The 288,358-nt window shown below is 37.5% G+C and overlaps 5 protein-coding genes, 3 long non-coding RNA genes and 1 other non-coding gene across 13 annotated transcripts; 6 read left to right on the top strand and 3 right to left on the bottom strand.

Annotated features, from left to right (window-relative positions):
* The first annotated feature begins 35,828 nt into the window (after nucleotides 1-35,828).
* On the top strand, nucleotides 35,829-42,413 carry LOC125230561. The gene is made up of 5 exons (XR_007177533.1): nucleotides 35,829-36,151; nucleotides 36,259-36,339; nucleotides 36,554-36,810; nucleotides 41,217-41,420; nucleotides 42,118-42,413. It is a non-coding gene; the product is annotated as an uncharacterized LOC125230561 (long non-coding RNA).
* Nucleotides 42,414-85,892: 43,479 nt separating this feature from the next.
* LOC125230391 lies at nucleotides 85,893-88,091 on the bottom strand. Its single transcript, XM_048135529.1, has 2 exons — nucleotides 87,664-88,091; nucleotides 85,893-86,325 (listed from the first exon to the last, which is right to left on the bottom strand). The coding sequence occupies exons 1-2, from the start codon at nucleotides 88,045-88,047 to the stop codon at nucleotides 85,990-85,992; spliced, it is 720 nt and encodes a 239-aa protein (XP_047991486.1). The 5' UTR covers nucleotides 88,048-88,091; the 3' UTR covers nucleotides 85,893-85,989.
* Nucleotides 88,092-106,773: 18,682 nt separating this feature from the next.
* Nucleotides 106,774-148,296, top strand: LOC125230510 (nanos homolog 3-like). Its single transcript, XM_048135685.1, has 6 exons — nucleotides 106,774-106,897; nucleotides 117,630-117,687; nucleotides 132,300-132,416; nucleotides 134,866-135,008; nucleotides 137,078-137,252; nucleotides 148,206-148,296. Exons 1-6 carry the CDS (start codon nucleotides 106,805-106,807, stop codon nucleotides 148,223-148,225), a joined length of 606 nt encoding a protein of 201 aa, XP_047991642.1. The 5' UTR covers nucleotides 106,774-106,804; the 3' UTR covers nucleotides 148,226-148,296.
* Nucleotides 148,297-152,407: 4,111 nt separating this feature from the next.
* On the top strand, nucleotides 152,408-152,479 carry Trnaf-gaa. The gene has a single exon. It is a non-coding gene; the product is annotated as a tRNA-Phe (tRNA).
* A 12,416-nt stretch (nucleotides 152,480-164,895) lies between these two features.
* On the top strand, nucleotides 164,896-205,952 carry LOC125230284 (putative phospholipase B-like lamina ancestor). 3 transcript variants are annotated; one of them, XM_048135401.1, is made up of 12 exons: nucleotides 164,896-165,057; nucleotides 182,322-182,430; nucleotides 191,055-191,155; nucleotides 198,184-198,575; nucleotides 199,664-199,813; nucleotides 200,441-200,687; nucleotides 201,750-202,030; nucleotides 202,695-202,929; nucleotides 203,339-203,538; nucleotides 203,819-203,978; nucleotides 204,335-204,647; nucleotides 204,916-205,952. In XM_048135401.1, exons 4-12 carry the CDS (start codon nucleotides 198,457-198,459, stop codon nucleotides 205,245-205,247), a joined length of 2,037 nt encoding a protein of 678 aa, XP_047991358.1. In that variant the 5' UTR covers nucleotides 164,896-165,057; nucleotides 182,322-182,430; nucleotides 191,055-191,155; nucleotides 198,184-198,456; the 3' UTR covers nucleotides 205,248-205,952. The 3 variants fall into 3 exon arrangements, with proteins under 3 accessions (XP_047991358.1, XP_047991357.1, XP_047991359.1); XM_048135400.1 differs by lacking the exon at nucleotides 191,055-191,155; XM_048135402.1 differs by lacking the exons at nucleotides 164,896-165,057; nucleotides 182,322-182,430; nucleotides 191,055-191,155 and adding an exon at nucleotides 197,619-197,871.
* Nucleotides 205,953-207,329: 1,377 nt separating this feature from the next.
* LOC125230453 (charged multivesicular body protein 2b-B) lies at nucleotides 207,330-214,894 on the top strand. The gene is made up of 6 exons (XM_048135591.1): nucleotides 207,330-207,485; nucleotides 207,604-207,695; nucleotides 208,330-208,446; nucleotides 209,101-209,281; nucleotides 210,366-210,472; nucleotides 214,523-214,894. The coding sequence occupies exons 1-6, from the start codon at nucleotides 207,452-207,454 to the stop codon at nucleotides 214,613-214,615; spliced, it is 624 nt and encodes a 207-aa protein (XP_047991548.1). The 5' UTR covers nucleotides 207,330-207,451; the 3' UTR covers nucleotides 214,616-214,894.
* Nucleotides 214,895-223,888: 8,994 nt separating this feature from the next.
* LOC125230444 (gustatory and odorant receptor 22-like) lies at nucleotides 223,889-248,023 on the top strand. Of its 3 annotated transcripts, none has more exons than XR_007177516.1 (9): nucleotides 223,889-224,182; nucleotides 228,866-229,004; nucleotides 231,117-231,367; nucleotides 232,119-232,379; nucleotides 239,677-239,804; nucleotides 240,239-240,398; nucleotides 241,688-241,752; nucleotides 243,139-243,228; nucleotides 247,600-248,023. XR_007177516.1 is itself a non-coding variant. In XM_048135581.1 (9 exons), the coding sequence occupies exons 1-9, from the start codon at nucleotides 224,072-224,074 to the stop codon at nucleotides 247,672-247,674; spliced, it is 1,287 nt and encodes a 428-aa protein (XP_047991538.1). In that variant the 5' UTR covers nucleotides 223,890-224,071; the 3' UTR covers nucleotides 247,675-248,023. The 3 variants fall into 3 exon arrangements, 2 of the variants coding, with proteins under 2 accessions (XP_047991539.1, XP_047991538.1); XM_048135581.1 differs by having other exon boundaries at nucleotides 223,890-224,182; nucleotides 241,681-241,752; XM_048135582.1 differs by lacking the exon at nucleotides 241,688-241,752.
* LOC125230445 lies at nucleotides 224,478-226,135 on the bottom strand. The gene is made up of 2 exons (XR_007177517.1): nucleotides 225,151-226,135; nucleotides 224,478-224,755 (listed from the first exon to the last, which is right to left on the bottom strand). It is a non-coding gene; the product is annotated as an uncharacterized LOC125230445 (long non-coding RNA).
* On the bottom strand, nucleotides 227,292-228,409 carry LOC125230446. Its single transcript, XR_007177518.1, has 2 exons — nucleotides 227,965-228,409; nucleotides 227,292-227,569 (listed from the first exon to the last, which is right to left on the bottom strand). It is a non-coding gene; the product is annotated as an uncharacterized LOC125230446 (long non-coding RNA).
* Nucleotides 248,024-288,358: the final 40,335 nt, after the last annotated feature.

Below are 288,358 nucleotides of genomic sequence, written 5' to 3'. Positions count from 1 at the left end.
TAATATAAGGAAGAAAATGGACGAATTAAAAGTGCATGTAAGGCATTGCTTACTATATGAATTTCAGTCTGGCCATTCAGCCGCCGAAGCAGTGCGTAATATATGTCAGCGTGTTGCTCCTGAAGTTGTGTCTGAGGCCACGGCGAAACAATGGTTCCAGCGGTTTCGTAGTGGCGACTTTTCATTATCAGATCAACCTAAGTCTGGTCGACCGGTGAAAATTGATTTAGCCAAATTAAAAACCTTAATTGAAGGAGATCCGAGGCTAACGAGTCGTACTCTTGCTACCGAGTTAGGCTGCTCTCATGTCACTATAGAAACACATTTACACGAGTTGGGAAAAAACTACAAATACAGTGTTTGGATACTGCACGAACTTGATAGAGATCAACTAAACCACCGTGCCGATATCTGCACAAAACTTCTGTCTTTTCGCCGCACATTCAACTGGTTGGACCATCTTATCACTGGAGATGAAAAATGGGTCTTATATATAAATCACACACGCAAACGTCAGTGGCTAGCTCCAAACGAAAAAGGAATAGAGGCACCAAAAACAGAGCCTCACCCGGAAAAAGTTATGCTGTCCGTTTGATGGGATATTCATGGTATTATTCACTGGGAACTCCTACCAAGTGGAATGACTGTTACCGCATCAGTATACTGTAATCAGCTTGAAAATTTAAACCAAAAAATCTGTCAGATTCGTCCACAGCATGCTAAAGTTTTTTTCTTACACGACAATGCTCGCCCACACATTGCAAAAGTGACTCGGCTAAAGCTATTGGAGCTAGGTTGGAAAGTGATACCTCATCCACCGTACTCTCCAGACTTGGCACCTACGGATTACGCATTGTTCAGATCGCTAAGCAATGCCTTGAATGAAAAAAAGTTCGATGATCAAGCCCATCTACGACAGTACATAGCTGAGTTTTTTGAATCTAAACCTAAGAACTTCTTCGCCGATGCTATTCATTCTTTACCAGAACGATGGAGACAAGTAGTAGATAACGAAGGCCGTTATATTTTTGATAAATGATTAAAATAATAAATTAAATAAAAATTACAATATTGGTTATGATTCGCTCATTACTTTCTTACCAACCCAATATAACACCCCTTCGTTTTTGCGTCGGGGGTTAACAAGTGTATTCAGAATAATGAGAAAACGCACTTACTCGATGAATAGAGAAAACTCGGGTAGGAATTATGAGTGAGTTCTTTTAAATGACTTAATAGTAAAGCATTCGATAATTATGAAACTAGATAAATAATTTAATGTTTATATTCATAGGTAAGGTCAGATGGCAGCCAAATCTTAGTATTAGTTGTCAAAGCGGACCCCAGGCTCCAATGAGCCCTGGCAAATGCCGGGATAACGCAGGTAGGGCTTGCAATATCGGACGGTTTTCAATTCCGGAACTGGTTTTCGAGATTGGACTTCAATTCCGGAATTGAACTATTTTTTTTGGTTTGGTTTTCTGGTGGATTTTTGATGAAATAATACAATTTTAAACTGAAATTAGTTATAAATCGACGTTTATGACAATAACTCCGTACCTGAAAAGCATATAACACTGAAATTTTCATTTTAGTAATTTTACAGGAAAGCCCATTTTGCGTCAAAATCGGTCTTGCAAGGTATTTCGAACCACAGTTAACGATACCAACGAGGTTTTAGTGCCAGTTTTCTGATAGTGGTCAACGTTAAAGTTATTTTTTTATCCATTGAGCATCGAAATAATATAAAGTTTAATAATTTACAAGAATTGCATAACGTCTTATTCACATAACTGTAATAAAAGTAATATTGAATTACCTTTATCAGACTCGAGTAGGGACAAAAGATATCCAAGCTATCCCAAAAAGACAGATTTTATGATTTATTCCGAGGTAAAAAAAATAATCATTCTTTTATAATTCATCATTTTCCATACATTTGCTTCTCAAATCTTTTGATTTTGTGGTAAGTGGTAATAGACTTATAGAGTTTAGTGAAATATGCACACGTCTTTGTGAAAAGTGTATAAAGTAACTACGACATTATGCTTGTCAATGAATGTAATACTTTGGTATTATATTAACATACTACGATTTGCTTCTGAACTTAAAAGACTTTATGCCTAAAATATTCAGTGCTATGAGAAAAGAAGTAAATTTTTATGCCGCTTTAATACCGATTAATTTAGATTATTACTGAAATTTAAGTTTGATCTAATAAATTGAGCATAAATAACGCCAATAAAATAATAATATTAATAAATTTAATAATGTACCTAATGTTATTTATTTATGTTTAATTGTCCTTCAGTATTCGAGCATAACACTCAACTCCCGGCTAGTAATTTTAAATTAACACAAAACAAAACTTTTATAACAAATATTTACTTTAAAATGATTATATTTCACATAAAGCTAAAACAATTTAGAGCAAAACCAGAAAGTGACAATGGTATAATATTAGCGGGTTAAAACTACACTATCTCGCTCTAACTAGCCCTGGATGCAACCTTTTGGTCATAAAATAGGCCACTACCTGACTCCGAGGAGTGTCTAACTTAATGAATTTACATATCTTTTATAGACGCGGTGGTAGTTTTGTAAAATAACCAGGCTGATATTACACGTTTTCGTCCAAAAATATATCTTTTTTCAATTCCGGAATTTTCGTGATTATGTGTTTCAATTCCGGAACAGTAATATCGGAAAAATTGTCCGAAATTCCGGAATTTCGAGATTCCGGAATTCCGGAATGCAAGCCCTAGACGCAGGTAAGTGTATATTTTATTAAATACAGAGATACACAGTTCATGCAGTTTTATAATAATTATAAAAAAGTTATAATTAGGTATATTTGATTTGAACAACTGCCAAGCTCCTTGCTTTGCTTGCAAAGCCTTAAAGTTTCAACGATATACAAACAAAACTGGCAAATACTTGTTCTACTTAATTTGGGCCAAGTTTTGTCATGCCAAGCAAAAAAGATAGGGTAAGGGCATTTTTTGGTTTAAGTATGCTGCGGCCAGAAAACAGAAATATTTTTTGCAAAACATATATTATTAATTACATAATTTGGTACATAATATGAACCCTGTAAGGGCGCAGCAATCTTAAAAGTAAATAATATTATTTTACTTAAATCACACCTCGGCTCGGACACTGGCGATCAAATATATAAATAAATAAATATTATAGGACATTTTTACACAGATTGACTGAGGCCCTCGGTAAGCTCAAGAAGGCTTGTGTTGTGGGTACTCAGACAACGATATATATAATATATAAATACTTATATACGTAGAAAACATCCATGACTCAGGAACAAATATCTGTGCTCATCACACAAAATAAATGCCCAAATACAACCCAAATATATGAAATATATGCAAATATATGAAAGAGGCGCGTTCCTAGCACACAGTTTAAGCTCGTGTAGGTGAACGCGTACTATGCTTGTATGAGTGCAATACGACAGGTCGACTGTTCGCGTTTTTGACGAGCGGTAACTGTGAGGTAACCGTGAGGGGGTGGGCGGCACTTTCAGCGGGTAGCGGGAGTGGCCATACTGTACGATATTACTCTTTATTATACGGTGCTTAAATACTACTGTACCTAGACGGTAGTCTCAGTAAAACTATGAGATATATAATAGTACATTACGATACAAGTGCGTAAAAAAGGAAGTTTTCGCACGTGTATCGTACGACGTTTTTCAGTACAGATGAGCCTCCGAAGTTTCGACCTGGCATATAATGAACCACTTCTCGAACTAGTGCGTAAAAAAGCGACCAAATGTACTAAAAAAAACATTTTGCCCCGAGCGGCTTTCAGTTAGATTTTTGTATGGAAGATTGAGCTACACGGGACTAAGATCAGTTTATCTGACACGTGTCTTTTATCGCCTTTTGTATATTCGACTATATTTTTAAAGTAGATAAAGTGGAAGCTTAGATCCAACATTCCCGGAATTTGTACGCAAAATCTCATCATTCGTAGCGTAGTTTATTCCTACCATAGAGGAGTGTACGGGAAGAGTTGTAACTCCATAGATCAGTAAATGCGAGTTATTTGTATAGGCATAGGTAAGTGACATCTAGCGACAATAACGCGTCCATCACGCGTCAAATAGGGTGAATTATCAGTACCCCTACTCGTTATCACGTCAAACTACCGTCCGTAAAGCGACTTTACAGACAACCAATTTTTTTATATAGATCACAGTCTGTTGTTATTTTTCTTGTAACGTTTTCACTTTTATTCTTTTTAACTGTTTGACCACTTTTCTTGTATGTGTTTTGCATTTCTTTTGTCTGTTACCCTCCGTGAATCTTTCTCACTTGATGGTCTCATCGGAAGATCAGCGCTGGAAGTCCCCAGCAACACGCTGAGATGAGGCCATTTCGTGGCACTTCATTATTTTCCATTGAGTAATTATTATAATTACTCAAAGTTATTTTCTGTCTTATTGTTATTATGTGTATTTTTGTCTTGCCTGTGTTCACGAATAAATGTTATTCTATTCTATTCTATTCTATTCTATACTAGGTGTCACAGTGTCTCGTCTGCCAAAAATTTAATAAGTATTAGAACAGTTTACAACTTATATTACAAGCAGAAGGAATTGAAAACAGAATACCGATTAATACTACATATTGTAATATTAGCTAAAAATTGGTGAGCATTAGACTTTTCGTTCATCGCGACATCTATTTACAAGTAGCAGTTGACGCGTGATTGACGCGTGATTGTCGCTAGATGTCACTTAACTATGCCTATATAAATAACTCGCATTTACTGCTGTATGGAATTACAACTCTTCCTTTACTTATTCCTCTATGTTTCCTACTGAGTCATTCTTTGTTTTGGAATGAAGCCATATTGAAGTTGGATTTACAAAGTAAACTAGATTCCGCAAAACTTTCAAGGTAGGTAAATAAGGGATACCTAATGTAAATACGCGCTTCTACGTCAATCAACGAAATATATCCGTCAGCACGAGTAAGGACGAGTCCTGAGGGCGTATCCCGAACAGTCTGTCAGTCTCGTATATACAACGAGTTTTTGAAGTTTTAGAATACGTTATCCGTAACGTTAACGTCATGAAAAAAGACATCCATTGATAGAATAACATTAAAAAACATACAGTCGAACTGAGTATCTCCCCCTTTTAAGTTTGTCGTTTAAAATAACATTTGCACGCGCGAGATTATCAAATCTTTGCCAATTTATCTTAGTCCAACTTTAGAAATTGATATACCTATAAAAATAAAATAAAAAATTCAATATAAAATAGCAGATTTAGGCTTTACGCAATAATCTCACCCCACCTCATCTCACACCTGGAGGCGGAGTGTTGAGAACGAGCTGAGGGAATATGGACTGAGCTTGAACGAGGCCAAGGCGGTGGCTCAAGATAGAAAGGCGTGGAAGGATCTTGTGGAGGCCCTATGCACTTATGGGGTGCCCTAGGACGATCAACAACAACAACAATAATCTCATTAAAAACAGGTCGAGCCCTCATGTTTTCGGCTCTGCTGGAGGCAAAACAGTTGGCGAAGAGCACGTAGGACGGATTAATATTAAAATGTGAGGGATAATCAGGATTTTTTGGACCTTGGAAATGAGCGAATTTCGATGTGACATCGAATGAGACAAGATGAACTTGGATTTCTTTTTTAACTTTAGAAATTCGCCATATTCACTTTGACACTTACTGTGTAAAGGTTCTACAGTGGTCTAAGATTAAAATTAGTTGACGCTCTCTGGCCCGTTAATAATTAACTAGGTACAGCGCCTTTTTCATTGTCATAAGATAATCCTACTCAGGTATTTAAAAAGGTTGTCTGGTAGAGATCGCTCTTTAGCGATAAGACCGGCTGTTGTCTGCCTCTATTTTATTTATTTATTTATTTATTTATTTAATCAAAAAAGTAACACAGCATTACAGTTTACACCAAGGCACTGTGAAACTACAAAATACAAAACATGACTCACAAAAAAAAATACAAAAGACATACAAAAAATAAACAAATTAAACATTAGATTTGGGCGACGACGTAACAGCGTGGCTCCGATGCGTCGTCTGACTCGGCGTAGGATTCGGCAGGTTGCCCCGGAACCGCCGAAATACCACACCCTTCGGCCAGAAGTCTGCGCACGCGATGGTGTTCTGCAGCGTGCGCGGCACGCGCACAACAAATGAAGTGAAGCGCACGTAGTGGCGCGACTGCAGCTGTTGCACCCTCAGCGTGTAGCCAGTCTTCCGGCGAACGTACTCCACCACCTCATCAGCCCCGGCGGAGTAATGCAAGCGCGACACGTAGAGCGCTTTACTCGGTGTAGCAACTCGCAGACCAGAAGTAATCGGCTCCGCGGTACCACACATTTATAATCATTTGTTTTGTCTCCACTGTATCTTTTGCTGAGGTGTGCCAATAAAGAGTATTCTATCTATCTATTTATCTATTTATTTTACTTATCTATTACGCGGAAGTGATTAGTACGAGATGTTATCTAAAGATAAAAACGGTTTGCTTTGAAGAGTGCGTCTTCTACTAATCCTAATTATGTAAGACATTGAAAATAAGTACCTAGATGTCATAAGCCTACTAACTAATATATAAAGAAAGAAAGTCTACAGTGGAAGAGGCTGAGGGTGGGGAGTTGGGGACGATATTTATTTTATAATGTAACTGTACTTATTAAGATTAAATATTTAACTAGATCCTAAACTATCCTTAGTCATATTTAAATATTTTAAGCAGGTATACGGTTGTACGGTCAACCACAAATGTACGACGAGCGCTAATGCCTGATGACAGGTCTCCAAAATTAAAATTTTGAAAAAACCCCCGACTGCGACATAGTGAACCGATTTTCATGAAACATGGCTAAGAACACTCCCGACTAACTCAAACCAATATAATGTAAATCTAAATCGGTTCATCAGTTCGGGAGCTACCATGCCACAGACAGACACACACACAGACAGACAGACAGACACTTCAAACTTATAACACCCCGTCGTTTTTGCGTCGGGGGCTAAAAATGACCTAAACATGTCGCCGTAGGCTACTTGTCCCAAGGGTACCTACTTACTTTAAGACGATACGGTAGGGGTCAATTCTCCATACAAACGCTCTCGACTATTTCCTCCTGGTTTTTGAAGATAGAGCAATGATTTTTTCAACACAGATTGTCATTATTTCTATCTGTGTCGGACCGTTTTGATTTTTTTGATATTCTGCTCTTTAAAGATTCTAGAGCCAATCAAAAATTTCCAAAAACGACCTTTTTCATTGTGGCGCAAAAAAAGGTGTGATACTCAAGATTGGTAACAATTAACCAAAAAAGCTAAACGATCCGACATAGATTATTTCATTGTTATTCAGATTCTCAAATTTCGTTCCGATTGATTAAGTTTTGAAGGAGGAAAGAGTCGAGAGCGGAACCTCGATTTTAAAGATATTTTTGAAATATCTTTTCCTGTGTGGTGACGGGTTAAGAATTTCACCACCCCCTTTCTTCCCGTGGGTGTCGTAGAAGGCGACTATGGGATATGGGTTAAATTGTGGAGTAGGCGAGAGGCTGGCAACCTGATGTCACTGCAATGTCACAGTTTCGTTTTCTTTCAACCCCTTACTTGCCAAGAGTGGCACTGAAGCTTTAATAGTTTCATGTGCTCTGCCTACCCCTTTATGGGATACAGGCGTGATTGTATGTTTATCTTTTGACTGAGTTGTTCTTAATGGACAATTTTTATTCGATAAATCTAGTTAATAACACCTGTATATTTAACTGAAATTCCCAATTTGAAAGGGGGGCTCCTTTCCATTTTAGCATTTTCGCTACCGTATCCTCTTAAAACTCAAAACTACTAAATAATTTTCGATATTTTCCGTGTGTAGGTGGTATGATTAGGCCAGACTATTTTAGCGAGTGGTAAAAGTTTCAAATCCCAAAGTTACATCCTTGACAAAATTAGGAAGGTCTGCTCTCTTGGTCAACAAATGTAACGATAGATGAAAACATTCCATATATTATTCTTTTATAGCAAGTTGCAGAACTTCTCAAAATTCCCGGAAAACATTTAAAATTTTTATGAGAAAATATACAGGGTGTAACAAAAATGGTGGTGATCCGTTTAAGGGCGTATTCAGTATCGTATTCTCATCAGGAAAGAGTAGGATAAAAATTTTTTTTCGCAAAAAAAATTTTTTCGATCTAAACTACCTAGATGCACCATCACGGCTTAGAATGTGTCCGCAGCAAATTGTGCTTGAAAATGTTCTAAGCACAATTGGGCATTTCTGTCAGTAGCGCTTCATCCGCCGTGTCGGCAACATGCCTAAGTGCTCCGTAAAAAAGTGCAAAAATAACACCTTATATACGTTGAAAAAGGATGACGTATCGTATTTCCGGTAAGTAATTGTTAATAATTTTATAATGTTATGCATTTGTGGTCAAAATGGCTTCCTAACTTACAAAAAACATTTATTTTCTAGAATAATTAAAGTAAATTCCTTGATTTGGTCTTACGCAGTTTGTCTCTTTCTCTCGCGCTATACTAGTAATGAGCGGACGGCGACAAAAGATGGATGAAGTGGAACATAGTTAAAAATGGAATGATGGAGTCGCTAATTTATATTTTTTGTAAAAGAAGCCTATTTCATATTAATAATGTATGTATTTATTTATTATTATGGACCAATAAGTCTGAAATAAATGATTTCAATTCAATAATATTAATACATATCTTATAAATTACTTTAATTATAAAAAGAAACAACCCGGGAATAGCAAATTCGTTTTTAAGTAATAAAAAAGCTTTTTATTCCAGATTCCCAAAACAAGACGTTGAAAGGGAAAAATGGCGCAAGATTATAGCTGAGGAGCGGAGAGAAGATTTACCCAAACAAAGCTTTGAAAGAAATTATACGTAGAATAATAAATTAATGTCATCGTTCAATTCTTCTTTGTTTTAATAGCTACTTAATTCATATTCTCCAAGTGCACCCTCACACACACCACATACAATCCCTCAACTGTTTACCTTCACATAATCGCTACACATACACTCACTACACGCACACACACACACACACACACACATATGTTATATATATACATACCTACACACACACACACACATATATATATATATATATATATATATATATATATATATATATATATATATATATATATATATATATATACCTCAGTTGACTCTATTTAATAATGCAAACATTGCAAAACGTGGAGATATTAATCAGTTCAGTTGCAATTGTCCCCCAGTCCAAATTGTCCCGCCGTACCTTATATATTTTTTTGTTTGAGATAATATCAATAAAAATATCGTACAGTAAAAACTCATTTTTTTTCGCTTAAAATACGCAACATCTCGAAAAATGTTATACCAAACGTTTTGTTCCTTAAGAAATTTTCTATCTAATAGGATTTTTTAAAACAGTTTTTCGCAAAAATACCGCAAATTTCCTCATTCTCGCCTTTCATCTCATAGCGCGACTCCCATGATGCCTCTGTCCATCCTCGTTCCCAATGTAAAAATGGCGTTTAGATTGTTGCAGCGCAAACGAAATTAAACTTAAGTTGGTTGCAATAAGACGTAGATTTTTTAAAAATATGCACACCTGCGATCTGCGGTAATAAAATTTTATGGCTTTCGCGATGATCACATTCATTAATGTCATAACCGCCAATTGCTTGCATTTGAAATTGAACTTTAAGTACTAAGAAATAACGTTGTTTTTGTAAAAAAATGAAAGTAGTTTTTACTACATTGCGAAGTTTTCGTTTGTCAACTGGACGCACACATTTGCAACTAAGCGATCGGACACTTTTGAGTGCCGAATTTGTAGGTGATAGTGTATCTAGAGAAGTTTAAATCGATGCATGGCTACGTACCCTGGCCGTAGTTTGGCCAGTTAGCTGCGATAACGATATAAGCGTAAGCGTGTTATAGCTCTCCTTATCGCTCTTCTGTAAGGGCGCGACAGAGCCAGACTGCGTTCGGCTATACCGTTTGTTCTCGAAATATCTACGGAGATTAACTCTAATCCCCAAGGAAAAGGTCGGCGTCTACTACAAATCTAAATTTATTTTTGTATTAAGTAGAAACGCCTAACAACCGAAGCTAATAATTATAACAAGATGTTAATTAAAAGTGGAAAAAAATTCGGTTTAAGTCGAGATTAGAACGAGGCCACGGATATTAAAATATACTTAGGTTATCATATAGATCAAGCAAAATTTCAATTTCCTCCCACGAACGCTCCGGCTGTGGAATGAGCTCCCTGTCGAGGTATTCCCGATGAACTACAGTATGGGGTTCTTCAAAAAAGGAGTGTACAAGTTTCTAATGGGTCGGCAACGCGCACGTGACACCCCTTGAGTTGCGGGCGTCCATAGGTTACGGTGACCGCTTTCCATCAGGCGGGCCGTATACCTGTTTGCCACCGACGTGGTATAAAAAAAAACATCTACCTTAAAGTGCCAAACGAACTCGGTTAAAACGACTAGGCAGTCCGTTGCTACGCACAGTTTGCAGCGTTAGCAACATACAAAATGCCTCGTTACCCAAGGGCCAGAGACATATTTTCAAATGTGTCCGGTTGCCATGCTATCCCATCGCTCACAAGTTCACAACACAATTGAACCCATATATTATCCTATAGTCGACTTGTACACCCACCGGAGGAAAAAGGGTTATACTCGTATAACTCTCAATCCGTCACCACATGGGCCTATACAAACCTTTAGAAAAAACACGAAATTATGTTTATTTTAAAACCCTATTTCATGAATGTTACAGCCTACATCCCTGTCATAAGCATAACCGAAATCAGTTAAAATTCAAGGACCGTCGTAATCCATCAATTAGTCTGGGACTATAGGGCATGTCAAAAATAGACTTCGGAGAAAAATACTTTACTCCAACTTCTTTGCCAGGAAAAATAAGCTTATGTACGACATACAAAACATATTAAAAGCTCCTCGACACTCCGGTACGTTAACTTCTTATGTATAATTTTATTACGACTTTTTCTACAGCTTTTGAAACAAAGTTCCTCGCTGCGGCAGCGTGTTCTTTGTAAAGTCAAAAACCGGCCAAGAGCGTGTCGGGCCACGCTCAGTGTAGGGTTCCGTAGTTTTACGTATTTTTCTCAAAAACTACTGAATTACCTATCAAGTTCAAAACAATTTTCCTAGAAAGTCTTTATAAAGTTCTACTTTTGTGATTTTTTTCATATTTTTTAAACATATTTATGGTTCAAAAGTTAGAGGGAGGGGGGGACACTTTTTTTCCTTTAGCAGCGATTATTTCCGAAAATATTAATATTATCAAAAAACGATTTTAGTAAACCCTTATTCATTTTTAAATACCATACCATAAAAAAAAAATCAGTCCCCACTTTACATGTAGGGGGGTACCCCAACAAAGCATTTTTTTCCACTTTTTATTTTACCACTTTGTCGGCGTGATTGATATACATATTGGTACCAAAATTCAGCTTTCTAGTGCTAACGGTCACTGAGATTATCCGCAGACGGACGGACGGACGGACGGACAGACAGACATAGCGAAACTATAAGGGTTCCTAGTTGACTACGGAACCCTAAAAACACGGATTTTCGTGCGGCTTTCACCTATTAATGATTCGTCCGAAAGGTTGATATGCTTAGAAATATGATTTGTGAAGAGTTTTAAATTAATTCCAATAATTATGCAGATAGAAGCGCTGGTAGCCTAGCGGTAAGTACGTACGACTTTCGTTCAGGAGGACGCGGGTTCGAACCCCGGCTCGCATCAATGAGTTTTTCGGAATTTATGTGCGAAATGTCATTTGATATTTGCTAATCGCTTTTCGGTGAAGGAAAACATCGTGAGGAAACCGGAGTAATTCCAATAAGGTCTAGTTTGCCCTTCGGGTTGGAAGGTCAGATGGCAGTCGCTTTCGTAAAAACTAGTGCCTACGCCAAATCTTGGGATTAGTTGTCAAAGCGGACCCCAGGCTCCCATGAGCCGTGACAAAATGTTGGGATAACGCAAAGAAGATGATGATGAATTATGCAGATAGAAAACTGAGTCATCATAAGTTTGTATGAAATAGTTATTTGTTATACAAGGGGGCAAAGTTGTATTTTAACGCCGAGTGTGGAATTGAAAAACGAGCAAGTGAAAGGATTCTATAGTTGAACCACGAGCGAAGCGAGTGGTTCGAGAATAGAATCCTGAACTTTCGAGTTTTTTAACACACGAGAAGTAAAATACATTTGCACCCGAGTGTAACACAAAACTTTTCCCCTCACTATAGCGAGGAAACTACAACGCAAAAGATGCGTTGATCACTGCTTCCAGTAGTTCCACAGGTGGTAAATCATCTTTATTACTAGATTCACCTACTTTTATCAATTTTAAAGCAGTTAATTTAACTTTATTCAAGGTCAAATTACTTTACCCACTAGTGGATAAAATGCGTTTTTACCCGCTGGTATTAAAGGACAAAACATGTGTTTCCGAGCTAGTGAGGGGAAAAATTGGTTTCGGTGAGACCTCCCCCTTTCGCTTGCCGAAGAAAGTCGGGAAAAGGCTGGGCTGGTACTATAATGAGATGAATAGATGATGGATTGCTGAGCTGTCTGTTTAAAGGAACGTCAGGAAAAGGGTAAAATGATACTTAAGTTGTTTTCTAGGCTAATTTCGTATCACTACTGACCTATCATAATTATATAAAACAAAGTTTATTGCCGCATTTCATAAACTCTTAAAAGCGTACGGTTTTACCTATCGTCCTAAGAGCGTTTTCACATTATCCGATCCGATATCGGATGTCGGACTGATGTCCCATACATTACAGGCGCCATCTTGGATTGTTTCCATTGAAATCCTTCCGACATCCGATATCGGATCGGATAATGTGAAAACGGACTAAGACCACGTGTATCTACAATTTTTTGTAGATATTCCAAAATCTAGATTAGTACAATCTTCACAGATAAAGCGCAACAAGGCAACTTCAGTAAAGTATGAAGAAAATAAATGAAATTACGCAAAACGGCCAGTAGGTACGTTTCTTACTAAGATTCAGTAGCATTTATTTTGTTTTTAAATTTTGAACTCGCGAAATAAAGAGGTCAGCCTTTATATCGAGAGTTACAAATCGTCACTACTTTTAAAAAAACCGGCCAAGAGCGTGTCGGGCCACGCTCAGTGTAGGGTTCCGTAGTTTTCCTTATTTTTTTCAAAAACTACTGAACCTATCAAGTTTAAAACAATTTTCCTAGAAAGTATTTATAAAGTTCTACTTTTGTGATTTTTTTCATATTTTTTAAACATATGGTTCAAAAGTTAGAGGGGGGGGGACGCACTTTTTTTTCCTTTAGGAGCGATTATTTCCGAAAACATTAATATTATCAAAAAACGATCTTAGTAAACCCTTATTCATTTTTAAATACCTATCCAACAATATATCACACGTTGGGGTTGGAATGAAAAAAAAAATCAGCCCCCACTTTACATGTAGGGGGGGTACCCTAATAAAACATTTTTTTTCCATTTTTTATTTTTGCACTTTGTTGGAGTGATTGATATACATATTGGTACCAAATTTCAGCTTTCTAGTGCTAACGGTTACTGAGATTATCCGCGGACGGACGGACGGACGGACGGACGGACGGACGGACGGACGGACGGACGGACGGACAGACAGACAGACATGGCGAAACTAAAACTTGTATCTTCGCCTGTCAATGAAAAGAAAATTGCAGTAAGTATGTATGGAATGCATATAGACTTACTGCGTTTTAACTTTGAGGAGCAGCGTGAGTTACGAGATGTTTTCAAAGTAGTGACGAAATTTAAAAACAAAATAAATGCTACTGAATCTTAGTAAGTTATCACTGTTATCAGGTGCGTAGACAATTTGCAAAAATCAAAAAGTAATTACGGTCTATATCCCAGTCAATATAAGTCTAATGAAACAAAATCTAATACAACCGTGAATCATTTGAAACTCTTATCCTGTTATCCCTCATTAGGGACGTAATATATGAGAGACCTCATTATTTATGGCTTGAAGAAAAAAACGAAATATGTAGTAGCAAATTTTAAGTATAATAAATAAAATAAATAAATTATATATAACTTCCATCTTTTTTTGCAAAAAGTGTCCAGAAAAGTGTCCCATTATACCGCAAAAATGCCTCTCCTAATACAATAGAAATTACGCTCTCATTATTAAAATGCTGAAATTACATAATAATTGTCATGAAAACATACAAAAAGTCTTTCTGCTCGTTATAATTTCTTTACAGAATAATGTATTATATTCACGTTAAATAATTCAATATAAATTCCGTTCTTCAAGTTTTTCAGGCGAGCAATTATCATTAATTATTACTACTACGTAATTAACTTACGAGTTGTCTTCAGGGCTAAAGTAAATATAATAGTATTGATTAATTCTTCGCGACACGGCCTTGGCTCCTCACTCCAACCCTCAATCCCGGAAAGAAGTCAGCTGCCCCGGTATTTTTAGAAGATACAATTTAACGGAACGCCGGGATATTGAAAAAAACACGTGAGTACTACACTCACGTTTATTATATTGCTTTAGAGACATATTTATAGAGTCATATGGTGGCTATAGACTGAAAATAGATGTCGTACACGAAAGAAAAGGCCCGGTGGCCCGGAGATCGAACCCTAAATTCTACGCGGCTTATGTCCTGACCACTAGACCCGTTAGCCGGTACGAGAATTATCTACACCCTGTTTTTATTGAATTCCGTTAACTTTAAGGTTAATGAATCTTCATTACATCAAATACAATTAATTTCTCTAATGCGGTTATCGAGCTATTAAAATTGCTAAACACGTGTGTCACAGCCTTTACCAATTCCTAATGTTATTTGTTTTGACATGTGCCGTCAATCACTTGACACTAACTTGAATGTTATTCTTAAGGGTCTCTCACACTAATAAATTTGTGTGTCCATGAATATAACCGTTTTAATTGAATATTTAAAATATATTCCACGAAAGTTTAACATCTACATGTAATCAACGCATGGATATTATTATTAACTAGCTTTTACCCGCGGCTTCGCCCGCGTAATAAAAGTATTCATTAAGATGTTCATTTGGATCCTTAGGTTTCTCTGTAGGTATATTTATCTGCGATTATTTCGATTGCACATAATACTTTTGCTTGCAATGATTGTAGAAATATTACACATCGACCACAGCGTAGGTAATTCTATATACGCTGGGGAAACCTTTATAAACATCCCACAAAAGTACTTTTTTCTATTATCCCTTAATTTTTTTTTACATTTTGCTTATACTTATCGCAAACGTAATCTTCAAGCAAGCAAACAACGATCGTCTTAGAGCACATTGATTGTAAGAGATCGCCGACCGATTATCCGTATCCCTCTGACGATACCCATATTATCCGTCTCCGTATCGCTATCGCTATCGCTATCGCTATCGCTATCGCTATCGCTATCGCTATCGCTATCGCTATCGCTATCGCTATCGCTATCGCTATCGCTATCGCTATCGCTATCGCTATCGCTATCGCTATCGCTATCGCTATCCCTATCCCTATCCCAATCCCAATCCCAATCCCTATCCCTATCCCTATCCCTATCCCTATCCCTATCCCTATCCCTATCCCTATCCCTATCCCTATCCCTATCCCTATCCCTATCCCTATCCCTATCCCTATCCCTATCCCTATCCCTATCCCTATCCGTTATCAAGATGTTCAATGATTTCTAATCAAGTGCTAAAATATAAAGTTTCATGGTTTTATCTTTTAAAATTAAGAAATCCCATACAAACTTTCAACCTCTTTTCAACCCCTTCATCCCTTTTTTTCGAAATAAAAAGTAGCCTATGTTCTGTCTCAGGGTCTAAAGATTGTCTGTTCCAAATTTCATCAAAATCGGTTGCGTGGTTTAAGCGGGAAAGTGTAACAGACAGACAGACAGACAGACAGACAGAGTTACTTTCGCATTTATAATATTAGTATGGATGGATAGTATGGATTAGTATGGATTATCTTTAGAACGAAACTTTTTGTTTGTTTATTGTCGATAGACTTTGTTCATTAATATAAGTCCCTCCTATTCTGTACGATTTCATTCAAAACCATCAAAATCTGTTTAGTTATAGCACAGAATATATAATAGTACAAGTACAGAAGGCCCACTGCTTTGATGTTCACGAAATGCCGCCTTTTTAAATGCCTACAAAATTTTTACAAAGAAACCAGCCGCACGTGCTCAGCGTCGGATTATAGGGTTGCCTATTATGGATTAAAACGAATTAATTACTCAGATAAAATTTTATTATACTATTTATATTTAAGTCTTGGGTACTTTCTAGGTATATATACAGTATTTTGGTTTAAGTTCCAAGTGTTCCAACATCACAAGCCTTATTGAACTTTTCCGTGGGACTTAATCAATAGTACCTAGATCTGTGTAAGAATGTCCTATGGTACATATTTTATTCATGATGTCTATTTAACTTAGCATTGTTGAAAATGAAAATGAAATATTTATTTTTCAAGTAGGCATATTACAATGCGCATATGAACGTCAAATAAAGCTACGCCGGCTCTAACCCTACGCCTCAGCCTCGAGAAGATTTCAGTCCCCCCTCAGTCGGGAGGGGGGTATCCGCTATGGGACCGGCAAGAAACTCGGCGGGCAACTTCTTTTCAAAACATTACATCATAATTAACATGCATTAAATAACAAGATACAATTTAACATGCAAAAGTATTCATCAAAGAATATGAACAGACTAGGTACTCTATGGAAATTAATTTCAATAAATTATATTATTGCTTAATAATACGTCGTTCTTCTTCAGAGAAAACATATCAAATTGTCACAGAAGAAAAAGATAATATGAATCTCAATGTCATTAAATATGTAATTTACCTACACAACATAAAATATTTGATGTGCTTTCTTATCTGAACTGTGTCCTCTATACATAATACAATTATTTTAATTGCTATTAGTTTTTTGTAGTTTCTGGTTCGGGCCATGCATGTTTGTCTGTCAAATAGTCCTCGACTCTTTAACATCAATGATTTTTTTAAGTAGTTCTTAAGAGCTGGGAGGGATAATCTCAAAGCAGTGTCAGGTCTGGTAACTTATTATAAAAATGAATGCATTGCCCAACAAATGACTTCTGTACTTTACGGACACGAAACTTCTTTATGGCAAGCTTATTTTTGTTTCTAGTGTTATAATTATGGATATCAGAATTCTTAGTGAAACAGTCTAAATTCTTAACAACATAAATTATACTGTCATAAATGTATTGGGAAGCTACAGTTAAGATATTAATTTCTTTGAAGAGTTCTCTTACTGATTCACGTGTTCCTAAGTTGTAAATAGAACGAATGGCTCTCTTTCGTTAGCGTTGTTAGCCATTCCTCACGCGGACATCGCATATGAACCTTTAAAAAAAAACTCGCGACGTAAAATAACAATAAAATGTGCAAACGTGCGTTCGTCGCCTAGATTAGATCCGTGAGAACGCGCGCCACCCCTGATTAGGCCGCGAACCAGCGGCCGCCGGCATGTACTTGTAGCACAGCGATAGAATCGCGGAGTGAGCCGCCCCTGGTTATAGCTACATATGTTACAATGCCTGGTTCTCCTGCTTAAATGATAAATACATGAGGCGTCACGAGCACGAGCAGGCCCTAACCCCCGCCCATATCTGGGGGAGCAATACTATTCAATATACTCTATGCATACACCTGCCGTGTGTGCGGACGAGGAATCCTCTCTCGAATTGGGCTATACAGCCACGAACGTGTGTCACAAGGATACTGCTTGAATCATCTGTTATAGAGGCCTGTTATATAGCTACATATGTACATAAACACAGTTATTTTATTTAAGGTTTGTTACAGTCAATAATTTCTTTCTCATTGTGAGCTTTCTTATTTATTCTTACCAAAATATATATTTTATCCCACTCAACTCTTATTCTAATGTAACAAAAAAAAAGAATAGTCGGCCCAACTGTGTTTTTTGCTACCATGTCAATCAACATTTTTTGTCTTCGCGTGATTTGAATGTCAATCTAGGCGGTCTTCTCATCTACGATTTCATAGCCCGCTTCAAAGTACTGGCAGCTTCAAAATAGTGAATCATTAGTCTAATACCATTTTATCTCTTTTACTACACCTTATTAAACAAAGTCGCTCGCCGTGTCTATCTGCGTGTTTATGTGTGTTCGCGATAAACTCAAATACTACTGAACGGATTTTCATGCGGTTTTCGCCTATGAATATAATGATTTTTGAGGAAGTTTTAGCTATACTTATAATTTTTAAGGTTTTCTTAAATTTATTTAAATAATTATTTCTAGGTATGGCAATCTCCGTAAGAACTTCAGTTTCTGTCGAAAACGAGTTAGAAAGTGTTTTTGGAACTACAGTCAACCAATTCGAACTCTAGGCCACTCTTGAACTATGTCATAGTGACGTTAAAACTCAGATTGTAAGAAATCTCTTACTGCTTGTCATTTTGAAATGGTTGTAGAGTGGCCTAGGGTTCCAATTCGTTGACTGTACAATCGGCTCCCTAACATAATTATCCAATCCACGTTTCTATACAATCATTATGGCATCTTGGGTAGGTATATAAGTTGCGGCTCCAACCGCACTTACTACTTAGGACTTGTAATAACATTTTCAATGCCTCGTGCTCGAGTTCCGATGTGGGAATTCGATACTAAACTTATATAGTTTCCTGTGATTGATCTCCTAGCTGTCATATTGTTATTATATCTTCATTGGATATATCTGAACGGCCGAGATGTTCAAAATATCTGAACACGCACTCTCATATCATAAATGTCTATTTTTGTTAGGTAAGTACACATTTTAAGTGCACGGAGTGTAGTCGCCGCGGACATGTCTGATGTTGGGTCTCTAATATGACTCTAAATATGTCGCCAATCGCGATATAATAACGTGAGTACATCCGTATTTGTATTATGTCTCACAAAAGTTTAACATCTTCAAATCGTCAGTTTCGACAAGTCCTGTTTTTGTCACTTATCATCTCATGCGTCACTTATGCACTTTGAATGTGACAGACACGTGACAGACATGGTGACAGAAGATAGATAGCCGTCCATCTTAGCCCTGGGACATCCTGGTAAACTGCATATTGCAGTCTCATAGACCGACTGGAGCACACGTGGAAAAAAGCCATTTCATCAAGTCAAGTTTAAAGACAAATAGGCCAATTCTGAGTTAAACTTTTGGCATTAGACACCTGAATAATGTCATTCGGATATCGTGCAATTTGCTCCTGCTTGCCCGTAGTTGTCGCACGTGAGAGACGCACAGTAACAGAATTACATCTTTCGGATATCGTTCTAATATCAGTGTGCGCTTGAATTGACTCATATGAGTGAACTTGCCTGCTACAGAATGCAACGCCGTAATTGCATATTTACTCAAAATAACTTACGCCATTTCAGAACTAAGTTACCGGTGTTTGCCGGCACTCTAGATGTAAACAGATTCTAGCCCGCAACTGTCACAGAGCAAAAACGGTGTAACTGCAGTCTACAACTGTGTGCATACTTCCGGACAGCTTATATTCCGCTGCCGACTTTGAGAAAACTGAACTAGTATAATTTTGACTTGAGGGTCTCTTACAATTGTACGTAATCGGGAATCAAGCTCCGCTGGGCAGTTGATACCGCTGGGTGGAAGTACAGGTATTAAATATAGTTGCGAACAAAATGCTAAAGATATGTATGCACAACCTTAATGTTTATGCAATAAAGTCGTGTATACATATTTTTGGCACGTTTTCCGCATCTATATTTATTACCTTGACAGTACACTGATAATGTGTGAATGTGTGAGATGTGCATCTGTTTGTAAAAACAACTTGTGTCTGACGAATTGTAGTCCGTGTGTCATTGAATTAAAGCTTAGTAATGGTCAATTATCTGTGTCAGTGGTGAACAGGCCGCTGTGATACCAGGTAAAGGAATAGAAAATGCGAAAAAACTGCTCCTTTAGAAGGAAGAATGTCAAAGGCAACTATCAAAGATGGCGCCTCTAATTTATATAATATCGGTTATCGGTCCTACATACGCATATCGCATCAGATAATGTGAAAACGCACTTAAAGTTTTCAAGTTTTATGTCAGCTAAAGCATGTTTTGATGACCTAGGTCTAGTCTGTCTAGCTAGTATGGATAAATATATCTAAATTTATACCTAGCGAGTAGGTACCAGACACAAATAGATATATTAGGTACGTAAATGTCAATGTCAAGTTTCACGTAATTCGCATTTTGTTTTTAAACTAAAAGCGTTGTGTAATGCTTGTGCACAAGGTATGATGTTTACACCTTTACAGTTACTTCGGTAGCTTGGGCGTGGTGTGACCAAATATTTCAAATAGGACTAAACAGAATGTCATTTTTAGGGTTCCGTACTTCAAAAGGAAAAAACGGAACCCTTATAGGATCACTTTGTTGTCCGTCTGTCCGTCCGTCCGTCCGTCTGTCAAGACCCTTTTTCTCAGGAACGCGTGGAGGTATGAAGCTGAAATTTATATCAATTACTCAGGTCTACTGTCCCTTGAAGCTGTGAAAAAATCAAACTTCTAAGCCAACGCAATCAAAAGATACAGCCGTTTATGCCGCAAATTTTCGACACTTGCAAGGGAATCAAAACCTACAGGGTGCTTCCCGTGAACTCAGAATCTTGAAATTTGGTACGAAGCAACGTCTTATAGCATAGATAAAGGAAAAATTACGAAAACCATAAATTTTTAGTTACATCACATAATATATTTTTTTTAATAATTGTAAACCTTGCAGGTTTGTACGGAACGGAACCCTCGGTGCGCGAGTCCGACTCGCACTTGGCCGGTTTTTTTATGTAGTCGTCATCCCTATTCTATTTTATTATAATGCGAAATAAAAGCGTATGAAAACTCGAAAATTCACGTTTCCCGGGACCTAATATTAACTTTTTGCACCCTTCTTTTTGTGCCCTTCTTTATTGCCGTTGACTGTACAAGCACTCTAACTCTAATACACTCGCTTCGCTCGCATTCAAAATTTATATGAGAAATAATAATTCATACTGTTGCAGTTCCGTGTCCCGTCACTCCTGGAAAAGCGGCCAAACACGGAAAACTGACAACACTGATGCACCCGTCCTCAAGGCGTGAGCTGCAACGTGACCGGCACTTCGAGCCAAATAGACAATACACAACAAGATATGTTATTAATGTTATTATGCATGCATTGTTTATTGTTCATAGATAACTGACATACACATAAATTCGGATGTTGTTATTGGCTTTAGAAGTTCGAATTTATTATTGACCAGCAATACACCAGCACACATCAGAATTAACCTACTGTCCCCGCGTACTTGTACAAGTACAAATGAAATTCGAGTTTTTAACTCTTATAGAAATAAAAGAAAGTTCCAAATTCAAAATCGAAAAAATTGGCCTAGAACTTACAAAGAATATATTGTAATAGTACATTACATCAGAGGCCGGGAAAATGAGGATTTCCGGCAAAGTGGGTATATGCCGAGCGAGCGTGCGAGCGAGGCCGGATAGGGATACGAGGCCGGGAATCCGTTTTCACGCCGAGGCATGTATAGTGCTTTTCTCAAACATACAATGAAATAAAAAAAATGCTCTAAAGGACAATATTTTATAAAAAAAAATTACTTTGCAGGCCTAGGCCTAAAAAATAATATGAAATCCCTTTACAGTCCTCTCGAGTTGTTGCGCCCAAAAAGCGATACTTCCCAGCCCATTTTAAGGAACGTAAAGACAATATTTCATTGCATGTTTGAAAATATGTTTTCACCCTACAAAACAACTTTTCAAATGGAATATGATTATATTCAAATATTTCAATCACATCACCCATTTCAGCGGCCACTGCTAAGCAGAAACTGTCTTCCAGTATGCCACTTGTCTCTGTCCTAAGCTCATATCATCCAGCCGGCGTATTATAATTCCAATTTTATCATTTATCCACGTGGATAAAGCATCCGTCACGCTTTGGCAAGTATGTCAGTGTGAGAGTGACAGTTGTCTTATCCACGTGGACAAGTGGTAAAATTGGAAGCATGATACGCCGGCAGAAGCCTGCAATCTTCCTGATATTATCCACTCAATGAGCCAAAGAATGCCATTTTTGATTTTACTGATATCATACACCCAACAAGCCAACGGATGCCAGGCGCTTCTTACATTCAAAAACACCATTCCATGAATATTTTAATATTCTTAATTTATCTGCCATCAATCTGGCTAGCAACATCATCTGCCCAACTCTAGTTTAGTTTGGCAATGACGAAACCCACCTTCCACGTTGGTGCGATATCGGCATAATCTCTAGCGAGATCAATAAGCATAATAAACCCTCAACAAGGGTTAAAGCCGCAGGCAAATTAAGTTGATGGCTGTTTGTAAATCGCCAAAAGCAATTTGTGGCCTGTTCAAAACTTGGGCGTTTATTTGGGATGATTTTCTGTTACCTGGACAACCTTGATCCTCTCGACATTTTAGAAATGTTTTCATAATTGGCTAAGTTTTCGCAACAAAATGTGGAATAGACTGATTTAAAACTCATGTATGAAAAGGGTTATTAATTAGTCAGTTAATGTAAACATGTGTAATGTGTACAATAATACCTATATACTTAGTTATTCCAATATTTGCACCTATTTGTAAGTAACCTATGTTGGTAGGTAGGTAGGTATATAAGATGCCTTCCATATACCAGAGGCAAGACGCTTCGACACCATCGCAATTTTGAACAGTAATGATGGGAATAACAATAAATTTGGAATATCACTTAAAGTGATTTAAGATTATTAGCTAAAAAATAGTATTATATTAGCGATGATTTGAGATCGTTATTTGGGAATAATGAAGACTAAAGTTAAAAAGAAGAGTAATATTTTATTTATTTATTTAGACTTTATTGCACGACATAAAATTGTACAAATGGCGGACTTCATGCCTTAAGGCATTCTCTACCAGTCAACTATTGATTATTGAATATCGAGACGCAAAAACAGGATGGCCGAGACGTCATGGAGGTTTCCTTGGGAATCTTAGGATTAAAGAGAGGGCGGCGAACGCAAGGGTGACTCCCGCCTAAGTTGACTTATGATTTCAAGGAATTGGTTGATTAGATTAAGTATTTTGGTAAATAAGGTAACGGACACAATCATGGACAGTTTAAGATAAATTTGGCCTATTTTTGATATTTCACTGATACATGTAAAAATTCTACTTTCTTTTACATTTCAACCGTATTGCAGAATATATACTCCTATTGGTTTCTTCATAGTTAGCAAATTAAAACGAGGTGTTATTTCTCCAATCATGGACAGCAGTTCTCCAGTAATGGATCCCCCATTATGGACAGTGAAATAAACTTAAAATTTTACTTTTAAAGCCCATTGATACTCAATGAGTCAATTTTATATACCATAATAAAATTAGTTTAGGTTATTACAACATATGATTGTTTCTTGTAAATGTTGGTTTCGTAATTCAAAATTAAGTAGCTCTATGACTCTTGTTTATTGTTCAATGCCATCAGTTTTTAGAAATTAATTTTAGATATTTATTTTGAAGTATTTGTGTTTTTTCGTCCATAATGGCATCACCTCCATTATAGGGTATTTTACATTATATTGAAAAGAAAATAAAAAAAGGTAGGTATATAATGATGTGGATGGGTGTTGAATTGAGAAATTATCAGTGAGTTCGTTTTTACGTCATAGATTACAAGGGTCCCATTGTTTACAGGTAGGTATATAAAATTTGGGAGAAAATCGATGTCTCCAGTGAATATTACTTTATTTCAAAATATTCTAAACGTGTATGGTAGTTCCCGGACAACCGGACATGACACTGCAATATATAAAAGCGTGACAGTTTTGGGCCAGCAGCACCGATAGCATGGTCGCGCGATATAGTGAAAAAAAATGAAAATGAAATATTTATTTTTCAAGTAGGCATATTACAATGCGCATATGAACGTCAAATAAAGCTACGCCGGCTCTAACCCTACGCCTCAGCCTCGAGAAGATTTCAGTCCCCCCTCAGTTGGGAGGTGGGTATCCACTAAGGGACCGGCAAGAAACTCGGCGGGCCACTTCTTTTCAAAACATTACAAAACAAGATAAAATTTAACATGCAAAAGTATTCATCAAAAAAAATACTTACAGACTAGGTAGGTACTGATTTAAACTTTCACGATTATTACACATAATTATTTTTAAAATCGGGACTTAATCGCGTATAACTACACACGAGACCACGGGGACAACGGACAACGCTGTCCTTGAAACGTTGGAGGTCAGTTTAATATGTAGTTATACGCGATTAGTTAGTTAATAGTTAGTCCCGATTTTAATAGTTATTTGTTATACAAGGGGGCAAAGTTGTATTTTAACGCCGAGTGTGGAATTGAAAAACGAGCTAGTGAAAGGATTCTATAGTTGAACCACGAGCGAAGCGAGTGGTTCGAGAATATAATCCTGAACTTGCGAGTTTTTTAACACACGAGAAGTAAAATACATTTGCCCCCGAGTGTAACATAAAACTTTTCCCCTTACTATAGCGAGGAAACTACAACGCAAAAAATGCGTTTATCACTGCTTCCACTATTTCCACAGGTGGTAAATCATCTTTATTACTAGATTCACTTACTTTTATCAATTTTAAAGCAGTTAATTTGACTTTATTCAAGGTCAAATTACTTTACCCACTAGTGGATAAAATCCGAGCTAGTGAGGGGAAAAAATAATTAGGTAGGTACTCTATGGAAATTAATTTAAATAAATTATGTTGTAGTTTAATAATGCGTCGTTCTTCTTAGTAGTACAATACGATACGAGTGCAGAAAAGAGGAGATTCGAAAAGAGTGGCGATAAATTAAAACACGACCGAAAGGAGTGTTTTAAATTGACTCGAGTTATGATTCTTCCACGCATGTATTCTACGATGTTTTTCAGTACGATATATGATAATTATGGCCCTTTGAAATGTCGACCTGACAAGAAATGTACTGCTTTGCGAACTAATGCGGAAAAAAAAACAACATATGTACTGAAAAATACCTACTTATTGAATAAAAAAAAAACTAATCACACACAAACACACTATTACGCATCTTTATACCTCTAAACTACAGTTACGTTACGTAATAGGCAGTAATACCTAACGTATGGTAGACAAGGCAATAAATACGACTCGACACATAACAAGAAAAAATGAATTGCCGTAATAACTAGCTATTCTATGCAATTAGACATTTTCTTTCTATCCTTGTGACCTCGCCTGTAAGTATTCTAATTCTAAACTTAATTTAATAACTTTATTTGTAAGCCCATTTATAATTTAAAAAAAATAAATAGGTATATTTACTTTATGTAAATGAACTGAGCGTGACGTCACTCCTCAGTATTCCATAGTAATTCCATAATATATTAAGTAGAAAATCGTTTTGACAGTTCTTAAAAAGAAACTGATTTCACTAGTAGGAAACTAGCCTATTGCTAAGAGTGTCCCTGAAACTCGAGCAGTTGCATGTCATGTGCTCTGCCTATCCTTTATGGGAATACAGGTATACGTATATAAAAAGGATCCGTAAATTATTTCGACATATTTACAATTTTAAGTATTATAGCAGTATAGTGTTATAAATTGTGTTTTAATTTTACTGGGAAAGACTTTAAAATTTCAACCTTCATTATGTTCGTCCCTCAAAAAATATTACAGCGATTCCCAAAAATTTGTAAGCTGATAGAGTCGATGATTCTGAGCAAGATCCACTAAGTTTCCCAAAATATCGTAGGTTATTTTGTATGAAACTGTCCTCTTTTGTTATCGAAAATGTATAGAAATCTAGGACATTTTGAGAAACCTAGTGGATCTTACTCAGCATCATGGACTCTATCAGCCTACCAATTTTTATCAAAATCGGAGACGTGAGCGAAATTTACATACTTTTTGACGACCGGTCTGGCGCAGTCAGTAGTGACCCTGCCTGCTGCGCCGCGGTCCCGGGTTCGAATCCCGGTAAGGGCATTTATTTGTGTGATGAGCACAGATATTTGTTCCTGAGTCATGGATGTTTTCTATGTATATAAGTATTTATATATTATATATATCGTTGTCTGAGTACCCACAACACAAGCCTTCTTGAGCTTACCGTGGGCCTCAGTCAATCTGTGTAAGAATGTCCTATAATATTTATTTATTTTATATTTATTTTTCGGGAATTGCTCATTAGACTACGCTTTTATATTAAAATTAAAAGTAATAACTGAAGACTTCTGAGTACATTTTTCCCTATATTTTATAGAATATATTTTCTTCAATGTGAAAATGTACGACGTCGCAAATTTCCTTTCATGCATCCGTAATCCTTATTTCCTTCTTTGAATATTAAAATTACTGAAATTATTTTGACACAATGCCCCTTTTCAATAAAAAAAAAATACTGTGACATACATACGGACACAAGGGTTCAGTGTTTTAGCTATTTTGACTACAGAACCCGAAAAATTAAAAAAGATAAAACGAATGGACATTTTTACTGGCAACGTATTTAATTCTGTAAACTTTTTCTGTAACGTAATGGGTATGTGTTGTTTCCAACTTTTCCAACCGTAAAGTAATATTTTATCGCTTGTCATAAATAATGAACTGATAGGTTACTTATTCGTACAAAGATAGCTAGAGGTATGCGACGTCGCGTCGGCAGTAAAACTTGTGACCAAACATTGACTGATAGTTATTTGTTTTACAAGAGGGAAAGTTGTTGTTTAAACGCACTTGCCACCAGGGCCGGATTAAGGGTAGAGCGAGTGGAGCGGCCGCTCTAGGCGCCACATGGTAAGGGGGCGCCAAAATCGAGAATGTGGAAAAATCCATACAAAAAATTATACATTGCGTGGGCGCGCACATATCACAAAATGGCGAGAGGAGTCGGGAATTAATCCAGCTATTGAAAATCTAGATTTGTAATTTAGATTAAGTGTAAAGTTGCACCATATTGCCAACATATACCAACAATCATAAGGGCGCTGTTGCTAGGGCGCCGTAAAAGGAGGATTCTAGCCCTTGACGAACCACATTGTTGTGCGGCCCAACGACAAAGTTACGTCGTTATCCAAATGCAAAAATATGAGTATATCCGATAGTCCAAAGCGGAGTTCCTCATAAAGCCAAAGGCGCAAAACGTTTCAGAGGAGGCGCAATTTTGTAAGTCACAGGAGATGATGAGCGAACTTCAAAGGACTAAGATCCCGAAGGGCACTTAGTGGCAAAATACTGAAATAGGCATTCCGACGGTGACGATCGAGTTCGCAGTTAATATCTTAATTATAACTCTTAGTATTATAAAAATAATAGTGATGGCGAAATATAAGGCCTAAAAGTCTGGAACAAAAGGCGCCCTGTGAAGTCAAAATACCCCAAAATATGCCAAAGACCGCAGCTCTGCAGTTGATCAAAGCTAGGACGCTGCTTCCCCGCTAGCGGGTTGAGTCTTAATAAATTGCGTCAAAAGGAAAAAAATCGCGCTCTATTTATCTCAGCTCGCGCTTACTATTTATATCAGTTCTCTTTTAGAACGTTACTTAGGAAAAATTCCGCACTCGCAGCGCTCGCGTTTTCATTTCAAATCTGCTTGCCTGACTTGGCCACTATAGTACGATAATACTCTTTATTATATGTAGTGTGCTATAGTACTCCATTTTGTTTGTTATTTTGATATCCACGTTCAGCCCCACGTTACGTTAGTATACTAGAGTGCGACTGAGAAAGCTCAACCATTGTCCCTTTCGTACTCTGTATGATGAAATCCATAAATTCTGCATGTATAGCGTTCATCTTCAAATTACGGTATTACTATGAAAAAAATTTCGCACTCGCTACGCTCGCGATTTTTTTTTCTACATGGTGAAACTTTTTCCCAAGGGCGCCGAAACTCAAACTCGCTCTACCCTGATCGAGTGCACGGGCCGGCGCTGCTGTATTTGTGGGCACCTTTTAAGGGTGAGTTGCCATTAGGCAGAATGAAAATTGGTAGGCACCTATCGGTTTTATTAGGTGGCCTCGAGTGTTTCTAAAAAAGCACTTTTTTGCAATGAATTACTAGTTATTTTTTAACATCTATCAACGAAGATAGTTAGAATATGTCCGATAGCGACATCATCTCCATCAAAATAGCGTTTTATTCTGAGAAATAATATGTAATTGTTATTTTTTAAATGCTTATAACTGTGAAAGTAAGCAAAATCCAGAAAAAATCATATGACATTTTATTCTTCTAATATGGTGAGGAATACGCTGTTAAATTATTCGGTTTACTCATGTTACACCGTGTATAGTTGAGCAACACGTCCAAACTCCAAACTGCGTTTTGATCGCCACGTAGCGTCAAACGCTTGTACACTGAGAGAAAAAATAACCAATTTTCATGTTCGTTCAACATGTTTTTTGGTTAAAATAGCGCCTACGTGCTCTTTGGTTCAAACAAGTTAGATTTTGTTAAGTGTAACTAGTACATTCTACAAGTTTCATTTTATTTGAATCAATATTTTATTTGAATCAACAAGTCGATTTTATAAAAGCAACATGACTCATATTGTTTTAAACATATGTGTGGCTGATTCAATCAATGAATATCTTTTAACAAGTTTGACCTTATTGTTTGAACAAATTCGACTTGTATCATCAACATTGTGATTTATTCCGTTTACTAAAATACTTTTGTTTCAAACGAATAAAACCGCAACAAGTCAAACTTATTAAATTCACAATGCAAATTTCTCTCAGTGTAACTTCGTCTAGGCTAGCTTAGGCTTGGTAGTCAAAGTCCGTTCCCCTTTGTCCTAAAAAATCCGGATTTCTAGTAACGGTCAGATACCAAGCGGTTATTATGCGATGACATTTGTCTGACTGACTGATCCCGCATTGCAACGCGCCATAATGAATGCACATGACGTGCGAATCGGCCGTGGGTTTCTATTATCATATTTTTTATTGGGGGTGCATAATCTAATTCTTTGATATTTACCTACCATTTTTTTTGGATGGAACAAGTGTTTTATTTTTATTTTTAGCCATATATTTACGGTTGTACTGAAATGGAAGTGATAGTTGCATAGCAATAACAATAGTACTAGTTGGCCGAGCTAGTAGTGAGTCCGGATAGGAATACGTTGCGTGGCCGCATTAAAATTTTTTATTTATTTAGTATTTTTTTATTTATTATAAATGGGCTTACTCTTGGCCACAGACTAGCCAAAGACGTGGCCTACAATGGAGTGAGCTCGACCAGAAGATCTGTTCACTCTTGATTTGAAAGTTATACTTACAAAAAAATTCGATATTGCATAGGTATTATGTGTGGGGAGTGTATACCTATTATTAATTCATGTGTATATGTATGGGGGTAAGTATTGTGGAGCAGCTTGTTACATTCGTATTATTTTTCCCAAACAGAGGCGACTGCGCTGGATGAGACCTGGTTTGCGGCACTTGCAGACAAAAGGGAAAAAAGGCACCGTAGCGAAACGTCACAATCGGTTGCAAGTTTCCCTTGTCAGCTATGTAGAAAAGTATATCGCTCTGGCATAGGTCTGTTTAGCCACCAAAAGCGATGTTTCTCGGCGTTTCTCGGACATTGCGCCATAAATCGCCTGATATAATACAATATATAACCTAAGCCCGCTTACCTCGCTAATATAACACCCCGCTACCCCTTAATTAATTACCTTTCTTAATCTAACACTACCTAACTTAAGTCCAAATTGTTAGCCCTAATTAAAACAATACACTATTGGCCATTAAAACAAATACTGTGATCGTCTAGTAAGTGGAAGGACCCCGTAGTTGTGCGCAGTAATCCAGATTCTTTTTACCTTTAGGAACTTGCTATTAGGGTTAAATTTAATTTGATAAAACTAAGGCAGTAATATATTCACTTGAGGTATAATAAGCAGAGTGAATGACATTTGTGAAAGAATTTAGTGTGTTGAGATAAGAGTGTGTAAGATAGGCAAAATTGTGTAAGGAATATAAATACAAGAAATATATTAAAAATATATACAAGACATTATTTAAAATGGGGTTAATTGCTTCCGACCCACGAGTCCCTTATACGTAGGAATAATAGGTGTATAATATAATATAGCCTATTATAAAGACCTCGCTCGAGCATATGAACAAACCAGGTTGCCGGTTCAATTTATGTTTTATCAAACATTGAACGAATGGGTTCCTTAGAACAAAAGTAAACTGATGTAAAGTGTCTTTGCACTACTTAAAAATGTACTGCGATAGTAGTAGATATCAAATAATTAGTCAAGGACCCTTTAATCCCGGTATAATTTTATATGTTTTGGGATGTTTCTGCAACCAAGTTCTCTACCGTCAGGATGAAAGCTGCTCTAAACCTATTCCTGGTCTATCAAGGAAACAGAATATCTATTTTGATATCCATTATTGGGCCTATTCATTGACCTTCTTTTGATACTAAGACAAATACTTCATTGAACTAGCCTTTTGAATGACAAATCCCTAGACTCACACGCCATCCCATATATATATTTTGGTTCGGCCTTAGCCATCGAAAGTTGTCCAAGATCCCAAAGTATAAATTCTATATGCGTGCAATATCCCACGTTCCAAGTATAGTGGTCTATTGCTTGACATCGTGTTACACTAGTCAATGCTAGAATTGTTTGATTTCCCAGACAACGTTATCGTTAACCATATTATGAAAATGGAATGATGATTCCAAAGTCTGCCAATCTCGAGGCCAGTGTCAATAATTCAACTTTTGTGAACAATCTTATTCTTGAATCAATGATACTCCTTGATAGCGACAGGATCCTAACATCCATAGATGTCCTATGCCTCCCTAGTATTTAGTATTAGTATTAATTCCCACAAATTATCCTTTATCTCTAATAAAGTCGACATGTTATGAACAATAAATAAAGTTATTAATCCTACTTTCATTGAAATAACAAAATTATCTTACTTAGGGATGAGATAATAGTGTGGAAATCCTTCTAATCACCCAAAGAGATTCTAGCTAATAGAATGTGTATGTACATAAAGTAAATATGTGCAATATTTTATGTATCTATTTTGTTACATGTAGTAGTCATAATAGAAATACTCAGATCCTAATTTTGATTAACAATATTCCAAATTAACCGTTAATGTTAATTGTATACAATAAATAAATTGAAATTTGAACAACTTTAAATAATCACCACATAAATATAGCATTCATGAATATCCCGTTTATATGAAATGAATAAGTACCACTATTAGAATTATCACCTCCAGTTAATAGCACTAATCTAAAAATACAAATATAAACACATTCAAAATAAACAATTTGGACACTTACTTGTAGTCTTCAAGTCTACTTTACCAAGATACCTTCTCGCCAGTCTCCAACCTCTCAATGCTCGTGCCTCAAGTCCGCTTTCCTCTACTTAAACTTCTGATGTGTTCCCTTCAACGTTCCCTAGCCGAATGAATCTACCTATTCTTCTAACGTTATCCCCTCGACGTTCCCTGAACTAATGACCTAAGTCCACTTTCCCCTACTTATAATAACAATATGTTCTCTTCAACGCTCCCGAAAACTAATGACCCCATCTCCTTATTCTCTCTGATGTGTTCCCTTCAATGTTCCCTAAACGAGTGCCCCCCCGCTGTTCTGCCCGCGCCGTTTTATACACATATTCCTTAGCCCCGCCTACCATTAGGGTGACCAAATTGTGTGTTGTCCTGAATCAGAATATAATAAAATAATATCCGCACATAAATATTCGCTGCAAAGTAATTTGATATAAATCGACTCCTTTCAACTTAGTATTTACTCTATCTACGTCTGTAATTTAAAAAATGGATAACAATTAAAAAATAATAATCTTTTAGCGTAACTACTATAGGTATTTCTTCCCATTTATTTGACCATTATTTAATCCTTTTAATATATACAATAACAATATTTCAGTTGATAGAATATTTAGTAAGTTTTTCTTACTTTACCGAAAATCACATAGACTCCTTTCCTAACGTGTGGTCTTCTTAAAAAGGCAAACAGTGCCTGTTAAGCCGATTGTGCCAGTCGCGCCGGAAGCGCCTGTCGTGCCGGTTGTGTCCATTGCGCCCGTTTTAATTCCGAGAATTTCTATTTTTAATTTGTTGGAATTCTATTTCGTATGTAAGTTGTTTTCGTTTTATTTATTTGCAATTTTTAAGTTTTATCTCTGTATGCATTTGTTCCTAAGTGCAATTATTATAGGTATATCTTATGACTTGAATCGACGACTGTGTGGTCCGTTACATCTGCCCCTTTTATTTTCGTTTGATTCAAAATAACATTTTGTGTTAAACGAAAATAACCAATAAAATAATTCAGTTATTGAAATTTTCAATTTCCCATTTTCGTAGTTGTGGTGAATAAAAGTGACCAATACTCAAAAGAACCTCACTGATCCAGCACGAATTATGAACTTAATGGTTATCCAGACACATGAGTCAAATTGCCACCAGCCAGAATTTTCATTCCAGTAAAAGCATTTGGTTGTGAATCAAATGTACCCTAATGGTAAAATCCTTGCACCTTCATATAGCTTCATAAAGGTGGAGCGGACGACGACATCGACAGCAGAATAAAAAAGGCGAAGGCTGCGTTTGCTCAGTTAAAGGCCGTCTGGGAGTCAAGTGTGCTCACGCGTCGAATCAAGCTTTCCCTCTTCGAATCCATAGTGAAATCTGTGCTACTGTTTGGCTGCGAAACGTGGAGAGTGACAAAGGGCCTAACGAAAAAGCTCCAAGTATTCGTCAACAAGTCCCTGAGGTCGATCCTTCGCGTTTTCTGGCCAAACACTATCCGAAATCAAGACCTGTGGAGTATATGCCAGCAAACACCCATTGACGAGGAAATCGCGACACGAAAATGGAGATGGATTGGACACACTCTTCGGAGAATCGGAAGAAATAATGCGAGCATTGCTTTCGACTCGAAACCGCAGAATGCAAGCCGTGGCCCCGGGCGCCCTGTTCACTCATGGAAGCGGTCCGTCGAAAATGAGCTACGAGCGGCTTGTCTGAGCTGGAGCGAGGCCACGAGGGTCGCTGAAGATAGAAAGGCGTGGCGCGAGCTTGTGAGGGCCCTTTGCACCTCTGGGGTGCCTTAGGACTACAACACACACACACACCTTCATATAGGTTGGTTAGTCACATTGTCCGACAGATAACCGCTATCTACGTTGTACAGATATTATGAACTTACAAAGATCTCTTCACTAGAAAGAAAAAGCCTTTCTATTCTCAGGTAGCCACTGACAATTGTTCTTCCCATAGTTCAAGGAACCAGTCCACAACTCAATACTAGTCAATAATTTTCCTCCTTTCTCGGCATAATGTCCTATGAATAATTATAAGAGTAATCAGACAGTCAACACTTTAATCATATCAACAATTTTACAAATATGATTCCATGTTAAGTCACATTTTTTTTTTTAATGCCAGACAAAATTATCTGATTTATCCCATAAAGACACAGGGTGTGTGTTTAGTTCGTTTGTTAGCGGTATGTAGAGTATGTTGTTACCAAAAGAATGTACCTGTAAAAGGTATAAATTATTTATCCTAACACCTAACTCTCGTGGTAACAAGTTTGTGTAACCCTTTCCCCATTCTAAAATTCCAATAACTGCCGTCACTATTCTCAAACTTGCAAACATGAGGAAACCCTTCATATCTTCAAACAACTCTTCATCCATTCATCTAGCTAAACCTCTCTTCTTTCTATTATGCGAATCTCATTTATACTACTCGTTCAGATTTCATCCTTCCTCATACGCTCAATTTCACTATTTCTGTCATCCCTGCAAGTCCACTTAGATAATGACAGTAAAAATAATGTATGATATCATAATTACAAAGCTCTTCCTTTTTCCTGTTGCTATTTCAATTTTTCAAATTGATCAGAAATTTAAAATAATATACATAGGTACTTATATCGTAAGTACAGGTACTATGTTATTTTCTTACTTTATGAATCACCCTACACAATCACGTCTTACATTTAACTTTCGCATTAACCCTATACAAACGTACGCAAAATTGTACGCAAACTGCAAAATATTTTATGTGACGCCAATTTCCGTTAAGTATTAAATATATCTTTTCAACCTATAGTTCAAGACGCAAAGTTAAATTATGGAAGATGATACGAAATACTGCTAAGAATTCTCCTTTTGTAAGTAGGAAAAATAATACAAGTAACTTGTTACGCCTAACTGCTCTGATAACATCTTCCAACACTATGACATAACTATCTTCTAGTATTATCGTTACACACATACACACATACCTATATACTGAACTATCATTAGCTTAATAAACCTATAGGACAATACTATCGAAAATGTGTACTTAACGCAACGAGCATGTGACACTGTTTGAGTTGCAGGCATCCATAGGTTACGGTAACCGCTTTACATCAGGCGAGCCGTATGTTTGTTTGCCACCGACGTAGTATATAAAAAAGATGAAAAGACACATGAGTGAAAGTTTCCAAACATGACGAAATATGTTTCTTGGTTACACATAATATACCTGCTATTTTTTTTATAAATGATTGCAACAATTGTTGAATTGTTACACAGCGATGGTAGTATGGCTACCGTACCGTCACAGAGAACCTCCTATAGAGTGGCAGTCTTGTATATTTGGTTCGCGATACGAGTCACCAGTGTTTGGGGTGCGAGGAGCGGGCGGGGAATGTGTTAAGCGCGCTGTGATGGGCCGTTTCAAGGACGGCGGGCAGTCGCGCCAGATGAAAAGGGACAGAAGTATGACTGTCCCTCTACTGACGCGTAAGTGGCCAATGTAAGTTGACCTATGCCGGCTCTGAATAAATTATAAATATGACTTATTTGTGGAATGTAATGGCGTCTGTTTTTAAATTTGAGCTTCTTGTTACCTTTCCACACCATTTCACACTACAGGTGGACATCTTTAAGGCATCAAAATACCCTTTTCCAATTTTTTTGTGCGAAAAACACGCGCTGCTTTCGGGTCTGTTACTTGGTCGATACTGATCGGGCACGGCGAGCGCCCGCGCTTATATCAGTGCAAATACTAGGAAGGCTGGCGACCGCGAGTCGTCTTGTAATAGATGTCTATAGGGGTTGGTCTGTGCGTACCGTACATCGAAATCTACAGATCCAACTGAAATTTTACTTTGTTTTGTAAACGATTGAACTTGAACAAGAATTACGTTTCGAACAGTATGCGAGCGAAGCCGCGAATAAGAGCTAGTAAATCCTATACTACTACGCACTACCTATTCATCTCATTTTATAACTAATATGGTTCTACGATCCGTTATTTAGCAAAACATAGAAAGTTTGAAATTTGGTGTTCTTCAACTGACCTTTTAATTTGTCATAGTATACTAGCAGTCTAAACAAAGTTTTACTATAATAATATTTTTCTCCTCAATGAAACTCCACAGAATATATTTATATGAATCATGGATGTTTCCCTTGTATACAAGCATGTTTTTATCTATTCAAATAGGCATATCGTCGCTTAGCACCCACAGCACAAAATTTGATAGGTTTGGGGCTAAGTTGAACTGTGTAAGATGTCCCCAATATTTATTTATTTATTTCATATTTATATAAAAAAAAGCATTAAGATTGAATGTAAACGTCAAATCACTGTCTCTATTTTATTATTCTACAATTCGTTCCACATAGTCTGCAGAGCCCCATTCATACTGGATAAATTTTAGTCGCATCCGGTCCGTCAAATGTCTTATGATCTATAGAGCCCTTTTGATTTTTCTATGGCAACATTTGCTATGCTGACGTCATTGCCACGTCATTACTGTCAGTCAGACAGAAATAAAAGAAAAATGGATGCCGTTCAGACGTACACGCATTATTTGGAACTGAAAATTACGTAATTTATCGACCTGCTGGCTTGTATTTGTTATAAATCATAAAAAGTGAGTAATACATTAACTAAGTAATGATATATGTTGTTAGTAATGTGATAAATACAACACAAAATGTGTATAACGAATGTAATAAATAAATGATTGTTTGCTTTTAGCCTGTGACGCCAGTGGAACTACGTGGTTTTCTTTCGTGATGATTTGATGATACCTCAATGGAATTGAGCCAAGTTTTTGCCGTAAGTAATAATGTATTTAACTTGTCCATCACAAAGCAGTTCATAGTTTAGTTTAAACCTTGACTTGCTAAAATAGTAAAATGTTTTCCAATAGAGAGATTGTCTAATTCCTATAGCGCACTACAATAACATCCTAATTCTGGTCTTAGAGATGGAGAGTATTAGTAAGCCTACAACTCCCTATTTCTTATGTCCGCCTATTGACATGTTTCAGGTATTGGGTGCTAGATGCCCCTTGGAGTTAAGCCCCAGTGCCACTATACTACCTTACCAGTTATGTGTGGGTGTCCTAAGGTACCCCAGAGATGCATAGGGCCTTCACAAGCTCATGCCACGCCTTCCTATCTTCAGCAACCCTCGTGACCTCGCTCCACCAGCTCAAACCTGCCACTCGCAGCTCATTTTCGACGGACCGCTTCCATGAGTAGACAAGGCACCGACGATCACGGCTTGCATCACCTGTACTAATATGTAAGTTACACTTTTAATGTCTAATGATCCTGTAATCTGTTAACTAATCTCACTAAGTGTTAATAAAATTATTTGTATGCCTTGAATTATAAGGTACGGGTTCGAACCGCGACCCATTGTCCTTGAGAACTGTCATCTGATATTTGCCAGTTGCTTTTGAGTGAAGGAAATCATCATGAGGAAACCAGACTAATTTCAATAAGACCTATTGAAAATTAGTGCCTACGACAAATCCTGGAATTAGCTGTCATGCAGACTCCATGCTTCCATGAGCCATGGCAAACGCTGGAATTTTAAAGTATGACCAAGCAATGTTGGTTTTAAGCAAAAAATAATGTATAAATGAAGAATGTAAGCATTACCGAATGTCAATAATAAGAATCATGCTTAGTTTGTAATCAAGTAGGCCTGTACAAAAATGCCCCTTCAATTTTTATTTATTCATTTACCTTTTATGTTGTTAAGAGCGCTTTCAAAAAATCTGCTTGCTCGCATTTCGACGCCGGCGGCGCTGGCGTGCGCCTGTGTGCAGACGCACACTATAACCAGAAGCATAACGATTGTAGCCTGCGGTACAGACATAGCGTGCGATCCTCTTCGAACCAACCTTACGTGCGGCTAGAGCGAAAGGGATAGCATTCATGGTCGGTACCGCCACGCCGTCAGTGGCGTTGCGGACTAACCATTATTGATACTTGCGTAAAAACTCCACCATATATATTACATATTTGCATACATGATTTCGTGCATAAATACTTGACCTTTTAGTTTAATTATTAAACTTATCACAGTTTTTTTTATAAAAACGTGTGTAGCCTTGGAAGAAATAAATTAAAAAACTTTTATAATATAATAAATTGTGTATATAATAGTGTCTTCTGTCACCGCGATAGTTACTCATGAAATAAATTTATGGAATCAGATTATATCGCGTATAATGAATATAATCCGTTTTCTTAGTTTTATTTTATTTTGTATATGATATGTTTTCTAGGTTCTTTTCGGTGAAGGAAAACATCGTGAGGAAACCGGACTTATCCCAATAAGGTCTAGTTTACCCTTTGGGTTGAAAGGTCGGATGGCAGTCGCTTTCGTAAAAACTAGTGCCTACGCCAAATCTTGGGATTAGTTGTCAAAGTGGACCGCAGGCTCCCATGAGCCGTGGCAAATGCCGGGATAACGCAAGGAAGATGATGATGTTTTCTAGGTACATATACAGACTGGGGCCTGTAACAAAGGCGAAGAATTGAACTCTAGGCTATTCTCCTTAAGCCGTTTTCACACTATCCGATCCGATATCGGATGTCGGAAGCATTTCAATAGAAAAAATCCAAGATGGCGCCTGTAATGTATGGGATATCGGTCCGACATCCGATATCGGATCGGATAATGTGAAAACGCACTTATACTGATCAACATTTGTTCGGCGACTTTTAAAAATAACTTGTATTTTGATTTTTATCACCCTTGAAAGTTTTTTCTAAGAGGTAATGTATTGCGAATTCTGTTAAGTCTAAAGTGTGACAGACAACGTCAATGACAACAATAATGGCGTACATTGAAGCTAATATTTATTTTGTATGAAAAATTAAAAATTTAAAGACTTCATAATTTTTAAAAGTCACTGAATAAATGTTGATCAGTATAAGGAGAATAGCCTACAGTTCAATTCTTCGCCTTTGTTACAGGCCCCACTCTGTATATAATGGAACTAAGATCGGTTTTCTTTAATTTTAAGTAGTTTTTTTTTATATTTAAAATGTAAGAGTTTTGAATGATTCACGGTTATTTTCATTAGACTTATATTCACGGTCTATATCCCGGTCAATATAAGTTTAATATTTAAAATGTGTTTTTAGGGTTTCGTAGTCAACTAGGAACCCTTATAGTTTCGCCATGTCTGTCTGTCTGTCCCTCCGTCCGTCCGTCCGTCCGCGGATAATCTCAGTGACCGTTAGAACTAGAGAGCTGAAATTTGGTACCAATATGTATATCAGTCACGCCGACAAAGTGCAAAAATAAAAAGCGGAAAAAATGTTTTATTAGGGTACCCCCCTACACGTAAAGTAGGGAGTGATTTTTTTTTTCATTTCAACCCTAACGTATGATTTATTGTTGGATAGGTATTTAAAAATGAATTATTGAAATCGTTTTTTGATAATATTAATATTTTCGCGAATAATCGCTCCTAAAGAAAAAAAAAGTGTCCCCCCTAACTTTTTAACCATATATTAAAAAAATATTTAAAAATCACAAAAGTAGAACTTTATAAACTTTCTAGGAAAACTGTTTTGAACTTGATAAGTTCTGTAGTTTTTGAAAAATATGGAAAACTACGGAAGAGCCGAGCGGCTATTTACCAACGCGGCTTTAAAAACCGACCGAGAGCGTGTCGGGCCACGCTCAGTGTAGGCACTGAGCGTGCCGGTTTTTAAATATTATGTTGTTTTAATTGCATGGAGCACAGGAAGGTCCACATCTATGTATTGGTTTTTTGTAAGGAAATACAACTCTACGCTACGCCTACTTGCTTTAGTTGACTGTTGACACACTGAGACAGTGGATGCGCCAGAGTATAAAAGAGTGATTACCATCTCTTGTCAAAGATCTTGTTGAGACGAATCAAACGAACCCAAACACGAAGTGGTTTCAAGACCTGGTCGTGGAATACTCTTGACTACCTTCCAGCTTCATCATCAGATCCTGGGTACCATCTCTTGTCAAAGATCTTGTTGAGACGAATTAAACGAGCCCAAACACAGAAGAGTTTCAAGACCTGGTTGTTGAATACTCTTGACTACCTTCCGGCTTCACCATCAGATCCTGGGTACCATCTCTTGTCAAAGATCTTGTTGAGACGAACCAAACGAGCCCAAACATGGAGTGGTTTCAAGACCTGGTTGATGAATTCTCTTGACTACCTTCCAGCTTCATCATCAGATCCTGGGTACCATCTCTTGTCAAAGATCTTGTTGAGACGAACCAAACGAGCCCAAACACGAAATGGTTTCAAGACCTGGTTGATGAGAACTCATGACTACCTTCCGGCTTCATCGTCAGATCCTGGGTACCATCACCTCTTGTCAAAGATCTTGTTGAGGCGAATCAAACGAGCCCAAACACGAAATTGTTTCAAGACCTGGTTGATGAGAACTCATGACTACCATCCGGCTTCATCATCAGATCCTGGGTACCATCACCTCTTGTCAAAGATCTTGTTGAGGCGAATCAAACGAGCCCAAACACGAAATGGTTTCAAGACTTGGTTGATGAGAACTCATGACTACCATCTGACTTCATCATCAGATCCTGAGTACCATCTATTGTCAAAGATTTTGTTGAGACGAGTCAGTAACCTCAAATGATATTCAATAATAAATAATACTTACTAAAAATATTAGTCAAGTTAATTAGTTAGTTACTAAAGTCATCAACCCAAGGATCAAAGTTTTCGGTCGCAGTATACATGCAACAGTACAGCCAAACACGCACACAAGTGCGGTTTTGGACACGGCGGGTGCCGCACACAATGACAAAATAACTTCGCGATCGTCGAGCCGCGTGCGGAGCGGACTAACATACGTCCTGCCTCTACAAGCTCTGCCGCGGTACTGACATCGCAAGCGCGCGTAACCGGTAATAAGGAAGCATTTTTAAAAAATCGTCAAAAATATTAAATTGCAATTAATAGAAAACTTTTGCATAAAATCTGTTTGAGTAAGCGTTGCAGATTATTTTTATATTAAAACTACTTCAAAAACACGTAAGTTTTCGAAGAAATTGACACTTATTCTGAGGTGATTTCTGAAACAAATTGGATTCATCATATCCTCATTTACTCTATTCTAAAGCCTTATAACAAAGAAGTAGTCTCAGATGATTGTAGTACAGGATATACATAATACAAATTTACCACTTGAAGCATTCAAAACTATCCAAATTTTACAAATTAGACGGACTAAGTCAGCACTTTTCGCGGGTTTTCCTAAACATGCACCAGAAAAAAAATCATAATTTATTAAGTGAGTTAGTTTTTAAAAATCCAGTCTCACAACATGTAAGTTAAGAAGATGTCCTAATCGAATCCTGAACTTAATAAGTCTTTTAGATGATGGAAAGTGTAGCATTTTGCCGACTAAAACTATCAATTTTACATTATTACGACGTTTTCGTTGAATGCCCTCTTAAGTCAATTATTTCACTTTGGCTTAACTAAACTTTATTTCGATAATGTATTGTATGATAAAATTTGAAATTCATGCCATAATTGAAATAGACCCTAATTAATAAAATGATCAAATACCTATTTAGTTATAAAATCTCTGCCAATCTTATTCTTATAACTTATGCTTATAACTAGGACTTATTTCCTACTTAATTAATAAATATTTTCTTAAATTTTCCAGAGTATGCTGAACATCGCTGAACGCTGCCATTATACTAGGATTAACGTCCTGCCCCTTCCCCGGCTGTGTACAAATTGGAACTCCATTAGCATGCCCCTTTGACTGAGCAACGTGTGTGTGTGCTCGAAACACATTCACTTGCAACAGAATGACTCCCAGGCTGACCTGGCTCAGCTCTTGTATGTCTAATCTACATAGACAATGGTAAAATGGTTTATTTATTTATTTATTATTCTTTGGTTTACTCTAGGGTAAATAATATTATTTGCTCTTATTCCTGATTCTAATAATAGCAAGTCTATTACAGACTGACTCCATTTGTTCATTCAAACTATTATACTGTGCACTATATTTGGCACAAACACTACTACTAAGTCTAAAATCTTAAGTCTAGCTTATCTACCTAACCAATCAAATTGATCTATGCTAACCTACTGCATCCACTGATAACTGGTTCAAAAATTCAAAACACAGACTGACGGATAATCTGACAAAGTCATAAATATAGGAAACCTATGATCAACTTACTCGCTCTATTTTATAGTATACTAGAATTACTCTAATCACAATCTATAGATAAATATTTTAAAAAGCTTGCTCTTGGCAATTATGCTTTCCTATTGTAGCCTTAGGTTATATTGTAGGCTACTTCAGAGATAATATTATATTTACAAGCTACATGTTACCGAATGAACTGAAATTTTATAAACTCATTAAGTGGGATGACAATACAATATTACAATATCATTAAAAGCCGACTTCGTGAAGATGTCTGACAAACAATGCAATTCATTATATGACTTGTTGACCTGTATGTATAAGAAAGGAATGTACATACAATAGTGGAATGGCAATATAAATGCTTTATCTGAAATGTGTTTACCCTTCATTTTTGTTCCAGGTTTCAATGAAAGAGTCAAAATTTTCTCCACATACAATCACTTCTAGTGCCTACACTGACTACACCAAATATAATCATCACTCAACGTGTCTCACATCAAGATACTTTTCAAAAGTCATCGAAGAGAGAAACATAATATCTTTCCCATTTTTGCCTGAATAATCCTAACTAAAAGTTACTTCTCTATTCTATTTTTCCTGCATGGAGTGGCGCTTTTCTGTCTAATGGAAACAACATGAACATGTATGCTCTGGGTTTCTTTTTGTGCACCTTTCCAATATTACTAATAAAGCATTTTGTGGGTGTTTCATTTACCACCTTCCTTCATAATTTTGCTAGTGTGTGATTCACCATATCCCTAACTAGCTTTTACCCGCGGCTTCGCCCGCGTAATAAAAGTATTCTTATTGAAACGTTTACAAAAAATAAGATTTTCATTTGGATCCGTAGGTTTCTTTGTAGGTACATCTGTCCGCGATTATTTCGATTAAGGTAAAGCGGGGCAATTCTCGACTGGGGGGCCATTGTAACTGATCTATTTGCTGTACGATCCGGTTTTGGCTGACTGTACCTTACACATATTACTATTGTTTTTAAAGAAATTTTCGCAATGATTATAGAATTGTTACACAGCGACCACAACGTAGGTAGTAGGTACGAATATGTATGTATTTTACCTATATAAATATTTATACTGGGGAAACTTCATACAACCCACATAGCCAGTATCTCGACGCTATGGTCGGTAGGGTAAAAAGTACTTCCTTGCATTATCCCTTACATTTTTTTCCATTTTGCTTATACTTATTACAAACGTAAACATATAAAAGGCAAGCAAAACAACGATCTTCTTACAGCACATTGTAATAGTTATTACGGATGCAGGATACTCGCCGATGCCTACATACTAATCCCTTCCCACTGAGCCACCTGCATTTTACACTGCCTAGATATCGATTGCCGACCGATTATTCCGACCCCAATCCCTATCTTATCCCTATCTCTATCTTTGTCCCCATCTCCGCCCCTATCCCTATTCCGTCCCCGTCCCCTATTTCTATCCCTATCCCTATCTCTATCCCTATCCCTATCCCGATCCCGATCCCGATCCCTATCCCTATCCCTATCCCTATCCCTATCCCTATCCCTATCCCTATCCCTATCCCGATCCCGATCCCTATCCCTATCCCTATCCCTATCCCTATCCCTATCCCTATCCATTGCACCACAACAGGGGAGAAGGTATTTCACTTCCGCCTCGTTAGATTTTAAAAACGTTGTATTTATCGTGATCAGCGACCCGATAAACCATAAAAACGATACCCATATTGATTTTTTTACTTTATCGCCCCCTTTTCACCCTTTTAGGGGTTAAATTTTCAAAAAACCTGAAACACGTAGTCAGTCATATGTCTTAAGGAATCTTCCTGTGAAGTTTCGAATAAAATAGTCAAACTAATTTTGTTTCCCCATACAAACTTTGAACCCCCATTTGACCCCCTTAGGAGGTGAATTTTGGAAAATCCTTTCTTAGTGCTCCTCTACACTATATAAGGAATCTACGTGCCAAATTTGAAATCTCTAGGACCAGCGGTTTGGGCTGTGCGTTGATTTAAGTCAGTCAGTCAGTCAGTCACTCAGGTCTTTGCCGTTTATATATATAGATTATTAAATACATTAGCTACTGCAATCTGTTCACTGATGTGAACAACTTCATGTTAACACAGCTTTGAATACTACCTTAAATAATGACTACTGACTGTCAATAAAAATATTCCTAGCTATAAGCTTGCCTGAGGTTAATGAATGGTGTGCCTAACTCCTTACTTGAGTACTTAAGAACTATGCTTAAATTCTAGATTGTATGTTCTTGACATTCTTGTCAATAAGCTACTTGATTGTTTGTCTCTTTCAAGTAATTATAATTTGTTCACACTTCAGTGGAAGACAACTAATCCTTAGTTGTTAGTAAGTATGAAAATAGCTCATTGCTACTAGTTTCCCTATGATTATGAATACCATTACTTATTCTATTGTTAATCTCATTTAAAGATAAATCAAAATCAGATCAATGAGTTTCCCTATTGACAACTTAAGATTAAACAACCTCTATTTGTCAGTATAATCACAGCTAAAATAGATATTTCACAGCTTAACGCTTCTATAGATCAATCATCATTTTATTTCCTAGTTTTTCTGTAGCTGATAACAGCTTATCACTAATCAGTTGATAACACGAAAAAGGGGCGAGAAGATAGCGAGGTAAGAGTGAATATGATGTTGTCTTGCTGTCAAAGTGACATTCCTACCATGATATGCGACACTTGACACATGAAGAATCGATTTTGACAAAATATACTTAATCAAGTTTCTCTATCATTTTGTCAATAAATTTAGCTTATCCTGTCTCCTTAAGGAACATACCAATACTAGCAACTTGTACATGACATGACATACATACATACTACATACCAAATTTAGTTAGAAATTAATTCCTACAGAGGCCCATAGATTAAAGTACCTAAAATACTAGCAGTATTTCCTTGCTTATTTCTACTTAATTTAGTGAGACTGGCAGATATATTATAACCAATAGAACGGAAAATCTTGATTCACTAAACAGTAAAAGTTTCCCTTATCATAAAACATGTAGAACCCTTTAATTTGAATTTATTTATACGTATCTAAGTATTTATAATCTTCCATGATATCGTTTTAAAGATCCCTCGACACAAAATTACCACAAGACAGTCGATCTGTGCGTAATTGCTTTCAGTAACGACTAATTTGTTTTAGTACAAAACTTTCCCAGTAGATAAATATAACCGATACCATTGAGGTTTTATTTTTGCTATAATCTCTTGATTATCGCAACAGAATAAATATTAGCTAGAAAACGAATAACTTTTCTAAAATTGCCATTCCGATTGAATTGTTTCACTGACAGCTGGCTTGACATTTTTACAATAGCCTCAAATAGTTTCTTCTATCCCCGGTGTCCCTAGTCGATGACAGTTTTCTGCACGTGTTAATCGTGTTATCACTGTTATCAGTCTGTACTCCATATATTTTTTTTAATGTTATTGTTTATCAGCCGCGTAGCGTCTGTGATTGCCGCCCGGGGCCGATCACCAATTTTGCCGATATGCCGCCCCTCTTATGATCAACATATCGACGACAACAACGTATAAGGTACAATCTGCAATTTTTTTTTTCAGAAAATTGCACCTTACCCACCAACGTACAAGGTGCTATCTGCTACGAGAAAAAATCGCAGATTGCGCTTTGTACGTTGTTGTCGTCGATATCTAGATTATACCTACTTGGTAATTATAAGTGCGAGGTGTGCCATCGTTGTAAGGGCTCCGTACACCACAAGAAGGGCTTAAGCGCCTCGTTTTTTGAAGGCACTTAAATCATTTTTAATAATAATCGATATTCTGAACAATTTCTAAAAATAACGAAACAGAAATTAATTTAGTTAGATTTCAAGAGATTTGGTAACTCCTTTCAGCAGCAGAGAGTGAAATTTGAGTTTTCTTTCTTTTAAGTCCGACTTACGCTTGACTGTAGATTTATAATAGGCTTTTCCTGTGTAATCTATAGATTGAAGGCTATCTCGTGTATTTTTTCTGTGAATTTTTTACCTATTTTCTTAAATTACTTGATTTATAATTATTTGAGAAAATATTTTTGAAATACTTATAAAAAGCTCTTTCATTTGATATGTAACATAATAGAGTTTAAAAAACTTTAATTTTTAATTTTCATTTTTACCAACCAAAAGTGACCCCTACAATTAAATTTTCTTAATTTAAATTGCTTTGGGTCACAGGACTTATGTGTGCCAAATTTCAAGTTAATCGGTTCAGTAGTTTTGGAGAAAATTGGCTGTGACAGACAGACGCACGAATGATCCTATAGGGATCCGTTTTTCCTTTTTGAGGTAATCCAAACCAATAGCTTTTGTCTTTTGTTCCTACTAAAGAAGACAGTCAACCAAATCTTGGTACTAAAAAAACGGCAAATTTAAAAATAGACGGCTCAGCGGCTAGTACATTTCTTGAAACGCGTGCCTTCCTAAACCTTGGCGTTGGCGGAATCATCGACGAACCATATTCTAACACTTCAAAAAAATATTGAAAATATAGGGGCGAAGGTTAAATTCTCATAGAAAATTTAAATTTCGCGCCTTTTTAGGGTTCCTTACCATAAAGGTACAAATAAAAGGCCCTTATATGGTGCGACTCTGTCCGTCTGTCTGTCACACTATTTAACATCTCGAGAACTACTTATGATATCGCTTTGAAATATGCAGTACTTATGAACATCGTTAATCTCTACAAATTGAAAGTATATTTTTTTAAATGTATTAATATTAATTACAGAAAATGGCCAAAATAAAAGGGGGGAAAACTATAAATTTCAAATTTACTCGGGCAAGTGGGGTATCGTTACAAAAAACTCAAACTATACCTATAGACCTTATCAAATAGACCTTCACCAGGTCATCAGTCCACTTTGTTGGGGGCCTACCCACGCTTCGCCTTCCGGTACGCGGTCGCCACTCGAGAACCTTTCCGCCCCAACGGCCATCGGTTCAATCGGTGGCGAGTACCTCACTCACCTTCGATTCGCGGACGATATAGTAGTCTTGGCTGAGACCATGGAGGACTTGAGTACGCCTCAATAGAGCCTCCATGCGAGTTGGTCTTAAGATGAACATGGATAAGACGAAAATCATCTCCAATGCCCATGTAGCACCAATTCCCGTTACAATTGGAGGCTTTACACTCGAAGTTGTAGACGATTATATATACCTAGGACAAGTTATCCAATTAGGTAGGTCCAACTTCGAGAAAGAGGTTAATCGTCGAATCCGACTCGGTTGGGCAGCGTTCGGGAAGCTACGATATTTTTTTTGTTGTGGAAAAAAAATGTTTTTGAAAAAAAATTAACTTTTTTTTTACTTTATAAAGAATCCTTCCAGATTTACATTTTCAATTTGAACACTCTTGCGGGTGTTTATTGTACCTGTATTTTTTGAAAATGAAAGTTTTTGCTTTCAAAGAGAGGAAAAATGGTTAAAATCGGTTCACACAATAAACAATTATCCCATAAAAATCATCCTCCATACTAGCTCGCACACATTAGTTTACTTAATTTGCCGAAAGATATCGCTGTACGTTGAACGCTCATTTCCTACATCGCATTTATCCTGATATAATGAGGTCGCTTCAGGAGCGTCCTTGTCCGAATGTCGTCCGTGTCGAATCAAAGAGTCACCTTCTCTATCTTCCACTGTTGCAACACCTGTCTGGCGCGTCCTTGCCGCGGGGGTGGGCACCTCCCAATCCAGTAGGCCGGATGGGGTAGGTGGCGAAGTTCAGTCAGGGACCCAGTGTCGCGGGGTATAACGCGAAACCCATGCCCAGGGTCACGGGTGAAGACCATAACGGCTGCGAAGGCGGAGATGGAATCCATCAGAACGGCGGAACAGGCGGAAGTGGCAAAGCCCAATATCGAGCCAGCCCTAAATGATAGGGTGCCCGGGTCATGTTGGAGTTGCAACCCCTGGCACGGAGTTGTAAAAGAGCAGGTGGCGGAAGAAACCTGTAAGGTTCAACGGCAGCGCTCACAGTCCTAGTAAGCTGGACTAGTGTCTTGGCGTCAGGTGGCAACCGGCCGTAAAACATCATAGCCATTAAAATCTCCTCGTCAAATATGAAAAAGAGCACAAAAAGGAAGAGCATTAAAGTTAGGGCGTCCCCCTTAAGCGACGATCAAGGCACACTAAAGGCTAGGGCGTTCCCCATAAGCGACGGTCGAAGCAGCACATGCACACACTTGCGATTTGCGACATGGAACTTAGGTTCTTTGACCGGCAGATGCGCAGAACTTGCCGATACTCTACAAAAACGACAAATAGATGCATGCTGCTTGCAGGAGACTAAGTGGAAGGGTGCCAAATCCAGGGTCATAGGCAACGGGTTCAAACTCATCTACAATGGAACTACATCTGGTAAAAATGGTGTTGGGATTGTGCTTTCCGAAAGACTAACTAACAGGCTGATAAATGTCGAGAGGACCAGCGACAGACTGATTACAACAAAAATTGCGTTGGATAACCAGCCGTGTCTGAACATCATATCGGCATACGCGCCACAAACCGGGATGACAAAGAATGAAAAGGAGGCATTCTGGGATGAACTAAATGCACTTGTACGGAGTATCCCACCTGAAGAGACTATACACATCGGCGGAGATCTAAATGGCCATGTAGGTGCAAGCAACATTAATGCGGAAAGGTGGCACGGCGGTTTTGGCTATGGCACACAAAACAGTGATGGAAGCACTATTGTCCAATTCGCTTCCAGCAGCGACATGGCAATAATTAACACTTTCTTCAAGAAAAAAGCAGTGCATCAAATCACATACCACAGCGGAGGTCACTCCACCCAAATAGACTACTTCATGGCAAGACGCTCACAGTTAGGCAACTATAAAGACGGCAAAGCCATCCCAGGAGAGCAGCTCACCACTCAACATAGATTACTGGTCGCGGTCTACAGGCTTCCTAGACCTATTAAAATTTGCAGAAAACTGACACCTAAACTAAAATGGAAGACGCTAAAGCAGCCGGCTGGTCGACTGTTCATACAAGAACTTAAAGATCATCTTAGTTCCACAGATACCACAAACATAACACCAAATGAAATGTGGGAAAACTTTCAAGGAGTCTGTATAGCAAAGGCCGAGCAACACCTGGGCCGAACAAGGAGCAAGAAGGGGCCAAATAAGGAAACAGTTTGGTGGAACGCCGAAGTGAAAGAGGCTGTGGCGCGTAAGAAAGACCTATTCAAAGCCTGGCAACGTACAAAAGAGCAAACAGACTTCGAGAAGTATAAACAGCAGAAAAAGTTAACGAAAAGACTAGTGGCGATCGCTATGGCACAATCGAGCCAAGAATTTTATAATGATTTAGAATCAGCAAAATCTGAATTAGACATACACAAAATTGCTAAAACCCGACATAACAATACTAAAGATATAAAAACGGTTAAATACATAAATGACCAAAATTCTAAACTTTTAACGCAAGACAGAGACATTAACATTCGATGGACAGAGTACTATAAAAATCTATTAAATATATCACACTCCAGAAAAATAAATCACTCGCCACCTAAACCAGCACTAGGTCCTGTCCCTGATATAGCTCTTGAAGAAATAAGGAAAGCCGTAAGCCAAATGAAGAACAACAGGTCACCAGGGCCAGACGAAATACCAACTGAGGTCTGGAAACATCTGGATATTCAGGGTCAGGCTTGGCTACATCAACTTCTGAATAAGCTCATTCAGGGACAACCAATGCCCGCCGCGTGGCGAAACAGTCACCTCATACCGTTCTACAAGGGTAAAGGAGACGTGCGAGAGTGTAGTAATTATAGAGCTATAAAATTGATGTCACACACATTAAAAATCTGGGAGCGGGTAATTAATAATAGATTAAAACATCTCATAAGTCACACACCAAATCAATGTGGATTCGTGCCAGGAAGAAGCACATCAGACGCAATTCAAACCATACGTATCCTGCAAGAAAGGGCAAAATCAAACAAACAAAACATGCATATGATATTTATAGACTTGGAAAAAGCGTTTGACCATATCCCCCGAGATCTTATATGGGAATCGCTCAGGCAGCAAAAAGTACCAGAGTTCTACATATATTTGATACAAGACATGTATGACGCAATTACCACCCAAATTGTTTGCCCTGCAGGTAAAGGCGACAGGTTTGAAATAGAAGTAGGGGTTCATCAAGGGTCTACACTGAGCCCAGTACTTTTTAACACCACTATAGATTACTTGACAAAACACTGTCAAAAGCCGCTACCGTGGAACTTACTTTACGCAGATGATGTGGTTCTAATCTCGGACAACGTCGATCAGCTACAACAAAACTTAAACACCTGGGTAGAAGCGCTTGAAACCAACGGTCTTAAGATAAGTAGAAAGAAAACCGAACATATGTCCAGTATCTTCGATGGTTTAAGTAACCCTGAAACTATCAAAATCACGATAGGAGACACGCCAATACCCAGAGTGTCAGAATTTAAATATTTAGGCTCGATGCTGTCCAGCGATGGCAAAATAGATAGCGATATCACTCACCGAACCACTACAGGCTGGATGAAATGGAGACAACTTACCGGCCTCATGTGCGATAAGAAAATGCCGCTTAAGACCAAAGGAATACTATACAAAACAGCAATTAGGCCCGCGGTTTTGTATGGATCAGAGTGCTGGGCTGCAAACAAATGCCACCTTAACAAGTTACACACTACCGAAATGCGTATGTTGCGATGGTCAGCGGGTGTGACACTACTAGATAAGATCCGGAACGAATACGTTAGGGGAAGTTTTAGGGTTGCACCAATAATCGACAAGGTCAAAGAAAAGCGCCTTAGATGGTACGGCCATGTCCAAAGACGTGAAGAAGACCACCCGGTGAGGTTGACTTTGAACCTGCCTATAAACCGACCACGTGGAAATGGCAGACCACCCACCACCTGGCTGACGACGGTCGAAAGAGACCTAAAAGAAGCTCAAATTGACACAAACGCCGCACAAAATCGTGCTCATTGGAGATTGCGGACGAGGAGGGCCGACCCCAAGTAAATGGGACTAACGGTCTAGGAGAAAGAAAGAAGCTTCAGGAGCGTCCTTACATGTCGTAAACTATTGAAGTCGAGTTGTGATTTTCTTTGGACGTTGTCTAACAATAAAATTGTATATTCAAATATTACTTATGTGGGAATTGACTCTTGAGGGATTTAGTCAAGTTTGTAGAGTTATATGAATAACATTTGATGATTCAACTATTGAAAGTTTGTACGGAACCCTCGGTGGGCGAGTCCGACTCGCACTTGGCCAGTTTTTTTAGTGCTAAAATTTGGTTTACCGTCTAATATTACTCGGTGGCCTTAGCACAAAGCTAAAGTATTATAATATTATTGTTTACTTACGCACATAACATACGAGAAATATTTCAAACTTGGAACAAAACTATTCAACATTCAATTCAAATTCCAAAATAGGTACTTAAAATAGACACTTACCCAATTTGACAATAAGTGAATTGAATATCAATGTACAAATCAAATGTAATATTTTCCAATTATAATTAAACTTAGCACTAAGAAGTAATTGCAGTTTTTAAAATCGAAACTTCGGAACAAAATGACGAATTTTGTTTGCTCAACTCAAGTATTCATCTGTCGTAAGTACAAAAATGTAGAACTCCATTCATTACAAAGTAAGGCTTAACAGTATGACGATAAGGTGTTTTATCGAGTAATATAGCTGCCGCTTAAGCTCTTTCGCCATAGTTTTTCGAACATTCGCCTATAGTTCGTGGAAGCTCGGCGGCTGCTCGGCAGCGCGCGGCCGCTCGCGCCCCCGCCCCGCGTCCATCGCAGCCGCGGTGTATTCGGCGCCAGCACAAAACAGAGAATTGGCGCGTTTCTCAGCGCGATTTGAAAAATGTTGGTCTCATAATTAACAATTTTATTTATTAGGTTCCGTAACAAAAAGGTACAAAGGAACACTTATGGTGCGACTCTGTCTCTATGTATGTTATAATTTTTAATTGCCGATTTTGCCGCCCCCTGTCATGTGCCGCCCGGGGCCATGGCCCCCCCGGCCCCCCCCTCGCTACGCCACTGTAAAGCCGCGTCCTAAGTTCGTAACGGGTAACGTTTATAAGTTTATGCTAAAAGTACAACTGTCATTAGTTCTTTCGATAGTGAATTAAACGTGAAATAAAAATCTAATTAGATAAGTGATAAGCCTACAACAGTTTTAAAATTACACAGCTATGTCTAAAGTGAGTGAACTGTGTGCTAAAGTGCAAAGTTTCTGTTTCAATATCGGATTGTAACTTTGTTTAAAAATCCAGGTTAGTGACCTTAAACTTACAAAACATACTTCAAAATGAAACGTATCTTAGAAAACTATCAATAGCTTGATTGCCCCTTAGACTATTACGCAGTGGTTAATAAGAATAGACGAATGATACAAAATTAAAATAAAGTTTCAGCAAGGAGGATAGCAAGTTCCTAACAAGGATATCTCATTCACAGCAACACTTTGTGACAAAATGTCACTTGAATATGCTAACAATTGGACATATTTAGGGTCTATTACATCCTGGTCATGGACTAACACTTTATAACACCCCGCTACCCCTTAATTAATTACCTTTCTTAATCTAACACTACCTAACTTAAGTCCAAATTGTTAGCCCTAATTAAAACAATACACTATTGGCCATTAAAACAAATACTGTGATCGTCTAGTAAGTGGAAGGACCCCGTAGTTGTGCGCAGTAATCCAGATTCTTTTTACCTTTAGGAACTTGCTATTAGGGTTAAATTTAATTTGATAAAACTAAGGCAGTAATATATTCACTTGAGGTATAATAAGCAGAGTGAATGACATTTGTGAAAGAATTTAGTGTGTTGAGATAAGAGTGTGTAAGATAGGTAAAATTGTGTAAGGAATATAAATACAGGAAATATATTAAAAATATATACAAGACATTATTTAAAATGGGGTTAATTGCTTCCGACCCATGAGTCCCTTATACGTAGGAATAATAGGTGTATAATATAATATAGCCTATTATAAAGACCTCGCTCGAGCATATGGACAAACCAGGTTGCCGGTTCAATTTATGTTTTATCAAACATTGAACGAATGGGTTCCTTAGAACAAAAGTAAACTGATGTAAAGTGTCTTTGCACTACTTAAAAATGTACTACGATAGTAGTAGATATCAAATAATTAGTCAAGGACCCTTTAATCCCGGTATAATTTTATATGTTTTGGGATGTTTCTGCAACCAAGTTCTCTACCGTCAGGATGAAAGCTGCTCTAAACCTATTCCTGGTCTATCAAGGAAACAGAATATCTATTTTGATATCCATTATTGGGCCTATTCATTGACCTTCTTTTGATACTAAGACAAATACTTCATTGAACTAGCCTTTTGAATGACAAATCCCTAGACTCACACGCCATCCCATATATATATTTTGGTTCGGCCTTAGCCATCGAAAGTTGTCCAAGATCCCAAAGTATAAATTCTATATGCGTGCAATATCCCACGTTCCAAGTATAGTGGTCTATTGCTTGACATCGTGTTACACTAGTCAATGCTAGAATTGTTTGATTTCCCAGACAACGTTATCGTTAACCATATTATGAAAATGGAATGATGATTCCAAAGTCTGCCAATCTCGAGGCCAGTGTCAATAATTCAACTTTTGTGAACAATCTTATTCTTGAATCAATGATTCTCCTTGATAGCGACAGGATCCTAACATCCATAGATGTCCTATGCCTCCCTAGTATTTAGTATTAGTATGAATTCCCACAAATTATCCTTTATCTCTAATAAAGTCTACATGTTATGAACAATAAATAAAGTTATTAATCCTACTTTCATTGAAATAACAAAATTATCTTACTTAGGGATGAGATAATAGTGTGGAAATCCTTCTAATCACCCAAAGAGATTCTAGCTAATAGAATGTGTATGTACATAAAGTAAATATGTGCAATATTTTATGTATCTATTTTGTTACATGTCGTAGTCATAATAGAAATACTCAGATCCTAATTTTGATTAACAATATTCCAAATTAACCGTTAATGTTAATTGTATACAATAAATAAATTGAAATTTGAACAACTTTAAATAATCACCACATAAATATAGCATTCATGAATATCCCGTTTATATGAAATGAATAAGTACCACTATTAGAATTATCACCTCCAGTTAATAGCACTAATCTAAAAATACAAATATAAACACATTCAAAATAAACAATTTGGACACTTACTTGTAGTCTTCAAGTCTACTTTACCAAGATACCTTCTCGCCAGTCTCCAACCTCTCAATGCTCGTGCCTCAAGTCCGCTTTCCTCTACTTAAACTTCTGATGTGTTCCCTTCAACGTTCCCTAGCCGAATGAATCTACCTATTCTTCTAACGTAATCCCCTCGACGTTCCCTGAACTAATGACCTAAGTCCACTTTCCCCTACTTATAATAACAATATGTTCTCTTCAACTAGGCTTGTGTCGTTCACGAACTATGAACTGTTAGGAATAAAATCCCATCAATGACCGAAATGAACTGAATCTTTCCGTGCTCTGAGAATCGGTCTTTGCTCATTTAGTTCAGTATAGGATCGGCGAGCGCGAGCGGTTTGGATCGAGAACGAGCGTGTGACTGCGCCGACCGAGAGCGAGAGCTACTTAGCAGAGCAACAAAAAAAGTCAAGTTTTCATATTGAACTTCGGTTACTTACAACCTTTCGGCCCGAAATGTTACTATCTGTGGACTATTCGTATCATTTTGACACTATTCGGTCCCATTCATTCTGATCTTTCCGACCGTAGTGGTCGCTGGTATGGCTGAACTAAATGAGCAAAAGACCTAAAAGAGCGAACTAGTTCGTGGGAGCGATTAAACGAGATCGGAGCGCTCCGATCAACGAACGAAACGGCACAAGCCTATCTTCAACGCTCCCGAAAACTAATGACCCCATCTCCTTATTCTCTCTGATGTGTTCCCTTCAATGTTCCCTAAACGAGTGCCCCCCCGCTGTTCTGCCCGCGCCGTTTTATACACATATTCCTTAGCCCCGCCTACCATTAGGGTGACCAAATTGTGTGTTGTCCTGAATCAGAATATAATAAAATAATATCCGCACATAAATATTCGCTGCAAAGTAATTTGATATAAATCGACTCCTTTCAACTTAGTATTTACTCTATCTACGTCTGTAATTTAAAAAATGGATAACAATTAAAAAATAATAATCTTTTAGCGTAACTACTATAGGTATTTCTTCCCATTTATTTGACCATTATTTAATCCTTTTAATATATACAATAACAATATTTCAGTTGATAGAATATTTAGTAAGTTTTTCTTACTTTACCGAAAATCACATAGACTCGTTAAATTCAAGGGGAATTCCGCCATTTTCCTAACGTGTGGTCTTCTTAAAAAGGCAAACAGTGCCTGTTAAGCCGATTGTGCCAGTCGCGCCGGAAGCGCCTGTCGTGCCGGTTGTGTCCATTGCGCCCGTTTTAATTCCGAGAATTTCTATTTTTAATTTGTTGGAATTCTATTTCGTATGTAAGTAGTTTTCGTTTTATTTATTTGCAATTTTTAAGTTTTATCTCTGTATGCGTTTGTTTCTAAGTGGAATTATTATAGGTATATCTTATGACTTGAACCGAGGACTGTGTGGTCCGTTACACTAAGAGACCGTTTTAGGGAAGTCAACATCATAACACTGCCCTCGCTTTTTATTTATGAAGTTATCATGTACGCCAGAAAAAAATATTTAAATTATAAAAAAATTAGCGACATACATAATTATAATACACGAAACAAAAATAAACTTGCAGTGCGCCGCATACGGTTGGCCAAAGTGAGGAAGTCGTTTATAGGCCAATCGATACATTATTACAAATATCTGGGCAACCGAGCTTCGCTCGGTTCTGTTTCGTATCCTTGACATGTGTCGCCATCTAGTTCAAAAATGAATAGTACCTACCTACATCGAGCGAAAGAATTCTCAGCCTTAACAACACAACTACTCCACACGAGATGGCGCGCATTTCGCCACAAAAACTCAAATAGTGTATTTTCTATTCGTTTTAGCCACATTACACAGGTCAATGTCGCCATCTAGTGTTTGCAATAAATAGTACTTACATCGACCGAAAGAATTCTGTCTTAACAGTACAACTACTGCATACGAGATGGCGCGCGAAGAAAAACGCATGAAAACTCGAAAATTCGCGTTTTCCGGGACCTAAGGTTAAGTTAGACCGATTTTTCACCCCCAAAAACCCCCACATAACAAATTTCTGCGAAATCGTTAGAGCGGTTTCCGAGATCGTCTGTGTAAATAAATATATATATATAAATAAATAAATAAATAAATAAATAAATATACAAGAATTGCTCGTTTAAAAGTATAAGATAAGATACCTAGCAGGCAATTATGGTCGCGCGATAAATGATAAAACATCTGGCCGTCCCTATCGCGCTTACTAATAGTGCGATAGGGACGGCCTGATATTTTATCGTCTGTCGCGCGACCATGCTACCCGTGCTAGTCACATTACAGACTTACCAGACAAAACTTTCAAAACAGTTGTAAAAGCACGAATAACTGAAAGATCTTACTATAATGTGTCAGACTATTTGAAGGACAAACTTGTTTGGGTGAATTGCAAAATTTTAACTTTAGAATAAATAGGCATTAGTGTACTAGTAATAAGTGTAGTAGTTATTAGTTATTAGTAAGTAATAACAATTGTTTTAGTTGTATGGAAAAACCTGACGGACATAAGTGTATCTTGCATCTATGGGAAATAAATAAATATATAAATATAGACGCTAAGGCCAGTAGTATTCCTACTTATAGCTATTTCCTTTCCTCTTCCATGAATCGCAATCAGGCTATCTTTCTCTGTAAATGTTTGTCAGGACACTGGGCAGAATCAAACGCCATTGCGGCTTAGAATTACAACCGTCAAAAACTTTATTGGGAGGTTTGGTAAGCGTCATTGCTCGGATTCGGATCTCAATTAATTGTTTAAAACTTTGTGGTTGTTTTCTGTTTTTGGGACTGATTTAAAGTCAATTTTGGGATGTAAACTTTTGAGGCTTATTCATTTAAATATAAAATTAAGTTTAAATTAACATCCCTACAAGGCATAGTTACCCTTCGGGTTGGAGAGTCAGATGGCAGTCGCTTTCGTAAAACTAGTGCCTACGAGGCCTACGCCAAATCTTGGGATTAATTGTCAAGGCGGACCCCAGGCTCCGATGAGCCGTGGCAAATACCAGGATAACAAGATAACCAGCAAAGAGGATGATGATTGAGTTATGGTATGAGGTTTAGACAGATTTTAAACAGAGCGCGCGGCTAGCGGAACGTTTTGCAAACAAATTAATTCGAAAATGAAATGTTGGTAACGTTTTCAATTGTAATATACATTCGAGGCTCCTTGTTAATTGGCACTTAAATCGTTCATAAAGTTACATTTTTTTGTTCAAAACATAAGTAAATATATATTGAAATGCTACCCGTTCCTCCGTTGACAAATAACTGAGCAAGAATCATTTATATTACGGCTTTGAAGTCAGCCTGTATACCTTTCAACACATTTCTTTGTTCTTCCAAGCTTGAAACATTTCATTGTAAAGGTTTTGTTTGATGATGATTTGCGAAATCTGAGCTTTAGACAAGCATAATAAAGGTTTTCCTATCAAAGTTTGGATGTAGAAAATGGAACATATTTCTCAATTAAGTATTTCAAGGAATAAAGTAAATTTGCTGCCGTAACCCATCCTTCATACCCTTTTAGTGAAAGCCTAATGAAAACTTCCAGATAGATGGCGAGTTTATATCATTTTAACATCACTTCTATGTGTATCGCTTTCAAACATATTGAAGTGAGAGGAATTTTTCGTACAGAAAAAAACATGGGAAGGGGTTAAAATACTGCAGCTTTTTCTTAATATGCCTAAGGTACAGCGGGGCAAATCCCGACGGGGCAAATGTAACCGATCAATTTTTTCCATGTTTTACAATGTTTGCATTATTAAATAGTGTCCACCGGTTATGTATGGTAGGCGTGTTCAGTGGATACATGTAGAACTCAACATCATAGTGTATGGAAAAAATGGATTAGTTACAATTGCCCAAGTCAAGGTTTGCCCCGCTGTACCTTATAGTTATTTTTCCGATTTTTTTTAGGAATGATTTAGTAAAACATATAAGGTGCACCGGGGCAATTTCAACTGATCAAAATATTTTTCAAGTTAGACTAAAGTAAAGTAAATATTTATTGCGAACCATGGTATGTACAATTGGTGTTACAAATGTTACAATATATATAAAAAGAATCACATGGACCCCGGTGGGGTGTAGCAAAGTCCTTATAACTAGGGTTTAAAATATAGAGCTTAACTAGGTACCTACTGTAAAATAGGAATACTCATTGTACGGGAAAGGTAAGATTATGTTTTTCTGTCTTCCATAAATTCTTGTATCGAATAATAGCTCTTTTGGATTAGGTGAGTCTTTAGTTTAGTTACAAATGTGTTTATGTTATCTATTTTTTTGAAATTTGTGGGTTGGTTGTAGATTTGTATCGCTTGGTAAAACGGGCCTTTTTTTGTAGATGTCTAGTATTGGTTCTGGAGGGACTATTTTATCTTTTCTTTCTTTTCTTTTCTTTTCTTAGAGGTAGAGAGTGTCATCTATCATTAGGACATATATGACACTCTAGTTAATAGTTTAAAATGTGTAAAATATTACGATTACTTGATTAGTTGATGGCATCTAATATATAAATAAGTGAATACATACATACATACAATTCACAAGTTGACTAAGCCAAAAGTAGAGTAGCACTTGCGTAAAAGGAACGATTTCAATCTTGAAATATTGTTGCTCTGTCTGAACCTACTCGTATATCGACAGTAATAAGTAGATAGGTTAGGTTTGATCCTTGGCAATATAATTAATTATGATTCGAATGGCGCTCTTGCTCCCTTTATCGATTTATGTTTATAATGAGTAAGGCCGGGGACTGCGAAGTTATCAACTAAGTACGTGTATTGATTCCCGGCCTGATTATATGTTTAATATACATACCTACTTCAGCTATGCCAAATATTAGGTCTAGACATAATATATTATACCTTAAATTCGTATTTTTTTCTAAAAAAAAAAACCATATACCTGCGGGCTGCGATAGATGTTACTTCGTTTGCTGTTGAGAAACGGGCGGTACAATTGACAACATTTCATATTTTTGAGTACTACTTTTTATTGTTTGGTTTGAAAGAACTCAATACTAAAAGATACACGTATATTTTTATTTTTCCAAAAACTGTTATTTTAATGAGAAAATCCCTTCTTATTACTGCTTCGAGCAGAAAGAGCGTAAGTTACAAACGTCAAGACACAGCTTTATGACGTCACATGTGTTGTTTCATACACCTAAGAAAACGACAAAATCATTTCCAAAAAAAAAGTTTTAACAGTCACCAGTCACAGTCCGGTATGTCTGACTGTCAAGTGTCACTGTCAACCAATAGTGAATGACTACGAACCATAGACTAAGCCATGAAATTTTTAATATCTTTGCTACTAACTGTGATAAGTGTCACAGTCAAGCTCAAGTGACATCCCAACTGGAAGATTTTTTTGTTATAATGGCAGCTCTAAATCAGCTATTTGACGTCACTTCCCCTTTAAACTATTTTTACTATTTTTTTATACTTACTAAAAATACGAAAAAAAAAATAAAAAAAAATATTTATGTGAAGTACAAGCGTATATCTCGAAATGGTTTTCGATTTAGAGACATTGAAAATTTTGAAACGTTGTCAATTAACTCACACTAAGTAACTGTCAAAACTATGACAATGTCAATCGCATATCGATCATACAAAGCTCGATTCTTACGCCGTGTCTTGCGTGGGCGACGGTCTCGCGACCGTCGCCGTCGCGTCTCATACTTCCATATCGATAAGGTTTAATTTCGTATGCGTCGCATCGCCGTCGCGCGACCATCGCGCGACCGTCGCCCACGCAAGCCACGGCGTTAACAGCAATTTTATTGATGTAACATCTATCGCAGGTATGGTGTTTTTCAGAAAAAAGTTAAGAAAAATAAAACGAACTATGCTATTCTGTTCCCCATAATGGACCTAACTACTTATATGCTGAAGTTGACGGAATTCAATTAAACACACGGTGTGTATAGACAAGTGCCTAGATACGAAATCGGAAGATCAGCGCTGGAAGTCGCCAACAATATGTTGAGATGAACTTACATTTCGTGGCACTTTCTCCTTTTTATAAACCCCCCCCCCCCTCAAATCTGAAGGAAGGGGGTTCTCAATTCGTCTGTATTTTTAACCGCCTTCCAAATCTCAAAGGAAGGGGTTATCAAGTCGTCTGTATTTTTTTTTTTTAATGTTTGTTCCTCGATATCTCCGTCGTTACTAGACCGATTTTGAAAATTTTTTTTACCTATGCGTATCTTCGTGAAAGCCATTGCTTTAGTTTAGTATGTTTTCACATTCTCCGATGCGATATCAGATGTAGGACCGATATCCCATAAATTTAACCGCCATCTTTGATCTTTGCCATAAAAATCCTTCCTACATTACATCCGATATCGGATCGGATAATGTGAAAACGCACTTAGCAGTCGGTGTAAAGTAAAATACAATACAAAATACTCTTTATTGCACATGCACACCTTGGTAAATTACAACAATACAAAATAAAGAAGCAACACGATACGAACAAAGGTAAACAACAGGGGTCTTAAAATAGTGTGTCTGTTTCTTCAAAAAATATATAGGTAAATCTAGTCTACAAAATTATACAGATTTTCATTTCGCAGGCACATATTTGTGGTAGACCGCCGAACAACCCCTGTCTTGTGTGGGCGACGGTCGCGCGACCGTCGCCGTCGCGTCTCATACTTCCATATCGATAAGGTTTGATTTCGTATGCGCGACCGTCGCCCACGCAAGCCACGGCGTAGTGTCCATTCCCGGCGATAATTACTTACTTAATATCAGGCATAACCTCTGTCGTACAAAAAAAGTCAGGTGATTATTGTATCGCCGTGGCATAGTTCAAATATGGCCGATAGGCGATTTAAAACTGGATCCACAAAGTTTGATACACGCGCTATTAACCCTTACCATGGGATTTCATGTTTTAAATACGTTACCTATTCGATGACGTCACAGAAATGAAATATTTCATTGTATGGAGTTATTTGAAAACCAAAAATTAGGTTTTTTTTTCGTGACGTAAACGCTATCTAGTAACGTAATCTCTAACGTCAAAAACTCTTGGTAGAAGCTTTGTACGTTAAAACGGAACTAGAATAACCTTTCAGCTTCGGTGTAGATCTTTATCAAGGCCAAAAGCCGTCCGTTGCTGGGCAATGACCTATCGTAGCTAACTCGAATTCAATATTATACGCTACTAGCTTTTGCCCGCGGCTTCGCTCGCGTTAGAAAGAGACAAAAAGTAGCCTATGTCACTCTCCATTCCTTCAACTATCTCCACTTAAAAATCACGTCAATACGTCGCTCCGTTTTGCCGTTAAAATAAACAGACACACAGACTTGCCCGTTTATTAGTATGGATGGCTGGGCTTAGCCATCCATACTAATTATTATCTCTTGTCGCTCTTCTGTAGTGCCGCGACAGAACCAGACGGCGTTTCGATCGCCACACAGCCGAAATCTCAATCTCCTAGCCGAAGTGACGCTGTACGCTGTTACTTCGGCTAGGAGATTGAGATTTCGGCTAGGCCGCCTGAATGGAGTTAGACATAAATCGTGATTCCTAAATTGTGATATTTGTGATTTTACCTTCAATATGTAATTAGTGTGATGTAATGTCGAATTTTTGCTGTGTTATGTGTGCCAATAGAGGAATGTAAAACTACTTAAGTACTTATACATTTATTAATTGATATTATTCTCTTTATTCATTTTAATTCTTAGGCTAGGTTTTTTTATAATATGATTATAAAAGTAAAATACAAAACCACATACAAAACAATACAAAATATATAAACACATTATAAAAAACCTAACCTAGGGTGCCGCCAGCAGCGGGGCAGGGCCCAAGCTGCCGGTGGCTCGGGCTGCAGAGAGAGGAACCTTCGGACTATCCGCGCCGTGTTCAAGATCACCGCCTATAATTGATATTATAATTAGAATGAAATCATATTCATTTTGATGTTTTAAAATGGCATGTTATTTTAATATGCGGAAATTTACAAAAGAGTAGATTTTTTTGTCATAACTCATAATCTGCTAATAAACCATGTAACCATGTAACCATGGATGCAATAAAGAAATTATGAAATTATGTAAATATTGAATGTAAATAACAAGTTACTACATATTTAAAAATTTTGAACCAGCAAATATTTTTAAAGGTTTTGCATATTACGCAGGGAGCATAACTTTTATTGCTTGGAAACACAGTGAAAAGAAAATGTTTGATTAAACTTTTCGTCTGACTGACATTCGTTATTGCGAATGTTTAGATTTATTTCATGTAAATGTACCCCTGTACTGTACTGTACTGTGACTACACCAGCCAGCAGTTACTGCTGCAAGGACGCAGAGGCGCTGGTCCTAACAGAGAGGGAGGGACGGGAGGCTCCTCGAGTTTGCTCAAATGCACGTACCGGCACGATACAGGCCGCCGGTCAGAGGCGTATGCTGGGTGTGCTAACAACCTCCGTCCTGGTGAACCTGTACCGATTCAGGACGCGCCTTCGGGCCTACTCGTGTATTCCGCCCGTCGTCTGCCGCCCTGGCATGTCCGGCTGACCCTCCTGCCCGAGACACCGGTGAGCCAATAATACGGGTGGGGAGTGTGGGGCGTTTGCAGTCAGGATGGGGATCGACGGGAGTAGAAGAACCAGACCGAATACTAGCATCGTGCCCAGTGTAGGGAAGATGGATAGATATGTGTGTAAATATATACGAAGGGATGGCGACTGCGGTTAAACTATTTCCCGTTTTTTTTTAATGTTGAGATTGATTGTTTGTATCCAAAGCCATTGTAGTTGAGTTTTCTGTAACTCCGACGAACCCATTTTATCCCTCTTTCTCGTAATTCTTCCAAGGAGTCTCCCTGAGTGTAGTAAATACTTGTCGATTGCCACAACACTTAACTATATGGTAACTAAATAAATTACACTGAAAATTCAGTAAATATTTTCACTCTAATAACTGCTTTCGCTGTAAGATAAAACTGAGGCAATATAACACGATTTTAGTCTAGTATTTATTTTTATTTTTATTAACAGTACTACTTTCTTCGACCGGCTATGCAGCCTCACGTCATTCTTGTTGATATGAAGAGACAGGGTATATACTCGTAATATCTGCGAAGAGGGTTCCGCTGCTCTGCTGAGCATTCTTGGGATACTGGGTTATTTTTCTGTTGATAGTTTCGTTTCATGTCATTCTTTCAGGACCCGGTGTATTTCTTCTTGTTCTTGGCAGACGACGAACACGGGAGGTAGCAGAAAGAACAATTTGAGTGTCCTTCATCTATGATTAGACTTGGCGACATAAGAGTTCCAGTAACTTGTATCTACTGTTGGCTAAGTGCAGCGTAATGTTGGTGGTTGTAGTTGTAGACCGCTAACAGTTCGAAAATTAGCCATGAACGGTGATGACACGTCCGCTGATGTGATAGATGAATGACGTTTTGAAGCGCAGTTCCTCTTAAAAAAACAGTTTCTTCTAGTTCGTGGACGACAACCAAGTTTTAAGTCCTTACTTTCATGATTCATTCAACCACTATACATTAGACACTCGTATGGAAGTGAGTGCTGGGCCACCAAGACGAATGATGAGAGAAGACTGCATGTGAATGAAATGAGAATGTTGCGATGGATGTGTGGTGTGACAAGACTGGATAGGATTCGGAATGAGTATATAAGAGGAAGCCTGAAAGTAGCGCCAGTGACAGAGAAATTGAGAGGAAGTAGATTAGCATGGTATGGGCATGTAATGCGGAGGGATGAAAGCAATGTTATAAAACGAGTGGTTAATATGAAAGTGGATGGATACAATGGTAGTGGAAGGCCTAAGAAAAGATGGATGGAATGTGTGAACAACGATATGAGAGTGAAAGGTATTATTAGTATGGAAATGACGGCTGATAGAGAGAAATGGAGGAAGATGATCTGCTGCGCCGACCCCAAATAATGGGAAAAGGGCAAGGGAATGATGATGACATTAGACACTCGTGCACAAGTTCGCTTAAAGAAAGCACAATAATAAAACAACGATAGATTACGTGGTATTAGTCACTCAAAATAACTTAATAATCACCTTACAGCTACTGTTTCGTCACATTCACATGTACCACACCCCAAGACACTCGATCTCGGCCATGTGTCGTTTTAGGTACCTAGAACTTAGAGAGTAAATATAAATACATTTTTGGGGCTGGTTTAGCCTGCTCTGGCAAAAAAAGCTATTTATACAATAAAGCTATGTTATTATTCTAGTAGGTAGCGTGGGTTCGACTGCCATATGGTCCGATGGGCCTTTTGTCTTAGTCATAAATTTGCGTCTGCAGAGATTTGAAGAGGCATTTGGATGACCCTATTCTCAATAGAGAATTGCGTTTATCTTTTATGACACTTGACCGTGTTTGGCCGAACAGCGGTGACTGGAGGCCAGATGTGTGCAGTGTGCACGCCTTTACGAGGAAACTGTCTTGTTTGTTTTTTTTTGAAAATAATTTATCCTTTTCTTTACTGGGTAGTTATTGGCTTTTTATGAGTTGGGATTGCAATATGTTATGTTGTCAAAGTTACCCTGATAATTCCAGAGAAAAATCCTCTTTTTTGGGTCTCAAATAATTTTGTCTTATATTTCCGGCTAGCAATGTATCTTCGGGGAATTAATGGGTTGAGTAAGTACCTAAAGGGGTGTTATGTACATATGACTTTATAATGTGAACTTAGTATGTACATTATTATATGTTTTTCGAACTATGATATTTAGTTGCAATCCTTCGTTATAACGGTACCAATAATATGATAATATATATTATTTAGCGCAAAGAAATAGTAAACTAAATGTTTTGCAACTGGCCAACTAAACATCGCTATCGGAATTGAGACCAACGTGCCTTCTTAAGTCTACGTTCCTGTCTAGTGTGTACCGTAACTTTCATTCTAGGGACACAATTAACTAATATAAACTACTACGTAGCTTGCTTTTGATACCCAGGCTATCGAGATTACAGCTAATACAGGTGAGTTGAGGCTAGGTACCTCGTATGTGACCTGTCTTCCCTACCTATAAAGAATGTTATAGAAACGTCGTGGCTATCACTCAATGGCTCTGCGAGTCAACCCCTTAATTCAAATTGATCAAATGAGGCGTTATTTAATATAACTTAAGATTAGATTAATTAGGACTATAAGATTAATTTAAATATAACTGAAATGGGCCGCGTGACCAGCTCTTTCAAGTAAATGTATAACCGACAATACATATGTATAACCGCGTCTTGAGCCGATGCGGGGCTCTAGTGATAGATTTGAAATCTAAGTTAAACTAACGGGCGTGTGATTAGATTGATGTGACATGTATGCTTTGTGGTGTGCTTATTAAATAGTAAAATATGGTCATGGTATATAATTTAGGCACAGTGTGTAGTATAAGATTAAAATAGGCATATATAATTGCAATCCCCTGATGATAAAAGAGTATTAACGTGACCGCAGCTTTGAGTCCCCGTGTTGACTCATGGGGGATATGAGTACCTAGGTGCGTTGGAGGCTTAACCAACTCTTAGGTTTGGTTCCCAAAGCCAAGCATAGTCCAAACGATATACTTTGGAGCACCGGTATTAGCACTAAGGCTTTACAGAGATGGAACGAGCTCACCAATTTGGTCGCGGTGAAGGTGTGGGTGACAGCTGAGCTGAGCTGCCGCTGCTCCTTGACGTTGAGTCGTAGACACCGGGCCCGGGTTAGGCGAGGGCGAGAGCCACCGGCACTGGCACCCGCTTGGCTTGAGTCGCTATTTAGTACACCTAAACATTATTTGATCTAACACTGTCTCTAATTTTTTTTTTTTTTTTTTGCAACTGTCACTGTAAGTATGTAAACACATTTCACACTCGTAAACTCATACTGCGGATTGTCTTTGTGGTTGCTGCTGGGTGTTTTTGGTCTCTCACTGTCTCTAGAAGTTGGATAAATATTAAAAAACACACGGCACACTCGTGACGCGAAAACTACAAACTACATAAACACACTAGGAATAGGAACGGATCGTAGGCCGCGGTCAGTCGGTTACCACCCGTAGAGTCGTCGCGGGCTCTTTTGTTTTGACCGGGGTTTTACAACCCTTGAGGGACAATTGCGCTCGCAGGGATGCGTCCGTTCACCACGGCGTCCCAAACGAGACCTTCTTATTTCATGTAAATGTACCCCGTGGCTTTTTTCATTTACGTTAAATTTAAGGACCTAAAGGAATAAAGGAACCTTCTTTAGGTCAAATATAACTATTTAACTAGGAAATTAGTTTTTTAAGTAAATTTAAATTAGCTTGTTAACTTTTAGAATAGTTTTAATTTGTTTTGTTTGTTATTTGTAGTACATTTACTGTAACTTAGATACTTCCATATTAAAGTATGTTTTTATAAAAAAAAAAGTTTTTAAGTGTTATTTTTAGTAAGTTAGAAAAAAAAATTTAATTACCTACTAAACAAGTGTATCACCGATCACGACCTTTATTTCCTAATATTATTTATTTTAACACATTTTTGCACACTTATTAATTTATGTATTCTGTAGGAAAATGAAAACAAAATATGTATTTTTGTAGAACTTAACGAATACTAGGTAATTAGCTTCTGTTATAAATGAGCCTAATGATGGCGTTTCGAATTCGGACGGTGAAGCAAATTCTGTCACTAAAAGGCAGCAAATTTAAAAAATCTAGGACTCACCGGCACAGAATATCAACAATTAGTTACTAAGTCTTTAAAAAACGCGTGCCTTCGCAAACCTTGACGTTGGCGGAATCATCGATGATCCATAATACTTAAAATAAAGAAAAAAAACCTTTTGGGGTTCTGGTGAAAGGGTACTTGCGAATGTTGGATTATGTAGAATTGTGTAATTTGATGGAAACACAAATGAATATACGTATACCGTTAACGTTTGAGGAGTTTCCTCAATTCCTCATCAATCCCATATCCGATTATAAGAAATCGAGCTTGACAAGATTTGACTTGAAAACTCAATATGCTTAACAAACAGAACAAACAGAACAAAATAACAAAGAGAACAAATCTCCTAACAAATAAATGTCACTGTTCTGAATTTAAATGCATGCTGTTGAGATTTGGGGCGGCGGTTAAAAATATTGGAAATATAGGGCGAAGCTTTATCCATAGAACAAGTTGCTTGACCCTCTACTCCTATCATACTAAAAAGTGAACAGATTATTTCATAAAATTTAACACAAATTTACTTACAAATTGGAAACAGATACCTGCAAATGAGCCAAAATTGACTGTGTATATTTAATCTCCTCAGGGAAATCCTGTGATAGCTTTTAGCATTAAGTATCTGCGTAGAACGTAGAAATTTAAGGCTAATTATAATAATTCATTGTTACCTATTTATTACGTCACAGTTTGTGGAATTTTCAGTTTGTAAGTTATATTTTACAGGGGGCAACAAACTAAGCGTTTTTAATTGCTTTGCATTATTAAATACTGTCCACTGGTTATAGCACGCGTGTTCTTTTGCCTGCTTACGTAAAAGTATTATTTAATAGTATTTTATACAATCGTGATATAATAAAGTAAAGTCATATATAAAAGTATGTTGCTGAACAATTTACCTAATCCCTGAATTGACATAAATGTAGTAAAAATGTAAGTATATTATTATAATACTAACTTTGAAACTGTAATGTAATGCAAGATCTCAATTAGACCTAACTCAATTAGAATCTAAATAATAATAGATTAAGAGTTTTGTTTGTAAAATTCTATAAAAAATGACTGAAATAAACAGTTTAATTTTTTTTTTTTAATAGAAAGCTTTTCAGTCGAGTACCATGTTTAGGCCACGAGCTTGCTGAGTGGCCTAATAGTACGGTACGAGAGTGAAAAGCTTAATTATATCACTATTGTATACAATACTTTTTCTACGAGTCATCATCTTCATCATCAATGGACGGAAATATCATCATTCATGCAAGTTAAAATTATTGTTAATAGAGTCGTTCACCGTTGTATCAACATCGAATTACCTAGCAACCAATTGTTTTGTAATAACCGCCTTTGATTGGCCGATAACGCGACAGATAAAAAAAAATGTGTTTCAGATGCAGGAAAATTTGCCAGTTATCGCAAATTAGTATAGAAATTGTATGGTATCTTTACATACATACTATCACGCCTGTATCCCATGAAGGGGTAGGCAGAGCACATGAAACTACTCAAGTTTCAGTGCCACTCTTGGCAAAAAGGGGTTGAAAGAAAACGAAAATATGACATGTGAAATGTGATGTGTGTGTGTGTATGAAGTTCTATTTTTGAAATTATTACAGTTAACTAAAGTCAACTATAATGAGCTTATTATAATTGAGTCGGAACTGCCATAGCGTATCCAACACTGAAAAGTTAGCACTTATAGTTTAGTCTGTGGTGTCCTAATTGACAGATTATAGTCGACAAGTAAAAAAAAATGTTTTTTGCGCTTTATAAGTCATAATAAAATATAGTGATATTTTTTTCGGTCAATTGGACAGTAAGTAATAAACTTTAAAAAAAGGTCAAGTAGCCTCTATACAATGTTCAATAAAGAAGCCGATTGATTGATCGGCTGGCGTTTACATGTTATTTTTAGATAAGAAATGTGACGCTCAAAATTACTATACATCATCGTCATCATCCTACTTGTACAAATGTTATCCCCTTACTTTTTATTTATATTAGTAGGAAGGCCGACACAAACACGTACAAAGATTTCTAAATTCTGGAATTGCGGGCGTCCATAGGCAACAGCTACACTGACTGTTACTATTCGGCAGGCCATATGGCTTTTTGAGGTACGGAATCCTAAAAACACATCCTCATTTCCTCTACAACAACGTTGTGTTCAAATAAATTTGAATACCTCACCCGTGTAGCTATTTTCGCATCTTTCTGAATACTTTATCAAAACAGTACAGTACTCAATGTACGCATATTGTATTACTTAGGTACTTATAAGTATAGGGTTGTGTCACAGATTACCTCTCACACACAACGCATTTGGCGATATCTTATTATTCGTGAAAAACCCCCACAGGTTACATGACTCGCATGTAGGGCTGCCATCTCGAATTTCGCCAAACCCGGACAAAGACACAAAAAACCCGGACATTTGACGTAAATCGCGTTTTTTCCCCGGACGAGTCAGAATTTATTTTTAAAAAACATGACCTTTAATTTTCATCCATTTATTTTTTTAATTTCACACAATGTTTAATGTGTAATTTTTCTTATAAAAAAAATATTTGTCTCTTTTTAGTTTACTAAGTTACTAGATCAAATGGGGTATCGTTAGAAAGAGCTCAAATTACACATATCAACTATTTCTTATAATTTTTTAGTTGAAGAAAAAAAATATTTTGAAGGTAAATGTAAAAAAATACCGTTCTTCCCCCCTTATTTCCAAAGTTTACCAACGAAAAATTGTGAAAATTTTACGAAACATTGGCTTTATGATAAATATTGCAGGAAAAATTAAATAGACTGTGTATCTTGGAAACTTTTTTTTTAAATTGACTATAAAAAAAATTCCATTTCCACTTCCAATTTTACCACCCTTGCATATACATATTATACATCCATATCGTATTTCAAAGTTATACGCGATTTTACCTAAAACGTTGTCTTTCAAATAAAGTAAAATAAAAACTGTCGAAATTGGTTAACATTATAAAGAATTATACGTCAAAAACCATCATACTATTGTAGCAGGGCCGATTTGTGAATCTCGACCATTCGATTTCGTGAAATTCATTCAATAATATCTCCACTACTAGCGATTTCAATTTTACTAACAGAATCGAAAACGAATGGTCATTACTCGTACCTACCACTAGTTTTAAAATTACTAGCTTTCCTTTTTCAAAAATAGCAATTACGGCGTTTTCCACAGACTTTTAAACGACGAATATATTGTATTGTATTGACGTGTTGAATTCGGGCGTTCGAAATTCAAAAATCGATCCCCTGGTTGCGCAAGTTAGAGAATTCACCGAGAGATCGTACCTACACAATAATGCTCATTAGTACCCATACATATATGAACTGAGATTTTTTTAACCATTGGAAGTTTGTACGAATACGGAACCCTCGGTGGGCGAGTCCGAGTCTCACTTGGTCGGTTTTATTATGTAAACAGATATTAGTTAATCGGTCAACTTAAATTCGCTGATAATACTTAAATTCAATGAGGTGCTTCCTTACGTGAAAAGTGTCCGGGTTTTCCCCGGACACTTCTTGACTCCCCGCCCGGACGTCCCCCGGACGGCCTCCAAACTAGGACAAATCCGGGGAAACCCGGACGGATGGCAGCCCTACTCGCATGGCCATTCGCGTGTACAGTCAACATCAACAGTCGGATGAAAAACGCACCAAAAGTATCTGACGTCCTAAATAAGTTTTAAAAATATAGATAAATCTGTATAGATCGTGGATCGTGGTGGATCGTGGTGTCGCAGTTTCGTTTTCTTTCAACCCCTTGTTTGCCAAGAGTGGCACTGTGGCTTTAGCGGTTTCATGTGCTCTGCCTGCCCCTTTATGGGAGGCGGGCGTGATTGTATGTATGTATGTATGTATGTAGATCGTGGTAAGAAGTCATCATATTCAAATTATTGCATATTTTTTATGGACAAATATTATTTGTTTTTGTTTAATGGTAGACAGTTTTGAAGCTTTGTTTGGTCCTATTTTTGATCACCAAACATTCAGAGTACCTACCTAAGTGGGGCACGCAAGTGTGTCTGGCCTTCACACTTGACCTGTTTAAGCAATGAGTGTTTATTTAGAGTTAGGTAATACATATTTACCACTAAAAGTGCAAATATCAAAAGCAAACACGTCAGTCAGACACGCTTAATCCCATACAGTGCCGTACGGCACTTACCTGTTTTGACTCTTGGCCTTATTTAGTAAACCTACAATTCGCCCGCACATTTTAACTAACCAAAACGCCCATGCAATCAAAAATTACTCAAGTGAAAAAACGGGATTATTGTCAATGAGGAGGCACACTCAAAGGTTATGACAGATGGCGCCACCCTATTAGACCATATGCGAGAGTCAGAAGATGATATGTTTTTTCTCTCTCTCTTACATATGAATGACAGTGACATGCCTAGACACTTGCACAGGTGCCGCCTGGCGGGATAAAATGTCAGTGTGCCTCGTCAGTGCACGATAACCGTTGCAACGTATTCTCTACGTAGCGGCTACGACGCAATTTCAACTTAGTTCTACGAAAGTAACTTTCGCAAACGCTTTCGTAATTGTAGTAGGTGCTTATTTAATCTACCGATAGTACCGATATGGGTAAGGTTGACTGAATTACCGTCGGAACGGTAGGAAATTCTTTCATATGTAGATACCATCTTCCTTCAGGTTCTGATGTGTATCGCGAGTAACGCCATTTCTCTTATAAATTCTTAATTCTATGCGTAACCTATAGGGCAGCCAATGTGTGGTATCCAGCCTATCCAGGGTACCTGGCCATGGTTACAATAACTTACGATTGGCAGGCGTTTCGTAGCTAGCTCTCACTATCGCTGATCTGTAGTGGCGTGACAGAGTCAGACTGCATTTCGAGCGCCACGATGTCACTTCGGATAGGCAGACTGAACGGACCGCAATTTATATTTATTATGAGCGGTCTAGTATTAGTGGTCTATGATTGTTATACATATTGATTTTTAAATGCAGGTGTCGTTCCCACGGTGAGACACACTTTCAAGAACGTATTGATACTTTTGCCTACTCTTATTGTTAGGACGAACTTTAAGATATCTTGTTATCTTAAGTATCTTAAAAATCATAAGTATTATATTATAACGCCATAAAATATAGGTAGGTATACTATTAATTTTCATTAAAAACTTAGAAAACGTTCTATAGAATATTTTTGAGGTGTTTTCGTCAATTACACGTGCAAAGTTGACGTAACTCTGTCACAGTTATTTAAATTCGATACTAGCAAAAATTTGGCAACATTGCTTACTATTACGCTGATGACATCATCATCGAAATCACCCGGAAAACCAGATCTGGTTATCATATGTTGTCCTACTGGTTGGCCTTTAACATTTACGATAGCTTTGTACATCGCATCTCTCGCTCGCACTGTTGGACGTGCAAGAGACATCATCATTGCTAGCGTCATAGACTTGTTTATTTTTTAATGACATGCAAGGCGAGTGCCCTCACGTGGGACAAAACATAAGCGAAATTAACACAATTAGATTCTTGTAAACATTACCTACGTAATTTATTTTGGTCGGGTTCATTCTTACACATACTAAATTTATGTTGAGGAGAAAATAAAAACTGTGACAAGGTCAAACAATAAACGCTTTCTCTGCTACTCATACCAAAAGATACGTAAAAAAGTATCTCGTTCGACAATTTCCTCCCACGCACATGTCTGATCTGGATATATTGGATCAATGGCTGGGATTTTTGTTTAATAAATGCCGAAGACATGTTTCTCACAGCCCATACAACCATTTCAGTCGCAAAATCTTCAAATCAGTAACTAACTGTCAAATGTGACATAACGCGTGGTAACGTCGTGCAAACAATGCGACCGTATTGATACAATAACAAAATGTAGTCGTCGTGTGCACTCGTTACGGTAACAAAATGTGTACGAATTTGTGGCTGTCAATGTCACTGTCAGAATGACTTTTAACGACACTTTATTAGTCGACGTTTGCACACATAACGATAACAACATGTGGACGAATTTGTGGCTGTCATTGTCACTGTCAGAACGGTTTCTGACAGTGACATTGACAGAATTTGTACAAATTGTACACACATGTGTAGGTCTGATTACCGAACTGCTCCTAAACCACTGTATCCGCAAATGACAATCTGAAATACGAAGGTTTCTCAAACTGTCTTGTGAAGTTGTGGACTGGTTGCTTTGAATCATTTAAATATGAGCGAATTAAATAATAATAAACGACGACGACCATTTAAGCACTGTTCGACATTTTATAGAAATGTGGGAAAGTTAAGAAAAGTGCAGAATGATAATACAAATAGATAAGCACTTTATAGTTACATAATGTATTAAATACGAGTATATAATTTTTAATTCTTATTGATAAAAATGAAGTGTAGTGTTGCTTTACACAATAAAAGTAGGAATCAAATGAAATAGAGTATTTACTGTGATATTAATAGAATTTCTGTTGCGCAATGATAGTTTTTTTCAGTACAGATGCTGCTTTTTTTAACGCAGTAGTGCGAGCAAATCAAGCAATGATTCATTTCTTGTCTGGTCGAAACTCTTAACTTTGATTTAGGTACTGAAAATCGTTGTACGATACACGTGCGAAAAGGACATTCACAACTCGTGTCGATTTAAAACACTCCCTTCGTTCGTGTATTAATTTATCGCTACTCGTGTCGATTTTCCTCTTTTCCGCACTCGTATCTAATCTACAAGTATTTTGTTTGGGTTACAAAAAATACACATTATTTACTCTACTACGTTTTATTTATGACTCTTTAACATTACAAATTTGTAGACACTTATCTATAACAAAATCTTGACAAAAGAAGTACATATCGCTGAAATTAATGTTGATAGTAATATTAATGACGACTACTTCAACAAGTGTCAATTGTGAAATGCCGCAAAATACTAATTGCTCTATAGAAGACCATAATAGGGTGAATTTCAACAGGTTCCAAATTTGCCTAATTTTGGTGGTATTTTTTATTTTTGTAGTTTATGTCTAAATTATGTATGGATTATACGTAACTAGTCCCAATGTATATTGTGTAGTAATGCCCCCGCAATACACATAGTATTTTTGGAGATATTGTGGTTTTAATAATTTGGTTGCCACCAAAATTGCGTACACCCACCAAAATTAGGTTTTCCCCTCACTAGCTCGGAAACACGAGTTTTGTCCTTTAATACCAGCGGGTAAAAACGCATTTTATCCACTAGTGGGTAAAGTATTTATTTCTTGAATAAAGTCAAATTAACTGCTTTAAAATTGATAAAAGTAGGTGAATCTAGCAATAAAGATGATTTACCACCTGTGGAACTACTGGAAGCAGTGATAAACGCATTTTTTGCGTTGTAGTTTCCTCGCTATAGTGAGGTGAAAAGTTTTGTGTTACACTCGGGTGCAAATGTATTTTACTTCTCGTGTGTTAAAAAACTCGCAAGTTCAGGATTCTATTTTCGAACCACTCGCTTCGCTCGTGGTTCAACTATAGAATCCTTTCACTTGCTCGTTTTTCAATTCCACACTCGGCGTTAAAATACAACTTTGCCCCCTTGTATAACAAATAACTATTGCTGGCCACCAAAATTGTTAATTCACACCAAAATTAGATATTTCTGCACATTAGTAGTATATCTATATTTAATCGGTTATAAAATAAAACAAAGACAGATGTTTTATGATCCGGTTTATTACAGTGATTATCTGATTATAACAAAGTCGCTAAAATCGATGTGTATGAGACTATACTAGAAATAAACTATAATTTCACTTTTTGTAATAGAAAATAATTCACTTTTAGAATGGCTAACCAAAAAAAGAAACAATCGAGAGATGAGGTCCTTGAAAAGAAGAAACTTGCTGAGCGGGAACGAAAAAGGAGAATTATGAGTAATCCCGAGAAAGCAGCAGATTTGCGAAGAAAAGAAAGGGAACGGTATCATCGTTAAAAAGCCCAAGGTAAGATTTTACCTCTAAGCAGCATGCAGCCTCGTGAAAGACGAAGAAAAAGGAATAGACAGAATTTCAGAGCACATTTGCATTTTCTCACGTCGGCTACGCTCCCGAAATCCCCCCTCCCTGCTCCCTAATGAAAAATATCATCAATAAAAGCAGTACCTAATACTAGTCACATTACGAAAAGTTTGTGTTGTGAGGTCATTACTGTAACTTGCAACGAAAATGTTTGAACTGCAAAAATAAAATTATTGACTATAAATAATTTGACAACACGGAAACTATGGGTTATTGGACACATTGCGATGGACAGCTTGGGAGCGTAGTCGACGTGAGATGTTTGTGTCAAGCTCAGGACTCGGAAAACGAGAGCGACTGAGACAAGGATTTTGTGGCTTAGAAGGACCGGGCAGGGGCGAAGTGGGAATCCCACTTGCTGGTTCTAATACTTATGCTCATTACGAAGCCTTTCTTTTTTTTTCTTTTATAATATGCTCTGAAATTCTGTCTATTCCTTTTTCAACGTCTTTCACGAGGCTGCATGCTGCTTAGAGGTAAAATCTTACCTTGGGCTTTTTAACGATGATACCGTTCCCTTTCTTTCTTCGCAAATCTGCTGGTTTCTCGGGATCACTCACAATTCTCCTTTTTCGTTCCCGCTCAGCAAGTTTCTTCTTTTCAAGGACCTCCTCTCTCGATTGTTTCTTTTTTTGGTTAGCCATTCTAAAAATGAATTATTTTCTATTACAAAAAGTGAGATTATAGTTTATTTTAAAGTTTTTCGTTATCACTGGTATTTAATCAACTTAGTCAATTATTATTGTAAACTAAAAGTATAAATATATGACAGCAGATAAATAAAATATGTACTTCGTTTTTTTTTTATCGTAACATTATATTATTTACACAAACTTTAACAATCGATTAAAAGAATAAAATAAATTACTAAAACTACTAAAATACAACCTAAATTAAACTAAATCTTAAAACTAGCAAAATGAAAAGATATAACTAAAATAAATAAAAACTATCTAAGGTCCCCCAAGTCCGTCCCCTGTGGAAGTGTGCCCATGAGGCTGGCTACATTCCCTCGCTGAATAGCAATGCCAATTCTTTGGCCAAGGAATGAGCCAGCCCTAGGGTCACCTGAGGTCTCCCGGAGTTTTTTTTTTAATACGCGGAAAAGGTTAAGGGCATCGCCGCTCCATGGCCCTAGGTTTTAGCTCAGGATACTCGTAAGTATCAATTTTGGTGGCATTAAGCAATTTTGGTGGCTTTCCAATTACCACCAAAACCACCAAAATTGATGCACCAAAATTAGAACCATTGCATAATAAATTTTTTAAAAATAAACTATTTCATTCACGTCACTTTCAAGTTTATTACTTTTTAAAGAAACTATAAACATGCTTTAAAAACAGTTCACGTAAACATAACTACTTGTCTGTCATTAGTTAGATATACCACCAAAATTGCATGAAAAAATATTTGAATACACCAAAATTAGGTACTTACGTGTTTGCTGGTCAGATCCAGTGACGTACGATACGTACGTCATTGTTCAGGGCCAGAACAGAACTAAACAAACAGGCTACTACACGTTTCTAAGCCTTGTTGCATTTCGTTCGACCATAAAGTCATTTTCAATATTTACCACCAAAATTTACAAATTTACCCGGACAACTATTAATGCTTAGTTTAAAGTATCCAATTATGGACAATTCCTTACTATTATTTTTATTAAAACATACGTACACTAATAACGAGGAATAATTTGTGGTGTTTGAGTTAAATTAATGGATGTTATTGATGTACCATACAAATTAGTCAAGCAAAATGGATTCAGGACACTCCACCAAAATTATAATTGCGCCATTAAAAAAATTCTAAATAAATATCAATAGCTTTTATAACAATTTGCGATTTGGCTTAAGATAATAATATGTTATAAATTTAAATAGATATCATACACGAAAGAAAAAACGACAAGGCCCACTGGTGGCCGAGCCGGGAATCGAACCCGGGTCTTCAGCTTACGCGGCTAACGTCTTCACCACTAGACCACCCGCCCGCCGCTATTTGTATAATAATATGTGTAAGGTTTTCAGGAAAAAAATAGCACTATGATACAATTAGTCCACACTGTCAATTTCAGCTCCGCCGCATTTTTTTTGCGCTGAGAAATTCACCCAATAATATGATCCCCGATCCTTTACAACCCAGCAGCTCGGTACGCACGTTACAATTTTTTTTAATCTTCTTTAGTGAGGGCAACTGAGTACGACGGCATATTTAATTGTTTATAAAGTTTGAGGATACCTGGAAAAAATGAATACAATAAGCCATTTTGAAAATCCAATAAATATTCACTGCTTTCGGTCACGCGTGTACGCTGCGACCATTTTGCGACCGTTTGTCGACCGTTTGGTGACAGTTTGGCGACTGTTTTTTACATGGAATATTACCGTCTTAATCCATATTTTAACAACTTTATTGGTTTTCTAGGCATTATTTTTATTATTTCAGTATAGTATATGCACCGGAGCACTAAAACTTCACCAATCAATATACATAACACGCAAACACCGAGTAGTCAATAATATTATTACTGGTTAAACTGAGGTAAATTGATGGCGCGTTGATAAATTTAGACTTATTTTATGAAATCACTCGAGCAATTTAATTGGCCATGGTAGTTAGCCCACATTATATTACAAATGCAAACAATATTTAATCTTTAACAAATTCTTACGCCATTACATTTTAATGTCAAATGATTTTATTTCTTTTTTACTTTGACGTCTCTGACAGTCGCCATTTGAAAAGAATGAAATGAACGAATGATTTTCGGAAAGTAGTCGCCAAACGGTAACAATGTGTGCACGCGTAGTGCACACTTCTGTGACCATTTGTGCCTGTTACCAATCGTCCCCATTTGGGTCGCCGCGACTAAACGTCGACCGTACTGCGACTAAGCATTGAGACCCGAAGACCTGTGTGTACACAAAATAGGAGGATTTGCGTAGGAACGGCGACCGATTATGGTTATATGGGAGATCCTGATATTTTGGATTTGTTGAGGTTATAATCACTAGCAGATTCAACACTGCTATCGAAACCCACTAGTCTGAAGGCAAGAAAGCTAGGGTTTGAGAGAATCAGGTTTTATTTTAAACGCCCGGCTATTAGCGTAGGTCATGCGCGGATCCAGGGGGGGGGGTCATGGGGGTCATGACCCCCCTGGAGCCTAAGTTGGCCATACAAATAGACCACGTGACCCCCCCCTGGGCACCCGGGCCTTTACCACGTGACCCCCCCCCCCTGGGCACGAAGCTGGATCCGCGCTTGGCGTAGGTAGAAGTATGCTCCAACTCACTACACACAGCCGTACTAGTGTCACTCAACACTTAAATAAGTATCATTAAATATTTGTGTTTCATTAAGAGGATACGGTAGCGAAAATGCTAAAATGGAAAGGAGCCCCCCTTTCAACTTGGGAATTTTAGTTAAATATACAAGTGTTATTAACTAGATTTATCGAAAAAAAAAATTGTCCATTAAGAACAACTCAGTCAAAAGATATTTCAAAAATATCTTTAAAATCGAGGTTCCGCTCTCGACTCTTTCCTCCTTCAAAACTTAATCAATCGGAACGAAATTTGAGAATCTGAATAACAATGAAATAATCTGTGTTGGACCGTTTAGCTTTTTTGGTTAATTGTTACCAATCTTGAGTATCACACCTTTTTTTGCGCCACAATGAAAAAGGCCGTTTTTGGAAATTTTTGATTGGCTCTAGAGTCTTTAAAAAACAGAATATCAAAAAAATCAAAACGGTCCGACACAGATAAAAATATTAACAATCTGTGTTGAAAAAATCATTGCTCTATCTTCAAAAAACCAGGGAGGAAATAGTCGAGAGCGTTTATATGGAGAATTGACCCCTACCGTATCGTCTTAAATATGTATGAAACCCCTAGTAATATTTGACGACCGGTCTGGCCTAGCGGGTAGTGACTCTGCCTGCTAAGCCGCGGTCCCGGCGGGTTCGAATCCCGGTAAGGGCATTTATTTCTGTAATGAGCACAAATATTTGTTATGTATATTTATAAGTATTTGTACTCGTATATTAAAAATATCGTTGTCGTGGAACTCAGTCAATCTGTTTAAGAATGTCCTATAATACTTATATATTTATTTAATACTAGCTTTTGCTCACAGCTTCGCTCGCGTTAGAAAGAGACAAAAAGTAGCCTATGTCACTCTCCGTCCCTTCAACTATCTCCACTTCAAAAATCACGACAATTCGTCGCTCCGTTTTGCCGTGAAAGACAGACAAACAAACAGACACACACACTTTCCCATTTATAATATTAAGTATGGATTAAATATCTGCCAGTTACTTCTTCACAAGTCGACAGTTATTTAATTTTATTAAGTACCTACTGAGTAAATTTATGTTTGGCCTTGGACATGCAGCCGATGTACTGAGCGTTATCGCCTACGTACGTCGCGGTGATAACGCAAACGCACAATGGCCGATAATAATACGCTTACAGTAATAAAAAAATATAAATACCTACTTGCCACCGTCAAGGATTTACTCGAAATGTGACTTGACGTAAGAAAATGATATGTTTGACGCAAGATTGTAAAATGTCATGACAAGTGCAACGTAAAATATTACGCTCCTAATATGGCACTTACATACCTTTAAGTGGCTTTCCATGCTCAAAGGGTCCTTATGAGAATATATTTCATGAGCAATTGGGAACCCTTTTAAGTTTCTTTTTAGAGTTCCGCATTCAACTAGGAACCCTTATAGTTTCGCCGTCTGTCCGTTCCTCCGTTCGTCCGTCCGCGGATAATCTCAGTGGCCGTTAGCACTAGAAAGCTGAAATTTGGTACCAATTTATGTATTTCAATCACGCCGACAAAGTGGTAAAATAAGCAGTGGAAAAAATGGTTTATTAGGGTACTCCCCCTACACGTAAAGTGGGGAGTGATTTTTGTTTTCATTTCAAGCCTAACGTGTGGTATATTGTTGGATAGGTATTTAAAAATGAATAAGGGTTTACGAAAATAATTTTTAGATATTGTTAATATTTTTGGAAATAATCCCTCCACAAGTTAAACAACAATGCTCCCCCCCCCACCCGCCCCCTAACTTTTGAACCATAAGTTTAAAAAATATGAAAAAAAAAACACTAAAGTACAACTTTATAAAGACTTTCTATAAGTAGGAAAAATATTTTGGACTTGATAGGTTGAACAGTTTAAAAAAAATACGGGAAACTACGGAACCCTACACTGAGCGTGGCCCGACATGCTCTTGGCCGGTTTTTTATTCATAATATACACGATTACACGCATCTCGTAAGTCCCGCCGTAGTGCGTTTTCACATTATCCGATGTAGGAAGGATATCAAAGGCAAATGTCAAACATGGTGCCAACGGTCTTAGGGCCCATTTAGATGGTACGAGAACTCGCATACGAGTTTTATTACATTGCGGTACTTGATCACAATTCTGAATTTGTGAATTGATAAGCATGCGCTGAGGTTTTGCACTCCAAGCACCTAGATAGTAGATAGTGGAAAGTTATTTTTAACATGTACTATTTATCTTTAAGTACGTATGTATACTGCCTCTCAACATTCGTGTTCTGTTCCTCTGCTGCTGATTTCTAACAAATTTTCTTATAAAGTAAATTAGTAATCAAAGTCTAACCGACTTGCCTTTTTGAAATAATAATCAGTAACTACTGGCAGGTAGGTATTTCAAATAGGTACATATCCATAAGGCTTATGTAATAAAAACTCAAGTATGCACTATTTAATTATCAACGCATGTATGAAAACAAAGTTTTAACGCTCGTTCCACGTGTTTTGGTATCTACAATTATTTTGTGTTGTAGGTATACATACTTATGTGGGGATGGGCTGGAAACCTGTCACTCCGATATGACATTTTCATTTAATTTATTTTCAACCCCGCGGGGCTCCGTAATTATTTGCTAAAAGTTGCACTGGGACTGGAGCAGTTTCATGTGCTTTACCAGTGCGTTTTTACACTATCCGGTCTGATAGCGGATGTAGGACCTGCATATTTAGGTATCCATACTGATATTATAAATTGGAAAGTGTGTGTGTGTCTGTTTTTTTTTTTTTAGTATGAATAGGCAGACGTTTGACCACGATCACACCTGATGGTAAGTGATGATGCGGTCTACGGTGGATCACGCTTACCTATGAGATACCTATTTACTCTTGCTTTAAAGAGACCTTTGTCCGTCTTTCACGGCAAAACGGAGCGACGAATTGACGTGATTTTTTAAGTAAAGATAGTTGAAGGAGCAGAATGACATAGGCTTGTCTCTTTACTGCAGGGTTAGCACATGATTGCCGTGAGAGTATGTCGCCGCGAGATAGACTACCCGTCCTTATGTCATTAATAATGTTAGAAGAAGACGTGTGATCTATCTCGCGGCGACATACTCTCGCGGCAATCATGTGCTAGGCCTACACTGACCCCTATTTCTGGGTGGAAGTTTGTATGGAGCATTCCGCAATTTTCGAATTTAACGCGAGCGAAGCCGCGGGGTAAAGCTAGTACTAGCTTACCTCAAGCAAATGTCAAAGATGGCGCCATATTAATGGCGCCATCTTTGACATTTGCATTTGACACCCTTTGTACATCAGACATCGGATCGGATAATGTGAAAACACTAACCCTTTATTTTATGTTATCTTTATTAGGCCGGCTACTGAGCTCCCGTCATCTACCGTTATCGTATCGTCTGATTTTCGGTTTTTGCTAAATCAGTCTCTTACGCCGTGTCTTGCGTGGACGACGGTCGCGCGACCGTCGCCGTCGCGTTACTTCAATATCGATAAGGTTTGATTTCGTATGCGTCGCATCGCCGTCGCGCGATTATCGCGCGACCGTCGCCCACGCAAGCCACGGCGTTATAAAATATAATAAGTATATCATTCGATGTTTCACCAGATTGACGCATGTGGTATATTCATTCGGATTTTCATTTGTTCAGCCTCACGTGTGAGACTTTACCGTAAGTACGTAAACCAATAAAAATCGATTACATTCATCTGATAAGGTAGTGCGTAGGTATCGTAACGATAAATATAGTAGTACGTTTTTAGTGACGAACTATAGATTGATGTTTTATAACGATCAGCGTTGTTGCCCATTGACGACAGTAAAAGAATTTCCTTATTACGTAGGTACTGTTCGAAACTGGTAGGTAGGATTGACAATAATTTCGTTATGGTATCCAAATGCGTAAATTTGAAAGCGGCAATTTCAATGTCCGAATACTGGAATTGAGTTAAAATTACGCTATCGCTTAATAGGAGTAGGTAATGTTGACTCAATTCCAGAGGTTTAATTCAATTCCAGATGTTCTCCTCTACAGGTTATTCTCAACTGATTCTCGTGAAATTTTGCGAGCAGATTCTATGATTGTTTTTTGACGGTTATTTTTTTTTCATGCGGAAGTTGTTATACTAGCATCGATCTAAACTACCCTACTAATACTACCCTGATGTGATCCTTTGAAGTTTCGATACAGGCATATAAAGTACCACTTCGCGCACCAGTGCATTAAAATAGTACCATGTACACTGAAAAAATACAATACAAAAAAAAACAATAAAACATCAATATTATTGTTGAAGCAAACACTGAACCGGACCGGATAAAATATACATTAGGTAATTATTCTCGATAACCTGTCACGAAGTTTGGACCGAAGTGTTTGTCATGTCACACTTGCTTGATTCCCACCCCCTGAACGTGTGACATAATTAATGGTTGACCCCTAATGTCAGCCAAGAAGGTCAAGGCAAACGTGGAAACTTTATAAATAAAGTAAGTACGATTTTCGGGTGCCCCGGGCAGCGTTCTATCAATATTAAGGTACCTACTCTTACCTTTTATCAACAAGCTTTATTGAGAGTAATAATTGTATTATTTTAAAGCCCGTTGGAAATTTACGGGAGATACTTGAGTGGGAAGTATTTTCATGTTATAATAACAGTAAAATTGGTAATGTGACGGGTGCTTATAAATAACTGTCTAAAATCGTTAAGACGATACAGGTCAATTCTCCATACAAACGCTCGCGACTATTTCCTCCCTGGTTTTTGAAGATAGAGCAATGATTTTTTCAACACAGATTATTATTATTTTTATCTGTGTCGGACCGTTTTTTTGATACCTATTCTTATTTTTAAAGACGCTAGAAGGTGCAGTATTCAAAATTGGTAACAATTAGCCAAAAAAACTAAACGGTCAGACACAGATTATTTCATTGCTATTCAGATTCTCAAATTCCGTTACGATTGATTAAGTTTTGAAGGAACAAACAGTCGAGAGCGGAACCTCGATTTTAAAGATTTTATCGCAATATCTTTTAACTCAGTTGTTCTGAATGGACAATTTTTGTTGATAAATCTAATTAGTTAATAAAACTACGTACATACAATCACGCCTATATCCCATGAAGGGGTAGGCAGAGCACATGAAACTACCTCTACTCAAGTTTCAGTGCCACTCTTGGCAAATAAGGGGTTGAAAGAAAACGAAACTGAGATTGCAGTGACAGGTTGGCAACCTCTCACCTACGCCACAATTTAACCCATATCCCACAGTCGCCTTCTACGACACCCACGGGAAGAAAGGGGGGTGGTGTAATTCTTAACCCGTCACCACACGGGCGGGGTAATTAAACTAGTATTTCAGTAAGCCTTTCCATTTTAGCATTTTCGCTCCTGTAGCGTCCTAAATGATTATTAGGGAACATTCAGTTATTATTACGGAGATGTGGTCGTTTTTCTTATACATTTGGGAATTAACTTACTGGACTTAAAATAAGTCTAATTCTTCGGATTTCTATTCAGGCTTTGGTAACAGGATATTTTCGTTTTAAAAGAAAATATGATGATGTTATAATATTACTTAATAGCCTACATGGTGTCCCACTGCTGGGCAAAGGCCTCCCCCATGGATCTCCATCCGCCACGGTCTTGAGCAATCTCCGGCCAGTCGCTAAGATATGCGTCTAGGTCATCCCGCCATCTCCGCCAAGGTCTGCCAGATCCTCGCACGTCTTGAGGCACCCAGACCGTGGCAATTTTTTCCCACCTCTGTGGGTCATGATGATGGTGTTATTCTTGAATTTTTATTGTTTTTACCTAAACATGCCGCATGTGGTGACGGGTTAAGAATTTTACCATCCCTTTCTTCCCGTGGGTGTCGTAGAAGGCGACTGTGGGATATGGGTTAAATTGTGGCGTAGGTGAGAGGCTGGCAACCTGTCACTGCAATGTCAGTTTCGTTTTCTTTCAACCCCTTATTTGCCAAGAGTGGCACTGAAACTTGAGTAGTTTCATCTGCTCTGCCTACCCCTTCGTGGGATACAGGCGTGATTGTATGTATGTATATGGACTTGTGTTAGACAAGTCATACAACTCTTTTTTTTGTAAGAAACATTAGTGAAACGGCAATGCTTCTAACGGTGTAAGTGAAAACAGTAAGTATACTTATATGTATTATTTTTTATGGGTGTCGTAGTCGACTGTAGAATATGGGTTCCATAAGTTCCATTGTATTGTGGGCGATGGACTGTCATTGCAATACACAGAACACCCACCCAGTTGGGTGGTCTGTGTTGCAATTTCAAAATTTCGTTTCTTTCTACCCCTTTGGCCTGTTTCACCACAGTGATTCGCCGTTCATTGCCTACATGTTCAACAACATGACGCTAACTAACATTGTTATTTATCGATCTACAAATGGGCACAGAATTGTAAGTGTCAATGTTGTGGTAAAATAGGCCACTTAATTGACAAGAATGGTGAAGCTTGATCAGTTGCATGTGCTAGGCCAGTTTGGGAATGGATTACCATTATCTTGCATATTTTTTTGTCATATTTTTCCTTCGCAAAACAACGCTTGGCAGAATCCTCTTTTCGCAGAATGACTTTTTGCATACATTTCTTGGCATACTGTCATTTTGCAGAACTATTTAAAGCAGAGTAATACAATGACATAATGGTAAATTGTTTAACAGTCGTATAATCGAATAATTGTTTTGTCGAAAGTTGTGTCGCATTCTATTGACTTAGCATTATGTCATTTCGCACAATTGTCTTAGGCAGAATAGTACATTGGCATAATGTTGATGCGCAGAATAATGTCACTTATGTTTTATTTATTTTTTACATTTACAAAGGGTTTTCTGGTTTACTCACTGTCAACCTAACACGCTCCTCCTCGCTTCGCTCGTCGTCGCACCTAAACCTAAACCGACTCTGTGACATATAAGATTTCTGTGTCGTGTGAGTATTTTGTCTGGATAGGGATTCTAACCTAATCTACATTTCTGGCAACATTTCTTTTGAGTAACTATATAGTGGGTGATAGACGTACGAGCAAGCACGCGTACATAAAGATTTCAAATCGGTTGGATCGTCGAAGACTATGCGCGGCGGTTTTTAAGTACGCGTACTTAATACGGTGACACACAATTGAAAAAGGTGGTCGAGCCATAAGTACGCGTGATTGCTTATCAAGCTAATAACATAAAACTGTCAACCTAACACGCTCCTCGCTTCGCTCGTCGTCGCACCTAAACCGACTCTGTGACATATACGATTTTTGTGTCGTGTGAGTATTTTGTCGGGATGGGGGTTCTAACCTAATGTACATTTCTGGCAACATGACAAATTCGGTGCAAAATTACAGTCAACAACATGAGTATTATGCGACATAAAATGCTGCAAAATTAAAGTCGACGATATAAGCAGTATTCTATTACTAATTCGGTGAAATGTAATGTAGACTATATACAATTCTGCTATATTAAAATCGACAATATTAGTATTCTGCTATTCAAAATTCTGCCAAATGAATGATATGCGATATGACAGTTATGCTATTTGTACAATTATGCAAAAGTATCATTCGGGTAAAAATGTTTCTGCGAAAGCTGCTATGCCAAATATATTTCGGACAATCGATATTCTGCAAGATAAAGGGAATCCAAACTACTCATGCCTATTAATGCAATTAGAAAAACCATGTGATCTATGTCACGGCGAGACACTGTCATGCCAGAATTTACTTTTACAAAATCCTTTTAATGATTGTAATACAATTGGGTCTCCGTTTAAATCACAGCTACTAATTATCACTATTTACAAGAATAGACGAATCCAAAGTAAGTTGCGACGTCCTAGCCAAAAAAATCACGTCAGAAATTAGTTTCTGCGCAATGAACTTCTGCTGCGTGTCCAATCCTCTCATTTGTAGTTTCAGATTTGAGCAGTAGGTGGCGCAGTCATCTTCAGCTTCGTTAGAGCAGGACGGCTGGTTGCTGCCGCTGTTCTGTACTTTTCTTTCGTATGGTTTGTGAGAGGGCCGTGGGCGACGCATAGAGTCGAGGTTTCTCGACTTGAGTCTGTACTTTACTACTGGATCTGGGTCATCTTCTTCTGGATATTCGTCGGGGATATCGATCTGGAAAGATTTATAGAAAAATATTTATACAGTTACTGGTAACGTTTAGGTTTAAGACATATTACATTTAAGGATTTCCCTAAACCTATCGACGAGGGATCGACTCTATAGCCGACCACAAATCGCTCGTTTATGAAGATGCATGCATACGCATGTTCATATTAATGCGCGATTTTTGATCACTGAAAGCCGATTTAGCCGATTCCGCGTCGATAGTTTGACAACCGGTCTGGCTCAGTCGGTAGTGACCCTGTCTGCTAAGCCGCGGTCCTGGGTTCGAATCCCGGTAAGGGCATTTATTTGTGTGATGAACACAGATATTTGTTCCTGAATCATGGATGTTTTCTATATATATAAGTATGTATTTATCTATTTAAGTATGTATATCGTCGCTTATTAGCACCCATAGTACAAGCTTTGCTTAGTTTGGGGCTAAGTTGATCTGTGTAAGGTGTCCCCAATATTTATTTATTTAATTTAATTTATAGGACTGGGGAGACCCTTAGATGTAATTATATCTTTAGCTAAACCAGGGTACGTATTAGCCGAATGGCACAAAACGCTCACGTAACACACTTTTCATAAAAACTCATCAAAAAGACAAAATAGTTGCGGTGACAAAGTTGTCCGTGGGCGCCTACACTTATTATTATAATGTATACTTGTTAATAATCTGTGCCCTATGTAGTGTGACAGGCCACACTCACACTACAACTCCTACCCATACTATATAAGAGCAATATATTGAATCGGAGCAGTTATTTATTACTTTTCGTCTTATTAAGTTCCCATTTAATTAAAGTACATCATACTATGTAAGTAGCATTAGGAATTAGGTTTAAATAGTTATAGCCATCATTACAATGTAATACACGTTTTGCAGATATCTGTAAGAAAGAGACAAAGCGAAAATAATAACTCACTCTCATTCAGTCAAGATAAAGCATGACATACATACATACATATAATCATGCCTGTATCCCATAAAGGGGTAGGCAGAGCACATGAACTACTAAGTTTCAGTGCCACTCTTGGCAAAAAGGGGTTGAAAGAAATCCAAATTGTGACATTGCAGTGACAGGTTGCCAGCCTCTCGCCTACGCCACAATTTAACCCATATCCCACAGTCGACTTCTACGACACCCACGGGAAGAAAGGGGTGGTGAAATTCTTCATTCACCACACGGGGTTATAAAGCATGAACTGTTTGTAAAACGACTTCCAGATTTATAATGCTCCTTCATTCATTACAATAAGGTTGAAGATTAAATATAGATGGTAGGTAGTTGGCCGTGATTCAAAAATTATTATTAAGTACTATGGTTGGTATGTACTTACATACTCAACACCCTGCTGGTCATCCGATTCATATGAATCTTTAACATCAGAATTATCTCCTTGATAATCCAGAAAAGTCATCTTGTCAAAATACCACAGAGTCGGCTTGTATTCAAAATCCGGCGGAGAATTTAGTGAACATTCTTCCATTTTTTTAACTTCTCTTCTATAGCCGGTACGGAAGGTATCAATCTTTTTCTTTACCATATCCAGCGTGGCGTCCGGGTCGATTTCTCTATATTTTTCCAATAAAACATTGTAAGACGCGTTCCTTAGATCCCTCCGCATGTATAAACTGCTGTGGACGTCCCATAGACAGGTATTTTCTCTGTATATGTCGAGAAATTCGCGCCATTTTTGTTGGGTTTGCATGCCGGTCGACATTGTTAATGCTGGACAGCGTGCGTCGCTCGCTTGCCGGGTGACTGCCAATCTGCGTTGGACGGCGGGGAGCCGGCAGTGGGGCGGGGGGCGCGAGTGTTGCTAGCTATAAATATAATCTACGAGTTAAGGCCCCTACAAACGCGTGCGATGTGCAATCGGCGCAACTCAGTGATATGGAACGGTAGGACGAAACCACAACCGATACAAGAAGTTTTCAAGTTTCACGCTTTCTTAACTGATTCCAATATTCTACTTAAATTATTATATATACATACTCCATTGTATTTTATTTCCATTGGTATGTTCTAATTATGAAGCACTATAAAAGTTGGACCCATCGCACTATATTTAATAATTTAAAACATGGAAAATGTTTCGATCAGTTGAAATGATTCCGCACGCAGTCAATCTTGACTCCCCTCTAGTGAGTATTATATTTTTGGTCACGATTAGTCCCCTGTACTTACATACCTAGGTACCTATAATATGTGATTAATAATTATACATATGAATTTAAATAAATATTACCTTTGAATGGTCTCTATCTTCGTTACAAGGTACCTAGTCTAAATACGTAAATATGTACGTAATGTTTCGGTACAGGTAAAGGAGAACAAGGCCACTAGGCCACTGTTCTGATGTCAAATAGCAGTCGATTTGGCATACCAGTAAAACTGGTTTTTGCCAATTCTTCAATCAAACCGCAAGCAAATTATTGCGATTCGCCTCGGCGAGCCTATAAGGAAACCTTTAAGAACAAAAACAATGATATGATTGACATGACAATACCTTTTTGAACAGGGGAAATGCATAACGCAGACTACCCAGGCAGGAGGTCTGTTCCCGACCTGGGATGGTTATGTCACATACTTAACTTATGTGGGATTCCCAAGGCTGATGAGACCCATGGTACCCACTAAAACTTCTATCGCCGTCTCCTAATCTTTTCACGGAGTCTAGCCGCCGAAAGCACTCACGCCTGATGACGGTTCTCCAAATGACTCGAAACATGTTGCCAAACGCGATGTATTAACGTGTGTACATCCGTATATTTAAATATTTGTCTCTTAATCTCTTTGCTACGTGAGGTCCCGCGAACGCGGAAGTCTCTTCTGTAAAATCTATACTATACAATCATCGATCTAAACTACCTAGATGCACCATCATGGCTTAGAATGTGTCCGCAGCAAATTGTGCTTGAAAATGTTCTAAGCACAATTGGGCGGTCAGTAGCGCTTCATCCGCCGTGTCGGCAACATGCCTAAGTGCTCCGTAAAAAAGTGCAAAAATAACACCTTATATACGTTAAAAAAGGATGACGTATCGTATTTCCGGTAAGTAATTGTTAATAATTTTATAATGTTATGCATTTGTGGCCAAAATGGCTTCCTAACTTACTAAAAACATTTATTTTCTAGAATAAATTAAAGTAAATTCCTTGATTTGGTCTTACGCAGTTTGTCTCTTTCTCTCGCGCTATACTAGTAATGAGCGGACGGCGACAAAAGATGGATGAAGTGGAACATAGTTAAAAATGGAATGATGGAGTCGCTAATTTATATTTTTTGTAAAAGAAGCCTATTTCATATTATTAGTGTATGTATTTATTTATTATTATGGACCAATAAGTCTGAAATAAATGATTTCAATTCAATAATATTAATACATATCTTATAAATTACTTTAATTATAAAAAGAAACAACCCGGGAATAGCAAATTCGTTTTTAAGTAATAAAAAAGGTTTTTATTCCAGATTCCCAAAACAAGACGTTGAAAGGGAAAAATGGCGCAAGATTATAGTTGAGGAGCGGAGAGAAGATTTACCCACACAAAGCTTTGAAAGAAATTACGTAGAATAATAAATTAATGTCATCATTCAATTCTTCTTTGTTTTAATAGCTACTTAATTCATATTCTCCAAGTGCACCATCCCTCACACACACCACATACAATCCCTCAACTGTTTACCTTCACATAATCGCTACACATACACTCACTACACGCACACACACACACATATGTTATATATATTAGACGACCGGTCTGGCTCAGTCGGTAGTGACCCTGCCTGCTAAGCCGCGGTCCTGGGTTCGAATCCCAGTAAGGGCATTTATTTGTGTGATGAGCACAGATATTTGTTCCTGAGTCATGGATGTATCCTACGTATATAAGTATGTATTTATCTATTTAAGTATGTATATCGTCGTTTAGTACCCATAGTACAAGCTTTGCTTAGTTTGGGGCTAAGTTGATCTGTGTAAGGTGTCCCCAATATCTATTTATTTATTTATAAACATACATACACACACACACAGACAGACACACACACACACACACATATATATATATATATATATATATATATATATATATATATATATATATATATATATATATATATATATATATATATATATATATATATATATATAATTTTTTTTTCAACAGTTTTTCGCAAAAATACCGCAAATTTCCTCATTCTCGCCTTTCATCTCATAGCGCGACTCCCATGATGCCTCTGTCCATCCTCGTTCCCAATTTAAAAATGGCGTTTAGATTGTTGCAGCGCGAACGAAATTAAACTTATGTTGGTTGCAATAAGACGTAGATTTGTTTAAAAATATGCACACCTGCGATCTGCGGTCATAAAATTTTATGGCTTTCGCGATGATCACATTCATTAATGTCATAACCGCCAATTGCTTGCATTTGAAATTGAACTCTAAGTACTAAGAAATAACGTTGTTTTTGTAAAAAAATTAAAGTAGTTTTTACTACATAGCGAAGTTTTCGTTTGTCAACTAGACGCACACATTTGCAACTAAGCGATCGGACCACGGAAGTATAACTAAAGCATGGAAGCCATGCTAAAATAAGAGCTCGGTGACATGTATCTTACTCACACCACACTATTACCTTTTTTATATGAGCGAATGAGACAATATTCCACAACTTCTTTCGTTTTCTCGAAGGTTGTCCCTAAATGCTGATGTCAAAACGGACCTGGGGTCCATTTATTATACGGCAAAATTAAATATACGTTTGTCATTTCACACTCGGTCTCCATCTTTGACAACTGTACATAGTCGTATTATATTGGTTCGAGTTTTTAGCGCGACTTCAATGGTCGTCTTGACGATATTTATTTATTTTGTGAGGATTTCTGATAGATCGTGGAAAAAATAGCTCAGTGTATATTTGTGATAGTTCCAAGTTTCATTTCTGACTATGGCTTGTGTGATCAAGTGTTGCAAATCACATTCAGGAAGAAAAGAAAACACGCAAGAGGTTATATCATTTCATCGGTAAGTTTCTTGAGTTTTTGATAATATTTATTGATACGACCTGGCAGAAATATAAATGTACATATTAGTAGTTTATACAATTCAAATCTTATTCAATTCTGTATAGATTTTTGCATATTTTTTGGAAGTTTTCTCAAACTCAGAAAGGTTATGTTTTTTAGCATAGTGATGTCATGTGTTTTATCGACCTTGCAATAATAACCTATCAATATTCATACCTTAAAAACGCCATCAATGATTATTGTTCTTTGTTATGATTCTCTTGTTATTTAGCTATTTTACAAATTCAACTTTATATATTTCTTAGATTTCCGAAGAAGAAGACCGGAAACACGAAGTTCAAGGTGCGATGCTCGCGGTTCCTTTACTCCCAAGACTCCACCAAAAAGAAGGCCAAGAAGCTGAAATGGAGCAGGCCCCCAGATGTCTCCCAAGGTGTCTACCTTTGACGATTGTACATAATCGTATTATATTAGATCAATCTCGGCGGTCGTCTGGCCGATTTTTTATTTAATTGTGTTTATTCCTGATAGATAGTTGATGATCCTGCTAAATTCTTATTTGTGATGTGTTGAAGTTCCTTGTGTGATTATGGCTTGTGTGATTAAGGACTGTAATTCACGTACATGGAGAAAAGAAAACTCCCAAGAACCTGCTGTGTTTCATTAGTGAATTTCGGTCAGTTATTGATACTATTATTTGTAGGATCTAAACAAAGCATAAAATACGATCTTTTCATAGTTTATATAATAACTACTACCATGTTAAATTCTGTTCTGAAGTTTCTCCAAACTGTTTTTAGGTTATGTTTTTGTACTAGTGATGTGTCATTTTTATCGACGTCCCGACATTAACTCTATTGACATTCTTGCATTGAAAAGGACATAAAAATGATTAATGATGATCAGGTATCACAGACTGGGTAAATGGTAATGTAACATTTCTAGTGAATTAAACTTATAGTATTTTTTAGTTTCCCAGAAATTCTCAAACATTATTAAAAAAAAACTAAAAATAGTTGAAACTATTGAAATAATGTAGATGGTCCGGGTACCTGAGAGGGACGGGTGGAAGGGCGTGGATGACTGTGGCAAGAGACAGGAACCAGTGGAGGACTTTGGAGGAGGCCTTCGTCAAAGGACGAGTTGGAGTTGCCGATGTAAATGAGTAAAAAAATGTAGTTAAATGAAACTTCAATAATAAAGGCTATTTTTATTTTTATTTATTTATTTTATTATTGAAATAATAAATTTTGGTACCTACACTGCCGTTTTGTTTTATTTTCTATTTGATAGAGAAAATATTATTGAGGTAAGTATAAGTATATTCTTGAGTGGTGGACTAGAACTTAATAGAGGGATGCTACACGAATTAAATTACTTAGGTCTTTGCGTAAGGAGAAGAGAAGAATGTATTTATTTGTTTTATACTTGTATCTCCCATCTTCTATTTTTTACAAACTATTTAGGCCGATATTACACCATCATAGAAATACAACCATAGACAACATGCCGTCCTTTTTATTCACGTTACAGAAAAAGGGAGGCATACAGACCTATGATCAGAGATATAGGTATGATAATGTAATATTAGGACTTGGTAAGAGAAGAGAAGTGACCGTTTATGTAGGTAAGTACATAAACAAACCATTTATTTGCAATCAGTAGGTACGGTTAGCCAAGAAGGCAAGAATGTATGAATATATGCCTTTCATAGCCAAAAAGCCACATAATAATCCAAATGAAATGTTTATATTAATATTGTATGTTTTCGTTACTTTTATATATATAACGTTTATATTAGTTTTAAGGTGAGAACGTAAGTAAGTGCATATTTTATCGATAATTGAATCGACAAAGTAACATCCCTAGCTAACACAAAACTAGGGACCACCTACCAAAAAGAGAAATAACTAGCATATATCCATCCTTTTTCAATACATTATCTAAGTCATAAGGAAGTCAAGGATGAGTATATGCATTTTACACGAATTTTTATTAGGGGGGCTTGGATCGGACACTTTTGAGTGTCGGATTTGTAGGCGATAGTGTATCTAGTATCTAGGGAAGTTTAAATCGATGTATACAATACCTACCTTAACATTCCGGCAGGTGCCGTAGCCGAATGGCATTTTTGCGACGCGAAACGAAAACGAAACGCCGCGAAAGGTAGTCTGGCTCTATGGCGCCAATACGCAAGAGCGATCGAGATAGATATCTACTAGCGTTTCGTTTCGTGAGCGTTTGTTTGTGCCATTCGGCTACGCACACAGATGTGTTTGTTTGTCTATAAAATATTATAACATATTTAGTTTTACTATAATACTTCTGATCGCTTAACTGAAAATATTTATTTTAAAAAGTTATTCAGGATGTCAGATATTCTTGCTGCTATTGGTTCTAACGATACAGAGAAAATCCATATATACACATAGGCGTAGCACAGTATAATAAAGAGTACTAAAATAAAAGTGACAATGGACAGTATCGTAAATAACTACGGTACCGCTGAACAGATAGATTAGCGGTATATCTAACTGTCTCTGTCTTGCTCAGGAAGAATCGATATAGCTATACCGCTCACGCATAAATTGTTCGATTACCCTTACAAAAATGGCAATGAATTGCAAGATTTGTTATCTAGAAATAGATCAATTACAATTACTAAAATGCTTCGCATGCAAAGATAGCTATCATTATACTTGTTTAAACATCACATCGGCACAATTCATGGCAAGGAACCATTTAATCAAACAGAATTGGCGCTGTCCAGAGTGTGCAAATGTAACTCGTAGACGACTCGGCGACGAAACACCTGTTGGATCGCAATTATCGACTACAATCAATGACACCGTAATGTCGATTGATTTAATGGACGGCGAAGGCGATATATCGGGCGATACAGAATATACGGAACAGTCACACCACAATAACACAATTGACCAACAAAATCCTGTCTCCTTTAGTACTGCCGTTAACATGGATAGTCTGAGCCAGTTATTAAACAAAAAGCTACAGGAAAACAATCAAACCTTAATTTTGAGTTTGAAAAATACTATAAAGTTAGAAATAAACAGGGCGATTAACGATTTCAAGAAGGAATTCACACAAAAAATAACAGATATAAAAACAGAGCAGGACACGACCAGAATAAATATAGACAACATAAACAAACAAATCAGTATACTTGAAGCAAATAACCAGGACTTAAAACTACAATTACAGAAATTAGAAGAGCGCTTGACCTTGACCTCGTGCGGAAAGCCAGACACCGAAACCATTAACAAAAGTGACAACAATTTCAGAAAAATTGTGCTTTACGGGGTTGAAGAGCATTATAATGAGACATCCTACGACTTATATAGCCGCGTTTCAAACATCTTATATGACCTACTCGGAGTAAATGTTGATCCATACATTGAAGTTATATACAGGATTGGAAAAAAAGGACGCCGGCGCCCACTTGTTGTAGAATTTATTAGCAGAAGGGTATCAAATTATCTGTTACAAAACTCAAAATATTTCAAAAATACTGGCATATCTATTCTCAACTATATGGATCAAAAAACACTCGAAGAAAGAAGGCACTTAAAGGAAACTATGTTAAACGCACGAAAATTAGGTAAACACGCCGTGATAAGAGGAAATAAGTTAGTTATAAACGGCCATGAATACGTTCCTCAGGCTACGTGTGCGCAGCCTACGAATAATAATACCATGAACTCGGAGACACCCTCAACTTCCGACCAGCAATTGCAAAACATAAACATGTCATCTACCTCAAGTATAAACAATGCTGATTTACAAGGACAAAACTCCATGCATTTGCATACACAGAACTATAAAAACAATTCAACTTTTTTTCGAAAATAATAACCTCATAAACATCAAAATATTATTCCAGAACATACAAAGCTTGAAAAACAAGTCACACATATTTGAAGCATTTGTCTGCAACAGCGATTTCCAAGTTATATGTCTAACTGAGACGTGGATATCACAGGACCAACGGGACCTCATTGAAATAAGCGGTTATGAGTTTGCATCAGCGTATTATCGACAGGAGCGGCGCGGAGGCGGTGTGGCGATACTGGCGATTCTGACAAAAAAAGGACTGGACTATTGTGAAAGGACGGATATAAAGGAGTTGTCTCAAGAATATATGACAGAATTATGTGCAATAGAAATACCAAATTATAATGTATTGATAGTAAATATATATAGACCTAATAGAAATATATGTGTATTTTTTGATATTTTAACTAAAATTTTGTCAAAAATTAAATTAAAGGAGCAAAAAATGCGGCTGATTATTGGCGGAGATTTCAATATTAATATATTTATAGATTCATTAACATCACAGTTGCTATTAAATGAAATGTTTGAATGTAACCTACATCAAATTGTTAATAAACCTACTCGAGAAAATAGCATGTCTTCTACTTGTATTGACCTCATTTTTACAAATAAGTCAGACTATGAAATATTAGTTACAGAAAACGGACTTTCGGACCATAAAAGCGTTATTTATACATATCAAATGGAAAGAACAATATCAGAAAAAAGTTACGTTACATTAACCAGCATTTATTTAACTGTAATAATATGGAAAGTTTTAGATTAGGTATTAAAAACATCGAATGGAATAACATATTATCCCCTAATAGTGATATAAACAGTAATTATAACAAATTTCATACCAAACTGCAAGAAAATTTAGAAATCCATATTCCTATAAAACAAATAAAAATAAAACCCATAAATAACAATAAAGCCTGGCTAACAAATGGCCTCCGTCGAGCATGTAAAAATAAACGTCTCTTAAGAATTCTAACTAACCACAGTAAAAGTGAAGTGATAAGAAACTATTACAAGAAATATAAAAAATATACTTAAAAAATGTATAATTACTTCGAAAAAGTTGAATTATACTAAAATAATGCGCCGGTCAAAAAACAAAATCAAAACAATGTGCAGTATAATTAAAAATACAACAAATAAAAATACATCGCATCATAAAAACATATTACTAAAAATTGGAGATTCTGTATTAGAATCGCCCCACGATATTGTAAACACGCTTAATGAATATTTCGCATCGGTCGGTGAGTCACCGCCGGCCGACTGCACTGGTTCCGCCGCCGCCGCCGGCTCGAGCGCACCGACTGGCCGCTCAGTTATCACCCCTACCACTAACTCCATATTTATTACACAAGTGACTGAACGCGAAGTTAAAAACGTAATACAACAATTGAAAAATAAAGATAGCTACGGCATAGATGAGATCCCAACGAAACTTATAAAAATATGTGTACTGGAACTAATCACACCATTAACGATTTTAATAAACCAGTCTCTTAGAGAAGGAGTTTTTCCAGATATGCTTAAAATAGCAAAAATAATACCAATCCTTAAACCTGGAGGTGACAGTACAAACCCGTGTCAGTACAGACCTATAGCGCTTTTGCCATGCATGTCTAAAATATTTGAAAAGGTGATGTCGAACCGTGTTTATAAATTTTTCGAAAAATACTCGATTCTCGATAGTAACCAATTCGGGTTTAGAACAAATCGTTCCACAGTGTATGCAATATTTAGTTACATGCATGAAACTCTAAATTACATAAATAATAAAAAGTACGGAGTAGGACTAATGCTAGATATGACTAAAGCCTACGACCGTGTGTCCCACGTAATCCTGCTGAAAAAATTATACGGCATGGGAATACGCGGAATCGCGCATGAATGGTTCAAATCATATCTAGAAAACCGCAAGCAATATGTACAGCTAGAACATATCGATAACACTACAGGAGAAACGCATACAATCACTTCGCGAATGAGACCTACCTCATGATCCATACCTCAAGGGAGTGTGATCGGATGCCTGTTATTTTTAGCTTACATAAACGACTTACCTAAAATTATTAATACTAAATGCGTTATGTTTGCAGACGACGTTTCGATACTATTAAGCTGTTCGGATAGTGCGGAATGCAACATGCGCCTACTAGAAACCATTGGCACGGTTACCGCCTGGCTACACGAACACAACTTAGACATAAATCTTACAAAGACAAAAATTATCCAATTCAAACCAAGTCAGAAAAAACCGTTGCACCTTAAATTAGACATTAACGATAGCCCGATCGAAGAAGTAAGTGAGTTTAAATTATTAGGTATAAAATTAGACTCTGGCATAAATTGGAAATCGCACATCCAAATTATCAAATCAAAACTGGCAAAATTTGTATATGCCCTAAGTGTTCTAAAAATAAATACAAATTTAGAATCTGCTTTGACGGCTTATTACGCGTACGCGCACGCATGGCTAAACTACGGCATAATTCTGTGGGGTGCGAGCACCGATGCTCACCAACTCTTTCTCATGCAAAAAAACCGGCCAAGAGCGAGTCGGGCCACGCTCAGTGTAGGGTTCCGTAGTTTTCCGTATTTTTCACAAAAACTACTGACCCTATCAAGTTCAAAACAATTTTCCTAGTAAGTTTTTATAAAAGTCTACTATTGTGATTTTTTTCATATTTTTTGAACATAGGGTTCAAAAGTTAGAGGGGGGGGACGCACTTTTTTTTCCTTTAGAAGCGATTATTTCCGAAAATATTAATATTATCAAAAAACGATCTTAGTAAACCCTTCTTCATTTTTAAATACCTATCCAACAATATATCACACGTTGGGGTTGGAATGAAAAAAAATATCCGCTCTCACTTTACATGTAGGGGGGGTACCCTAATAAAACATTTTTTTCCATTTTTTATTTTTGCACTTTGTTGGCGTGATTGATATACATATTGGTACCAAATTTCAGCTTTCTAGTGCTTACGGTTACTGAGATTATCCGCGGACGGACGGACGGACGGACGGACGGACGGACGGACGGACGGACGGACGGACGGACGGACAGACAGACATGGCGAAACTATAAGGGTTCCTAGTTGACTACGGAACCCTAAAAAGTGTGTACGCATTCTGACTAATACACGAATTCCAAATAGTTGTCGACAGCATTTTATAAACCTTAAAATACTAACACTACCGTCTATGTATATTATGGAGACAGCAGTATTTTTCAAGTCCCATCCATATTTATTTGACGGAACGGAAGTGTATAAACCTGAAAGTAGAAGGAAAAATCAAATTATATTACCGCCTAGCAAACTTGCAATAGTCAAAAACGGTCCTTTCTATCGATGTGTCCAAATAATGAACAAGATTCCCCAAACTGTTAAACAAATTAGTGATGTTAGGGTATTTAAAAATAAATTAAAAAGTATACTTATTGAGAAATGTTACTACACTATAGACGAATTTATTGAGGATCAATCTTTAGATAACATGACGTAAAAATAATGTTCTATTTAAATTGAATTAATAACAATGTATTTAAAAATTAAATTTATGTTACTATTTTGACGTTTACGACTAACATAACTATAATCGAATTGCTCTTATGTTTAAATTTAGTTTAGATATATAACGATGCATGGTAATTCTGATGTACCTCATTTTAAAATGTATCATATATATTAATTAAGTTAGTTAATAAGTAACATATCCTATATTGTATGCCCTAGCAGGGTATCATGTACCTACTAAGACCTATGTAAGACCTTTATTGTACTGATGAACATGATAACAATGGATTAAATGAATATGAATATGAATATGAATACTATCGTACAGTATGACCACTCCCGCTCCCCGCTGAAAGTGCCGCCCACCTCCCATCGGTTACCTCACAGTTACCGCCTGTCAAAAACGCCAACAGTCGACCTGTCATATCTCACTCATACAAGCATAGTACGCGTTCACCTACACGAGCTTAGAATGTGTGCTAGGAACGCGCTTCTTTCATATATTTGATCGCCAGTGGCCCTTAGTGAGTGGCATGCTTAGGTGCAGCCTAGCAAAAAACTAATTCCTATTCTTTTTTGCTAGGCTGGCATCGTAGTGCCATCCCGTTTTTAGGGTTCCGTAGTCAACTAGGAACCCTTATAGTTTCGCCATGTCTGTCTGCAGAGATGCGATTTATTTGAAATACTTCTATTTAAAATGCAAATACAAAATGCAAAATACCTATTTTGTATTTTGCATTTAAATGCCTTTTAGTAAAAAACATTTTGTATTTTATTTGAAATAATTTTTGAGATGTATTTTGCATTTTTAATATGCATTTCAAAATGCAAAATACTTTATGATTAAATTAAGTTTAGCCAACATTACCAGTCAAACAAAATGTGAACAAATGACGCTTGTATTGCCGAATTTGACCGATAAAGGCGCCTGCTAGCCATGCGCGCCTGACTGACTAGTGTCAATTTGACACTGTCAATGTCAACGAAAACGAAAATTATCTATGGAAAGCGACGCCACTGACGCCGACCGCCGACGATTTAACGGATTTAAGCTAGGAACATACTACGCGGACGTCCGTCGTAAATCGACCGCGACCGCGACCGATCAGTGTGCACGGAACAAAACATCCAGCGAGCCAGATTTCGATCGGACGTCCATGCGCTCAAGGCCACGTCAACGTCCGTCGACCGATAGTTTGCACGGTTATGTGTAATTTCATTGTCCAGATTCCCGTCCGCGGTCGATTTACGACGGACGTCCGCGTAGTATATTCTAGCTTTATTGTTTGCTGGACTGCTGGTGCTGAGTGCTAATGACTGATTTTGATTTAATTACCTACCTACCTTCTTTTAAGTGTTGAGTTATTATTCCTATTGTAAAAATCCTAAGCTATAGAATGAAAATAAATAAAGAGCATTTAGGTGATATAGGTATGAAATATAAGAACTAGATGCACAATCAACAAAATGGAGCCATGGCTCTCTTTTCGTTGGTCTAGTTTTTTTACATTATTTAAGTGAGTAGGTATAATAGTACCTAAAAATAGTAGGCGATCAATAAATTCTGTTATGTTATTAATAAATAAAATAACATAATATAATTTATTGATTGCCTACTGATAAATATGACCAAAATGTCATTCATTACTTTCATTAGGTGCCATGTTATAAGACGTTGTTGTTTAGAACTTTATAAAGACTTTCTAGAAAAATTGTTTTGAACTTGATAGGTTCAGCAGTTTTTGAGAAAAATACGGAAAACTACGGAACCCTACACTAAGCGTGGCCCGACACGCTCTTGGCCGGTTTTTTAATTATAAATGGGCTTCCTCTTGGCCACAGACTAGCGAAAGGCAGAGACGTGGCCTACGATGGAGTGAGCTCGCCCAGAAGATGCATGTTCAGTGTTCACCCTTGATTTGATGGTTGCCGGGGGTTTTTACCTTAAATACCTAGATTTTTTTAACTCTTGACCATATCACCTAATATTACACATGATATTTTTATAAATGACGACACCACTTACCGGTTTATTAATCGACTTAGCAACAAAATTAGGCCAGTGTGACCTCATTATAACTGTGACGTTCTCGAGAACAAGGTACCACATTGTCGCTTATCAGAAGAATGAAATTTGCTGGTATCCATACGAATTAGAGCGGCGTGCTTATACGATAATGGTACCTTTCGCTTGTAAACGTCACGAATAATGATAAATTACGAATGAAACATCATCAATCTACCGAATTATTTGAAAAGCATGTGTACCAACGAATACCATTAGCATGTGGTAGTTACACATGTATGGATAAGTACCTAATACACTACATATGTAACATAATTGCCGAAGATAAATCCTACGGCTTATACATTACCTTCTATAGTACCTTTAATTTTCATGGGGTTTATTTTAAAAAAAGGAAGTGGTATTCGTAACCGCTATTCGATACCGGTTATGCTCTTAAATGGATCACCAGCATTAATGTTACACCCTGTATTGGCAGGGTGCAAAGCGGGTGGAGGGGGTAGCTAAAACGATCACAGCGCACACTACGGCCAAAATTGACATTGTTGTCGCTGACTTACGCTGTCAAATCCATATTGCAGTAAACATTTTCATATCGTTTTTGAGATAAATTTAATATGGGCCGAGTAAAGTTTGTTGTGGTGAATTGTAATGACTCCAAGAAAAATAGAAACTAAATTCTAGCTATTTCCAAGACCGTGGTGGAAGCGTAACCACCGTTTAAAGTGGATAATTGCCGTACGAAGAAAAGTGTCATCTCACCTCTGAAGTTTTACATAAAGTGCGTAATCATTTGATACAAGTATTGAATTGAATTTACGGTGAATTTGTAGTGCAAACTTTATTGGAGGTAGAAAAAGCTAATCCCAGTTATGTTCCTAAATCATTTGAGTTGTTTTCTCATGTGTGCTCCTGTGTACAAATCGAAACGGATTGACGAAAATGCGTAAATATCGAGGTTTCAATGGGACGAAGAAGCACGAGAGCAATAGAAGCAGAAGCAGTCCATCCACTGAAGGCTTATAACATTTTAAATAAAATTCCTGAGAACTTATTTCATCGCATTGATGATTACATATTTGATGTGATATCTGGTAAACTTCCAATATTTTCAAGTAAATGAAACAAATTTTGTAATGTATATTATAATTCAAGGTTATTATAGAGTTTGTTTTTATTTTACAATAAACTCTGTACCCTGTAAATGATATTTATAAAATAATCCCTACAGTTAGCCTATGAAAATGACATAGCATAGCAGTGAACTGATCAACAATTTCAAAAGCCAATGATTAATTTATACTTTATTGCACATAAGTACAAATGGTGGAATAATGTCTTTAATCTCTATAAAATGCCCAGCTAGCACCAATTTCTTGCAACTATTCATCGTCTCGGGTTGGAAAATGATTTCGTAAGTGATGGCACGAAACCCCGTTTTAGTCACCAGTTTGTTACTTTCTCACTGAAAATAACAATTTTAATGTTATTGGCGATAATGTTATAACCACAATCGAAAAAACCGGCCAAGTGCGAGTCGGACTCGCCCACCGAGGGTTCCGTACAAACTAGGCTTGTGTCGTTCACGAACTATGAACTGTTAGGAATAAAATCCCATCAATGACCGAAATGAACTGAATCTTTCCGTGGTCTGAGAATCGGTCTTTGCTCATTTAGTTCAGTATAGGATCGGCGAGCGCGAGCGGTTTGGATCGAGAACGAATGTGTGACTGCGCCGACCGAGAGCGAGAGCTACTTAGCAGAGCAACAAAAAAGTCAAGTTTTCATATTAAACTTCGGTTACTTACAACCTTTCGGCCCGGAATGTTACTATCTGTGGACTATTTGTATAATTTTGACACTATTCGGTCCCATTCGTTCTGATCTTTCCGACCGCAGTGGTCGCTGGTCTGGCTGAACTAAATGAGCAAAAGACCTAAAAGAGCGAACTAGTTCATGGGAGCGATTGAACGAGATCGGAGCGCTCCGATCAACGAACGAAACGGCACAAGCCTAGTACAAACTTTTAATGGTCAAAATAATCTAATACTACTCATACTCATTTATTTGTAACGCCATTTTACACGTCAAGATTTGATTTAAAAAATAATATTCATACAACAATAATACTTAGAAAATAAATAGACAGAAGATTGAAATTACAAAAAGTTAGGCAATATTCCATTGAGGTATATGTACTACGTAGTACATATACCTCAATGCAATATTCACATAAAAAATTAACAAAAATATTTTTCTAATTAGGTAATAAAAAAATTGTCATAAGTGTAGAACGGGTGCTCGACCAGCCAATTTTTTAAGCAATACTTAAAGTTCGACACTCTAGGTACTTCAACCACATATTGCGGCAATTTATTATAGACGGCAGGGTCCATCACACTATGAGCAAGAAGAAGTATTGCATAGATTTCATCGAGGGAACCGGCCCCTTACCCTTCTCTTTGTAGGGAGTAGTCACGTGCGATTTCATGACTATTGGGATAAATCGGATCAGTTTGACCCAAGGAACAATTTTGCCAAGCAGCATCGCCACAGGCAAAAGTGCAAAGTCGCTGGCCTTACTTATCCTACTGGTCATTGGTGACACGAATATGGCAAAGGGAAAATGAGCATAGTTTGAAAATTATAAGTTCTAGCTATATACTTCCAAAGACAATATTGTAGAGAATTTTATAGAGAATATACTTCTCTTAGACGTTATTGTTGTAGCTTTTACGGTTTTCATGGAAATATAAAAAAACTGAAAACAGGCATACAAAAGTGGGGAGAAGGAGGGGAAACATTGACACCTCGGCGTGTTTCTACTTCAATTTTGTCTTATAACCCTATAAGCTATATACATGCCAAGTTTCATGCTTTCTGCCAGACGGGACTATACATTCATACTAATGCTCTGTTAACGCTCCACACTATTCAAGTATTTTCCCATTAATATGAACTATCAACGGCGTGGTCATGCGGCCCGAAAGATTAAAATGCACAAAGTGAGTCTTTTTGAGATTTAAAGCTAAGCCATTCCATGCGAACCATTGACGCCGTGGCTTGCGTGGGCGACGGTTGCGCGATGGTCGCGCGACGGTGATGCGACGCATACGAAATCAAACCTTATCGATATGGAAGTAGACGATGCGATGAGACGCGACGGCGAGTTATATAATGTCTTTGGCTAGAAGTATAATAGGTACTCTAATGAGCATTATTTACTAAGTAATTTACGCGACTTGAGACTTGTGTGAATCTTTAGGCATGGAAAGTTACATGAAAAGTTGTCGAAACTAATAATAGATGACGCTGCATTTGAATATCTTGACTGATAACTCTAATACTAAATTGAATATAATCTAAGGTAGAGCAGAGTCTAACTGGGGAAGTACCTCCGCTTTACAAAAGACTGCGGTCAAATAGGACTAGACCTTACTCATTGTTGTGTTCCTGCCGGTGAGTACCTAAGGCAGCCAGAGCTCAACGAGGGAGGACCTACGGAACTAATTAGGACAATAGATTGTCCTTTGAGTCGTCGGCACCCAGGCCCCTTCTAAGTACAGGTTTGTACAAGTTTCTAATGAGTCGGCAACGCACATGTGCCACTCCTTGAGTGGCAGGCGTCCATAGGTTACAGTGACCGCTTTCCATCAGGCAGACCGTATGCCTGTTTCCCACCTACGTGGTACAAAAAAAACTGTCGACGAATTCACCTTAAACATTAAAAACAAAGTCAAAATCGATTGATTCGTTCGGGAGCTATGATGCCACAGACAGACATGTCAAGCGTCAAACCTTAAATTATTATAAAACACTCCGTCGTTTTTGCGTTGGTGGTTAAAAACAAGAAACTTCCTTCAAAACTATAATAAAACACAACTTTCTATGAAAATTGGTCAAGTGCGAGTCGGATTTCGACATTTCCATACAAACAGGTCATGAGCGCCTGACGAAATGTAATGGCAACGTACACTAAATTTCGTACTTAGATTTCGCGTATATTTCGGAAACGATAAGAGATAGAGCAAAATGGACTTCTGATTTTGGTTGTCGATGGCACAATTTTTTTGTTTTCGTATATATACACCTTTTTTGGACCTATGTGGGCAATATTATGGTCAGTGAAGTTCTAAACGGTCTTAAGTGCCTCTTTTTTAGTAGGAACTTAAGTCATTTTGGAAAATGATTTTTTTTTTAACAATTTCTATAACAAACGAAACAGAAATTAATTTCTTTATACCTGTCCAACGCGATTACAACATTTTAAGACGTTTAGTAACTACTTGCAGCGGCAGTGAGTGAAATTCGTAATCTGAGTTTTTTTCTCTTAAGTCCGACTTACGCTTGACTGTAGATTTCTAATAGGTTTTCCTGTAATCTACAGGTAGAGGGCTATCTCGTGTATTTTTTTGAAAATTTTACGCTAAGTAATTTCGGAGATAAGGGGGGGAATGGTCATTTTTTGCGTATTTTCTTAAATTACTTCTAAATTACCAAAATAAAAAAAATAAAAAAATTATACTTCAAATGCTTATAAAATGCTCTTTCATTTGATATGTAACACGATATAGTTTTAATAACTTTGATTTTTAATTTTCAATGTTACCCCCCAAAAGTGGCCCCTGTGATTAAATTTCATTTAATTAAATTACATGTCCGTCTTTGGGCCACAGGTTTACATATGTGTGCCAAATTTCAAGTAAATCGGTCCAGTACTTTTGGAGAAATCGGCTGTGACAGAGGGACAGACAGACACGCGAGTGATCCTATAAGGGTTCCGTTTTTCCTCTTTGAGGTACGGAACCCTAAAAAGTAGTTATTGATAGTAATTAATAGGTGGCGCTAAAAATCGAGGTACGATTCTTAGTATGATGTATGTAAATCTTACATAAATAATCGTTGGTAAAAGTTAGTAAGGAGTACCTACCTACTTATAATAAAACCAACTGGGTTAGTGCCAAAAATTTAAAAGACCTAGGTTTTACTAAATTAATGTCGCTAAAAGGCCGAAGTAAACAACGAACAATTCTCACTTCGGGCTTTTACCAATTGGTCTCAGTAAAACCAAGGATTTACCGGTAAAACCTAGGTTTTAAATTCCGGCTTTTACAATAGATATCAACTTATTAAAATTATTGTCAAAAATATTATTCGTTAGGGTATAATTCCATTCAATATAGTTAGCGCGAACTTGATTCGTATTTTTATGCTATCAAAGGCAAAATTTGACAAATCTGTGCGTCAATGGGTGACACGACTGTATTAGGGTAGGTACCTACTTCATCGTTATTACTCTCTGCCCGGCATAGCCGAAGTGACAATGGTTGACGCTACGCGGCGCGGCGGTCGAAACGAAACGCAGTCTGGCTCTGTCGCGCCACTACACAAGGCCGATAGATGACAGTCAACCAAATCATGGCACTGTAATAACGCAAAAGGCTCACCGGCCAATTGTCTTGATGAAACGCGTGCATTCCTAAACCTTGAGTTGACGGAATCATCGACGAGCCATTTGAAAATATACCATAGATTTTTTTTATTTCGCGCCAATTTTTTTAATGCCAAGATCTCTATGGTTGACCGGTTGGCCGTCTATCACGTCTATAGATACCTAAATATTCGTGCGCATGTAGTGCGAAAAGATTTGCCATTCAATTTTTTACGGAAACGGACGAACGTGTCATGCTATTTCAGTCAGTGTTAGTACAAGATGTACAGGCCTCGTAGCCGAATGGCATTTCTCCGACGCCAAACGAAAACGAAACATAGTCCGGCTCTGTCGCGCCAATACGCAAGAGCGATAGGGATAGATATCTACTAGCGCTTCGTTTCGTGAGCGTTTGTGCCATTCGGCTACTCACCCTGACATTGACTGAACTACCATAACGAACGCTTTTCGCGCTACACCTGTATACACTACTGTGACGTTGGCTAGGTAGCCAGTAGATGACGTATCACCACATTTTTTATTTTTGAGGGTAGTTTATTCAGTTTCACTCAACATTGTGTATTGTCGTGTTCGTTACAGTTTTATTACGAAATTAAAAATGGAAGTGTCTGCAGCTGTGACCTACGATTTATGTACAAAAATCAATATTAGTGAAACTTACCAGGATATTATTCCATATTCATCGGAAAAGGTGAGTACATATTGTAATTTAAGAATTTAAGAATTGTATACCTGGCTTTCTTAGTTCTTTATCTTTCTAGAAAGGTGTTTTTTCGTAAAACTTGGTTTTATGCGAGATTATTATTAATTTCATTGATATTTGTGACTTTATCTGGGTAAAGATACCTTATTGTTGATGGCTCTTACGGCGTTATGAGCGATGTTCGTGTACAAATACGACGCCGCGGGACGTAAGCGCCATCGACAATAAGGTCACTTTAACCAGACAATATCACATTTAACCCTAAACCTTAATCTTAAACTAGCACAATAATCATTACCTATTTAAATTACCTCGACGGCATTGGCGAGTTGACCACGACGTCTTTGATAGGGAGGAAAACGGGTCAAGAAAGGGACACATGGAAAGGGAGGATAGGCCTTTGCCCAGCAGTGGGACACTCTAGGCTCATATAAATAAAATACATATTTTTCAAGCATTGGCTTGCCTTTTTATATAAATACAGTAAAAGTAAGTTTATATAAGTACAGTATAAGTAAAAGGTTAAATCCAGTGACCTACAATAAAACAATAAGAGAAGATAAAGTATTTTACATCGAAAACTAGGAAGTACCTATTTAAAGAAATTAAAAAGAAAATGAATTAAGGGTGATTTCAAGAAAAACGTAAAATTGATAGTTTTAGTCGGTGAAATACTACAGTTTCCGTTATCTAATAGATATATTTAATTCAAGTTTCAATTAGAGTATCTTATTATCTTGAATCTTATCAGACTGGATTTTTGAAAACGAACTCACTATATTACTTAATTATGTTTTTAGGGTTCCGTACCTCAAAAGGAAAAAACGGAACCCTTATAGGATCACTTTGTTGTCCGTCTGTCCGTCCGTCCGTCCGTCTGTCAAGACCCTTTTTCTCAGGAACGCGTGGAGGTATGAAGCTGAAATTTATATCAATTACTCAGGTCTACTGTCCCTTGAAGCTGTGAAAAAATCAAACTTCTAAGCCAACGCAATCAAAAGATACAGCCGTTTATGCCGCAAATTTTCGACACTTGCAAGGGAATCAAAACCTACAGGGTGCTTCCCGTGAACTCAGAATCTTGAAATTTGGTACGAAGCAACGTCTTATAGCATAGATAAAGGAAAAATTACGAAAACCATAAATTTTTAGTTACATCACATAATATATTTTTTTTAATAATTTTAACCTTACTACCCATTTCCTCATAAACGCGTAGAGGTATTAAATTGAAATTCATACGAAATTTGTACGGAACCCTCGGTGCGCGAGTCCGACTCGCACTTGGCCGGTTTTTTTCTCTGATGCACGTTTAGGAAAACCCGCATATAGCGCTGAATTAGTCGATCTTATTTGTAAAATTTGGACAATTTTGAATACTGAAACTTGTAAATTTATAATACGTATACCCTGTACTCCAATTTTCTCAGACTACATTTTTGTTATAAGGTTTTGAAAAAGAGTAAACGAGGCTAGACGATTTAAACTTTTTTCAGAAATTACCTAAAATTAAGTGACAATTTCTTTGAAAATCTACATCATATCGAAGTTATTTTCGTACTAAATTAATTTGCAACGTTTACTAAAATTGCTCTTATGCCTTAGTGATTATACATTTCTTTTATTTATTTTTGGCAATTTTTTGAAAACGAGCCTTCACCGTCTCAATTATTAGCACTTCTGGACATTTTCTCATTTTTTGTTAGACCAAGTAGAAAACGTCCTATAATATGTTATATATTTGTAAACTACTCGCAAAGCCCTTTAATTTGATACCACACACGGTATGATTAAGCGCTCGGTTGCGATTTCACTATTTTTCACATGAAAGCCCCCTTAAGTAACTACATATTTACATTGTATGTACCTACGTAATTTAGTTACTAGGTGACCTCTTTGTGTTTATAGGGCCGCTATGAATATTAATATAACCTGTAGGTAGACAGTTTTATTTACTTATATTGTCTGACAATGACAGTGATGACAAATGTTTAGTCGAATGTCATCATCATCCTCCTTGCGTTTCGTTCCCGGCATTTTGCGGCGGTTCATGGGAGCCTGGGGTCCGCTTTGACAACTACCCATACAACCATTTCAGTCGCAAAATCTTCAAATCAGTAACTAACTGTCAAATGTGACATAACGCGTGGTAACGGCGTGCAAACAATGCGACCGTATTGATACAATAACAAAATGTAGTCGTCGTGTGCACTCGTTACGGTAACAAAATGTGTACGAATTTGTGGCTGTCAATGTCACTGTCAGAATGACTTTTAACGACACTTTATTAGTCGACGTTTGCACACATAACGGTAACAACATGTGGACGAATTTGTGGCTGTCATTGTCACTGTCAGAACGGTTTCTGACAGTGACATTGACAGAATTTGTACACACATGTGTAGGTCTGATTACCGAACTGCTCCTAAACCACTGTATCTGCAAATGACAATCTGAAATACGAAGGTTTCTCAAACTGTCTTGTGAAGTTGTGGACTGGTTGCTTTGAATCATTTAAATATGAGCGAATTAAATAATAATAAACGACGACGACCATTTAAGCACTCTTCGACATTTTATAGAAATGTGGGAAAGTTAAGAAAAGTGCAGAATGATAATACAAATAGATAAGCACTTTATAGTTACTTAATGTATTAAATATATAATTTTTAATTCTTATTGATAAAAATGAAGTGTAGTGTTGCTTTACACAATAAAAGTAGAAATCAAATGAAATAGAGTATTTACTGTGATATTAATAGAATTTCTGTTGCGCAATGATAGTTTTTTCAGTACAGATGCTGCTTTTTTTAACGCAGTAGTGCGAGCAAATCAAGCAATGATTCATTTCTTGTCTGGTCGAAACTCTTAGCTTAGATTTAGGTACTGAAAATCGTCGTACGATACACGTGCGAAAAGGACATTCACAACTCGTGTCGATTTAAAACACTCCCTTCGTTCGTGTATTAATTTATTGCTACTCGTATCGATTTTCCTCTTTTCCGCACTCGTATCTACAAGTATTTTGTTTGGTTTACAAAAAAAACACATTATTTACTCTACTACGTTTTATTTATGTCTCTTTAACATTACAAATTTGTAGACACTTATCTATACAAAAATCTTGACAAAAGAAGTACAGATCGCTGAAATGAATGTTGATAGTAATATTAATAAAGACTACTTCAACAAGTGTCAATTGTGAAATGCCGCACAATACTAGTTTCTCTATAGAAGACCATAATAATATGATCCCCGATCCTTTACAACCCAGCAGCTCGGTACGCACGTTATAATTTTTTTTTAATCTTCTTTAGTGAGGGCAACTGAGTACGACGGCATATTTAATTGTTTATAAAGTTTGAGGATACCTGAAAAAAATGAATACAAGAAGCCATTCTGCTTTCGGTCACGCGTGTACGCTGCGACCATTTTGCGACCGTTTGTTGACCGTTTGGTGACCGTTTGGCGACTGTTTTTTACATGGAATATTACCGTCTTAATCCATATTTTAACAACTTTATTGGTTTTCTAGGCATTATTTTTATTATTTCAGTATAGTATATGCACCAGAGCACTAAAACTTCACCAATCAATATACATAACACGCAAACACCGAGTAGTCAATAATATTATTACTGGTTAAACTGAGGTAAATTGATGGCGCGTTGATAAATTTAGACTTATTTTATGAAATCACTCGAGCAATTTAATTGGCCATGGTAATTAGCCCACATTATATTACAAATGCAAACAATATTTATCTTTAACAAATTCTTACGCCATTACATTTTAATGTCAAATGATTTTATTTCTTTTTTACTTTGACGTCTCTGACAGTCGCCATTTGAAAAGAATGAAATGAACGAATGATTTTGGGAAAGTAGTCGCCAAACGGTAACAATGTGTGCACGCGTAGTGCACACTTCTGTCACTTCTGTGACCATTTGTGCCTGTTACCAATCGTCCCCATTTGGGTCGCCGCGACTAAACGTCGACCGTACTGCGACTAAGCATTGAGACCCGAAGACCTGTGTGTACACAACATAGGAGGATTTGCGTAGGAACGGCGACCGATTATGGTTATATGGGTATAGTCCCAAGATTTTGGCGTACGCACTAGTTTTTACGAAAGCGACTGCCATCTGACCTTCCAACCCGAAGGGTAAACTAGACCTTATTGGAATTAGTCCGGTTTCCTCATGATGTTTTCCTTCACCGAAAATATTTAGTCTAATGTAATGTAATATTTATATAAATTATGGTAAGTTGAACTAATGTGTACTAACATTTCGTCGAATATGCTATGAAATATTGATATTATTGTGTCCTTTAAAATAGGCGATAAAGTATGATATGTCAGACTTTTCTATACTAACTAACAGGGTTTTTGAAACTTCAGGAAACATTTGAGGCCTAGACCGGGAAGTGATTTTTTAAATATATTATACCTACAAAGTATAGACCTTATTATCTCCAAGTACTTTTTTGATTTACTAGATCATCCTATGTACAAAATTACATCATCCGCACGAAATGTCCAAGCCCAGGGGGCCGATTTTTGAGTCTCACGGCGTTCGAATTCAGAAAATTGTCACTGAAAATAATAGGCAATTCACCAATTTCAACCGGTATTTTAGTGACAGTGAGACTCAAAAATCGGCCCCCTTACAGCTTTAGAGGTAGTTAAGACGATACAGGAGGGGTCAATTTTCCATAGAAACGCTCTCGATTATTTCCTTCCTGGTTTTTGAAGTTAGAGCAATGATTTTTTCAACACAGATTATTATTATTTTTATCTGTGTCGGACCGTTTTGATTTTTTTGATATTCTTATTTTTAAAGACGCTAGCGCCCATCAAAAATTTCCAAAATCAGAATCAAATCTTATTGATTATGGCGCAAAAAAAGGTGTGGTATTCAAAATTGGTAACAATTTGCCAAAAAAACTAAACGGTCCGACACAGATTATTTTATTGTTATTCAGATTCTCAAATTTCGTTACGATTGATTAAGTTTTGAAGGAGGAAACAGTCGAGAGCGGAACCTCGATTTTAATTTTTTTTTAAATAATCGATAGAATCGCGTTACTTTGCGGAAATCCATGTTAATCGTAAACTTTGCTAATCCGCGGATTAGCAAAGGAATGTTCTAGTTTACGATTAAATTTTTTTTCGCAATATCTTATAACTGAGTTGTTCTGACTGGACAATTCTTTTTTCTATAAATCTAGTTAAAAACACTAGTATATTTAACTAAAATTCCCTAATTGAAAGGAGGGCTCCTTTCCATTTTCGCTCCTGTAGCGTCTTAAAAAAGTTAAAAATCTATTGTGACACAATTTCTCAAGATAATCTTTTTAATTTATTTTCTTTTTGTTTGAACTTCTATTTATCTGTATATTACTTATTTACCCCCTTATTCATAAACGTTCACTACAGTTATCAAGCCGATAAAGTTCGTTTGTCCCTTTCTATCACACCAATACGTCGGAAAGAGATAAAAGAATTTTATCGGCTTGATAACTTTAGTGAACGTTTATGAATAAGGGCGTTAATCTTGTACGAATTTTATAAGTAGTTATACATATTTAAGGCTGATAAATAATACATACATACATACATACAATCACGCCTGTATCCCATAAAGGGGTAGGCAGAACACATGAAACTACTAAAGCTTCAGTGCCACTCTTGGCAAATAAGGGGTTGAAAGAAAACGAGACTGTGACATTGCTGATAAATAATATTTTCTTATAATTACTTACCTACATCAACGAGGATCCAGTATTATAGAGAGCTCATCACAGTGCATAGACTGCCATCTCTCGACACAGGCTTAAAACTTTTGAACCTCAGATTTGACAATTTGGCCCATATTTTTAACTTGATATGTGTTAAAATGTCAATTATTAATATTAGCGCCATCTAGCCCAGCGTCCCCCAAAGGTGTAACGCCATCTAGGCCACCGTACACTCTAAAAAATGAAGACCAACTAAGAGCAGTTTTCTCTTAGTTGACGTTAAGTTAATCACTACAATTACGATCTTATATAATTCAAATAAAGCTGATTACTAAAAACAACAAGGGAATGTATGATTGAATTAATTACTTCACCTTGAATCAATTATTAACTTGTTAGCCATAACTATGTAACATAGGTTGATTCAATCCTTAGTTGAACTTACTAAGGTAATTTAGTTAGCATAATTATTTTTCATGGACTTATTGAACAAGATCTTAATCGATTCAATTACGTTGCAAAAGTAAGAGCAATCAAAATTACCTTATTTCATTTGTCTAAGATCTTATCAGGCTCGTATGGAATCAAGATGCTTGACTACGACTATCAAAATATTGATAGGAGCAACCAAATTTTTTTTAGAGTGTACCTTTTTCTATATGGTTCTGAGGTACGTTTTTTCTTAGACTGTAGCTGTCTATACGGAGTTACATATGTCTCTGCCTACAATATACATACATTCAGATAAAAAAAGTTTAGTTCGGTAGGCGACTCCGACTTGAACTTAACCTACTTTTACTTATTTCATCAATTCAACAATTCTAATATCAATTACCTGAACTCAAAGAGGAAAAGGATTCGGACCTCCACTCCAACAAAAAACCGGCCAAGTGCGAGTTGTACTCGCGTTGTAAGGGTTCCGTACACTACGAGAAGGGCTTAAGCGCCTCCTTTTTAGTAGGAACATAAGAAATTTTTTGCGAATAATCGATATTTTGAACAAAACGAAACAGAAATAAGTTTATATGTAATATTCAAACGCGCTCAAACAATTTCAAGAGATTTGGTAACTCCTTGCAGCGGCAGTGAGTGAAATTCGTAATTTGAGTTTTTTTCTTTTAAGTCCGACTTACGCTTTACTGTATTTATAATAGGTTTCCTGTAATCTATAGATTGAAAACTATCTCGTGTATTTTTTTTTTAATTTTACGCTTAGTAGTTTCGGAGATAAGGGGAGGGGGGGATGGTCATTTTTGCCTATTTTCTTAAATAACTTGAATATTACCTTTCACTTTTACCCCCCAAAAGTGGCCCCTATAATTGGGTCACAGGTTTACATATGCGTGCCAAATTTCAAGTTAATCGGTTCAGTAGTTCCGGAGAAAATTGGCTGTGACCGACGGACTGACAGACGCACGAGTGATCCTATAAGGGTTCCGTTTTTCCTTTTTGAGGTACGGAACCCTAAAAAAGTGGGAAAGGTAAATAATATCAGAGTATCGAAACATTCGAAACAAATCTATTTGAGTGACACGTGGAAGACAAATCCTTTTACACGTGTTGTTTCTGTGTGAAATAATGTAAATGTCTGAGGAATGTTGTGTTGTGTATAAATATTTAATGATAATAATAATATTTAATGATATAAAATATGAATACAGAGCAAAAGGGCTGGTGGGTGAATTTCTCAGCGTGATTTTTTTGTGGCGGAGCTGATAATCATTGTGTGGGCTAATTGTTTCCGGGTTTTTATTTTTTTTATGAAAACCAATCCTAAAATACTACCTTCGGCAACATTGCAAATTGTTACAAGTGTTATGTATATTTATTTAAAAATAATTTTCCATCGAAATTCTAATTTTGGTGTAGCGTCCAGAGCCTGTTTTTAGCGGATTATTGCTATGGCCAATCCAGTAAATCCGCAGCTATAAAGAAGACTTGCCATAACTTCATTCTTTATTACATTAAGTATATTTTAAGATGACATAAGTCAATATTATTATACAATTTGACACTTATAACTGAGCACCAAAAGTTGTCCGGGGGAAAGAACCAATTTTGGTGGTAAGTATTGAAATCATTTTTATGGTTAAACGAGACGCAGCAAGACGAACAAACGTGTCGTAACATGACCATTCAGGTTCGTTCCTGCATTTAGACATGACACAAGTGTCATACCTTGCTGGATTGGTCCGCCCCACACAAAAATATCTAATTTTGGTGGGTCGTAATACTTTTTCCACCAAAATTGCATAAATTTTGGTGGTGAACAAATTGAGGGCAGTAACGTTTGTTTCTATTTGAAAAGTATTTATTACATGTTAAAAGTTTATTATTTCAAGTAGAAAATAATAGAAAAATGAATAAAAGGCTTTATTTTTGATTTTATTTTTTATTTTTGTGGGTAGACCAATTTTGGTGGCGACCATGTCATTGAAATCGTAATTTCTCTAAAACTACTTATTATAATGAAAGGTCATTGATACATAACATTGGTAATAATTAGTTATGTAACATCAGTACATAATTTCAACAAAAATTACAAAACTAAAAAAATCCACCAAAATTAGGCAAATTTCGAGTATGTTGAAATCCACCCTGGTGTCCTAGCGGTTAGATTGTGCGACTTTCAGGAGGTTCAAACCCCGAGTTAAACTTATGTGTGAAATGTATAATTTTCCAGTCACTTTTCAGTGACGGAAAACGTGAGGAAACCGGCCTAATCCCCATAAGGCCTAGTTTACCCACTGAATTGGAAGGTGAGGTGGCATTGTTTTTCCTAAAATCTAGTGTCTATGTATGTTTGTATGTCAAATCCTGGATTTAGATGCCAAAGCTGACCCCAGGCTCTCATAAACTGTGGTAAATTGGCGGGATACAGGTAGGGCGAAGAACAAGGCAACAATACAAATATAGGTACAAACTATTCTGACACCTGGTTATTCCTTTCTTTTTTTTAGCATAAACTCAATCTACTAAATTTCGTCACTACTTTGAAAATCTCGTATCTCATGCTTCTCCTCAAAGTTAAAACGCAGTAAGTCTATATGCATTCCATACATACTTACTACAATTTTCTTTTCATTGACAGACGAAGATACAAGTTTTTTTCAAAGCAGTGACGATTTATTGTTTTGTAGCTTTAGGTGTACATTAGTCCTAAGTCGCATGCCTTTTGTAATTTTTATTTTTTAAGCCGCTACGTCTTTTGGAAACAATATAAATGTTAACGACTTCCACGATACAGGCTCAGCCTAGTGTGGGAGTCACTGCCAACTGTTACTGTGTATTGATTCATTTTGGTAAATAAATGTTTTTACTACTTTTACTACTTTTTTTTTATACCATTGTCTTCGGCATGGTAAACGAAATATATAGGTTTTAATTTGAAGTAGAGGACCGATTTTTGAATCTTGAACGCATGAATTCGCCGTTCGAAAGTCGTAGCATTACGTCGTTTTTCACAGACTTTTGAACGGCGAATTCATGCGTTCGAGATTCAAATATCGGTCCCCAGTAGCCTTGCCATGAGCTTGACATTTACTAGGTAGTGCTCTAATATGCAAATGCGAGCGAGATGCATAGGAAGCCAACTCAGCAATTCCCGTCAACTTTGTACAATGCCACGTCAGCAAATTTTAATTGATCCTATTTTGTTACCAACATTTAATAATATAATTCGACTTTCGTAAGATATATACAGGATAATTGTTATAATTAAGAAAATATAGATACTAGAGAACCTTAATGACGAAATAAAACTTAATAAAATCTCAATTTATCAACAAAATCTTGGTAACAAAATAGGAATTAATAAAAACAAATTTAACTTTTCCCTTAATTTTTGTACAAACTTTTCGAGAACTGCTGAACTATGAAAACGTTTAATAACGTTTGCTTCAACCTCAATTTGGTGGTAACATGAGTCGTCAGCTCATAGGCAAGCATGGTCGCGTGATAAACGATAATTATAACTCCCGCTGGCGTATCATGCTGCAGATTTTATCACTTATCCACGTGGATAAGACATCTGTCACTCTCGAACTGACATACCTACTTGCTAAAGCGTGACGGATGCTTTATCCACGTGGATAAGTGATAAAATTGGCAGCATGATACGCCGGCAGGAGGTTTTGGTTTAGTACGGTTTGGTAGCCAAAATTTCGTAACCGGCTACAAACCGGGAATCTTGATTCCCATTTTGTAGCCGGTTACGTACTAGGCCAGAGTAGTGTCGTTTGGTAACTAAGTTTTGTAACTGGCTACAAATTGGGAATCAATATTCCCGGTTCGTAACCGGTTACGTATTAGGCCAGCGTGGTACTATTTGGTAACTAAGTTTTGTAACTGGCTACATAACGGGAATACAAAATTCCCTGTTTGTAGCTGGTTACGTATTGGGCCGAGTTATTGATTGGAGTTTCTACCAAATCGAAGCTAGAACGATGTACATACAAACAGACGGACAGAGCGAAACTATAAGGGTTCCTAGTCAACCGTAGTACTTTACTATGGAATCCTAATAAATTACTCAATGTCGACATTATTCGAATAAATCATTTATTCATGACGGCAAAAAAAAATCCATTTTGTAACCAGTTACAATACGGGATATTTTGTCCCGTTTGGAAGCTGGTTACCAACCATGGCTACGAATCGGTAATGATTTCGTCTCATTTTGTAGCCGGTTACAAGTGTTACAACACAGGGTTTTTTTCCCATTTCGAAGCCGGTCACCAAACGGTAATGGGAAAGTCCCAATTTGAAGCCGGTTACGAATTGGGATTGGGATTAGGATTTCGAAGCTGGTTATCAATTTTTAGCTACGAAACGGTATTGTAACGGGCGGTTTTCGCACTATTATAGTAAGTGCGATAGGGACGCACCGATACGATAAAGTTTATCTAACTACGCCCGCCCGCTTTTTTACTGTACTTTAATTAATAATGATTTTTGTAAAACGGCCCTTTTGTTTCAGGAGCCCTCCCATTCCGCGCGAGTGGGACTTCTGAAAAGACGCAAACCACTCGATAAAGGTAAAAAATCATCAAGTGTGTGCTGGGTTAACCCACCGGGGTTCTATCCAGATAGTCTAGCCGAAGTTTCAATCGTTACAGCCTGGCATAAAATACCAGAAAATAATAGGGGCGCCACGCGCTAGCGCCACCTATACTCAGTTCAACCTTACTTGTCCAATCATGTAAACAAACACTGCTGGAAAACATTATCTCACTTTTCTCTGGAATTGCACATTAACCATCTTTTTTTTTTTTTATTATAAATGGGCTTACTCTTGACCACAGACTAGCCAAAGGCAAAGACGTCACTAAAAATGTTATTATACACTTAAATAAACTCACAATAGTATTTTATGCAACTGGTGGTTAAAAGAGGTCAAAAAAGGTGAGTGGCGTGGGTAACAATTTGAGGCGAAGCCGAAAATTGTTAATAAAGACGCCACGAGCATTTTTTGACTCAGTTAAACACCGTTGCATACAATACTTTTTCTACGACCAAGCACTTATTTTGAAAGAAAATTATAAATCAACAAATACCTACTTTCAGTCATCTTAGTTATCTAGTGGACCGCCTACCATTTTGAATATGCAGTTTGAGTGCAAACATGAAAATAAAACTGTCTATGGTATGGTTCTTTGAAGCCTGGCCACTAAGACGAATCGAGCGGAGTTGAATCGAGTTCTCATACATTTGAATGCGATTCGACGCGTCGCCAATGAACGCAGCAGAAAACGAAGGAGTCTCGACTCTGCGAATTGGTTTGTTAAGTTGGTAGCAATGTATTTACTGAACTGTAACAGCTATATCGTGCTACTTCTACTAAATGTTTTCAGGGTATAGACTAGATAGACTTGTCCTGACATCTTTTATGTAGGGTTTTTAAGTTCTATGCACGACCTTGTAACTCACGAATAACAGTACGGGAGTAGAAAAAGTATTGAAATCAATCAAAAAAACCACTAAAAAATATCATTTCTAATACGATTTTCATCAATAGTCGCAGCGCCGGCCCGTGCACTCGATCAGGGTAGAGCGAGTTTGAGTCCCTTCGGCCGCGTACGCAACCGGAGCTTCGTAACCAGGCCCCGTAGCCGAATGGCATTTCTCCGACGCCAAACGAAAGCGATACGCCGCTGGCTCTGTCGCGCCAATACGCAAGCGCGATAGAGATAGATATCTACTAGCGCTTCGTTTCGTGAGCGTTTCGTGAGCGATTGTGCCATTCGGCTAGCCACCCAGTTGCCATCAAAGACTATTTCCGCCTTGTACGTAACCAGTTGCGATCAAAGCCTAATTTCTTCTTATTCGTAACCAGAGTTTCGGCGCCCTTGGGAAGAAGTCTCACTATGTAGGAAAATAAATAAATAAATTTTTTTCATAGTAATGCCGTAATTTGAAGATTAACGCAATACCGTTACCATTTATGGATTTCATCATACAGAGTGCGAAAGGGACAAATGCTTAAACTTTCGTAGTCGCACCCTAGTATAGTTACGTGTGAAATAACAAGCAAAATGGAGCACTATAGTGGCTAAGTCAAGAAGGCAGATTCGGAATTTGTCCTAACTAAAAGAGAAGATAAACAGTAAGCGCGAGCGAAGCGAGCGCGATTTTGTTTTCCTATTGACTCAATTAATTATTCCCCGCCAGCAGGGAATCCGCGAACTTTCAAGCTTTTATCGTCTGCAGAGCTGCGGTCTTTGACATATTTTGGGGTATTTTGACTTCACAGGGCGCCTATGTTCCCGACTTTTAGGCCTTATGTTTCGCCATTACTATTATTTTTATAATACTAAGAGTTAATTAAGAGAAACTGAACTTGAGTAGTTTCATGTGCTCTGTCTACCCCTTCATGGGATACAGGCGTGATTGTATGTATGTATGTATGTATGTAATTAAGAGATTAACTGCGGACTCGATCGTCACCGTGGGGATGCCCATTTCGGTATTTTGCCACTAAGTGATCTGAGTGCTTTGAAATTCGCTCACCATCTGCTGTGACTCACAAAATTGCGCCTCTCTGAGACGTTTTGCGCCTTTGGCTTTATGAGGAACTCCGCTTTGGACTATCGGGTAGACTCCTATTTTTGCATTTGGATAGCGACGTAACTTTGCCGTTCGCCGCACAACAACGTGGTTCGTCAAGAGCTAGAATCCTCCTTTTACGGCGCCCTAGCATCAGCGCCCTTATGAATGGCAATGTGGTGCAACTTTCCTCTAATCTGAATTACAAATCTAGATTTTCAATAGGTGGATTCATTTCCGACTCCTCTCGCCATTTTGTGATATCTGTGCGCCCACGAAACGTATAATTTTTTGTATGGATTTTTCCACATTCTCGATTTTGGCGCCCCCTTACCATGTGGCGCCTAGAGCGGCCGCTCCACTCGCTCTACCCTTAATCCGGCCCTGAATAGTCGTAATTACGAACGGATGACATCATAAACTCCTGACATTATGAAGTCTAGATTAGACGGTAGTCGTAATGTTGGGATGACAACTTATCGTAGTGATCGTTAGGAACGATCGATATTAATCATTGATCATATTTGACGTTTCGTTTGTTTACATGATAGGACAAGTAAAGATGAACCGACTGTACTATATAAGCCGTTTTGCATGTGGCCACTATTGAGTCACTTTTGTATGAGAACAGTAAAGCCTGGCGTCCACTGAGGCGGAATCGAGCCGCGAGTTCTCTTACATTTGAATGCGACTTGACACGTCGCTAATAGACGCAGTCTCATAAGAAATGCAGAAAGCAAATTAACGAGACTCGACTCAGCGCCTAGTGGGCGCCAGGCTTAAGTGTGATGCTTTGATAAAAAAAAATGTTCTATTTCTACTCTTTTATGCAAAGCTGTAGAAAGAGTGGGAGCAGCTATACAAGAGTGATATGGAGAGCTGGCTACGATTAGGGCTTCCAAATACCGGACGTTATCCAATACCGGTATTTATTCCGGTATTAGCGATTTCAATACCGGAATCCCGGGATCCCGGTATTGAGATCGCGAAAGTATAAAAACCAAGTAATTTGCTTAAAATAACAAATTTCATTCAAAATCTCGTTTGTTTCTTTTCATAAGTGGTATACTACAGCTAAATCTTGCCAATCCGACTTAGTGATGGGCCAAATCGAATACATTTCGAACTTCATATGTTTCGATTTGAACCCAAAACGGTTCTCAAACTTATGTAGCCAAGTCGGTTCAATTTCTATTGTTTATAAGTATACATAGTTCAAAGGGCTACGCCCCGTGCTCTTTATTTTTGTTATGAGTGGGACTGAGGACGCAGTATATAAGTAAAAGCAAACGGGAAAGAGCGCCAATTCTCTACTCAGGTGATTCTGTAGGGTTACCCTCATCTGGCAGAATAGTTTTAGTCAGAAACAGACTTTACATAACATGTTTCGCAGAAGCACTATCGGTTGAATGATCATTTTGCAGGAAACTTGGTTGGCATTATTACTACCAGCTCGCATAAGACACATTTGGCAGAAAAATGTTTTACAGAACATTACTCGACTTTGATTTAGAATAGTTTTATAATACCATAATAATCGTTTAGCACACTATGACATGAGCAGAATTATTACACGCTATCAAAAAGGAAATACTGCCCCAGGGTTACCGTTAGGTGCGACGACGAGCGAAACGAGGAGGAGTGTTAGGTATCTTGCATCCCCAACACATCCAACTCGCTATCCAAAAGCAATCTGCAACATTATGCAGCCTAAATATTATGCACAAATATTATTTGCGAAAGTATTGTTCGACTAGAAGACTATTATGCACATCAACATTATGATATTAACAGACAATTCGGTATTACAAAAATCTGCGAAATGATTTATACCAAAGCATATTCTGCGTAAGATGTTTCTGCCAATCGTGACGTGTCTCCTGCCAAGAACTCTTATACGGATCAAATATATGCGAAAAAAAGTTTCTGCAAGACAATAGTGAACCGATTCTGTAAGTCAGATATCGCCCGCCGCCAGATCGGACATTTCCCAAGAAGACGCGGCCATCCATAGCAAACCATGTTTTCTGCCAAATCGATCTCTTTTGGCTCGTGCGGAATAGAACCTTGTAGTTCAGTAGGTAATCTTATACATTTTATAGTCAGTGTTAATGGTGTAATTGTACTGTAGATTTAACTATAATGTCACTTTATTAAATAACAAGACACGTCATTGACTTTTGAAACCAGTACATGAGATGATTTTGTTTTTGTAAACACATTGTAATATTTGTAATCAATATCTGTGGTACAATTTAGTGGTATTTTTGTTTTTGGTGTCGCTAAAGGTGCTAAAGCACTAATAAAATAAATCCTCCAAAATCGCCAAATCATTTAACAAGTAGCCGAAAAAGTAGGTACTAATAAAATAAATCCGCCAAAATCGCCAAATCATTGAACGATTAGCCAAAAAAGCACTAATAAAATAAATCCGCCAAAATCGCCAAATCATTTAACAAGTAGCCAAAAAATGTAGGTACTAATAAAATAAATTCGCCAAAATAGCCAAATCATTGAAAGATTAGCCAAAAAAGTACTAATAAAATAAATCCGCCAAAATCGGCAAATCATTGAACAATAAGCCAAAAAAACTAAATTGTCCCACATAAATAATTTTATTATAAATCACATTAAGAAATAATCATGATAATCAAAATCAAGAAGGTTACTTCGCGGAATAGAAACACTTAATCTACGGATTAGAAAAGTAATTTTCTTGATTTTGATACTTCAGATTTCCCAATTTCGTTACTATAGGAAATGTTACGGCAAAATGTAGCGCTAGAGTTCAACACATTAACGCACAGCATGCACAGTAAACCATAGAGGAGCTACGTTATACGTTAGTTCGTATGTATTAACCAATTTTTTTAACATGTTTTATCTAAATATATAAAAGAAGAAGCTGACTGACTGACTGACTGACTGACTGACTGACTGACTGACATATCAACGCACAGCCGAAACCGCTGGTCCTAGAGATTTCAAATTTGGCACGTAGGTTCCTTATATAGTGTAGAGGAGCACTAAGAAAGGATTTTCCAAAATTCATCTCCTAAGGGGGTCAAATGGGGGTTCAAAGTTTGTATGGGGAAACAAGATTAGTTTGACTATTTTATTCGAAACTTCACAGGAAGATTCCTTAAGACATATGACTGAATACGTGTTTCAGGGTTTTTGAAAATTTATCCCCTAAAAGGGTGAAAAGGGGGTGATAAAGTCAAAAAATCAATATGGGTATCGTTTTTATGGTTTATCGGGTCGCTGATCACGATAAATACAACGTTTTTAAAATCTAACGAGGCGGAAGTGAAATACCTTCTCCCCTGTTGTGGTGCAATGGGGTTTAAATATCATCAAAAAAATATATAAAAGAAGATATTGACTGACTGACTGACATATCAACACATAGCCGAAACCGCTGGTCCTAGAGATTTCAAATTTGGCACGTAGGTTCCTTATATAGTGTAAAGGAGCACTAAGAAAGGATTTTCCAAAATTCACCTCCTAAGGAGGTCAAATGGGGGTTCAAAGTTTGTATGGGGAAACAAGATTAGTTTGACTATTTTATTCGAAACTTCACAGGAAGATTCCTTAAGACATATGACTGAATACGTGTTTCAGGTTTTTTGAAAATTTAACCCCTAAAAGGGTGAAAAGGGGGTGATAAAGTCAAAAAATCAATATGGGTATCGTTTTTATGGTTTATCGGGTCGCTGATCACGATAAATACAACGTTTTTTAAAATCTAACGAGGCGGAAATGAAATACCTTCTCCCCTGTTGTGGTGCAATGGGGTTTAAATATATAAAAGAAGATATTGACTGACTGATTGACATATCAACACACAGCCGAAACCGCTGGTCCTAGAGATTTCAAATTTGGCACATAGGTTTCTTATATGGCGTAGAGGAGCACTAAGAAAGGATTTTTCAAAATTCTCCTCTTAAAAGGGTGAAATGGGGGTTCAAAGTTTGTATGGGGAAACAAGATTAGTTTGACTATTTTATTCGAAACTTCACAGGAGGATTCCTAAAGACATATGACTAAATACATGTTTCAGGTTTTTTGAAAATTTGACCCCTAAAGGGGTGCAAAGGGGGTAAAGTCTTAAACACAATATGGGTATCGTTTTTATGGTTTATCGGGTCGCTGATCACGATAAATACAACGATTTTTAAATCTAATGAGGTGGAAAAGAAATTTTCTCCCCTGTTATTGTGCAATGGGGTTAAAATATCCAAAATAGCCATAAGTATAGCTTTAGTTTTTATCTTTACTTCTGGTTCAAGAAATTTCAAATTGACACGGAAGTTCCTTAGAGGAGCACTAAGAAAGGATTTTTCAAAGTTCACCTCCTAGCATGATAATTTGACAGGGGCAAGGACAGGGACAGGGCCAGGGACAGGGACAGGGACAGGGACAGGGACAGGGACAGGGACAGGGACAGGGACAGGGACAGGGACAGGGACAGGGACAGAGACAGGGACAGGGTCAGGGACAGGGACAGGGACAGGAACAGGAACGGGATAGGGTTAGGGATAGGGATAGGGATAGGGATAGGGATAGGGATAGGGATAGGGATAGGGATAGGGATAGGGATTGGGATTGGGATAGGGATAGGGATAGGGATATGGATATGGATAGCGATAGACATAGGCATTGGGATTGGGATTGGGATAGGGATAGGGATAGGGATAGGGATAGGGATAGGGATAGGGATAGGGTTAGGGTTAGGGATAGGGATAGGGATAGGGATAGGAATTGGGATTGGGATTGGGATAGGGATAGGGATAGGGATAGGGATATGGATAGGGATAGGGATAGGGATAGGGTTAGGGATAGGCATTGGGATTGGGATTGGGATAGGGATAGGGATAGGGATAGGGATAGGGATTGGGATTGGGATAGGGATAGGGATAGGGATATGGATAGGGATAGGGATAGGGATAGGGATAGGGATATGGATAGGGATAGGGATAGGGATAGGGATAGGGATAGGGATAGGGATAGGGATATGGATAGGGATTGGGATTGGGATTGGGATTGGGATAAGGATAGGGGTAGGGGTAGGGGTAGGGGTAGGGGGTAGGGGTAGGGGTAGGGGTAGGGGTAGGGGTAGGGGTAGGGGTGGGGATAGGGATCGGGATCGGGATAGGGATAGGGATAGAAATAGGGATAAAAATAGGGGACGGGGACGGGGATAGGGATAGGGGAGGGACGGGGACAGGGACGGAACGGGGACGGGGACAAAGATAGAGATAGGGACGGGGATAAGAATAGGGATTGGGGTCGGAATAATCGGTCGGCAATCGATATTTAGGCAGTGTAAAATGCAGGTGGCCCAGTGGGAAGGTATTAGTAAGTAGGCATCGGCGAGTATCCTGCATCCGTAAACTATTACATTCAATGTGCTGTAAGAAGATCGTTGTTTGCTTGCCTTTTATATGTTTACGTTTGCAATAAGTATAAGCAAAATGGAAAAAATTGTAAGCGATAATGCAAGGAAGTACTTTTTACCCTACCGACCATAGCGTCGAGATACTGGCTATGTGGGTTGTATGAAGTTTCCCCAGTATAAATATTTATATAGGTAAAATACATACATATTCGCACCTACGCTGTGGTCGCTGTGTAACAATTCTACAATCATTGCAAAAATTTCTTTTAAAACAATATTAATATGTGTAAGGTACATTCAGCCAAAACCGGACCGTACAGCAAATAGATCAGTTACAATGGCCCTCCAGTCGAGAATTGCCCCGCTTTACCTTAATCGAAATAATCGCGGACAGATGTACCTACAAAGAAACCTACGGATCCAAATGAAAATCTTATTTTTTGTAAACGTTTCAATAAGAATACTTTTATTACGCGGGCGAAGCCGCGGGTAAAAGCTAGTCTATGATATAGATGCATCAGAGCGATTTGTTTACAGGGGGTCTGTGGTCTGTGGCCTGTTGGAACGTTTGACGTGTTGCTTTGTGTCACACTTAACTACGTGCGAATTCACAAGTGCAACAAAAGTGTCAAAAAAGGTTCGCGACAGGCCATCCTCAATGAACGCTCTTGACACGCATAAAGGTAATCATCGAAAAAACTATCATTTTCACACAAATATTGTAAAAACATCAAACAGAGAATGTGTCAAATCGCGAAACGAGAGCAAAAAGCAAGATTTACGCGTGTAGCGGCCATCATGGTACAGAAATGTAACGTTTTTGATGAGTAATTTACGTTCATTTGGCAAAATTTGTTAGTTTCTAAAAATACCGGGATCCCGGTATTACTAAATTAAATACCGGTATTGAAATGTGCCCAAAAAAAGGCGGGATCCCGGGATCCCGAGATACCGGGATCCCGGTATTGGAAGCCCTAGCTACGATACGCTTACAAAGCGTAAACGGTTGTTAAGTTAGCTAGGTACCCAGGGACACTCATTAATACAGGAGAAAAATTGAACTACAGAGAACATCATCATCCTCCTTGCGTTAACCCGGCATTTGCCGCGGCTCATGGGAGCCTGGAATCCGCTGTGACAACTAATCCCAAGATTTGACGTAGTAGGCACTAGTTTTACGAAAGCGACTGCCATCTGACCTTCCAACTCAAAGGATAACTAGGCCTTATTGGAATTAGTCCGGTTTCCTCACGATGTTTTCCTTCACCGAAAAGCGACTGGCAAATATCAAATGACATTTCGCAAATAAGTTCTGAAAAACTCATCGGTACGAGCCAGGTTTCGAACTGAACTATTAGAGAACATCAAAGTAAATAGTCGGGCGAACAGGAACGTGACCTTGATGGTATGAAACTTTTTCGATCCAAGGGTCCGCCCTATGTCAATGAAAGATGTAGCTAAGTATATACATATGATATGAGAATGGAGATCGAGAAAGGATATGGATCTAGGAGCACACGAAACGCTCACAGAACGAAATACTCGCAAAAACCTCTATCGTTCTTGCGTATTGGCGCGACAGAGCCAGCGCAACCTTTCGCGGCGTTTCGTTTTCGTATCGCGTCGCAGAAATGCCATTCGGATACGGCACCGGTGGCTAGCCGAATGGCACAATCGCTCACGAAACGCTCACGAAACGAAGCGCTAGTAGATATCTATCTCTATCGCGCTTGCGTATTGGCGCGACAGAGCCAGCGGCGTATCGCTTTCGTTTGGCGTCGGAGAAATGCCATTCGGCTACGGGGCCAGGTACGCCTCTCTGTTAGAGATCAACCAAGGTCTGATTGACGGTGATTTTGATAACAGAGAGTGCTAGTGGTGCTAGTGTTAACTTAACACTGTTAAGCAAACTTCATAATTTCAGAGAAGTTTGACGCTTAATGTAGCACGTGTGCAGTTTGATACCGAAATCGTTGACAAAGCTTTATACACCGTGTTTTTATTAAATTAGTTAACTTTGACATATAGGTAATTAGGTCCATTACAGGAAACATAATGACATAGTTAGATTTCTTAGACTCGTATTTATTTTTCTTAAAAAAAAAACATACACCTGCGATAGATGTTACATCAATTTCTGTTGAGAAACGGGCTTTACAATTAACTCTATTGAGTAAGTGAACACACAAAGCCCGTTTCTCAGCAGCAATTGATGTAGCATGTAGCATCTATCGCAGGTGTATGGTGTTTTTTTAGAAAAAAAAAATGCGAATTTAAAAAACTATAGGTATGTTATTCTGTTTCCTATATAATGGACCTAACTATATACCGAAGTTCACTGATATCAATAAAAACACGGTGTAGAGTACCCTTCCAAAACCTCACTTTTCATAATTAATATTTTAGATCAAAAAGGTACAAGGGGGCTTAAATTAAATAGGTAATATTTTTTCCGACTAGGAATTTAAAAAAAAAGAATTAAAGAAATTAAACATGTAAAATCAGGTAACTCACGTAAAATTATAAAAATTAAAGAAATTAATGAATAAAAACCCGTTATCTGTATTTTGTCTCTTGAAAGCAGAATTCATTAAATATTGTCGCAAGGGTAACCTTTGAAATGAATGAAAGATGATAGCGCACGCCGCACCGAAAAGCAATATTATATTACCCGACATTGCTTTACGCGGGAAATTATATCTAAGTTACTGAATAATTCGTCTTGAAATTATTCCGGGCCACGGCGTATATAAATATCTTGTATCTTGAGTAAGTACTCTGTGTACGGTGTCCCCGTAATATTAATATGATTCAAATTAAATACCTACTAACACATATACCTAATTACAGGGTGGCACAATATACCTACTTAATTATTTTTCTGTCCTTACACGAATGACTGTCTTACAAATTAAAATGTGAAACCTTAATCATTTTTGGCCAAATAAATCAAATCGTCTTCAAAATATCCTCCTTTGGCTTTGAAGTACAAACGCAAATATTAGAACAAAAAAATAACGATATGCAGGCACCTCTGGTATGACTTTTGTCTAACTTAATCAATCAATCAATCAAAATATTCTTTATTCAAATAGGCTTACAATAAGCACTTTTAAATTGTCAACAGTGTACAATATTCATCTTATTCTAAATATCAGAGCAATTTATTGGTGCAATAAACAATATTGTTTTAAAACTACATTGATTTAATAAAATGATATCAATCTAAATTGTATAAAAAAATACTAGTATAAAAACTTCTAGAATAAATTCTAAATGTCAAAAAAATTGTATAAAAATACATTGAATTATCAATAATTATCATCATTAATAAGCTATATAATTAATGCACGTATAGCTTTTAAAATATCCTAATTTTTGTAATCAATAAACGGGCTAGGGTTTTAAGATTGATTACAAATTATAATTTATAGTTTTAAGTTAAGTGAATTTACGTAAGTGGCTGAAACGTATCGAACTTATGAATCTGGAAAAAATATCTTTATACAATTGGTATACATTGCAAACCTTGCGAAATGTACATGAATGCTGTTGAAATATCCATGGTGAATGTAGAAATATACAATATATATAGGCCCAAAAAATAATTTCGGTAACTTCGATAGTTTGGTTTATTTCAAGATTTCCCTATTCTTTGTCAACGTAATTTTGGGCCACCCTGTACCTGCCTGTCTTATCTAGGGCACTAGCCAGAGGTAGGCGTTTAGTTCCATGCCGTATAGTTTTTGACCTCACACATATTAATGTGTGAGGTCAAAAACTATACGGCACGGAATCCTACAACATATACAAATCCCTTACAGGTCGAACGTGATCGTCTTTTTCCGACGTTTCCTTAAGAATTGATTTTCATGTTAGATCAAGGTGTGTTACATTACTTTTATCGATACTAACATTAAAACATTATACATGGGAAAGTGGATGTGTTTGTTTGTTTGTCCGTCTTTCACGGCAAAACAGAGCGATGAATTGACGTGATTTTTTAAATGAAGATAGTTGAAGGGATGGAGAGTGACATAGGCTACTTTTTGTCTCTTTCTAACGCGAGCGAAGCCGCGGGCAAAAGCTAGTTTTAGTATAAATTTTAATTTTGACAAATAAAAATCACTGATTCAAACTTTCACGATTTTTACACATATTTAAAATTGCAAACGGGACTTAAAAGATACTCTATAAAAACGGTCTACACCCCTTTATCCAAGATTGCAGGGAGCCTGAGGTCCCCGAAGGACGTTATTCCGTACCAGTCACCGGGCGTTTATAAGATTGATTGCAGTTGTGGTAGTTCCTACATTGGTGAGACGAAACGTACCATAGCGGAAAGGGTCAAGGAACATATCGCAGCTGTCAAAAATCGCCAGGTGAACAAGTCTGCCGTTGCTGAACACTTGCTACAGTCAGGGCCTAACCATTGGATTGAGCTTCACAACCCTAAAATTCTCTCTACAGATCGTGGGTCATCATCATTCTCCTGCCCTTATCCCAGTCACTTGGGGTCGGCGCAGCATGTCTTTCTCTTCCATACATCTCTGTCACTCGTCATCTCATCATTAACTTGTTTTAGTTCCATATCATGTCTCACACAGTCCATCCACCTCTTCTTCGGTTTTCCCCTCCCGTTACTTCAACCACCTTCCACATTCATTCGTAATACCTTTCTCGTCACATGCCTTTCATCCCTCCGCATTACATGTCCATACCATGCTAGTCGATTCGCTCTTACTTTTTCAACAATCGGTGCTACTTTCAGGCTTCCTCTGATATACTCATTCTTTATTTTATCCATTCTTGTCACGCCACACATCCATCTTAACATTCTCATCTCTGCTACGTGCAATCTCTTTTCATCCGTCACCTTTAGGGCCCAACACTCTGATCCATACATGACGACAGGTCTGATGACTGATTTATAAATTTTGCCCTTCAGTCGAAGAGGCATCCGGGCGTCACAAATGGTTCCCGTGACCTGTCGCCATTTCATCCACCCCGTGCTAATACGGTTTTTCACGTCGCGGTCGATATCGCCATCACACTGTACGAGCGAACCAAGGTACTTAAAGTCGGAGCAGACTGGGTATTATACTTAGTAGAAAAATACGTGAAGCCATTGAAATTAAGAAGTATAAAAATTTCAATCGAGACGAAGGTTTTAATATCTCATCCACATGGAACCCGGTCATTAGTAAATGCAAGAAGAAACAAATATCGCGGGTTGAAAATCCGAATATCGTGAGTGTTGTGTGTCGACAAGGTGACATCCCTAGTGCACAAACTGTTCAAGTGGGTAGTCAGGACCAGGTGCGGGTAGTTCGAAAAACTCGTACAGCTAGAAGATGTTGATGTCAACTTCAGCCAGTCTGCTCCGAGACCACGGGGACAATGCCGTCCTTGAAACGTCGGAGGTTAGTGTTTAAAACATAGTGTTTAAAACATAGTAAATACGCGATTAAGTCCCGTTTGCAATTTTTAAATAAATAAAAATCAATTTTCTAAATATTATTACGGAGTTAAAACCATACGAATAATTTCGTACTTATAGGTAAATATCTCATAGAAAGTAAATTTGTATGCACACAGTCAGGTACACGTTATCCATGTTGTATTAAAAAAAATGTTTAAAATCACAAATTGAAGGTTGTGTTGTATCGTGATAAAATGGCACAAGTTTTTTCCCGGACAGCCTTCATGTCACGTGCTCATGGGTGGCATTTATAATGCAAATAGGTCGAAATAAAACTATGGAAACGGATAACATTATCCCATTTCATGAATTTATAATACATCCCCACGTTTCGAACCCTTTACGGCGTTTGTGGTTAACGGGTGACTATTTGTTTCTAGTTTATTTATTTATTTCATGAATAGGTGTAGTGCTGACCGAAATTAATATTAAATAGGGTGAATCTGAATTAATATTAAATTAGGTAAGATGGGCTCACCTAATATTTCCTGAATTTTACCACCATAAGTTTTTAAAGCATAAGTATGTAAATATTTGAAATTTTGGAGCATGTAGTACTTTATAATACAAGAAATGACTCAAACCCCCTTTATTTATCGCCTACATAAAAAAACACTATTTTTATCCCAGATAAATCTTTTTGAATATTCGTTACCTATATTTTTCGGTAAAAAATGATGCACGAAAATAACCTCGACTAGCCAAGCCAATTAGGATTAAAAGTACTTAACTTTCAGCGAGAGATAAGATGGGATTTCAGAAATTAGGCTTACTTATCTGGCTAGTAAATAACAAATGTTGAAAAGGGTGCGAGAAAGTGTAGGTAATTTGATTTTGTTACCTTAGGTATTTTTTTTATTATTTTGCATTTGTTTTTGAGGAAGATACATTTGCAACTACATGCGTACTTTCATTTGGATAGGCGTACATACGCCTACATACATAGGTCGTACATAGGTCGATTGTCAGTATCGTTTATGTAATTCATTAATTTGTCCTCAAAGTTTCTTTGTTCGCAATGTTCAAAATTCCATGTTTTGAACCCGTCGCTATGCTCGTCGTTTAATATTGGAATCTTTCGCTTGCTCGGGTGTCCATGGGCTAGGGTGCGTTTTCACATTATCGATATCGGATGTAGAAATGATTTCAAAGGAAAAAATCAAAGATGGAGGAGTAAATATATGGGGTATCGGTCCGACATCCGATATCGGATCGGATAATGTGAAACCGCACTTACTCGGGCACGAGTGGTTTTATGGTATGAATTTTCTGAGATGATTTTTTGGGTTTTGCCGTAATCTGTTAAACAAAAGCCTTTGTTTCTATTATTCACAGCGGCTAGCTCCCGTTTCCAGAGCACGTGCTAAAGTCTCAGTGTAGTTAAAAAGCAACTATCATGATAACAATAAGGTTCAAATTTATCAAACAGTTTACAGTATGCAGGTAACTTTTCTTTAAGATGACAAAACGTGTTATCTCCGAAAGGGCTTTTTATGGATTTGAACCTTATTGTTATCATGACAGTTGCTTTTTAACTACACTTGAGACGTTAGCACGTGCTGTGGAAACGGGAGCTAGCCGCTGTGAATAATAGAAACAAAGGCTTTTGTTTAACAGATTACGGCACAACCCAAAAATTCATCTCAGAAAATTCATACTATAATTAACAACTTTGCCCCTTTGTAAAACAAATAACCATTTCTACGTGTTTTGTTCAACAGATGCTTTGCTCGCCGTGAAGCTCGACCCGGCTGTGCTAGAAGCACAGGTGACTTTGAAGAAGGAAGACGAAAATCCAACTCATGAAAGTCCGGCGCTGGTCGCTACAAAGGGAAAAGGTTGACACAGTGTTTATTTTTAAACCCCGACGCAAAAACAACGGGGTGTTATAAGTTTGACGTGTCTGCCTGTCTGTCTGTTTGTCTGTCTGTCTGTGTGCGTGTCTGTCTGTGGCATCGCAGCTCCCGAACGTATGAACCGATTTAGATTTAGTGTTTTTTTTTTGTTTGAAAGCTGAGTTAGTTATTTTAGACATCCATTCTTGGTAACAAACTAAGCTACTCTGTCAAAACCTTTGGTAATCAACGGGGGTAATTCATTTATTATACTTCTTCAGAAATATATCAGTATATTTCTTGATTTTGTTAGATGAATACCAGATTGTTTAGATATATAATAGACAGTCAAACAAGGTTGTCACTGGGAAAAAAGCGTTAAACTCAGATTTTCTATAGGATGTTAAACAATCGAGTCTACATTTTTTTAATTTGCCGTTCTTTTTATTATAATGACGGAAATGGCTTGATGTTTGAGAAACGTTAAGTATATGGGAGCTATACCTATTATGCAATGTGGTAAACCAAAATGTGATAGGTAAGTAACTTATTTGAAATTGAATCCTTATAAGAGTTATAAGTACCTAATATAATTGAAGTAGGTTCAAGAAACCTTGACTGTTTGGCCTTTATAAATGACAATGGGGTTATTTGGGCGGGAAGGTATTTAACTTACCACAGAGGTTATATAAGTTATATTATATATTATATTATATAAGTTATATTACATACTAATATTATAAATGACAAAGTGTGTGTGTCTGTTTGTTTGTCCGTCTTTCACGGCTAAACGGAGCGACGAATTGACTTGATTTTTTAAGTGGAGATGTTGAAGAGATGGAGAATGACATAGGCTACTTTTTGCCTCTTAAAAAGGTAGTATGTAATAATTATAACTACATAGTAACTCGGACTAAATCAAGCGCTCACAGCTTGATAAAACATACCAATTTAATTTGTTTACTTTTCGGCTACTCTTTATTTACTACTCGGCAATAGGGAATATTACGGCGGACGCCTGCAATTCTATTTAAAATATTTTAAGGGGTTGGGCCATTTTTTTCAAAGTTGTCCACCCCCTTTTTTTTGTTTTTGGAAATTTTTATGTGCTTTCCACTCAGAATCGCGAGCTCTTTCAATCGTAATAGGAGAAAAAAAGTGTCCCAAGGTTTTTTTCCCATTCCGTTACCATTTTTCATAGATTTTGTATGGCGGTAACGGAATGGAAGGTTCGAAAAAATGTATGGAAATCTTGGGACATTTTTTTTCTCCTATCAGGATCGAAAGAGCTCTCGATTCTTAGTATGAATCGCGTAAAAAATACCCATGTTACAAAAAAAGTGGGGTGGACAACTAATTAGGTCGAACACACTCGACATGTTTCGATCCATTTCCGAGGATCTGTTTCAAAGACCCTACAACACTCCCTTTTGAAGACCAATAGCAACGAGGGTCTATCCTTGGTAAAACCTCGGCATCCCGAGCCTCCACGGCCGGAGGGAGGAACTGACGTTGGACAAACCCGAGTAAGGTGTTTAATGCATGTTAATTATAAGATGTAATGTTTTGAAAAGAAGTGGCCCGCCGAGTTTCTTGCCGGTCCCAGCATAGTGGATACCCCACCCCCCTCCCAACTGAGGGGGGACTGAAATCTTATCGAGGCTGAGGCGTAGGGTTAGAACCGGCGTAGCTTTATTTGACGTTCATATGCGCATTGTGATATGCCTACTTGAAAAATAAATATTTCATTTTCATTTTCACTTTCAAGGGGCTGACAACACCCAACTGCGCAAAATTGATGTTACTTGCGCAGTTTTTATAAACAAACTATTAGTTTTAGTAAGGCAAGTAAATTATATGTTATTATTCACTATATTTCAACGAACATAGCCGTACTCGATACACGATTTAACGAAGTCGGCTCGATAGAAAAAAATTGCAAAGATTGGTCTCGAGTTCGTCATTTAACGGTTCTATATCGTTCAATTATTCACTTAGTTGTTGCAAAACATATTCCACAAAATAATGCATCTTTCTATTTTTTTTAAATATTTTTCCGTACTTTTCGTACCTAGCCGCCCTGTTTTGAGTGACATCGCGCTCTCACTTACTCCCATGCGAATAGACAGTGTACGCTAGCGTCAAGGTCATTGGGTGTTGTCAGCGTCGTGCGCCAGCTGCAGGCACGATACCACGTGCACTTCAGCACGTTTGTGGTGCATGTACCGCTGGACACCATCGCGAGCGCCTGTAAGGCCTGAGTGCGCGCTCATATTGTGCGTACACGCAGCGGGGCGGAGCGGCTGGTATGCATATCAAACAATTGAAGCTCAAAGAAGTGTCCTGAGTCGAGAAGCACGCTCGTCCGCCCCGCTATACGCGCCGCATCGAGCATCCAGGCCACCCAGACCCAGGCCTTATGCCTTATGCTAACCGAATGTATTATTGACAGATGAACGAGGCTACCCGAGCTACGAGGAAGTGCTGTCACTGCAACAAGCTGCGCTGCTGGGACTAACACCGCAGCAACTTATGCTGCTCATGGCATTTGTTGACACACTGCGTCGTCAGCGGCAGCGCACACAGAAACATATGGTTAGTGCACATTGATTAGTACTTGGCTATTGGCTAATCTGTCAAATATGATATAGACAGATAAGCAGCAAGAAGTGCTGATGGGGCTGACACGGGAACAACTTGAGATGATCATGGCGTTTGTTGAAAGACACAAAGATATGGTTAGTGTAAGAGTACATATCTGTGTATGTATGTACCTACTCCTAATTCCTTCAAAAAGGGCGTTATCTACAGATTGAAGGATCGACTAATATGAAATAACACAACCTGTGAAAAATAAAGCCCGCATTCGCAATAAAAATACCGTTAGCGCGATGTAGAAATTGTCACTCTTGGTGCAGCGCCATCTCTAGTGACATTTGGTAAACATGTTCGTATGAAAGTTACTCTTAGTTATTAGAGCGAGCAATCGGACTTCCTAAAAAAGGATGTTTCATACGCGTAAGGAATTTTTCCAACAGCCAAGGAGCCAATTTACTGTCCGATTCAGTAGAACTTTTGCATAAACATGAATAAATGTTAGGTAACATATATAGTATAATATTTGGATACCATAGATCTTATATATTGGGTTGGTAAGAAAGTAATGAGCGATCGATTGAATTCCACATAAAATTTTTGAGAGAGTTGTAGAATCTTCTATGGTCGAAAGTATATAAAGGGCGAGTCGCACAGTTTCTCGTCAGTCATTCACTAGCTGTCGCCGAGCTAATATAAGGAAGAAAATGGACGAATTAAAAGTGCATGTAAGGCATTGCTTACTATATGAATTTCAGTCTGGCCATTCAGCCGCCGAAGCAGTGAGTAATATATGTCAGCGTGTTGCTCCTGAAGTTGTGTCTGAGGCCACGGCGAAACGATGGTTCCAGCGGTTTCGTAGTGGCGACTTTTCATTATCAGATCAACCTAAGTCTGGTCGACCGGTGAAGATTAATGTAGCCAAATTAAAAACCTTAATTGAAGGAGATCCGAGGCTAACGAGTCGTACTCTTGCTACCGAGTTAGGCTGCTCTCATGTCACCATAGAAACACATTTACACGAGTTGGGAAAAAACTACAAATACAGTGTTTGGATACCGCACGAACTTGATAGAGATCAACTAAACCGCCGTGCCGATATCTGCATACAACTTCTGTCTTTTCGCCGCACATTCAACTGGTTGGACCATCTTATCACTGGAGATGGAAAATGGGTCTTATATATAAATCACACACGCAAACGTCAGTGGCTAGCTCCAAACGAAAAAGGAATAGAGGCACCAAAAACAGAGCCTCACCCGAAAAAAGTTATGCTGTCCGTTTGGTGGGATATTCATGGTATTATTTACTGGGAACTCCTACCAAGTGGAATGACTGTTACCGCATCAGTATACTGTAATCAGCTTGAAAATTTAAACCAAAAAATCTGTCAGAATCGTTAACAGCATGCTAAAGTTTTTTTCTTACACGACAATGCTCGCCCACACATTGCAAAAGTGACTCGGCTAAAGCTATTGGAGCTAGGTTGGAAAGTGATACCTCATCCACCGTACTCTCCAGACTTGGCACCTACGGATTACGCATTGTTCAGATCGCTAAGCAATGCCTTGAATGAAAAAAAGTTCGATGATAAAGCCCATCTACGACAGTACATAGCTGAGTTTTTTTAATCTAAACCTAAGAACTTCTTCGCCGATGCTATTCATTCTTTACCAGAACGATGGAGACAAGTAGTAGATAACGAAGGCCGTTATATTTTTGATAAATGATTAAAATAATAAATTAAATAAAAATTACAATATTGGTTATGATTCGCTCATTACTTTCTTTCCAACCCAATAATTATGATGATAGACAGAGCTTTAAGGTGTTCATTATGGCTCCTGATGAAACAATAGAACCTTATTGTGACAGGGTTCATTTTCAGTATGCGAGTTCCATTACATTACCATTACAATGGCCCGTAATGTAACTAAAATCGTTTGCGATTTCGCTCGCCGTCTAAATAGGCCCTTAGGGCTCGTCGGAATGTCTCAATGTTTAAAGAAAAGTACAGTCAGCAATTGATCTTGTATGACATTATTTCACTCAATAATATTGAATTTCAGGAATGCGCGTTTTGCAAGAACAACGGCTCCCCGGCTTCATGGTACGGGTCTCACATACTACGCGATCGTAGGCGCGTGCGCTGCCCCGTGCTACGCGCGTTGCACTGCCATCGCTGTGGCGCCACTGGCGATAAGGCCCACACGCCTAAATACTGCCCTGAGAATCTTTTCTCAGGTACGTCTATTACTCTTATCGCCTTTATAGTTTGTAAGAACTAAGACCCTGGTTTCATGATACGGGTTTAACATACTACGCAATCGTAGATGCGTACGCTGCCCTGGGTGCGTAGTCGAATGGCACAAACGCTCACGAAACGCTCGTAGATATCTATCTCTATCGTTCTTGCGTATTGGTGTGACAGAGCCAGACTACCTTTCGCGGCGTTTCGTTTTCGTTTCACGTCGTAGAAATGCCATTCGGCTACGGCACCAGTGCTACACGCTTTGCAATGCCCTCGTTGCGGTGCCACTGGTGACAAGGCACATACGCTTAAATACTGCCCTGAGAATCTTTCCTTAGGTACGTCTATTACTCTTATCGCCTTTATAATTTGCAAGAACAACGGGTCCCCGGCTTCATGGTACCTACAGGTCTCAAATACTACGCGATCGTAGGCGCGTGCGCTGCCCCGTGCTACGCGCGTTGCACTGCCCTCGCTGTGGCGCCACTGGCGGCAAGGCACATACACGCATAAGTACTGTCCTGAGAATCTGAAGAAGTCTTTATATTTGTAAGAACAACGTTACGGGTCCCTGTTTCGTGATACTTACGGCCCTTACGGGTCGTACATATTACGCGATCGTCAAACTTCAAAGCATACACTGGCCCTAGCTTTGGACTACCCCCGCCGCCATACGCCTAAATACTGCACCGAGAATCTTTTTTCTGGTATGTCTTCTACGTTCAGCTCCGAATTATGTATGTGATACGAGTACACACGTCTGTCATACTATGCGATCGCAGGGCATACGCAGTCCCCAGTAAAGTTGTCGCTCCACTGACAATAATATTCACATATTGTATAGCCACGAATCTTTTTTACGAGAAAGCTAGGTATTACATTTCTAGTCGTCTCTTAGTAAATAAATTCCACGAATTTTTGTTTTATGGCAGCTACCTCCATCAAATCCGTAAATCTCATACACGAGTTATGCCGGTAATTTGATATCCAGGTAATGAAATATTACCGGACTTAATATACCGGACCTATATCATTTTTTCGGTATTTTCAAAACGGCTTTGTGTACTTGAATGACTATGTGTATAAACCTCGTACATAACCGCTAGTTTCGAACTTCCTGTTTTATGCACTTGTATAGCAATGTATGTATGTGTCATTTAGTCTTATTAGGTTTTATTTTGCGAATAAACTATCAATAAGCGCAATCGTGCTGTCCCGTGCCTAAAGGGATCAGTGGTCATCAATCAATAAGGGCATTTTCAGTATTTGGGATCTCATTATTAGCGAAACTTAAGCGTTAAAAGTTAAAGCTAGCGAATGTTAACAAAATTAACTCGCTGTCAGTTTTGTGATGATAATTAAGCATGAAATTTCAATAAAATTATTGTTTTTGACTTCAAGGCGATACGGTAGGGGTCAATTCTAGATACAAACGCTCTCGACTGTTTCCTCCCTGGTTTTCGAAGATAGAGCAATGATTTTTTCACCACAGATTGTTATTATTTTTATCTGTGTCGGACCGTTTTGATTATTTTGATATTCTGCTTTTTAAAGACTCTTAGAGCCAATCAAAATTTTCCAAAAACGGCCTTTTTCATTGTTGCGCAAAAAAAGGTGTGATACTCAAGATTGGTAACAATTAAACAAAAAAGCTAAACGGTCCGACATAGATTATTTCATTGTCATTCAGATTCTCAAATTTCGTTCCGATTGATTAAGTTTTGAAGGAGGAAAGAGTCAAGAGCGGAACCTCGATTTTAAAGATTTTTTTTAAATATCTTTTGACTGAGTTGTTCTTAATGGATAAATTTTTTTTCGATAAATCTAGTTTGTATATTTAACTAAAATTCCCCGGTTGAAAGGGGGCTCCTTTCCATTTTAGCATTTTCGCTACCGTATCCTCTTAAGCGATAATTTACATTCAGAATGTTATAAAGTTAATTTTTAGACAGATTTTATGCTTAATTGTCGTCACAAAACTGACTGCGTAATATTTTTTGTTAAAAACTTACGCAAATTTTGGGTCCTAAATTGAAAATGCCCATAAGGACGAATTTATATTGAAAGTTCATATGACAATATTTTTATTAAATTAGACGGACCCTTTAGTACGGGAAAGCCACATTTATGCTCACTTCGGCGCCACTGAAAGGCAATCAGTTTTACATACAACCCCCAAACCGACGTGTAACAAAAATACACGTTTCCAATTTATAAACAGAGGAAAAAACAAATATGCATTATTACGATTGTCACAAAGGTGTCACGACTCAAACTCATACGTCTTCCGTTACGGAAGGCAAGTTTCATTTTGAAGGATGAGGGATTCCAATTGGTTGATAGTACAATTTTCTTGGTAGAATATTAGTTTTGAAACTCCAGTGGATCCCACATTACTGATCTTTCGAATTAATTGAGTTCTGCAGTCTGCAGCGAGACTGTGGCATTTTGTCCGACTGTCAATATCGTAGGACATTTTTCTTACAGATGGCGCTTTTTATTTAGGTACCTACAGGATAGATAGATAGATAATATTATTATTCTCATCCACAAAAAACATAAGTACTTGGCCTCGTATTTGTGAGAAGGATTTTCTCAAACCTGGTGCTTTAGCCGAATGGCATTTCTGCGACGCGAAACGAAAACGAAACGCCGCGAAAGGAAGACTGGCTCTGTCGCGCCAATACGCACGATCGATAGAGATAGCCGAATGGCATTTCTCCGACGCCAAACGAAAACGAAACGTAGTCCGGCTCTGTCGCGCCAATACGCAAGAGCGATAGGGATAGATATCTACTAGCGCTTCGTTTCGTGAGCGTTTGTGCCATTCGGCTACGCACCCAGGATACGAGTAGGATACATATTTACACCGTAACGCATGCTCACAATTATTTAAAGCGTAAACTGAACTTTTTTAGATCGTCATGTAATTAACGTGGAACTGGGTTCCAGAGTTTTGACGTCCAATCGAAAATTGCTGCGAAAATGGGTTAGGTATCTGTTATCTGCCTCACTTTACTATTACCAAGTAAATATGATTTATATAGGACTAGCTTTTGCCCGCGGCTTCACTCGCGTTAGAAAGAGACAAATAGTAGCCTATGTCACTCTCCATCCCTTCAACTATCTCCACCTAAAAAATCACGTCAATTCCTCGCTCTGTTTTGCTGTGAAAGATGGATAAACAAACAGACACACACACTTTCCCATTTATAATATTAGTATGGATCGACAATCTTCAATATCTGGGCAACCGAGCTTCGCTCGGTTCTGTTTCGTATCCTTGACATGTGTCGCCATCTAGTTCAAAAATGAATAGTACCTACATCGAGCGAAAGAATTCTCAGCCTTAACAACACAACTACTCCACACGAGATGGCGCGCATTTCGCCACAAAAACTCAAATAGTGTATTTTTCTATTCGTTTTAGCCTTGACCTGTGTCGCCATCTAGTGTTTGCAATAAATAGTACTTACATCAACCGAAAGAATTCTGTCTTAACAGTACAACTACTGCACACGAGATGGCGCGCGAAGAAAAACGCACGAAAACTCTAAAATTCGCGTTTTCCGGGACCTAAGGATAAGTTAGACCGATTTTTCACCCCCAAAAACCCCCACATAACAAATTTCTGCGAAATCGTTAGAGCGGTTTCCGAGATCGTCAGTGTAAATAAATATATATATAAATAAATAAATAAATAAATAAATAAATATACAAGAATTTCTCGTTTAAAAGTATAAATAAGATAATAATAATATTTTGTATTGTTTTGTATGTGGTTTTGTATTTTACTTTTATAATCATATTATAAAAAAACCTAGCCTAAGAATTAAAATGAATAAAGAGGAATAATAATAAAGAGGAATAAAATTAAGCAACAACAGGCGGTCTTATCGCTAAAGAGCGATCTCTACCAGACAACCTTCGGGTAGTAGAGATCAATGTAACGGAGAAATATAAGGGTAGCAAAAAATAAGTGGTGTGAGAGAGAAAAAAAAACCAGCACAAGTAACTACGTAGAAATATACATACTAATATAAGTTATATAGATATACATACATACATATACATACATACTAAAGAATCGTACCTCAAATTTTTTGCGCCACCTTTTAAATACTACACTGGTGATGCCTACAATTTTTAGGGTTCCGTAGTCAACTAGGAACCCTTATAGTTTCGCCATGTCTGTCTGTCCGTCCGTCCGTCCGTCCGTCCGCGGATAATCTCAGTAACCGTAAGCACTAGAAAGCTAAAATTTGGTACCAATATGTATATCAATCACGCCAACAAAGTGCAAAAATAAAAAATGGAAAAACATGTTTTATTAGGGTACCCCCCCTACATGTAAAGTGGGGGCTGATATTTTTTTTCATTCCAACCCCAAAGTGTGATATATTGTTGGATAGGTATTTAAAAATGAGTAAGGGTTTACTAAGATCGTTTTTTGATAATATTAATATTTTCGGAAATAATGGCTCCTAAAGGAAAAAAAAGTGCGTCCCCCCCTCTAACTTTTGAAACATATGTTTAAAAAATATGAAAAAAATCACCAAAGTAGAACTTTATAAAGACTTTCTAGGAAAATTGTTTTGAACTTGATAGGTTCAGTAGTTTTTGAGAAAAATACGAAAAACTACGGAACCCTACACTGAGCGTGGCCCGACACGCTCTTGGCCGGTTTTTTTTTTTCACAAAGTATGTATGTACCTAGTACCTACATACAATATTGACGTGATATCATGATATTAAAATATTTAAAATAAAGAAATATATATTACTAGCTTTTGCCTGCGGCCGCGTCTTCGCTCACGTTAGAAAGAGACAAATAGTAGCCTATGTCACTCTCCATCCCTTCAACTATCTCCACTTAAAAAGTCACGACAGTTCGTCGCTCCGTTTTGTCGTGAAAGACGGACAAACAAACACACACATACACTTTCCCATTTATAATATTAGTATGGATTTGTTGTTATAAAAAATAAAAACACGCAACAGCGCCATCTAGTTTTATCCCTAAAATGCCCATACATTTCAGGGGTACGCTTTTTTCTATGGGCTTTGTCAGTCTCGGTATATATTTATCATCCTTGCTACTATTACTCTAGCATAGACAATAGCGATAAAGACAAGGATAAAATACGTCGTTTTTAGGGTTCCGTAGTCAACTAGGAAATGAAATGAAATGAAATGAAATATTTTATTAGTAACATAATGTTATAGGTCGCAAAGAAAGTATCAAATATTATCATAGATATACACTTAATAGGTACATATATTATTTTTTTTTTTTTTTTTTACAATGTGGGGGGCAGATTAAAGAAATTGCCGTAATCATAAAAATTGTTCTTCTGGAGCCATTCCTTCAATTTTAGTTTAAATAGCGCAACGGAAGCTGCATTTCTTACCGTATCAGGTAAACGGTTGTAGACGGAGGGCCCTGCGTAGTATACAGACCGTTCTGACTTGGCGAATTTGTGCGCATCTGACACCAGTCTCCTCGAGTTCTTGTTGCTGCGCAGGTTGTAGTTGGAATTTATTCCCTTGCGCTTGAATACATCCAGATGTAGGTGAGTAAACACCTGGTATAAGTATAAACAAGGCAAGGGCAAGATCTGAAATTCGCGGAATAGCAACCGAACTGAGGCGTCCGCTGGCAAGTCGGCCATCGCTCTTAAGGCTCTTTTTTGCATGGAAAACACTCTCTGCCATTCTGAGGCACGACCCCACAATTCGGTGCCGTATGTGAGCAGAGAGTGCACCGTTGCGAAATAGCACTCGCGCACCGCGGCTCGCCCGGCTGTTCGCGCAAGCCGCCGCAGCGCGAAGCACGCGCTTCCGAGCCGACTGCACAGCTCGTCCAAGTGCGTCTCCCACACTAGGGCCCTGTCGATGTGGAATCCCAGTAGGCGTGTGCAGGTCGCTTGCTGTATAGGGGCATCGCCTGCACACACTTTGTGGTTTTGACTCGAGTGGCCATTCAGTCTGATCATCATAAAGCTTGTTTTTTCCTTGTTTAATGCCAGACCGTTTGATTTAAACCATTCGTGTAGTTGCCCTACGGTGTCATTCAGGGCTGTGCACAACTCATATTCAGATGGAGCGCTGACCACTGCTGTGACGTCGTCGGCATACATAAATATGCTGGCGTTTTTTATCGCCTGCGGGAGATCGTTTAATAACAAGCTAAACAGGGTATTCGATAGGCAAGATCCCTGCGGTACGCCCATCAGGTTTTTCATCTCCGCAGACGAGACTTGTCCGCCTTCGCCGACGACCGTCTGGGTTCGGTTCGTCATGAAGGACATCAGCAGGCTCAGGGCCGGGCCTCTGATCCCACAATGTGCGAGCTTGGTCGCGACGAGCGAGTGGTCGGCGGTATCGAACGCGCGCGACAGGTCACAGCATACAACCGCCACGTGACGGCTCTCCTCGCGCGCGCGTACCACGTCGTATACTACGTCGCGCACCAGGTCAGTGGTGGATCGTCCTTGCCGGTATGCATACTGACGGTCCGATAAGACGTTTTGGGGGAGCCAGTACTCTAGCAGTCTATTGTTAATCCCAACTTCGAGCCATTTGCTAGGGGCTGGTACCAGCGATATTGGACGGTAGGACTTCATGATGGATTTAGGTCCTTTTCCTTTGTACAGTGGACGTATCTTTACTTTTTTAAAGCTGTCCGGATACTTCCCTAACTGCATGCAGTTGTTAAATAGATTCGAGAGAATGAAACTGATAGCCGGACTGGCGTGTATAAGAAGGCTAGCGGATAGACCGTAAATATCTGTGCTGTTTTTCGATGCAATCGAGGTTTTAGATATTTTTTCGATTTCCGTCGGAACCCTTATAGTTTCGCCATGTCTGTCTGTCCGTCCGTCCGTCCGTCCGTCCGTCCGCGGATAATCTCAGTAACCGTTAGCACTAGAAAGCTGAAATTTGGTACTAATATGTATATTAATCACGCCAACAAAGTGCAAAAATAAAAAGTGGAAAAAAATGTTTCGTTAGGGCAGGGTCCCCTACATGTAAAGTGGGGGCTGATATTTTTTTTCATTCCAACCCCAACGTGTGTTATATCGTTGGATAGGTATTAAGAAATGAATAAGGGTTTACTACTATCGTTTTTTGATAATATTAACAGTTTCGGAAATAATCACTCCTAAAGGAAAAAAAAGTGCGTCCCCCCCTCTAACTTTTGAACCATATGTTTAAAAATATGAAAAAAATCACATAAGTAGAACTTTATAAATACTTTCTAGGAAAATTGTTTTGAACTTGATAGGTTCAGTAGTTTTTGAGAAAAATACGGAAAACTACGGAACCCTACACTGAGCGTGGCCCGACACGCTCTTGGCCGGTTTTTTTACGTATTATTTTCGCGAAAGCCTCCGGGATTTCGATCGAACTATGTACAACGAACTACGGCGTAATCTGTTTCAATTATGATATTGAACAGGTATACACGTGCTTTACTATACAATTTATGATATTGCTTTATAAGTATTACTAGCTTTTGCCCGTGGCTTCACTCGCGTTAAATTTGAAAATTGCGGAATGCTCCATACAAACTCCCCCCCCCCTCACCCCATTTTAGTAAAGTGGGAGGTTAGAAAGAGACAAAAAGTAGCGTATGTCACTTTCCATCTCTTCAACTATCTCCACCTAAAAAATCAAGTCAATTCGTAGCTCCGTTTTGCCATGAAAGACGGACAAACAAACAGACACACATACTTTCCTATTCATAATATTAATATGGATTAGTTTGTGAGAGCCGTAAGAGGTAAAATCACCGTCTAAAAAATGTCTTCAATTTCCATTCTAACGGGTGCTTTAAAAAAAAACGTCAAAATAATGTAAGAAATTGATAATTTTAGTCGATCAAATACTACACTTTCCGTTATCTAATAGATATATTCAATTCAAGTTTAAATTAGGTAGGACATCTTTCCCATCACGGAACAATGGTATTCCGGACCTTTGGGAGGCGTGCGCGGGGCCGAAGCCAACGCGTAGAGGCCCTTTCGACACTTTAATGAAATGTAAGGGGTACACCGAGCGGATGTTGCCCTTGCCCGTATCATGGGACACACGCAGAGGCAACACCCGCCAGGGTGTAAGGACTATTTGAGAGTTAATGGAATCTAAAATGAACTGGTCTATTTTGATGAAAGTGATGGAATAAATACTGGGCTATGGATAAAAAACCGGACGCCTTATTATTATCTTGATTCTTATCAGACTGGATTTTTAAAAATGAATTTTTCTATGATGCACGTTTAGGAAAACCCGCTTGTAGAGCTGAGTGAGTCGATCTTGTTTATAAAATTTGAACAATTTTGAATACTGAATACTGATACTTTGAAAACTGATAAATTTATAATACGTATAGCCTGTAATCTTCTCAGACCATATTTTTAGGGTTCCGTACCAAAAAGGTACAACAGGAACCCTTATGGTGCGACTCTGTCCGTCTGTCTGTCCGTCTGTCACATTCCTAAATATCTCGAGAACTACTAATGCTATCAACTTGAAATTTGGAATAGTTGTGAACATTGTGAACCTCTACAAATAGAAGGTTTAATTTTTTTAAATTTATTAATTTTAATTGTAGAAAATGGCCAAAATGAAAGGGGGGCAAACTGTAAATTTCAAGTTACTAGGTCAAGTGGGGTATCGTTAGAAAGAGCTCAAATTGAACGTAAATAAACTATTTTTTATATTTTTTTTGTTGTGGAAAAAAAAATTTTGAAGGAAAATGTAAAAAAAAATACCGTTCCCCCCCTTATCTCCGAAGTTTACCAACGAAAAATTATGAAAATTTTAAGAAACATTGATTTTATGCTAAATATTACAGGAAAAATATAATCGTGTTTGTATCTTGAAAACTTTTTTTTTAATTCACATAAAACTTTTCAGATTTTTACTTTTAATTTACCCACCTTTGCGGATGTATATATTACTTCAAATTAATACGAGATATTACTTAAATTATCTTCTTTCCAATAAAGTAAAAATTGTTTAAATCGGTTAACATTACAAAAAATAATCCCTGAAAAACCAACATACTATGGTCGCGGAAATTAGTTAGCGAATTCACCGAGAGATGGCGCTATACACAATAATGCTCATTAGTACCTATACTTTTGTCTTCTAGTCAAGTCGTTAGAGTTATGTGAAAACATGAGAATATTTTAACTGGGGAGTTTGAAAGTTTGTACGGAACCCTCGGTGGGCGAGTCCGACTCGCACTTGACCGGTTTTTAGGGTTCCGTAGCCAAAATGGCAAAAACGGAACCCTTATAGTTTCGTCATGTCCGTCTGTCCGTCTGTCCGTCTGTCCGTCTGTCCGTCTGTCACAGCCGATTTACTCGGAAACTATAAGTACTACAGTGATGAAATTTGATGGGAATATGTGTTGTATGAACCGCTACAAAATTATGACACTAAATAGTAAAAAAAAAGAATTGGGGGTGGGGCCCCCCATACATGTAACTGAGGGATGAAAATTTTTTTTCGATGTACATACCCGTGTGGGGTATCAATGGAAAGGTCTTTTAAAATGATATAAAGTTTTCTAAAAAACATTTTTCTTAAAGTGAACGGTTTTTGAGATATCAGCTCTCAAAGTCGTAAAAAGTATGTCCCCCCCCCTCTATTTTTATAACTACGGGGTATAAAATTCTAAAAAAAATAGAGGTGATGCATGCTAATTAACTCTTTCAACGATTTTTGGTTTGATCAAAGTATCTCTTATAGTTTTTGAGATAGGTTATTATATTTGCTGCTACGGAACCCTTTGTGCGCGAGCCCGACTCGCACTTGGCCGGTTTTTTTTTATTTAGGTTTTGAAGAATAGTATAAACGAGGCTAAGACATTTTTTTTTCAGAAATTACCTAAAATTAAGTGACAGTTTCTTTGAAAATCTACACAACACGTCCAAATTATTTTCATATGTATTTTTGGCAATTTTTTGAAAACTAGCCTTCACCGTCACAATTATTACCACTTCTAGACATTTTCTCATAATTCAGATCGATATAAACACTGTATGATAGATCAACATCAAAGTCGAAGTTAGCGTAAACGCCATGCCAGGTTCTCTAAATGGCCGCCATACACATCCTAAACTTTATTTTTTACAAATAATAGTGGCTAGACTATGTCCAGATATTCTGCTTTGTTGATCATATTGTACTTGAAGTTCGCACCGTACAATTTTTGTTCGCAATTGTATCGTCTTGTACGCAATTTGTGAATTTTCTAGTAGCATTTGTCCAAAATCGTAATTGGTACTCGGGAGGATTAAGGATTATTTGTTAGACTAAGTAGAAAAAGATATTTGTAAACTAATTGCAAAAGACCTTTCATTTGATATCAGTATCACACACGGTATGATTAAGCTCTCGCTTGCGATTTCACTAATTTTCACATGAAAGCCCTCTCATGGGAATATTATTTAGGTCAAGCTTAAATCAATTTTTATTAAGCAGAAACGTCTGCTAACGATTCTAAACATTTTTATATTAAAGGAAAAAATGGAAAAATTTTTACGCTTCCGGCGCTTAAAGCTTAAATCATTTCTATAAGTAACCAGTGTCTTTTAACTCTTGAATTAAAAAAACTAAATTTAATGGCTGAACAAGTGAATGAAAACCTTTACTACTTGCTAACGTTATAATTTTTTTATGTTTTTTACTTGTGCCGTTAGATTAGATACTAAACACTAATTTTTATGATATTCTTAAGGTTATCTTACTCTTATTAATTCCTTAAGTATGTATGAAAACGAAAACATTTTATTTAACAAAAAGCGATATATGACGGCACCGATATGTTAGAAACCAGAGTTTTAAGTCCAGAAATGAATAAAAATAACAGCCTTTTCCCCCGGGAGAGAGAATAATCAGTGTTAATTAAAATTAATATTTCTTTGTTACAGATTCATGGAGTTGCCCTTGAATGACGTTGTCAGAACTTTGGGAAGATTACACCATTTTCCAGAAAATAAATTACATTTTAAGTACCTCTTCTTTGAATCTTTGAATTATTTCAAATATTCAAAACGATCCCCAAACGGCAAAGGAAACGTTAGTCTGTTTCATTTCGAGGATTTACTTTATAAATGTCTAAAATATTAAATTAAAGTTTAATCATAAAACAAAACCAATCAGGAGAAGGCATTTCAATTTCTATATAAAAGCTTATTGTTTATAGTCCGGCGGCAAACAGAATTATACTTTACCTGATACCTACATAATAGGAAATGAAATTTTGGGACCATTTTGAAGCTTCAAGTGTTGTTGGTTGGCTTCTGGGCATTTTAGCTGAAAACAATCGGTAATAAAACTAATAAAGTACACGATCAGAAAATACTTCGCCGTCAAATACCATGAAATAGTCGATAGAGAACTTTTGAGGACAAAAGTGGTCGCCCAAATCTTCTGCCCAGCAAACATTTTAGGTAAAAATATCGATAAAACTACCTATTATAGGTCGCAAATCTGACAGTGACCAAAATGAGTTACCTCGAATCGACCTCGAATCCACGTGGAGTCGACCAAAGTGGGGAAAAAAAGCACGTGCCGGCTACGTCGACTCCACGTAATTTAAGTAATTGCGACCTAATGGTCGCCACTTAGGTGATTCTTGCGACGTGGAATCGACGTCGACACGACGTGCCATGGGTTGTAATGTACTAAATTGGTAAGACTTACCATTTTTCAACGTTATTTCAACGTGGTTTTTACCATTAAATTACTAAAAAAGGTTATTTTTTTACGAGGTATTATGCAAAGAAAGAGACAAACATATTACGAGAGTATTTTCTTTTCGCTCACAAAAAATGTCTGGCTAAAAATCTAACTTGAGTTTTGCAACGAGAATGGCGGCCATTACTTTACGTAAACTAATTACCTATTTAGGTCGATTACGCAGGAATTATACGATGAAATCTTGTGCGCTGAAAAATTTCTCGTGCAGTATGTTAGGTTTTTATTCAAAAGTACTGATGGGCTTTCGAAATACTTAAGTATTACTTATTTTAAAGCTCATAAATAGTATGTATTGCTTGTAAATAGGTTTGGTAATTTTGTGTTCGGTGTTTGTAATTATATTAACTTAACTATATATATTTTTATCATATAAATGACAATAAAAACACCGTTAAATGTTATCGTTTTAGTATTACAACATACCTATAATATGCAATTTACAATAACACCGTCTGATTGTAAGAAAACAAAATGTCGGCTCGACTAAGAAGTTAAATATACCTAAAAATACGACGTAATGGTATTTAAGTCAATTTTACGTAATATACACTTAATTCTACGACCTAATGGTGTCGAGTAACCATACAAGGTCAAAACGACCGCCATCATGACTAATGCTTCGACCATCGTGTCGCAAGACAGTATTTTGTTTGACAGCGCGGACGTAGGTTGCGTGCTAACGATTAGACGTGCCAAAGATAAATATTACGCATAGTGGTTTCCCAATAGGTAAGTTATATGTGACAATTGATTTTGAAACGTTTTCGGGTGTTTTTAGGGATCAACATAATACCTGATTTGATGAATGTTTGCTTAGTTTAAAACATATCAACGCGCTTCACGCGTGTATGTAATAAAATTACATAAATATTTATTTTTAATTGACTCCAATTTTGGTTTTAGGTTTTTATTATTGCAATATGTCATATAAGATAGTGGCCACCCCGTCCCGAAGGGGACTGGAAATAACGCTTTGCCCTTCAGCATGGGAGGAGAACGGCGTTCTGTCGTGGCCTCCTACGATGGTGAGCCGGCTACTGAAAGATGCGGAAAGTTATCCGGAACCACACTGGACGAAGTACAAGTGTGTTCCAAAGAAATGCGGCATCAGTACATATCAAGAGGCGTTGGAATGGGAGAAAGCCTTCCAAAATTCGGACACCGACGCAGAGTCTGAGTAAGTACTGTAATCCATACTAATATTATAAATGCGAAAGTAACTCTGTCTGTCTGTCTGTCTGTCTGTCTGTCTGTTACGCTTTCCCGCTTAAACCTCGCAACCGATTTTGATGAAATTTGGAACAGATAATCTTTAGACCCTGAGGCAGAACATAGGCTACTTTTTATTTCGAAAAAAAGGGATGAAGGGGTTGCAAAAGAGGTTGAAAGTTTGTATGGGATTTCTTAATTTTAAATGATAAAACCATGAAACTTTATATTTTAGCACTTGATAAGAAATCATTAAACATATATTTAAAGTCACATACAGGTCGAACGCGATTAATTAACATTATTTTTACCTTTAAAATAAACATGGTGGGAAATAAACATTAACTAAAAGCGGGTAGATTACTTTTATTTGTCTACCCCGAACATTTATATAAATTAATATCGGGTAGTTTTGTGTTGTTTACATCGCCGGTGACATTTTGCTGGGACGTCAGGATTCCGCGACCACGGCCAGTGCAACCTGGCCGAAACGTTGGGGAAAAAGGTAAAAATAATGTTAATTAATCGCGTTCGACCTGTATGTGACTTTAAATATGTGTACAAAGCGCGAGAACTTAAAGTGTTATATCATTAAACATCTTGATAAGGGATAGGGATAGGGATAGGGATAGCGATAGGGATAGCGATAGGGATAGCGATAGGGATAGCGATAGGGATAGCGATAGGGATAGGGATAGCGATAGGGGTAGCGATAGCGATAGCGTTAGCGATAGGGATAGCGATAGTGATAGCGATAGCGATAGCGATACGGATACGGATAATATGGGTATCGTTAGAGGGATACGGATAATCGGTCGGCGGTCTCTTACAATCAATGTGCTCTAAGACGATCGTTGTTTGCTTGCTTGAAGATAACGTTTGCGATAAGTATAAGCAAAATGTAAAAAATTGTAAGGGATAATAGAAAAAAGTACTTTTTACCCACCGATCATAGTGTCTAAATACGGGCTATGTGGGATGTTTATAAAGGTTTCCCCAGCGTATATAGAATTACCTACGCTGTGGTCGATGTGTAATATTTCTACAATCATTGCAAGCAAAAGTACATTATGTGCAATCGAAATAATCGCAGATAAATATACCTACAGAGAAACCTACGGTCCCTACTGATCCAAATGAAAATCTTAATGAATACTTTTATTACGCGGGCGAAGCCGCGGGTAAAAGCTAGTTTACCTATAATTTTAGAACTAAACGGGACTTAATCGCGTAAACACTTACTTTTACTAAAATTATGAGTGTAAATCGTGTTAGTTTAAATAAATTTACCTGTAATTTCTCCATATCTAAATTAAAAGTGGAGTACCACAAGGTTCAGTCCTAGGCCCGGTGCTTTACATACTGTACACAGTTGACCTTCCACAGCGCATCAAGTGCAGTATTAGTACTTTTGCGGATGATACTAAGATATTTTCTAACCCATTTGTTGACTATAACCAACTACAAAGTGATCTAGATGCCATAGCAAGCTGGTCTAAAGAATGGTTAATCAATATGCTAGAGAAAGTCCAACGTAGCTTCACTAAACTGCCAAGACAACTTAAAAACAAGCCATATGAGGAAAGGCTAAAAGAACTAAAGCTCACTACTCTAAAAGACCGCAGAGAACGTGGGGATTTAATAGAGACATTCAAAATACTAACTGGACATTACGACCTCAAGGAATTTCAAGAGATATTCAAGCGTAATAACAACACTCGTTTGAGAGGTCACCTCTTAAAGCTAGAGAGAGATAGATCTCACAGTAACCCTTATAAATACTTTTTGAGCAATCGAGTAGTGAGATCTTGGAACAAACTCCCAGAAGACGTGGTCTCAGCACAAAATGTGAATCAGTTTAAAAATAGACTAGACAAGCACATCACATCTACAACTAGGCTATGATTACTGTCACAATGATCACTGGATACAGGCTATATCAGTTCTTTAACTGCCTGCCTGCTTATTAAATAATAATAAAATAATAATAAAAAAAATAAACGTAAGTTTTACGCGATTAAGTCCCGTTGTAATTTAATAATTTATAAATCAAAAAACTTCTTGAAGAGAAGATTAATAGTTATTTGTTTTACAAGGGGCCTTCGTGCCTTGAAACCCTCGCAACGCTCAAGATTAGGTGAAATTTGCGAGGTCCGGCGCGGCTTCCGTAGCTCAATTGGTTAAGAGCACTGCACGAAATGCGAGGGTGCGGGTTCAAGTCCCGCCGGAAGCGTAAATTTTTCCATCTTTTTACGGTTATTTTCATTAGACATATGTATTAACAAAAAACATAAAGGTAATCACGGTCTATATCCCGGTTAACATAAGTCTAATAATAATATTATTTCATTGCAAGTTTGAGAAAAGCAGCTCTGTTTGTGTATATGCTGCTACAAAACAAGCAAATCCTTGTTTCTTCGGCGTCTGCAGTCTGTACTACCTGTATGTTAAACACATTCTAATATCCCTACCGACAATATATAACAACCGACAACCTATATATATATATATATATATATATATATATATATATATATATACAGATGTAGTGCGAGAAGGGTTTTCTTCGCATTTTTCTGGAAACTTTCGTATTTGTCATGCTAGTGCAGTCAATGTCAGTACATCTCGTACTGAGACTGACTGAAATAGCATGACACGTTCGTACGTTTCCGTAAAAGCTCGGCCACACATGCGCGTTTTGAGACCGTAGGCGGAGCGTTAGCGGAGCGCATTGATAGCGGTGCGCCGGAGGAACGCGGGCGTCCGCTGGGCGCAACGCCAGCGTCCGTCCGGCGCACCGCTATCAATGCGCTCCGCTAACGCTATGCTATCAAAACGCTTTATTTTATAATATATAATAATTTTATCAGCGCATTCCTAATCACATTTTAGGACTAAAATGTTACCCCATTGTAATAGTATTTTATGCAACCGGAGTTTAAAGGAGGTCAAAAAAGACGAGTGGCGTGGGTAACAATTTGAGGCGAAGCCGAAAATTGTTAATAAAGACGCCACGAGTATTTTTTGACTCAGTTAAACACCGTTGCATACAATACTTTTTCTACGACCATGCACTTAGTTTTTAATAGTTTTCTAGAATAACTTTCGTGAAATTCACACTGTTTCCTGTATTTTGACGCGGCGATTTGCACTGCCAGCGCTCGACCCAGCTGCCCAGAAATGCCTAGTTAAAATCTTTCGGGTTCCTCATGTTCCACCGTGTATAATATGAGTCGCTGTATGTAACTACTACCCACTAATAAGTTTTTTTCTTTTTAGGTAAAGCATTTCAGTTCTTTTGTAGGGGCTGATGGTCAAGGAAGAGGAGATATTCTTGGCAAAAAAATGGCGGAACAAATTATGACCAGGGATTTAATGACAAAAATGTCTTGGACCGGAATATCAAGAACGGCAGACTTCCAAAGGAAGTTCGCGTTTCAATCTTTGGAAAACGTAGTAAAGCTCTTTTTTAATGTGTTGATTAATTTTTTTCTTCATGTATAATTTTTTTTAGATGTACTTTGACACTTAGAGACTCTATATATCTCTAACATCTCTTATTAATAATCATAATAGCTTTGTACTTTGTATAATTTCTTGTGTTAATATATTTTTTTTTTTATGAATACTTTTGCTTATTAAATTGTATCTTGTTTTTTTAATGCATGTTAATTATAAGATGTAATGTTTTGAAAAGAAGTGGCCCGCCGAGTTTCTTGCCGGTCCCATAGTGCATACCCTCCTCCAACTGAGGGGGGACTGAAATCTTCTCGAGGCTGAGGCGTAGGGTTAGAGCCGGCGTAGTTTTATTTGACGTTCATAAGCGCATTGTAATATGCCTACTTGGAAAATAAATATTTCATTTCATTTCATTTCAAAGCAGACTCCAGGTGGTCTCATGACAAAAATGAAAAACAACGACATGCCATCTACGTTGAACATTAGTTCAATACTGGATATTGCATTTAAATCCATATCCGATAAAGATTTTTTTAAGCAATTGCTTACGCCTTGGTACCAAAACTTTCCTTGGCCCATTGGCTCTATAAAGACATCGTCAGTCTTCAGTAGAGCTCGCCCGTCTTTAGGCAATTTAAAACCATATTTACTCAGTACAGCTAACAAGTCGTTTAAAGATGACTTGGTGGGTTTGTGCTGTACTGTCCATTCTCTTAGGTCTTCCACAAGTTTCATATTTAAATAATCTTTATTTGTCACATACTCATCTCCAGAATCTTCATTTTCTGATTCCTTGTTTGAACAGATTTCTTCATCGTCGCTCTTCTCATCTATATTATCAGATGGCAAAAAATCCTTGCTTGTGTGTGTGGTATCAGGATCAGAAGAAAGAAACACACAAAGTAGATACTCCTTGAAAACCGGATGTAGAAGCCAATTCACAATTTATTTCTTCTGATGTTTCACTCTGAACGTCCTTATAATTAGCCTTAGCCTTAGCCTTCTTAATCTTCCTATAATAACTACTGGAATGTCTATATTTTTTTTTCTCTTTGGCCATTGTTAACACAACACAACTTTTGATTTAAAAAAACCGAAATAACTATGGAGTATATACGTCCTATTTCACGGAGAAATGACTTATTTGTGAGTAAAAATAACTTGATCTGAGGTCGCCTCGCAAACGTCGACTTATTGGTTATTTTTTAGGGTTAATTTGACTATTAGGTAAATCTAAATGAAACCTTATGGTAATATTAGTACCTTACAAGTATTTATAACTTTATGGTCTAAATTTGGTCTCTCAAGAAGGTAATATTTACTACGAAATTGGTAGCAAAAGCGACTTAAATCGATAAACTAAAGGTCCCCAGTTTAAGAAAAAATTACGTCGCATATACACCTAATATGGACGTACAAGTAAATATGAACAATTGGTCGAGTTTCGAAGTTAATTTTACCTTATATTTTGCTCATAATCAACCTTTAAGTTTGTGACCTTATGGTGCTTTGATGAAGGGAAATTTACGTTTCAATGGCTCTATATTTTTACCCAGAAGTATAAATGTACGAGATGTGAATTTATGTGGTGCGTATGATGTAATTTTTACCTAAATTAGTAATATATTCTAGAGCATGGGTAAAAGCACTTAGAATGTTTGCTGGGTGTGGGCAGGTTTCTGAGTCCGACCTTATTTACCCTGGGACAGATAATTTTGGTAGGTACGCTTACATCAAACGTGCTAGGTATATATGTCTTAACATACAGTGAATTCATCTTTACTTGTCCAATCATTTAAATAATCAAAACGTCAAATATGGTCAAAGACAATTACTGTATTATCATCAGAAGATTTTCAATTTTACGTCACACAATACGAGTGTCTATGTTAAAAGTTAAATTTAATTCGTTTTCGTCACATTTGCAACAATCCTGTGAGGCTAGTTTTTATTTTATTTTATTTTTCTTTATTGGGGAAAAAAACAGATACAGGCCAATAATATTTACAGACAAGTTATAAAATCTTACTTATAGCCTCCTAACACAATTCCAGTAGTTTTATGGGACAGCATTGTGATCGGAACTAATTAACTAACTTATACTAAGACTTAAACTTAACTTAACTTCAGTATTCATTTAACATTAATACAAAAAAGAACATTAAAATATAAAAGAATATTAAAATATTTATTGATATTAAAACGTAAAGAAGTCGGTTAAAAAAATTGATAAATAATTGTAGTTAAGCCAAGCTATACAAACTGAAATGTTAATATCGATCGTTCATAATGATAAGTTGTCATCCCAACATTACGATTCTAGGCCTAGACTTCATAATGTCAGGAGTTTTTAATGTCATCTGTACGTAATTGCAATTATTGATGAATATCTGTTTAAAAATGATATTTTTCAGTGGTTTTTTTATTGATTTCAATACCTACTTTGTAAGTTTCTTTAAGTAAGTATATAATAATAACATTTTAAGTGATGATTAATGTGTAATTCTAGAGAAAAGTGAGATAATGTTTTCGATCAGTGTTTGTTTACATGATTGGACAAGTAAAGGTGAATTAACTGTATGTACCTACACTATGATAATTGATAACTTGATTTAATCTTAGGTATACTTATGATGATTCTGAAGGCAAATGATACGGAATAGGAATTTCTTATGTAGTTCCTTTGATCTCCTAAAGGTCAATCACTGCTAACCCACAAAATACAAACAATACATAATATCAAAATAGATTGCTGACAACGTCCTTTCCGCTCCGTATTTCCGATCTCTTTGTATATGACGGATTAACCCTAGGAGTCACTCCCACGGTCAACTCAAAGCAATCATTCAGGGAATCAATAGATCTCATTCAAAAAAGGGTGGAACGTGTGTCTTTATACAATAACAGGTAAATTGGACCAATTTCGTGAAAATATCCTTCTTAGAATTGGAATTGTGGCATGCTTAACGAGTAGGCTATGAGTATAAGTGAGAGCGTGTAAGCGGAGAGCGATTTTTTGTTTGAGTTATTATTTTCTGCTAGATCGAAAGAGCTCGTACAGAGACTGCGTAAGATAAGCAGAAAACCAGGCAGGCAATTATGGTCGCGCGATAAATGATAAAACATCTGGCCGTTCCTATCGCACTTACTAATAGTGCGATAGGGACGGCCTGGCCCCGTAGCCGAATGGCATTTCTCCGACGCCAAACGAAAGCGATACGCCGCTGGCTCTGTCGCGCCAATACGCAAGCGCGATAGAGATAGATATCTACTAGCGCTTCGTTTCGTGAGCGTTTCGTGAGCGATTGTGCCATTCGGCTAGCCACCCTGATATTTTATCGTCTATCGCGCGACCATGCTACCCGTGCAGGCGGTTTAGCACAAGTTGCGCTGTCGCGCGCGAGTCGATACATCAAGCGCGACTTCAGGTATAAATATAAATAAATATTATAGGACATTCTTACACAGATTGACTGAGGCCCACGGTAAGCTCAAGAAGGCGTGTGTTGTGGGTACTCGGACAACGATATATATAATATATAAATACTTATATACGTAGAAAACATCCATGACTCAGGAACAAATATCTGTGCTCATCACACAAATAAATGCCCTTACCGGGATTCGAACCCGGCACCGCGGCGTAGCAGGCAGGGTCACTACCGACTGCGCCAGACCGGTCGTCAAAGGACTCACGGACGAGAGTGCCAGTTGTGCTAGACCGCCCTGAATGGTATACGATAGCCAACGAAATTGTTTCTCTTTCTTCTTGACGCATTGTTTTGACGCAATATTCATAGCTAATAAACGCCACGGATAGGAAGGTTTAGTAATATATTTCATTGATCAACAACTTACCCTACAGGCAACCAATTGGAACCCTAGGCCACTGTAGAACTATGTCGTAGTGACGTTATAAATCAGATTGTAAGAAATCTCTTATTGTTTGTTATTTTGACATGGTTATAGAGTGGCTTAGGGTTCCAATTGGTTGACTGTACGTATTTGACAGTTGAATCACCTTTTACGAGATTGTTAAATGTAATGAAGGTCATAGTTAACCCAATCCTACAATTCAATACAATTTCAAACAAAAGGAAACAATACTTGGAAGTACCTCTAGACCTGTGTGTCGCGTTCACAAAGAAATATCCCTTTTATGTAAGCATGTAATTTAATTAATTGTAAGGGAACGAAATTCTTGAGGCTTATCTTTTAAACCCACGCGTCGCTAAAATACCTTTGTCACATCAGGTCCTCTAGCCAAAGCTACAATCCTTAAAGCTCCGTAGCATATCCTTAGTTACCTCTCTCTATCGTTCGTCCGTGTGGCCTACGATACACACGCCTGTAGCCTGTAGCACAACTGGCACGCCAGCCGCGTACAAAATTACCGACAGAAGGGCTGGCATAAAAGTCTGACATGGCAGTTGTGCAAGCTACAGTGTGCGTAGCCTAATGCCCAAACGCTCACGAAACGCTCACGATAATATCTCTTTCGTAGCTATCTGTCTCTATCGCTCTTGCGTATTGGCGCGACAGAGCCAGACTACCTTTCTGCGGAGTTTCGATGGCGTTTTGCGTCGCAGAAATGCCATTCGGCTACGGGGTCTAGTTTGTGTGTGTATCGCAGGCTTATTGACACGATAAAGCTAGGAACATACTACGCGGACGTCCGTCGTAAAACGACCGCGACCGCGACCTATCAGTGTGCACGGAACAAAACATCCAGAGAGCCAGATTTCGATCGGACGTCCGTGCGCTCAAGGCCACGTCCGCGTCCGTCGACCGATAGTTTGCACGGTTATGTGTATTTCCCTTGTCCAGATTCCCGTCCGCGGTCGATTTACGACGGACGTCCGCGTAGTGTGTTCCTAGCTTAAAGTCAGTTGTGTATTCGTTCGCTACAGAGCGTCAACGGTTTGATTTGTTTGGCTAGAGAACGAGAAATGAAAATACGTTCTGAATGTCATAGATGTCTCTAATTATGATGGACTGACGTCTGGGTTGTTTATTTTATTATATTACAATGATATTTGTGTTTCAGGCGTTGAGTAATGAAAATTGTTGTTTGTTCCTTGTGCACTGGGGTAATATGGGGAATGGGATAATGTGGAAAATAATAAATATCGACTACTAGAAATCTAGAAGAGATGCTTTGGTATTTTGGGATATTGTAACTATCGAAAATTTTGCAGAAGTTCAAATGACGATGATGTTTTTCTGGCTTCTGAAGTTTTGCGCCTTTTACATCTACACTGCCACAGTCAAAAAATCAAAATCAATCAAAATCAAAAATTATTTATTTGTTCAAAAAAGTACAATTAAACAGTCAAGCCCATAGATAATAAATAAAAATAAATAAATAAAATAAATATTATAGGACATTCTTACACAGATTGGCTGAGGCCCACGGTAAGCTCAAGAAGGCTTGTGTTGTGGGTACTCAGACAACGATATATATAATATATAAATACTTATATAATACATAGAAAACATCCATGACTCAGGAACAAATATCTGTGCTCATCACATAAATAAATGCCCTTACCGGGATTCGAACCCGGGACCGCGGCGCAGCAGGCAGGGTCACTGCCGACTGCGCCAGACGCCAGACCGGTCGTCAAAATAATAGATGATAGTTCCATTTTCAAAATAATTTGGTTTTGAGATAGAGCGCTACGTGGCTTGGGCAGTACTGTAGTCCCATACTTAAACATCTGTATGTGTAAGTTGCAGGAATTTGAAGATAAGATAAAAATAGATAAAATATCGTTTATTCAAGTAGGATTTTACAACCTCTTTCGAATCGTCAAAATTACATTAAAATAAATTAAAAAATAAATAACAAATTTACAGAAACAATATAACTTAACAACAAACCTATGAAATTTGCTTCTAACATATTATAAATATTATCATTCATTAAGTTTTAGTTATAGAAGGCCATGCATTAGAAAAACATCATAATATTATATTGATAAAAATTACCATTATATTCTAAATTGTAAAGTGGGAAATTACTTCCTGACATCATAACCTATCACTTACAAATCTTACAATAGGTACTCAAGTTTTTTTGGTACTTAAACACGTGTACGAATTTAAATTAAATTAAATGTACGTTATAAAGTGGTTATAAAGTTCTATAATGGAGAATACGCAGATTTGATCATAACCTTTATCAATTTATAACTTAAAGTAGGGGGCGGGTGTAACGCAATATTAGCCGACTCTCAAAGATTTTAATTTATTAATGGATTAAAATGGGTCCCATACGGAAACACGGACGAAGTATGAAAGTTGCTTTATAAGATATTCATACAATTGGATTGAAATCCTTAATAAGTATCAACTTAGTAATTGTATCTATAAACGCAAAGTCTATATATCTGTCTATTTTATCTATACGCTTATATAAGGAAAATAGTTATGTTGCTTTGCTTTAACAAATTATCATCCGCTTCCCGCTCTTTTTCACTAATGTTGGTACAGTGTCATAATATGTGTCATGTAACATAACAGTCTGTGTCGTCCATAACATTGTTTTCTTTTTTTTCATTTTAGGTTCCCAACCTATCCTCCCAAAAATTATATAAAAATTTCACCGAACACTCTCGTTTAAAAAAGTCAAAAGTCTTCACCTCGACTTTGGCAGAATTCACCTTGCTTAAATTAGCGAGGAGTAAAAGCCATGACGGAGAAAAAAAAGGAAAATAGCTTAATATCCTTCACTGCATGTTTACTTTTGATTTATTTCTGCTTTTCCCGCCACCCAGTTGTCTGGAAGAGATCGCTTTTCAGCGAAAATATGACCTTTGTTAGGTACTAGATAATATACGGTCACTAAATATTCTTTTCAGTACAGATGGTGTTTTTTTTACGCACAAGTGCGAGAAGTGGTTCATTATATGCCAGGTCGAAACTTCGGAGGCTCATCTGTACTGAAAAACGTCGTACGATACTAATGTACTATTGTAGTTACATGTAAAATGTATTATTTATGGACCAATAAAAATATTTACTTATTCAAAGTCCCTCCAAATTGATTTAGACGTGAGCGTGACTTAATTTAAAAAAAATAACTGATGTCATAACATAATCGACAGTCATTAACTAGGTACATAATACAGTAATTAAATATTACAAATTATTCGTTGATTCCTAAATTAAAAATCCAAAACAAAAAACCAAGACCATTTGACATAAACTGTTAAACTCTCGTACGTAGCTCATCGTGTCCAGTTTAAGCACAATATTCTTCCCCAGGCTTGTAATGTATAATTTAATGGACTTGTTAATGAAATCCCGAGTGTACGGCAATCATTTGGTATTTTTGGGGGTACTACCTACTATCTGCTTGCTAAAAATAAATTCATTCCTTTCGTGACCGCCAGAGCAATTAGCCTAATTTTGTAAATAAAATGTAATAAATTATTACGATATCTGGGAAGACCTTTCTAAACATTCAATTACTTATTATTGATTTTGGTGTAAAAACCGTTAAAGCAAGTAATTTTAAGGACAAAGGAGTAGGGCTAAACTTTGAATGGTATTCGGTAAATACATGACATAACATTCAAGATAGATTAATTTAATAATTTGGTGGATATTCCACGAATCCGCACGAAGCGCTTTGCTTCTTCTTTTCTTATGCGCACTGCCAAGGAGTGGAATTCCTTGCCGGCGGCTATATTTCCGAGCTCATATAACCCGGCAACCTTCAAATCAGGAGTGAACAGGCATCTACTGGGCGAGCTCACTCCATCGTAGGCCACGTCTTTGCCTTTGGCTAGTCTGTGGTCAAGAGTAAGCCCATTTATAATAAAAAAAAAAAAAATCACATGTGGCGAACATGACTTTGATATTTATAATTTTATAAAGAGTCCTTGATCGTTATTTGTTACTCCCTGCTACAAATACAAATGCATCAGCTAGCGCCACCTTCCGGAGACCGCGGGGAAATGCGCAGGGAGTTAAGTGACGATGATTCGGCTTCGCATACAGTGAGCTAGTTAACGTATTGTTTACACAGATGGCACCTTTGTGGTAGAATCGTAATATTAATTATTACAGTTTACTACATAAGCTATGAAATAAAATTAGTTAGTTAGCGGTACAGATGTAGTGCGGAAAGGGTTTTCTTCGGAAATAATACGTATGATAACAAATCACTTTTCTTGTTACTAGGTAGGTAATTCATGAATTATGAAATAATTTGAAAGTTGAAATAAGTAAAAAGTGTCACTTTGTCGCTTCACGTAAGTGTTTTTATTATTAACATTATAAGCGACAAAATGACCTTCCACTAGACTTCGACATATAGGTAATATCTATTATAATATTTATACTTAAAAGAACTTCTAAATTTAGTTTAAAACACGTCGTGTACCGCGTTGAGCTTTATTCTACATATACATACCACATACTCAAGGTTGACTGGTAGAGAATGCTATTTAGCTTTAAGTCCGCCTTTTGTACTATAAGTATTTTCTTTTTGTACGATAAACATTAAATATACACCGTGTTTCACTTAACACTAAAAACCTGAAAACTGTTTGTTCAGAATCGAGAGTAGAATCGATTGAGGTATATCTTGATGGGGGTAATATTTTTTGTTTTAATTTGTATTATTATTAGTTATTGTTTACGTGCCCATTCTACAAATTCGTAATACAACATTGTGCATATCATATTGTTAGAGGTTGTATACCTTTTTCAGTATTTAAGGGTATTAATACTGGCTGGTTACTTGGACGATTTTTTTTCTGCTACGAAATAGACGTTGTGCGTCAGTTTAAATTTAAAGTTTATCATAAGTCATAACAAACTGAACTCGTACCTAATGACAACCTTGTCATTTTGAATTTTAGGTTTAAATTTGCTTACTGAGTCACCTGTCCAATTTGAAGTTTACTGTGAGACAGGTTAAAGTGCTTTACATTGCCATAGCTGTCTATTGGTAAACCTTGTGTCGTTGCAGTAACGTACACAATTAAACAGTTTGAAGGCTTATGATGGTAGCTAGCAATTATTTTATTGAGTGTAGAGTTAAAAGCCGAGTAGAGCTACACAGAAAATTAAAAATTCAATTTAAACAAATAATAATCATCAGATTAAAAAATGAACATTCTAGATACGTTTAAAAAAATAAAAATCAGTTGGGGTGTCTGAGGTTTTGAGTGATACCGGAAACACGGTGTATAAGGGATAAGCTCGCCTTTGTACATAACCATTATAATTTTATTGTTCACTGTACTTGTAATTTGTTCTGTGCAAGTGTTTGCTACTATTACTAATAATAATACAATACATTACAAAGGTACTGCTGTGAAACTATTGCACCACATTATTAATCTAGACTATAATATAGAGATGGGCCGGTATGTATATTTTATAATTTTTAAATTCTGGCTTAAAAACGTTTCAATGATTGGTAATGGGTATACATTATCTTACTAAGGCTCTTAATGTTCCTATAATTTAGTGCATAAGAAAATTTTGGTTTTTGTTTCTTAAGAAACGTTATTATTACTTTTTTACAAAATTATTGTAGAGGTATTTTATATTTTAACACATTTTTAATTCCCGTTCCTTAGAATGCTGAAATAGGGTGTCATTATCTGATGAATTACACGTAATTTACGTGTAACAACTTACGTTATTTATTTACTTCGTTTATTCGGTAAATATTCGGCAATATGACCGAACTATTCGGCCGAATACGAGCATTGAAAAACTTGCCGAATTTTCCGAATACCGAATATTCGGCCCATCTCTAATCTAGACGAAAGGATTCAAAATCCGCAACGCCATGTCTATAATGCCCGCGGTGTCACCACTCTAAAAGGGCTAGAGCTAGAACCACAGAATTACAGTTAAACCAGAATGAGTAGTTAGGTCAAAAAGTGTGTCCACATGAGAGGTCATTGTTTGGGCTGGTGTCATCTCGCACTTACTGACAATGTCAACATTATTCAGTGACGTCATCACTGTCATACATTGGGGATACCAGTCAATTTTCAAAGTTACTACTAAATCTACTAATACCCATTTGAACATATTTTTTAATTATACAAATCTTTGATTTATTGGCATCAAAATAATTAATTATTATCCAATTCTTTGAAATATATCGAAACCCTAGTTTGAATATAACACTAAAATAATATAAGAAGTTATAAAGTCAGGTAATATACAGATAAAAATACTACTACTATGGTAACCTCATTAACACTGGCCACACGTGCGAGAGGGACACCAGCCCAAACAATGCCCTCTCATGTGGACCGTTTTCGCTAGTCTGATACGATCACCTTTCTATCTCAGTGATAAGGTTCAATTTAGTATGGCAAAAATGTGATTCCACAATCTAGTTTAATAATAAACATAACATAAAAGATTAAACATAACATTAAAACTAAAGTTAAATCTAAAAATAAGTAAAAACTACATAACAAACTATACCTATATAAATATAAAAATACTTACCTAAGTACCTATAGTAATAACCCAGTTATAAGGAAAATACCCCTTCCAGTAGGTCGGCTTGCGGCATGGACCCCATGACACTGGCGGCGTTACCTCTTTGTATCGCAAGTGAGATACGTTGAGAGAGGTACGCGCCAGCCCTGGGGTCCCCTGTGGTGTCGACCAGCCGTGCCGACAGTACCCCCATGAATGATTAATAATTCTAAATCTATGGCTAGAACTCAGAAGGGTCCTGTCACTGTGACCACGACAGCCAAGCCAGTATTGCCAGTAAGGCTTTTATAACTCTACCAGACATAGTAGTGCTAAGCCCATTTTATCTACTGTCCTGTATTTCTTCACACCCAGTAATTTTTAAAAAAGAAATGAAAAAACGTCTCAAGATTTAATTTTCATTCCAGTGCTATTTTATTTTACATAAAAATCATCATCACGGTAGCTGAATAGAAGAAACAATAATGGTTGAAAATTTTGGAGCTCTTTTGCTCACCGATTTTACAGCAGTGATGCCTGGCCTGGCTCTAGTAGGTAGGTACGGGACTACGGGTGGAGTTTACAGGAGATCCAGTGTAACTTGGCCCCCAGTAACTTGGTGGCTCTCAGTTCTTGCTATAATATCAGCAAAGGGAATGTCTCTGTGTCGTGCTGAGGCCACGAACGAGCGCGTGCGCTCCCCGCCGCCGCGCCGGCGCCCGCGTCTCATACCTCATACGTCAGTTCGATGTAACACCGAGCGGTCGTTTTCTCCTGGGCTCATTGTAGTTCGCACGAAAGCCCTTTAACAGTGTCTATTCAAATGTAGTCGCCTTGCTGCTATCCATCAAGAGCCTTCAGAAGTTCGAGAGGAAAACCGATGAAAACGTAAGTTCCATATTGCACAATTTTCCGTGGGTTTTTCGCGATAAGAAAATTTCCGAGAACCGTGTTATGTCGTCAAATGGATTGATTGTGAGATTTTCATTTGTTTACAGCGTCCTTAGGTTAGTTAACTTTCTCTTTAGTGGCTTGTTTCGTCGTTAAGTCATGCTTTGTGCCTCAGAAATATACTTAAAGCAAGAACAATCTCAGAATTGTATTACATGTATTTGTTAATGCAAAATAAAATATCTTAGCATATTACTATTTTGTAGAACCTTGAGTACAGTTAACAGTTTCCTGGCAAAATTTATGAAGTGAATTCGGTGATCGATTCGCGTCTAGACAGGGTACTTGACCCCATTCGGTATGTCGACCGCACAAATCGCACAATGTCCCCGCATTCGGTCCACGCACGTGGTGGATAAATTTAGACCATGCCGTGGGGCCAGTTGCCATACCACTTTAAGTGACCAATTAGACGATTGTCCGAATATTGGCTATACACACTTACGCACCAAAGTGTATATATTATAACATTGAAAGAGAAAGGCACGGATGCAATTTCTTTACGCACACATTTATATTACTTTAGCTAACTGGGATAGGAACATAATTATTAAGATATAATATGTATAATTTATTGAATCCTTTACATTTCATGACTCTTCCTGCTCAGACTCTGTCTTTCATTAACTTCCATCTGCTTGCTGAACTTTAGGTAGAGCATTATATTATTTGTACTTGTGCACATGTCTTCAATATTCCATATAATATCCAAGCATAGAAAAAATTACAAACTTACATTGTTATAACAATAGGCAAAGAGCAATAAGAAACTGACAATTTTTCATTCATAATTTAAAATAAATCGTAACTATACCTATGCTAAACAGTTCCGTTTCATGTTATTCATGTACGAGAATAAATAGTTTCAAAAAGATATTCAAGGTGATACATTAAAATATTCACATTAGTATAATGTGTCTGTGTCTCGACACGTGGCAAACCAAGAACAAACGGGCCTCCCGCTCGTTTTTGCCCAGAACGTGCAAGCTGTGGAATGAGCTTCCTTCTGAGGTGTTTCCTTTGCGCTATGACATGGGGTTCTTCAAGAAGCAGGTATTTAGGGTTCTCAAAGGTCGGCAACGCATAAGTGGCTCCCATGATGTTGCTTATGTCCATGGGCGGCGATGACTGCTTACCATCAGGCGGCTCGTCTTCTCGTTTGCTGCCTATTTCATAAAAAAAAAATGTAGAAATTATTAGTTGAACCACTGTTATGAGAATAATAAGGAAGCCTCTGTAAGGAAAACTAAAACTTCGTACATAAATATGTGTACAATACACATCATGTCATTTCTGATAACATGCGACGCGAATCGACAGATATATTAAACATTTCATGGCATAATAATTAGGCTTGTGCCGTTTCGTTCGTTGATCGGAGCGCTCCGATCTCGTTCAATCGCTCCCACGAACTAGTTCGCTCTTTTAGGTCTTATGCTCATTTAGTTCAGCCAGACCAGCGACCACTGCGGTCGGAAAGATCAGAACGAATGGGACCGAATAGTGTCAAATTATACGAATAGTCCACAGATAATAACATTCCGGACCGAAAGGTTGTAAGTAACCGACTTGTCGTTTTTGACGTTTTTTGACGTTTTTGTGTTGCTCTGCTAAGTAGCTCTCGCTCTCGGTCGGCGCAGTCACACACTCATTCTCGATCCAAACCGCTCGCGCTCGCCAATCCTATACTGAACTAAATGAGCAAAGACCGATTCTCAGAGCACGGAAAGATTCAGTTCATTTCGGTCATTGATGGGATTTTATTGCTAACAGTTCATAGTTCGTGAACGACACAAGCCTAATAATAATACTAATTAAGGCACGAGTCTTAGTGAATGACACGATGAACAATCTACACACTTAGACACTATAATGCTACTATGTAAAACTTTGAAAGACAAGCACTATTTCTGGTATTTTAGTGTCAAGTGGACATACAGTCCAAAACAACACACACACCTTTTAATTACGATATCGATTTAAAATAATTATACCTTTAAATTCATGCTCGTGACAAATGCAGGGGTAACGCAAGGAGGATGGTGAATACTCTAAAATTCATACTCACAACTACCTACCCTTTTCCTTATTCCCTTTCTTAATTTCGTAGTTAGTCATAAAGAAAATCTTTAATCATCAAAGTCGGTTGTAGAGTTATGCATACTTAAAAATATATTGTATTAAACAAACATAAACAATAATGACCGGAGTAATTAAAAACAAGAAGTTTTTACCAACAAGTATAATTAATAATATATATCATTCAATAGATCAAGATTTATTATTCTTTTAGCCCTACCTGGTTGTAATTCCAAGAAGGAAGATACTAATTTCCTTTAGTTACAGGTATTACTTATAAAAGACAACCGTTACTAAGGTTAACTATAATTGTCACTTGTCATTATCACAATAGTTCGATACGCTCCTAATTTCCATGGCATTTAACACAACGACGTTGACGTTTTAGCACAGAATATTGTTATTAGGACACGTAACGACATCGGGTGAATCTCACGAAAATTGTACCTATTATGCCATTTTTGATCGTAATATAAACGATAAAACTCTTGTCTACATGCCCTGGATATCTATATGATCCGTATACTTACAGCTCAGTCAGTACCGGCCAAAGGTATCAGATAAATAAACGAGTGTATTGGTTACTACGGGCTTATCTCTCTCTTATTAAAACCGTGAAATTTACCGAACGAACGTGATGATAAGGAATGTGAAAACATTATAGTAATGTTGGCGTAAAGATCTGCAACCCGAGCCGAGTGAACTTTTTAGAATACGTATATTGCTATACTCTATCTATAGCGTACAAACGTGACGGAAAAGTAAACCTCAGCAATTCCCGAAAAGTTTGTACATTTGGATCACGTCTCCGATATTGATAAAAATTGGTAGACTGATAGAGTCCATGATGCTGAACAAGATCCACTAGGCTTTCCGAAATGTCCTAGGTAGTTTGTATGAAACCTTCCTTTTTAGTTACCAGATTTCTATACATTTTCGGTACATTTTACTAACTACATACTTGGGACATTTTGGGAACCTATAGTGGATCTTGCTCAGCATCATGGACTCTAAGCCTACCAATTTCTATTAAAATCGGAGACGTGATCCAAATATACAAACTAGATATGGGCCGAATATTATGTAAATATTCGGTATTCGGCATATGCGGCAAGTTTTTCAATGTTCGTATTCGGCTGAATAGTTCGGTTACATTGCCGAATATTGACAGAATAAAGAAAGTAAATAAATAGGGTAAGTTATTTCTTAATTCATGGGTTAATGACATCCTATTTCAGCATTCTAAGGAACTACCAAAGGGAGTTAAAAATGCGTTAAAATAAAAATACAAGAACTTTGTAAAAAAGTAAAAATAAATTATAGGAACACCCACTAATAATTGAAAAGTTTAACTCTAAGCTAGGATTTAAAATATGAGCAGCCGAATGCTCGGTTCGGTAACAGTTGAACAGAATGTTCGGCCGAATATTCGTATTCGGTAAAGTCCGTATTCGGCCCATCTCTAGTACAGTACAAGCTTTTCGGGAATTACTCACCTATGTAATTTTTGGTTAAAGTAAGTAGACATTTTGGCGCTCTTCACTTTCTCCATACAATTTATGCCATTTTCCGTGACGGTTACGCTATAGGGTAACTCTAAGTCCGTTTTCACATTATCCGATCCGATATCAGATATTTCAATGGAAAAAATGCAAGATGGCGCCTGTAATATATGGGATATCGGTCCAACATCTGATATCGGATCGGATAATGTGCGCACTAACGTATGAATTACGTGACAGAAATGACTCGAGACGTTTTTGCGTAACTTTGAGGATGTTTACTGTATGATTGTAGATAAGATACGTAGGTACGAGTATACTCATAGTACCAAAATCGAAGAATAGTTGCAGCGTTATCTTTTAACGTTAAATTTAGATAGCTGTGTGCTTGTAAAATATTTGCATTACGTGAATAGGTATCCGCAGTATTATCTTTATTCATTACCTATTCTTCTTAGGATAGGGTTTTTTCAACAACATATTTTAAAATCATAATCAAATCATAAATTACTTGGTCAGAAATGAATATCTTATTAAAATATAAATTAACATCAAAGTTTGCGTTAACAACTTTTGGAGCATTCCATGGGCTGTCTCGTACAAATTCATTATACATAGTACCTACTCATATACATATTCCGTGGTTTTAAGCCAGGCGATTAATTTTCTGTACATTGTTCTGCACAAGGTCAATAGATAGGTACCTAAAGATCCTCTTATACCAGCCAATTTTCAGAAGAAAATTCGCGTTTGAACAGGGCAACGGCAAAAATGTACTATTTGACTTAGGTACAGCGGGACAAATCTCGACTGGGGGGGCAAATATAACTGGTCCATTTTTTCCATGTTTTACAATGTTTGCATTATTAAATAGAGTGTCCGAAGGATATATGGTAGGTTTGTTCAGTGGACAAATGTATAACTCAACATCATCAATTCATCATAGTGTAATAATGGAAAAACCGGCAAAGAGCGTGTCGGGCCACGCTCAGTGTAGGGTTCCGTAGTTTTTCGTATTTTTCTCAAAAACTACTGAACCTATCAAGTTCAAAACAATTTTCCTAGAAAGTCTTTACAAAGTTCTACTTTGGTGAATTTTTTCATATTTTTTAAACATATGGTTCAAAAGTTAGAGGGGGGGACGCACTTTTTTTTCCTTTAAGAGCGATTATTTCCGAAACTATTAATATTATCAAAAAAATTATTATAGTAAACCCTTATTTATTTTTAAATACCTATCCAACAATATATCACACGTTGGGGATGGAATGAAAAAAAATATCAGCCCCCACTTTGCATGTAGGGGGGGTACCCTAATAAAACATTTTTTCCCATTTTTTATTTTTGCACTTTGTTGGCGTGATTGATATAGATATTGGTACCAAATTTCAGCTTTCTAGTGCTTACGGTTACTGAGAATATCCGCGGACGGACGGACGGACGGACGGACGGACGGACGGACGGACGGACAGACAGACATGGCGAAACTATAAGGGTTCCTAGTTGACTACGGAACCCTAAAAATGGATTAGTTACAATTGGGGGGCAAGTCGAGATTTGTCCCACTGTACCTTACTCTATAAATACAATATTATTTTATATTATACTTCCTCGTTATAAATCCTGTTTTATTGTCCTTAAGAGAATACGTATCAAAGTGCTTGAAACGTGACTGGTATTTCCGCTGCCTCTGTGTGTTTAAAACATTCACGCCTGCTAACAGCGTGTACAGTCAAGTGTAGAAATATAGTGTACAAAAGTTGATCAAAAATATGTCCTATAGCTCTTACCTATGTCGACAAAACAGGAGCAACGAGACATATTTTTGAGCAACTTTTGTACGCTTGTATTTTTAACTTGACTGTAGGTACACTGTTCAAGTTGTTCACATTTGTAATTTAAATGGCATAAAAACAGCCGTATAAGCATGGTCGCGCGATAAATGATAAAACATCAGCCGGCGTATTATGCTTCCAATTTTATCACTTGCACTTGCACTTCTATCAATTTTATCACAAGTGGATAAAGCATCCGTCACGCTTTGGCAAGTATGTCAGTGTGAGAGTGGCCGTTGTCTTATCCAGGTGGATAAGTGATGAAATTGGAAGCATGATACGCCGGCAGGCCGTCCCTATCGCACTATTTGTAAGTGCCTGATGTTTTATGCTTGCCTGCCAGATTAAGTACCTTTCTGCTTTGTTACAAGTAGCAAAGCTAGTTAGTGTCGAGAGACTAAATCAAAACTATCGCATGTCTGTCTTAAGTCACAGAACACCCACAGCAAACTAATGACTTTGACTTAACTGTGGAATGTTATTCCATCTTTTTTTATATGTGGAAGTGTCAGAATACTTGCCACACCACTTTATGCTGCAAGAGACCACGGTTTGCAACCAAATTTAATATTTAAGATTTTTTTTCCTAACGGACATGAATAGTGTTAGCGGGTCGTATACTTGGGCGCTACTGATCGGTGTTGCGCGCGGTTTAACTTTTATATGCATTTTTCATACGCTTGGTGACCGCGAGTCGCCCTGTAAGGGCCGTCTAGTTGGGTCTGTGGTCTTAAGTACTCTAAACCGGGAAGTACTATCAGATGCAAAAGTGCATGGCGAATTTATCAATGAATTCATAATTTCTCCACTTTTGCAGCTGATAGTACCTAACGAGTCTATCATTTAATAGGTCTAGAGACAACAAACACAACCACTTTCTAAATATATACTACATAAAAGCAGCACCAATCGCACAATTGATCCATTTGCCGAATTATTCGTCATTTTCAATAACTATTTACAATTCAAACATAAAAACTCTAACTAAATAAATTAATAATTACAAATAAAATTAGGACTAAACTGCTCACTAAATCCACTCCGAGTCCCGCCTCCTGTTGCAAAAGAGCCCATCACGCTCGCCGCGTTGCCACGTTGAACCGCGATGGACCACCTTTGCAAATTCAATAATAACAATTTAATAACGTAAGCGATGGCTACTTGGCTACACATGCATTTTTAACAAGGTGCTATCTATGTATTTACATTATCGATCTACTGAAGTATTAAAATACATTTTCATGTAGAATTGTAGGTACAATCTAATTAAGTTTTCCCGACGAACTTTATAACGATCTTTTATGATTTACTAGCTTTTGCCCGTGGCTTCGCTCGCGTTGAATTCGGAAAACGCGGAATGCTCCATGCAAACTTACACCCCATATTTTAGGGAAGCATGGGGCTTAGAAAGAGACAAAAAGCAGCCTATGTCACTCTCCAACCCTTCAACTATCTCTACTTAAAAAATCACGTCAATTCGTCGCTCCGTTTTGCCGTGAAAGACGGACAAACAAGCAGACACTCACACTTTCCCATTTATAATATTAGTTTGGATTAATTTTATCAAAGTAGTTGCATAATTGACCTCGAGTAACGGGAAGTGACGAGGAGAAAGAAGAAGAAATTAGTTGCATAATTATTTCAATAACGTAGTCATTTTACCAACAATAGTAAAACTACAAATAGAACATGCATGAATCACATGCCAGCCCCGTTAGAACTAATTATGCTAATAATTATTAAAGATGCCTCACCATATCTCGATGGGTATATCACATAATTAACATACCTAGTAGGTAGGTAGGTAATCTACTTACCTACCTATTAATACTATGCATAATAGCCAGTATAACACTTTAAGTTCTCGCGCTTTGTACACATATTTAAAGTCACACACAGGTCGAACGCGATTAATTAACATTATTTTTACCTTTTTTCCCAACGTTTCGGCCAGGTTGCACTGGCCGTGGTCGCGGAAGACTGACGTCCCAGCAAAGTGTCACCGGAGATGTAAACAACACAAAACTACCCGATATTAATTTATATAAATGTTCGGACACAAGATAGATTGCAGTTGTGGAAGTGCGTATATTGGCCAAACAAAGCGCAGCGTTCAAGAGAGGGTGAAGGAACACATAGCGGCAGTTAAAAATCGCCATATACACAAATCTGCAATCGCCGAGCACTTGCTTACTGCGGAAACGAATCACTGGATTGAGCTACACAAACCCAAAGTTCTTTCCACCGAGCGACACTATTATCCCCGGATTGTGAGGGAGGCGATCGAAATTAAAAAATATCCTAAAAACTTTAACAGGGAAGACGGGTATAGATTATCGCCAACATGGGGACCAGTGATTCAAATGTTCAAACCAAAAGATCTATCTTCGGACCAGTGCGCGGATGTTGTGAGTGCTGTGTGTCGTGCGGTGGGAAATAAACAATAACTAAAAGCGGGTAGATTATATTTATTTGTCTACCCCGAACATTTATATAAATTAATATCGGGTAGTTTTGTGTTGTTTACATCTCCGGTGACACTTTGCTGGGACGTCAGTCTTCCGCGACCACGGCCAGTGCAACCTGGCCGAAACGTTGGGAAAAAAGGTAAAAATAATGTTAATTAATCGCGTTCGACCTGTGTGTGACTTTAAATAATAGCCAGTAATCATCCAGTCAGTATCATCAATCAAAAGGTACTAGGTTGTCGGTTCGGTTGTCGACAAGACGTATTTTAATATCGAACCTATCATGGAAATAACGCCGTATTGGCAACCGATAATAGGTACCCTTTTATTAGAAAATTGCACATATATATGAGGTTATATATATGTATATATACTATATTGTATAGCTAAGCCTTCTTGATTTATAGTTACTTTACCTAGGAACGGAATATTCCCATAGCCTCTTATTAGTATTCACAATAGGTACAACAATTTGCTCTCAAGCCAATGACCGCAAGACGATATTTTGCGTCGCGTCTGGTAATCCATCAGTGTAGCTACCACGAGTATAAGATACGTCAAAAACGATATCAATAACGTCAAGGAAAATGACATAGTATAAGTATATGTAGAAAACATTAACAGCGCGTCCATTCGGTTACCTATTTATTAGAACAAGAAATTACATCAATTTTCCTTAATTTTTAACCGACTTCTTTACCGAAAGCAAAGAAGAAGGAGGTTATATATTCGGGATCATTTTATGTATGTTACCTGATTACTCTGAGACCCGTCCCATATAACCATAATCGGTCGCCGTTCCTACGCAAATCCTCCTATTTTGTGTACACACAGGTCTTCGGGTCTCAATGCTTAGTCGCAGTACGGTCGACGTTTAGTCGCGGCGACCCAAATGGGGACGATTGGTAACAGGCACAAATGGTCACAGAAGTGACAGAAGTGTGCACTACGCGTGCACACATTGTTACCGTTTGGCGACTACTTTCCCAAAATCATTCGTTCATTTCATTCTTTTCAAATGGCGACTGTCAGAGACGTCAAAGTAAAAAAGAAATAAAATCATTTGACATTAAAATGTAATGGCGTAAGAATTTGTTAAAGATAAATATTGTTTGCATTTGTAATATAATGTGGGCTAATTACCATGGCCAATTAAATTGCTCGAGTGATTTCATAAAATAAGTCTAAATTTATCAACGCGCCATCAATTTACCTCAGTTTAAACAGTAATAATATTATTGACTACTCGGTGTTTGCGTGTTATGTATATTGATTGGTGAAGTTTTAGTGCTCTGGTGCATATACTATACTGAAATAATAAAAATAATGCCTAGAAAACCAATAAAGTTGTTAAAATATGGATTAAGACGGTAATATTCCATGTAAAAAACAGTCGCCAAACGGTCACCAAACGGTCAACAAACGGTCGCAAAATGGTCGCAGCGTACACGCGTGACCGAAAGCAGAATGGCTTCTTGTATTCATTTTTTTCAGGTATCCTCAAACTTTATAAACAATTAAATATGCCGTCGTACTCAGTTGCCCTCACTAAAGAAGATTAAAAAAAAATTGTAACGTGCGTACCGAGCTGCTGGGTTGTAAAGGATCGGGGATCATATTATTATGGTCTTCTATAGAGCAACTAGTATTGTGCGGCATTTCACAATTGACACTTGTTGAAGTAGTCTTCATTAATATTACTATCAACATTCATTTCAGCGATCTGTACTTCTTTTGTCAAGATTTTTGTATAGATAAGTGTCTACAAATTTGTAATGTTAAAGAGACATAAATAAAACGTAGTAGAGTAAATAATGTGTTTTTTTTGTAACCCAAACAAAATACTTGTAGATACGAGTGCGGAAAAGAGGAAAATCGATACGAGTAGCAATAAATTAATACACGAACGAAGGGAGTGTTTTAAATCGACACGAGTTGTGAATGTCCTTTTCGCACGTGTATCGTACGACGATTTTCAGTACCTAAATCTAAGCTAAGAGTTTCGACCACACAAGAAATGAATCATTGCTTGATCTGCTCACACTACTGCGTTAAAAAAAGCAGCATCTGTACTGAAAAAAACTATCATTGCGCAACAGAAATTCTATTAATATCACAGTAAATACTCTATTTCATTTGATTCCTACTTTTATTGTGTAAAGCAACACTACACTTCATTTTTATCAATAAGAATTAAAAATTATATATTTAATACATTAAGTAACTATAAAGTGCTTATCTATTTGTATTATCATTCTGCACTTTTCTTAACTTTCCCACATTTCTATAAAATGTCGAAGAGTGCTTAAATGGTCGTCGTCGTTTATTATTATTTAATTCGCTCATATTTAAATGATTCAAAGCAACCAGTCCACAACTTCACAAGACAGTTTGAGAAACCTTCGTATTTCAGATTGTCATTTGCGGATACAGTGGTTTAGGAGCAGTTCGGTAATCAGACCTACACATGTGTGTACAAATTCTGTCAATGTCACTGTCAGAAACCGTTCTGACAGTGACAATGACAGCCACAAATTCGTCCACATGTTGTTACCGTTATGTGTGCAAACGTCGACTAATAAAGTGTCGTTAAAAGTCATTCTGACAGTGACATTGACAGCCACAAATTCGTACACATTTTGTTACCGTAACGAGTGCACACGACGACTACATTTTGTTATTGTATCAATACGGTCGCATTGTTTGCACGCCGTTACCACGCGTTATGTCACATTTGACAGTTAGTTACTGATTTGAAGATTTTGCGACTGAAATGGTTGTATGGGGTGATCCGATTTCAAGAATTCTTTTTTTGTTTGAAAGGAGCTACCTCCAAGGTGGTCCCATCCCATATTATTCATATTATTCTGGAGCTGTTCTGATGATGGGATCCATGAAGAGTTGAGGGAACTCCTCAACTTTTAAAGGCACATGTATAGTAATTTCGGTGTTTTCTTAAGTAACAGTAACTCGAGTAGTTTCTCTCGAAAACTAGCATTTTCATAAAGTGAACCTCATGATGATGATTGTCCTTTTTGAAGTCGGTTGTATTTTTTTGTAAAAAGTTTTTATTATTATTCATTATAGAGTAATTTATTACATAAATACCTACAGGTAGCCAGAGCCACACAGGAGAAAGAAGTTCTAAGCTTATATTATATGTACCTAAGTATATTTGACGGTGACTGACATCATTATGTGAAACTCCTTGAGATCAGTAACGATGACATTGGTGCTCGGTGACTGGACCAAAGAGGCTGGCATTATGATCCAATGTCATTCGCGAATATATGTAAAAACATAAATAGATACGTATAATACAAGTTACAATCTGTGTGAAGCGCTGTGTGCGCAGCCGAATTCACAAACGCTCACGAAACGCTCACGATAATAATTTTCTCTTTCGCTTGTGCATATTGGCGCGACAGTGACAGAGCCAGACTACCTTTCTGCGGCGTTTCGATTTCGTTTCATGTCCCAGAAATGCCATTCTGCTGGGGGCTAGTGGCCTATAGCCTGCGACTTTCAATCCGAAGGTCGCGAATACGAGTAACCAGGGTACTATGAGATTCATTGAGTCTTATAACGCTAAGAAGAAGAGGAATTTGAGTATGTGCGGAAAGGAAAGGGACGTGTATTGGTTACCATAATATATTTCACGACTCTTTGGTTTCCGCACAGACTACAGATTTGCCCAGGTGTGACCCCTCATTTGGCTATACTTGAATAGCATAAACTCGTGTTAAACTTGACACGTTAGCACAGTATAATAAAGAGTACTATCGTACAGTATAGCCACTCCCGCTCCCCGCTGAAAGTGCCGTCCGCTCCCTCTCGGTTACCGCATGTCAAACACGCGAACAGTCGACCTGTCATATCTCATATCTCACTCATACAAGCATAGTACGCGTTCACATACACGAGCTTAGACTGTGTGCTAGGAACGCGCCTCTTTCATATAATATTTGATCGCCAGTGTCCGAGGTGTGACGTTAGGTTCATTATCAGAAACCATGCTTGAATAACTTGCATAAAATTTTTCATCGATTTCATATAGAATAAATGAATTTATTAGCGTAAGAGACCCTTAAGAATTACATTCAAGTTAGTGTCAAGTGATTGACGGCACATGTCAAAACAAATAACATTAGGAATTGGTAAAGGCTGTCACACACCACACACGTGTTCGGTAATTATCTTAATTCTTTTAATAACTCGATAACCGTAAAAGTTAAGACGCTTGTTTCTGAGAGAAATTAGTTGTATTTGATCTAAAGAACCTTCCCTTAAAGTTAACGGAATTCAATAAAAACAGGTTGTATAAATAATATCAAACTGTGATGTTTGATGAGCTGTTTTCAATCAAAATGCTACAATGACCTTACTATAAATGACGTTGATGTCTTCACAGTGGAATAAAACAAACAATTCAACTTGTGCTAAAACCACAAAGAATTCGGATCTTAATGAATATTCCAACTAAATGTCAAGACGACTCTAGAATTAAAACATACAGTATACTTAGTTTTGAATGTTTATTTAAATTAAATCTGTTTTTGCAGTTAAACCCACTCGTTCTAACAAGACTTTCCCTCTAATTAAGGTATCTAGGTAACATCTTAGTTTTCTCCACTAATCATCTATGGTAAGGCAACATGTTATATCGATTAGTAGGTACTGTAGGTAGGTAGAGAACTAGCTGTTGGCATAGATGAACTCTCACTCGTAAACCTATTTTTGTCGTTAGGTAAATGTTTGAATCAAGAAAAGTACATACAGCTCTTATAGTAGTGAGTATACTGTTGTTTTTAGGGAGTTCGGCCCGATTCGAGTAATGCTTTATAACATGTCACAACATACCGATACGATGATTACTAAGTCGGTGAACACTATTTGATATTTTGTGAAGGGAGACAGGGGAAGAATATAAAGGACCCAGACGCTCAAAACTTGCGCAACCGCAACTAATAGGAATCACTTCGCACTTGCCTTTTGTATGTAGTAATACAGTTAGTTCGTTTATACATTATCCGATCCGATATCGAATGTCGGATGGATTTCAAAGGCATAAATCAAAGGTGGCGGCTGCCATGTATGGGATATCAGTCCTACATCCGATATCGGACCGGATAATGTGAAAACGCACTTACGCATAGGTACCCCTTCTGGCCTCAGCCTCCCGTCTTTCCTCTTTTTCTCTCTCATTGACAAAAGGGGGGAAAAGTGCTACCCACTAAACTAAACCCAAGGGATCAACTTCGCACTTACCTATCCTATAAACATAATGTAAAATAAGCAATAATACGTACGCCGGTTGGCAACTATTATGTCGGCGGGCGGCGGTCACCCGACCCTAATGACAGCGATCACCTGCTAGTATAAACAAACAATGCGGAGACGAGATAAGACGACCATTAACGGCGCGGGCGCACCGAGGTGGGCCCGGAGCGATTCTCACTTCGAAAATAAATCATTTGAAATTTGATTTGGATAGGGCAGGTGCTTTGTATAACAACCTATAGGTTAACTAGGATAGGATAGGTATAGGATAACTCCTCTATTGACTGGGCATTTTCGTGAAAAAAGATTCAAAAACTATTTTTTTCTAAAATAGGTAAATTTAAGGTTTTTCCTACTCAGAATCACGAGCCCTTTCGATTATACTAGGCGGAAAAAGCGTCCCAAATTATTATTTTTTACTTCTTTACTATTTTTCAAACACTTGTACAGTCAACCAAATTGGAACCCTAGGCCACTATTGAACTATGTCATAGTGACGTTATACATCAGATTGTAAGAAATCTCTTACTGGTTGTCATTTTGACATGGTTGTGGAGTGGCCTAGGGTTCCAATTGGTTAACTACATCGGTTACAAAGTGGAAAGTATGCAAAATAATTGAACATTTTGGGACCATTATGTCTTTTGTTTTTTGTCCTAGATCGAAAGGGCTCGCGTTCTGAGTAGGAAAAGCATACAACCTACCTTTAACATTTTTTTTGGTCATTCTTCTCGCGAAAATGCCCGACTGGCAGTAAATTTTTAGGGCGTCCTTGTATGACATGCAGACGAACAGCTGAGAAACACTCGAGTGATGAAGTGTGTTTGAGGGCTTAAGTGGACTCAGGAGGAATAAGCTTGAAGTAGACACTCAGAATTGTGAAAAGTGGAACGTTTTTCAAAGAGCCTTATGTCCCTAATGAGAGAGTCAAATTTTATCACTCAAAGTTACTCGCATCAAAATATTCTAGGTAGAAGTACCTACTGTGAGAAATATGAAACCATGAATGGGTTTTTAAGTCCGAATACAGTCCTTCGGGCCGATTTTTGAGTCTCACGCGTTCGAATTCAGAAAATTGTCACTGAAAATAATAAGCAAGTCACCGTTTTCGACCGGTATTTTAGTGACAAAATCCCGTATGCGAGATTCAAAAATCGCCCCCCTGACCGTCTAATATTCGTTGAGGTCAGTTCTCGAGTTTGATCCAGTTACAAATGATCTAATCTGATTCCTCTTAACCTAACCTTTTCAACGTCATACTTATCGTTATCGTAAACCTTGTCGAAATGCAGATTTATTGGGCTTTACGTGCGTTCCAGTTGACATCTTTTTTTTTTTTTTAAATATAGGACATTCTTACACAGATTGACTGAGGCCCACGGTAAGCTCAAGGAGGCTTGTGTTGTGGGTACTCAGACAACGATATATATAATATATAAATACGTATATACATAGAAAACATCCATGACTCAGGAACAAATATCTGTGCTCATCACACAAATAAATGCCCTTACCGGGATTCGAACCCGGGACCGAGGCGCAGCAGGCAGGGTCACTACCGACTGCGCCAGACCGGTCGTCAAAAGGTTTGGTGGGCAAAGAGAGCCTAGCCCGAAATGACAATCGTTGACGCTAAGACGCCGATCGAAATGCAGACTGGCTCTATCACGCCAATACGGAAGAGCGTTAGAGATAGCTAAGTTGTACGATAACGATATTATCGTGAGCGTTTGTGCATTTGGCTACGTATACCCTGTCGTTGGACTTCGAGGAAACATTATGTGGTTTAGACTGCCTGTTGGCCATTGGAACCGACTGAGTCTAATATTGCTTACTTATATGGAAACGGAAACTTTTCTTTGGTGACTTATTTTTCTTTGTGAATGCCATACTATTTAATGCAGATTAGATTGTGACCTTTCAATTTATTTGTAATTTCATAATATTCTCATACGTATAAGAACGTATGACTCTACACCCTGTTTTTAGGGTTCCGTAGTCAACTAGGAACCCTTATAGTTTCGCCATGTCTGTCTGTCCGTCCGTCCGTCCGTCCGTCCGTCCGTCCGTCCGTCCGTCCGTCCGTCCGTCCGTCCGTCCGTCCGTCCGTCCGTCCGTCCGTCCGCGGATAATCTCAGTAACTGTAAGCACTAGAAAGCTGAAATTTGGTACCAATATGTATATCAATCACGCCAACAAAGTGCAAAAATAAAAAATGGAAAAAATTTTTTTATTAGGGTAGCTCCCCTACATGTAAAGTGGGGGCTGATTTTTTTTTTCATTCCAACCCTAACGTGTGATATATTGTTGGATAGGTATTTAAAAATGAATAAGGGTTTACTAAGATAGTTTTATGATAATACTAATATTTTCGGAAATAATCGCTCCTAAAGGAAAAAAAGTGCGTCCCCCCCCCTCTAACTTTTGAACCATATGTTTAAAAAATATGAAAAAAATCACAAAAGTAGAACTTTATAAAGACTTTCTAGGAAAATTATTTTGAACTTGATAGGTTCAGTAGTTTTTGAGAAAAATACGGAAAACTACGGAACCCTACACTGAGCGTGGTCCGACACGCTCTTGGCCGGTTTTATTGAATACCGTTAACTTTAAGGGACGATTCTTTGGTTCAAATACTATCAATTTCTCTAAGAAACTAGCCTCTTAACTCTTACGGTTATCGATTTATTAAAAAAAATAATAATTACTGAACACTTGTGTGGCATCCCTTACCACTTCCTAATGTTATTTGTTTTGACATGTGCCGTCAAACACTTGACAATGACTTTAATGTTATGATTAAGGTCCTCTCAGACTAATTAAAACCCATTTATTACGTATGGAAAAGAAAAAAACATTTTTTTTTCGAATTTAACAAAAAGCGATATACAGGGTGGTTCCTGATGATGAACCTAACTGCGTGTCGAATTTAACGGAAAACAAAAAAAACACGGTGTAGAAATCGAACATGTCATGTCCAGATTCGTGACAGTCATTTTTTGCCTAAATTGAAAACATTTTTAATTTTTATTATGATATCATTGTCTTCTTTAATGCGTACTTAATTTACTTTTACCTACACAAATTTACTATACTTACATGGTTACTAAGAATGAATAATTGTCAACACGGTTTTTGTTTTATGTAGGTATCTACCTACATAAAATAAAAACCTTGTTGACAAATATCTGGTTGTAACAATAGGTACAGCATTTAAAACTGGTGGGAAATTTTACACTAAATAATGAGTTATATATTAGTGGATAGGAATGTAACTTATTAAATAAAATACACATAACAATGAGTTATTAAAATCGCCAACTTCCGAGTTTCTATGAATAATTATTAGACTGGCAGGTTCTTGGCAGCGAAACTGTTGGTAAAAATTCAAGGTTAAGGATAACATACCTATTATTAGTTACCTAAGTGCCTGAGCTCTCAGTTTTTACACCAGCTAAATTCGTCATACAAAAAAGTTTACGTCTTATCTTGCTATGAGAAATGCAATTTTAAATATATCAAAACAAAAACAAAATCGAATGGAATGGAGATATTTTATGCTAGCGAGATTATGTCGGCTCAAGTTAGATTAGGTACCCGTCCTTATGTCATTAATACAAATAGAAAAAGACGAGTGATGTATGTTGCGGGGAGACACTGTTGCGCCAATATCATGTTCTAACCCTGCAGGACAGCTAGATAGAGATTACTATTGAGATGGGTTTCCTCATATTTTAATTTAAGTATATCGGTTTTTAATATGTACCTTATAGGCATTATCTTGTTCAGAAGTGTCCTGTGCCCAACAATGAGATTTATATGTATACTAGCTTTTACCCGCGGCTTTGCTCGCGTTAGAAAGAGACGAAATGGTAGCCTATGTTACTCTCCATCCCTTCAACTATCTCCACTTAAAAAATCACGACAATTCGTCGCTTCGTTTTGCCGTGAAAGACGGACAAACAGACACACACACTTTCCCATTTATAATATTAGTATGGATGAATTATTTATTTACTTATTTGTTTTAATTACAGATCCGCAGCGGTCTAGAACAGATTCGACCGTCTCCGAGCGTCCAACACAGGACTTTCCCGATGGGTTGAGAACGCCTACATTGTGTGCTGTGGTCACGCCACTGACGCTGTAAGTATATTTTTTTTTATTTCAAACGATGAAAATATGTCAAATGACTTAATTAACACGTACAGAGACCAGGCAGGCAAGCACGGTCGCGTGATAAACGATATAACGTCAGGCCGTCCTTTTCACACTTTTTCTTAGGTATATAAGTGCGATAGGAAAGCACCGATGTGATAAAGTTTATCCAACTAAATAGTGTGCTACGCCCGCGGCCTGACTTGACTACAGAGTCAAAGTGTGCAATAGGCTAGTTTCCTAGTCAAATCAGCTTCTTTTTAAGAACTGTCGAAACGATTTACTAGTATGGAATTACTAATGAAATACTGAGGAGTGACGTCACGGTCAATTCATTTACTTTATATCTTTCTCTTTGACTTATTGAATAGAAATTATGTTTAAACATAACTACTGTCCATATTTTTCTTCTAATTGCTTGTGGTGCTTTATTTCGTGCACTGCATAAAATATTTTATTTTAAGTAGGTGTAGGAAACTAGCCTACAGAAGACGGTGTGTTTAAGTTTCGAGTAGAGACAATAGATCTACTACATTCCTAATCGTAATCGTATCACAGCTTGGCCTAAGGTTTAATAAGGGTTTGAAGGGTCTATCTATATAAGATTAGAATCAAATATTAAAAAGAAGCTAAAGTAAGGAAAAGTCAAGTACCTAGATAGATACAGTAGACATACTGGTAGATAGCACAGTTACATAATTATATGTAACCATCGTAAACGTCCAAAATAAACGTTAAAAACAACGCAGAAACCCTGAAAACAATATAATGCGGAAATCGTGTCGGATTCTTTTTGACAAGTTTTCAAGACCGCGCTCAATTATGATCGAATGTTGCGTAGTTGCAAAAGTGTGACCAAAACATTGACATTAATCATTTAAATTAGTCATACGTAGGCTATGTAAATTTAAATTGGTCACGGGCGTCACGGCTGTGGTCACGGTTACAAAGAGGTTGTATACTTTTAGGAAGATACTGTGCGTAAAACATACCAAAATTTGAACTAAAGACACAGAAATCACAGAATGATATTAATTTAAGCCAACACGTCTGTTGTTATATGTTTGTATGATTATACATATATATGTATGTATTTATTTTTAAAGAAAGCACATTTCAGTTTTACAAAATGACATAGGTGGTACAGGTACGTAAGACCTATCTGCCTGTACGTGTACATACATAACTGTGTAAACCGTTTTGTGGGACACGTGTTACTGCATAAATGTACCTTTTTCTGATAATAAATTAATAAATAAAAATAATAATAATAAATAAATAGGTATGAAAATTATGGAACCTTGGTAACTTTATACTAAGCAGCACAAGATTTGCTAAATAGGTACGTTATTCAATTATCAATTTATAAACTAACTAGCTTTTGCCCCTGGCTTCGCTCGCGTTAGAAAGAGAAAAAAAGTATTCTGTCACTCTCCATCCCTTCAACTATCTCCACTTAAAAGATCACCTCAATTCGTCACTCCGTTTTGCCGTGAAAGACGGACAAACAAACAGACGCACTCACTTCCCATTTATAATATTAGTATGGATTTCACGTATATATTTCAAGTAATGCATTATTATGTTGACGACCGGTCTGGCGCAGTCGGTAGTGACCCTGCCTGCTAAGCCGCGGTCCCGGGTTCGAATCCCGGTAAGGGCATTTATTTGTGTGATGAGCACAGATATTTGTTCCCGAGTCATGGATGTTTTCTATGTATATAAGTATTTATATATTATATATATCGTTGTCTGAGTGCCCACAACACAAGCCTTCTTGAGCTTACCGTAGGCCTCAGTCAATCTATGTAAGAATGTCGTATAATATTTATATTTTATTTATTTATGTAGAGTGGTCGACATACTCCATATATAAAGAGGTCACCGGAAAGCTCAATCGGCTTTAAGAACGAAAGTTGCGAACCCTACGCAGTCGGTCGTTGACCTCATGGCTCTCCCGGAGTGCATTCACTGCACATGCACCCGGCTCATTGACCTTTAGTCAACTAGTCAGCCTGAACGTGCAATTGGTAATTTACAAAAAGGATAAGACGATAACACGTTAATTCTCTAATTTCGTCAGTGCCCACCTTTTCATTCGAAAACTATACGCTTCTTAAATTAGCAATAATATGTAAATCCATTATTAACGATGTGCAAATATAATCAATCATAATCGAAATGTCTATTAACATCATGCATTTAAAACATCTGTCCTTCTAAAAAGTGAATAGGCTATTACTGAATCGGTGAGCTTAACCTTAGACTGTCTTCACTTCCCATCAGGTGTGACTAGTATAATTATCGTCACTACTTTGAAAAAAATTCGTATCTCACGCTGCTCCTCAAAGTTATAACGCAGTAAGTCTATATGCATTCTATACATACCTACTACAATTTTCTTTTCATTGACAGAGGAAGATGCAAGTTTTTTTAAAAGTAGTGACTAATTAATAATTAATAAAGTAGTGACTAAATAATAATTGTATTCCAGCAATAATTTTATCATTAAAGCATCACTAATGTCAGTAATGTCTTATGAGGGCCTGTAGGATAATGAATACGTATATACTTAAGGTCCTTTTTGCCTTGTTTGCGTATGCAGTGAATAAAATGCCAGACAGGATATACAGGAATTTCCGGTGTTGGGTCGGAGGGGTCCGTGTGCTCTAAAGAATTAAAATAGGTATACTACAGTCATACGTAATATCCAACCTGTTTTTATTAATTTCCGTTAATATAACCTTAAAAGATTATTTACGTGAAATAGGTAATACGATTAAGTAATCTAAATAGCTAGTGCCTTAATTCTGGCTCGGTTATCGAGTTAGGTATTAAAAAAGTAAACGTACCAGGTAGCTTCTGTTGTTGCTCCTAACAACGTATCGAATTTAACGGAAATCGAGAAAAAACACGATGTACTGTATATATAATTGACACGTCTTACCATGTTTAGTTGACATTGATGAACTTATTAAAAAAAAAATTGGGGCCACCTTACACAGATCAACTTAGCCCCAAACTAAGCAACGCTTGTACTATGGGTGCTAAGCGACGATATACATACTTAAATAGATAAATACATACTTACGTACATAGAAAACATCCATGACTCAGGAACAAATATCAGTGCTCATCACATAAATAAATTCCCTTACCGGGATTCGAATCCAGGACCGCGGCTTAGCAGGTAGGGTCACTACCGAATGAGCCAGACCGGTCGACAAATTGACATTTTGACATTTTTGTCAATGGTCACAGTTCCCGTGGTGAAATATGGTTCTAGAACTTCCAAGAACAGTGTAGAAGGCTCATCGCAAAAAACAAAATTAGTTTGGTTATTTGCCAGGTCTGTCTCACTAAGATATTGGCATAGCCGGTAAAAAGTACCTACATAATATCAGTTGCAGTATCACGTCTACTAAAGCCAACTAATTTTGGTGGCGATATTAAAAAGAGTGTTATTTTAAAACGAAGTTTATTTAAGACGATACAGGAGGGGTCAATTCTCCATACAACCGCTCTCGACTATTTCGATCCTCACTGGTTTTTGAAGACGGAGCAAAAAAATTTTTAACACAGATTATTATTATTTTGATCTGTGTCGGACCGTTTTTTTTTATGTTCTTATTTTTAAAGACTGACTTTAAAGACGCTAGAGCCCATCAAATTTTTTCCAAAAACGGTCTTATTGATTATGGCAAAAAAGGTGTGGTATTCAAAAATGGTAACAATTAGCCAAAAAAAACTAAACGGTCCGACACAGATAATATCATTGTTCAGATTCTCAAATGTAGTTACGATTGATTAAGTTTTGAAGGAGGAAACAGTCGAGAGCGGAACCTCGATTTTAAAGAATTTTTCGAAATTTCTTCTATCTGAGTTGTTTGTAGTGTTAGTTAATAACATTAGTATATTTAACTAAAACTCCCAAATTGAAAGGGTTTTCCTTGGCCTTTCCATTTTAGCATTTTGGCTCCTGTATCGTCTTAATATAAATAACGTTGTTATATTTATATTACAGTTATTCGGATTTAAAAATATCAGTTATGTTATGAGTTATTTTCAGTTGTAGTAGTAGTTGCAATACATTTTAGATATAGTTGCGTACGATGTACGTCACGCAGTTTCTAAGAACAACGCATTAAACCGAATTTCAAGAGCGAAGTAATCTCATAAGTGGTCTGTAAACAAATTTTAGAGCTCTAAAAATATAAGGCATTACAAATAAACTAGCTATTGCCCGCGGCTTCGCTCGCGTTAAATTCGAAAATTGCGGAATGCTCCATACAAACTTACACCCCCTATATTAGGGAAGTGGGGGGTTAGAAAGAGACAAAATGTAGCCTATGTCACTCTCCATCCCTTCAACTATCTCCACTTGAAAAATCACGTCAATTGGCCGCTGCGTTGTGCCGTGAAAGACAGACAAACAAACAGACACACACACTTTCCCATTTGTAATATTAGTATGGATAACATTAACTGTAAGAAACCGAGATATAAATTATTTTTCCCCTCACTAGCTCGGAAACACGTGTTTTGTCCTTTAATACCAGCGGGTAAAAACGCATTTTATCCACTAGTGAGTAAAGTAATTTGACCTTGAATAAAGTCAAATTAACTGCTTTAAAATTGATAAAAGTAGGTGAATCTAGTAATTAAGATGATTTACCACCTGTGGAACTACTGGAAGCAGTGATAAACGCATTTTTTTGCGTTGTAGTTTCCTCGCTATAGTGAGGGGAAAAGTTTTGTGTTACACTCGGGTGCAAATGTATTTTACTTCTCGTGTGTTAAAAAACTCGCAAGTTCAGGATTCTATTCCCGAACCACTCGCTTCGCTCGTGGTTCAACTATAGAATCCTTTCTCTTGCTCGTTTTTCAATTCCACACTCGGCGTTAAAATACAACTTTGCCCCCTTGTATAACAAATAACTATTAAATAAAAAAAATGCGCTTCGGCATTGTAAATGTAATGTGCAATATTTAATTGCTATATTTACGTCACGGTGACGCGTGGTCTCATAACATAAACTAGAACGCAATAAGTACTGTTATTTTGCCTACATATCAATAAACAAAAAAGGTATTACAAACAGAGAGTAATTTTTCCAGCAATTTCGGTGGCAGAAGTAAAGGAATTCATACATGTGTTTCCTAGGTAGATGATGAATTTACGCTCATCAATTAATCCTAAGTAACTATTCCAGCTGGCTTCGGACATTTATTCCTTTTATGCAACAATGCTGTACCAAAGTTATTATTATTATTATGTAATAAGCAGGCAGGCAGTTAAAGAACTGATATAGCCTGTATCCAGTGATCATTGTGACAGTAATCATGACATGACAGTAAAGTTGCTGGAAAAGTTACTGTATCTGGTTACAAATGTAGTCTCTAGAAACATTTAATGTTATTCGGGCTAAGATCTAATTAGTGGCGTCAATCACTCATACTTATCACTTTCGTATATGCATTTTTGAGAAACGTAATATTTACTTCAAAATGTGCAATACCTTCACTTGTTTCCGATTACCTATATTGTTAAAGGTTATCACAAGGTTGTCACAACTTTGCAAGGTTAAGTATCAACACTAGATAGCAAGCTCATAGTCCAGACAATTTCATGATTTACATGTGAATTTGATAGATGGGTAGTGTCCTCCACAGTCGTGCAGTTCCAATCGCTTACCAAGAGCAAGACAATGACAATACTATTAGTCACAGCTGGAACATTCCATGTAAAAGTCTATCAATGTCATAAACGCAAATATTCTGTAAATTGGCTGATGTACTCGTAAGAGAATCTTTTCAAAAATGTGCAAAATTGCACCGCAAAAATATCGAATTACACGGAATATAATGTTTTTGTACGGGACAACAGAACTAATGGAATGCTCAAGCCTCAAGCTACCGTTTCGCTATTGTAACTTGTAACACAAACGACTGTTATCTTAGTGAACGTTTGGACTTTTAGTCACCTACGGTTTTATGCTAAATATTTGTTTCCTTTATTTTTACCTGTGTTTATGTCCTATGTCCACCACAGGACAGGCTATGCCTAGTGTGGGGACCAGACTAAAATGTAACTCACTGTGCTATTTAAATAAATGTTTCAATGTTACAAGTATAAGCCAAGCGAGTATTCGCTGATCGATAACTGCTCTTAAGGATTAAAAGATTACGTTAAACTGGTTCCTTAAGTTCCTTTGTGAACTCTAGTCATTATCCCTGCGCTAAGCAAAAAGAAGTCGTCGGGAATACACGGCCAGGCCCCGTAGCCGAATGGCATTTCTCCGACGCCAAACGAAAGCGATACGCCGCTGGCTCTGTCGCGCCAATACGCAAGCGCGATAGAGATAGATATCTACTAGCGCTTCGTTTCGTGAGCGTTTCGTGAGCGATTGTGCCATTCGGCTAGCCACCCAGGGCATCTAGCCAATCATACAGTCTTTGACGCTCCGTGGCGACCGATACGCTACTGTTTTAGTCGCACCAATACGGTAGAGCGATAGAGACAGATAACTGCGACATGTAAGGATCATCGATTAATTCGCTCTTAGCTAGAAGGCCAGGAATGTCGGGTATGCAGCTACCTGCTGTCTCGAACATAAAGAAGTACGCACAAAGAATGTTCGAGTTCGTTTCAAAGGTATTCCGGAACCCCTGTACTTCGACAATCGAAAGTTGTTTTTGTTTTTTTTTTAATGTTTATGTTGGGTCAAGTTTTACCGTTTATATGAGTTTTTTTTTATGAGTCAACTTAGACAAAACGGTTAATATAGTTAAAAATATTAGTTGTCAAAGAGGACCACCGCACCGACCTCCTATGAGCCGTGGCAAATGCCGGGATAATGCAAGAAAAATGATGGTTAAAATAGCATCTAAACTGTTTTAATTATATACTACGAGTATATTAGTAACTACTATTAGTAAATTAAAACTGAAATAAAAACACAGTCAATGAAAAGCTATAATTACATTTTTATTATTAATGACTGCATTTTTGCAACCCGTTGATGGCACGTCTTGCTATTTAGGTAAATATTATGTAATTACTTACGTTTATCGTTGGGCTACTTTTGTTTTTCCTTGCTAGCAAAATATTGATTTACGTCACATGTATTGAAATTATTTTGTGGACAGGTGATATTAGATTCCTGTGACACAAATAAAAAATATTTAGTTAGCAAATATATCGTATATATTTCTATTTATTTTATAATCATACGAAAGATAATCGTGAGGTTAAATTGGGAATGGGTCAGATAAGGACTGAGGCAGGTAATCGAATTTATTTTTATAACAATAGTCATAGCAATTAGAGCAGCGAATGAGATTGTCTGTTCAAAGTAGATTAAGCTGCTCTTAATATTTTAGGACCCCACATTTAAAAAGAAGTCCGCAATAGGCACGTTTTTAGGGTTCCGTAGTCAACTAGGAACCATTATAGTTTCGCCATGTCTGTCTGTCCGTCCGTCCGTCCGTCCGTCCGTCCGTCCGTCCGTCCGTCCGTCCGTCCGCGGATAATCTCAGTAACCGTTAGCACTAGAAATCTGAAATTTGGTACCAATATGTATATCAATCACGCCAACAAAGTGCAAAAATAAAAAATGGAAAAAAATGTTTTATTAGGGTACCCTCCCCTACATGTAAAGTGGGGGCTGATATTTTTTTTCATTCCAACCCCAACGTGTGATATATTGTTGGATAGGTATTTAAAAATGAATAAGGGTTTACTAAGATCGTTTTTTGATAATATTAATATTCTCGGAAATAATCGCTCCTAAAAGAAAATAAAGTGCGTCCCCCCCCCTCCAACTTTTGAACCATATGTTTAAAAAATATGAAAAAAATCACAAAAGTAGAACTTTATAAAGACTTTCTAGGAAAATTGTTTTGAACTTGATAGGTTCAGTACTTTTTGAGAAAATTACGGAAAACTACGGAACCCTACACTGAGCGTGGCCCGACACGCTCTTGGCCGGTTTTTAATGAAAGTTTATTAAGCATTTTTTGATCGATCCGTGCGTCATGAATCATATTGACGACAACGATTTATTAGTCTTTATTCTTACTCATTACATTTGAAACCATCAGCCCAGTCTTGTACAGACTCAATTCTACTCTAATGTCTTAGCTGGAAATCTAATAGGTACCTATAAGTTTTGTCTTCCACTACGTCCGAACGAGCGTTATATGGGTAATCACGTGGTTATCACTTATCATTCTGAATGATATGCACGATCAGAAATATCAGGGGCCCATTTCTCGAAGCTACAAGTTACAATTTACAAGTGGTTGTCAATGTCTTACTATGACAAGTTGGAAAGAGACTTCCGCTTGTAACTTGTAAGTAACATTCAGTTTTGAGAAATGGGCCCCAGATAGGCGGAAGCGCTGAAACGAATCTAGACGGGTTCTCTAAAGTTTAGATACTATTGTTCTCACCTGTGGGATGGGTCAGCGAAATACCAGCTTGCGGTGCTCGAGTCAGTCGAGAGGAGGGCCAAGAGAATCATCAATGACGACGAGCTATTAACCAATTCTCGACTACATAGCCATCTCGAACATCGTCGGAAGATTGCCAGCTTATCAGTATTTTACAGGATACATTTTGGAGAGTGCGCTGAGGAACTGTACAACCTTGTTCCTCCGTCACCATTTCACCATAGGACCACCAGACTCGGCAAGGCGGCATCGCTTCACGGTTAGTATTCCAAAAATACGCACTAAGCGTTTCGCTTCAACATTTATTTTGCGAACCGCCAAGGAGTGGAATGCCCTGCCTCAATCTGTGTTTCCACATGAGTACAATCCAGGTCTCTTTAAAGCAAGAGTAAATAGGTATCTCATAGGTAAGCGTGCTCCACCGTAGACCGCATCATCACTTACCATCAGGTATGATCGTGGTCAAACGTCTACCTATTCATATATAAAAAAAAATAGATATTAAATAGGTACGTGTTTAGATATTTACGAGCACTTTGGCTGCTCCAGTACATATGACAGTGACTGAATGCCGCAGATGATGCATGGTTCGCAAAAATCCGTATAAACGCGCCCAGACCATCATCATAAAACTAAATCCGTATTCCAACTCTGAACATTATTGATTTACTTCAGATATATTTACCGACCGAGCGGACGTCCATTTACAATTTTGTACATAATGTTTACTGGAAAAGTTAAAAAATAAATAGTGCTTCTTTAATCTCTACGTCAGTCTGTGTTTTGATTCGGACTGTTAACTCGACTAGTCGTCAATTTTGTACAGTCTTCACTATTAGGAGAACGTTTTTGCCGCACTTGCAATTCGCTGTTGCGAAGTAAGATTTTTCTGCACTTGAGCTTTTCCCTTGGCAATGAGCGTCTCATTACGTCCGCTCCTCCCACGGATCTCAGGTAAGTATGAATAGCATTCGATATTTGAACTTAGTACATCGCTCGTTCATTAAAGAACTATATCTCTTTTGTTTATGTAACGGAGTAATGTAAAACGTGTAAGACGATATAGCATAATGGGAAGATAGGAAATATGAAACGGGTGTCAGGGGCTAGTTGCTATGGCGCCAGTACTAGGTCCGGTCTCTCGCTTCGGTCAGATGTTTAAAGGAATGGAATCTAGTGCTTAGTAGATAGATGCTATTCTAGTTAAAAACAGGTAGCTACTGAGCTAGGTTTTTAAACAAAAAATACTTAACCTTCAGCTTGATGGTTGTATAAGCAATGTAAGCTTATTTGCGGACATGTGTAGTCTATCCCGTCAAAACTAAAAAAAATGCGATTTAATATTTTATGCATCTTGAAGTTTGACCCTTCAGAAATTATGAGGGTTGTGCGAAAAAATTGCTTTTTTTTCTAAAATATGTATTGTTCTTTATTTATTGAGGTTCTTCAATCGTTAACCATTTTCTCCCTTTAAAATACTTTTCGTCACCCAAAAAAAAAATCGCCAGCTTTTGCGTATCGGTAAGTGGGATGCGCGTTGACAGGTCAAGGCAAAACGTTGACACCAAAAATTTGGCAAAATACTTCGTGTATTTTTAGTCATTGAAAATTTAAAGGTTAAGTACTTTAGCCCGTAAATTCATGAGAAAAGGTTAACTTATTAATATTTTAAGTGGTCCGGTAAAATTTTCACGCAATAACATTTTGATGGTTTCAATACTTATACCTCATACTAGATGTTCCTATAGTAAGTAGTTACTCTATCTGCTATCTACACAGATGTCATATATACCATAGATCAAGCAAACGTATAGTCCATTTCAAATACGATGGCCCGATGGCACTCGAAACTTAACAATAGGGCTCATAATGTTTGCCTTTTGTTATCTAATTAGGCCCACTTCAAATTGGCACGCGTCGGTGCAATCTGCATGCAACTAAAGCGTGATTGAGACATTTTGAGACTTGAAAATAAAAATACATAATATTTGATATTTACAGTATTTTTAATTATAATTGTATGCCTTTTTTATATTAATTGAACAGGTAACATCTAATAATTTAAAACGAAAAATTTTATACAACATGTAACATCTAATAATTTAAAACTAAAATACTAAAATAAAATATCATGTTTAAGGTCATTCGCTTTCTTTAAATATTACAAACAAATATTACATATTTACACTAATAAAGACTACTAGGTTAAACGATCAAGATCATTAGGTTGCGAGAAAAACACCACGCCGCCAAAAGGGTCTGGCCAGGTATCTTTTGTTATCACTAATCCTATTGTTAACGCTAATTGACCGTCTCAAGTGCCATCGGGCCATCGTATTTGAAATGGACTATATCTACTTGGGGCCACTTGCACCAACGAAAATCGTGGGTTAACCCGAGGGTTAAGTGGTTGGTGCAAGTGGGCTTTAGCATGTCAAATGATCTCAGTAAAGTCCACTGAGTTGTCCTTTCGAGCGTCAGTTTTTGTCAACAAAAACAGAACAAATGCCTCTTTTCGTGATATTTAATTGCAACAACACAAAAATTATGAACACTCAAGGACCTGAGACATATATAAAATCACAGGCAAGTAACAAATACAGAACAAAATCTGACACGCTCGGCCCCTATACAAATTGATGAACTTGTTTCTTCTATCTAAATCTAGTTCTGAAGCTATCTACTTATTACCTCTAGAAACCCGGACGCAATTGTTTTTTTTTAATTTAGAACAGATTTAGGAATGCGTGCAAAATTTTATGCTCTGAGACCTTGGAGGATACTAGTGACATATAAGAACCCGCTCTCACCATAAATGTGAACGTTCGCCAATAGATGTTTTCGCTGCCAACTTTTCTCTAAATATTATATAACAACACGTCACTGCTTCTGTTAGCATTCGTCTTTATTATCTTCAAAATAACAATGTATTAAGCACATTTGATCTCTTGGGATTGTTCTCAAAATTCTGAGAACACAGTAACTCGTGATACTAATGTTAAAACTAAGTAAACTTCACGTTCACTAATAAATATATCAATGCACGTGTTCAGAAGGAATAGAATGGGTAAACATGTTATTGTTAGTAACCTAGTTGAAGCATTGAAAATCACGTCTTACTATAAGTTATCATACAACTGGTACTAACTGACATTTGTGTATTTTAAACTACATACTTAGTTCGCTAACAGTACAGTCACGTGTGATAAAATTTTACACAGCGTAAGTCGGAAAAAATATGTGACGCAATATTTTTTTTACAGTCATAAATGCGTGTGAATGGTTGCAGTTTTCGATATTGCTGGTGACTGCAATGTACCTACTATAAATAATGTTTGGTACTCGGCTGATGTGCAAGTTGCGGAAACTTTCCAAAAAAATCTTAAATTTCATGAAAAATTCACGAAAAATAAAGGGAATTTAAATTTATGAAATGGAAAGTTTCCATCCATACAATTGTCCATACAAAGTATGGAAAGTTTCCTATGTGAAAATTTCAGAATTTTGAAAATTTTCCGTCGGCACATCAGGCAGGCAAGTATGGTCGCGCGATAAATGATAAAACATCTGGCCGTCCCTATCGCACTTACTAATAGTGCGATAGGGATGGCATGATATTTTATCGTCTATCGCGCGACCATGCTACCCGTGCAGTACTCGGCTTAGATTATTTATACATTATCTCATATTAAGGTCTTTAAGAATATTTTAAGCGGGTTACTCACGTGTTAAGTCGATATCGCGTTCGACATGTTTCGATCCATTTTCGAGGATCGATATGTAAAGGCGGGGTCGCTACTCTTGAGAAAGATCCTCGAATAGATCGAAACATGTCGAACGCTATATCGACTTAACACGCGAGTAACCCGCTTAAAAAATAAAAAAATATTTTTAAATATGTTTGAGTCTCACGGGAGTTTTATACTCATATAGGTCCTTTATATCTAATAGGTAAACTCATGCTAACACTGACATAAGTAGCAGGGTATTTTCAGAATTTGGGACCCAAAATTAGCGCAGCTCGATAGCACAAATTAACTCACTGTCAGTTTTGTGAAGATAATCTATACTTCTATACTAATATCATAAATGGGAAAGTGTGTGTGTCTGTTTGTTTGACCGTCTTTCACGGCAAAACGGAGCGACGAAATGACGTGATTTTTTAAGTGGAGATAGTTGAAGGAATGGAGAGTGACATAGGCTAATTTTTGTCTCTTTCTAACGCGAGCGAAGCCGCGGGCAAAAGCTAGTCAAGCATAAAATTTCAATTACAATATTGTTTTCGTGTTAATTACATAAACTTTAAGCAATAATCTAGGTACATTCAAACGTGAATTTAAAAAAAAATTAAGACAGGTTTTATGCTTAATTGTGTCGTCACAAAACTGACAGCGAGTCAATTTTTGTTAACAACTTACGTAAATTTTGGGCCCCAAATTATGAAAATATCCAGCAACAAAAACGGCAAGCAGCAATCCTAAAGTCGTAATGGAGTGCCTGCTAGAATGGTTATTATTAGGCCATTGTCTATAGCCACGTGTAAACCTACTAGGTTTATAATTTCAGGTATTGGGTTCATAAGTTTTGATACTCAGCCTTGTTTGTATACCTATTATCTCATATACTTTATATCTAATAAACTCATGCCACCAGTGCTAACTCTGACATAGCAACGGAAAACGGCAAACAGTACCTCTAAGCCGTAAAGTGGCTATACCTACTCACTTCAGAATGGTTATTATTAGGCCATTGTCTATAGCCACGTGTCAAACCTACCTACTAAGTTTATGATTTCAGGTTCGTTCGGTGCATTGTTGCACAGCGCGGTGCACAGTGGACAGAATGACAGCAGGTGCTGTTGTTAACTAATACTTTGCAAAGCGCGTTTTTTATTTAAAACTTTGTCAGTTTAAGACTTCGAAGGTTTATTATTTGAGTGCATTTAATACATGGCTTGGTTTCGTGAGGTGTATGTGAAAATAAAAACATGTGTTTAGGTAATATCTGGGTAGGTACTTACTTTTAACTGTAGTTTGGGTTTTTATCACAAAAAGTTTCTAATCTAAATAAATAAGAAACTGACTGACTGACATATCAACGCACAACCGCAACCGCTGATTCTAGATATGCCAAATTTAGCACGTAGGTTTCTTATAAGGTATAAAGGAACACTAAGAAAGGATTTTTCAAATTTCGCCTCTTAAGGGGTGAAATGGGGGTCCAAAGTTTGAATTATTTCAGTACGCGGGCGAAGCCGCGGGAAAAGGCTAGTGCTACATATGCAAAAAAAATAATCAAAATTTCTGTCAAGAGAAAGAACCGTATAACGCTTATTGCACTTGAAATACACACAACTACAAAATTTTAAATTTATTGGAGAAAACCGAGGTTACCTAATTGTATTTTTTGCTATGATCGATCATTCATACCTATTATAACCCACTTACCTCTTTGTTTATTCTATTTACCCACCCTCTGGGTACGTATCCATTATTGGCCTACATCCAGAATATTGTTGATAATATAAGAATGCCCTTAGTCGAGTAGTTGGTAGTCGCACTTCGCTTTTCTCTCTTGTGTTTGCGCGTACGCACCTACTTTTCATTCAACTAGCCCTCTCGACGCGTGTGAGAAATGTTCCACTATTTTCTGAATATTGACGAATTTTGTAGCACTTAGTCACTTTTGGTTCGTTAACCAGTTCAGACCACGAAATGAGGTTTAAATGTGTTTTTAAATATGTAGCTTCTCTTCTTTTGGACCTGGTATTATTTGATCTGGACGTAATAGCTTGAAAAATCAATTTATAAGGCTCAAAAGTGAGTGTTCAGGTATGTAAAAAAAAACGTTAAACTACTTAGTACGCCCAAAAGTCACCAAATTTGTGTAATCACTTTATCTAAGATCGAATTGTTTAAAAAAATACCTAGTTTATTCTGGTATCTACTTGGAATGGCGTTTTACGATACTTAAACTTCTCATAACTCTTATAAGAAATAAAAATTAAGTAAGGACAATGGACAGTTTTCGTTAACACTCTTTTTTTTAAGTTATATTGCGTACCTACTGTATTACTCGAAACAAACGTCAAGAGGTAAGCGATATAGAAGACACAATAAGTACCTAATATTAATCGTTAAGTGACAAGTTTTCGGTAACCTAGGGAAAAAGACAGTCGCTTCTCAAGACAAAAGTACTCCCCAGTTTCTATTCACATTGTCATTATTGAAATCCATTTAATGTAAATTTTAAAGTACGTATTTATACATAGGTAGGTATAGTAGTAGGTATAGTAGATAGATGTACATATTTTAATCACAATCCTGTCCTTATTGTAGGTATACGTAATAATAGCACCTAATACATATACCTATACGCTGACAGTGTCAATAATAACATGAGTCTTTGGATTTTTTTGATTGAGATATATGAAAGTTACTTAGGATTAAAAAGAAAAGGATTAAGTAGGTACCTCCTCCAGATAAGGAAACTTCTTAGAATCAGAAGAAAAGAAATACAACAGTATAATGAATAGAGGCAGCAACAGCCCAGAAACACATAATCCTTATCTCAAGAAACAAATGCACACCTGTTTATTACTTGATTCCCGTATTAGCTACCTACAAATAGATAACAAGAGATCCTAAACATTACCTATCTTATTGATATTACGATAACCGTCTACTGCTTGCCTCAGTGTGGTTGATGGAGACTATTGGGACGAACCTGTGTTACGTGCAGTGGTATTAACATTTCTTGCAGTGATACTTGCACAAGTTCAATGTCAATATCCTTTGGATATTTATAGCTGAGCAATCATAAACGTGGAAGTAATATGTGATAAGTGTAAGACTATATGTCAACCGGATAGTGTTTATGTTTATACTGTGTATATAAACTGTGACACTTTCCAACGTAATTCAGGAATTACCAGTCCAATACCAGGGGTGAAAACCGTTTTGAACAAACATAGAGGTGAAAACCGTTTTGGACAAACATAGAGGTGAAAACCGTTTTGACATATATTTTCCTCCCCTTAAAATTAATAGGCAGCATAGTTTAGCATAGTTTAACTACCTAATAAGTAGATTTTTTATTAATTGTTTGTAGAGATTAATTGTACTTTGACCGCTTATGCGTTTATTCAATCTAAATATTTTACTAATTTTAAGTGTCATTTATAAAATGACAGCAAACTAAATTATCGAAAGATTTTTCGGTTATGTAGCTCGCTTGCTAATATTAGAGAAGATAACGGAAAATTCTAGAACGCTTCCTTTGTTTCAGGGTAAAAAGTCACTTACTGAAAGAAGCTGGTGTTGATCACCAAAAATTTCGCACAGAAAAGCGGATTCCAATGTCTCCGAGCAGACCCGTCGGAGCATCGCCAGAGAACCCGTGAACACCGGGATTGGTCATCGGACGTCCGATGCGCTCTCTCCCATTGGAGCTAATCACATACACGCGCTGTCACTTCATTGTTATTAAATTCCTGAGCATCTTCTATATTTTATAGTTTTCTATATTTTCTTCTTCATTGATATAAAGTAAAAGTCCAAAATGAGCAAGATCCTGAAAGTAGTTGGAGCGTCGTGGCTCCGAACGAAGATCAGCTCTTACATCCTGGGAATTATTGGAGTTCTGGCAATAGTCGCGCTCTTCGTGGGGCAATTTGATAGGTAAATATACCAATATTTTGTTTATAATAAGACTAGGCACTTACTTTAAATTCTTATCAAATTTATGCCGATGACGGAAGCCGGAGTGTTTTAAGATTTAGCTGCGTTATTGGCATGGTTTCAAGTTTCGGGGTTGTGGTATTCTGATATTTCTGATGCAATAATAGTTATTTGTTATACAAGGGGGCAAAGTTGTATTTTAACGCCGAGTGTGGAATTGAAACGCCGAGTGTGAACTTGCGAGTTTTTTAACACACGAGAAGTAAAATACATTTTCCCCTCACTAGCTCGGAAACACGTGTTTTGTCCTTTAATACCAGCGGGTAAAAACGCATTTTATCCACTAGTGGGTAAAGTAATTTGACCTTGAATAAAATCAAATTAACTGCTTTAAAGTTGATAAAAGTAGGTGAATCTAGTAATAAAGATGATTTACCACCTGGGGAACTACTGGAAGCAGTGATAAACGCATTTTTTGCGTTGTAGTTTCCTCGCTATAGTGAGGGGAAAAGTTTTGTGTTACACTCGGGTGCAAATGTATTTTACTTCTCGTGTGTTAAAAAACTCATCGCAAGTTCAGGATTCTATTCTCGAACCACTCGCTTCGCTCGTGGTTCAACTATGGAATCCTTTCACTTGCTCGTTTTTCAATTCCACACTCGGCGTTAAAATACAACTTTGCCCCCTTGTATAACAAATAACTATTGCACCCGAGTGTAACACAAAACTTTTCCTCTCACTATAGTGAGGAAACTATAACGCAAAAAATGCGTTTATCACTGCTTCCAGTAGTTCCACAGGTGGTAAATCATCTTTATTACTAGATTCACCTACTTTTATCAATTTTAAACCAGTTAATTTGACTTTATTCAAGGTCAAATTACTTTACCCACTAGTGGATAAAATGCGTTTTTACCCGCTGGTATTAAAGGACAAAACACGTGTTTCCGAGCTAGTGAGGGGAACAAGCATTAAATACCTATATGTACGTTATGGCTTTTCTGCCATATGAAGAATATACTCCCAACTTTCATATTTAATTTGTCAATCTCCTACGACAATACACTGACGATTTACCATATTTCTAGAATTCAAGAGGACGGAAATTATGCAGCCACAGTATTCTACTCGAACAAGACGGGATATCGCATCGAGTATTGGGGTCAGAGCAACGAACTATCCGACATACCGAAGGGAGTCGCTCGGGCCCACTTCCGAATGGACATTGACACAACTGGGTTAGTACATGACACAAGACATGCAACGCTAACTATCTCTGATTAAAACTTATTGATAAACTGTATGTAAACATTGTAAACACATATGCGTGCGAGCAATGTAAGTGGCACGTCACTTTGTTTACTACGGTGACGGTTTATTCCACGTCAACTCATTGCTTTGTTTGTGTAAGGAAATTGTACGACATAATTGATATGAATTACACATGCATGTAAAATTCAATATGTAAAAATATACCTACTACAGTAAACATATCGGAGTGATCGGTCAGATGTTTTGTAATAACATCCGTTATTCATAAAAATGCAAACATTTAGATAAATCTTATATGTACAAATATGTGTTACAAGTTTTGCCAGAGGAAAACCGTTTTCATTGATTTAAAATATCGGTGATTAGGTATACAATACTTACAATAGATAATACTTTTTTTCGAGTCTCAATTTGATATTTAATGTCGCGTCTCCGAGTTTAATACCTCTATTATCAATCATACAACGGCTACCATTGACCATGATCTAGGGTGGATAAAGGAGTAGCTCTGTATGACGGTTTTGCATTAAATACTCTTGCCCCACCAAATTTTATTATATACTAGCCAAACTTACCTTCCTTTGCATTTCCAGCTGGTCGCTATTGGAAGTAGAGACCGACGGTTCGTACCCCGACGAGATCCAGGCGTACGCAGCAGGCATAGTCGAGGGCGCTCTGACCTGGTACCTGATCCACACTCACCTGGAGAACACCATCCGCGCCAGGTGCGCAGACCAGGAGAAGCAGTGCGACAAACTGAGGGATGCCCTGGACCGGTCCGTTAACATCTGGAAGACGAAGTCTTCTGAGCGAGCGGCTGCTGAACCATTCTGGCATCAAGTGAGTTTTCATTATATCTGGATTTACTTTGTCCTTCCCCGATATGCCTCAACTCACAGGCGTTGATTGCTCGGAGCAGGTGGAAGCCTGTTGAAATAATAGGTACCTATGAGCAATGCCAAATAGCGCAAATGTAAGTGATGTATTTTACTCATGATGATACAGTTTCTTTGAAGACCGCAAAACATATGACACGCTATTGTGGTTCTACTAGTACATAAGATCATATTAGATATTATTGCGAGCAACGTTGTGTAACATATCGTGCACTAAATTCAATTTTAACAAGCTGAAACGTCTGCTAATGATTCTAAACATTTTTATATTAAAGCCTCCGCCACACATGAGCGTTTGAAACGCTCATGTGTGGCGGAGGCTTAAAAAAATTTCTTCCATTTTTTTTCCTTTAATATAAAAATATCGTGCGAAAAAAGGATGCAGCATTGACACTATGCCGACTGGATTCGAGTTGGGATAAATTAAACATTCAGTATTTCATCTTGCTTTGGATAAGTTAATAATTAATTATAAGTCTGGGGCACGAGATTAATTAATTTCGCGTCAAGTAAGTTCATATATGAACCAATCGTGTGAACAGCGTTCATTACAACAAAGCACCCATTATTCCCAAAGTTTCCAAACTTCCCCGCCGCAGGATTAAAACTTCAATCCTGAAAACCATAACACGTGTTTGCATGCAAACCAAGCAAGGCCATTTCAAAAATTTACCGGTTTTAAATTGAAATAAATTCACCATACACCTTCTGGTATATATGTAATTTACCAGAAGGTGTCACAAGTGCATAAGAAATTACATATTTGAGGGAAAAAATCAACCTACGCCTAGCGTCCTAGCCTAGCGGTTCACAGATACATCTGCCACGATTCAGAGTATACTGATTTGGTCAATTATTTGGTAAATTAATTTATAGGTAGGTATAATTAGGTATAAAGTAGTAAAACTAGTGTAACTACTTTAAAATAACACAAGTAACAATATTTTCACTTGAGGATTTAGGTACCCAGTTTATTTAGAAACTTACCAATTTCTTCCAATTCCAGGTGTCCTTACACTACACTCAAATCAGCGGCATCTACACCGGCTGGAAGCACGGCGTAGACCGCAGCATGAAGGAGTACGACCATGACATCTCAGACCTTCACTGGCTCAACGCCGTGACTGAGGTCGTCGAGTTCCAGCGTAAGATGAACTGGACTCTGCGTGACCCGACACTTGACGCCGTATCCGGGTTGTCCAGCGCGTTTCTGAGGATTGTTAATGAAACAGCTGAAGATGGAACGCCTGCCACCAAGCTGTACGTCGCTCATAACGCTGCTGGAAGGTATGCACATTTTGAAGTTTTAACTTTCCCATGTTGTGACACCTCTTTCTCTGTACGACCATGCGACATCTCAGACCTTCACTGGCTCAACGCCGTGACTGAGACCGTCGAGTTCCAGCGTAAGATCCCCTGAGAGACCCTGGTTATCCGGGTTGTCCAGCGCGTTTCTGAGGATTGTTTATGAAACAGCTGAAGATGGAACGCCTGCTACCAAGCTGAACGTCGCACATAATGCTGCTGGAAGGTATATGCATATTTTAAAGTCTCAATTTAACTCAGATGTGAGGATTTTACTAGAGGAGTAGTCTCTGTATTCATCCTGCATCCTTAATGATGTCTTTACAATCACTCACTACACACATATTTACAACCCAGCACGTGTTAGTATCCTGGTATTTTCTGTTTTTCTCTACAAAATAAATAAATCACAACCATCATTTTGAACCCACTGACATCAGTATTTGACACTAGTATAATAATCACATATGCAATCAAAAACATAGTCATAGTCCATACTAGAATTAAACTAGAAAGTAGTTCTTATTTAAAGACCAAAATAATTGGATTTTTACCCACGGCGGCACGGAGAAGGTATATGCGTTTAGGGTGAGAGATTGTGCGTTTGTTTGTTTGTAGAATCTTTATATTTGCATTTCTATTGCAGCTACTCGTCAATGACCAGAATACTGAAACGGTACAAGCTCAACTACCACCTAACATCGAGGAGCTCAACACTAGTATCCGGAACGACTGTTGAATTCTCCGGTTACCCTGGCTCTGTGACCAGCCAGGACGAATTCTACATGGTGCAGGGCGCTGGACATAGCATGGCCATCACAGGGACCTCGCTCAATAACTATAACAGTCATCTGTGGAAGGATGTCAATATTACTGTTCAAGTAAGTTACCTATTCTTAAAACGATCGTTGTCTATTTAACGTTAATCATCAGTTTTTAATGCTTGAGGAGAAAACGTTTTTGCTTGTTTCGGGTGTGAAAATGCTATAATCCATCGTTTCTCTGGCCTAGTGTGAACTCATCCCTCCTTTCCATTGTAAAGGAAAGTAAAGAATCTACTCGGTAAACCCACACAAGTATAACGATATGCCGTTCAGGAAGGCTTTATAAGATAGCGCTTCCTCGTATTCTACTACGACAAAACGCTTTCAAACTTAAAGCATACGGTTGAACTTTGGGCCAAGCAAACAGCGGAAGTTCTATTATCTCAGATTAGCTAGCTAGTAAATACAATCTCTTATTCATTGTCATCTGTGATCATTGCATTCAAGATGTCTTCTATTTTTCCAGATACCAACAGCGCCGCGCGTGGCAACCGCTAACCGCCTCGCTTCCACCCCTAGTGCCTGGGCCCACATTCTGGCTGTCAGCAATTCTGGCACTGCGAGCAAGCAGTGGCTGGTCGTCGACTTCAACGCACTCGGCCATTTGGATGACGCTGGGAAAAAGGCTGACAGGAAGGAGTTCGTTCCCATGACCGGATTAAACCAGTGAGTTCCTTATACATGCATAGCTACATATTTATTAGATTTATACATAAATGTGTAGTATCCCAGTGCTCTGCAAAGGTGCAGTTTCACAAAAGTAAATAAGTAGGAGAGCTTTCCACAAACCCTGGTGTTGACGCTTGTCCAACCAGTTCCTATCAAAATCCGTCAAAGACCTCTCGCCAACGCTTTAGCCCATGGGGGCAAATGCGTTCCGCCCAGTTACAATCTTGGCGGCTGCTTCAGCCTACTGACCTATTCAACATTTTTTTTCTCATTACAGAGACGTGCGGCACATAAGTGTGATTCGCAACAGCACCGGTCACCAGAAAGGCTTGCTGCGTCTGATAGAACAGGTCCCCGGGCGCACGCACTCGGCTGACCTCACTGAAACCTTGCTGGAACAGGGCTTTTGGGCCACTTATGGGTTGCCGTTCTTTGAAGTAAGTTGTTTATTTATTCTAATTTATTATTCCCAAAGACATTGTTATAATTATAAGTCTTGACAATAATAGGTACCTGCTTGTGAATTAATAAAGAGAGCTATTGCAAAAATGCATAATGGTCCAAAGCAGGCTACTGCCTACCACCACATAATACTGAACAGTCTTTAGAGAAAGTTTAGCGACAACCATGAAGACTTGCTCGCGTTTATGGAAGACGCAGCCCTATGGGCCAAAGTCATTGGAGTTTTTTTTAACTAATACCTAAAATTTTATGCGACTTGAATCTTGTTAGCCATGCGACTAAATAGGTACCCTAAATAAAGTCTTATGCTCTTGCTTCTTGCATTTTCCAGGATATCGCCAATCACACGCACGTAAACCGAATGAAACAAGAACACGGTGAAATTTTCTCCGAATTCCAATCACCCCGAGCCGTCATGTTCAAGAGAGGCTACAAGAACGCCACGTCTCTAGACAGCATCATAGCCCTAATGAGGCAGAACAATGTAACGGCAATGAACAGAGCGAGTAATGAAACCGTGGAGTGTACTAGAAATGTAACATGTATTTTAGAAGATAACGGTTACTGGTCAGTGTTGGGAGTGCGTGGTGACATAGCGCACTATAAGGAAGCTTATGGAGTTATTGACACCAAAGTGGTTGTAGGTAAGAATACAAACATTTTAGTTAAACATTTATTTTCTGAAGATAAAATTATAATTATACCATACAAGACTAGGGCAAGGAGCCCAATCTTCATAAAATTGCATCCTGTAATCAGAAAGATCCTACGCGTATATCTTACGACTCCATCGTTAGATTAACTTGATTGTTCCATAACATTGCTTCCAATATTCTGCAAGATTTTACCTCAAATAGAACCTCAACAATGAAGTCTTCGAGAGTCTTAACTAATAATATTTATTTTTTACAGGACAAGCGAACCAGCGCTCACTACAATTCGTTGCCATATCCAGTCCGCCGTACTCAAACTCAACAACCAACTCCACCATCCCCCTCAACAAAGGCACCGTGGCGACCATTTACACCGACCAGTTCGACGACGAGCCCACCATCAACGGGCTCGAGATCAGAGACCTCGTGAAGAAACAGCTAGAAGAAGAAGCTCAAGAAACCCTAGAACGGCTCAACAGGGATGTCATCAAACCCTTCCAATGGTCTGACACTGAATTCCAGAACAGGACCCACGAAGGCTTACCCGATACATGGAACTTTGGCTCCTTCACGCCAGTTTGGTCGTGGTGAATCTCTTAGCGTCCTTTAAATCATAATAATTAAATATAGAATAGTGGTGCAACGTCAATAACTCACAGTACTGATCCCAGCTGCTTACAGTACCTAAATCCAAGTTCAAGAGATGTCTTAGAATAAAATGCTAGCTCTTTCCCCGACATGGCTAGCTAATTGGTACTGTTAAAATAGACGTTGCAACATTAATGTAGGATAAATTGTGTAAGTAATAAATCGATATTTTTTTATTGTTTTACCCATTGTATTCAATGGCCGTATAACATCCGTCCGATTTTACATAATCGTCAATGAAATCACCCAAAACTCGATTCCATTAATAATTGTTAATTCAATGTTTTAAGTACTTATATAATTATTTATTTCATTTGTGTTCGTGTTTGTTAGAAAGTGTCGTACCTTTTGATTTGTAAGAATGTTATTTTTACGTCGTCTGTAGGGCCTATGTTTTAACCCACGACGATAAAGTATTGTCACCTATCCGACTGAGTATTTGAGGGAGTCATAAATAAAATTGCCAATATTATCATAAAAAGAACTCCAAGATTGCATTAGGTAGTTAAAAACACTATATTTTCCTTTATAACTTTGTACTTAAAAATACTTTTACCTACAATTATTGTTCTTTTTAATAAAAATGAAGTGACCTGAAAAATTAAGAGAATCGCTTTTGCTCTCGAAAATATACCTTTATTCAAAATGGACTGATTTTTATTTAACACGCCGAATCCTCATTTCAAATTCGCGAAACCCACCATGCGTCGTGATTGATAGATAGTGTAATTATTATAACCCGCTGATCATAGACTCCTAAAGCCATTCACATTACGATAACCATTGGAAATACCTATTCCGTACCTACCTTTAAGATGCCTGTGCAGAACCAAAGACCGAAGCTAATACGTAGAGGACTAGAGGTCCTTTTGACACTTGATGCCCATTGCCCATGCCCATGTCATGGGTCACCTCTGGGTCGCAAAAGAGGCAGCACGCGCCTGTGAGTACCTAAGGACTATCTGAGAGTTGATATAAGTGATGTATATAATACTGGGCTATATTATAAATACTGAAGCCGCCTGATTCTTAAAACATATACAAATCTGAACTCTAAAACAAACCGTGGCCACAGTATAATAAAGAGTACTATCGTACAGTATGGCCACTCTCGCTCCCCGCTGAAAGTGCCGCCCACCCCCTCTCGGTTACCTCACAGTTACCGCCTGTCAAAAACGCGAACAGTCGACCTGTCATATTTCACTCATACAAGCGTAGTAACGCGTTCACCTACACGAGCTTAGACTGTGTGCTAGGAACGTGCCTTTTTCATATGTTTAATCGCCAGTGTCCGAGGTGTGCCGTGGCCATGCGCTGCAGTGGGCTTTACATAAAATATAAATGTACCATAAAGCAAGCAATGCGTCATAGAAACACTTTAGAAGACTACCCAGTTGCCATACTAGAATGATTCTAGAAGTCATCAATTGGTAACACTCGTCGCCAAGTAACGAAGCAACATCTACTGTCACCACCGTTGTTTACCATTTATACAATAGCCGAATCTAGAAATTAGAAGTGATAATGGAACAAAGAGACGTTAACAAGTTTGTAACAGAGAACAACGAATTATTACGATCACTCAGAGGTAATACATTAACTAATTTTACACCACCAAACTTGTTCCCTGAGCCTGATTTAGAGTCCTAATGTTCATTAGAAAGCTAAATATAGGCATGCGTGCTATGAAAACGTATATATTTTTAAATTAGTTTTAAAAGTTGTTGGTATTAGGTACCTACAAGTAATTACCTAAAGTACTTACTTAAAACTTGCGATTGGCTTATTTTTATATTTATTGTAGTGGTCTCATAGTGGTCAATTAAACTAATATTTACTCTTATGTAGTATATAATAACGTAAGTGCATCAGAATTTCTCAGTAAATCTATTTTATTATATTAATTGAAAAAGAGATACCTAATCACATTCAATTTTCGCAACACAAGTTTATTGTGTGCAACTCGGACCGCTGAAGTCACTTTGACAGTTGTCAGCTATCTTGACATTGACAGTGACAGTTATCACCAATGTATCTGTATCGGTGATTCCGGGTTTTATTGTATTAGTCATCGTTTAGTTCTGTTTTGCAATACTTTGCATATAAGTCAGGCTTTATATTGGCTTGTCGTGAGCCCTTATAACACCATGAATTTCTTCAGGAAAGAGCCCACTGTTAAAGGTATGTATTAATTACTTAAAGAACGAATAAGATTGATGAGTAACGTTCTCCAAAGATCGACCATTATCTACTTATTGAGTAAATATTTTTTCTACATGATAATCTTTTCTGTTTACAGAACAGCAGAGACAAAATGACCGAGAACTGCGTAAAGCTTCAAGAGAACTCGACAGGGATAAGGCCGCACTAGAGAGAGAAGAAAAAAAGCTGGTGATTATTTTTAGTTTTTAATCCAAAACTCAACTATTTTTTTTAAAATTATGAATGGGCTTACTCTTGACCACGGACTAGCCGAAGGCAATCTGTGGCCTACGATGAAGTGAGCTTGCCCAGAAGATGCCTGTTCACCCTTGATTTGAAGGTTATATGAGCTCGGAAATCTAAGATACTTCTTATTGGAATAAGTGACTCAAGATTTGTTGAGCAACCTTCACTATTCACTAGACAGTGTATTAACATTCCACTGGTTTCTGAAGACTGAGTTTTTGATTGGCAAGGGAAACAATCCTTTATCATGCTGGATCCAGAGCAGTAGGTAGTTTAACTGTTCATACTCTCAGTGTGGTTGTAGTATTACTACCATAATTGTGATAATTTGTGATTTAGCAATTATATCAGAGTGATTTAATGGCTATGCTTATCAACTAGGAAATTGATGTTTTTACTGATAAGTAATAGAAACACTTCTTGTTTGTTTTCTAAATTCTTACCATGACTGTGTTAATCTTTTGGTATTATCTTCAATAACTTCCATAGAAACAGGACAAAAATAATATTTGTTTAAAAAAACATGTTCACAAATCCTTTGAAAAAGTTTTTATCAAAGTCATTTTGCAATTTACAGGAAATGGAAATAAAAAAAATGGCAAAAGAAGGAAACAATGAAGGTTGTAGAATACTAGCCAAGCAGCTGGTGCAGTTACGGAAACAAAAGACAAGACTATATGCGGCCAATAGCAAGGTAACAAATTGTGAAATATTACAAGGTTGCCACTTCACACTTGGATGCTAATTTGAACAAGTGACTCATATGTGTAATAAATCATAATACCTAATTATCTACCTGTGCATGTTGTGATAAATCAACAATTTTGATAAGGCAATAAAAAAATTGTTAAAAAATTAAATCACCTTGGACAGCTGGCAATAAATTCTAAAAAAGACACAATTAAAGTCATGGGGGCAATTATTAGTCAGAAGAGATACCAATGGACAAATGAATATTCAATGATATATTGAATGTGCTTGAAGCTACTGTCCATTTTACAATTTTTAAATAAAGAATTATTTAGTAAAAAATAGATTATTAGACTACCTATTTTACCACCACGGAACTTCTGGACTGCATTTTGAAAGAATGGCAGAGGACTGCTCAAAACCAGCAGGAATGGAAAAAGCGGGGGGAGGCCTTTGCCCAGCAGAGGGGCATTACAGGCTCTCAACTCAACAACCTACTTAATCCACTTAAAATTATATAAGTACCTAATCATAAAATTACACTAAATCAAATGAATACCTTACCAATAGAAAAAAGAGAGGGCTCAAATTAAGTTTTCATCGCTATTTAATAATAATCTTCATCATAATCATATTACCATCTTTCAATTTATTCCAGATTTCCAACGTTCAAATGACAAACAAGACCATGGGTGCCAACATAGCCATAGCGGGAGCCATGGGTACCACCGCCAAGACCATGGGAAGCATAAACAAGGTCATGAACCCACAACAGATTGCCAAGGACATGGAAGCGTTCAAACATGCTAACGCTAGGCTGGATATGACAGATGAGATGAGTAAGTTTTTTTTATATTATATATTGTAGCAAAGACATAATGTAACTCCGTATAGACGGATAAAGTCTAAAACATACCTCAGAGCCATAGACAAAAAGGTACGGTGGCCTAGATGGCGTTACACCTTTGGGGAACGCTCGGCTAGATGGCGCTAATATTATTATGTGACATTTTAACACATCAAGCTAAGAATATGGACCAAATTGTCAAAACTGAGGTTCGAAAGTTAAAAGCTTGTGTCGAGAGATGGCAGTCCATGCACTGTGATTACACATTTGAAAAAACCATACCACTGAACCATAAAGAAAAGAATATGTAGATTTTGTTGGTACAACTTTGTTGATGTTGGTTGGTGCTAATATTATAACATTTAACAATTTAAACACGTATCCGGTAAAGGATATGAGCCAAATTGTCAAAACTGAGGTTCTTTGATAGATGGCAGTCGGTACATTTTGACTACTTTCACTTTGATGTGAACTCCATGAGTGTATTGTGGAGTACTAGAGTTATAATCAAAAAATATATGTCATGTACAAAGAAATAGTGACCAAGGCTTCTAAGTGAATTATTTTCTAAGATAATAATTTAATTTGATCTAAGATGGAGTTATAATGTCACATTGTTTATCAATTAGGCCTGATTTAGACGGCGTACGAACTCTCATGCGATTTTAGTTCCATCAAATACCGCAATGTAATAAAACTCGTATGCAAGTTCTCGTACCATTTAAATGGGCCGCTTATTACTCCAAGAAATCTCTCTCTCTCTCTCTCTTTAGCCTGATTCTACCCTTCGGGTGTAGGCCTCCTTCAATATGCGCCACTCGTCACGGTTTTGTGCGATCTGGAGCCACTTTTTCCCAGCTGTCCTTTTGATATCGTCCGCCCAGCGCATCTGCGGTCTTTTTTGACGGCGTTCTTCTCCCCATGGTCGCCATTCAAGTAGTATTTTATTCCAGGAGTCGTTTTTACGTGCTATATGGCCAGCCCATTCCCACTTCAATGTTGCTACGCGTTTTATCACATCAGTGACTTTGCTCTGTTGACTCCAAGAAATCACAGTCCTTTATTTATTTTTCCAGTTAATGACACACTTGACGACATAATGCACGAATCTGGAGACGAAGAGGAGACCGAGGGCGTTGTCAACAAGGTGCTCGACGAAATAGGCATCGAGATCAGCGGAAAGGTACTGCTAAAATTAGTATATTTTCGAAAGTTCGTAGGGCCTCCGCTAGCTGACGCGGACGCTCGTCTAACGCCGTGTCTTGCGTGAGCGACGGTCGCGCGACCGTCGCTGTCGCGTCTCATCGCATTGTCTACTTCCATATCGATAAGGTTTGATTTCGTATGCGTCGCATCGCCGTTGCGCGACCATCGCGCGTCCGTCGCCCACGCAAGCTACGGCGTAATAAGAAATAGGCTACTAGACTCATATCAAATTTGGCACAATAAATGATTGTCTACTGTAGCTGTTGACATAATAAACCAATATTTATAGATTTTTTTTATTAAAAGTGAATGATGACTACGTATTTTCGATTAAAAATGTGTGTAATTTTTTATTTATTCTGGCCACCGAAAACGCTGTCAGCGATGTAGTGACGTCATCAAATTCGAACCTTACCGCATGTCAAAACAATCACTGACAATGAACTTTATGCCTCATACTCAAAAGTCTGAAAATGTTTTCGAGTAGAATGACCTGATGCACAAATAATCTATAGATTAACATGACTGTGTTGTTTTCGCCTGTTGTTTTTGAGGTCATAATAAAATATTATAATATTTTATTTCAGTTAATTAGACAGTACTTAATCATATAAGACAGACTTAAAAAAAGGGTCAAGTAGCCTATTGTATGAACAGCGCTAAATGGCGCGGGCGCGTGCGACGGACTTTACTTATTGGCGGGACTCGCGAGCGCGTGCACGCGGCAGGCGTCCGCGGCAGGTAGCGGAGGCCCTTATTTTTGTATGGTGTTCATACATAAATAAGCCCTATTGAAATGACACCTGATATTATCCTTAAAGGCCCATATACATGGCGCGCGAACTCGCATGCGAGTTTTAGTACATTGCGGCATTTGATTGCTGTGCTTAATTGTATGAAGCCAAAGTCCATGTTACTGAAATCTCAGGCGAGTTAGCGCGCCGTGTAAATGAGCCCTGACGGCTCAGCCACGACATTGGTCTAAGCGCGACAGCGGTGAGCGGCGGCCATACATTGGAGCGAGATACAGCGATGGGACTTTTCATTCGCACGTGTGGCTGCCGCTCACCGCTGTCGCGCTTAGACCATTGTCGTGGCCGGGCCGTAAGGCTAATAATTACGATAATCAACAATTTGAGACCATAATAATATCATATAAAAGGTAATGCATAAAAACCGCTTCGAACAATAAAATGTATTTTATTCTATTCTAAATATAAGTGTAGTTGTTGCTGCTTGTTTTCTAATTATGTTATTATTTGAGTAACAGAGATATTATTATTTACTCGTAGGTACTATTATTGTAAACGACAGGCGAATGATAATTTAGTCTTGCTCGAAATGAAATGCGATATGCATTAATTTCGAAATGTCTTGATTGGTAGGTACTTTTTACCTTTTAAAAGGACGCAAAATATTGCTTAAATATCTTAATTTTCTAACCAGCAAGATTCAACCCACTGCGACCTATCGCAACCAGGAAGCGGTGTATAATACAACTTTAAATTTCAGAAGAATGCGATCAGATATTGTCGAATTAAGTTAGTATTTAAATTAAGTTTTTAGTTGTGAAGAGAATTAAGTAATACTTAGGTTTATTGTCAAACTTTAGGTATATATTACGTATATTAGGTACAGATGACTTGGCAGAAGTTAGAATCTTTGACGCTAGGTGGCGACCGAAACGCAGTCCGACTCTGTCGCGTAAAGCTAGGTTTACACGGGCTTAGTATTTGTCAATAGTATTAGCGATTAGGGGCTTGTTATCAAAGTGACAAGTGGCAAGTAGCCGTCTACACGTGGGTATTCTCTAGTGTTAGTTACAAGATATTGCCATGGTAACGAAATAAAGTAATCAATGCAGTAGTTGAACACCACTTGTAAAGTGTTGCCACTAGTATTTTTTACCGGGGCGATAGATACTTGTCGCTTAGTAAATAGAACCGACTTCTATTCACTTGCACTCGCAGTTGCACTAATACTAAGCACTTGTAGGTACAATGTGTTTACACGCAAGTGTTAGTGACACGCACTAAGCATTAGCTACTAAGCCCGTGTAAACCCAGCATTATGCGTAGCGTAGCTATCTCTATTCTCTATCGCTCTTCCGAATTGGCGCGACAGAGCTAGACTGAGTTTCGATCGGCGTTTAGCGTCAACGAGCATCTTTCGTCTAGGTCTTAATAATCTTGATAAAATAGAGATATTTTAACAATTGTCGGTATTTTACTCGCGCAGGTATTCATTGTATGGTCTTTGGTCCAAGTTCTCACTTGCTTTGCTCCAAATAACTGCATCTGGTTCGGATATTATAAGAAGGTTACTATTACGCTTAAATTATATTTTGAGATATTGACTAATAAGATTAATTTTCCTTTAAACAAAACCGGTTGGTTCCTGACTTTATTTTTAAGCCACAAATAGTATTGAAATAATCAAAAAAAGAACATTTTGAATTTGTAGATGTTAACAATGTTCACAACGATTTTATAAGTAGTTCTTGAGATATTTATTGTCCCAGATTTGTAAGTTCACATTTTTGACACATTTGTTTTGAAGTATGTTGCGATGTGGCTAAGACGTATCGTTTGCCAAATCTAACGATTAATTTCGAATTGGTTGAATCGATTAGGCCCTATGTACAAGGAGGTGCTTAAACAAATATACGGTTTCTATCAACTTACTGAAATGTCATTTGAATCGAAATGACAGACTCTCCCACAGCACTAGTTTAAAAATAAAAATGATAAATGACATAATAAGTAAATCCGGCGTGATAAATTAATATCGTAAAATACTCACTAACGAAGATCCGCAAAAATGTAACATGTGTTAGACTATGTTTAAGGTAAGCGAAATATTGTTTTTAAGTACTTAATTTTTTTAAATATTATTACAGGATTTTATTTAAAATTTCATTAGGTTGCGCGAGTTTACGTTTTGTGGACGCTGTCATGTGTCAAAAAGAGGTTCTTACAAATCTGACAGATAGACAGATTCGCACCATAAAAGAGTTCCTTTGTACCTTTTTGGTACTTAGCCTTAACATACTAAATTACCTTCAACTCTGTACCGACATCGGTGCATGCGTGTAATGTGCATGCATCTACCTAATACATTAATGATGAGATCATTTACTGAACCATAAATAAATTAGGTATATTCTAGAGATGGGCCGAATATTCGGTATTCGGCATATTCGGCAAGTTTTTCAATGTTCGTATTCGGCCGAATAATTCGGTTGCATTGCCGAATATTTACCGAATAAACAAAGTAAATAACTAATGAGGATCTCACGTATTCCATTGGATAATAAGCTCCTTTTTAGTAGCTTTCTAAGGAACTAATAAAAAGAGATAATTAAACTACCGATGCGTCAAAATGTAAATACAATTGTTTTGTAAAAAAGTAAAAAAACCGTAGTTTGAGAGTTGAAAAGAGTTCAGAGTTGTTTTAACTGACTTTTATTTATCCACTACAGCATAATTAATAAGAACATAGTTGTACTCGTAGTAACATAAATTAAGTAACCATTATTTCAATCATTTAATAGTTTTAACTTAACATCCGCTTTAAAAATATTGCGTAACCGAATATTCGGCCGAATGTTCGGTTCGGTAAGAGCTGGACCGAATGTTCGGCCGAATATTCGTATTCGGCAAAGTCCATATTCGGCCCATCTCTAGTATATTCATAATGCGTTTCGTGAATCCGTATCGAACAGCGTGAGACTCATACATATTTAAATATATTTTAAGCGGGTTACTCACGTATTAAGTCGATATAGCGTCGCGTATGCGTCGCGCTCTCGACACGTAAAGGCGGGGTCGCTACTCTTGAGAAAGATCCTCGAAAATTGGATCGTAACATGTCGAACGCTATATCGACTTAATACGTGAGTAACCCGCTTAAAATATTTTTAAATATGTATGAGTCTCACGGGAGTTTTATAACATATTATTATTCAAGCAGTTTATATACATATAAGGTCTTCGAATTTTCTAAACACATTTTTTAAATATTTCAGATGGCAAATGCCCCATCGGTGAACCGCGGCAAGCTAGGCGAGTCTACGGCTGACAAGGACATTTTGGCGCAGCTCGCCAAACTCAAGTCATAGAACCCTTCACCAAAGTTACTTCAAGATTCGGCTTCCTGTTTCTGAGACTATCTTCTTCATTGTAGGCCTACTGTGAACATCGAAGTTAACAATCAGCGGGCATATTTGGCGCGAATCAACTTTTTGACCGACAGTTTTAGTGTCTTGGTAACGACCAAAGAGTATCGAGTATTATAGAGAGTCACTGTCGAAGTAAAATGTGTAATCGCAGCGTATAGACTGCCATCTCTTGACACAGGCTTAGAACTTTTGAACCTCAGTTTTGGCCCATATTCTTAGCTTGATATGTGTTAAAATGTCAAATATTAATATTAGCGCTACCTAGCTGAGCGTACCCCAAAGGTGTAATGCCATCTAGGCCACCGTGCCTTTTTCTATATGGTACTGAGGTACGTTTTTTTCTTAGAATATCTGTCTATACGGAGTTATATATGTCTTTGGCGTTACTCAAAATGTCTCTGGAGTTACCAACAAATCAAACTTTTAATAAATGAATATCTCTTTATTGGGTTTAACAGTTAGGGTCTTGAATGCTTTAACATACGCCATAAAGGGAGAAGTATACAATCCATTATTTAAGGGGTGAAATTTTACTATGAAAAACCTACGGACAGATTTGAGTCGGTCAAGAAGTTGATTCACCGATTTCTCTGTCTTATGACGCCTTAATGGAGTAAAAGAGAAAAATGCCTGCATTTTGTGAACTTTAGTGTATCTTTGGAAGGATCCAGAGAACATAAATAAAACGAATTTCATCTATTTACTTCTACCACCATTACAAAATGGCATTAAAACTACGGTAACCAATGAAATGCTGCATGAGAAACTGATGAAAACAATATGTTAGATTTGTTTTTTTTTCAAACATTAAGAATCTGCTCACTATGGCATCGAGGTTAGGTGATTATTATTCTAAAAATATACATTGTTAACAATAATATCCTTAAATTAAGTATTCTTAAAATAAGCCTGATTTTGGCCAAAACGACTTAGGGCCAGTTGCACCAACCACATTTGACAGACACATCATCGTCACGCAGCAGGAACTTCCCATATTATAAAATTTAATGAACGCTTTAACGGTGACAGACGGTTTGATGCAACCGGCCCTTAGTGTTCTATTATAAGCATTTTGGTTCTAAATGCTACACATACATACTTCTTAGGGTACTATGTTTCCCTCCGTCTATCTAACGTCTATCTAACGAAAAGCGAGTTATTTGTATAGGCATAGTTATAGTGACATCTAGCGACAATCACGCGTCAACTAGCGTAAATTATCAGTACTGCTACTTGTCAATAGATGTCGCGGCGAACGAAGAGTCTAATGCTCACCAATTTTTAGCTAATATTACAATAGTATTAATCAGTATTCTGTTTTTAATTCCTGCTTGTAATACAAGTTGTAAACTGGTCTAGTATTATTTTTGGCAGACACTGTCGACACCTACCCCCGTATTCATAAACGTACACTAAAGTTATCAAGCCGATAAACTTCGTTTATCCCTTTCTATCACACCATTACGTCGGAAAGGGACAAACGAACTTTATCGGCTTGATAACTTTATTGTACGTTTATGAATAAGGGGCTAGTATCTAGTAGTGGTACTGATAATTCACGCTATTTGACGCGTGATTGTCGCCAGATATCGCTATAACTATGCCTATACAAATAACTCGCACTTACTGATGTATTGGAGTTAAAACTCTTCCCTTACTTATTCCTCTATAGTGTATCTCTGTCAGTAAATAAGAAAAAAAAAACTATATGCATCCTTTTCTTTAGGGTGCTAGAGAAAAGGATACCTATAGTTTTCTTTGTTCTTATTTACTGACAGACTTGTTTGACAGAGTATACAATCTATGCAACGTTGATTCAGGCCGATATGAGCTTCAATTGTTTGACATGCACGCCGCACGCCACGCCACTCAGGACTTACATTAAGGCCCACTCAATATTCAATCGCGCAAGTATACTGTAGGACAAACACATGATTGGCGTGACAATATCATTCCTCGAGTTACGGCTCAGCCACGGTGAGCGTCAGGACCCCTGGACCACTACAGATATTTGATGTTTAGTACATACTAAAATTTAGTAGCTATTTGATACTATTTGGTACCTGAGTACATATATTTGGTACCTCCACTGATAACGAGAAATCGAGCGAATAAAGTGGCCAGACATTCTGACGTCAGGATGTCTGGACCATTTTTGGTTTACATAGTTCTAGACAACACTACTAATTGATATCTTAGTCAATATTTACTACCTATTTGGTACCTGACAATATATTTTTTTCAAATTTTTTTGGCGTATCAGAAAAAAGTTATGATGGAATTTAAAGTTGTGAGCCCAGCCGTGGCGTTGAAGTATGTAGCGCAAGTCAAAAGAATAGAGGCAAATCCGCCTGCCCTCCTGCGCGTCAACTTAAATAGGAATTTATTTTTAGGCACTCGCACATCATCTCTACTGACTAGTGGCATTAATATAGTCGAAATATAAAAGTAACAAAACAGTGTCAAAACAGGCGCTACATACAGGTCAATTCACAAGAGCTGGCACGAATGGAACGAATGTTTGAATGAAAATATGCATGTGTGTGACAGATTAACCAATAAAATGGTGGCTCTTGACAGTTACGACTGTATACCAATACAGGTGTCACTCACACAATCAAAGTTTCGTTCATTTCATTCGTGCCAGCTTTCGTGAATCGACCTGTACTTCAACGGCACGGCCGGGCTCACAACTTTAAATTCCGTCATAACTTTTTTCTGGTATGCCAAAAAAATTTGAAAAAAATATATTGACAGGTACCAAATAGGTAGTAAATATTGACTAAGATATCAATTAGTAGTGTTGTCTAGAACTCTGTAAACCAAAAATGGTCCAGACATCCTGACGTCAGAATGTCTGGCCACTTTATTCGCTCGATTTTTCTATATCAGTGGAGGTACCAAATAGTATCAAATAGGTACTAAATTCTAGTATGTACTAAACATCAAATATCTGTAGTGGTCCAGGGGTCCTGACGCTCACCAGTGGACTAAACACGGCAGCGGTGAGCGGCGACCATACATTGGAGCGAGACACAGCGATGTTACTTCATTCGCACGTATGGCTGCCGCTCACCGCTGTCGCGCTTAGACCAATGTCGGCTGGGCCGTTAGATTATGTCTCACACTAATGAACACAGTGAGAATAGGACGGGTAGTCTATTATACAATTATACATATAGAGGGCGAAATACTGTTGCGATCGTCATGTGTTTTTTCCTCACTGCGCTTATGTGCTATTTCAACGAATTACTTATTGATTTATTAGCTTGTTTACAATTACACACTATTAATCCCTTCTTGGGTCTGAAATTGGTATCTGGATATTCGGTCGTGGCAGTTTAAAAGAGGTTATATTTTCATTATTATAAGGCCCATTATACCTAATTATTAATCTTACCTATGTTAGTGAAACTAGCTTATTATTTACGCAGTTTTCGATCCATCGGTTAATTAAACATTGTAAATACCTAATGTACCTACAAATGTAAAAATAAACTGTGATATTTTTGTATTACATGGTACTTACACGGAAATATTGTGTTTTTTTTTCTTTTGAAACGATACCTTGGGCAGTGGTTACAAACTGATCGCTTCCGGAACTAGGCTGCGTCACAAAATAAATAATATTACTAACGCACAGAAAGGTCATATCTTGTTTGGCAGGTCAAGGTGCTATCCCTTTATAATGCATGGCACTAACCCAGTTGGTCACTTAGGCCGTTTTCACATTATCCGATCCGATATCGGATGTCGGAAGGATTTCAATGGAAAAAATCCAAGATGGCGCCTGTAATGTATGGGATATCGGTCCGACATCCGATATCGGATCGGATAATGCGAAAACGCACTTAGGGTTGTCAAAAATCAGGTAATCGGTATTGGGCTGACTCGTTCGTTTTTCGTCACGTTCTTAAATTTGGCCGATTCTGCTTTCGTCAGCCATTCTCTGAGTGAGAATACCTACTTGCGCCTGATGGAGCGCGGGTCCAGCTTCGTGCCCAGGGGGGGTCACGTGGTCTATTTGTATGGTCAACCTAGGCTCCAGCCAGGGGGGGGTCATGACCCCCCCCCCTGGTTCCGCGCATGCCTGGACCTGGACTTGGAGAGTTACACGTTACACGCCAATGCTAGGGTTTACCCCGCTTAGGTACCTATTACGAGAACATAGGTCGTCGATCGTCTTGCTATTTAAATGTCAGACTATCGGTAATAGTAGTACTGTATAGCAGGGTTGCCAACCGTAAAGCAAACTTCCTCGTACGTATGCAGCTAAAATTCTCGTATTTAGACTTTCAAACCTCGTACATATAAAAAATATTATTATTATGCATCGAAAACGTGTTTAAAACAAAATTAAGCATATTATACTATCGGGACCACTCCGTAAAGTACCTAAGAAATGATCGCACCGCACCGCGTCTGTGGTTTTTTTTCACGTAAGTGATAGCGATAAAAAAATAACACTCGCTCTCACTTTCGTGAAAACATTCCAAGGTGCGGTGCGGTGTGGTTGTTGAAGCGATAGCTGCCATAGACAATCATCGCGTAAATGGTGTAAAAAGATTCAAAATGCTAATAATATATATCCAATTGGCCATATTATCAAAATCTCGTACATATTTGTACGAGGTTAATAGTATCAAGTCATATTTACAAAATCGCAAACAGTGTGTAAGTACAAGTAGATTGGTATTATAAAGACACTGGATTAGTGAAGGCGGTAACCTCACCAATGCGAACCATTACATGCTCAATTCCTCAAGGCAGTGTGATTGGATGCGTCCTATTTCTCGCGTACATCAACGATTTGCCAAAAAATATGGAAAGTAAATGCGTGATGTTTGCGGACGACGTCTCGTTGCTACTCAACTGCTCGGATAGTACTGAGTGCGATGAGCGCCTCCCGCAAATTACAGAAACCATAATGGAATGGCTTTTAGATCACAATCTTGAAATAAACTTAAAAAAACCAAAATAATCCAGTTTAGACCTGTCCAAAAAAACCACTGCAACTGTCGTTACAAATAAATAATGAAAATATTGAAGAAGTAAATGAATTCAAACTGTTAGGAATAAAAATAGATACAAATTTAAATTGGAAATCACACGTAGATAATATTAAATCAAAATTGTCTAGTTTCTTATTTGCGTTAAGTGTACTAAAGATCAATACTAACCTGGAAACCGCCCTGTCAGCATATTTCGCGTTCGGACATGCAAGACTCCAGTACTGTATTATTTTGTGGGGGCCAGCACGGATGCTCATCACCTATTCCTAATGCAAAAAAAGTGCATTCGCATACTTACCAACACCCAGATACCAAATAGTTGTAGACCTCACTTTTCTGAACTACGTATCCTCACTTTGCCCTCGATATACATATTGGAAGCAGCACTCTTTGTTAGGAATAACTCTCATCTCTTTACTACAAAAATTATTAACTCAGAACGAAGGAAAAATGATAAACCACAATTAGAACTACCCCCATCAAAATTAGAAATGTTTAAAAAAGGCCCGTACTACCGATGTATACTTATAGCAAATAAACTGCCCGAAATTATAATTAATGAAAAAGAAGACAAAGTATTTAAAAGCAAACTAAAGGACTTACTCATCAAAAAATGCTATTACTCTATAGACGAGTATCTAGAAGACGAATCTTTACCCAAATAAATAATTAATAATTTAATTTATATTCAATATAATTACATACCTACTTAAGGCCTGCGAATCTATTAAAGTTGCTCTGTACATGAGAAATTAAATATAAATAGTTTAAAATATTACCAATAATAATTGTAGATAAAAATAAAATAAAAAATCAGTTGAATTGAGAACCTCCTCCTTTTTTGAAGTCGTTTGATAAATAATTATTGAATATAATGCAATTATAAAATGTACTAAAACTATATAAAACCAGCTTAGCCTTATGCTTTAAGCATAAGTGGTAAATGCGAATAATAATTGTAATTTTTATGAATGTACCTGCACTTCCTAGCTGTAATTTAGTTTTAAGGAATACTTGCTGTGCCCTAACAGGGTTCATGTGTGAACTTACCTTATTGTAACACCTGCTTGTACCACATGATTATTATGCAATAAATTATGAATTATGAATTATGAATTATCCTCGTACCTCGTACGTAAGACCGTAAATCTCGTATTTGTACGAGGAACCTCGTACGGTTGGCAACCCTGCTGTATAGTATTAAGTTTAGTTCTTTATTTGCATACCATATAATTTTTACAATAGGTACATACTCGTAAGTATATGGACCCTGGCCCCTAGCCTAATGGCATTTCTCCGACGCCAAACAAAAACGAAACGCCACGAAAGTTAGTCTGGCTCTGTCGCGCCAATACCCAAGAGCGATAGAGATAGATATTTCGTTTCGTGAGTGTTTGTGCCATTCGGCTATACGCACCCTGAAAAGGGTATAGCAAGAATTCGTACTTTACAATATCTTGTCTCACAAGTACTGAGTGCCTAACACCGTTTTCACATTATCCGATCCGATATCGGATATCGGAAGGATTTCAATAGAGAAGTCTGATTTTTACTGTGAAAGGGTTTTACAGTGGCCTAGGATTCAGATTGGTTGACTGTACGTAAGAGTATTCAAGAGGATTGAGATACTTACCTGACTTGCCCGCAACTAAAAACCGAATTAATATGCTTGGACTGAAGTCCATGTTTTGTCCTCATTTGCATCTCAAACAAATTCTGTAGTAGGTTGTCTTTGTAAAATGGACACGTCCAATGATTACTTAGGTCTAGCGAAATATACTATTCGTCTACGAATCGTCTCGTCTGTAAAGACACTTGAGGCCGACGTTCACTTTACGCTCCGTAGCAGACTTCTCTCTAGCACTACTTAATATCGAAGAATGATAGCACAGTATAATAAAGAGTACTAATAGTACTATCGTACAGTATGGCCACTCTCGCTCCCTGCTGAAAGTGCCGCCCACCCCCTCTCGGTTACCTCACAGTTACCGCCTGTCAAAAACGCGAACAGTCGACCTGTCATATCTCACTCATACAAGCATGGTACGCGTTCACCTACACGAGCTTAGACTGTGTGTTAGGAACGCGCCTCTTTCATATATTTGATCGCCAGTGTCCGAAATGTGATGATAGAGAGAGAGAGAGAGAGAGAGGTAATAAATTAGGTACATTGAAAAAAAAAGTAATTCGCGTAGGTAAGTGATTTTAACAAGATTCAGCGGCGGCGCTGATAAGATATCGGGTTCACTTTTCGTAAGCACTTTTCACTACATACATACTCATTTCCCCATACTATCGGCTACGCTCTTAGCTCGTAGCACTTGCTAACAGCTCTGAATGTGTTAAGACTTCACACACACTGTGTTAATCATAAAGTAGAACATTCCTTTGCTAATCCGCGAATACAAAAAAATCAAAAGAATGCAAATGAATGTTCTGGTTTATGATTAACATGGATTTCCGCAAAGTAACGCCTGATTTCATCGATTACACACTGTGTTATTAGTATTACCTCCTCTCCTCTGTTTTTGATTAGGTCCGAAGCGAAAATAAGTAGCGCAAAGGGATGCTTATGTTCAGCAGTGGGCGATAAAATGCTGATAATGATGATGGTAGTCTAAGCGATTAAGGAACCGCTCAACGTAGGCGGTACCGGTGAAGGTTAATCTCCCGACAATGTTTGTCCATGTCCGTCAAAATAATCGTTAGCGTGCCATTGAAATGCTATAGGCAAAGTCGTTGGCTTTAAAATTTAATTAAATTTACACTCATTGTTTACCCGGTCGGTAACGAGGCCTTTTCATGGGACCATTAATTCAGAGCCATTGAGACCACGGACAAGAGGTGACGTAGGATTTCAGCATAAGTACAGTCGCCTTGGGGGAATGGAGTCTGCATAGTAATCGCCGAGTGAAGTGTCTCGCTGCACTCATTTTCTTGTTTAGATAGAAATAAGGGAAAGAGGTAAGCGCTTTGGGGATAAGTTATCTATAATGGCGCTTTCATTACGTAAAAAAAATTACTCTTCGAGAGACCGTTTGATTTTATTTGTTAAAAACAATTAAACTATGATGTATGTGTATTTAGTTACCTGGAATAATTTACGGGGTCACTATTACCTCTAGGTAATAATAATAATAAGCAACTTTTAATATGGCACCAACTCAGAAAACGCGAAAAAATAATTAATAATTCATTCATAATTCAATTCAATTATAAAGAAAAAACTTATGTACCTACTTAAGTGCGTCTTCACAATCACATTATCCGATCCGATTTCGGACCGATATTCCATATATTTAACTCCGCCATCTTTGATTTTTTTCCTTTGAAATCCTTCCTACTTCCGATATCGGATCGGATAATGTGAAAATGCACTTAAGGCGTATTATATTCACCCCGTAAATTGCATGTGACAAAATAAGCATCCTAAAGGTAAACCTACATAAATCTACGATGGATTGTATTGTAATTATTATGAAACCTTTGTATATAATTTCAATTAGGTACATAACACATTTAATCAGATATAATCAGATCTTCAATAATCATTCTGGCCTAGATTAGTGTCTGAAGTTCCAATGAGTGACAATAGCTAGCTATATTTACACGTACGGATCTGCCCGGCAGATCCGTTCGTGTGTGGCAAGAAGTAGACACGTTCGACCGCCGGGTATAGTACCTATGAATTTTCTGAGATGAACTTTTCGCTTTAGCCGTAATCTGTTAAACAAAGGCCTTTGTTTCTATTATTCCCGGCGGCTAGCTCCCGTTTCCACAGCACGTGCTAAAGTCTCAGTGTAGTTAAAAAGCAACTATCATGATAGCAATAAGGTTCAAATTGATTAAACAGTTTGCAGTATGCAGGTGACTTTTTTTGAAGATGACAAAACGTGTTATCTCCGAAAGGTCTTTTTATGGATTTGAACATTATTACTATCATGATAGTTGCTTTTTAACTACACTGAGACTATAGCACGTGCCGTTTAAACGGGAGCTAGCCGCCGGGAATAATAGAAACAAAGGCCTTTGTTTAACAGATTACGGCTAAAGCGAAAAGTTCATCTCAGAAAATTCATACTACACCCGTCCGCTGTCCGTGCTCAAAACCAACGGATCGTGCACGGGCCGGGCAGATCCGTCGGCTGCCCACGCGTGTGTGTAGCGCGGATGTGCCCACCGGATCGCACCTTAGTTAATAGCAAGGATATGTCCGCCTCGGATTTGTCCGCTGGGCAAGCGGATCAGATCCGAGCCTTGCCCGGCGGACCAATCCGTACGTGTATGGCTAATCGCGGATCAGATCCGAAGCTTGCCCGGCGGACGAATCCCCACGTGTATGGCTAGCTAATCTGTAAACTTAAGTTTTTGCAGTTAGTGAAAGATGATTCCCGACCACTACTTCGATGAAGGCCTGAACGGCTCACTGTACCGGAATGACATGAAGCAGGTCAACACTGTGAAGATGGTATATGAGAAGACACAGGCAGATTATGTAAGTTTGCTTTAGATGGAAACGTAATCCGTGCATTGCTCTTAACTTAATTGAGGATTGCAGAAGATGTGGGTTCAAGTCCTACCGGAATTTTTCCATTTTTAACTCTCGACGCAAAAACGACGGGGTTATAAGTTTGACGTGTCTGTCTGTCTGTGGCATCGTAGCTCCCGAACGGATGAACCGACTTCGATTCAGTTTCTTTTGTTTGAAGGCTGAGTAGTGTCGCGTTCTCTAGCGTTCTAACTCCTATCGTCTCGTTAGGTATGAGGAAATTTAAATGAGGAGTCAGAAGAACGGTAAAACAATATTTATTCCCATGAAGCTCAGCCGGTAAGATGGGTAAAAGTCGAGGTTCGTAAAAAATACTAGTCAAGATCGGATTCCGCTAGTCGATTGTAGCCACAGTACTCCCCTGACGATGCCGAGGTGGTAGGCGCCGTTTTTCTGATCGGCGCTGAGTTCAGCGCTGCTAGAATCTGCGTGGCGCTGAGTCGGGGAAAGCGGCTAGAAGCAATACGGCAGGCGGGCGGCAAGCAGGAAGCCAAAAGAAGTCACTCTGGACTTGGGACCCTGGAACGCGCCATCATACTAAGCGTTAGAAACGGTTTATAAGCCTTTGTGAACACCAACGGCAAGAGGGAAAGCACTAGAGTAGTTGTGTTGCCGTGGAAATTCACAATTCAGATACGGAGATTACAAAAAGGCAATGTAAATTAAGAAAATGAGAAATTAAAATGCAATTATTATTTTTATCACAAAATGGAGGGTTGGTTGACAAAAGGTCACAATGACTATGAGCAAATATATAATTAGGAAGATTACTTCTTTAGTTAAATGAGTACCTATGCATATTTAAATAGTGGCTATGGAATAGTTACTATTTCAATGTGCATGATAAAATTCCAAAGCAATAAAATAGCACTACGATATTCTAGGCAGCTAGCAAATAAAATATATCCACTTACCCAATTCGGGGTACACTATTAAGCATAATTAAAACACCACAGTAATTTAACAAGTTGAGGAACACGTAGGGACGCAGTTAAATTCGATTACGAATTTCGATAGGTATCTGATCCGTAGCAGAGATCGATAATTAACGACGTGCGTTCCACTCAACTCCAAAGATAAAATGGACGAGTGAGTGATGGGCGCAATGACACAGCGCCTCGACCCGTGCATTCATTCATGCACTCGCGAATGTGAACATTATTGGGAGTGAATGTTTACCGCGGCGCGACATATTTAAATCAATCAGCGTGATGATGATTTTATACTTGTAAATACGTAGTTTTAAGACATTATTGTTGTATATTTTAATATGTAATATAGTTTATTAGTAGTGTAGTATTTTTAGTTAGGTAATTTAGTAGTTTTAAATGTTTATTTTTTAAGAATGTAACGTATTACGTTACATATACCCCCCTCTCCAGGAAAAGGGTTTTATTCTAAAAGAAAACCCGATTAGGTTGCAATCAGTATTACGCTTTCATTCGATCATCTTACACAATAACCTTTCACATTTTATCTTATCATAAAAGCAAATACAACTTTTCAAAGCTGACAACGCGTCCTTTCATACAAAAGGCATCTGTGATATATTGCACATATGACTTATACCGATAGCAAGGTCTTAACTACAGGGCTTGTGCTTATCTAAGGTGGCTGGCCAACTTGATATCCTTAATATGCCATACCCCTAAATTCTTCCCATTCATGTCCTCTAAGACATAAACAAGAGGAGACTTTTTTCGATTATACGACACTTAATGAATTTAGGCGCTAATTTTTTGCTAAAATATTTGTCTTTATCGCTTAAAATATAAGTTCGTTTTAAAACTATGTCTCCGATATTAAAATCAGCAGGTTTACGTCGTAAATTATACTGAGCCGTGTTTTTTACATGTGCCTGCCACAGTGAAGCTTGCACATCATCAAATACAGAAGCCAGACAACCACGGTTTTCTGCGTAAACTTCTCTAGGGAGAAATAATATCTCGTTATCCAGATCGTTGTCTGTATAATGTGATCCACATAGGACGAGTTCACGACCAAACACAAGAAATGAAGGTGTATAACCATGAATCGACTCATTCGCAGAATTATTGATGGCAAACTTTATTTTGGGGATAAAAGTGTCCCACGTCCGGTGGTCGTTTTCAACAAACGTAGACAAACACGTGACTATTGTTTTGTTATAACGTTCCACCAAATTGATTTGCGGCGTATATCTTGGCGTAAAAAACACATTGGGAACGTTATACCGTTTAAAGAGAGTGTCTGTTGCCGAGCTCGTAAATTGACTACCATTATCAAGGAAAATAGTTTGGGGAACGCCATGGACCAAAAATATGTTTTCCTCTAAAATTTTTACCACTAAATCACTAGTCGCACGACGCAGTGGAAATATTTCGCAATATTTAGAGAAACAGCAAGTAATGACAAGAATGTAACTGTTTTGTTTGCGTGTAATAGGTAACGGGCCAATAAAATCTATAGAAATCATTTGGAAAGGGCGTGAACACTGCTTCGGACGTCCCATCTCTCCCAAGGTCGTATGATTTTGAGATTTGTACGATAAACAAACAGAACACGAGCCCACGAACTTGACGACATCTTGGTGCATGCCAGGCCAGAAATAATTTAGTGCTAACCGCCGATAAGTTTTAAAAATACCAAGATGTCCAGCTGTCGGTTCGGAATGATTTTCCTTAATTATTTGTTCGCGATATTCGTTTGGTACAACCTCTTTCCAATCGAATTCCGAAGTAAGTTGATCAAATTTAGATTTACAGAGCCGAAACAAAGAATTATTTTTTATAAGAAAATTAGGGTAATTGCTTTGAGAATTAATGCAACCGTTGTAAATCCGTTTATACCAATCGTCATTTGTGGAAACTATGGAATTAGACAAAGACATTGCACTAATTGGGACAGCGCGAGAAAGAGCGTCAGGTATAACATTATCGACTCCGCGGCGATGTTTAATTTCAAAATTGAACGCTGACAACCTTGGCCCCACGTTGGGCGCCAGTGTCGCGTTCTCTAGCGTTCTAACTCCTATCGTCTCGTTAGGTATGAGGAAATTTAAATGAGGAGTCAGAAGAACGGTAAAACAATATTTATTCCCATGAAGCTCAGCCGGTAAGATGGGTAAAAGTCGAGGTTCGTAAAAAATACTAGTCAAGATCGGATTCCGCTAGTCGATTGTAGCCACAGTACTCCCCTGACGATGCCGAGGTGGTAGGCGCCGTTTTTCTGATCGGCGCTGAGTTCAGCGCTGCTAGAATCTGCGTGGCGCTGAGTCGGGGAAAGCGGCTAGAAGCAATACGGCAGGCGGGCGGCAAGCAGGAAGCCAAAAGAAGTCACTCTGGACTTGGGACCCTGGAACGCGCCATCATACTAAGCGTTAGAAACGGTTTATAAGCCTTTGTGAACACCAACGGCAAGAGGGAAAGCACTAGAGTAGTTGTGTTGCCGTGGAAATTCACAATTCAGATACGGAGATTACAAAAAGGCAATGTAAATTAAGAAAATGAGAAATTAAAATGCAATTATTATTTTTATCACAAAATGGAGGGTTGGTTGACAAAAGGTCACAATGACTATGAGCAAATATATAATTAGGAAGATTACTTCTTTAGTTAAATGAGTACCTATGCATATTTAAATAGTGGCTATGGAATAGTTACTATTTCAATGTGCATGATAAAATTCCAAAGCAATAAAATAGCACTACGATATTCTAGGCAGCTAGCAAATAAAATATATCCACTTACCCAATTCGGGGTACACTATTAAGCATAATTAAAACACCACAGTAATTTAACAAGTTGAGGAACACGTAGGGACGCAGTTAAATTCGATTACGAATTTCGATAGGTATCTGATCCGTAGCAGAGATCGATAATTAACGACGTGCGTTCCACTCAACTCCAAAGATAAAATGGACGAGTGAGTGATGGGCGCAATGACACAGCGCCTCGACCCGTGCATTCATTCATGCACTCGCGAATGTGAACATTATTGGGAGTGAATGTTTACCGCGGCGCGACATATTTAAATCAATCAGCGTGATGATGATTTTATACTTGTAAATACGTAGTTTTAAGACATTATTGTTGTATATTTTAATATGTAATATAGTTTATTAGTAGTGTAGTATTTTTAGTTAGGTAATTTAGTAGTTTTAAATGTTTATTTTTTAAGAATGTAACGTATTACGTTACAGTAGTCGGGAGCGTTCTTAAGCCATGTTTCACATATGAAAGTCGGTCCACTAAGTCGAGGGTTTTTTCAAAATTTAAATTTTGTGGTTAGGTTATTTCCTTTAATATAAAAATGTTTAGAATCGTTACCAGAAGTTTCTGCTTGTTAAAAAATAATTTACCTATTTAATAATTAGTATTTCCCTATATGGTGGTACGCCAGGCCGAAAAGGTGCTTATACTTCATCTTCAGTCCCCCAATCGCGTTGTGACGTCCCATCATCACCACATGGTACTAAATTGACCACATAGCTAGCGACTAGAAAGACATCGTTAAGCCAAATCAAATTATGTAGGTAACTACCTACAGTCAAATACAGAGGTGGCTCCTGTATGAAATCTTGCAAAGGTATCGTCTCTCTGCTGCATTTGACTGTACTGATCTACTTTAAAATATTATCCATTTGTACAGGAGCAAGAACAACGCGACATGCTCTCGTCACAAGATGGCGACACTTGCGAGACGCACGACCAGTTCTACCGCGACCACAAATTGCTGCTGGTGCTTTTCAGAGTTCTGGCTGTGATGCCCATCACCAGGTCACGACCAGGTTAGACTTATATAAAGAGTCGTATATTTATTATTTAAGCGTAGGTATGGCGTATACTTGTAGACATTAATATTATAACCGATCGCGTCAGGTGTCAAATTGGTATAGAGATCCACCAGGCTGCCTTGGAAACGTCTCTAAGGGTGCGCGCACTTTCGTATTTGTATGAAAAGTTGCGTCGCCTCGTGTGCGCACTTTCATACTAGGCCATGGTCGCGACAAAAAAGTCGCCGGCAATAGTTGCCCGTGTGCGCGCTCTCTTAGGGCATCGTTCGACTATGTGCTGGGTAGTTTGATCCTCAAGGCCCTGCGGCCTAACAGTGGCTGTTATTTTACTTCTATTTTTCTGTGACTGCTCACATAACGGACTCGTATATAGAAGAGTCGTATATAGAAGATTACACACGCATAATTGTATACAGCAAACAAGACATGTTCGCTCACTTGCGAAACCCATTCTCGCTCCGGCCAGCCCTCACGATTTAATTTACTCTCGTTTAATCTTCCGCCCCTCGTGCACAATGTACTGTACCTACATTGCTATAACCACAAAATTAAAATTTTGAAAAAAAAAAAACCCCGACCGCGACATGACCGATTTTCATGACACAATATGGCTAAGAACACTCCCGACTAACTCAGCTTTCAGACAAAAAAAAATCTAAATTGGTTCATCCATTCGGGAGCTACGATGCCACAGACAGACAGACAGACAGACGGACAGACAGACACGTCAAACTTATAACACCCTGTCGTTTTCGCGTCGGGGGTTAAAAATAGTAATAACTACATTGATGAGTTTAGAATATGTCATCTAAACACAAATTTACAGTGGCCCATAACATTCACAACAGCGTGCGTAGCCTAATGCACAAACGCTCACGAAACGAAACGCTCGTAGATTTCTATCTCTATCGCTCTTGCGTATTGGCGCGACAGAGTTAAACTACCTTTCGCGGCGTTTCGTTTTCGTTTCGCGTCGTAGAAATGCCATTCGGCTACGGGGCCTGTTCACTAGAAATTAAGGGTCCATTTACACGGCGCATATGACTTTTGTTATATTGCGGACTGTTACGGTTCGATACGTTTCAGCACATCAATCAATTAATACCGCGTGTACTAAAACTCGTATGCGAGTTCTCACACAGTTTAAATGGGTTAATTAAATATACTTTTTTTGTATGTGTAAAGGAAAAACATACCGACAGCTGTGTTTAAATTTCCATCCATTTTTATTTGCATCGAGAGATTTTATTTTTGAGAGATATTTCGACAATATCTAACTCTCGCGTCAATAAGATTCTTCCTCAAAGAACCTTCTATTATCGGTTTATTCCACAATTATATGAAGTGCTCTTGAAAACCTTTTAGAATAGAATTGAGCTCTATCTTTGCTGTTTTATATTCTTCCCCAAGAGTTCAATATCCACCATTTTCTTATTTAAATAGGTACATATATTTATTACATTAGTAAGTAGCTTAACTTCAAACTGAGATAAATCCAATTGTTAGATTACCTAAGTAATTTTCGTATACAGAAAATATGTGGGTTACATACAGAGAAACTTCATTTCTGAATCAGAAAATAAACATAACATGATGGTGTTTTGTCTCTTTCATTCATGTATTTGCCTTGGATAGCATCACAAATATTCGCCTAATCACTACACATTTGGCTCTACTTTAAAAATAAAATTACTACCTAATTAAACAATAAAAAGGAACAGTCGTTTATTATGACTCGTGCTTGTTGTATTTCCGGACCGACATGAATTTTAAACCTTCAAGAAAAGAGCGTAATAATCCCATCCTTAAGGCCGGCAACCCACATCCAACCATCAGGCCATCAGTCGTCTGGTCGTTTGCCCCGTTAACTAATTAATATTTTCTATAATATTGTCTTCGGTTACCGCGATAGTTACTCATGAAATAAAACTATGGAAACGGATTACATCGCGTATTACGAATTTACAATACATCCCGACGTTTCGAACACTTTATACCCGTTGACCACGAACGCTGTAAAGTGTTCGAAACATTGGGATATATTGTAGATGTAGATACGCGATCCATTTCCATAGTTTTATTTCATAATCCAATGTATGTCCCCAGGCACCGTAACATTCAGCTGGAAATCCCGCGCCACAATGTACGCCATCTCCTTCTACATAGTAGCCACAGTAGTCGTCCTGATGGTAGGCTACGAGCGCGTGATGATCCTGCGCTCCATCAAGAAGTTCGACGACTACATCTACGCCATCCTGTTCGTGGCGTTCCTCGTGCCGCACTTCTGGATCCCCTTCGTGGGGTGGGGCGTGGCGCACCAGGTCGCCATCTACAAGACCAGCTGGGGCAAGTTCCAGGTGTGTGCTCTCATTTATGTCATTTCATCATCATCAGCCCGCTGCAGTCCATTGCTGGACATAGGCCTCCCCCAAGGTACGCCACAGAGCCCGGTCTGCTGCTTTATGCATCCAGTTTCCGCCAGCCCCCCCATGCAAATCATCCCGCCATCTAGCCAGAAGGTGTCCCACACTACGTTTACCAAGACGCGGTCTCCACTCCAGAACACGCTTGCTCCAGCGGTTATCGGTTCTGCGACATATGTGGCCAGCCCATTGCCACATGTCATTTATTCTACCCTAATCATGTATTTCGTTTATTTTATTATTGGGATAGGAGAGGTGTTGTAGTAAGCAAGCACGATAGCCGCGTAATCTGAAGACCAGACCCTTTAGCACAACTTTCCTTGTCGAAGCGCGACTTCAAGTATGGACTCGTGCGACAAGGCAAGTTGTGCTAAAGGGGGCAGGGCTTAGATATTGCGGATACACCACCAGTGGACTTACAAATCTTTTTCTTTAGTGTTAGATACCATCTTTTTCAACTTCTAATCTTAATAAATTATTTTTTTGCTTACATTATATTTTTTTAAATGAAGAAAACCTTATGGCTACAATAATATTTGCAGGATATTTTAAACTTGATCCATGGCGCCGTTGTATGATCCACCTATTTCGGCTGCTTATTTTTCTACAAATCTAAAATATTTGGCCCTGTAGGTATAACAGAAACAAAAGTGATTTAAATAATCAAGATTAATTTTTGTTCCAGGTTCGATACTACCGAGTGACTGGCGAAAACCTGCAATTCCCCAACCTGCAGACCCAGATCGTCATCATTAGCGTCGGCTGCCTCCTCCTAGCCATCTGTTTCCTCCTCAGCCTCTGCGCTCTCATGGACGGTTTCCTCCTCATACATACCACAGCCTACTACCATATCATCACCATGATTAATATGAACTGCGCGCTGTGGTACATTAACTGCAAGGGCATTAAGATCGCCTCGCAAAGTCTGTCGGAATGTTTTCGTAGGGTAAGTTAATTAAAAAATACGAGGGTCATGCCAAAAGAAGTTAGATACTCCATGGTCATTTGATCGATACTGGCCAGTTATACACCATTTTAAAGGTAGGTTTTTTGCTTATAAATTTAAAAATGAAACACTTGGAAATTCTTAGGATTCTTTTTTTAATTATTTTTTTTTCTAAATAATTTTGGCGGGAATTTTCTGCAACAATGGAGCTTACTCGACGTGATTTTCGTGTTATGATATATTATGACTTTAATAGTTATTTGTTATACAAGGGGGCAAAGTTGTATTTTAACGCCGAGTGTGGAATTGAAAAACGAGCAAGTGAAAGGATTCTATAGTTGAACCACGAGCGAAGCGAGTGGTTCGAGAATAGAATCCTGAACTTGCGAGTTTTTTAACACACGAGAAGTAAAATACATTTGCACCCGAGTGTAACACAAAACTTTTCCCCTCACTATAGCGAGGAAACTACAACGCAAAAAATGCGTTTATCACTGCTTCCAGTAGTTCCACAGGTGGCAAATCATCTTTATTACTAGATTCACCTACTTTTATCAATTTTAAAGCAGTTAATTTGACGTTATTCAAGGTCAAATTACTTTACCCACTAGTGGATAAAATGCGTTTTTACCCGCTGGTATTAAAGGACAAAACACGTGTTTCCGAGCTAGTGAGGGGAAAAAAAGGTTTAAAACCTCATGAGTGTTTTGAACTTTTAGTTTCGACTTTTGGAGAGTTTGCGTGTTCACGTGCAACTGTTTTTAATTGGTTTTCTAAATTTAAAAGAGGATGGGAGAGCTTTGAAGATGAGGCGAAGACCAGATGGCCGCCAACCGCAGTCACTGAAGAAAATGTACAGGCTGTGGAAAAAAATATTCGTGCGAACCGATGAATTACATATGTAGAGCTCGAGCGTGAACTGGGCATTGGATCAGCAGCATTGCAAACTATAATTCATAGTAATCTGTCTCTTCATAAGCGTTGTTCAAGATAGGTGCCGCACAAGCTCACCGATTTACAGAAAGGCAGTCGCGTGGATTGGTGCAAATTTATGATAGATAAATTCCACGCAGGCGAGAAAAAAAACGTATATGATATACTTACAGGTGACGAAACATGGCTATATAACTACGATCCCGAAACAAAGCGACAGTCCACAGTATGGTGTTTTGAAGATGAGCCGACGCCAACAAAATGTCGCCGAACCCGAAGCACACAAAAACAAATGGTTGCCTCATTTTTCTGCAAGACGGGACATATTGCTAAAATAGTGCTAGAAGATCAAATGACAGTTAATTCAGAATGGTATGTGACAGTTTGTGCCCCAAGAGTACTGTCAGCTTGGTGTGATAAGCGGCCGAAGTCAGGAACCCGGCACCTGCTCTGGCACCACGACAACGCTGCCCCGCACACTTCCGCTAGAACACTTGACTATTTCAGCTCAAAAACGTGACTATTCTGCCCCACCCCCATATTCCTCTGACCTAGCCCCCTGTGATTTTTACCTTTTTCCTAAAATTAAAGAAAAATTAAAAGGAAAGCGATTTGAGAACAAAGAAGATGCCCTGGCTGCGTATAATTACGAAATTTCTGAGGTGTCTAAAGAAGAGTGGTCATCGGTATTTTCTAAGTGGTTTAGACGGATGGAAAAGTGTATACGTGTTCACGGTGAATACTTCGAAAAAATAGATAGCTGTAATAAAGAATAAAGTATGTAAATCTTTAGTATCTAATTTCTTTTGGCATGACCCTCGTAACACGTATTAGGACATACACAGATAACATTATCTGCATTATACAGATTGACCGAGTCCCACAGTAAGCTCAAAAAGGGCCAAACAAGGACAGGTAAGAGGCCAGTTAGAGGGTGTATTTTGATAGCGGGTCAGTGAGGGTAGCTTCAAAATCCCGTGCTGCTATGTGAAAATACTCTTAGTAGACCTTCCTTCGATGTCAAATTAATGAAGATTGGCGTTTACAGATTTTGAGGAAATCTTACAGGCTTATTTTAATAATAAAACTATCGTGAGACACTGACATATTAAACATGTAAAATCGGGTAACTCACGTAAACTCATGTCGAGCGGCCTTCGACAATTTTACGTGAGTTACCCGATTTTACATGTTTAATAAATCTTACAGGCTGTTAGAAAATGTTCATTTTCGACAAAATTGTGTGCTCATTCTACAAAAAAAATGTCATTTATGGGATTTGAACCTAGGACCATCAGCTTAGCAAGTATTAGTGCAATTTCAAATTATCCGATCCGATATCGGATGTCGGAAGGATTTCAATGAAAAAATCCAAGATGGCGCCTGTAATGTATGGAATATCGGTCCTACATCCGATATTAGATCGGATAATGTGAAAACGCGCTTAGGGTCATTACCATCCATACCAAACCATCAGACAACACCAAGAACGTATAGGTACATAGTGTCATTCACAAAGACGCACTGATAATTCAAATATATCTTAATAACATGATAATAAGATTCAAAGCACACGTATTCGTGAGTGAAACGACATATAGAATTAAATTAGCTTTTTATTTTTATGCCTTCTTTTTATGAATATGAGAGTGTAAAACAGATGCATATTGGATCACAACATTGATTGCCCTAATGTAATGTAGGGAATAAAATGGTTACTTTCGTTATTATACGATTGTAGTAAACCATGAAATTGTACAATATTAGTAATGAAATAGAAATATTGAGTAATTTGAGGATAGATGTTTTATTAAAAATATCAAGAATTTGGAAAGTAAAAAGTGATAAAATGCTACATTACTATACAAGTGCGGAAAAGAAGAAATTCGAAACGAATGGAATGAGAAAATTTCGACTTAAAACACTACAGAAGCGAAAATGCTAAAATGGAAAGGAGCCCTCCTTTCAATTTGGGAATTTTAGTTAAATATACTAGTGTTTTTAACTAGATTTATCGAAAAAAAATTCTCCATCCAGAACAACTCATCTTTAAAATCGAGGTTCCGCTCTCGACTGTTTCCTCCTACAAAACTTAATCAATCGTAACGAAATTTGAGAATCTCAATAAAAATGAAATAATCTGTGTCGGACCGTTTAGTTTCTTTGGCTAATTGTTACCAATTTTGAATACCCCACCTTTTTTTGCGCCATAATCAATAAAGCCGTTTTTGGAATTTTTTGATGGGCTCTAACGTCTTTAAAAATAAGAATATCAAAAAAATGAAAACGGTCCGACACAGATAACAATAGTAATATTTAATCTGTGTTGAAAACCTCATTGCTCTACTTTCAAAAACCAGGGAGGAAATAGTCGAGAGCGTTTGTATGGAAAATTTACCCCTCCTGTATCTTCTTAAAATCACATAAAGTACTACTTTTATCACTTATGCGAGATCGTAGCACCTTATTTGTATTATAAATCAGCTAAGTAACTATTCGAGTCATTGATCTTATTTAATCTGTAGAAAATAACTATTTTTTCCCCTACCTAACGTTATTAAGTATGTACGTACAGTCACCGGCATAAAGAAGTGATGATTTCTGTACCCTGTCGCTTTTAATCGTTTGACAATTTCAGTATGACAAGGTACAGAAATCATCACATATTTATGCCGGTGACTGTACCTACCTATCAGATCAAACTTTAGGTATTCTAAACTGCACATGTGAATATTACTACGTGATTATTACATAATTGTAGGCTAAAATTTTATTCTTTATTTAATATCTGGCCCAGTATCAAAATCGTTTTGTAAAAAGATTTCATAATTTGATTTATTCTCTTTCCCGCCCAATGTAAGCGCGCAACTAATAATAATAATTATTATGGTCGTAGAACAAGACGTTACCTAGTGCCTACAATTTGGAATCATTTAAATATAAAAGACACAAGTTTATCAAAGTATTCATATAAAAAAAGGCAAAGGAAGTGTTGTTGTCTGCACTACAGGATTGATTTTGAACGGAAATGTTAGTCGGATCGGACACCTACCTAAACTATTTATTTTACGTAATAAACCTGTTATAGCTTATAAATAGGCTTAGTTATATGAGAGCATGCCTCCGCCAACATACTGTTTTTAGTTTTTACAGTTTGGCGGGCACGTTAATAAATGTAGCCAGGTTATTTTTTCTGAATAAATGATTTTTTTTTTTTTTTTAAGTATTAAGTCTCAAGTGAGTATTAATATGTACTTAGAAACTGCGCATGTAAATGATCAAACCCTGGTTTAGTAACTCAGCTCATGTAAACTACAACGTGCGTTGTTCGACTCACATTAACTGTCAAAGTCACATCATTTTAAAATGTGGCGACTGGAAAAATATTCTAACAAAAACCAACTTTGTTTTAATACTACTACAATATGGTTTATATTAGTTTGCGTTAGTTGCAAATGTCTAATTTTGACAGGTAATTATACCTATTGGACAATTTGCGATTTTGTCCACACTATTGTCCCGGATTTGTAAATTCACAGTTTTGACACATTTTGTTTTGAAATATGTTGTGATGTGGCTAAGACGTATCGTTTGCCAAATATAACGATTAATTTCGAATTGGTTGAATCGATTAGGCCCTATGTACAAGGAGACGCTTAAACAAATATACGATTTCTATCAACTTACTGAAATGTCATTTGAATCGAAATGACAGACTTTGCCACTGCACTAGTTTAAACATAAAAATGAATGATAATGACATAATAAAATAAGTAAATCCTGCGTGATAAATTAATATCGTAAAATACTCACTAACGAAGATCCGCAAAAATGTAACATGTGTTAGACTATGTTTAAGGTAAGCGAAATATTGTTTTTAAGTAGGTACTTGATTTTTTTAAATATTATTACAGGATTGTATTTAAAATTTCATTAGGTTGCGCGAGTTTACGTTTTGTGGACGCTGTCATGTGTCAAAAAGAGGTTCTTACAGCTCTGGGACAATAACGGAGAGTTCGCGTAAACGTTAGTTTTGGCGAGTCGAATAAAGCTCCGGATGTAGTTACAACTACTACGTTTCTATTCTCACGGGAGTGAGAAAGTACCTTTACCGTACTGCCGCATTGTTTGTTTCCGTACAATAGAGTACACACAATAGAATAAATTGTACAACGAATGAAAAGCGAGGCGCTATCTATGCGTAAAACTTTCACGAAAAATTTCTAGTTCTCAGCGCATCTAAAGAAATCATAATCATCATAATCATAATCATTTATTTCTGAGAATATGGTACAGTTTTGGTTAGTAAAATAGGTGTTAGAACAGCATATTCTGCCGGCATGCAACGGCGTAGAAATATTTACATGAAGTTGAAGGGGAAAATAATGTAACATAAAATTAACATAATCAATTAAGTACCTAACATAACATAATAATCATTCTGAAATTATTGAATAAAGTACAGCAATAAGATAATATGGCATAAAATTAACATTAATCATAATCAACACAATATAAACATTCCAAAATTATTGTATATAGTGCAGCGGTAATATAATATAGTTAACATAATCAGCAAAGTCATTCAAAAAGTTCTTGTACCGAGTAAAAACATTTTTGCAGTAGCCACTTATACATTTTTTTTTCAAATTGGCATGTTGGCAGGGTTTTGAACTCATCAGGTACATGATTAAATATTTTTATAGCCATATGGTATGCATTTGACTTTGACACTTTCAGCTTTTGCATAGGTTGAAATAGCTGGAGTGGCCTTCTGCTGGGCCTTTGCTTATTTATTACTTCATCGTGAAGTGGAAATAGGAGAGACTGCTTTTTTACAAATTTTGTTATTTCAAAAATGTATTGACAGGGCAATGGGAGGATTTTGAGATTTTGGAATATTGGCTTACAATGGGCAAGATATTCACTGCCACTTATAGCTCTAACACAAGCTTTTTGGGTAACAAATGCTCTTTGGATATCGGTGCTATTACCCCAAATGACTAGTCCGTACCGCAGAATTGAGGCCACATAACCATGATAGGCAGATAGTGCAGCCTCTTTTGATGCTATAGATCTAAGTCGGCGCAATGCAAAAACAAATCGGTCTAATCTGGAACATACATTTTCAACATGTGCAGACCAATTTAAATGTTCATCCAAAGTGATACCAAGAAAAGTGGTTGAATTAACAAGTTCTATATTCGAATTATCAATATGTACATTTATATCAGTAATAGTAGAATGTCGAGTTTTGAATCTAATAATTTTAGTCTTAGTTAAATTTAATTTTAAAGAGTTATTTTCCAACCAGGCAGTCGTGTTACGCAGTTCATTAATTGCATCATTCTCTAGGTCTCTATCATTACTAGACTTTATAATTAGAGTAGCATCATCAGCAAACAAAATGCATGTATGTTTTAATATGCTTGGCAAATCATTGATATAAGCTAAAAATAGCAGTGGACCGAGTACACTTCCCTGAGGGACACCGCAATTACTAGTCTTTGGTAGAGACTTGTAAGTCGTTTTCTTTTTCTGGACTATTTTAGTAATTTCCACGTATTGCTTTCGCTCAGATAAGTAGCTTTTGAGCCAATCTGAAATTTATGAAGAAATTTTTAGGTTGCTTAATTTATCTGTAGGTTTTTTTTTTTATTATTATAAAGTGACGACAAGGCCGAGGTTGTAGCTCACTGGTTCAGTAATATAATAGCCTATTCACTCTTGACTTGAATACACCCAAATTGTATTCGTCCGAGAATACAGATGAGGTCGACAACGTAAGGGTGAAACCGCTCCCCACGCCTGGTTGTCCGGTGATGGAACGGGGAAGGAGGAACCAGGTCATGCAGTTCCTGTGCACACTCTCCAGAATGTATCCGGTAGAAGACGGACAGGGACGCAACTCGACGGCGATGCTCGAGGCTATGTAATCCTGCCTTGCCTGCCGGAACGTCGCCAATGAGTCTTCGAGCTCGACGTCCTATGTACCTAATGTACATGTAATGTCTGCGACTTGCAGGGTGTTTTTGAGTTTTAGGTGTGTGTGTGTATGTGTGTGTGTTTTTTTTTTTTAGTACTTATGTATTTTTTTTAGGTATGTAGGTTTAGTTTATTGACGAAGCATGTTGCGGATTTTCCATTGTTTTAATTTTTGACGAAGCTTGTAGCTAATAACGGAATTTGTATTCAGCTGACGAAGCCTGCGTTGCGGATTTGAGAATATGGTCTCTGAATAAATGGAAATAAAGTGAAATATATTTCCTAATGTATGAGAATGTGATAATCCGAGGTCCGTCATTTCATAATTTATCCATGCAATTTAGCGGTTCACTGTACATGTAGGTACTTACTGTTCCAGGACGTTAATGTGGAGATCTCGGCGAAGCTGATATCTCGGTACCGGTTCCTCTGGCTGAACCTGTCTGAGCTGCTGCAGTCACTCGGCAACGCCTACGCGCGTACCTACTCCACCTACTGCTTGTTCATGTAACTATCTTAAACAATCCTCAAAAACTTATAATGGCAAGTCTATCTATTTTCACTATGATGTAATGCTTGAGCTGATTCGTTTCAAAGCCTACTGTTCTATTCTGCCTTAGGGATGACCAGGGGAAACCATAAACTTTATAAGAAATAGAAATTCTTAAATTTAGCACCATGCAACCGTGACAAGATGGCCAAGCGGTCTAGGCATATGTCGCGTAAACAGAGGATGCTGGTTCGAATTCAGCTTTGGTTACTCGAGCCCTTGATCATTTTGTGTGTTCATTCTTACAGGATAGAACACTCGTAGCAACGGATATACCTGATCCAGTCAAATACATTACTTATTCTACAATCAATTGTTTTGTTTTGTCTAAACTGTATCTTTTGCTGAGGTGTGTTAATAAAAAATATTGCATTTATGTATGTTCATGAAGGTTCTTCAACATCACCATCGCGGTATACGGCGCGCTCTCCGAGATTGTGGACCACGGATTCGGATTCAGCTTCAAGGAAATGGGACTGTTCGTCGACGCTGCTTACTGTTCCACTTTACTGTTCATTTTCGTTGACTGCTCTCATAAATCCACCTTGAAGGTTAGTATGATCGTTAACCCTTAAATGCATGAATTTTTCTTTTAACGAGATATGAATATATGTGATAGACAATGGTTTTCTGACTCTGAGAAAAATAATAAAAAAAATATTTAAGATCGATGTTTATACTAAATCAGTGTTAGAAGTTAAATAGGCCAAATCTTATTTATATAAATATATCGTTATTGGTAAGTTTTATTAAAAAAAAATGGCTACTATTAAAAAGGTACACTATTTGTGAAACCCCTATGATAAAATGTTTAAACATAAACTAATTACTAACTTCGAAGAAATCAGCCTAAATCACATACTAAAAATCGCCATCATCCTGTTTTTTTACACTTTTCCGCCATTTTATCTTAATCCTTTAATAATAAATAGTAAATCATTATATTATTTAATTTATTTAATTGTTTATTAAATAGTAATAAATAATGAATAATAATTAAGCAAATATATCGAGCCACGGGCCATCAAATATATGATGCATATATACATCACCATGCATTTAAGGGTTAAGGCATTTTCAACAACACCCTGAGACCGTGGACCATTGTTTTGGCTTCAGTTTCAAGGAAACGGGGCTCTTCGTCGACTCTGCTTACTGTTTAGTATAGCTCTTTGCATAAAACAACGGCAACTAATTAAAAGATCACTTAGGAGGATTGTTGACCACCAAATTCAAGGAGATGGGCTCTTCCCTCAAGGTAAGGTCGGTGACGTTACAGGTACCTGTGAAAAGAAAATAAAGGCAATCAATTACGATACAATTAACTACATGTAGTATGTAGTAATTTAAGGAAAACACGTTTTAAACGCTCTAATTGTACTTATATTAGGTACTACTACTCGGTTCCTTGTAGAATGCAGATAGTAAAAACGCAGTTTCCATTTTAAGCGTGCGGTGGAAAGCCTGATTGGTTCCGATTAGCTGCAATAAATACCCGACACGCCTAACTTACCTCAAAAGAAAAAAGAAACGGAAGCCATATAAAATTTCTCGTGTATATTTCAATACTTTTTAAGATTATGCTGTAATAAGGAGACCTTCTAAGTTATATTTGTACGTAACTATGCAGTGCATATAATTATTATCCACGAAGACGCAACTGCACTGCTTTTCAGTATTAATTACAGACTGTCATGGAGAAACGCGCATCTATCGACTCTTGCCAATTATATACCAGCGGTGATCGAATAAATTATAACTTGCAGTCTTAACAAGGAAGTAATAATTATCAACGCTTATCTTTATAGTGGGAGTAATAGTCTTTTGTTTTAGGTGGCAGCTGGAGTTCAAGACACTTTGCTGGGCATTGACATGTTGGCTGTCGATAGGCCTGCTCAAAAAGAGGTTTGCGTGTCTCTTGAATTCATATACTTTCTACTAAAACTATAGTTAGTACTTATACATCTTATCATAACTAGATTTGATACTGCATTAGAAATCAGCATTATGCGACGCATGATCTTGAACTTTATAGGAACGTCTAATGGTAGAAATTGGGATTTAACTACCTAGTGATGCAGATTTTCCAAACAAGATAATAGTTATTTGTTTTACAAGGGGGCAAAGTTGCTGTTTAACCGCACGTGCCAATATATGTAGATACCCGAGCAAGCGAAAGATTCCAATATTGAACCGCGAGCGTAGCGAGTGGTTCAAAAAGGGGAATCTTGAGCGTTGCGAGGGTATCAAGGCACGAAGGTTAAACAAACTTTGCCGCCGAGTGAAACACAAAAATTTTCGCCACACCAACATGAATATAATGCTGACTATAAAACATCATAATAAATCAAATCCATCAATTTATTCAATATTTATGATTCAAAATGATAATTTATATAGGTTAAATCTATTAGTCAGCTTAAGACACCAAGTTAAAATTTGAATGAAATTACTTTGCACTCTTGTGGATAAAATGCAACTTTGCTATCTATTCACTAATAGCAAAAAGAGCCTTTACCGGTTGGGGTGGTGAAAAATTATTTAATTACTCTTTCACTGTAGTAAGGTAACCTTAAGCTAATTTTACAGAATTTTATTAATGTTTGTAGTAAGTAATACGAGAAGCGCTGAAGGCCTAGCGGTAAGAGCGTGCGACTTTCGATCCGGAGGTCGCGGGTTCTAACCCCGGCTCGTACCAATGAGTTTTTCGGAACTTATGTGCGAAATGTCATTTGATATTTGCCAGTCGCTTTTCGGTGAAGGAAAACATCGTGAGGAAACCGAACTAATTCCAATAAGGCCTAGTTAATACCCTTCGGGTTGGAAGGTCAGATGGCAGTCGCTTTCGTAAAACTAGTGCCTACGCCAAATCTTGGGATTAGTTGTTAAAGCGGATCCCAGGCTCCCATGAGCTGTGGCAAATGCCGGGATAACGCAAGGAGGATGATGATGAGTAAGTAAGAGTTTTGAATGATTCACGGTTATTTTCATTAGACTTATATTGACCGGGACCATCGAGTGTGAACGCGACCAGTGGTAACGCTGAAAGTGAACGCAGCCGACGCGCGCGAAGGAGGGTAGATCGCGCGCTGTCTATACAACTTTAACATCCACCCGCCTTCGTCAGTTTTTCCGTGATCATGATGCATGCAACTGCGTCGAAATATCGGGAGCTCGACAAAAATCAAAAAGGTAATCACGGTCTATATCCCGGTCAATATAAGTCTGATGAGTAAGTAATACGTAGTAGCTGTACTTACCTACGGGTGTAACGATACGTTTTATGTGCAGATCGACCACTTTATCCAAGCCATCGAGATGAACCCCGCCGTCGTGAGCCTGAAAGGTTACGCACACGTCAACAGAGAACTACTCACTTCGGTGAGTATGTCAAAAATAGTACATTACGATACAAGTGCGTAAAAAGGGAAGTTCGAAACGAGCGGCGATAAATTAAAACGCGACCGAAGAGTGTTTTAAATCGACACGAGTTAAGAATTTCCTTTTCGTACAGTACAGATGGCCATCCGAAGTTTCAACTTGACATATAATGAACCACTTCTCGCGCTAGTGAGTAAAAAAAACACCATCTGTACTGAAAATGCTATTCTTTTCAGTACAAAGGCTAGAGGAGTATCGGTTAACCCGGTTTTTTTGAAACTTGGTAATAATTAAGACGAGTTCTACTTTATTAATAAAACTGATACATAGCAAAGCCGTCAATAGAAATTGCGAACAATATAAACAAACCAGTCAATGTAATATCCGTATTCTAGCACTCTTTGATTGTTTTAGGATCACATGTGATGCACATTGATTAAATAACACAGTGTTTAGCCAGTATTTTTTGACGAGTTAGAAAGGAAATTAAACACAGTTCGAAATTTTGACTACAAGTTTGTTTACATTGTTCGCAATTTCTATTGACGGCGACTTTAACTATGTAGGGATATATACATTTTAATATATGCTACCATCTCTGAGTTTAACCGTAAAAAAACCATTATTATTTTGCTTTTCATTTGTTCAAACCAAAAGTTTATTATATTATAAATGGGCTTACTCTTGGCCACAGACTAGCCAAAGGCACAGACGTGGCCTACGATGGAGTGAGCTCGCCCAGAAGATGCCTTCTTTGTCGACGTAATTATCAATTGTGTATTCTAATGTTCGAGAAGAACGTTTGTAATCAGAAAAAGGTCTATGACGGAATTAGCCACATTGACATTAATGTTATATTACCAAATTACCAAATTATTATTAATAGTAAGAATACTCGTCAGAGGCGTAAATAGATTATTCAATTGTCATGTAATTGCGCACACCTCGGAACTGTCTCATTTCGTAATAGGTATTATTAATATTATGATTTCAAAAGCTTTATAATTTCTGTTTCTGACAGCTATAGTCAACTGAGTCCACATTGTTTTAGTCCGCTATTCTCAAAGTTTGCTCGATACCCTGCTCCTGTCGCACCAACTTGTGGTAACAGAGAGCTGAAACTTGTGCGAGGTGAAGAGATAATCTTCAAAAGATATCGTTTGGTTATACTTTCGAATAAAAAATTATGGTTGCAATATTTCAAAGGCTATGTAAATTTACACTGTTTCCTGTATTTTGCACTGCCAGCGCAGCGCATCTGCCCAAAGTTATCTTCAGCCGGATTACCGCGCATGCGCGCAGTATCGTTATAACGATGCGTTGCCATGGTTACAGAGCCAAACAATGCATTTTAAATTTTTTCGTTACTGTGCACGTGCGCGGGAAGCCTGTGGGTGTTGGCTTTGTGGAATAGACTTTTATGTAGGGTTTTAAAGATCTATGCACGACCCTGTAAATGACGAAGTTCGGGAGTAGAAGAAATTTTAAACGCTTGCATCAAATAAATGTTTTAGTAGGTACCAAAAAAAATCTACTTAATATTTCAGTGTCCCTCATAAAACAAAAATAAGTCGATCCTCTAAATCCCTGCATGATCCTGGCCAAGATCAAACTATTGGCTTCTTTGCATAATAAATCTCTGCGAAGGAACATAATTAAAATTCGGATACAATTTAAGAACAATTTCGGAAGTTTTGCTTCAATTAACATATTCATCACACGTGTACTTTCTCGTGCCAAGGGGAATTATATTATTATATTTACATATTATAACATTTGATGTATGCTCCTGATGCCTAAGTTAACTAGAGTATTTTAATGACTACATTCGTTCATAAGTTAAATTGTAAAAATCGTGACGCGCATTTTTTTTAAATATCGCACTCGCGTCCTAATCGCTCGCTACTTCCTTGTTCGACTCTCGTGTAGATTCCTATAGGTATATAATGTTTATTATAGTTGTTTACATTTAGAGCATTTTGAGTTTTACTGCAAACAAGTAAAACGGTCGTACGTATAAGTATAAGCTAAGTATTCTCTTTGAGCCCTTATCACAAACCTGATATAATAACCTAACCACAAAATTAAAATTTTGAAAAAACCCCCGACCGCGACATAGTGAACCGATTTTCATAAAACATGGCTAAGAACACTCCCGACTAACTCAGCTTTCAAACAAAAAAAAAACTAAATCGAAATCGTTTCATCCGTTCGGGAGCTACGATGCCACAGACAGACACATAAACAGACAGACAGACACACACACAGACAGACACGTGAAACTTATAACACCCCGTCGTTTTTGCGTCGGGGGTTACAAAATAATAATTTATGCTTCAGTGTAGTTATCATGAGGTTATAATCTTTACTTAATAGCGTAAATACCATGAAAAATTAAACTCACTAAAGCCTATTCATCTTTACTTGTCCTATCACGTAAACAAACGAAATGTCAAATATGATCAAAGACAATTACTAGTGACTGGAAACGTATAATAAATAAACGTATAATTATAGATAAAATGACGTATTAACGATATTTTGTAAATAAACGCTGCTAACTTCATCCAGAGGATTTTCAATTTTACGTCTTACAATATCTATGTAAAAAAGATACATTAGATATCAAGTACCTACACCCAATGGGCGTACGTACCTTTAAGGCATTCGGTTACCAAGTAACATGAGAGGCACGTCAAACCTCATAACCCCTGGAACTGGTTCACTGGAATAATCACCTCATTAGAAACTGCTCAGCTAGTATCAACTAGTTATATTTACTCAGTAAATTACAATTGACGTGCGAAGCAAAGTTCTTCTGAAACAGGGAACTTCCTTGCAAAGTTATGCAAGCTCGAACTTCGTACTATGAATATGAGTAGGAACATACTTACTTAGGTTTATCATGAAAGCTAAGATGTTTTAGCTTTTAGAGCAAACCTTTAGTTTTGCTTTCACCGTAATAGTAATTGTTAGCTAACATCATGGTATAAATATATAGGTATGTACAAGGATTTAAAAAACGAAATAAAATAATAGGTAATATCATGTTCAAAGTTGTCCACCCAACCCCACTTTTTTTTGGATTTGGAAATTTTTATGTGGTTTCCATTCAGAATCGCGAGCTCTTTCAATCCTAATAGGAGACAAAAAGTATCCCAAGGTCTTTTCCCATTCCGCTACCATTTCTTCATACATTTGGTATGGCGGTAACGGAAAGGAAGGTCTGACAGAAAAATGTATGGAAATCTTGGGACATTTTTTTTCTCATAGCAGGATCGAAAGACCTCGCGCTTCTGAGTATGAATCGCGTAAAAAATGCCTATGTTAAAAAAAGTGGGGTGGACAACTTTGAAAAGAATGGCCCAGCGTGCGTAGCCGAATGGCATTTCTCCGACGCCAAACGAAAACGAAACGCCGCGCCAGTTAGTCCGGCTATGTCGCGCCAATACGCACAAGCGATAGAGATAGATATCTACGAGCGTTTCGTGAGCGTTTGTGCCATTCGGCTACGCACCCAGCACGGGAAGCATGGTCGCGCGATAGACGATAAAATATCAGGCCGTCCCCATCGCACTTACAAATAGTGCGATAGGAACGGCCTGCTATTTTATCGTCTATCGCGCGACCATGCTTCCCGTGCAGGTATCCATAAGGCATACTGTACGCCCTTATATCAGGATATATTAATATTAATTAGAAAAAGTTGACTTATACTACACCTACAAGCTATCTTTACATCAAATTGTCGTCAATAGAAATTGCGAACATAATGTAAACCAACCATCCAATGGAATATCGTTTTAATTGTTTAGTAGCACGATGTGGTAATAATTAATTTAACAAAAATAGTAAGCGAGTATATGATGACGTAGAATAGAAATATAAAACGTTTTGAATACAAGGTTTTTTTGCCATACAAATTTGTATGCAAGGGGGTCTACTTTTCTCTGCAGCTGACTGTACTTACCATTTTACCTACTCAAAGTCACTATCAATTGATTTTGTCGACATTAAATAAATAAATAATAAATAAATATTGGGGACACCTTACACAGATCAACTAAGCCCCAAACTAAGCGAAGTTTGTACTATGGGTGCTAAACGACGATATAAATATTTAAATAGATAAATACATACTTATATACATAGAAAACATCCATGACTCAGGAAAAAATATCTGTGCTCACGCACAAATAAATGCCCTTACCGGGATTCGAACCCAGGACCACGGCTTAGCAAGCAGGGTCACTACCGACTGAGCCAGCCCGGTCGTCAAACTTCGATATTGGAAACACACCTCGTATTCAAAACGTTTTAGATTTCTATTCTACATACATGTTATATTTAAAGCAATGTTTTTTGTTTCAGGCAATAAGCATGATAGCTATTTATTTGATCGTGCTGCTGCAGTTCAAGATATCGCTGCCCAAAACTGACACATAAGACCAATCTAAGTTGTGAGAACTAAAAGTTTATTGACATACGAAGCATCGATTTAAACTTCCCTTGTAGTTGTAAGTTAGTTAGTAGTTGTAGTTGTAAACTTGTAGTTTAAATCGATGATACGAAGACAAACTTATTCGCTGGTAATTGTTGCGAGCTTATAGTAAGTGCAAAGAGGATCGAGTATAGAGAATTACTTTCTAAGTAAAAGCAGGGGCGGCTTACTCCGCGATCCTTTCGCCGCGCTACAAGTACATGCCGGCGGCTGCGAGTTCGCGGCCCATTCAGTGGCGACGACTTTCGCGCGGCTCAATAGAATTCAATGTCGTCTGCACGCGTGCGGTCCGTTTGTTAATGTAGGTAAGAATTTAGAATGGCGGCGTTTTGTGAACATCAAAGGAGTGAGCCTTCTGTACTTTGTACTATTATATATTGTGTGGTAAAAGTACCTAAATAGTCGTATTCATTAGACTGCCATCTCTCGACACAGGATTAAAACTATTGAACCTCTGTTTTGACCATTTGTCCATATTTAACTTTATAAGTAATTCAAAAGATCCTCGGAAATGGATCGAAACATTAATAACTAGTACACCAAATAGGATTCCACGTGTTTGAATCGATGTTGTCCCAAGAGAAAGGCTTCTAGATGGCTAATTAAGAAACTCATAGAATTATTACTACTAATAATGTTAAACTCTGGCAAAAGGATCAGTTTGAAAATCAACGTTGGGTATTATAACCTAGCATATGGGCCATTTTTTTCAAACTTGTCCACCCTACTTTTTTTTTGGATTTGGAATTTTTTATGTGATTTCCACTCAGAATCATGATCTCTTTCAATCCCAATAGGAGAAAAAGAGTGTCCCTAGGTTTTTTCCCATTCCGTTACCATTTTTTCATACATTTTGTATGGCGGTAACGGAATGGAATGGAAGGTCTGAAAAATGTATGGAAATCTTGAGACATTTTTTTTCTCCTATCAGGATCGAAAGGACTCGCGATTCTGAGTATGAATCGCGTAAAAAATACCCATGTTACAAAAAAGTGGGGTGGACAACTTTGAAAATAATGACCCACATGTTGAGCCTTGAATTCTTTTACCAAGCACGAAAAATGTATGTACATAGCTTAAGACGATACAGAAGGGGTCAATTCTCCATACAAACGATCTCGACTATTTCCTTCCTGGTTTTTGAAGATAGAGCAATGATTTTTTATTTATTTATTTATTTAAACTTTATTGCATAAATTTACAAAAAAGAGTACAAATGGCGGACTTAACGCCTTGAGGCATTCTCTACCAGTCAACCATTGGGCTAAACAGAAAGCAGATTTTTTCAACACAGATTATTATTATCTGTGTCGGACCGTTTTGATTTCTTTGATATTTTTATTTTTAAAGACGCTCTTAGAGAGCCAACGAAAAATTTCCAAAAACGGCCTTTTTCATTATGGCGCCAAAAAAGGTATACTCAAGACTGGTAACAATTATTAGCCAAAAAAACTAAACGGTCCGACACAAACTATTTCATTGTTATTCAGATTCTCATGTTTCGTTACGATTGATTAAGTTTTGAAGGAGGATACAGTCGAGAGCGGAACCTCGATTTTAACGTCAAATATTTCAACGTCACAATATTTAACGCTTCGTAAGGAAATCGTAGGTAGCTCTTTCTATCGCTCTTTTGTATGACGCGACAGAGCCAGACTGCGTTTTGACCGCCATGTAGCGTTAACGATTGTCACAGTGGCAAAGCAAACCTAGCAATGTATATGTAATACCGCTGGAGTTGTATGCGTGCATCGGCCACGTAACCGCTTGCATTAACCACCAAGGGCGCCTTATGTTTTTTCGTCATGGGCGTAATAAAAAAAAACTTCATATGATATACGACCCATCGTTTCAAAGGCTAATAATTTGTAGGAAGGAAAGTAGGACTGTAGTTATTTGGGCATTTTTGCGAAAAAAGATTCAACAACTTTTTTTTCCGAAATAGGTAAATTTAATGTTTTTCCCACTCAGAACCACGAGCCCTTTCTATCCTACTAGACGGAAAAAGCGTCCCAATTTTTTTTTCCACTTCTTTACTATTTTTTAAACACTTTGTACAACGGTTACGAAGTGGTGCAAAATACCTAATAGAAAATTTTGGGACCTTTTTGTCTCTCTTATTTTATCCTAGATCGAAAGGGCTTGTGATTCTGAGTAGGAAAAACATTAAATTTAACTACCTTAACAAAATTTTTTTTGGTGATTCTTCTCGCGAAAATGTCCACTTACAACTTCCCTTTTCAATGCACTTGTCTTATATTTTATCCGTCCAATAAATAGGCACTACAAAGGACCAGAATTTCGAAATCTCAAGGAATTTCCATTAAACTTTAGACTACTATTTAAGGCGTCTCATTTTAGATAGAATCTATTTTGCGATACCATTGTGAATAGTTAAGCGATGTTGTACAATAAAGGAAGTTGAAAACTGATATTGCCCTTTTCTGTTAACCCAATAGGTACCTCCTGACAGCGAGATACAAGTAGGAGTAGGTACCTATACTTTGCACAATTAAAAAATCATAAGCTTGACAGTGCTATAATATGTAATTTTGATTGCATTAACTAGCATTTTCAGAAATAAATCATAATTTTCATAATTTTTTTCGTCATATTTTACCTTCGCATAACAAAGCTTGGCAGAATCCTCTTTTCGCAGAATTACTTTTTGCATAAATTTCTTGGCATACTGTCATTTTGCAGAATTATTTAAAGCAGAGTAATACAATGGCATAATGGTAAATTGTATAATAGTCGTATAATCGATTAATCGTTTTGTCGAAATTGTGTCGCATTCTATTGACTTCGCATTCTGACATTTCGCACAATTGTCTTAGGCAGAATAATACATTGGCATAATGTTGATGCGCAGAATAACGCCACTTATGTTTTATACACCACCACTTATGGGTTAAATTGTGGCGTAGGCGAGAGGCTGGCAACCTGTCACTGCAATGTCACAGTTTCGTATTCTTTCAACCCCTTATTTGCCAAGAGTGGCACTGAAGCTTCAGTAGTTTCATGTGTTCTGCCTACCCCTTTATGGGATACAGGCGTGATTGTATGTATGTATGTATGTATGTTTTATTTATTATTTACATTAAAAAGGGTTTTCTGGTTCACTCACTGTCAACCTAACATGCCCCTCCTCGCTTCGCTCGTCGTCATATAAGATTTCTGAGTCGTGTGAGTAAATACGAATACAAAATTGTCTGGATAGGAATTCTAACCTAATCTACATTTCTGGCAATATTTTTTTGAGTAACTATATAGTGGGTGATAGACGTACAAGCAAGTACGCGTACTTAAAGATCTCAAGCCGGTTGGATCGGCGACGACTATGCGCGGCAGACACACAATCGAAAAAGGTCGTCGAGCCATAAGTACGCGTGATTGCTTATCAACCTAACACGCTCCTCCTCGCTTCGCTCGTCGTCGCACCTAAACCGACTCTGTGACGTATACGATTTCTGTGTCGTGTGAGTATTTCGTCTGGATGGGGGTTCTAACCTAATGTACATTTTTGGCAACAGTGGCAACATGACAAAATAAATTCGTCGGAACGTCTATTCGGTGCAAAATTACAGTCAGCAACATGAGTATAATGCGACATAAATTGCTGCATAATTAAATTCGACGATATTAGCAGTATGCTATTACTAATTCGGTGAAATGTAATGTATACTATATACAATTATTCTATATTAAAATCGACAATATTAGTATTCTGCTATTCAGAATTCTGCTAAATGAATGATATGCGATGTGACAGTTATGCTATTTGTACAATTATGCAAAAGTATTATTCGGGTAAATATGTTTCTGCGAAAGCTGCTTGCTATGCCAAATGTATTTCGGACAATCGATATTCTGCAAGATAAAGGGAACCCATGCAGTTTATGTAATTAATTGAAATTTCATGCTTAATTGTCGTCACAAAACTGACATCGAGTTAATTTTTGTTAACAACTGTCAATAATTTTGGAATTTTTGAAAATGCCCTACTACCCAAATTACATATTATTTAATCATGTGTTCAAAATTTCAGCATCATTAGAAATCGGGAAATGGGTGTAATTTAACTTGCAATATTTGAGCAAACACGAGTAGGTACTTGAGAGTTTAATTTAAGTTTAATTTAATTAAGCTTTTAAATATTCTCTCTCTTATGGTAAGTTTCGGTAGCTCAGTTGGGGAGCAATTAGATCGGTGTTTTGATCGTAAGTTCCAAACTCCGTGTGTGAAGAAGTGAAAAGTAGCACGGTGAATTTTCACACGTTTACCTCAATATTCAAACAAGCTTCGTCAAACAGTAAAATAACGGAAAATCTTCAACATGCATCGTCAATAAACTAATCCTAAAAATAAATACTTAAAAAAAAACTGTGTTCAAAATTCAAATTATGTTCATAGCTGTCGAGACCAGGGGCCTATTGCATACCAATTTACAACTCATATTACAAGCGGTAGTCCCCCTCCAATTCATTTTATAAGAAAGAGAGTTCCACTTGTAATACAAGTTGTAAATTGTTATGCAATAGGCCCCAGGAGTTTCGAGTGAGTGTAGATATTCTAGTTTATAGACCCTTAGCTTGGCGAGGTGTCATCTGCAGACATCTAGTTACAGATTTTCTCGATTCAAAGGTGTATAGGTATGTATTATAAGTTTGTATCTTCAAGTAGGTACCTGCCTATTTAAATAAATGTTAGCCAAATCTACCCTCAAAAGGTCTCGAATGCCAACTTAACCATTACACGACCAAGAAAGGAAGTTACAGACAAGTTACAAATAAAACATTTTGGACTTCGGTCACTGGCAGATCCACTTGCTACGCTACTGTAGAACCTTTACATGGTAAACGTTGATGTGACTTAAATGACAAATACAGCACGGTGTCAATAAAACAGGGTTCTAGAGTGGCCCACGATCCAATTCGTTGATACCTTGAAGTAAGCTTATGTGTACAACTAGGGAACAAATCAAATTATTTTATTGAATATTTTTTGATTTGTTCTTTTTTCAAGTAGTCACACAACTATTTCGTGTATGATATCTATTTCAATTTATAAGCTTAAGTGTAGGTGATATTTACATAATTAATGTTCTAAAAGGTTACGTACTAAAAACTATTTAGTTATTTCTCCGAACGGTTTTGTGGATTAAATGTTTTGATATGGCGAGACCTACAGGCTGCCACTAGTTTATTAATTATAAATTTAACGAGTGGGTGTCTACTGTCTGTTTAATCACCTTCAATATTTTAAAGGGGTTTTATATTTAAAAACTTGATTTTAAATTGAATTGATATTCAAATCTGATATACCTATTTTAATTGTTAAAATAACAATTACAAAAAAATATAGAGTAACTTACATTTCTATGAAAATTTTTCGCTGTGAAATTGAAGTACCTATTAGTTTATTCACATTGGGCCTACTGCGAATCGCGTTTGACGTGTTATTCCCTGTAACACTTACGTGCCAAATGCGACAAAGGAACCACCTCAACATGGTCCGCGGAAGGACCTACTTAATGTGCAAGTGGCGCCCTCTAAGCAAGGTTGCGTAATACTGTCTATTCACCCGAAAATTGTAGGTGACTCAATGAATAAAAGTGGTCACCACCCTACTTACTTAGAGTAAATAATTTCTAAAATACATTTATATGTGTTTACATATATTCTAGGTTATGTACTCTTGAACCATCTGTCACCCGCAATCACTTCCTTGACAGCTATAATGGATTTCCATTAATCAACTTTTCCAATTTTCCACAAACGCACCCGTATCTAAGTTTATCAATATCTGTAGGACCGACCATGACACTTTATTTTTAGATTACATTTATTTTGATTCTCAGCACAATTTATAGGTATCAGAGCCGTTAAATATCGTATTTTATAAATCCTTTGAGTACGTCCAGTGATCGTCTGAAGAACCAAAAAGTTCTATAAATCTCAGAGTCTGGGCCATTTTTTTCAAAGTTGTCCACCTCACTTTTATTTGGATTTGGAAATTTTTATGTGGTTTCCACTCAAAATCGCGAGCTCTTTCAATCCTAATAGGAAAAAAAGTGTTCCAAGGTTTTCTTCCCATTCCGTTACCATTTTTTCATACATTTTGTATGGCGGTAACGGAATGGAAGGTTTGAAAAATGTATGGAAAACTTGGGACATTTTTTTCCTAGAAAGTTTGAAAGATCTCGCGATTCTGAGTATGAATCGCGTAAAAAATACCCATGTTACAAAAAAAGTGGGGTGGACTTTGAAAAAAATGGCCCGTCTAACAAACAGTTTATTTGAGTGACAGAATCACATAAGCATGTCACATGTGTTTGTTTCTTAAATTATCTTTATTTTTGTACTTAGGTAACATTGTAAATTGTATTTATACAACTTATATATTATACTAGTTTTTGCCCGCGGCTTCGCTCGCGTTAGAAAGAGACAAAAGTAGCCTATATCCATCCCTTCAACTATCTCCACTTAAAAAATCACGTCGATTAGTAGCTCCGTTTTGCCGTGAAAGACGGACAAACAAACAGACACACACTTTCCCATTTGTATGGATTGAACTGAGTTATAGATTTTTTTGCAGTTTACCTCTCGGTGTAGTCAGTAATACAAAGCAACTATGCATACACATTACACACCTCTATGCAGGGTAGCCACTTTTTCTGCAGGTGATTGTACAGTCAAACCAATTGGAACCCTAGGCCACTGTAGAACTATGTCATAGCGACGTTATAAATCAGATTGTAAGAAATGTCTTACTGTTTGTTATTTTGACATGGTTGCAGAGTGGCCTAGGGTTCCAATTGGTTGACTGTACCTACCTGGGCATTTTCAGAATTTGGGTCTCCCCAATTAGCGTAAATTGTAAACAAAAATTAACTCGCTGTCAGTTTTGTGACGACAAAATTAATCATAAAATCTGACTAAAAATTTACTTTTTTCACATTCTGACTGTAGATTATCGCTTAAATTTTATTTAACACAAAAACAATATTTTATTGAAATTTCATACTTAATTATCGTCACAAAACTGACAGTGAGTTAATTTTTGTTTACAACTTACGCTAATTGGGGGGTCCCAAATTCTGAAAATGCCCACCTGCATTATCGATTACAAATAGTTAATAAGTATCGATTAGCAACCGTATAGTTCTAGATATGAAGTAAGTTAGAAATAATAAATAAAGAGTAATTTACAACTCGGCCTCATTATATTCCAAGGGAGAGTATTCTTAGGGCCGGTTGTGATCGTTAATGCGTTCGTTAAATTTTATTGTATGGGAAGTTCCATAGAAATCTGATGCGTGACGATGATGTAGTGTCTGTCAAATGTGGTTGATGCAACTGGCCCTTAGTCCCTAATTCTTGGAACCCATCGGAAAACGGTCGGATTTGTAAAATGAAGTTCAGAATAGATAAGAAAAAAGTCTGATTGTGTCGAAGCTGATGTCAAAGTTCCATCGAGACCACACTAGGGTCATGCCCCTACTCGTTATACTGTTGGATTGCCAAGTCCATGCGAGTTCAACTTGTTTGTACCTTCTTAATGAGAACTGGGCCTTGTAGCGGTCCCTGAGTACTAGACAACGTCACAATAATCACTTACGCTTCGCAACTCTCTCTCTATCGCTCTTGTGTAGTGGCGCGACAGAGCCAAACTGCGTTTCAATAGTCACGTAGCGCCAAAGATTGTCATTTCAGGTAGGCCGGTGGCCGTCTGGCTTCTGGCTAAGCTAAGCTAAGCAGTTCACCTTGGGCCAGACTAGCAAAAGTGTGTCCACATGAGAGGGTCAAAGTTGGGGCTGGTGTCCCTCTCGCACGTGTGACCAGTATTACAGAAATTACTATAGTATTTTTACTTGTATGCTAACTAGGTTTATAAACTTCTTAAACTATTGTTGTATTAAATATATATAGACCAAGGTATTAATTCTTTGTAACGAATTGGTAAGTCATTATTCTGAAGCCATTAAATGAAAGATTTGCATAATTAAAAAATCGGTTCCCCTTGTTTTGGCATAATTTTACAATCGAGAATTCTTTTTGGCATAATCTATATTGGCATAATTCACCTTTCGCATAATCTGTTATGGCATAGTATAGTTACGCATAATTTGTCTAGGCATATTTTTGTTTGTCCGAATATATTTCATGCATAAAGGTTATTCGCCGAATGGTTTTTATGCATAAATTACTTCTGCATAACATGGTTTAGTGGAAATTTACTACGCATAATTTTTATCATAGGTAATACTACTATATTAATGTTGCAGTTCTAACCTAACCTAACCGAAATTCTTGACAAAATGTTTTATTTGTTGAGGTCGCAGTTCTAACCTAACCAAACCGACTCTCTTAACAGCATTTAGTATGGGTGGATATTCTGATTTTAAGAAATATGCCAAATACAATTATGCGAATTAATTTTATTCATAAAAACAATCGGCGTAAACAGAATTATGCGAACTTATTTTCGGACAATGTGTTATTCGTATTATTTTAGATTATGACAAATAAGTTTTCTGCCAAATTAACATTCGGCGAAAATCGATTATGCGAAGTCTGTTATGCGAAAATCGTTTCGGACAATTAAAGTTATGCCAAATAGAGGGAACCCTAAAAAATCTCCAATTGGGTATTAGTAGATTTCGTCGTAACTTTGAATGTAGGTATCCCCAAATGATGACAGCGATGATGTCATTCAAATGATTTTGACAGTGGCACTAAGTGCGAGAGGGACACCAGCCCCAACTTTACCCTCTCATGTGGACACTTTTTGGCCAATCAACTCAATCTAGGTTATGTATATCTATTGCTTAAGCTAGCTAAACCAAGAGTAGGTCCAATCGTTGCCGACCCGTAGCGGATGATACGCAAACTGTCTGTGTCGCATTCATAGAGAAGAGCGATAAAGACAAATAATTATGAGACGCTACGTAGGGTGAACGATTGTACGCTTGGCTAGACGCTCTGACGTCTTGCTCAGACTATGCAAATGCTTAGAATGACTAGCGTATTCGAACATAGAATAAATGAAAATTACTTAGGTAGGTACCTATTTATTTCAGACACGTTAAAAGTCCATAGTTTAGTTAGTAATGTAATTAAGTTTGAAAATTAGAAACGAGTAGTCAAACCAAGCTAAGTTGCCAACGATTTTGATGGCCACGTTTAGAAAGAAAGAAAGAAAGAAAGAAAGAAAATGCATTTATTGCCACAACACGGAGTACAAAAAGGAAAAGATTAAACAAATTACTTAACCTATAAACTTAATACCTAAACTAAATCTTAGACTACTGTAACTTAACATTCTAAACATTTGTTGTTGTGACAAATGGTTTGAGCGTCAGCATGATGCTGAACAGCGTCGACATAACGTGAGTGACACTGCAGCGCTGTTTTTCAGCCCAAACCATAATAAAAACTACATATTTTCGAGTTCAATGAAATTAAAAATTAGCTCCAAAAAACATTTTAAGCACCAATGAAAAGAAATACTACTTTTGCTGTGTACTTAACACAGCAAAAGGGAATGCACAAGTTTCTAATGGGGTGGCAACGCGCATGTGACACTGTTTGAGTTACAGGCGTCCATAGGTTACGGTGACCGCTTTACATCAGGCGGGCCGTATACTTGTTTGCCACCGACGTAGTATAAAAAAATAAATAAAAACGATTTATACAATAAAAACATAAAGTTCTGTGTTTAGCCATTTTTCATACCTCTAGGTACGTTTGTGAAATGGTTAATTAAAAGTCATAAATTCATCAATATTCGACTGGCTCAGAAGTGTCAAACATGAGCTACGTGTCTTAAAACGTAATTTCGCCACTGATATAATTATCAGATAAGTATCGTATATAGATCTAATATTTGAAATGTATTAAACTTGGAATCGGGCTTTAAGTTGAATGGCCAAGGATTTACTTTGATTGAAAGTTAGTACTAGTTAAATTGGATTTTATGCTCATAAATGCATAAAATGGATAGGTATATGCGAAATTCCATATTTAGTGTATTTGAATATAATTCGTCTGTGCAGATTATAATCATTTTGCTGAAAGTTTCGCACGACTGATGTCTAAGGAAATTGGGTTGTCAGAACTATTTCCTAACATTTAATGGTAAATTGTACCGTCAAAATGATTAGCGAATTGTTATGTTAACTGAACGTACAGTACACTACACGTACACGTTTCATTATGCATGCAACTGCGTCGAAATATCGGGAGCTCGACAAAAACAAAAAAAAAGGTAATCACGGTCTATATAAGTCTAATGAAAATAAGTAAAATAACCGTGAATCATCAATCAATACTTATTTGTTATACAAGGGAGCAAAGTTGTATTTTAACCGAGTGTGAAATTGCAACACGAACTAGCGAATGGATTCTAGGGTTGAACTACGAGCTAGTGAATGAAATCTATGGTTCGAAAATAGAATCCTGAGCGTAGAGAGTGTTGCAATACACACGAGGTAAAATAACTTTGCATCCCGTGTGTAACACATAACTTTTCACCTCACTAAAGCGAGGAAAAATAGAATCCTGAGCGAAGCGAGTAGTTCAAAAATAGAATCCTGAGCGTAGAGAGTGTTAAAATACACACGAGGTAAAATAACTTACTAAAGCGAGGAAACACGCAATAAAAACAACTGGAACATAATTGCACAGAAATGAGTCAATTTGCGTTTATTACAATTTCCACGTGCACCGACTGACACCACAAAAGTTTCAAATTAAGAATCAAGAAGAAAATTCTATTTGGGCGCGTTCCGTTTCACGCGTTTTGAGATTGCAATGTTACTTAAGGTGCGTTCTGAAACTTCTGAATAAGTACAATATAAGAGTCAAAAATACAATTTCTTGTACGATTTCAAGTGTTTTATGGTAAAATCATGTTATAAAATTGTTTGAATTTAATGTTTTTAGTCGGATACAATTCGATATGAAAAATTATTTTTACGTTCGCATCACATGATTTGTTAAGACAATTTAAGCATAAGGGAGAAAATTGTCCTGTCTGGGACATGCCTTCACAAGAAATTATATTTGAAAAAGTAAATAATGACACGTTCGGATTTCAAATATTCTTTGCACTCTTGTGGATAAAATGCGATTTTGCTATCTGTTTTTAAAGAATAAAAAAGTCCTTTCCGAGCTAGTGAGGTGAAAAAATCATGAATGTCTACAATTTTTACAATGCAAATGATTTTTTTCTCGCTGCACCTGGGTGAATCATTTTTTTCATGCCTGTTATTGCCATGGTTACGGTCCCCTGTGTCACGCTGGTTTTATGCAAAATTATGCTACTTAAACTATGCAAACATGATTTTTTCTAGTGTTAACAAGCCCTTTTCTTAATTTGCCCCCTACAAACATGGACTACATGCATGCTTGCATAATTTCAGTAGCATATTCTTGCATAAAACCAGCGCGACTCAGGGGACCGTAACCATGGCAATAACAGGCAAGAAAAAGTTGATTCACCCACCTAACTTCATATTTATCCACTCAAATATCTTTATTTTCTGACCTACAAAAACTACAGTCGTTCATACTCTGACGTATCTGCGCATTATTGACGCCATACGCCGCGTACCAGCGTGACATCATTCGGTGGCTACTCGAGATTTGTATCGAGCACTCGATGTCAAGTGCGGTTATTAAGTGTGGAGAGCACTTTAGATAATAGGATTGGCTGAAAACGCATCCTACGTCTGTGAGGGACACCTGATGGAATGTTTATTGAGATATATTTTATATCATTTGTTGAGTATGGGGATTAAATAGATTTGATGCTTTTAGTTATGACGCGACAACTATCGATATGCACTACCTATAGTAAAAAATACTCGTATCTGTTTTGCCAATACAAATAATATTTTCTAAGTATTTACATATGGGAGGCATGCATACCTACTTAAAATTACTACTTTTAAATTGAATGTGAAATGTGAGATTTTATTTTTTTTAAAAAGGTTGTGTCGATGCTATTTTTTTAAAGAGCGATAGTACAGTCGATTCCATAAATATGTGTACCGTTTTTCATCTTATTGCAACGAATTAAGGTGAAGAAATGTACACATATTTACGAACTCGACTGTACCCTAGCGGTACATAAACTCGAATGCTTATTTCATACACTGGTTCTCTAACTGAATAAATAATAAGTGACGTAGGATATAGGTATCTAAACTGCAAATAAATAAAAAAACAAAAATATGAAGCTAAATCACGAAAACTTTTTGCAAAGCTGGTTTCAAAGTTATTAAAATGGGTTTCTACTACTTATCGGTTTTTTACGTCATAGAGTCTTAAGTAGGTATGTTATAAATTTACAATCTTTGATAAAGTAAATATGCGAACCGAACGTAGCATTCAACCTTCTAAGAAACTCAAGAGCAGCATTAATATCATTAAAACTACACGTTGTACCATCTCTGTTACCTTGTAGTCAAGTTTAGACAGCCTTGTAACAAATGAGGGATTACGTAAACAAGAAAACACTTGTCTTCACATCCTCTACCATGAGATTTTCAAGTAATTAATGAATCTACGGTTGTACTCACGTTATTATATCGCTATTGCTCCGTCAGTCCACGGAGTTTAGCCGCCGCGTGAACTACTATATGCCTGAAGAGGGGCCTCCAAATTGGCCCGATACATGTCGCAGCAGTAGCGATATAATAACGTGAGTACAACCGTAGATTCATTAATTATTTGAATATATTATGTCTCACGAAACTTTAACGTGCATACATTTTCACGTATTAGAATACGTTACTTGATATAATAAACGTTACAAAAAATATGTGTCTTTATTTTTAAATTAAAGGAAAAATAGACTAAACCACACCTCCAGGAGGACTCGAACCTGCGACCGTTGTCGGAAAAATATGTAGGATCACACGCAAACGTTTCCGCATAATAAAATAGTACATTACTATACAAGTGCGTAAAAAAAAATTCGAAACGAGTGGCGATAAATTAAAACACGACTGAAGGGAGTGTTTTAAATCGACACGTTACGAATTTCCTTTTCGCACGTGTATCGTAGGTAACGACGTTTTTCAGTACAGATGGCCCTCCAAAGTTTCGACCTGATAAGAATTGAACCACTTCTCGCACTAGTGCGTAAAAAAACACCATAATGTAAAAAAATAAATTTATGTCCCGTTTTTGGTATGTAAACTTTTGAGGGCGCTGTTCACCTTCTCAAGACAATGAATATAATTTTCTGTGGAGTTTACTTTATCGAGTAAAGTAATGTACAACATCAAGAACTCACAGTAGGAGCTCAAAATAGTGTTTACAAAGGATGTGTTTCATGAGACGAGTCGACACGGGTAAAATCACAAAGAAGCTGATTCTGCTTAAGCATTTCGATAAGTTTTTGATTTTGTTTTGCCTCGATTGTATGTAGTATCATTAACGCTCTTAAGCACCTCAAAAGTGCACACGAAATTCCTTATACTGACAAGTCATGAAGCCATTGTAGCTTTACCATGAGTTTGGCAGAGTTATACCTAGCTTTGGTATTAATTAGTTGCTGTGCATCTCAATCTCAAGGCCAAAGTCGAGGTAAGGTTACTGAATACTAAATATTGGATCTAAATTCGAACTTACATCTAGTAGAAGTAGTAGTAATAGGATCATCAAAACCGTTATACTGCAAACCCTGCAGAAATGTAATTTTATCTTGAGATGCTATTGGAAAGTTGATAATGTTAGTGAATGTATTACCGTACTGAAATGACAGAGATGCGGCAGCAAATGATACGAATTTGATTGATTTGATATCAAACAATGTATCCAAATCGAAAGAGAAATAAATGTAAAGGATAATTTCATAAACACTTTTTGCTCACAGTCAGAAAAATGAGTGAAAAGTGAAGACCATATCTATTATTTTAAATAGAATGGGCCTCAAGCGTCGCGTCGCTCCTACATTATTCAAGCCCTGGGTAACCCGTGTAATGGCTGACCTGTTGATATTGTTAGCTTTGATCTGTATTATCAATATTATCACTATGTTGCTTTAGCGCTTCATGTAAGGATTAAAACCATAATATTGGTGTTTATTGGGCTACTGTTGAGTAATGGTAAAGTGGAAATTATGTATTTCAATGTTACAATAAACACAATTCCGGTACCTATTAAATGTTTGTTATGAGGGACGAATCAATCACGCGCATATGATTTTATGGTAGATATGTTACGATTGGTCGATAGATTACGACGTGGTGACAAGTTCTAAAGTTTTTCGTTTTGGGTTAAAGTTATCCCCTAAGTCTAATGTAGCCCGCAGTTACGATATTAAATAAGTTGGAAGTAGGTATCTATTTTAACGGTTTTTTATATTCCTAAATAGCTACTGTGACGGTTTCTTGTCTATGCATTTTCTCATATTTGATTTAAGAAAAATGATCAAGAGAAAGAAAAGACCCGTCAGTCTAGAAATAATCTTCGGCGTAAGCATGATACAAAATTCTCAGTGAAATTCCTTCTGTAAAAATGTACTTAAATAAAGTGTGTCTTTTCAATAAAGTGTTTTAAATAAAGCGGATCCATCATAGCTACAATGAGTGACGGTCGGACGGTATGGTAGATGCTAACGAGATTTATGCATGCCATGGACAAAATGAACAAAAAAATAACATCTATATTGGGCAGCCAGAAAAGTACTTAAAACTGATTTCAAACCTAGATAAAAGTTTTGAAAAGACAAAACAATTGAAAACTGACATTAAAGTACCTACGTTTTTATATTAAAGGAAAAATTGGAAAAATTTACGCTTCCGGCGGGACTTAAACCCGCATCCTTTTTGCAATCCGTGCAATGCTCTTAACCAATTGAGCTACGGAAGCCACGCCGGACATCGCAAATCTTTCCATGCCTTTCCTTATGTACACACGTCTTGGGGTGACGTCTAGCGCCATCTACAGACAGACTATTACGTCTTGTTACGGCGTGGCTTCTGTAGCTCAATTGGTTAAGAGCATTGCACGGATTGCAAAAAGGATGCGGGTTCAAGTCCCGCCGGAAGCGTAAATTTTTCCAATTTTTTCTTTAATATAAAAATGTTTAGAATCGTTAGCAGACGTTTCTGCTTGTTAAAAATTAAATTTAATACCTACGTGTAGGTACTAAATAATTCTCACACTACCTTAATTAATACACCAGTTAAAAATAGAACCTAATCTGTTCAATAAGCGTATCTTTATTTAATAAATCGTAAACGGTAGCTACTCTATCTGCATGTCCTTAAATTGATAACCGATAATAGAACCTTTATTTAATTAGACTGGCAACCTCGCTGTAGTACAGTCACCGGCATAAATAAGTGATGATTTCTGTACCTTGTTGCTTTAAATCGTTTGACAATTTCGTACGACGTTACAAACAAGACGTTAATGCGACAGGGTATAGAATTCGTCACATATTTATGCCGGTGACGGTACCTACCTTTCAGAAATAGAGTTAAGGGGCTGACAACACCCAACTGCGCAAAATTGATGTTACTTGCGCAGTTTTTTAAGACGAACTATTAGTTTTAGTAAGGCAAGTAAATTATATCGACGACACGACGACGTTACGTTGTCACCTAAATCTAGATGACGTTTCTTACTTTTATCTGTTTATTTTTTATGCTCTTATGTATTTTTTTAGTTACTCAGTGCTTTGGTTTTTACTGTCATACTGTGTAACATAGGGGCCATCCATAAATTACGTCATCGATTTTTTCAGATTTTAGACCCCCCCCCTCCCCTATAATCATCCTATCGTCATATCTTAATGACCCCCCCCCCTTCTCCCAAAATTGACGTCATTACCAGTTTGACAAAATAAAACATTGCAGATTTGAGAAAAATAGGGTATTATATGATTAAAACACTTGGTTATAGAATCATCTTTTATTATTTTTACTTTGGCAATAATCATTGATATAATATAACTACTTATTTTTTACTTTTCTTTGGATAACTCCCACGGAATTTTCACCCATTCTTTTAAATTCTGGATCACGGGTAATATCTCCGTATCCTCCCGATATTCGTTTTCGCTCGATTCATCCACGTCTTCAACCCACTCAACGTCAAGTGCCTGTCCCGTTACGCCGTCATGCAACTGTTGAAGGACTTCTGTTCCTCGCCGTCCCAAGATTCGAGCACTACGACGAGGGGCCGCAGAAAGTGGATGTACACTTTCAGTGCTAACTGAAGGTAAAGAGGACAGAAGCTGGCGTCCTCTTTTAAAGGAGGCGCTGCTTCCAGATTTGATGTAAGCAGCAGGGGTGGCGGCATAAATCCATCAGGGAGGATCTTGCGTAATTTGATTTTGGTGCAACGGATTTTGATGCGGTTTTTTTAAATAGATAGACTGATTCTTAAAGAAGGTTTATATGTATAATACATTTAAGTACCACGGGCGAAGCCGGGGCGGGCAGCTAGTATTATATGTAATATTATTGTTAGAGTATTTTATCTGTAGTTATTACTGTATTTGTGTACATCTATGTTGCATTACTTATGTATGTTTATTATGAGTTATTTTAGTATTGTATGCGCCTTAGCCGCCTCTCACATTTGCAGTCTCACTTACTAGGTGTGCTGGAAGAAATTTCTTTTTAGAAATAATCTTTTTGTACGTGAAAAATAAACTATAAATAAATAAATAAGAATGACGTCAATTTCGAAACACCCCCCCCATCTATCATTTACCCTCATCCGCAGACCAAACCCCCCCCCCCTAATTTAGAATGACGTAATTTATGGACGGCCCCACATTTGAAATAAAAATAAATAAATAAATATGTTATTCTTCATTATATTTCAACGACCATAGCCGTACTCGATACACAATTTAACAAAATCGGCTCGATAGAAAAAAATTGCAAAGATTGGTCTCGAGTTCGTCATTAAACGGTTCTATGTCGTTTAATTATTCACTTAGTTGTATTTAATTCAAATTACAATAACAAAAATATACATATCTAAAACACTAACGAAACATTATTGCACAAATAATGCGTCTTTCTATTTTATTTTAATATTTTTCCGTGCTTTTCGCACCTAGCCGCCCTGTTTTAGTGACATCACGCTCTCACTTACTCCCATGCGAATAGACAATGTACGCTAGCGTCAAGGTCATTGGGTGTTGTCAGCATCTTAAAATCACATTAAGACAGCTACCATATATTAAAACGGTATCATTTGAAATTGTCATGTTATAAAATTTCGGTAGGGAATATTATGTATATGTCACCGTAAAAATGTAAAAACCGTTAGTTTATAATTTCACTAGCGAGATTATGAACTAACGAAATATTTGTGAACCGTAACGTACAGTTCACAATTTGACGGATTATTTTTACGTTAGATTATAATCTAACGAAGCGAAACCGTCAAATTGTAAACTGTCATGGCGTCGGAACGAAGCTAGCGCTCTGATTGGTCGGTTTTATAGTAGATCGTTCTGTGGCCATAGAGTGACTGACACAAATAGACACTGCAATCACAGATGTCAATCAAAAACCTCATTAAGCTTTTATCATCAAAATTCGATATATTGTTTAAGGAAATGGTCGAACTCGCCAAATAAACAAAAATGTCAGTTACTTTGCTTGTTATGTGGCGGCTTAATTGGTATATTTCTTGTGATTTAATATTCAGTTTTCGAAAAAAAAAACCGTTAGTTTATAATCTTACTAGTGAGATTATGAACTGACGAGATATGGTGAATCGTAACATTCACAATTTAACGGATTATTTTTCGTTAGATTATAATCTAACGGAGAGAAACCGATAAATTGTAATTCGTCATATGCGCCAGAAGCTAGTGCTCTGAATGATCAGTTTTTTGTTAGATCGTTCTGGGCCCATAGAGTACCTAACATAAATAAACACTACAATCATAATTGACATCTGTGATTGTAGTGTCTATTTATGTTAGGTACTCTAATGACACAGAACGATCTAACAAAAAACTGACCATTCAGAGCGCTAGCTCCTGACGCATATGACAGTTTACAATTTGACGGTTTCTCTCCGTTAGATTATAATCTAACGAAAAATAATCCGTTATATTGTGAACGTTACGGTTCACCATAACTCGTCAATTCATAATCTCACTAGTAAGATTATAAACTAACGGTTTTTTTTCGAAAACTGAATATTAAATCACAAGAAATATACCAATTAAGCCGCCACATAACAAGCAAAGTAACTGACATTTTTGTTTATTTGGCGAGTTCGACCATTTCCTTAAACAATATATCGAATTTTGATGATAAAAGTTAAATGAGGTTTTTGATTGACACCTGTGATTGCAGTGTCTATTTGTGTCAGTCACTCTATGGCCACAGAACGATCTACTATAAAACCGACCAATCAGAGCGCTAGCTTCGTTCCGACGCCATGACAGTTTACAATTTGACGGTTTCGCTTCGTTAGATTATAATCTAACGTAAAAATAATCCGTCAAATTGTGAACTGTACGTTACGGTTCACAATATTTCGTTAGTTCATAATCTCGCTAGTGAAATTATAAACTAACGGTTTTTACAATCTTACGCTGACATATATGTATTACTGCTTTCCTTTCTTTGTATCTAGCGTATTTAATAACAAAAACCTGGCTATCAGAAGCTAACATAGATAGGCATTTAGGTGTACCTACGGTTTGGTTATTTAAAATATAGTAGAACGGGGAGAAGTCGATAATTTTAAGACATCTCTATTTATCTGCCCCTTTAGCCCAACTTGCTTTGTCGCGCGCGAGTCCATACATCAAGCTCGACTTTAAGACGCTACGGGAGCGAAAATGCTAAAATGGAAAGGAGTCCCCCTTTTAATTTGTGAATTTCAGTTAAATACACTAGTGTTATTAACTAGATTTATCGAAAAAAAAAGTCCATTAAGAACAACTCAGTTAAAAGATATTGCGAAAAAAATCTTTTCCCCTCACTAGCTCGGAAACACGTGTTTTGTCCTTTAATACCAGCGGGTAAAAACGCATTTTATCCACTAGTGGGTAAAGTAATTTGACCTTGAATAAAGTCAAATTAACTGCTTCAAAATTGATAAAAGTAGGTGAATCTAGTAATAAAGATAATTTACCACCTGTGAAACTACTGGAAGCAGTGATAAACGCAATTTCTGCGTTGTAGTTTCCTCGCTATAGTGAGGGGAAAAGTTTTGTGTTACACTCGGGTGCAAATGTATTTTACTTCTCGTGTGTTAAAAAACTCGCAAGTTCAGGATTCTATTCTCGAACCACTCGCTTCGCTCGTGGTTCAACTATAGAATCCTTTCACTTGCTCGTTTTTCAATTCCACACTCGGCGTTAAAATACAACTTTTCCCCCTTGTATAACAAATAACTATTAAAATCGAGGTTCCGCTCGGTAAGAGCATTGCACGGATTGCAAAAATGGTGCGGGTTCAAGTCCCGCCGGAAGCGTAAATTTTTCCATTTTTTCCTTTAATATAAAAATGTTTAGAATCGTTAGCAGACGTTTCTGCTTAATAAAAATTAATTTTTTTCTGTATCATATCGTCTGACAAGGCAAATTGCGCTAAAGGGTCACCTTACTGTGTCAAGCAATGATTGGAACGTCATTTTAAGAGCGCTTTCAAAAAATCTGCTTGCTCGAATTTCGACGCCGGCGGCGCTGGCGTGCGCCTGTGTGCAGACGCACACTATAACCAGAAGCATAACGATTGTAGCCTGCGGTACAGACATAGCGTGCGATCCTCTTCGAACCAACCTTACGTGCGGCTAGAGCGAAAGGGATAGCATTCATGGTCGGTACCGCCACGCCGTCAGTAGCGTTGCGGACTAACCATTATTGATACTTGCGTAAAAACACCGCCATATAAATTATATATTTGCATACATGATTTCGTGCATAAATACTTGACCTTTTAGTTTAATTATTAAAGTTATCACAGTTTTTTCTATTAAAACGTGTGTAGCCTTGGAAGAAATAATTTAAAAAAACCTTTTATAATATAATAAATTGTGTATATAATATTGTCTTCTGTCACCGCGATAGTTACTCATGAAATAAATTTATGGAATCAGATTATTTCGCGTATAATGAATATAATCCGTTTTCTTAGTTTTATTTCATTTTGTATATGATATATGTTTTCTAGGTTCTTTTCGGTGAAGGAAAACATCGTGAGGAAACCGGACTAATTCCAATAAGGTCTAGTTTACCCTTTGGGTTGAAAGGTCTGATGGCAGTCGCTTTCGTAAAAACTAGTGCCAACGCCAAATCTTGGGATTAGTTGTCAAAGCGGACCGCAGGCTCCCATGAGCCGTGGCAAATGCCGGGATAACGCAAGGAAGATGATGATGTTTTCTAGGTACATATATATATATAATGGAACTAAGATCGGTTTTCTTTAATTTTAAGTAGTTTTTTTTATATTTAAAATGTGTTTTTAGGGTTTCGTAGTCAACTAGGAACCCTTATAGTTTCGCCATGTCTGTCTGTCTGTCCCTCCGTCCGTCCGTCCGTCCGCGGATAATCTCAGTGACCGTTAGAACTAGAGAGCTGAAATTTGGTACCAATATGTATATCAGTCACGCCGACAAAGTGCAAAAATAAAAAGTGGAAACAATGTTTTATTAGGGTACCCACCCCCCTACACGTAAAGTAGGGCGTGATTTTTTTTTTTCATTTCAACCCTAACGTGTGATTTATTGCTGGATAGGTATTTAAAAATGAATTACTGAAATCGTTTTTTGATAATATTAATATTTTCGGGAATAATCGCTCCTAAAGGAAAAAAAAGTGTCCCCCTTCCCCCTCTAACTTTTTAACAATATATTTAAAAAATATTTAAAAATCACAAAAGTAGAACTTTATAAACTTTCTAGGAAAACTGTTTTGAACTTGATAGGTTCTGTAGTTTTTGACGTGATAACGTCTAATAACTCGTTACTACGGGCAGCATGCACGAAAAAGATGACGTCATTGTCCCGTTTCGCAATATAGTTTTTGCGCCATCTATTGGCGCGCGTTGGAACTAAGCGGCTGATCGATGCGCTCGGTATGGTTAAGCGTGTGGCCTGAGTAAAGCACCACAGCTGGGACAGATGGCGCGCCCGTGTGTTGTTCTCGTTAAGCTGAGTTTAGACCAGCAAGTTATTGCTGCAAGTTTTGAGACGCAACTATAGGTAAGAGTGAGTGGCAAATATCTGCATCTCTTTCTAGCATATACTTCTGTCTCAAAACTTGCAGCAGCGCCGCAGAGATGGGCAAATCGTAATCGATTCCGGATTACACGATTACTTGATTTTACTTTGTAATCCACTACTGGGTGTCAGATTACTTGTAATGTAATCAAGTGAAACGGTAAATTACCATTACATATAAAGGAATCACTAATCATCTATACAATAATTACTATTACCAATAATTCGGAATCATAGTCGATTCAAAATAACTGAAATTATTGACTTGATTACTTTCAGATTACAAATATGTAGTACCTCAGATTGCTGACTGTCACTTTGACACAAAAGTCATCATGGGTGTCGTAAAATAGGTTTTAGGGGTGCTGATTCCAAAATTAATGACCAATTTGGAATCTGACATTGCTGACTGTCACTTTGACACAAAAGTCGTCATGGGTGTCGTAAAATAGGTTTTAGGGGGTGCTGATTCCAAAATGAATGACCAATGTGGAATCTGACATTGCTGACTGTCACTTTGACACAAAAGTCGTCATGGGTGTCGTAAAATAGGTTTTAGGGAGTGCTGATTCCAAAATTAATGAACAATGTGTAATCTGACATTGCTGACTGTCACTTTGACACAAAAGTCGTCATGGGTGTCGTAAAATAGGTTTTAGGGGTGCTGATTCCAAAATTAATGACCAATTTGGAATCTGACATTGCTGACTGTCACTTTGACACAAAAGTCGTCATGGGTATCGTAAAATAGGTTTTAGGGGGTGCTGATTCCAAAATGAATGACCAATGTGGAATCTGACATTGCTGACTGTCACTTTGACACAAAAGTCGTCATGGGTGTCGTAAAATAGGTTTTAGGGAGTGCTGATTCCAAAATTAATGAACAATGTGGAATCTGACATTGCTGACTGTCACTTTGACACAAAAGTCGTCATGGGTGTCGTAAAATAGGTTTTAGGGGGTGCTGATTACAAAATTAATGACCAATGTGGAATCTGACATTGCTGACTGTCACTTTGACACAAAAGTCGTCATGGGTGTCGTAAAATAGGTTTTAGGGAGTGCTGATTCCAAAATAAATGAACAATGTGGAATCTGACATTGCTGACTGTCACTTTGACACAAAAGTCGTCATGGGTGTCGTAAAATAGGTTTTAGGGGGTGCTGATTCCAAAATTAATAATCAATTTGGAATCTGACATTGCTGACTGTCACTTTGACACAAAAGTCGTCACGGGTGCCGTAAAATGGGTTTTAGAGGGTGCTGATTCCAAAATTAATGAACAATGTGGAATCTGACATTGCTGACTGTCACTTTGACACAAAAGTCATCATGGGTGTCGTAAAATAGGTTTTAGGGGGTGCTGATTCCAAAATTAATGACCAATGTGGAATCTGACATTGCTGACTGTCACTTTGACACAAAAGTCGGTATGGTTGTAGCGTGTGGCCTGAGTAAAGCACCACAGCTGCGACAGATGGCGCGCCCGTGTTTATTATTTTTGAGTGTTTGTAATTTAAAAACATGAAAGATTGCATTAAAATAAGCATCTTTTATAGAATGAAGTTGTTTGAAAAACCTACTTATTTAGGAGTTAGAGCAGTACGAAGTTAGTAATGCTACGGGAAAATTTTGCAACTTTGCACCACTCTAACTCCTAAATTAGTAGGTTTTAAAAAAACTTTAATTTATAAAAGATGCTTATTTTAATGCATTCTTTCTAATAAAAACAAAACACTATGCTAGAAAGAGTGCAGAGGAAGTTCTGTAGGCACATTTACAAACGAGTGTACGGATATTACCCATATATGTAACCAATAACCATCTCTATTCGTAACAGGAATGGTTGGTCTTCAAACTCTAGAAACCAGACGGAAACTGCTGCATATTATGCATTACCGCCAACTGTTTCACCATAGAGTAGATGACGCATCCGTGCTTGAGAGAATGGGGCTGCAAGTGCCAAGAGCGAATGTGGTGGTTGGCATGCCGGGCGCGGTGTCGGCGCGGCGGCCGGCGCACCGCTCGAGCCCGAGCTGCTCTTAACCGCATCATGTTGGAGACAGACGATATTGACATATTTGCTGATAGTGTTGGTGTGTTTTACAGAAAACTCTTAAGGTTCATAGACTCTACACTCCTTAGGTGATTAATGTAATAACCATAGTTTAACTTTTAAGTGTGTTTGCTTTTATTTATGTCAATTTAACATGTACATAATTATATTACCACATAAGTGCTTTGGTGAAATACTGTTAACTTTTGTGTATTTTTAATAAATAAATAAATAAATAAAAAAACGTGAAAAAAGTCCCAGAATCGGGCCCCTTTTGCTATACTGACCGCCCCTGTCTATACTACTGTAATGTTTGACGTTATCACGTTAAACTACCGTCCGTAAACCGACTTTACAGACAAACAATTTTTTTTTAAAAATATGGAAAACTACGGAAGACCCGAGCGGCTATCTACCGGCTGAGAGCGTGTCGGGCCACGCTCAGTGCAGGCACTGAGCGTGGCCCGACACGCTCTCGGCCGGTTTTTAAATATTATGTTGTTTTAATTGCATGGAGCACAGGAAGGTCCACATCTATGTATTAGTTTTTTGTAAGGAAATACAACTCTACGCTACGCCTACTTGCTTTAGTTGACTGTTGACACACTGAGACAGTAGATGCGCCAGAGTATAAAAGAGTGATTACCATCTCTTGTCAAAGATCTTGTTGAGACGAATCAAACGAACTCAAACAAGAAGTGGTTTCAAGACCTGGTCGTGGAATACTCTTGACTACCTTCCAGCTTCATCATCAGATCCTGGGTACCATCTCTTGTCAAAGATCTTGTTGAGACGAATCAAACAAGCCCAAACACAGAAGAGTTTCAAGACTTGGTTGTTGAATACTCTTGACTACCTTCCGGCTTCACCATCAGATCCTGGGTATCATCTCTTGTCAAAGATCTTGTTGAGACGAACCAAACGAGCCCAAACACGGAGTGGTTTCAAGACCTGGTTGATGAATTCTCTTGACTACCTTCCAGCTTCATCATCAGATCCTGGGTACCATCTCTTGTCAAAGATCTTGTTGAGACGAACCAAACGAGCCCAAACACGGAATGGTTTCAAGACCTGGTTGATGAATTCTGTTGACTACCTTCCGGCTTCATCATCAGATCCTGGGTACCATCACCTCTTGTCAAAGATCTTGTTGAGGCAAATCAAACGAGCCCAAACACGAAATGGTTTCAAGACCTGGTTGATGAGAACTCATGACTACCTTCCGGCTTCATCATCAGATCCTGGGTACCATCACCTCTTGTCAAAGATCTTGTTGAGGCAAATCAAACGAGCCCAAACACGAAATGGTTTCAAGACCTGGTTGATGAGAGCTCATGACTACCATCTGACTTCATCATCAGATCCTGAGTACCATCTATTGTCAAAGATTTTGTTGAGACGAGTCAGTAACCTAAAATGATATTCAATAATAAATAATACTTACTAAAAATATTATGGTTCGTTCTCAAAAAAGTGGCACCGTCAGGGTAAAGTGAATGGAAAAAAATTCTAAAGCCTGAAAATGGTTTTTTGTACCTTTTTGGATTTAAATATGTTTTTGAGTGCATCAATGATACGGAATTTGCGGGAGGGAACGAAATAGTCGTAAAAACGTAGAACTTATGGCGAGTTGAAATTTTAGACATACAGGAGAAAGTGAATAGACAGGGTAGCAGGGAAAACGTGGCAGGATAAAGAGAGTTTGAATAAAAAAAAACAAGTTTACCACTAATAATTCATCGTATATCGACTATTATGATTTTGTTAGGATCAAATTTTTTTCTTTAAGTAGAAACAAAAGCAAAAAAAAGTATTTTTTTAAACAATATCCATTATTTTTTATTCAAATCAGTTGAAGTACAGTAAGTGATATCTGATTATTGTTTTCTGTCACGATGCCTGCTCGTATCAAATGTTTCTTTTTGACCCAGTGTTTGACTGGTAGAGAATGCCTTAAGGGATTATGTACACCATATTGTACTTTTTTATGTGCAATAAAGAATAAATAAATAAGTACCTATAATCACAGTCTTGTAAAACAACAAAGCACATTATCATGATTCACAATGTGAGTAGTACTTGTGCGTGTAATGCCTGAAATGGCTTCCCCAGTAGAAGAGTTGGTTCGTCTCCTTGATGTCTCCTTGGTAACAGATGTCAAGATAATGAGGTCAGTATTTAAAATGAGGGCCACTATAGGGCCGGACGGGACGGCGTGCCTTGGCTCTTTAAACATCTTGGAAGTAGATTACGTGGCCACATTGACGACTGCCTCCGAGAGGGTATAAATTCTCGTTGTAAGGTGGACAGACTGTGCCTTTCGAAAAAAGGGTAGTCCAGCTGACTGTCCCTTAGATACCGTCCCATTGCCCTCCTAGATGAAACTGGCACGATGTTGAGCGCATCATCGTATGTCTCATCTACTGCTGTGCACGCATTTTGGAAGACACGTGCCCAAACATCAGAGATCGGGTTCTGGGAGGAGCGATAGACGCAATTGATGCGCTGCATAAATACAGCGGTCTGGTAGCAGAGAAAAGGTAGGGAGCCATCGCAGTATAACATCATGTCAGTCATGTTAAGAGTAACATTGCCAATTACTTCGGCTCTCTTCCTTATGTGGTAATAAAATAGGCGCATTGCTTCCACGATGCACCTTTATATTTGAAGATCATCATTCACCATAGGGCATTACCTCGCACTCCTCGCAGATAGAGAAGTGCTCAATGAATCAGGAGGAAGATGCCTAGAAAGACGAATGGAGTGTGGTGTTCCTACCGGCTGCGCCATGTAAACGTATAGGGACAGGTCCATGAGGCTACGTGCTCAAATCAAGACTGACTTCTTTATTCTTCTTCTTACCCACATGCATATTCATAATAATCATAACCTACCCACAGTTTTCCACAGGGGTCGGTACTGGGTGCCTGCTCTGGAGCATTGGCTTTGACTTGACTATAAGAGTAAACCAACTTCTCCGCATGATCACCATTTGTTATGCCGATGACACAATAGTAGCCGTGAGGGGAAGAAGGTACCAGGATAATAAGGAGAGCCACAGTGGCAACTGAGCTCACAGTTGGGCGCATTAATTTGTTTGGGCTTGCGGTGTTACTTGCCACGACCGATGACGTGGTTTTCGAGGGAAAGGTTGGCTTCTGCCCGATGAAAGTGATTGCTGCCGACCTAGCCAAAATGATAATCGTTGACGATCGAAATGCAATCTGGTTCTGTCGTGCCTATATGCAAGAGCGATAGGGTTGTTGCCTGTTGACGGTGAGGCGGTCCCTCTTACGCCTCAAATTAAGTACTTGGGCTTAAATTCAAACCAAAATTGGTACTCCGAGGAACATTTTATCAAATTGGTTCCTAGCCTCGTCGGAACTGCTTCGGCGCTGAGTAGACTATTGCCCAATATCGAAGGACCCAATGCCCCATATCGGCGCTTATATGCGAACGTCATCCGCAGCGTGTATACAAAATTTCAGCTCAGTCGGTTGAACATTTCTGCTTCAAATTGGGTTGCAAGATTTGACCTCAACATACATACAAACATACATACATACATACATTGCAAGTTAGTAAAAACCATGTCAAAATAGCTTTTTTTACTTGTGTTTCTTTATCCTGTCAACAGTCACTTTACCCTGCAGAGTGATGGCAGGATAAAGTTACACAGGATGTAGTGAAAATCCGATTAACTAGATATTATCTCCGAAACTGTTGATAATACAACTGTCATAATTTTAATATAAATAGTTATACTTCAATACAACATTAAAATGTTATTAGTAAAAAAACTGCCGTATTAATATTTTAAAATAATCATGCCAGAATAAAGTGGACATACCTGTTACAAACTCCGAACGTCACACTTTGAAAACTTCTAACCACAAGACCGCAGCACCTCACACACAAACCTTTACACCAGCGGCTAGAACCATACTGGCTACATGTTTTACGTATATTAGGGTCTCAATAAGACTTTCTGTGTGTGAGTGAGGTGCAATACCACGGACGCACAGGATATAGAGAAAATATCGCTGGACAAACTTTGAACGTGAAATTTTGTGTTCAAAAGTAATCGAAACATCCCGTGCAACGTATATTTAAGAATATAGTAGTATATTCTCTACAAAAAACGATATTTTAATATCATACAACTGCAATTCAATTATCTATAGAGCAAAAACTTGAGCAGTGTCGCGTTGTGACAAGGCAGGGTACAGTAGAAAACGGTCTTCTTTATTTTTTTTTTACAAAAGTATTATATTTACAGAAAAAATATGTTTTGGCCTCGATGTGTCACGTTAATGCCTACTTATGAAAATTTTAATTATATGTGAAAATTATATATTTCGCATACTTTCTATTCAAAAACGTGATGGCAGGGTACGATGCCACTATTTTGAGAATTACCCTATTCCGATCCTATATCGGATGTGGGTCCGATATCCCATGTATTAAAGACGCCATCTTTGATTTTTGACTTTGACATCCTTCTTATATCCTATATCTGATGCGCACTTATGTAAAAAAATATCAAAACATGTTCATAATATTACAGCCATGTTTAGATACTTTTGTTTGCCTGTCTGTAGATGTACCCGAGCGACTGTAGGTACCTACGCAAAGGCATCTGGAGGCACTTTCACGGGTGATTAGACGGCAAAGACGAACGTTTACGTTACTTTATGTTGACCGTTTTTTATATAAATTGCCTGTTTGTTTAATCTTGCTGTGCTAGTGTAGATTTAGGAGGTAAATATGAATATAAATTCAGTTAATATAAGTTACCTAGTTACAAAACCGCCTTTTTAACTATTTTAATAAATAATATTATTAAAACCTAAGAATGCGTAAAGCGTCGCTTATATCGATTTCTATATTTTGTAAAATATGCACAAACTGGATCGATAACATATAGTTAGGTAATTAAACAATTTAATAGGTTAGAGAATAGGTTAGCAAAATTACGTTTGAACTTCAAACATAGTGCGTTTTCACATTATCCGATCCGTTATCGGATGTCGGACCGATATCCCATATAGTACAGGCGCCATCTTGGAATTTTTCTATTGAAATCTTTCTGACATCCGATATTGGATCGGATAATGTGAAAACGGCCTAATTTGATTTTGTATGATTTTCATCTTCAAACTTTGAAGATGAAAATCATACAAAATCAAATAGTGCGAGTCCAACATTAACCTTTACGCTAGCGTTTCGGTCGAATATGAAATAAGCAGTAATGTTCATAAAAATTTAAGTTCTCTCAGTTACTTAAATAAGACGTAGACGAAAGATAATACCAACCTACTAATACTTGTAAAATTGTAAAATGTAATTTCATTTTATGGGCGATGGGCGGATCATATTCTCAGCGGGATACCCTTGAGTAGGTACCATTTGTTACGGCTTTTCAATTGATACTCAATAAAAAAGATTCTAAGTGTTAACAATTGATCTGTTGAACAGATTAAATAAATATCTTAACATATGAATTGATCCCCCGCGTGGTGACCACATAAGAATTAAATTGTGATGTGGGCGTCCATTGCAAACTGTGTGATGCAATATCACAGTTTTGGTTTATTTCAACCCGTTGATTGCTAAAAGCCGTTTCAAGAGCTATTTATTCTAGTCGCTCGAACAATTTTGAGATTTCATGTGGATTTCAACTCTCAAAAACTATACAGAGTGGGGCCTGTAACAAAGGCGAAGAATTGAACTGTAGGCTATTCTCCTTATACTGATCAACATTTGTTCAGTGACTTTTAAAAATTATGAAGTATTTAAATTTTTAATTTTTCATACAAAATAAATATTAGCTTCAATGTACTCCATTATTGTTGTCATTGACGTTGTCTGTCACACTTTAGACTTAACAGAATTCGCAATACATTACCTCTTAGAAAAAACTTTCAAGGGTGATAAAACTCAAAATACAAGTGATTTTTAAAAGTCGCCGAACAAATGTTGATCAGTATAAGGAGAATAGCCTAGAGTTCAATTATTCGCCTTTGTTACAGGCCCCACTCTGTATATTATATAGTTTTTGCACCTGTGATACGGTCAAGGGCAGCATCCACTTGACGTTACTATAGGTCCTTATTCCATTTTTTTACTTTACGACAAATAAAAAACCGGCCAAGTGCGAGTCGGGCTCGCGCACAAAGGGTTCCGTAGCAGCAAATATAATAAACCAATAACTTAACCAAAATTACAGTTAAATCAACCTATCTCAAAAACTATAAGAGATACTTTGATCAAACCAAAAATCGTTGAAAGAGTTAATTAGCATGCATCACCTCTATTTTTTTTAGAATTTTATACCCCGTAGTTATAAAAATAGAGGGGGGGGGGACATACTTTTTACGACTTTGAGAGCTGATATCTCAAAAACCGTTCACTTTAAGAAAAATGTTTTTTAGAAAACTTTATATCATTTTAAAAGACCTTTCCATTGATACCCCACACGGGTATGTACATCGAAAAAAAAATTTTCATCCCTCAGTTACATGTATGGGGGGCCCCACCCCCAATTCTTTTTTTTACTATTTAGTGTCATAATTTTGTAGCGGTTCATACAACACATATTCCCATCAAATTTCATCACTGTAGTACTTATAGTTTCCGAGTAAATCGGCTGTGACAGACGGACAGACGGACAGACGGACAGACGGACATGACGAAACTATAAGGGTTCCGTTTTTGCCATTTTGGCTACGGAACCCTAAAAAGGATAAAGCGTCTAGGTGTTAGATTCGGTACGCATACGTCTCCTAAGGTCCGAAGCTCCATTGTTCCATGATGAGAAAGACATAAAAAATAAGAATCGAAGTAAAGTGTTTTCATACTTTTTCATCACATTTGCTGTTTAAAGGTCTCATTGCGTCTACGAGTACTGAAGAATAATGTACTATTTTATTCCCAAGGGAGTAATGGATTTAGTTTTAAAAATTAATACAATTCGTACAATACTTCAGGCAAAGGATGTATCAATCAGCTAAGAATTTTTTTTGCACAACTAAAATTTGATTATTAAGCTATAAAAAATATTATTGTTAAAAATATTATTTATGTTTTACAATTATTTCATTGTATTTTACATTTATTTTGTAAATTTCACGTAGATAAATATAGCCTGTCAACCAAATTTTGGCAGTAGCAATGTATATCAAACTAAAGTATGGTATCCCTATGAAACGAACAAAAACCAGCAATGTACGTCGAACAGCCACAGATATTTTTTTTTCAAGGGGCTCGCTCCTTCCTTACGAATTAGATAATGTATTAAAAAGGGACGGATATGTGCTAGTTATTTCTCTTTTTGGTAGGGTGGAGATTTCCTCAAACAACATACAAATGACACGCGAATTTCCACCGATTTTCAAAACTAGTGTTGCTAGCCCGTGATTTTTCAAATTTGCCGCCTTTTTCTAGTGACAAGATTTGGTTGACGGTCTATAGTTATAATTTGCAATCTGGCATTTGAGCTTGATCGCGTTGCCATAGCAACGGGCAGTACAACACCGCCATTCATTGAAGGTTTTGCCTTATGATTTTTTTTTTCTGTGTTTTCCTCTCAAAATGTAATGAAAAATATTGTGTGTAACTCAGGAGGTAAGGATTTTGTAAACTCGTGTCTATAACTCTCTCCAGCCTGCGCGGCTGTCGCGCAATATACTATTATATCATTATACCTAATCGTAACTTAGTATAGTAATCAAGCAGTACAAAACTGACAAGTATTTAATCCGATGCCAGAAAATACTTACAAATTACTTTGTAGCATCAAACTACTTAATACTAAGACTTTCAACTTCAGCTAGTTTCACTAAGGACTTTACAGGATTGCATCTTAGCTATGTTTCCAGGAAGTCAAGTAATATTTTACTCGTAGTAAGCAAACTCATATTCGCTCGTTGTGACCTTTGAATGTAAGTATCTGGGTTATTCTCTAGCCTCGTGACTACCGGCGCTACTTGTGCATTCGAGTTTGGAACTATTTAAAAATATTTTAAGCGGGTTACTCACGTATTAAGTCGATATAGCGTTCGACATGTTTCGGTCCAATTTTGAGGACCTTTCTCAAGAGTAGCGACCCCGCAACATGTCGAACGCTATATAGACAATACGTGAGTAACCAGCTTAAAATATTTTTAAATATGTATGAGTCTCACGGGAGTTTTATAGAGTTTGGAACTCTTTAGGCCCACTTGCACCAACCACTTAACTCAGGGTTATTCCATAAAATGGAGGGTTAACCCTTTTTGTTGGTGCAAGTGGCCCTTAGTGACCAGTCTCATCTAAGCGTCGCGACACACAGACAATTACATGTTTCCATTTTGTAAGGTACCGGCCACATCAGAGCGTCGCGTGTCTCGGGGCGCGCAACGGACGTCCGCGCCACGCCACCTGAGTGTAATTCAAAAAACGTCGCTCTGATGTAGCCGGTACCTTACAAAATGGAAACATGTAATTGTCTGTTGAGGCGGAGCCGAGGACAGTAAACATCTGAATTGAGGCTTTCTTATTTACTAGGTGTGTGTACTATTTTTCTGTTCGACGGAGCCGGGAAGCATTAACTTCGATTAGCGCAGGCATCGGCCTGAAATTTGACGCTTTCTAGCCGGAGGACAGGAAAAGAGATTTATTCCGGTAATAAACGGTCGAATAAAAATCACACTTCGCAAGAATAATTGATTATTTATGTAGGCGGAAAATAAAGATATATTGGCCATTATTTGAAATAAAATTACAGGGTTTTTACCAACATGATCATTCCTCAATATTTAACCTATAATTTTTATTTTTACTAATGGTTAGCTCCTATTTCCAAATTACTTTCAAGTAATACTTTGACATAAAATCATTCATGTTTTGTTTAGTATCATGAGTTTTTTCCTTAGTTAGGTACTAAGAACCTCACCGTATGGACTTTGGTCTGAAATAAAGATATTTTTTATAAGCTTTATTGTACATAAAGGAAACAAAAGAGACACAGTTACAGAGTCAGTAATATTTAATATACAATGTAGGCAGACTTATCCCTTAATGGGATCGCTTCCAGTCAACCTTTGTAATTTTATAATTATTTCTCTTTCTAAAATACTTACATACACTCTACTCACTGCGCCATTGGAACTTTACTAGTCAAATAAGTCAGTATCAAGCATGCCGTTTCTTCAACCAAAACACGTCTTTTTTGACACTGACTGATCCATATCGTATTTAGGGCTACTATTCTGTCATATCCCAACATTACCTTAGACTTCGAATCGGGGCTTTAAGCCGAATTCACAACTGCTTAGTTATTGCTGCAAGTGCAAGAGTGAGTGGCAAATATCTGCATCTCTTTCATGTAACCTTTGTTTCAAAACTTGCAGTAATAGCTTGCATGTGTAAATTCAGCTTTAGACATGTCATTGAAATACGTCAACAAGCTCATTACTCGTCCATATCTCCCGCTCCGTCAAACCATTAGCACGCGGCGCCGACTCAACAATTAGGGGCACACTGATGCGCCCAGATATTAAAAGTAAAACCTTTAATAAAGATGAGACGAACGTGTTTTGCATACGTAAACAGCTCAAAGACTTGCAAATGTTGACAAAATCCACGAGTGACCGCCGGATGAAAGTCGGACTTAATTTTGTACGTGACAGATTAGTTGGGTATTATACTTGAGAGCTAATTTGACTTAAAATTTTAAAAGAATGTAACATGACTGCAAAATTTCTACTGAATATAGAATATGCAATTGGGTGAAATAGTTTCGTGAAATTGACACGTTATCGTGAACACGATCTAAGCGAAATTAGCCTAATCGATAAAAACAAACAAAATATAGGTAGGTTAGGTTCGTTAGGTATCTGCAAATGACCGAAGGCAAAACTTCACAGAACAGGAGCCCCGCTTGTGCGGGGTTCCATCGATATCGCTTTAAAATTAAACGAAAAAAAGCAAAAAAATGAAAATGAAATATTTATTTTTCAAGTAGGCATATTACAATCAAATGCGCATATGAACGTCAAATTTAAAAGCTACGCCGGCTCTAACCCTACGCCTCAGCCTCGAGAAGATTTAATTTTCAGCAGATAAAAATGTTACATAAAGTTAAGTATGTTTCGTTTTTTTTAACATATAATTTATAAATGTATTTCATAATTATAAGATTTCTTCTTTTATAATTTAAATAATAGACATGTATAATTTTGTCACATTCTCGAGTCAAATCGCAAGAGAGTTATAGTAAACCCTCGGGACCCCGTCATCGCGTCCCTGTATCCATCCCACTTAACAGCGACACCTGGATTTGTATATTACCCACATTTGAATGTTATTGGGTTGTCTTTACTCAAATTTAAATTGGTTGCATTCAACAAATTTGTTTGCTTTCTCGATTAAAAAATAAAACACAAGGTATTGTGATAATTATACATTCTAGTATTTCTAGTGATTACCGATTCTCGAAATCCATATATTACAAGCTGACCTTGCTGGAGGGAGTATCGTTGAGGCTACGTGGCGCTCGAAAGCGAAACACAATCACACCAATACCACAGTGTAATGAAGAGCACTATCCTACAGTATAGCCACTCTCGCTCCCCGCTGAAAGTGCCGCCCACCCCCTCTCGGTTACCTCACAGTTACCGCCTGTCAATAATGCAAACAGTCGACCTGTCATATCTCACTCATACAAGCATAGTACGCGTTCACACACGAGCATAGACTGTGTGCTAGGAACGCGCTTCTTTCACATATTTGATCGCCAGTGTCCGAGGCGTGCCAATACAGAGAATTTCTGAGCTCATATAACCCGGCCAATTTCAAATCAAGGGTGAACAAGCATCTTCTGGACGAGCTCACTCCATCGTAGGCCACGTCTTTGCCTTTGACTAGTCTGTGGCCAAAAGTAAGCCCATTTTTAATTAAAAAAAAGAAATTCAACGTAATGTAGCACCTGTAATGTAGCAACGCCGCAATAAAGCCAGAAATTCTATAATGCTAATAGTTCCACTTTCAAAGCTCAAAGTTATACGTATTGAAACATAACATTCACAAGACTCACCTCTTATAGGCTGCTACAATGTATTTGATTGCCTCCGCCGTCGCGTCGTCTACATATTTTAGAGAATGCAATTGAGGTTTTATGAATGATAAACTGAAATACCAAAGAACAAGTGACCAACTCACCAGTGGCCAAGTCGGGATTCGAACTCAGTTTTACAACTTACGCGGCTTGCTCGTAATTTATGCATATCGTCGGTGAGATTGCCAATTCCGCTATGTGCATTTTAGCTACTTTTCAGGAGAGACAAAAAACCAATTTACTAAATAATTAGGTACAAAAGTCATTTCAATTTATATCCAAAATGTGTCAAAAATAGCAAGAAAGGGTGGAAAAAAATGGGAAATAATAAATCACAATTTAAGATATACTTGTTTTTTCTTATATATTATCCTATATATAGCCTGTCAACCATATTTTGGCAGTAGCAATGTACATCAAACTAAAGTATGGTATCCCTATGAAACGAACAAAAACCAGCAATGTACGTCGAACAGCCACAGATTTTTTTTTTCAAGGGGCTCCCTTCTTCCTTACGAATTAGATAATGTATTAAAAAGGGACGGATATGTGCTAGTCGTTTCTCTTTTTGGTAGGTTGGAGATATCCACAGATAAGATACAAATGACACGCGAATTTCCACCGATTTTCAAAACTATTAGTGTTGCTAGCCCGCGATTTTTCAAATTTGCCGCCTTTTTCTAGTGACAAGATTTGGTTGACGGTCTATACTTATAAAATAGATTAAATAATATCACTTAAAATATTAGATTAAATCTACAAATTTTGTTTTATAAGTATTCAAAATGAAGATATTCATGATATATACTTTTTTGTTTAAACTCACGTTGTAAATACATGTTTGAAAGCAAATGTGTGTTTAGGAACTGTGAATTTGAGTCAATATTTTTTCAGGTTTATTTACACTTTCTCTAGAGACTAAGGCATATCATTGATGCAAATAATGTGTTACCCTTATCCATATTTGTGTCGCTTAACTTCAAACTTGGGTACATCCATTCTGTTCTGATATAAGGTTGATTATCTTTCAGATCATATTATACTTTTTTTCTACTCCCGTACTGTTATTCGTGAGTTACAAGGTCGTACATAGAACTTTAAAACCCTTACATAAAAGATGTCAGGACAAGTCTATCTAGTCTATACCCTGAAAACATTTTGTAGCAGTAGCACGATATAGCAGTTAAAGTTCTATAAAACATTGCTACCAACTTAACAAACCACTCTCTTCATCTTAGAAAATTAAAATATTGTATGAAATCGAATTCAAATGTATGAGAACTCGATTCGACGCGGCTCGATTCGTCTTAGTGGCCAGTATTCAGAGAACCATACCATAGACAGTTTTATTTTCATATTTGCACTCAAACTGCATGTTCAAAATGGTAGGTGGTGTGGTCCACTAGATAGCTAAGATGACTGAAAGCAGGTATTTGTTGAATTTATAATTTTTTTTCAAAGTAAGTGCTGGGTCGCAGAAAAAGTACTGTATGCAACGGTGTTTAACTGAGACAAAAAATGCTCGTGGCGTCTTTATTAACAATTTTCGGCTTCGCCTCAAATTGTTACCCACGCCACTCACCTTTTTTGACCTCTTTTAACCACCAGTTGCATAAAATACTATTATATACTCAACCTTTAAGCAGAATGGATTTACCCAAGTTTGAAGTTAAAAGAGACACATACAGTCCAGCGTGCGTAGCCGAATGCACAAACACTCACGAAACGCCCACGAAACGAAACGCTCGTAGATATCTTTATCGCTTTTGCGTATTGGCGTGACAGAGGCTACCTTTCACGGCGTTTCGTTTTTTTTTTACCACGTCGGTGGCAAACAGGTATACGGTCCGTTGATGGAAAGCGGTCACCGTAACCTATGGTCGCCTGCAACTCTAGGGGTGTCACATGCGCGTTGTTGACCCATTAGAAACTTGTACGCTCCTTTTTTGAAGAATCCCATACTGTGGTTCACCTCGGCAGGGAGCAGAGAACTAGAGAATTGTAACAGAGAATTATAAATGAAATCAAGTTACTCTCGAATGTGGAGTTTTTATCGGTTTTTTTATTATTTACTTAGCAAAAAGAAATCGAACATGAATTTACTGATTGTTTGACGAAGGTTAACAGTATTTTTTAATTAAGCATGTGTTCTTTTCATTTAATACGCATCTCGAATTCTTGTATCGACATTCATTACTTTAAGCCTATCATTGAACTTACAAAAAGGCAAAAAAATGCTAACATTCACCATTATATTCCTTATGAAAATTAAGAAGAATCATACCTATTTGTGTACAGAACAAAGAAGAATATTGTAATTTATTATTACTTATATATTTTTTTTAATGATTACTAAACTATTAAGTACAATCCAATACCAATATGTAGATCCAATTATTGGGTAAAAATCTTTATTTTAATATAACAACACTCTTAAAATAAAAACAATAATACTAATCATAAACTAAACCTTAATCTAAAAATAAATGGTGGCCTGTGTGGTGACGGGTTAAGAACTTCACCACCCCCTTTCTTTCCGTGGGTGTCGTAGAAGGCGACTATGGGATATGGGTTAAATTGTGGCGTAGGCGAGAGGCTGGCAACCTGTCACTGCAATGTCACAGTTTCGTTTTCTTTCAACCCCTTATTTGCCAAGAGTGGCACTGAAGCTTTAGTAGTTTCATGTGTTCTGCCTACCCCTTTATGGGATACAGGCGTGATTGTATGTATGATTGTATGTAAAAATAAATACCTAAGTAAACTAAAAATATTAAGAACTAAGTAAAATCCAATTTACATTTAAGAAGCAACCTGTATGACGTGTATATTTATTGGAAAATTAACCGTGTCAGATATTGGAATTTGAAACGTCTTGACAAGTATTACGGATGGGTAAGCAAGTATGCCGTACTATGTACAGTCAGGGTACGTAGCCAAATTCACCAAGGCTAACAAGCAGACAGGTCGCCTGATGGTAAGCGATCACTGCCGCCCATGGAAACCAGCGTGCGTAGCCGAATGGCATTTCTCCGACGCCAAACGAAAACGAAACGCCGCGCCAGTTAGTCTGGCTCTGTCGCGCCAATACGCACGAGCGATAGAGATAGATATCTACTAGCGTTTCGTTTCGTGAGCGTTTCGTGAGCGTTTGTGCCATTCGGCTACGCACCCAGCGGTGTTGGAGGTGCGTTGCCGGCCTTTCAGATGGGTGTACGCTCTTTGCTTGAAAATTTGAAGGTCGTATCGGTCCGGAAATACCGCAGACGACAATTTACAACACAATAACGACAATAATATATCGTTGTCGTAGCTATCTCGTATTGAAGCGACAGAGCTAGACTGCATATCGATTGGCGTCTAGCGTCAAGCGTCAACATTGTTCTTTCGGCTAGGCTGGCTGTGGTAGTAGAATTTTAGCGTAGACTCGCTACAAAATACCGCTACGAGATATCTAAGTACTACGGTGGTACGGCGTAGGCAACAGGTGGTTGCTCATTCAGTGGAATTATAGAGAGGAATTATTATGACTTTCAATACCTACTTATTTAAAATTTAATATTGTAACATATGAAGAGTTGCATTTACTAACAATGGAGTTTTTATAATAACTAGCTTTTGCCCGCGGCTTCGCTCGCGTTAGAAAGAGACAAAAAGTAAACTATGTCACTCTCCATCCCTTTAACTATCTCCACCTAAAAAAATCATCCGTTTTGCCGTGAAAGACGGACAAACAAACAGACAAACACTTTCCCATTTATAACATTAGTATCATATGGATATTCTCACGTGCACCTGCCGGCCTACCATGCTTCCAATTTTATCACTTATCCACGTGGATAAGACATCTGTCACTCTCACACTGACATACTTGCTAAAGCGTGACAGACGTCTTATCCACGTGGATAAGTGATAAAATTAGTAGCATGATACGCCGGCAGAAGTGATTCGATCTTATAAGAATGTGAGGTTTAAGAATCATTTTCTCCCAAAGTCGCTCCGGCTATGGAAAAGGCTTCCGTATTGCTAATGTTTTTTGAGGGGCTCCAAAGAGGTACCGTTCTTCAAAAAAGGCTTCTAAATGAACATTAAACACATCTAGAGTTGTAGACATTCATGCGGTATGGTGTGTTTACTACCAGACGTTCCGTATGCTTATTTGTATTGAAGTTTAGTAACACGTTCCACTTTTTCGATTGTCATAAGTACGCTTTGTCAAACTATTCGTAGACAGATACAAGCTAATTTCTTCTTTATGGTAAGTGACAAAGCGGGACGTTTTAATAAACTTAAACACATTGCTGCCGAAATGGTAGGTATACTTAAATTATTTAGTAAAAAAATTGTTTCTGTTATCTCTGCTCAGTGAATATTTTGGTAGCTAACCAAACACTGACCTAACGCCTGAAATTTGGCCGCCATTTTCATTAAACGGATACCAGTGCATGAGCAATCCAAATCGCGGTCAATTCATGCATCAGCTTTAAACAAAGCTATTACTGTTTTGCTTATTCCAGTAAACACTAAATATACAACCATGTGGAATACGTTGCGAACGTGAAGTGTGTGTCGATGCGAAACAAAATCCGTGCATCCAATACAGGCCCCGTAGCCGAATGGCATTTCTCCGACGCGAAACGAAAGCGAAACGCCGCTGGCTCTGTCGCGCCAATACGCAAGCGCGATAGAGATAGATATCTACTAGCGTTTCGTTTCGTGAACGTTTCGTGAGCGTTTGTGCCATTCGGCTACGCACCCAGGTGTGTTACTGGGAGGCCGATTCGGATATACAGTAGCGGAAAAAAATCTATCATACTGGCTATATATCGAAAAAAATAAGTCAAAAATTCTTAAAATTAGACTATTGAATTGAATTGAATTGAATTATTTATTTCAGGTATTGTACCCATATTTGTATTAGTAACATTTTTTTTTTCTTAAAGACTAATGTTAGTGTAGGAACAATAGGAACATATCAAGTAAACAACTATTGTGTAATGTGTCATTATTACAAATATGTATTTGAATATTTACGAGTCTTAAGACCCACTGCACGTGGCCTGTGGACAGCCACAAGAGCCTTATGCGGATTAGAAACTTTACACACACCAATCGTGTATGTTACTAATGTTGAACTTCTTAGTATAAAAACACAAAATAGCGAATCCTACTAACAATATAATATATATGGATTGTTTGTTTAATCTCAGAAGTCGCTGGTAAATTACACCACATCATTATTTTACTATTTAAGGCCCACAGGGCTACCCTGCCAAACTCAAATTGTGCAAATTACTACAGAAAAAAAAAACATTCTATTTGGGTGACGATGTAGCAACGTGGCTCCGTTGCGTCATCTGACTCGGCGAAGAATTCGGCAGGTTGCCCAGTAATCGCTGAAACACCACACCCTTCGGCCAGAAGTCTGCGCTCGCGATGGTGTCTAGCAACCGCGGTACACGCACCACAAACGTGCTGAAGTGCACGTGTTATCGTGACTGCAGCTGACGCATCTTCAGTGTTGGTTAAGGATAATAACTTAATATGGCTTTTTTGGGTGCCGGTGTGCACAGGTCTTGTCACCAAGGACCTCGCTAACGCCGTGGCTTGCATACGAAATCAAACCTTATCGATATGGAAGTATTGGACGCGACGGCGACGGTCGCGCGACGGTCGCACGACCGTCGCCCACGCAAGACACGGCGTAAGGGTACGGGCGAGCTTTGCTCATGTGCATATCTGCCGCCATCAGTTTTCCCTTAGTCGTGTTATGCGCCGCCCGTGGTACAAGATGGAGTGGTGCTTTTCTTTTCTGATGCCGGACTTGATATGGCTTCGGCTAGGTTTTGATACCACCTTAAGTTAATATTCAATAGTCCCTAATATAATATCATATAAGTCTGTTAGCTGGTGGTACGTGGTCCAAGTGAATGAGTAATGCTGCAGTAGGTTCAGGAAACGGATCATAAAAAGTTTACAGGGTTTTTTAGATAAAAATATGGTGGTTTTTGGATTAAAATATGCTGCTGAACAATACTTCTGGTCGTATGTGAATCCTAGTTCTTTTTAGGGTTCCGTACCTCAAAGAGGAAAAACGGAACCCTTATAGGATCACTCGTGTGTCTGTCTGTCCCTCTGTTACAGCCGATTTCTCCGAAACTACTGGACCGATTTACTTGAAATTTGGTACACATATGTAAACCTGTGGCCACAGAACACCCCACTAGAAGCCTAATGCAAGCGATATTGTTCG

Source organism: Leguminivora glycinivorella, chromosome 10 (assembly GCF_023078275.1).
Source record: "Leguminivora glycinivorella isolate SPB_JAAS2020 chromosome 10, LegGlyc_1.1, whole genome shotgun sequence".
Classification (NCBI taxonomy): domain Eukaryota; kingdom Metazoa; phylum Arthropoda; class Insecta; order Lepidoptera; family Tortricidae; genus Leguminivora; species Leguminivora glycinivorella.
This window is presented reverse-complemented; position numbering and strand designations above follow the sequence as displayed.

What these genes read in the sequence shown, in the direction of transcription:
- LOC125230391 (XM_048135529.1), bottom strand. Translation starts at nt 88,047, where the DNA reads ATGTCGACCGGCATGCAAACCCAACAAAAATGGCGCGAATTTCTCGAC. An exon ending in ACCAGCAGGGTGTTGAGTAT is followed by an intron (nt 86,326 to 87,663) that starts GTAAGTACATAC and finishes AAATCTTTCCAG; the next exon opens with ATCGATATCCCCGACGAATA.
- LOC125230284 (XM_048135400.1), top strand. Translation starts at nt 198,457, where the DNA reads ATGAGCAAGATCCTGAAAGTAGTTGGAGCGTCGTGGCTCCGAACGAAG. An exon ending in ATGGACATTGACACAACTGG is followed by an intron (nt 199,814 to 200,440) that starts GTTAGTACATGA and finishes TTGCATTTCCAG; the next exon opens with CTGGTCGCTATTGGAAGTAG. An exon ending in CTGAACCATTCTGGCATCAA is followed by an intron (nt 200,688 to 201,749) that starts GTGAGTTTTCAT and finishes TTCCAATTCCAG; the next exon opens with GTGTCCTTACACTACACTCA.
- LOC125230453 (XM_048135591.1), top strand. Translation starts at nt 207,452, where the DNA reads ATGAATTTCTTCAGGAAAGAGCCCACTGTTAAAG. An exon ending in GAAAGAGCCCACTGTTAAAG is followed by an intron (nt 207,486 to 207,603) that starts GTATGTATTAAT and finishes TTCTGTTTACAG; the next exon opens with AACAGCAGAGACAAAATGAC. An exon ending in AGAGAGAAGAAAAAAAGCTG is followed by an intron (nt 207,696 to 208,329) that starts GTGATTATTTTT and finishes TGCAATTTACAG; the next exon opens with GAAATGGAAATAAAAAAAAT.
- LOC125230444 (XM_048135581.1), top strand. Translation starts at nt 224,072, where the DNA reads ATGATTCCCGACCACTACTTCGATGAAGGCCTGAACGGCTCACTGTAC. An exon ending in CCAGCTGGGGCAAGTTCCAG is followed by an intron (nt 231,368 to 232,118) that starts GTGTGTGCTCTC and finishes TTTTTGTTCCAG; the next exon opens with GTTCGATACTACCGAGTGAC. An exon ending in ACAGAGAACTACTCACTTCG is followed by an intron (nt 243,229 to 247,599) that starts GTGAGTATGTCA and finishes TTTTTGTTTCAG; the next exon opens with GCAATAAGCATGATAGCTAT.
- LOC125230510 (XM_048135685.1), top strand. Translation starts at nt 106,805, where the DNA reads ATGGAAGTGTCTGCAGCTGTGACCTACGATTTATGTACAAAAATCAAT. An exon ending in ACGCAAACCACTCGATAAAG is followed by an intron (nt 117,688 to 132,299) that starts GTAAAAAATCAT and finishes TTTGTTCAACAG; the next exon opens with ATGCTTTGCTCGCCGTGAAG. An exon ending in CCCTGAGAATCTTTTCTCAG is followed by an intron (nt 137,253 to 148,205) that starts GTACGTCTATTA and finishes TCTTTGTTACAG; the next exon opens with ATTCATGGAGTTGCCCTTGA.